Source organism: Notamacropus eugenii, chromosome 5, assembly GCF_028372415.1.
Source record: "Notamacropus eugenii isolate mMacEug1 chromosome 5, mMacEug1.pri_v2, whole genome shotgun sequence".
NCBI classification, from domain to species: Eukaryota; Metazoa; Chordata; class Mammalia; order Diprotodontia; family Macropodidae; genus Notamacropus; species Notamacropus eugenii.
The window spans coordinates 59,114,795-59,403,152 of NC_092876.1; the positions used below are offsets into that span (position 1 = coordinate 59,114,795).

General features: G+C 42.4%; 2 protein-coding genes and 1 long non-coding RNA gene across 7 annotated transcripts; 1 reads left to right on the top strand and 2 right to left on the bottom strand.

Moving 5' to 3' along the window:
* Window positions 1-6,341: 6,341 nt before the first annotated feature.
* Window positions 6,342-167,750, bottom strand: CAPZB (capping actin protein of muscle Z-line subunit beta). Of its 4 annotated transcripts, none has more exons than XM_072609111.1 (10): window positions 167,593-167,747; window positions 97,076-97,165; window positions 61,245-61,366; window positions 50,182-50,295; window positions 24,921-25,062; window positions 22,292-22,408; window positions 11,993-12,058; window positions 10,854-10,930; window positions 9,666-9,778; window positions 6,342-7,229 (listed from the first exon to the last, which is right to left on the bottom strand). In XM_072609111.1, the coding sequence occupies exons 1-9, from the start codon at window positions 167,593-167,595 to the stop codon at window positions 9,676-9,678; spliced, it is 834 nt and encodes a 277-aa protein (XP_072465212.1). In that variant the 5' UTR covers window positions 167,596-167,747; the 3' UTR covers window positions 6,342-7,229; window positions 9,666-9,675. The 4 variants fall into 4 exon arrangements, with proteins under 4 accessions (XP_072465212.1, XP_072465213.1, XP_072465211.1 ...); XM_072609109.1 differs by lacking the exon at window positions 167,593-167,747 and adding an exon at window positions 166,664-166,852 and having other exon boundaries at window positions 7,140-7,229; XM_072609112.1 differs by lacking the exon at window positions 9,666-9,778 and having other exon boundaries at window positions 167,593-167,750.
* Window positions 167,751-233,582: 65,832 nt separating this feature from the next.
* On the bottom strand, window positions 233,583-238,003 carry LOC140504311 (uncharacterized). Its single transcript, XR_011967048.1, has 2 exons — window positions 237,762-238,003; window positions 233,583-233,805 (listed from the first exon to the last, which is right to left on the bottom strand). It is a non-coding gene; the product is annotated as an uncharacterized lncRNA (long non-coding RNA).
* Window positions 237,736-279,361, top strand: MICOS10 (mitochondrial contact site and cristae organizing system subunit 10). Of its 2 annotated transcripts, none has more exons than XM_072609114.1 (4): window positions 237,736-238,296; window positions 270,035-270,082; window positions 272,018-272,127; window positions 274,983-275,222. In XM_072609114.1, the coding sequence occupies exons 1-4, from the start codon at window positions 238,233-238,235 to the stop codon at window positions 274,989-274,991; spliced, it is 231 nt and encodes a 76-aa protein (XP_072465215.1). In that variant the 5' UTR covers window positions 237,736-238,232; the 3' UTR covers window positions 274,992-275,222. The 2 variants fall into 2 exon arrangements, with proteins under 2 accessions (XP_072465215.1, XP_072465214.1); XM_072609113.1 differs by lacking the exon at window positions 274,983-275,222 and adding an exon at window positions 276,950-279,361 and having other exon boundaries at window positions 238,073-238,296.
* Window positions 279,362-288,358: the final 8,997 nt, after the last annotated feature.

Genomic DNA, 288,358 nt, shown 5'->3' on the forward strand with positions numbered 1-288,358 from the left:
GTGAGTTGGGATTACAAAGAGGCAAAAGACAGTCCCTGCCCTCAAGTTGCTTACAATCTAATGGGGGAGACAGCATGCAAACAAATGTACACAAAGCAAGTTACGTAAAGGACATAATTAATTACGTAGGACATAATTAACAAAGAGAGAACACTGAGATAAAGAAGGATTAAAATTTTAGCTGGGACTTAAAGGAAGTCAAGGAAGTCAGTAGTTGTAGTAGAGGAAGAAGAGTGTTCCAGGCGTGGGGAGCATTCCAGAGAAAATGTCTGGAGTTGAGAGATGGAGGGTCTTTATCAGGAAACAGCCAGGAGGTCAGTATTACTAGATCAAAGAGTCTATGTGGGGGAGTAAGGTAAAAGGAGACTCTCAAGGGTAGGAGGGGGCTAAGTTTTGATGGACTTTGAGGGCTAAATAGAGCATTTTATATTTGGTCCTGGAGGTCATAGGGAGTCACTAGAGTTTATTGAGTAGGGAAGTCACTTGTGTTTTTACTTTGGTGGCTGGAGTATCTAATAGAGTGGGGAGAGGTCTGAGGCAGACAGACCCACAAGCAACTATTACAATAGTTCAGGTGTGAGGTGATGAGGGTCTGCACCAGAGTGGGGACAATGTCAGTGGAGAGAAGGGGGCGTATTCAAGAGATGGTGCAAAAGTGAAATTGACAAGCCTTAGCAACAGCTTGGATTTGGGGGTGGTGAAAGAGATTGTGAGGAACCCAGGATGACTCACTCTTAGGTTGGGAGCCTGAGGGACTGGGAAGAGGGTGTTGCCTTCCACAGTAACAGGAAAAATAGGTGGTGGGAGGGTTTAGGAGGAAAGCTAATGAGCTCCAGTTTGGACATGTTCAGTTTAAGATATCTACTGGACATCCAGTTTGAAATATGTGAAAGACAGTTGGAGATGCAAGGCTGGAAGTGAGCAGAGATGTTGCAGAAGGAAAGGCAGATTAAAAATTAGCATCATAGAGATGATCATTAAATCCATGGGAGCTGATGAGATCACCAAGTGAAGCAGTATAGAGGGAGAAGAGCAGAGGGACTAGGACAGAGCCTTGGGGACACCTGTGGTTAGAGGGCATGCTCTGGAGGAGGATCCAGCAAAGGAGAGAGAGGAGTGGTCAGAAAGGTAGGAGGAGAACCAGGAGAAAGAGGGGGGGGAGGGGGAGGAGGAGAGGGAGAGGGAGAGGGAGAGAGAGAGGGAGAGGGAGAGGGAGGTGTCCTGACAACCTAGAGAGAAGAAAGTATCAGGGAAGAAAGAGGGATTGATAGTGTCAGAGGCTGCAGATTGGTCCAGCAGAATGACGACTGTGAAAAGGCCAATGGATTTGTTGAAGGAGAGATCATTAGTAACTTTGGAGAGGGTAATTTTGGTGGAACAAGGTCAGAAGAAGAGTGAGAGGAGAGAAAGTGGAGGCACCCATCATAGATGACCTTTTCACATAAAAATATAATTATATAAATGAATAACATAATATAAATACTTATAATATAATGAATATATACAAAGAAGGACAAGGTAGTTTGGAAAGAGGACAGCTAGGTGGCTCAGTGGATAGAGTGCTGGGCCTGGAATCAAGAACACTAGATTAAGTTAAAATCTGACCTCAGACACTTACTAGTTGTGTGACCCTGGGTAAGTCATTTAACTCTGCCTCAGTTTCCTCATCTGCAAAATGAGCTGGAGAAGGAAATGGCAAACTGTTTGAGTATCTCTGCCAAGAAAACCCTATATGGAGTCATGAAGAGTAGGACATGATTGAAGAATAACCGAGCATCAGCAGGGGTGCCTTTCTCCGCTTCCCACACTGTTCCAGTCAAACTGGACTTACTTTCTGCTCCGGGTACATGATATTCCATTTCCCCTTCTTTGAACATGCTGCTGATCATGCTCAGGATGTACCTATTCTTGCCTCTGCCTCTCAGAACCCTTTGAATCCTTCAGGGTTCTGCTCATACGCCATCTCTTGCATGGAAGACTTGTTCGAGAAGTGAAAATAAACCAAAGAACGAGCCTGGAAGCATCTGGCTCCATTGGATTTAGAATCCTAATGCCCATTCCCTCCTCCTCATAGCATCACACCACATTTCTCTTTGCATACATCTTTTACAAAAGGTATTTCCCAAGGTTCCCCATTTGTTAGCATCCACTCCCTACCAAAATTATTTTGCATACATCTTGTGTTTTCTTGTTTGGGAACATGCTACATGCTACATGCTCCTCCTCTAGAATGCAAGTTTCTTGATGGAACAGCCCACATAGCATGGTGTCTGGTGTGTAATAAGCATATTTTTTGGATTGGGAATGGATTAGAATTGTCAAAGGATATTTCATAAGTCAGGTAAAGAGGCTTTTACAGTGACCTCTATCTGAACTGCCTATTGCAAAGTACATGCTAGAAGTTGTCAGGTCAACAAGTATTTATGAAACTCCTATTATGTGCAAGGTACTATGCCAAGTGAGGATACAGAGAGGTAAAAACCAGTCCCTGCTCTCAAGGAGCCCACATTCCATTGAGAGAGACAACATGCAAATCACTATGTACAAACAAGATGATAGAAGATAAACTGGAAATTGTTTCAAATGGAAAGCATAAATATTAAGGGGGACTGGGAAAATCTTCTTGCAAAAGGTGGGATTTAAAGAAAGCCTGGAAAGCCAGGAGACAGAGACAAGGGAGAGAATTCCTAGCGATGGGAATAGTCAAGGAAAATGAGGGGTAGGCAGTAAGGTGTGAGGAGACTGGAAATATAGGAAGGGACTAGAACTAGGTTGTGAAGGGCTTTACAAGCCAGTCAGGGGATTTTATATTTGATCCTGGAGGTAATAGGGAGCCATGGGAGTTTACTGAATGATATGTTGACATGGTCAAACCTACAAATAACGACTATCAATTGAACAGCTGAGTTAAGGACAGATTGTAGAGAGAAGAAGATGAGGCAGGGAGACAAACCAGGAGAATCTTGGAATAATCCTGATGTGAGGTAATGACCCCTCCTGTCCCAGAATAATGGCTGTGTCAGAGGAAAGAAGGGAACATATATGAAAGATGTTTTGAAGGTAGAATTGGCAGGTCCTTGGAAGCAGATTGGATGTGGGGAATAAGAGAGGGGAATTGAGGATGATACCAAGGTTGTGATGGTGGTGTCTTAAACAGTAATAAGGATGTTTGGAAGAAGGGATGGTTTTTGGAAAAGCTAGAATTCAGTTTTGGACGTGTTGGGCTTAAGACGTTTACAGGACAATTCAAGATGTTTAATAGGCAGCTGGAGACACAAAAGTCAGTCAGAAGGGAAGTTAGGGCTGGAAAGTAGATCTGAGAAAATCAGTTTTAAAGCTGTTATCTCCTTTGTTCACTCCATTCTTGATATGTGGCCCAACTCTTCTTCCTTATGGTTAGCATCTCAGTGTGAGGGCTGCTCATCCACCTTTGGTGTCCATCTGCCACCCAGCTGTGGCTCCAGGAAGCTGTAGGATGGGCAGCAGTCACACCCCAGGAAACTGTCTTGGCAGATGGGCTAAGCCAGGTTGTGGGTAACTGACAGGTCTCAAACCCATCTGTGAGTTATGCGAATGTTCATGTAAGCATGGTGAAAACCCCCAAAGAATGGATGAGCACAATTTGTCCCCATTTCCATGATGGTGGCTGAAACAGGTGCTGTGGAGCACTTAGAACTTGGTCAGACATAGACGATGCCAAGATCGTTCGCTACATCCCTGGCCATCACCAGTTACCTTGAATTTTGTCCTACCGCTAGACTTCGATGCCTCTGGAAGAGAGAGTGAGGCTGACAACTGTGCGATTGCCTCACTTAAATCCAGTGCACGTGGAAGTCAAGAGCCCCTGGTCCTCTTTGAAGAGGAAGGACAAACAACATTGTCTATCAAATATAGCTCAAACTCCTTTGTCTGACATTCAGGGCCCTCCAATATTGCAGCTTGTTAGAACGGAAGGGGTAGGGTGGGGGGCTTTAACAAATGGATTCTTCATCTTCTCCTTCATCCTTCAGGAAATTGTCCCTCACATTTGTGCTCTTCTTTTTACACTTTCTCCTTTCTATTAATTCAGAACTCAAGAGCTCCCTTCTCCAGGAAACCTCTGGTTCTATGGTAACCTGCAAGTGGTAACTTTCCACTTCAAGGGTATCTAACACACTTCTCATGTGATATTAGAACGAGGATAGTGCCTCATATTCCTAAGATGTGTAAAAGTAACTGATATAAAGCACTTGAAAGCTTTGCAAAGATGTGCAACATCTCATTTGGTGGTGCAGTGAATAGGGAGCTGGGCTTGGAGTCAGGAAGATCCAAGTGTGAATCTGCCTCAGACATTCAGTAGCTGAGTGACCCCGGGCAAATCGATTAACCCCTCAGCCTGTTTTCTCATCTGTAAAATGGGGATAATAGAGCCTCCTTCACAGGATTGTTGTGAGGATCAAATGAGAAGATATAACACGCATGGTGAGAACTGTGAGCTCTTTGAAGGCAGGGGCTTTTAGCTTCTTTTTTGTATCCCCAGGACCTAGTATACTGCCCAGCATGCAGTAGGGGCTTAATAAATGCTGACTACTTTAAGATGAGGTAGGGTGGCACTAGATCATATGTTGGAGACTGCTGGACATCTGGAGAGTCTAGAGCTTGGTTGCGTTAAGTACTTTTGTAAACTTTTAAAGTTCAAAGTTAGCTATTTCTAAAGTAACCCTGGGAAGTTTGGCATTTCCATTTACAGATGAGGAAACTGAGTGCACACCTATTAAGAGTAAGACGCAGGATTTGAAACTGTTTCTCCTTTATTCAGAATTCTTTCTACCACATGGTAATCTGGTACTACCCTACCTTAAGGCTCATATTACTCCTTCCACACAAGGTACACCTACTCTGTGCCCTCCTTCCACCCCCCTCTCCCTTTAATATACTCCACATATTCCCACCTCTGTGTTGTTTCCTATACCCGGGATCGCCTCCCCCCCTCCTTTTAGAAGTGGAAATCCTTCCTACTCATCATTCAAGGCATAGCTAAATGCCACTTCTTTCAGGAAGGAAATGGGTACTGTATTTCTGTAGCACCTATGATGTATCAGCCATTGCCCTAAGCACTGTTACACACATTAGCTTGTTTGCTTCTCTGGTCTCCTGTTAGCAACAATCTTTCCCCTCAGACCTCACATAGCACTTTTCCTTGAAATCTCTAATGTACTAATCAAGTATATTATGGTTATGTTTTATTGCACACACTAGACTGTGTGCACCATGAGGGCAAAGGACCATGTTTTATCCCAACTTTGTGTCTTCCTTAGAGTTAGCGAGCGTGAGAGAACAGCCCAAACGGAATGGCTCGGCTTGCTGGGAGTTTGAACTCAAGAGAAATGGGGAGTTCTCTTAGGTGCTGTTTAAGATAGAAGGAAGAGGTGGGTCACACTTCTAACTCCTTAAAGGATTGTGACTGCCGAGGATCTGCTGGTGATCTCTGAAAGCTTGTGGAAAGGAAAGGATAACTCAGGAACTAGAGGAGGTGGATATGGGTCCTGATTTTAAAGGAAAGGGAAAGAAGTATGTCAACTAGAGGCCAGTAAGCTTAACAAAATGCTAACATCTGTTTTTAAGAATGGTTAATGGGTGTGCAGGAAGGGATGATCCTAAGATGGTGATCCTTAAGAGCAGTTCATGCCAGACTAACCTTATTGCCTTTTTCTGACAGGGTTGCTACAGGGTTTCAGAGGAAATGACTGTAAACTGTATCTAGATTTTAGCAGCTTAGGTTGGTGGAAAAGATGGAGAGGTGTGGGTCTAGACAACAGAAAAAGGGACAAATTGGGGGTGTCAATGAAAGCAGCAGAACTCCTATGTGGAGTCAGGGTGTCATGGGCAGCCTTTAAGGAACAGCTAGAGCCCTGGATTAGAAACCTTGCTCTGTGACCTTATCTAACGCGTCACCTCCCTGGGCTCTATATTCTGCAGGAAGGAGTCTGGATGAAATTTTACTCTAAGGTCCACTCTAAGGTCCCGTTCATGCTCTGAATCCTATGTAAGTATCCCATGAGGGCAGAGAGAGAAAAGAAGATCGTAAAAGATCAGCATTTCTGCCAGATCTATGACCAGCAGACTGCTGTGAAGGAGCCACTTCAAGCTTCTGGACCAGTCCAGCCTGGGCTCCAGAACCACTCCCCAATTCCCACTGAATCCCATCATGCTGGTGCACAGAACTCTGTATAATCCACAGGTTGGAGAGAAAGAGCAGGGAATAAATGAAGGAGTTGTATGTTTACTGCTGCCTGGTTTCTTTTTTATTATTTTTAAAATTGGTTTTCTTTTTCTTTCTCTTAAGTATGGAGGCTCAAGTATAAGATGTAGATTTATTTTTATTTAATTTTTTTTCAGTTTAAGCTTTACAAAAAAAACCAAAATAAAACAAAAAAACCCTTTTTTGCATTCCGTAAAAATTGACAGAAAAGCGCCTGGATTCAGGCTAGATAGAAGAGCAGAACGGTAAAGCAGATTTCCCGCTCCCTCCCCCCCCACCCTTCCCCCGAAAATAGCATCTCCTTGGGAGCAGGAGTGAGTCTAGAGAACAACACTGAGGACCCACCTTGGCCTCCTCTCAGAGCTGCCTCCCCTCCCTCACCAATCCCTCTTGGGCCCCCCCCCCACCCCAAACAACTCCCACACACACGTGGAATTGGATTTCCAGTTTTTCCTCTTTCACACACCACAGTATTTCATAAATTTTTTTTGTTTTACATTTTTTACACCAATGTAACAAAAAGGTGGGAGGGCGGGCCTGGACAGACAGATGGACTGTTTGATGCCTATAAATGGATTGGGGGTGGGGTGGGAGAAGGGGACATTGGGGGAAGAGAGAACACCCCCCCCCAAAAAAAACCCAAAACAAAAACAAATCAAAAACAAAAAACCCAACCCAACAACGTGTGGTCTCCATGGAAACCCCGAAGGAAGGTCTTGTAGGAAAATGTGGTGGAAAGTCGGTCTCAGACTGAGAAGGCTTATACAGCTTTATTCACGGGAGAGATGGCGCAGCTCGGAAGCGGACTGTTACGTGACATGGGGGAGGGCGCGGAGGCAGAGTTCTCTAAGAAAGGAATCTAGTGAGTGCACAGCGCAGCTTGTTAGCAGGAGGACGAGCTTAACTTTGCTGCTTCCTCTTCAAAGCCTCCACCAGATCATTTTTAAGGGCTTCTTGCTTTGATTTGTCTGCAAAAGTCTGCACAGACCTGCAGGGAGGGAAAAAGAAAAGCATGCTCTGGATTAAGCTGCACTGAGACTGAGAGGAGGAGGAAGAGGAGGAGGAGGAGGAGGGGGGGGGAAGGGGGCCCTGGCTTCACCCTTTTCAGAGATGTTCAATTTCAGGAGCTGAGGGTTGGGCATCCCTACCTGCATGGCACCCCTCAGAGCTGAGGGGGAGGGTGCAGGCTTGAGCACGCCACAAGTAGAATGGAGGAGCCTCTGATATAGGGCAAAGGCAAGAAACCCTGAGAATGGGCACCAGGCCTCACAGAGACAATCAGTGCATGCCAGTCTGAGAATGAAAGTGCTTTAGTAGTGCCCACTGGAGAGCACAGGGAGGCTTTATGTGGTGGAGAAGTGTGGACAACAAACAAGTATGGCCTGAGCTCGAGTCCTTGCTGTGAAGTGTCAGTTCTGTCGCCATTCCAACCCACTCCCCATTTACTTCTGGGCACAAATGGCTTCAGTGAAAGGTGAATAGTTTGAAGGCAAGAGCTGACCTGCACGGGTGCCCCCAGAGCCCCAATGGGTGAATTCGCCAGGCATTTTTCCCCATGTAGATGTTGGCCTTGATTACAGCTGCTGCTCTTTTTGAAAAGAAGTTCCCTCGTTCCACTTTTCCCCTAGTCTTTATGCCTTGTCACCTAAGTTAGACTCAGCAAGGCTGAAATACAAGGGCAAAAGCACCAAGAGCCAAGAATATGAAATATTATGGCAACACCAGGGCCAGGTGTCTGAGTGAGTGAGTGTCTGAGGAGCTGAGAGAAGGGCAGCCTGGGAGCAGAAGAGGGGACAACAGGCAACTGCTGGTGACTGGCCAAGAGGGAAATGCAGCCCAAACTATGGCCCAGGGGGTGTGACTCTGGGTCCCTGGGGAGGCCATGCTGACAGCTCTCCTAGGGAGAGTCTTGGAGCTTAGGGGAGGCCAAAGAGAAGCAGGCTACATTGAGGACAGGAAAGAACGCCATGAGGTGTTCAGAAAGGGTGTGTGACAGAAAGGGGCTTCTGATCAAGGCCCCTGACTGTCATCCATCCAAATCTGCCTGAAGTCGGCTCATTCCAGCCCTGCCTGGGGGCCCAGGGGAGTTCACCCCAGCGCGATGGGCTCCATATTGGTTGACTGTGCACACTTTACTCTCTGGATGGTTTCTGTTTCCAGTCATTTCCCTTCTCTCTGGAGATGCTGCCTGCATTTATACAGTTATTTTCCTGGCCATCAACAACAAGCAAGACTCTTTCCCTTTTTCTCAGGGGAACATCATGAGGGGACATCTCTGATTCATCAGGGGTAGGTGGGGAGACTGATCTAGGTTCTGTCCCTATCATGGAAGGTGAGCAGGCTCTAAGAGCCACTGCTAAGGGCATTGGCTTCTTGCCTGCCCTAATGCCAGGCCAAGAGACATCATGGAATCTTCTCCAAGGTCAGTGCTGCCCCCAAGGAGGAGGACACAAGGAAAGAGCCTCTTGGAAAGCTGGGCTAGTCAAGGGGGCAGGCAGGAACAGACTCCTTGAGGCCAGGCCAGGCCAGCCACATTGCTTACTGCCTTCTCTTTTGGGTGAAGGATCCAGAGGAAGGATGCAAGTGGGCCTGATTCTTGGCAATGGCTTTTTCTAAAACATCCCTGGCCTCCAGAGCCCAATGGCTTTTTGGAAGGAAACATGGAGGTGTGTCACACATTTATCCTAAGCCATCCTGGGGGAGGCGCTGCACTGGCTGAGCCTTAGCTCTTCTCTCTCTTTCCAGTGGGAAGAGATAAGTTACCAATTCCAGGGGGCTGCTGAGTGGACCAAATGAAACCACTTAAATCTTGGAAGGCCCAGCCCTCTCATCTTAAGGATAGGGAGGCTTGGGCCCCAAGAGCAGAGGTGACTGAATAACATCACAGCCCACTAAGCAGCAGCACCAGAAGAGGAACCCAGATCTTCCAATTCCAGACACTATGTTCTTTTGGTTCCATGACATGGAACATGGAGGTAGAGGGAGGCAGAATGTGGACAAGCTGCCTCACCACTCAGGGGCTCCTGGATCAACAGCAATTAGTCCCTGTGACAGCAACACTCAATTGAGAAATGACCTTGTTTCCACATCTCAATCTCTGACCAGAGTGGCATGATGAGCTCACAGGAAGACACACGCATGCACACCCCTGCCCGGTGTGTGGGGGCACACAAGCCCACCCCCACTCCTCCCTTACACACACACACACACACACACACACACACACACACACACACACCCCACCCACTTGAGAGCATCTAGTTGTTACACAGGGTAGATGACGTGACAGGAACCTGCAGTATTAGGGTGCTTGCTTGTTAATCAGCCCCCCGAGGATGTGGGAGGTTAGTGGCTGTACACAAGGACCGCCTGGGTTTAGTGAGGAGCCTCCCCGTGCCTCTGCAGCGGGCGGGCAGGCGGGTACCTGGATCGGCTTAGTTATCAGGTTGGATGGAGATCTGGCGCTGAGTCAGCACTTGAGAAAGCTCCCTCTGCAACTGCTTAAACTTTTGGTTGTCAGGGATAGCATCAATAGATCTACAGAGAGTAGTTTAGAAATAAGTGAAGCTAATGGGCAAAGAACAAGGACCTAGGGACAGGCGGTGAGAGATGAGAGATGCCTGTAGGGAGCAAAGGAAAAATGAAGGGCAGAAACCAACACACAAGTCAGGAAAAAACCAGGGGAGGAGAAAGAGAAGAGGGGAAGGCCCAGCCCCAGCCCTTTCTAGGGGAGGGACTAGGGGTCGAGTCTGGAGCGATCAGCTCTGCTCTGGCTTTTCCCAGAGGACTACAAGGAGGGAGGGCTATAACAGCATGAGGTAGGCAAAGAGAGGGCAGGGGAGAGGGAACTAAAGACAGTTCCTGGGTCCTCTTGCAGAAGCTGCTGCACTGGGAATGCACGAGAGGGTTGGAAACCACTGAAGGTAAGACTGATGCTGGCCTCCTGCTGAGAGAGAACGTCTTGATGGGGGGTGTCATAAGGGGTGTCTTACTCCCTGGAAGCTGGGCCACCATTGAGGACCAGGGAGCTCCCTTAACCCCAGTGAGGTCTAAGTCCCTCCAACAACAATAGGAAGGATGTGTGGTCATGGTGCCAGGCAAAATCCCCCATCTGGAAGGACTGGAAAATTCCAAGGGAAATAAATGGCTGAAGGGAGACTCAAGGGGAAATTTCTTTTTACATTTCAAAGTATAAAGCAGTGATTTCACTAAGTCTTGAGGGCAGATTCAGAACGTCTGGCAGCCCAGTCCATGGGTCAGTACTACTCAGGGAATCAAATATGAAAGTAATTCACACTTTTTAGTCACTAGCCTTCGTGTCATCACTTAAAAGAGGCCGTGTGAGTGTGGACAGTGTTGGTATGGTCTCACTGACTCTGCAAGGAGAGGAATCTAGGGATGAGGCTTCTTCAACATTTCTGGGCTTGCTCTGGCCGTCAGCCACAGGGCCCATGCAGGTACAGTGACCAATTAGCCCACTGACAGCAAAGCCCTAGGCTCCTCTTAGATCCAATGGTCAAAAGCCCTGGGGCAGATGGAGGGAGCTAAACTGGCTAAGTAGAACCATCCCAACACCAGCGAGGACTCAGAAAAAGATGGAAGAATATGTTACCTGAGCCCGTTGACAATGTCCTTTGTTTTCCCAAAGTAGATTTCATTCAGCGTACTTCTGATTTTATTTTCCATATCCTAAGAATGGAAAGAGTCAGCGGGGAATCATGGTCAGCAGTCTGAAGAGCCCCGCTCACCCAAAGACCTTTCACCCCCAAAATCCTATCCCTGTGTAGACTCACTCACCATGACCATCAGAGGGAGGCTTAGGCCCAAGCACAGGGAACAGAAGTTTTTTTCTCATCACCCACATACAATGGGCAGTTCCAAAAGTCAATAATCTATTTAGATTCCTGTTAGGAACTGCAACCCCTTCAGTCACCAAGGCTAAATTATTACTAGTAGTAAAGGATCACAGTCCAGAGATGTTTGCTGAAAGGAAATTTGGGGCCAGCTCTCCTCCGTCTGTTGCCATGCGGTCAGGAGCAGGAAGAGCCCTAGCCTAGAGGGAGTCCCTTTGAAGTGGGGATCAGCTCTGGTCCCAAAGAGCCATTCTTCTTAGCACCTCCAGGTTCTATTTGCATTCAACAAACCAGGGATAGATGATCTCGTGGGGACATGGAAAGGGGCAAGCCAAAGTCTTTGGGGAACCAATTCCACCCTCATGTTTTGCGGAGAAGGTAACTTTGCCATGCATGGTCCAGCCTGCATCCAACCAGATTCATGGGGAAGAATTTTCCCAGAGCTAAAAGGCCTGAAAAGCTCTTGGAATTGCTATGCAAGTGGAAAAAGGGGAAAGAAGATGGGACAAGGTTCCAATCTCAGCCTGCCATTCTGGCTAGGTTGCTTTTCCTGCCTAGTTTCCTCCTCTGTAAAACGAATGGGTTGAATGCAATTATTTCTTTAAGGAGGGAGGAAGAAACAAGCATTTGTTAAGCACTTACTATGAGCTAAACACTGTGTCAAGCTCTTTTCAAACATCATCTCAAGGCCCTCCTAGTTTTTGATTCTAGAGAAAGTCATGTAAAGGGCCCTAAAGTGGTGAGCAGGTTTTGGGGCTAATAATGTCACGAGGGACATTCACCTCTTTGGCTTCAATCACCCTGAACTCAAGCACCAAACTGGCAACCTCAACCTCTGTTTCCCACTTGGAGAGCGCCCAAACCAATACAGCCCTGGGCTGGCCTTTCAAGTGCTTACCTCTACCAGGCGTCCAATGTTGGCTATGTGTGGGGAGGAGTCACACACGGTTTCGTCTTTCTCCATCTGTAAAAATACAGACAGGTTTCATGTAACTGAGAAGTATTACTACAAAAGGGTATCCATCTAAATGGCACGGTGCTGATAGAAATTCTGGGTTAAATGAACAGAGGGCTGGTTTTGGAGTCAGAGGACCCAGGTTCAGAAACCTCGGACCTGCTACTTGTCACTTGTTGACTTTGGGCAAATCACTAAACCTTTGTGAATCTGTTCATTTCCTCTGTAAAATGAGGGATTGGGACTCAATGCCCTTCAAAGTCCCTTCTGACTAAAATGTACCACCTTCCCCTTCACACACACCTCATACATAATAAGAAACAAGGAGTTGGGGCAGGGCACAAGAGGAGAGGTAAGGCCTTTCTCCTCCATCTACAAGCACCCCCCTCCCTCCCCCAATGTCACTAAGGCAGCAGAGGAAGACTGGTAGAAGAGGGAAGAAGGAAAGGAAGAATGCCTATTTTGGGACACTACTACCTCAACAGGATCTCCAGCCTCTAGGGGAGCCCCAGTTTCTCAAAGCCTGAACTGACTTGATACTGGGCATCTGTTGAGTCTTTGGATCTGTGAGTCAGTCAGTTCTGGAAGGGGACCTCAAGAGGTCATCCTCACTACAGTGAGCCTCTGGGGGCAAGGTAAAGTAACACAGAGGGTTGATCATGTAACTTAGCAGAGAAAAGAGACATTAGATTCTTGGCCTCCAGGGACATCAAACAGCAGGCCAAATGGAAGCCAGGTAGTGGAATGCTCTGGAGTGTACCCTCAACTCTGTTGGCACTGCTACTGGTAGAGGCAGGGCAGGAATTTATTCTGTTGCCTCTCAGATGGAGAAATAGACACAGAAAGAGTCTTGGGTCCAAGGTCATAAAATGAATGAGTGGAAAAGCTGAATTACAGCGTAAGAACCCGGGAACCAAAACTTCATGATGCTCATCATGGAAGCTGGAGAAGAAGAAAGAGTCCAAGCTGGGGACTACAATCTGGGGCGGATGTATCACAGAAAGTATGGCTCCCACATGGAAGAGCTGCCACAGAAAAAGGAGAACTGACTTTTGTCAGACACATCCTCCAGTTTTCTTGCCATCCTGGCTGTCTTCCGGATACAATTTGCCTCATCCACGTCCTTACTAAAACATGGCACCTCTAAAAGGGCTCTAGATGTGTTCTAATCAGGTCAGAGGACAGCGGGATTATCCCACCACCTTCTGAGACTTGGACCCCCTCATATCACACCACTGAGTCATGCTGAGCTTACAATCTGCTGTTTCCTCTCAGTCTTTCACCTATCACTGACTACTCTATTTTCTCACCAAGTCAGCTCTCTCTGCTAGCAATAATGAGCAGAAAGAAACACCTAAGTTACGTAAGAGAACATCCAGCCATCATAAATGAAATGATATCTCCAGGTCCAGGCCAATTACCTCCTAGGTACTAGAGAGGGTGAAAGATGTGATCACAGAGCCACTGCTGTAATCTCTGAGAAAGAATGAAAATAAGCAAAGGTTATGATTTTTCAAAAAGGGGACCAAGGGTAGATTCTGGAAAATTACTATCAGTAAGCATGACAGGGGTCCCCAGCAAAGTTTAGCATGAATTACTTAATAATCATAGCCAAGAGTGCTGAGCGATTCACATCGTCCTGGAGTGAGGCCACTCGGGGCAGACAGCCAAATCCTGCTCCAGTCCTGTTCAACCTTTTTATCAACAACTTGGATGAGGAGAAGGCAAGCAGACTTATTAGATCTATCACAGAGATGACACAAACTGGGGAAAGAGAGCTAATGTCCTGGCTGACAGAATCATGATTAGAAAAGATCCTGGCAGGGAGAGACAATAGGCTGCAACAAACAGGATGACATCAAGTTCTGCAATTAGGTTCAAACATCAGTTGGCTCAAGTGTAAGGTGGGGGTGGCAAACAGAGCACTTGCCTGGAGTCAGGCAGTCCTCAGGTCAAGTCCAGTCTCAGACACTTCCTAGACATGTGACCCTGAGCAAGTCACTTAACCTGCCCACCTCAGTTTCCTCAACTGTAAAATGGGGATAGTCATACTAGCTACCCCCACAGGGTTATTGTGAAGATCAAATGACATATCTGTAAAGAGCTCAGTGCCTGGCACATGACCCTGAGGGGAGAATATGGGTCAACAGCAGGCAGCCCTCGTATCCATGCAGACTGCATGAAGAGGCCACAGGAGAATCCCTGCAAACTGGGTGGCCCAGGCATGGACTTGGATGGATTAAGAAAGGCATCACGGGGGCATGTATAAGATGGTTCTTTATGACAAATTCTCCTTGACTTGACTTGGAGACAGCATCATCAGCACTGGTACGGAGACCTCAGGCCTGTAAGACCTGACTTAGCTGTGACCTTGCCAGTAAGGGCAGCTCTTTATCAATGATGGATGACTGAATGACAGGGCTAGCCTTCAGAAGGTCCAGTCCAGCCAGTCTGTTGCTGTATAGTCTGTGAGCTAAAAGAGCATCTGGTTTGAAGCTTGCTGACCAGATGATCTCTTGCTCCTCCTCCTCTTATTACTCTACAAGTAAGAGACACACAACATGGCATAGTGAAAGTACACTAGCCTAGGTTACAAAGGCTATTTCCCAGTCCTAGCCTTGCCACTAACTACCAGTATGACCCATGCCTGGCAGATTCTGTGTTTAATATAGTGAGTGGCTTTATGAAGCCAACTGAACAGTGTGTGAGGACGCAGCTGTTGGGAAGGCTGGTGCAAGCTCAGGTCCCACCATTCTAAGTGCTAGCACAGTGCTGCACTGGTCAGGCCCTGGGGGAGGCCCTCACAGCTCCATTCTAGGCACCAGGTTTTAAGAAGGCATTGACAAAGTGGAACACAACCAGGTCAGTAAAAGATCTGGAAACACACAAAGAGGGCAAATGGGTGAAAGCCCTTGAGGCATTAAACACGAGAGAGAAGACATCAAGGAACATTCCTCTGGCCAACAATCAGAAAGTGAGGCCTGTTCTGTGCAGCTTCAGAGGTGAGAACCAGCCAGGGTCACTGGATAGAAATTCCAGGGAGATAACATTGGGATAAACATCAAGGCTGAACTTCCTACCATCAGAGCTGCTCACAGAAGTAATGGGTTGCCTGTGTTCAAGCTCAAGCTGGATGATCTCTCCTTGGTCAGGGGTGATATCGAGAGGATTCCTGCACTGGGGGGCAGGTGACATTAGAAGACCTCTAGAAGCTGGGTCAGTTCTGAGATTGGACACTAAGATCCCTGGTTCTATCAGGATGGCTTTTCTGAAAGACTGAAAAAAGCAAAAAGAAAAGAAAGGCAGAATACAAGATGACTATTTCTTTAGACAAATTATGGAAGGAAGAAACTCTCCTTGGAAGTACAGATTTTCAGAAAGCTTTAGGCAGAGAAGGAATGTGATAGTTCCCCTGTGGAGGAGCCCTTGACAGGCCAAGTTAGATGTTGGGAAATGCTCCTCTATGGAGTTAGGGGTAGATGGGTTAAGGGTGAAAATCTCTTCTCAAAGACATGAAGCTAAAAGGCTAACTTGAGTTCACTAGGGTTTCTGGTCTAACATGTCACCGTAAGCAGGGCTGCAAATGTTTACTGGAACAAACTTTTGATGAATAAACCCTGATTTCCAAGACAACAAATTCAAATATATGTTGAAGCAACATTGCTTACGGGGAAGAGTGCGTTTAGGGTTAGGGAGCAAGGACAGGGATGGTGTTCACCCATTTTAAATGGAATTGCTGGAAACAAACCTGCTGGATTTGTGTCCTCCCTTCTCCACTACAAATGGTTTCTATGCCCACAGTGAAGGAAGCTCAGAGAACTGGCCTTTAGTTTTCTTTTTTTTTTTTGGGGGGGGGGGGGGGGAGGCACAGGCAGGAACTTGACTATCACTTGTAAAGACAGAAGTTGAGAGCTGGAAGAAAAGGCATGAGCCATACCACTCTAAGTAGACATTCCTCTTCAGCCGGCCCCACACCTCCCAAACTCCATGGAGACTGGCAATCCAATGCCTGGCAGCCATAGGGAAAGGGCAGAGGTCAAGACAGAAGTGAGGGCCCCAGTGGAGCGAACAGCAGGTGACTGGAGTCAGGAAGGCATTCTTGGCACAGGGTCCTGATCACAGGGGCAAACTCACATGGCTGACTCATCCTTTCCATTTATCTGCCTCTTCCTTGTCTCACAACAACAGAGGTGCCTCAAGGCCAGATTTCTTTCACAATCATTCCAAAAAGCTCATAAAGCAAACGACATCTCAAAAGTGGTGGAGGGAGAGAGGGACAGGTGAAGGACTTCTCACTGGAGGAGGCTTTCTCTGCACTGCGGGCTGCCTTGGGAGCACAGCTGACTACACTGGGGCAAGTGCTCCAAGTACCTCGGACCTGTCCTTTGGACAGAAGTGACGAGACCAGAGGGTGGAAGGGCAGAAGAGTCTGAGGAGCAGCAGGGGAGATTTTGGCACTCATAAATATGTCTCCACATGCTCCCCACTGACACCCCCTACTAACTTCTCTCTACACCTGGTCAGGGCCAACTCACTGGCAACACACGCCAGCCAAAAACTGAATTGTTTTTTGTTTTTGCTATGCATATGTTATTACATTCTTATAAAAGCTGATGCCAGAAGAAAAACATTTTTATGTGCTGTGGACGCACAGATGTTCTGCGAGGTGATTCCAGTTGAGTCTTAAGTCAGCGACCAGTATATCCCCAATCAACTATCCTCTCAAAAAGTCATTCTTCCAGTGATCATGAAACAGAAATGACTTTGCAAGATTTCCCAGGAGATGAAGGGAACACTGTGCATCTTCCTATGGTCACTTCTTGGCTCTCTGAGCACAGCACCCCAAGAGCTGAATATGATAATAGAACAGAACAGCTAACACTTAGATAGTGCTTACTATGGGCCAGGCACTATGCTAACTCCAAGTACAATTTACGTTGTCCTTAAAATCACTGCAACAGAGAGATCTGGACTTCATCCTGCTTCCCAGGCCTCTCTGCACCACTTCTGCCTGTCCCCAGAGCCCACAGATTGGTTTCTTTCCTCTTGGCTGGATTTCTCTGCCTTTGTCCATCTGATCCAGTAGAGTGGACAACTGTTTCCTGCCAGATTTTGGGAGACTTGGGAAAATGACTTGGTTAGAAACTGTGAGATGTCATGTGGATTACACCAGTAAATAGTCATATCTGCTCTCCAGGATGCTGGGGTTATGTAAGACAATGGAAGGAAAATTATGACCTGGACGCACATTTTAGATGATGTTAAAAATGGCTCAGCTTCCAGGAAAGGTAAAGTGCAACTCACTTTTACAGACGCCCCAGGGGCAAATTTCAATGTGATTCTCAGACATTCTGGAACACTTCCATCACCTCTACTTCTAACATCAATTAGTGGTGTTCACCAACCTATCTCTCTCTTCTTTCTTTCTCTTTCTTTGTCTCTCTCATCCATCCATCCATCCATCCGTCTGTCTCTCTCTTTCTCCACGTATACAGCTGGAGAGGACTGATCAGAGTTAAGAGTTTTCCATGTACAGTGACATGATTCCTGACTCTCCTCCTTAATGTATGTGTGTGTGTGTATGTACGTATACATATATAACATATATGTATATATCTTTACTTTCTTTTCAGCCAAGAACTCCATAAATCTAGCCACCCAGTGGTCACCACCAGGAAGATCTCACCATACTCAACCACTGGCCCCCCTAATGCCTACTGCAGCTTAGCTTCGGTAGTCCCCCATGTTGTAGTTCTCAACCCTAGGCACCTCTGTGGAACACCAGGTACATGACAACAGCTGTAGTCTTTAAATTTCCTTTGGTGAAAAATACATTCCCTGCCTTTCCCCCACCCCAGCCCTCCCTTTGTTCCACCACATCTGGAAGAGGGGGTAATGGACTTTTCCAGCTCGTTGAAAATATATGGTTTTGCCTAATTGCCTAGCACAAGTCAGAGAGGATTTTCCTGCTATGATAAATGGCTGGGGGGGTCTCCACTGGTGTTTTATTGCCTGGTGATATATCATGGGGTGACTATTGCTGGATGGGAAGAGAATTCAGCCTGCAAATGACTGGCCTAATCTCCCCACTCGGCAGAACATTCCACCTTCATTGCTAAATATTTAGAGTCTGAAAAAAACATCAAATGCACATCTGCAGAGCCATTCCCCAGATCGGAAACCTTGGCTCCCTCCCCAGAGATGTACACTCTCTCTTCTTTCCCACATCTCCAGCTGTCACACTGGGTGACCTTGTGATGCAACTTCCTCTTTAACATGTTCACCTGGCCCCATCTCCTCTGCCCCCACATTAGGGTCTGACAGCAAGAGATCACCAATGTTTTTTAAGGCCCTTCAATCACCTTCGGTGTGAGGACCACTCCCTCAAAGCAACACAGAAAAGAAGGCTTGACAGTTGAGGTGATAGTCTTTAAGAGTTTCTACAGCCAAAAAATTATGCCACAGCCAACTACCTGATGAGTTTCTTGGAATTTAGCTAAGTTGTCTTCTAGAATATGGACCTGTGGTTCATTGTCAGGCCTCATGTTCAGGAGTCTAAGATGAGGCATCAGTGGAACATGTCAGTGAAGGGCCCTAGATTCTCTTGTAGTCAAAATTGGTTCATGCAACTCTGACAAGATGGTCATGCTTTACCACGACCTGATGGGAGTTCCCTTCTGACAGTTCTGATGGGGCAAATCAGCAGAAATGTTTTGCTTCATGCTCTGCTTTGTTCATCAGATGCAGTCTCTAGGTCACATCATCTGAGGGGTTGTCCTGGCTGTGCCACACATGAACCAAGTGTTGCTTTCGCTCAAGTAGAGCTCTCTAAGAAAGGGATGGGAACAAGGGGAATCAGATGAGTGACTGAAGCCACTCCACAGCATTCCCCAGTGGATATACTTCCTCAGTGTAGACTCTGGGTGTTTTCACCAATTCGGAGGTGCTTCAGACTTCCACTTTTGCTGGGCAATGAATACCCTGCTTGGCTTTCTAGGGGGAGCAGAGGAGGCTGTTCATGCTGTGTTTTTCATAATGGATCTTTACTGTAGCCTGCTGGGCTGGAAGGCTGAGAGTGACCTTCTCTGCTGGCCTATTTACCTTCAGCTATGAATGATCCTCAACAGGGGCCAGGCTGGCTTTCAGCACACAGCACCCAGAATGCTCATCCTTGTCTATGCAGCTCCAAAACCAAAGTGCCCTTCTTGTCCCAAGTGCTTGCAGGGAAAAGGCAAGGAACAACTCTAATGAGTCCAAGTCTCCAACCAAATCTGGGTCAAAGCTGGGACAGCTTAATCACTATGGTCTGTTATACTTCTACAAGTTAAGTCTATGTTTGGAGGGAGGGGTAGGAAGGGACAAGAAGAGGCCAAAGGATGACTCAGTAGAATGTAAAAGTCATCCATTCACTTAGGTATCTACAAGTGCAGCTCATGGGGCTCTGGTATCCTGGCCAACGATCTGCAAGCAGCAAGATCAGTGACCCCGAGCCTCATCTGACCATCAGAAAAAGATCCAGAGGCCATGCATGACCTGAAGCATATCTTCCTACTTTGGGCTCCTTGTGGGGCCATTTCAAGTCCCATGAGTTACCGCAACCTTGAGAAGAAGTTAAACATGGAGTTTCTTTATTTCCTCAGAAAGGGTGGTGTCTTCAGCCTCATTGGTTTTTGGTAGATTTCCACATAAGGGCTCATTTGAGGTTCCCCCACACTCTGAAACAGGTCAATACAGGGATTATGACTCCTATTTTACAGATAAAGAAAGCAAGCCTCAGGGAGGCAGTGTCCTGTTTGTGTGGTCACACCACTAATAGATACCAGGGACAGGATTTGAACACAGGCCTCTTGAAAGCAATGCAACATTGTGATGTCACTAATGCAGCAGTGTTGGTATAGCCTGTGAGCCTGGTCATGGCTGAGTTATCATGCTCTTGCTCCTAGCCACTAGTAAGGAATGGCTGCAGGATGAGTCAACGTGTGACCAGACTCTGCTGATTTAACAGGAATACAAACCACTATGTCAGCATCATGGTGAACCCAGGGAAAAGGGTCAGCAGGCCTGGGAGCCTGGCACATTCACTGTGGCCCATTCCAGCCGGCTCCCACAGCGTGAAGGAAGTGAAGCCACAGATCCTGCATTAAGGGATCCTACAGAAGGCACAAGGTCCAAGAAGGAAGCATAGCACTCTATATTTATATAGGCAGCAGCCATGGGCCCAGGAGTCCAGACACCTATTATTCTAGCTCCAGCTTGGCCAAGAATCAGCTGCCAGGCCAGGCATTCTTTTCTCAATTTTCTCATCTGCAAAACGAGGGGATTGGTTAGATGACAAAATCTCTGAAGTCTCTGGTAGCTAAAATGTTGCCTACTCAGAGGTCGCTTCCAGCTCTGTAGACATTCTATGTTCTAAAGCCCACCCAGTATGGTCTGTGTGCATTTTTAGGGTCCTCCAAACCATTGTCTTTTGAGTTTATATTCTAGTTTTCTCTGGAGTGTCCATGTTCCAGCTATGCTGGGCCTGGAGTGCGGAAAACCTGAGTTCAAATCTTGCCTCAGATGCTCACTAGCTCAAGAGTCTCACTGTCCACAAGGCTACTCTGACTCAGGCAGCCCTTCTCAGGAATGTGGCCCATACCATGGGCCTCCTGGTCCACCACAGCAGCTCTGGGTTTGACCTCTCTGGTACTATGTGTCTGTGCTTCTTGGCATCCACAAGTCACCCAAAATTGTGGAAGAGGCATCTCCCGACTGCACAGAGCCTGTGCTGCCAGCAGGGACAGGAATTCCAGGATTCAGCATTGGAAAGACCCACAGAGACCAAACAGAGACCCAAAGAGAATAAAGAATCTGTCCAAGCAAGGTCAGACATGTATAGAGTAGCAGAGATAAGATTTGAACCCAGGGTTCCAACTTTAAATATGGAGTACTTTCCCCAATATACCAAGTTGACTTTCAGTATGTACCCCACGCTCCCATTCATAGAAATGCATACAAAATCACTCTTTAAATCCAAGAGCTTACCAGCTATTACAGAACACATCTATGGGGGGCAAGCTACATCTGAGGCTACTGTACCTTCTGAGTGGTAGGAAATCCCCAATTCAAAGCTCCAGCCCAGCACAGACCTTGGATTTGGCCTGGCTTGCGCAGAGGTCGTACCTGGCTGCCCTCATCAATTTCTGCCCCTCACTCTTACTCCTTTTTTACCTTTAATGCATCTCAGGTGGATTATATGATTTTATATTATATAAAATGATGACGGAAGCATGAATTCCCTCATTAAAGCCCCAAGAGCAATGGGGATGAGGCCAGGCAGCCTCAGCCAAGGTGTGCTGAGGACAGCCACTCATCAGCCTCGAGTTTAGCTTGGCACAGGCCGCCCTATACGCCAAGCCTGGAACCAGACTCTGGCCATGGTTTGACAGCTCTGATTTAAGCTATTAGGAAAGCCAAGGATTAAATATTTGTCCAGGTCACTGTAAAGCAGGCATAATTATTATAAACAGTTAAGAGCAGTGAGTGATGGAGGGAGCAGTCTCTGGATGCAGATTTGTGAAGTCTGACCAATTCCCCAGGTGGCAGGGAATGGAGAAGTGGGTGGAGAGGGATGGCACTCCTCAGGAGTCTCTTAAGCTCCACCCTCTCCAAGAATCCCAGAGGACAAGAATAGATCCCCAGCAAGAGGAGGGGCTTCTGTCCAGGGGTGTGGGCAGCTCTCTTCCTGTCCAGAAGCAAAGGGATGGACCAATCTGCCTCCAGAGGTCCTTTGGCCCTCTTATTTGGCCACACGAATTTTATGGCCAGGTCTCGTTTTTTTTTGGAGGTATGCTCAGTCCTGAGGATGGCCTACAGTTATGGCACCAGCTAAGGCTAGTGGGAGAGGACCTTGACCAGTCCTGCTTGAACCAACTTATATCACCAATTGTTGCCTCCATTATCTTTGCTTAACATATTTCTATATCTTTGTTCATCCCACCCCCACCCCACCCCCAGCCCCTGCTCCCCTTCTTTTCAGGCCAAACTCAGACACCACACCTCTTCTCCAACACATTTCCTCACTTACCCTCCCCCACCTTATTAGACCGTAAGGAACTTGAGGATAGGGCCCGAATCATATCCATCCATGCATTCCTTGATACTAAAAACTAGAGCTTGCCGACTTAAGAGAATAACATGGAAAATGGGCACAAAGCACCTGGGAAACACCAGCAGGTGCCTGGGAACGGGAGGTGGGTGTACCTGTCTAGTGAGGCTGCCTCCGAGGTTCATGGTACCAGAGCCTGATTTGTTGGTCTGCAGCCACAGCATCACCGTGGAGGTCAGCTTGTAATGGGCAGTGCGGCCACTGGATTTCTCCTGGTTGGGGGAGGAGATGAAGAAGTCAGAGAGCGGCTGGAGTACCAGGTGGTGCACAGGGGACGCCAGCCAGGAAATGACCATCTGCTGTGAGTTCTAATGAAGTCAATCCAATGGCAAGCATTGGAGGGTCTGCTTTGTGCCAGGGACCAAGGACACAAATAAATGCAAAAAACAATCTCAGTCTGTAATGGGGGGTGGTGGTTAATGTGCACACATGAGTAGCTACAGAATCTGTACAAGGGAGGGACTTGGGTGGAAGGTCCAGAGAGGTCTCTCCTCCTCAAAGAAGGGACCTTGACGATGAGTTCTGAAAGACAGGAAAGCATGGTGGAGAAGGGGGTGAGGAGGGAAAGCATTCCAGAAATGGGAACTAGCAAGGACAAAGGCAAAGAGATGGGAGGTGTGGTGAGATGGATGTGAGCAGTGTGAAAGGCAGTTTGGCCAGGCAGGAGGGTACATGAAGGGAAATAGTTAGAGAGGGCTTTAAATGCCAAGAGAGGAGTCTGTATGTGGTTCTGGAGATAACAGCGAGATACTGCAGAGAGAGACACAGAGACAGAGAGAGACAGAGGTGTGACAGACATGATCAACCCCTCCTTTAGGGATATCACACTGGCAGTTGGGAGGCTGGAGGATGGATGGCAGAGGGAGGCAGAGGCTATTCTGAGGTATGAGGCCCCACAATTTGACATGAAGAAAGTTGTTGCACACTTCCTCTCCTCTCACTCTTTATAAGCCTTTGCTCACTGGTTTCAACGAGCAAATTCATTCAAATGAAAATGCTCTCTCCTAAGTTACCATGGATGGCTAAATTGCTAAATTGGATGGCTTTTTCTCAGCCCTATTCTTTCTTGAGGCTACATATGATGCTGTTAACCACCTTCTCCTCCCTGGGTTCTCAAGTCTCTGCTTTCTGGTTTCCTTCCTGTCCAGCTCCTCCTTTTCACTTTCCTTTCCTGACTAATCATCTGTGTTCTGCCCCCTAACTGTAGGTGTACCCTAAAGCACTGTTCCAGGGCTTTCTCTTTCTCTCTGTACTTTTTTCTTGGTTATTACCTCATCAGCCCATATGGATTTAATTACCAATTCTATGCAAATGACTTTAGAATCTATATATCCATCCCTAGTCTCTCCTGAGTCACAGCCTCTCCCCACCCCACCCCCCAAGGATAAAAACTCCAACAATTGCCTACTGGACATTTCTAACAGACTGTACCAAGGTGTCTCTCATGCTCAGTTCTCAACTCAGAATCTGTCCAAAAGATTCCATTATCTTTCAGTTCAAACATAGCCCTGCTCCAAACTTTGTTACTTTTGTCAAGGACACCACTGTCTTTCCAGCTGCAATCTCACTGTTATTCCTGACTCCTCACATCCAATCTAGGACCAAATCCTTCGTTTCTATGTCCACAACACCACTCACGTTGATCCCCTTTTCTCTATGCTGTGGTTACCTCTCTTGTTTAGGTACTTGTCTCCTCTCACTTAAACTGTCACAATGGGTTCCTAATTGGTTTCCCTGGCTCAGGTCTCTCCTCACTCCAATCTATCCTTCTTCCAACATAAAATACAGATCTGACCATATCATTCCCTTACTGAAGAAATTCCAGCGACTCCCTATTCCCTCCAGGATCAAATACACATTTCTGCATTTGACAGAGCCTGGCGCCATCCTATCTTCCCGGCTTTGTTCTGTATTACGCACTGGCCAGATTGCCTGTCTTGCAGTTCCTCACCCACACAGGCCCTAGCTCTCATCTCTACCTCTGTACTGGCTCTTTTCTGTTCCTGGAATGCACTCTGGACTCCTCCACAGCTTGGATCAAACACTGATTCTGGAGGAAACTTGTCTGATCCCATCATATTTCTTAAATACCTAGAGATGTGCCTGTAAGCTCCTAAAAGGGAGGGAATATCTCTCTTTTGTCTCTATGCCCACTGCAACAAACATCAAGTAGGCAGTGAAATGCCTGATTAGAAGTTACATGTTTTCTTTAAAGCCCCAAATGATTTTAAAATTCTTCTGCCCAATTATCTTGGATACAAAGTATTATGGGCTTGCCTTCATTTTGTATATATTCATGTGTATACATATTGTCTCCCCTGATAGAATGGAGGACCTAGTCCATAGCCAGCAACTGAGAGACGCTTGGTCACTGCTAGACACAGGGACAGAACACTGCCCCCACCGCCCAACCACTTGGTTTCTTTAGTGAGGCACAGGGTTAAGTATCTGCAAAGGCTCAGATGTTCCAAGTATGAGTTTGTATCCAGGGAAAAGGCCTATTTTCAATCCTTCTGGTTTCTTTATCGTTGTTATTCCTATTATATAATTCTGACTTATCTTTGTCCAAATGGCTTCAGGGTATTTTCCAGCACTAACAGGGGTTTAAACTCTACCCCATCCGCCCCTTGCTTTAAAATAAGAAACATTAGCTGCCGTGCAGGATCGTGGGGCTTTGCTGTCCTGAATAGATGCCGCCTCTCTCAGCTGTGTCAATGTCTATACCTGAACTTCCACCACATGGATGGAATCCCAACAGCCTTTGATCTTCTTTGATCCATCGCCAGCCTTCTTAATGAGGATCACTCCTGCAAAGCCATGATCCAGATCCCAGAGGTAGACAGAAGAGACACCACCTTCAAAATACCTGTAGGAAGGACGCCCAGGTATCTATTAGATATGAGACTTCCATGCCCGGTTTCACCACTCCAAGTCCCAGGATAAAAACACCCCACCCCTTCCTCTTTCATCTGCCCAAGACCCACTTAAGGGGTGCTCAGGACTCCAGGGTGTCCCTGCTTGGGGTAACAGTGTCAGGATTTCCATTTATCTTTTATAACAGACACTTTATGGAAGGGGAGGAGGAAACACAAGTTAATGGTAATTTCAACAGCTAGAGACTCCTTAAGAAACTGAACAAATGGGGCCTCCAGTTCCAATTATAAGCAGAGCAGCTCTTTCTAGACGAGCTAGCTACAAAAGCTGGCCAGGAGTTCAGGGCTGCGCTGAACAACATCACTGCTATTTCTGCCTGAGCCAGTCCGGAAAATCTTTAGATTGAGCCTCCTAATTAAGATAAAATGTATAGAAGGAAAAGAAAGGGAATGGGAAGTGTGGCAGTGTGTGCCAGAGATGGAGATGTCAATTTGCCTTCATTTTCCATGGGATGAAGACAACACTGTGGACACTCAGGAGCTAATGTGGGGGAGGGGGCACAATGGCTCAGTCCTAGCAACTACTATCTCAGGTTGGTATATTTACCCAGGAGTAATAATAATCAAAATGACAGCCGACACGACACAGTGCCAGGAAGTTTCAAGTTCTTCATGTAGCTTATCTCCTTACTCTCCAGCAGAGGGAGGTATTATCATTAACTCCATTTTGCAGATAAGCAAACCCATTCCCAGAGAGGTTACATACCACGTCCTGGGTCCCATGGTTAGCAACCACAATCTTGAAGTGCTATCTCATAACTAAGAACACACTTCTCTTGCTGAGCAGAAAAGTTGAACACTCCAATCCCTATCAAACGCAGCATCAATTCTATTGTGAATTTAAAACCACTGATACTCAAGAAAGGTTATTATATCAAAACTGATAGAGTCATCAAGTAGAAAGGCTGACCTTCAACCTCCACAGAAAGGGCAGAATAATGTATTCTACAGTTTGGGCACAAGAAAATCCATTAGAATCACAGAATATCTGAGTTGGAAGGGACCTTAGACACCATCTCATCTATCCCTCTTACTTGACAGCTGGGGGAATTCAGGTCTAGAGAGGAGTGACTTGCCTAAGGTCATAGAGCTGGTTAATGACTGAGTTGGAACTTGAACCTTGGTCCTCTGACCTCTACACTGGCATTCAAAGTAACCAGTCTCTCTACCATAAAGAACCTATCCAACTAGCACCTGAAGGAAAGGTGTCCAACAGAGTTATTTTGCCTTTGGGGACAGATGTATCACCCCACTCTGTAAAACCTGGAAGCCATTTTGGGGGAAATGGAAGACTCTACAATACATTTATTTTGCCCAGGGATTTCACACCAATTAGGGAAATGCTAGATCTGGGGCTCCTCTCCCTGGCATGGATGGCCCTCCGTAGTCTGGTTCTGGTACCCTTCCCAGCCTCCACACATGTGATGAAGACTTCAGACAAAATGTGCCTCTGAACCTCTGCCCCATGCCTTTGCACACACTGTCCCTGCTATGGGGAACATACTCTCTGTTCCTTTTTATTTGTGGTCCTTCTATTCAAGCTTGAAAGCTCAACTCCAGAAGCCTTGTATGATCATCCCCCCACCCTTCCTTGCTATTTCTCTGGAATGCCCTCACCTTATAGACTTCCATTGTACCTTAGATGTATTAATCACAGATGAGTTTTCAGTAGAGTAATGTATGCCTGTATCTCCCCAGCCCCACTTGCCAATAATAGCTCTCCATAAAGAGTAGGTGCTTAATGCTGAAGTAATTGGATCTTCAGGTACAGCCTGTTATACTACTGGGGCCCAGTTCTAGAACACTCTGGGTTATCTCCTGGATATCCAATGTGATCTTAGTGTTTTGGAATAACTTGACTCAGGAAGTAACCTGGACCCAAAGAGAAGGCCATCCTAATCAGAACTCAGCCCTCCTCAGAACTGTACTTATCCAAATGTGGTCCTAGCTACTGACTGGGTCATTTTTGTGAGTCCATAGGGGCATTACCTTGACATATCACCTGTATTCCTGGAGCGCATTCAAGAGAGATTTAACAAGAATTCAAAGCTCAAGTCATTATAGGACTTGGAATTTTACAGCACCCCAGAGAATCCAGCACCATAAGCCCTGCAAGCGTTCCTCCTGTTTTGTCAGGTTTTAATGACTCCCTGAGCCAGTTAGCTAAATTATTAGTCAAGCCTACAATAATGACCAAATTAGCTTGAATCAGCCCACAACAAGCTCGTTAACACTATTTCTTTAGGCAGCTGATCACTGGATTCTAAAACCTGGTGAGTTTTCCATCCAGTCTGCCTGTCGGGAGGGCAGCCCCAAGTCAAAAGGGAGAAAAACAACTTTATGACTGTGGCATCTTTTATGTGATGGGGGAAGTGGAAGAGCCAGTAACTCCCTCTTACTTTTGGCCTGGCGACCACAAGACCACATTGGAAAGATGGATTGGAACCCGGCTGGCATTTTCATCAGCCGGCTCCCTAAACAGTTTTGCAGCTGAAAAGTTTTGGGTGTTTGAGGCCCACCAATCACTCCACTTCCCAAATCCATGATACCATGTTGTTCTTGGGTGGATGCTAACCCCATGTGCACCGGAACAGTGGAGGAAATAAGGAGGGTGGAACTAGTGTGGAAGGAAACCAGGAGAAATCTTGGGGGCCTGACAGCTCTCCAAAGCCCCAGGTAGCTTCCATTTTCTCCCCTTGCCCCAGTCCAGCTTTCTGTTTATGTCCAGAAAGAAAAATGGGAGTGTGTTGACATTTTAGAAGGTGGAACTGGTCATTTCCCATTCCATGCCCCACCCTGGGCCTGTGGCCTGGCGAAAGGGAACATTCTTCAGTTCTCCTTCGTCTTCTCTTCCCCATCACTTGCAGCGCCTCTCACAAGGTCAAAAGGACCAAAGGGCCGAGGTAGAAGTGGTGTGTTATCCAGATGCCGTGACTTTAGTTTTCAACAACAAACTGCTGCCACAGAACCAGAGAGTGAGAAAGAACAGCTAGTATTTAGATGGTGATTCAAAGGCCACAGAGCACTTTTTATCTCTGCTGCCTCCTCAAAGCTTCCCCCTTGAAGCCAGTCCATGCCCCTCTTTGGAAACAGGGCAGTCCCTGGGTGAGCCAACCTGTTATGACAAATAGCCCTGACTTTTCGAGAAGAATCTTGCATTTCCAGCACCTAAACAGATGGCTGCAGCCCAGAATGATCACAAGCTCCAACCTGCCTGACATTTGAATGTGAAGAGAGCAAAGGAACTGAGGGAAGATCCAAAAAGGCCACAAGTGCTGTCAGGAGAGCTCCCCAAGTGCGCTCCCTCCAAGACAACGAGCAGAATGATTATCACAGGGCCTACAGACAGATCCCTATTATATGGTTTATGGGCACACTCTGCGCGTGAAACATTAATTAAAGAGGGACCTCAACAAGCTTTTGTAAATTTATTCTTACCTACTGTACTTTGATCATAATGACATGGAACAGGGGAAAAAATAATTTTTATGTGGTTCACATTTATGAGTTTTTACATAAAGGCTTTTGTGGGTATTTTAAGAATGCACTAAAATGTTGTCTGAAACCACATGAAGCCAACTGACGAGGCTCCCGCCTGAGCGAACAGCACACACATGGAAGCACTTAAACTGGCCTTTGTATATTTAATGAGTCAAATAGTATTAATATTGTTTAAATGGTAACATGCCATTTCAATCAGGCAGCTTGGCCATTGCCGATGACTCCCTCCTGGGCCTTGCACGTCAATGGGAACGATCCAATGCAGCCATGTGTTGAGGGCATGCTGGGATAGGCATGAGCCGAAGCCTGCTGGGTGTTTTGCCAATGCCCAAGAGTGTCAAAATTTTACTGGCTTTCTAAGAGGAGAGAAAGAGGGGAGCATGCCTATTACTGATCACAGCTGGGGGGCAACATGGGCAGAGAGGCCCTTCCCCTTCAGAATAGTCTGTTTTCCCTTGTAACAGCCTTGGAATGACTGAAACAGATCAGAAAGCTCATGGGGAAGGGGTGGAAGGAACACACCAAATACAGATGGATGTAAAGAATGGAGAACTTATTTTAAATGGAGGTTTCCCAAAGAGAAATGTCTATTCTTTAAAGAATTGTTACATGAGTTAGAACACTAGAATTATTACTCCATTTTTTTTTTTTAAGGTAAAGAATGAAGTGACTCACTATAGGTCACTGAAAGCAGGTCTTCTGACGCCAAGTCCAGGGAGGAATCTTTTCATGGCACTGCCACTGCCTCTCACAGAATAAAAGACAAGGAACCAAACTGGAAATCCAGTGCACCCTGGGCAGACAGGCAAAGGAAATCTATTTGATAATTGAGATTCCTGGGACTGGATCTGGGAATAGGAGAAATGGGTTTTATTTGGATTTTTCCCGTGACCACAGGCAGGGCAGGTCACTCCTTGGTGTCCTAGTTTCCTCATCTGTAAAATGGACATGGTAACATTTGCACCCTCCTCAGTTCACAGGGCTGCCTGCTAGGGGGAAGGGACTTTGTGAATCTATAATTCACACTCCAGAAATGAGTCATTATCCTTATCATTGACAAAACAACAAAAATTAAGCCTTCACAGAGGTTTAGTCTAAGAAGCAAAGCCAGATTTCTGAGGTGGGAGACCAAATGGCTCATTCATCAGTAAGGTTCTCCTTCACCACAAGCCCCTGGAAATCACTTTTCCAGTCTGAATAATGGAATGGTCTCATACAGCCTTTATGTCCATTAATCCTTAAGGGGTGGGGGGTGGGCTTAGAGAGAAAGCCCTCCAACCTAATGCTTCACACTCAGAATAGCCTATTTCACAGAAGTGAGAAGAAAAGAAAATATTCAGGCTCAGAAAGCTTTATGAAGTGTCTGAAACTGAGGTGTGCATAAAGACCCAGGATGGAAATCTGTCTCCGGAATCTGAGCTGTAAGTGTGAATTACTCAATTCCTGGGCTGGCCAGCCCAGACCTGGGCAAATGGAGCATTGTGAAGTCTGCCTTTACATTTTGTCTTTCTAGTTCACTTCTCAAGAGAATGACTGGATGAATTCATGGATCAAACACATGTAGAAAGGGAAAAGGAAGGAGAACAGGACTTGTCAATTAGGAGGATGCCACGTCGGCTTAAGGAAGGTTAGGAGAAGCTGGTTTTCTAGCATATCCCAAGAACACAAACCCTGGGGCTCCTGAGGTCACTCAGTCCAACTCTTCTGGTCACATATAATACAGTCCTGTAGCTTTTGCCAAGACTGCTCTGGTGCCAGGAATTTCTAGAGGACTTGTTTGCATCTTTGGCTCACTAGTGGCACACAGCCAGGACCCAGCAAAGGCTGGATCGAGCCTGAAGACAACCCCAAAGTATTCTGAGTCTACAAACGAAGGGGTTTTTCTCCTTCAATTTGCTGTTTGGACTATTTTGAAAGGAAGCCAAATCAAGCAGTATTTGTTTAGTGTTCAATATGTGCCAAGTATGAGACAGCAGGGATGGAGCATAAGACTGGGTCAGAGGAAGACCTGGCTTCTGATATCACCACTCAGCCTATGTGGCTGTGGACAGTTTGCTGCTTAACCTCTCTGACTCCCAGGAATCTCCCTCAAGTTAATCTAAGTTACAGACTGGTTCTGATCTGTACGTGTGTGGGGAATCATGTCCTCCTCTCTCTGCCCCTTTCCCCCAAATCACAGTTGCTTGATATTCTAGCAAATAACATTATGGCATTGGGGAGAAGGGAACAGAGGGACCCCCAAGACAGGTCTCTATGATTCTTTCTAGCTCTGGATCTATGATCTGGTGGCAGAAAAGGCAGTCCTTGATCTCAGAGCATTAACAGTTTATCTGGATAACCAAAACTTATTGTAAACAGGAGGATAAAATTAAGTGTGCTAACCTAGGTGGGACTTTTTGTGTGTTTTAAGGATTCAGAAAGGAAGGACTAGACAGGCTAGAGAAAGGGTCCATGGGAAGGAGAAAAAAGGAATCCAACCTTGAAAAACACATTGATATATAATTCCTTCTACCTTACAAAATGTTTCTATCACAATAGCTCTGAGGTGGCTACGGTGAACATTATCCCCATTTTATGGAGGAAACTGAGGTCCAGGAGTGTTCAAAAGCTTGTCCAGGGTTGGCTAGCTAAGTGTTTGACTTAGTTTTTCTGGGCCTAAGATTGCGTCACTATTCTAAAGGACAGCCTGGCTACAGGTAGCAGCCATCTTCAGGGATCAGAAAACTATACCAAGGGCCAAATCCAGCCTGCCATAAGTTCTTGTATAGCTGGGAGCTAAGAATGGCTTTTTCCATTTTAAAATACAATGGAATTTTAATGAAAAATATAAAAACCCATTCTTAGCAGACCTTACAAAAGGAGGGTCATGGTTTGTCTATCCCTGCCTAAGTCTAAGCGGATGAACAAAGGCAGCAGGGAGCACAGCATGGATGGAGCACACTAAGGGAGCTGGCCTTCCCAGGGGCCTCTGTATCACAGGCAGGGCACCCCAGCCCAGGAGTCTTCTGCCTTGAAGAAGAAACTAGACAGAAAAACCATGCATGAACTCCCATCATTTCAAATCCTTTCATGAGGGATTTATTTGCTCTCATCATCATTCAGTAATATCTCTTTCTTTGGGTTCATTCAGCCCATATTTACAATCCAGTTCTGATTCTGGTGGCTACTGACCTCAAGGACATTTCCCTTCACTGTTCCACAAGGTTAGTGCCTGGCCACCAGCCCTTTCTCCTCCTTAGCTCCTGCCCCTATCCGAGGGATGCTTTGCTCTTTGGCACTCTCTTCTTCCTAGGTTTTCATGACTCTACCCTTTCTTCGTTTTCCTGTCTGATTCCTCCTTCCCAGGCCCTTGCTGGGTTTTCATCCATGTCATGCCTGTTAACACAGATGTTCCCCAAGGCACTGTCCTAGGCCTGCTTCTCTTCTTCTATACCAGGTACTGACAGGCAACTCTTCTAAGGGCTGCCTATATCTGTAGGATCCTCCAGCTAAGAAAGGTTTTTATATTTTGAAATACAATAAAGCTTTATCTTAAAATGTAAAAGCCATTCTGAGCTCCGGTACAAAAGCAGAGCTGGGCCATAGTTTGCTATATACTATTTCACTTGGTGATCTCATCAACTCCCATGGATTTAATTACCATCTCTATGCTGACTATATTCAGATTGATTTGACTCTTCTCTGACCTCCATTCAGTCTTGTCATTGCCAACTGCCAAATGGACATCTCAAACTGGATGTCTTATAGTAACCTTCCCTTCTCCCTAACTTCCTTATTATCATCAAGTAATCACCACCGTCCTCCCCAGCCCTCAGGCTCACAAGCTAGGTGTCATCCTTGACTCTTTATTATCTCTCATCTCCTCATATCCAATTTATTGCCAAGTCCTGTAATACTTTACCTCCACAACATCTATGTACACTCCTCTCTTCTGACAATGCTGCCACTCTGATGCAGGCCCTTATCATCACTCCCCTGGAATATTGCAATAGTTTGCTGGTGGCTCTGCCCAACTAAAGCCTCTCCACATCATAGCCCAACCTCCATTTAGCTGTCAAATTGATCTTCTTAAAGCTCCAGTATGACCATGATGCTCTCCTACTCAATCATCTCCAATGCTAAAATGCTCTAGTTGGCCTTTAAAGTCTTTTTAGAACCTAGCCCTCTAACTTTCCAATCTTCTTACACTTTTCCTTCATTCATGTACTCTAAGTGACCCAGTGGTGGTCTTGCTTTTTCCTGTACAAGCCACTCCCTATCTCCCAACTTCTTTGCTGTCCTCCTATGCCTGGAACTTTCTTCCCTTCTCATCTCCCCTCCTGGATTTCTCAGCTTTCTACAAATCTAAGATAATATCCCACCATCAACAGGGAGCCTTTCCCAGAGTCTTGTAATAATGCTACTACCTTCCCTCCAAAAGTACCTCCAATTTTTTCTGTATCTGTATTTTTGTAAATAGTTGTATGTTGTCTCTACAGTTAAGTCAGGGAGTTCTTTGGGGTGGAGCCAAGATGGCATAGAAAAGGTAGGGACTTGCCTGAGCTTTCCTAAATTCCCTCCAAAAAACTTAAAAAATAATGCCTCAGAATGAATGTTGGAGTGGCAGGATACACAAAAGGATGGGGTGAAACAGGAAAGGTTTCTCACACTAAGGTAAGAGTGGAGCACAGGGTTTGCCCTGGCAAACTAGCAGCAGGCCTTAGGGGAGACTGAATAAGTTGTGACAGTGGTGGCTTCCAGAGGTCTTAGTCCACACACAGTAAGGGGGTGGACAACTGGTCAGAAGTAGATTACAGGGCCCCCTCTGCTGGCACTGGGTGCAGAGCTCTATTGTATTATCAGTACTGGGATCCAGGTTGCAGTCCTGGGTTTTAGGTCCCAGGGCAAGGAGAAGTACTAGTGTTTGCAGCTCTTGGTCACAGTTCCAGGGTGACTGCTCACAGACCAGAGCACAGGCCAGGAGAGTAAGTAGTAAATACACCTCTCCTCATACCACCTTGGAAAAACTGAAAACTTACAGACTCCTAGAACTAGCTCTGAAAACAGCGGCATAAAAACCCTGAAATTTGGGAAAGTGTCCCCCTCCACCTTGGGAGCAGAGCCCAATTTAACACATAAAGTTAAAAATCAGGAAATAGGCTGGGAACATAAGCAAACAACAAAAAAGAATGCGACCGTAGAAAGTTACCATGGGGAAGGGAAAATCAAAACATATATTCAGAAGAAGACAAAGTCAAAATTGCTAAAGTTTCAAAGAAAAATGAGAACTGGTCTCTGGGCCAAAAGAAAGAATTCCTGGAAGAGCTCAAAAAGAAATTTAGAAATGAAATTAGAAAGATAGAGAAAAAATTCGGAAAAGAAATGGATGATGCAAGAAAACCATGAAAATACAGTCAACAGTTTGGCAAAAAAGGCACTAAAAATACTGGAGAAAACAACACCTTAAAAAACAGAATAATTCAAATGGCAAAAGAGGCACAAAAGTACACTGAAGAGAAGAACATCTTAAAAAACAGAATTGGCCAAATGGAAAAGGAAGTAAAAAGACTCACTGAAGAAAATAATTCCTTAAACTTTGGGCAATGTGAAAGCTAATGAGACATCAAGAAACAATAAAACAAAATAAAAAGAATGAGAAAAATAGAAGAAAATGTGAAATATATAATTGGAAAAACTGACCTAAATCTCAAGGAGAGATTTAAGAATTATTGAATTACCTGAAAACCATGATAAAAAAAAAAAAAGCCTAGATATCATTTTTCAAGAAATTATCAAGGAAAACTGCCCTGATATTCTAGAACAAGAGGGTAAAATAGAAACTGAAAGAATCAACCAATCACCTCCTGAAAGAAATCCCAAAATGAAAATTCCAAGAATATTATAGTTAAATTCCAGGGCTCCTTGGTCAAAGAGAAAATACTGCAAACAACCAGAAAGAAACAATTCAAATATTGTAGAGTCATGTCAGGATAACACAAGATTTTAGCAGCTTATGCATATAAGGAGAGGAAGGCTTGGAATGATATTATGGAGGACAAAGGAGCTAGGATTACAACCAAGAATTACCTACCCAATAAAATACAAAATATTTTTTGTATTTCAGAGGAAAAAATGGATTTTTAATGAAACAGAGAAATTTCAAGTACTCCTGAAATAGAGCAGAGCTGAACAGAAAACTGACTTTTAGATACAAGATTCAAGAGAAGCATAAAAAGATAAACAGGAAAAAGATAAGGGATTCAATAAGGTTAAACTGCTTATATTACTATATGGGAAGATGACACTTGTTAATCTTAAGAATTTTTTTTTATTATTATCAGGGCAGTTAGAAGGAATATACAGAAACAGAAGGCATAAGTGTAAGTTGAATATGTCAGGAAAATATCTAAAAAAAATTAAAGGGTGCAAAAGAGGAATTCAAGGAGTAAGGGAAAAGGGAGAGATAGAATGGGGTACATTCTTTCACATTAAAAAAAGGCATAAAAGAGCTTTCACAGCGGAGGGGAAGATGGAGAAGGTGGGTAAGACCATTTGGACAGTGAGTTTCTTGAGAGGACAGTTGTTTTTACCTTTCTTTGTAGCCTAAGCACTTAACCTACTGCCTGCCCGTGGGAAGCTCTTAATAAATGTTTGTTGATTGACTGAGAAGCTGATGTATGAGATTTATTTTCAACCTGCACATTCTATGTCAAGAGACATGGGATAAGGTGACAAGACATTCTTCTGTGGACAGTGACTACTCATTTTCATTGGTTATTGAGCTGTAGGGCAGTGACATCTGCCATTGTGGGGAACCAGCAAGAAGCACATGGTCACACTGAATATTAGAGGTGGATGGATACTAGGTCTAGAAGAGTCCTTAAAAACCACCCTTCTCATTTTAGAAATGAGGGCACTGAGAAAGTAAAACCAAAGAACAGAACTATGATCAGAACCCAGGTCTTCAGTGTGGGCTCTCTGCTAGTGGTCCCAAGGTGTGACAGGCACACACTGCAACTAGAAAGGTTTTCATTAAAACCTCCAATTCATTTTGAGGAATGACTACAGTCTCTTTTCTTGAAATGTCATTTGTCTGTACATGCACCCCAGCCCCTCCTTTCCTTCTGTGCCCCAGTAGGCACAAATAAGGAAATGAACAGTTTGGTTCTGAAGAGGGAAACACACATACTGGGTGCTCAATCTGGAAAACGAGGGGACAAGATACCCAGATATGTAAATGCTAATGGATAAAAGGCAAAGGATAAATAAATGACCAGGAAGTCTAGATTCCATTCCAATCCACTAAAGATTCCCTTTCATTTCTCTCACTGCTGTCTGCAGCAAGCTCTGGGCAGAAATGACCCCCCACTTTTTCACTGTACCATTCAGCACAGGGAGTGGAGGGACCTCAGTGGTCCTCTAGTCCAGCTATCCTGAAACTCTAGCATCCCCAACAAGTAGAGATCATTCAGCATCTGCTGGAAAATTTCAGTGATGGTGACCTGCTATCTATCTCCAGAAGCTCCCACTATTAAGGGAACTCTTTCTTATAAGAGCAAAAATGTGCCTCCCTGAAAAGTCCACTCATTAATCCCTAGTTGAACCCTCTGGGGATAAAAAAGAATAAACCAAGTGATAACTGTTCTAGATCATGTCCCATAGGTACCTTCTCTCCTTCAGATAAAATGCTGTCAATTTCTTCAAAAGTTCCTGGAACAGGATGATAATCCCCTAAGTATCCTGGTTACCCTCCTCTGGACAACAGTTAGCATCTTATCGATGTTTTGCCTAGGATGTGGGACCCAGATCGCAGCAATATAGTATACTCTAAACTGCTCAAGGAAGGCTGCTACATACATCTGAGATGCTACTTCCTGCATTAGCATGATTTAACATCTGCCAATCATGGAAAGTACACTTGGCACATTGAAAACGAAGAAAGCCCCAAATTTGCCCTGTGGGTGGACCACATCCACAACTCATGCAGGAACACAGTCAGAATGTTTGTGTATTCAGTCCAAGTTTACTGACCCTGCCCTGGAATCTGCCTATGGACTGGGACAGGCATTTTACAAAGCCTTTTTCCAGTACACACAGGTGCAATAACCCTGCCCCCAGGCAAACATACCAATCCGCTTAGGCATGTGCAACTGCAATGCCAGCCATACTTTACAAGGGCACATCTGAACTACGGCTGCAGAACTTTATAGGCTTTTATTTCTTCTTCAAGAGAAAGCAATCTCTGCAACAAGCAGCAATCCTTGGCAAACAAGCTCCGCTTTCTGGAGGCGAGGGCCTTGGGATGCGTCACTGCTCTTGGTGACAGCACTAACCTGGCTACGCTCACGCCCCTCACCCCAGGGAAATACAGAATTCTCCCATTTTAGCTCAGCTAAGGTCACTTTACGAAAGCTCAGTCATTTCATGTGACTACTGGCAGGGCACTTAGCTTTGTGGCCTCAGTTTCTCAACTTTCTAAATGAACTGAATTAGAAATAGTTTTAACATTTAGTTCAATTCAACAAGTGTCTATTAAAAGCCAATCTTTATGAGAGACAGCTGGTAACAGAGGGGATCAAGCACTGGGCCTGCCAGGCCTGCCCCAGACATCAGTGAGCTCTGTGACTAAGCAACTCACTTCTCTTGGCTTTAGTTTTTTTAGCTGTAAAATGGGTATGATTATCCAACCTTTCAGTATTTTTGTGAGGATCAAATGAGCTAATTCATGCAAAGCACTTTGCAAACTTTAAAGTGCTACCTAAATGCCCAGTGCTATTAAAAGCCCAGTTTGCAAAGTACTTTACATATGTTGTCTCATCTGAGCCTCACTGTAATGCTGGGAAGCAGGCACCCAGGGATTATTATTCCCAACATACAGATAAGGACACTGAGGGTCAGAGAGATTAAGAGACTTGCTCATGCTCACATGCTAGAAAATGTCAGGGTTAAAATCTGAAAATTGACTCCTAAGCACTCTAGCTACTCTACTATGCCTTAAGTCTCCATCCAACTCCAACACTGTCAATGTTAACATTCTTTTGTACTGTCTGGCTCTGATACCGTCTACTCCGAGTGACTATAATCAGGAGGAACAATGTCTATGAGGACCAAAACTGGGGAAGGTGAAGGAAAATGGGGGTGGGGGGATAGGAAAGAAAGGAATTAGAATGAAGCAATCAGAAGAGACTTTGGAGTTTCAGTTCAACTCCTTCATTTTTCAAGCCCAGAAAATGGAAAATCCAGGATATGAAAGGGCTGGCTAAGGCTATGCAGTAAGTCAGTGACAGATCAGGAAGTCAAACTGAGGCCTCCCTGCCCCCAGACCATTGCTCTTGATGCTACCCTTAAGCTGCCCTTTGGAGAAGGGGAAGGGAGAAAGAGAAAGAAACCAAATCCTTCTAGATGCTGGATATGAAGGAGCCCAAAAGAATATCGAGTGAATGAATGAATGAAATCAATCTTGCTGGTGACAGGATGGGGGAGTCCAGTAGACACCTCCTTGTTTATCACAGATAGATCAGGCTCTAGCTAGCAGAGCCAGGAGATGACCAAGTCATTAAAGGTAAGACTTCAGCAGAAAGGCTCACAGGAAACCACTCTGTGCCAAGAAATCTGGGGCTCTCAGAGCAGAAGAAAAATCCCTTCCCTCCAGCCAGAGTTGGATTTATTCTCCCAGCACACAGCCCAAAGCATGACTACTGGCTGTCTGGTGTTAGGAACCTAGGCATTTTTAAAAGACGGTTGAACTTCATATCTGTGAATGTGCTTTTCACCACCTCCCTATCTTCCCCCATAAGCTTTCTTTCTAGAAGAAGGCAATCAGGGGAAAGGCAGCCTTCATTAGGGTAGAGGTGGGATACCCAATTGGGTGATGACTGCCAGGGGTATCTGGAAGTTGGAATTCTCTTTATGGCTGGATACAAATTAACCATGCGCAGAGTTTGTCTGGCTCTGATCTCTTAGGAGTAGCAGTGAAAGGACAGGCATTCTAGAAACTTAAGTAGTTAGGGTTAGGGTTAGCGTGTCAAAAGGATAAGTATTCTCAAGGGCCCCCTGGGCCCCCATCCCCCAATGCCCCCTCCAAAGCAGGAGAGAACCGTCTATCATGGTCCTCACCTTGTCTCTCATTCAACTTCCTTCCCTGGCAAACTGGGTTTCCAGCTAAATGCTGAGGTAATCCTATAATGCCATAGCTGCCTAATTGCTCAGAAAGCTGGGAAGCCCCACAGCGGGCACCCTGTGTTCTCAGAGGCTCTCATTCCGCATGGCTGAGAAGACAAATAATATATGTCAAAACCAAAATACTAATTAGACCTCTGACAAGCTGGATCCCAGAGCCCGCTGCACAGACCAAGCTGTTCTCTGAGCAGCAGATGGAAGGATGCAAGCTGAGGAACTGCCTTCCCCGGAGGTCTCTAGAGTCAGGGGAAACTGAAATCTCCCTTGTCAGGACAAAGTGTGGAACAGCATGAAGCTGGGGGAGGGGAGGGAGCAGGGAGAATGGACTAATGGAGCTCACCAAGTCTCTCAGCCTCGAAAATCTGGAATTTATGGTAAGAGATTCATATTCTTGGAAATGTTTTTATATACATTTTCTCAAAGGCTCTTCATGAATCTCTGGGGTAGCGGGCTGAGGAGGCATTATTAATTCTATTTTATAGAAGAAACTGATTCCAGAGATCACAGATACCTGGTTCTAAGTCCAATCAAATTCTTAGGAGACTAGGTCCCTAGGAACCAGGGCTTTCCTTTCTATCACACAACAAAGCCCTTTAACACACCTTGTGTATGATGTCCCATACCTGATAACACACACCTTCAGGATTCACTCCCAGACTCCCCTGCTGACAAGCATTTCCAAACTGGGCTGTTATCATACTCTGTCTTGTCTCAAGCAACTTGTGTATTGTAATCCCTTAGGTAGAATGTTCCTTGAGGGCAGGGATCGTACTTCAGTATTCATCTACAACTAGCATGATGCCTTGTGTGAGCAATGAATGTTTGCCAAACACTTCCAACAGGAAGCCCATTAGTGTGATCACATATGAACAAGAGGTTCACACACTTTTTGTGGAAGATATGCTTACAGGTCTACAAATTGCATTTGGAGCCAACGGCTGCCCTTCTCTCCAGAAAGGTCCCGGCAGCTACAGCTCATCTTTAATGTCAAAGTCTACATGGCTGGGCCTCGTGTTTAGCTGCCAGCTGATCCTCATGGTTGTGGGGGTCTAAAGGAGCTAGAACTGATGGGAGTGGAGCTGGGAAGTGGTACCTCACTTTGAAAGTTCCCCTTCCCTCACTGGATCCCCACAACAAATCTAGGAGACAGGTGATGCAAGTGTTCACTAGCAGGAAGACTTCCAGAACCTTAGCAAAGGGGGACTTCAGACACTTTCCAGCTCAAGCCCTCCCTGAAAAAGCATCCTCTCTACAATGTGTCCAAGCTCTCCTGGAAGGCTGAATAAGGAAGAACATGCCCCACATGCTTCCTGAGGCAGCCCTCTCACTCCCAGAGACTTGCAGTGGTTACAAAGTTCTCCTTCTCTCAAGCTTAAAGCCGCCTCTGGAAACCACAACATTCTCTCATTTTGTCCCAAGACCAGGCAGAATGAATCTAACCCTTCTTCCAAATGATGCCTCTTGAAGACAGCAACTCTACCTTCATGTTCATGTCCCTGGCCCCAGGCCTCTCAACTGACCTGCACCAGCTGTGGAGGCCCTTCTCCATGCTGGGGCCTCTTCTCCTAAAACATGGTGCTTCGAATTGAAGACAATGCCACACATGTAGTCTGACCAGCACAGAGGACAGCAGGGTTGCTGTCTCTAGTCTGACACACTCACAATGCCTTTTTAATGTGATCTAAGATGGCAACAGCCTTGGGGGCTGCCACTTCATGCCTCTGGCTCACTCTGAGTTCATAACTCACCTCAAACCCTAGGTCCCTTTCAGACAAACAGCTGTCTGGCCATGACTCTTCCCTCTTGCATTCATGAAGTTGATTTTGGAACTTAAGTACAGAATTTATATTTAGAGTTTATGACACAGTGGATAGAGTACTGGACCTGGATTCAGGAAGACCTGAATTCAAATCCTGCCTCAGACAGAGTACAAGTAACTTATCTGCCTCAGTTTCCTAATCTGTAAAATGGGAGTAATTACAGCGCCTACCTCCCTGTGAAGAGCTGTGCAAACTTTAGAGTGCTACACAAAGGCTATTACTATTATTATCATCATTATTCCTGCTTAATTTCGCTGTACTATATCAGCCCAACATTTTAGCCCATCAAGATCTTTTCAGGTCTTGCCCATAGTTCAGTATGTTAGTTACTGCTCCCATTTGATAAGCATGCCATCTATATTTAATTAAATCTTCAATCAAGTCAATGAGAAAAATGTTCTGTATCTGACAGCAGCCCTATCTTGAAGAGAGAGGGAGAGAGGAAAGGGAGGGAGAGGGAGAGAATTCTGCATCTTTTCCCTGAATTCTTCTATCTCCAAGGAAGGGCAGGGCCACTCCGACAGAGGCCTCCTTATTCTGTCTTTAGATAGATGAGGAACATTCCCAGGCAACATCAACTTGATTGTAGGATGTAACTAAAAGAGGAATGGGGAAGTGTTGAGAGAAAAGAGCCTGGGCAAAGAGGGGCCACCGACGTACTAAAATGGCCCCAAATGAGGGACTGAAATGAAATGCTGGCTGCATGGAAGGGCTGACCGAAGCTCGGAACACTCCAGCCATTTCTTGGTGAAGCAAAGTTTCAGAACTGCCAGAGGAAGTCTAGCTTTTCCTCTGCAAACCTCCTTTTGCAGTGAAGAATGGCTGATTAGAAAAGCTAATTAAAGCACTTTGAAGATTATCTCAGACCTGGAGCAAAGAAGAAAACAAAATGTCATTCCCTACCCTGCTGCCCCAACCCCCAGACTCTGGCCTTCATTAAGCTTTGATTTCAATCAATTGCACACCCACTAAAATTAACTTATAAGGCCAATAAATTGCAACCGCATGTTTGAAGGTATTATCTGCTTGGAGTTAAGAGCCCAGGATCACAGCACACAGGGTGCAGATGGGAGCAATCATCTTTGGAAGAAAGCTATGCCAGCCCATTCAGTTAGAACATCTGGCCTCAGGCGGAACCAGGGTTAAGAGAAGCAGCTGTGAGATCCCAACCTGAAGCCCACAATGGAAGTTTTCTGTTCTCTCTGGGAACCCAAGGCAGGCTAGCAGATCTTGGGTTTCAATGGGTCAAGTGTGTGTGTGTGTGGGGGGGGGGGGGGGGGGGGAGCTTTATAAAGTAAATGCTCACAGAAAACCAGCTGATGTGGGTCTAAATCTTTCCTACACAATGGATCATCTCTACGGGCAATGGAGGTGGTTTTCTGACAGATGGGCTCTGCTAGGGCTAGTGTTTTTTAGAAAACAAAGTGATCCATCCTCACAACCCAGATGGAGTCACACTTGGAGAGGAAAAATGCTGATTTAATCCACTGATCAACCAGAGATGAGGTCTTCCTTCCTGGACTATCTTTCTTCTTCTCTCCCAGGACCTAAGTTCTAAGGACATTCACCTAAGTGCTCAGGTGAATTAGGAAGGAAAACCTTAGGAAGGAAACTTGGGGTGGGGGAGATGAAAACAACATGCATATAGAAGGGGAAGAGAGTGATGAAATTTAGGATGACCAGAGTTGATATTAACCATTCCCAGGATCAACATTCTAGCTGTCATCTCCTAAGAATTTTTAGCAAACTGACAACTTCAATAAGAACACAGAGTTGGTGGGGGTTGAGCTATCAACAGCTCCCCAATATTTATTCTTGAGGGAAAAATGGTTACCATTACCACACTTCGGTCCTCCTTCTTTACTGATGACAGAATAGGTAGTCAAGAAAGGGCAGACTATTTTGTTAAAAAGGGGAGATGGAATTGGGGGACATGGTGAGTAATAATATGGACCCAGCCTGGGGTGGTTCAAAGGGAACAGTACTTTATCCAGCTCATTTCCTTGCCTATAACCTGCTGCTCTCTCTCTGGCTTGGGGGAGGAGGAGCAATTATAACACAGCACTGGGGCTTTTCATCCATAATTGGAAAATGTTTTGTACAGGTCAGCAGAAGGGATGGCATTTGCTCCTGAATCCATCCCTCCTGGAACCATGCATGAAGCAAGATGGTACCTTCAATGTGGAATGAACACTGGACTAGGGATCAGGAGATCTGGGCAATGGTTCTGGTTCTGCCACTGGAGACACAAAGTCTTCAAGAACTGGAAAGGATCCCAAGGGTCAGTGATTCCTGGAAGAAGCCTGAGGTGAGGTCACTGAGACTCTTCCTGAATGTCTTTGGTAATAAGTCACTCATGAGCCATGTGACCTCAGACAAATCCCTCTGCCTTTCTGGACCTCAGTTTCCCCAACTGTAAAATTAGGGGCCTAGTTTAGGGTATGTCCAGGTTTAAAAAAAAATAACGCATCATAGAACAGAAACCCACATGGATGGTGGCCCAATGACATTTTTTTCCATTTTCATTGCTAAATGATCTCAGCCTGCCAACCTAACCCCTGGCATTAGCAGGTTACATAAAGGTCTCAGCAAGCTGGTGGAAAGGCTGTGCTGGTTTAAAAGTTCACGTGTTAGCTAATTCAGTAAAACACTCACACCGACACCTTATCTTCTCTGGTCCTTTGGGCCAAAATACAGCTCAGTTCAATAAGCATTTATTAAATATCTACTTATGTACAACGTAGAGACACAAACACAAATGAAAACAGCTCCTCATCTCAAGGAGCTTATATTCTACCAAAAGGGAAGAGAAGAAGAAAAAACATGTACCCAGATTAGTAAGTACAAAATACATATTTTTAAAAATTAAACACAAAGCATGCTTTTCTAATCAAGGGATTAGGAAAGACACCATATTAGAGTTGGCATCTAAGCTGAACCTTGAAGGGAGCAATGGATGCCAAGAGGCTGATGGACCCTCAAGGAATGGATAACCTCTAAAGTCCAATTCATCATCACAGGTTCAATGAGTCTAGATGCAGGCTTCGAAGGCCTGCCTTTCAGTCCATCCGCATGACGGCCCACATGAGCCAATTAATTTCACACACTGATCATTTGTTCTGACTCCCTGGAGCGTCAAGTGTTCTTTAAAGAGAATCAGGGATCAAAAAAAGAAGTCATAAGAGAGGATTGTGGCTTTCTCCAGTGAAAATGTTAGCTCGAGAATGAAGGTGATGCTTTCTTCCTGTAGCAAAAAGATGCTCACCAAGGAAATCACCAGCTTTAGCTTTCTGGCAGTGAGTGGCACGTCTACAGGGTGGATTACGTTTCACTTCTAAGTCACTCTCCATTCTTCTAACAATATCTCCAAAAGGACGAGTGAGAAGGACGCACTAATTGCAGTAAAGGTTGGGAGCTAACGGGGATTGATGGAAGGAAAATATCCAAGAAAGCAGAGTGTATTAGGTTATAAAAACTAAAGTTGTCTGATGATAGAATTCTCTCACATGCAACACTTGGTTTTTAGACTAAAGTTGACTAGGAAAGGGGACACTAGGATCTTCCTTTTAAGTTTATTCCAAACCTCTCCTTAGGACTTTGGAGGATGAGACAAAAAAAACAAAAACAAAAACAAAACCCATTCTTAGTGAAGCTTGGCTTGGTTGGCCTTTTCACAATCAAACAAAGATGTTAGCGAACCTGCCTAAACCTAAAGAAAGAGGCTCCCCAGCACCAACCTTTTGTACCCTCAGAGGCCATGCTGCCAAAGAAATCAGATGAATATTGCAGTTACTCCTTCACTAAGGACTCCCACGGAAACCTAACTGTGGTATCAGGCATGGAGATGACCATGGATTCTCATGAAGAGCAGAGCTAGAAAGGCTTGGACACACCTGGCCTGACCCAAAAACTAGCTTCAAGTAATATGGAGAAGTTCATTCATCACGAGAGGCCTGGCCACCAGGAGATGAATTTATTCCAGCCAAAGCCAACTCCAAAAGGATTTTCCTAAGGTATAGATGAGCTTCCAAGTGTACTAATGGAGGGAGTACCTGTTTTGATTAAATACATCTGGGAATATTGGTGCCACAAGACTCAAGTTTAAAGGCTGGCTTTGTTACTTACTACACCATCATGATTATGGCATTTTTCACCTCTATGGGATTGAGTTTTCCACGTGTTAAAAATGAGAAGGGGGATTGGACTTGATAAGGTAGCTAGTTGCTCTGATGGCGAGGGCACCAGACATGGAGTCAGGATGAGGCATGATCAAATCCTGCTTCAGATATAAAGTTAGGTGACTCAGGGCAAGTCACAAATCTCTATATGCCTCATTTGTAAAATGAGAGGGACTGATTTGATCGTCTTTTAAGGTCCTTTCTGGTTTTAAAGCCTGTTTAGTTTGATCTGGTATAGCACAGATCAGTTTCCTTGTCTTGGAGAAGCAATTATTACAAGAGAAAAGAAAGAAAAGGAAATGGAGGGCATGAAAGAAAAAGGAGAGAAGAGAATGGAAGAGTAGAAGAAAAAAAGGGGATGAGAGAAAGGAAGCCAGGGGGCAGTTTTCAGGGGGAAAGTGCACCAGGGTATGGATAAGGGATAAAAATTGTACTAAATGATTTTTTGGGTTCCTTCCACCTCTAAATCCTATCATTTTAAGCACAGTCATAACTGCTACCTTATATTCTTTCAATGACTTGCCTTTGTAAGGTGAGGAAAACAGAAGTAGCAAGGAAGAGATAGTCAATCTTCAAACTCAGTCTTGACCTTATGAATAATCAGAAGTCATAAGAATTCTGGATTACAAGAGAATTAGAAAAAGGTTAAATGGAAATAATGATTCCTCTGCTCTTATGTTTATTCCAGTTTCTGTTCTGCAGGAGGATAAACATCCCTCTCCTAAGGAGACAAAACTGTTCATTTTTCCAGGCTTGGTCCATGATATGAGTACTTCCTGTATACAACAGCATTCTTGTCCTCTACTCAAGATTGGAGAAGTCTCTATCTGTTTCTCTCCTCCCAGGCAGGGCAGAGAGGCCTGGCTGGCATTCTTGAGCTCTATTCAACCTGTCCTCCCAATCCCTTATCTTCTCTAGGAGTGCCATAAAAGTCAACATGTGACAGGATGGCTTTGCCAAAAGCTGAAGACATGTGAAAGGTTTCAAGGTATGGCATTCCTTCACAAACAATGTAGTTTTTACTAAGTCTTTTTTTGTCATAATCAACGACAGGAACACTGCCAGTGCAAAGAGTAAAGTTCAGCATTTTCCTTTCAGTTTAATATTAATACTCCTGAACTTCAGTGGTCACCTGGGTTGGTTGATTTGTTTTTTAAATGCCTGGGCTGGATATGGGTCACAGTGTGCTGACCCTTGTTCTAGAGCATCACCATGTATCCTGATTGGGCTCAGTCTTCCTAGGGAGACAGTTAGTGCTGCCAAATAATTCTCTGCCTGCCCACTACGACTAATACATTTATCCATAGCAGAGGTTCTCATTCTGGGGTACATGAAGCTACTGAAAGATTTGGGTGGGGGTGGGGAGGAGGGTCCAGGAACTTGGATGAGGAAAAATATTACATTTGAAATTTAACATTTCCTTAGATTATTTTACAAAACATTCTTCTGAGAACCTGACCAGCTGTCCCAAAGGGTCCACAACAAACAAAAGGTTAAGGACCCCCAAATCTGGAATATGCTCCCCAACTTACCCAGACCAAAAGAAGAAAAAAAAAACAATTTCTAACCCTAACCCTAAATGCCCTCCCTAAACCCTAAGAATAATTGTGTAGTTAGAAACCGGGATTTTCCAAGTTCAAAGAATCATAGTACTTAATAGAGCTTACAAGGAATCTTAGGGAGTAGGGCAAAACATCTCATTTTATAGATGAAAGAAACTGAAGCTCAGATGGGGAAATGACTTGACCAAGGTCTTACAAGTAGTAAGCAATCAAGCTTAACTAAAACTGAGGATTTCAACTAAAGTCCCCTGACTCTTAATTCCTGATACTTTCCATTATATATCATTAGTTCGATGGTTTGACTCCATTTTTCTCTACAGTTCAACTTAAGCGATTGACATTTAAGACCTCCTCTCACTGTTTATCAAGCAGTTGGGTAAAAACCAAAACTTCCTTGTGTGATATATCTATCATGAGAACTTTGAAGGTAGAACACCAATTAGTTAAACGGATTTATTTACTCTGAGCATCAGAAATGAGCAGCCACTATATGGTGCAGTAGGGGATGAAGGACTGGAGGCTGTACATTATATACAGAGGGGACGCTAACTCATTTCACTTAAACTCAAAGGGAATTGATGTCCTTCCTCAGAGCCCAACTGACAACCATGTCTGACTAACTGAAATCTGAAACTTCTTGCAGTATCGATAGGATCCTGCTGCCATCAGTTTGTGCTTTAGAGCCCCAAAAATTAGGCATTAAAAAGCAAAGTATGGGCTTTTTTTGTGTGTCATGGAACATCACGGTATCAGCTGAATATACTATAAAATTCTCTAAACGAGACCCTGCCTGAGCTCCACTTCCTACTGATTTCGATTCTGGGCCCAGTTCATTGTCCAACTGTAGCACCCATCCAGTCCACAAGTTTTTATTAATTGTCCATTGTCGGCTAGCCAACAACAAGCACGCAAAGATGGCTCCAGTTAGTAGGTTACCTATCCAATGGCAGGGCAGGACCCAGACAGTCACCATTTTCACCTACTTGTTTTTCCAAAGCTAGACTCATCTCTTTCTTACGTAAGAGAAATGACATAAAAGATACCATCATCAAGTTTCGCACAAAGGAAGATTTAGGGGTGGGGAAAGCTATAACAAGAAAAGACTGGGGTAAAAAACAGAAGGCACCAGAATAAAACTTCATCTAAAAAATATATTATTGAGGACATCCTGATAACTAGAAAAGGAGACAGGCTGGTTACACTGTGAGAGTGCAGGATAGACAGCCAGCCTCCAGTGCACTGGATGAATCCTCCAGAAAAATACTGCAGAAGGCATGGATAAGCAGTGTACAGAATGAGAAAGCATGACCTGACTCTCACTGAGTCCAACAACAATGGAAAGAATATCCTTGCTCATCACATGTGCCAAAGGGCTTTGGGCTCTAGCTACTCCTGTCTTCTTTGCAGTCTCCCCTAAGTATATTTGACTTTGAATCTGCCCTGTGAGAAGAGTCTGCGGACCTGGATTCAAATCTCACCTCTGGCACTTACCGCCTCTGTGTGACCTCAGGCAAGTCCCTCACTCTTCTTGGGCTTTGGTTTTCTTGTGAGTAAAACAAGGAGGTTGGACAAAGTGGATTTTAAGGTCCCTTTTGGCTCTGGTGCTATGCTTCATCATGTAATGGGATGCACTGAGGTGCAGGTACATTCATTCATTAGGAGCAGCCTCCAATCTGCTCTGGATCCCTGCCCTAGTACCAAGAATGGGACAGGTACTAAGTGGGATAAGGACAAAATGTGTGATGAATCAGGCAATAAATCTAGCTGAGGGCAAGAGACAACATCTCAGTCCCATGCAGACTCAGCTACACAAGTAGAGCTGGCCCTGAGAGAAGCTAACGTGCACTGCGGCAGACTGCCCTGTGCCCTACAGGATGTTCCCCCTAGGGTCCAGACCCCATCATCAGAGATGCATCTGTAGAGGCTTCTGCTATTCTGAAAGTCCTGACATGGGCAAACGGGAAGCAAAAATATAAAGAGCAACAAGTCAGTGCTTGGGAAATCAAGACAAGCAGGAAGGTTCTTGGGATTGCCTTCAATTTTGACTTCTCAATCTCCCTTTTCAGTTTAAACTTATTTTCTCCATCCAACTGAGGAAGGCTCACTCTTGGGGAAGCACTTTCCTAAGTTATGGGATGCAAGAAGATAAAGTGATTGAAGTTACAAAACAAGAAATACAAAGGACAGGAACAGCTCCTTTATTCAAAATGAGTATGTCATGAGCCATCCTGTACATGGGTGTTTCTCAGAGAGCTGAAGGTGCCATTTTGGGAGACAAGACTTGTGGGGTCATGGCTATAGGAATCTTCTGGTAGGAGAACTTGTTCCACTGATGAAGCTCATGAATTCATCTAGAATGTAAAGCTGGAAAAGGCTATTTTGGGTAGGAAATAGTTCAATGAATTGCCCATGGTTATATATGTATGGAAAAATGCCATAATTAATGCATATCAGAGGCAGGATCTGAACCCAGGTCTTCCTGTCTTGGCAGAGGCAAGGCCTCTACCCATTGTGCCTACCTCTCACAACTAAGCTGACTCTTCCTTTAAAAGTCCCTTTTCAACGCTGTGATTTCATTGGTGGGGACTGTGTCTTCTTGACTGTGGATCAAAATTCCTCCAGGTCTTAGAGGTTAGTCACAAACCCCGGGCACCCCAAGACATCACTACCTTCTGGACAGCTTTCTGAGGAGGGCTCCTTCCAGGTGAAAATTGTATTCTGAACTAATGATTTTCAGTGGGACTCTGCCTAAAATACACTATACTTACGTAACAGTATAGGCTAAACCCACTTTGCCCGTCACAATGATGACGCTGAATCATTATTCTGATCCTTAACTATTAGTCAGTGCAATTATCTTTGACAATCTTGTGCATCCTTTATTATAGAAAGCAATGATTCCCTAAAGGACCACCAGAGGGCACATTGTAAGCATCCATTATCGCTTGGATTGCCTTTTATTGTAGTTATTCTGTCTCTTCCTTTGATTAGAAGTCACAGCCCACCAGGCTCTCAGAGTACCTGTCCTTAACAATGTCACACACGCACACACAGACACCCCCCCCCCCCACACGCACAGACACACACACACACACCAATCACATAGCTCTTTTTGACAGTTAAGAGTTCTTTTCCTGCTACTTCTAAGGAAGAGACTTAGATGGTTTTGTCTTTTTTAAGTCCAACTTCCAGGAATAGAAGATACTACCATTTTTAACCTACTTCTTTTTTGTCCTTACTCATTCTGCTACATCACAGGTGTTATGTGGTCTTACGGGAGAGGCATAAGAGGAGAAAAAGAGGGAGAGATGAAGGAGAGGAGGGAACAAAGGAGGGAGGGAAGAGGGAAGGGAGGGAAGAAGAGAAGAAGGGAGGAAGATAAGATTATTCCAGACAATATGACACTGTACAAAGATGTGTCTATGGGCTCATGCATGTGGGGCCATAAAGAATACAAAGCAGCACACGTCAAGTCTCTCCCAACGAAGGGGCTGGGAGAGGTCACATTATTCAAGTCTCAGTTATCATGTGATCTGAGAGCAGTGACACCCCCCATCCCCTCAGGACATCATAACAAAGTTTAACTGAGTAAGTACTAATATAATCTTAGATTTATATGGTAGTTTCTCCCAAGGAGCATACAGTGCCTTGCTCCCAAGGAGCTATTTTAAATTGGCTACATTACCATACTGGTATTTCTTATGCCTACAATCAAGTCTCAAAGATATCAAATTGATTAAGGGAAACTGGCAGGAAACAGCCCGGATTCTTGTTCCCATATCTGATTTACCCACATGCCAAGCCCCGGCTCTGGGAGGATCTAACCAACTCACAGGTCTCGGTACTGGTCAAAGGCATTGTTGGCTTCTACCTCCAGCTTGCGCAGGCGAGCAGATGGCATGGCCCCATCTTCCAATGGAGGGTCATACCTGTTGCTCCAAGGTGACCTGCAAGGAGAGGAATACAAGGATGAGCCCATATCAATTGGTCTTTGCTGGAAACAAAGCCCTGAACAGTAGAGCCAAGACCCAAGCTGATGATACCAGAAGTATGCCATTATTCACGGTTAAATATCTGTGGGGAACCATAGCAACAAATAACTCTGGTGGGAAATTCTCAGATAATTTGTACAACATGGACACTCAAAACATGTTTATGGAGCTTTCCTCTTGATTTGGTGACAATGGAAGAAAACAGGCCACACAAAAACTGGTTATAAAAACTGAGAATTGACATTACTTAACCAAGAGGACATCTGGAGGGGAGGAAAATTCGAATATCTGGACTCCTCTTTTCTGGTCTCAGCAAGAACCAGGAATAAAGGATCTAAGTAACAGAGAGGTAGAGCTCAGCTTCCTAACAAGGAGAGCCCTTCAAAGCCAATGGCCTGCCTTCCTGGTCCAGAGCCCCTTCCTCCAGCCGATATTCCCACAAAGAGGAGACAAACACTCCACTGGTCAGACCTGTTGTTAAGGGATTCTTAGAGATGGACTGAGACTGGTGATCTATAAAGTCCCTTTCTACTCGAAGATTCAGTCAAAAATGGTATCCCTGTGGGGGTTAAGGTAATGTAATACAAATTCCCTCATGCATAATCTAAATGTGCTCTGAAGCATTCTAACTGGTTAGATGGCCTAGGTGGGGAGTAGATGGGTAGATTGGGGCTGGGGGTATTTAGCATTTCCCAAAGCAAAGGATTAGCTATTGGCTGAACAACTCTATTACTACTGTTGCTGTTGAGTCATTTCAGTCCTGTCCAACTCTTTGTGATCCCACTTGGAGTTTTCCTGGCAGAGACACTGGAGTGGTTTGCCATTTCCCTCTCCAGCTCATGTTACAGATGAGGAAACTGAGGCAAGTGGGGTTAAGTAACTTGCCCAGGGTTACACAGCTGGTAAGTGTCTGAGGCCAGATTTGAACCCAGGTCCTCTACAGAATGCCAAGGCTGGCATTCTAATTACTGGCCCACCTCGCTGCCCCCTATTACTACCTCAGCAATGCCTAACTTCATCAATGGGGGGATACTGCCATCTCTCCCAACTGCAGACTAAAACTGTTCCAGAATACTAACAACGAGCAATAGTCACGAAAGTAACTAAAGCGAGCTCTTCAGACATGACCTCATTTGGGCTTCACAATCATCTGATGAATTAGGGACCAGAGGCATTAGCCTCATTTCACAGATGGAGAAACTGATTCATAGAAGGAAAGAAATCTGTGCAGAATCAGTTTCAGGACTTCTTGGCCCCAGATTCAGCATCTTGTCTAATGCTTAAATGCAAAGTCACTGTGGTCAAAACCCCCCACAGCCCACTGCCCTGTAGCCTGGCTGGTGATGCGCCTCTCCAAGCTCAGGCCATGTGTCCTCAGAGGAGATACACAGGCCAGCTCTCCAAGCCCTCCCAGGGTATGGTAAGACCTGGTGGAACTTGCACACCCCTGGCATGGAAATGAGATCCAATGAGACACCAGAGCAGACTTTAATAGAGGTATTATAATCATCATTATCATCTGGAATTAATTTATTAAAGCTTCTTCATGGTATGGAGATGACTTTGAGTTCCTGAAGTCTATGCCATCTGTACAAGTTATGGTAAAATGCTCTCAAAGGCTGTGAGAAAAGGACAGTCCAAAGGCTAGCCGAGATCCCTGAAAGACACACTGCTAGAAGGTCGGCTATCACGAGATTACTCTTCGGCCAGAGAAATGCATGAGCTATTTACTGAGGCACACAGTGATCTCTGGTTCATATGAAGGTTGAGGGATGACAACATACCAACATAATCCCAGATGAATAGAGGCTGCTTCTCCTGGCCATCCCAATGGCTCCCAGTCCTCTGAATGCCAGGCATATAAAATCCATTAAGTAATGAGAACCAGCTTCTCTTTAACACAAATACTAGCTGGGATATATATTTTTTCCTTTTAAATGCATTTCGCCACATCAGGAAAACATTTAATCACAAAGAATGGCTTGAATGAGGACTGTAAACTGAGGACTACTCATTAATTCTTGCAGGTGGGATTCAATGGGCTGGGTTTTCAGAGAAAGGAAGAGTATTAAAAAATGAAGGAGGAGGGGAGAGAAGAGGAGGACGGGTAGTACAGAGACTTCAGGTTTCAAAATCTTACCATTCCCATGGTATGAAACCCACACTAACTTATTTCCCCTGAGTACAACAAATCTTCAAACATCTTCCTGGATTTCTAAACACCCTTGACTTCTGCTTTAGGACCGTTTGTTAAGGACAATAGCAGCAGCAGCATCCAATCCTTTGAGCCTGTCAATCTCCACTGTACTTCTCCACACACAAGAACCAATGGTTACCCAATATTCAGGGAGTCAATGAATACATTTTCATATCCAATTCTAAACATAAGGGTAACTAAGTTGGATTTCAAGCTTCTCCTGAATTTGTTGGCAATGGAGGACGGGGGGAGGGGAAGGGAGGAGTGACCACATTTGGCGTCTAGGCAGGTGAGAGTTTGGCTCTTTGGGTGGCAGTCCCTACAGCTGACCAAAAGCAGCTGGGCCCTTTGGAACCTATTACTTACAAGGAGATCATTTTCTCCACTTACCATAATGCTGGTTCAGATTTTGCAAAAATCAAAGCAAAACAGAAGAAAAAGAAGGAAGGTTTCCCCCCACCCCCTGGCTAACTAGCTGTAGGTTTCACACCCCTCTCAGTGGTTAGGGTGAGCACCAAAGAAATCACAGGACAGGGCTACAGACAATAGTACAAGGAACCTGAAGGAGGAAGGAAGGCAGAGAGTACTTAGCCAACCTCTAGCCTTTCTACATGGTCATCTGAGGGTATCACACTTCAGATCAATTCAACACAATTCAAGCACCTACTATGTACCAAGCATGGGGCTAGACACGGGAGCAGATAAAACAAAAGGTTCCTGCCTTTTAAGTAATGGAGAATCCGTCTCTGACCCCATTAAGTGTCAGAGGGCTAGGATGAAGCTTAAGAACTCTAAATGTATTGGAAACTGATGAACAGGTGAAAGAGGGAACCATTGAAAAGAGAAGTAAAGCAGCATGGTGGAAGTGATGAGAAGACCTGAAGGTGAGCTCCAGCTTGCGTATTTACTAGCTGGGTGATCCTCACCTTTTGGAGTCTATCTCCTCATTTGTAAAGCGGAAATTAGAATACTTTACACATCCCACCCTCCACTAGGGTTGTGAAGAATGCTTTGAAAGACTTAAAAGTATTACAGAAATAGGAATTTACTGTGAAAACCATTCTCAACTCTACCAGCCCAAACTCTAACAAGAAGACAGAGTGGGGCAGAGAATAGGAGTGGAGCAAATCTACACGAGTGTGATTAAATCTAAAAAGCATCAAAGGCAGATGTTCACAGTAGGGGTGGAGGTGGAGGAAAGCAGGAAATGGAAGAGACAACCCTTACGTCCCACTGGAAGCCCTCAGGAGACATTCCAGAATTCCATGGTGGTAACTCTCGGAATGAACCTGAAGACAGAGAGGGCAAATGGTTACCCTGCTGAGTGATATTTAGAACAAACATTTGAACACCGGACCCAACATAGATCATCTCTTTTCCTTAAATGTCAGAAGAGAAACACAGCAGGAGAGGTTGTCCCACAGTTCCCCACATTCAAGCAAGCAAAGGTGGTATGTATGGCAGAATGTATGCAGAAGCACAGCCCACCTCTGAAAAGAATGAGCAGTGTGACTGGGGGCAAGTGGATGGACTTCTCTGGGTCTCTTACTCTACAAAACAACAGTGAATATCTATATAATGCTTTAAGGTTTGCAAAGTACTTTACAAATATCATCTCATTTGAACCTCACAACAGGCCTAGAAAGTAGGTACTACATTATGATTTCCATTTTACAGATGAGGAAACTGAGGCAGATAAAGGTTAGATGATCTGTCCAGGATCGCACACCCAATGTCTGATAGAGAATTTGAACCCAGGTCTTCCTGACTCCAGGCCTAGCACTCCACCTACTAGGTCAGGTCACCTGCCTAAAATGAGGGGAGAGGTTCTTGGGGATCTGAACCCTTATTAAAGGCGGGTCTGAGACGTCACTTGCTGCTCTCCAGATGCATCCTTTGTAGATGTTATCCTGAGCAGACACACAGACGTTTTCCTCATATTCCTAGAATCTAGGTAACACTATAAAAAATGTCTGTTGAGTTGAACTGAATAAATGGCACCCCCAAAAAGCAACTGAGTACACCTGAGTCCTGCTTGTTTCAGCTTTAAGTGATAGGACACACAGCAGGGGATCTAGAAGGTCCGTGTCACGGTAAGTGTTAGAACTGGTAATGAATTTAATCCTAAAATCAAAGGACTTTATCCAAGCCTCTGATATAATACAAACAGAAGCCAGGACTTATATAGCAAGTTAAACTACAAAGTGCTTTACAAATACTATTTCATCCGACTGTTACAACAACCTTGGAAGGTAGGTGCTATTATTATCCCCATTTTACAGATGAGGAAAGGAAGGGAGACAGAAGTTAAGTGACTTGCCCAGGGTCACACCCCCTAGATCTGAACTCAGGACTTCCTGACTCCAGGGCCCAGTGCTCCATCCTCTGAGCCACCTAGCTGCCTCTATTTTATAGAGGAAATATCAAAGGCCCTAGAAGGGAAATGCCCTCTGCATGGTGAACATGCCCAAAAAAGGCAGGGTCAGAGCCTGGGGTGGTTCTCCAGATTTCTAGCACAGTGCCCTCTTCTGATTCCTGAGGTGGGCAAGGAAACAAAATGAGGATCCCCAATGGGTTTTGTTTAAAGGATGTTTGATCAGACCAAGATGATCCAACAGACCGAGATGATCCAATCTCTTTTGCAGACAGTGGGCCTGGAATTTTTAAGAAACCTATAACTTACATTTCTCCTGGCTCAGAGAACAGGACATTTCAAGCCTCTATTCTTGGAGCCAGGCATAATTGTAATTGGAAAAAAAAATCTTAACACTACCCCAAATATTTTTAGTGGAAGGGGCACTCTGCACACATTTAAGAGCTTAAATCGAGGCTGTCTGAAACAAGACAGATGGACAAGAACGCTTAGATTTCAAAAGTCAGGCTTTTCATTTCCCTCCCTGAGAATGCTTTTTATTTCAGCTAACAGGTCTCACACAGTGTTGTTGGCAACAGCCATTCCATAAGGATTCCATTTAAGCAAACTATCAAACATAGTTAAGATGGAAATGTGTGGAGAAAGTCAAAAGGCCTTGAAGTCTTTCATCAAAAAAATCAGAGAATCTCAGAGCTAGCAGGGACCTCGAGGGTCATCTCACCAAATCACAGCCACTTCACTGGAGTAAAAATGTGAAGCTGGTTGACATCTTCCCCCATCCCCCCAAGATGCCTCTTTCCTCTCTGCCAATTCTGAGTGGCCAGCCAGCAGAGTTACTAGATTTGGGATCAGAGGACAGGGTTCAAGGTCAAGCCCTGTCACTTATCAGCTGTGTGACTGTAAGTGCGACAGTCTACATCTCTGGGGCTCAGTTTCATCAAATATCAAAGGAATGTATAATGGATTAAATGATATCAAATGGTCCTTTTAATGTCAGTATCTATAATCCTATGACTTTAAGTAATGATACTTACTCCCCCCCAAGGCAACTCCTATTTCTGGATAGTTCTAGCTGCTATTATTAAGGGCTGGGGAGAAATAAAAAGACAATGTTCTCTGCCTTGCCATGTCGACCCCACAAAGAACTGAGAACTCCCAGGTATTCCTGTCATGATATAAGAATATAAATAGTGGGAAAGGGAGAGTCATCAAACTGGAAGCAGAAGATCTGAGTTTAATTCCAGCCTTGACACTAATAAAATGTGCGACTTCAGATAATTCATTTTTTACTCAGGAATTATTTCAAATTGTAAAAATAAAGGGGTGCTGCTGGATTATTCCTTGTGGCTCTAGAAATTCTGACTCTATATAAAGGACAGCTGCTCCAACTCTGCAAGGAAGGTGTGACTTTGTTTCTTTAAATGGTAAGGGTCTCCCCACAGGATTCTACTGTCCAAAGCTATTACATCAAAAGCTAGAATTTTCACGTTAAAAGAAAAAGGTGAGAAGAGTATGAAGGGGAAAAGAAAGGGAAGTCTTTCAAGATAAAGGCCTATGCTGAAAGGGCTGAACACATACAGTGAGTGACTGGAGTTCTGCTGTTCAGCCTGAGACACTAAGGAGCAGGAAAAAAGCCCAAACTGTAAACTGGGGCTTGACTCCCTTTGACTCTTCCTTGAGGTCAGAGGTCATGAGAAAACATGAATGGACTGAGGTTTCTATGGTGCTATGCTTTCAAGGGGATTCTCAGAAAGCTCCCAGAGCTCAGGAAATTCTAGTCTGAGGCTTAGAGCATAAGAAGAACAAGGAGAAAAGATAGCTCAGAAAACTGAATCCCAACTTAGAGGAAATCTGAGGAGGGCAGAACTCACCAAGACCTAGGTGCTTCTTCGAAAAGACTATCAGAGCTGGGAGGACCCTTAGAACACAGGATGTCAGAACTGGGAGGGCCCTTAGAATCCAGGATGTCAGAGCTGAGAGGGCCCTTAGAACCCAAGATGTCAGAACTGGGAAGAGCTTTAGCAACTAGTTCAACCCTTATCTTTTGCTAGGTGAAGCTGAAAACAGGAAAGACAAGGGTCTTTACAATCATATAGCAAATCAGTAACAGCACTAGGTTGTTCTGTTAAATAACCTCTAAAGTCCTTTTTACTTTTCGAAGTCAATGGTTCATGCTCATCAACTGGAGAATTGAGAAAGTGCTAAACAAGGTATGGTATACGTCTGTGATGGAACACCACTGTGCTGAAAGAAACGATGAGCTGGTTGATGTTAGAAAAACATGGGAAGACTTGTATGAAACAATCAAGAGCAGAACCAAGAGAACACTGTATACAGTAAAAGTAACGTTCACAAAGAACAACTGTGAACAATTAAATTATTCTGAGTATTATAAATACTCATATCAACTGCAAAAGACCGATAAAAGAAGATGCTCTGCATCTCCAAAGATAGCACTGATGAATCTGTGTCAAAAATTGGCCCTCTCTAATATGGGGAAGGGAGACAGTGTGAAACTTAAAATGTAACCAAAAAAAAATAAAAATTTTAAAGAAACCAATGGTTCTCTTTGTGTCTGGCTGTTCTTTCCTGTCATTCTTCTGTTCTCCTCTTTCTTTCCCTCTTTTCTCCTTCCTAGGCTTTAGGTCATGGCTGGGATGTCATTCTGCCCATCCTGGGCTGATGGATGATCCTGGTGGTTGAGGGGGCTCAAATGCTCACCCACAGCAGAAAACCTAGGCCCAGTTTTGGGAAGCGTCCTGATACCCCAGGTCACTCAGAGCTCTCCAGTCAGCATTCTGTCACACCCCTCACTCACTGAGTGCGCAAACTGAACCTGTCACGAACAACCTACAATGGGCATGTGGACACCATGAGGCCACAGACCGATATCACACCATCAGTGACCCCCTTTTCTAAAGGACTTCATGCTTTACAGAATACTCTCCTCACAGCATCTCCACAGGGTTGTTTGTCCTCTGATTTTGGAGAGGACCAATGACAGCACAGAGATATCTCAACTCATGTGTGAATTAGATTTAAGTGAGGCACAGTTTAAGTCCCATGGCAAGACCAAAGTCAGGATGAATGGGATGGCCCAGGGCACTGTAGACAACCATGGCATCTCGTGCTCTGACCAAGCTCTAAACACTGCACAATACCCACTTCAGCCACCTTCATGGCCACTGAAACAAACTGTTCTCATTCGCCCATTCTGCGAAGTCTTCACATGGTTGGGGTAGATACCCCAGTAATTTAGCCTGTCTGCTGAGACAGTTTATTAGAGTGTGGCTGCTGTTCATGCTAAGGCTTCCTGGAATTACAGGTGAGAGCTGAGTGAAAGTGGACACCAAATGTGGGTGAGCAGTCCTCACACAAGAGGTGCTAGTCCTTTCTTAACACCCCCCCACACTCTGTTGGGTTTTATAGATGAGTAAACTGAGGCTTTGAGAGACTGTCCAAGACAACACAACATCAGATCACAGTTCAGTGACACTGAGTAGGCCCACATAAACTCAGCGTGATGTCACACACACTCAGGTGGCTTTCTGGGTGGCTTTCCATATCTTAATGAAACCTTGGGGCTGGCTGTGCCATTCCAATTACAGTCAAAACAGGGCAGCAGGCCCGAGAGGGCAAACTGTTTTAAGTGGTCAGTTCTTGCAATGGTCCACAATCAGTAATTAATTGTGCTAAGAGTGCAGTCTGAGAAGAGCTGTCTTTGGACTTTGATCGGGAGGCCTGAAGAGGATACTTTGGTTCACATCTATATATAAATCCTTGCTAGGGCTAGGCACTGGAGAATTTTGCCATTAAAGCAAAATGCTAAGTTTTTTTTTTATAACAATTGCTGTTGCTCAGTGAAGTCATTGAGATTTTAACAGAAGCTTCTGATAACGTACATGTGCAAATGTGCGTATACATGTTGCTATCTGTAGGTCAGAAATGGGTAACTCTGTATATGAGCTGGCCCATATTCAAACAGGAAGACAAGACCTGTTCATGTACAGAAAAAAAAAATTAAGCCTGGGGCTTAAAAAGCAATAGTACTAATAAAAATGCTTGATTTAGCTAAAAAAGTCCAAAAAATGAAACTAATGAAAATAAATAGTTCCACATGTCTTTATAAGGTTCCTATTAGTCAGTCAGTTGATAAGCATTTGTTAAGAGTCTGGGATATAATGAATGCACTGTTGGTGGAGTTATGGACTGATCCAACCATTCTGGAGAGCAATTTGAAACTATGCCCAAAGGCCTATAAAGCTGTGCCATACTCTTTGATCCAGCAATACCACTGCTAGGTCTACATCCCAAAGATATCCAAAAAAGGGGAAAAAGACCTATTTGTACAAAAATACTTCCAGCAGCTCTTTTTGTGGTGGCTAAGAATTGGAAATCAAGGGGATACCCCAATTGATATTGGGGAATGACTAAATAAGCTGTGGTATATGATTGCAATAGAATGTTATCATGTTATAAGAAATAACAAGCAGGATGGTTTCTGAAAAACCTGGGAAGACTGACATGAACTGATTCAGAGTAAAGTGAGAAGAACCAGGAGAATTTGTACACAGTAACAGCAGTACTGTTCAATGAAGAACTATAAATGACTTAGTTATTCTCACCAATACAATGATCCAAGACAATGCAGGGACATATGATGAAGTGTACTGTTTGCCTCCAGAGAGAGAACTGATGCTGACTGAATACAGACGGAAGAAAGCTATCCATGCTAACTCACTTTCTCTTTTTTTCTTCCTTCCTTCCTTTTTCTCTCTTTCATTCTTCTTCTTCTGTTCAGGCCTTCCTGTACAAAATGACTGACATGGAAATCTTTTACAGGACTGAGCATGCACAGCCTCTATCCGGCTGCTCACTGTCTCAGGAAGAAAGGGAGTTTGGGAACTCAAAACTTTCAATAAAAGTGTTAAATAAATCGTGCCATTTCTGGGCAGGGCGGGGAGGGAAGAAAAAGGAACTTAGACGACAACTCTGACGTGCACTAGAAAGTTGTGTGCAGCAGATTCTCAGTCTCATGTGCACTCATCTCTGTTATTATACTATGTTATGGAGATGCTTGTTTTATTGCATAAATTAAGAATAAATAAATAAAAGAGTCTGGGATACAAAGAGAGGCAAAATACAATTCTTGCCCTCGGGGTAGACAACAAGCAATAACAGATGGGATCTACAGGAGAATCAACGGGGAAAAGGCATCCAAATCAAGAGGTGCTGGGGAAGGCTTCCGGTGGAAGGGAGGATTTGAGGCTGGGTGCAGAGCGGAGGAGGGAGAGCATTCCAGGCACTGGAAACAGCTGGGGGAAATTCCTGAAGCTGAGAAATAGAGGTGTGGAATATCTTATTCATGGAACAGCAAGAAGGGTGGGGGAGGGGGGGCAGGGAGGGGAGGAAGTCCGCAGGGTGTAGGAAGACTAGAAAAGGGTGGGAGGGTGTGTAGGGAGGTAAGTTATGAAAGGCTTTGAACACCAAACATCTGATTCTGCTGGTGATACGGAAATACTGAAATTTATTGAGTAGGAGGGTGACAAAAGATGTGGAAAACAGTGACTGAGTAATCAGAGATAAAAAAAAAAATAACAAAAACACCAAAAAATTATTGTCAAGTAGAATAAGAGCCATAACTTTTAAGTCAAAAACTAAATTAGTTCATTTAAAAGATCCAAATCAGGTACGTTTCCTTTGCTTGAGAATGTGCTACCTGCCAATACACCGAGCACTGACGTCAAATCCATGTCAAATAAACTGGTGTCTGTCCACATACGTAGACACAGCTGTACCCCTGTCCAGAAATCCTCATTATTATATCAACTGCATTCAAGGCTATGAAGAATCAATGAAATGTCAATATACTTTGGAATCATTCCAAAGCTATCTGAATTGAGGGCTCCTTGAGGCCAGGGACTTGGCTGGGAATGAAGGAGGAGAAGGAAAGACCTCTGCCCCTCCTGCCTGGAGGGGATCCCAAAATGTTATCCCAGGTGAGTTAAAGGGTACTCTGGATCCCTAAAACCAAGGGCCCTAGCTTCTCCTTCCACTACCCCAGTCTGCCTTCTTCTCCTAGCTCCTAGCTTATTTCTTTCTCCAGAGATAATCTCGTGTCCCTTCCAATTGAAACAGATGAGGAAACTGAGTTTGACTGAGCATGGTTAAGTGAACTCCCCTTTTGTCATTTCATATAGACTCAATAACTTCATGTAACCTCAGGGAGCCTCAATTTCCCCACCTCTGTCTGACCCTGCAGATTTGTTATGGGGGCAAGCTGCTCAAAGGTTGGCACTGCCCAATCTGACTGGATTTAGGGCAGAAACTCACCTATAGGAATCTCCATCTCTGTTGTAGTCACATAAAAGATAATCCTTTCCCACCACCTTATCTCTGGCAATTTTCAAGGGCTGATCGACAGAGGACAGAAGATCTTCACACAGGCTGGGGACCTGCCAGGCAGAAAGAGAACAGAAAGGGTTAAAATGACACACATCACTTTGAAGCTGGAAAGTGGCCACATTGTGGTCAGTCTGTTGAACATCTGGTCTTTTGGTATTGTGCCCAAACTACAGGATTGGTCTTTTCCACAAATGTATCTTTGACACCAGCCATGTCTTCTCTATAAAGAAACTTGGACTTGAATCACAGTAGAACATGGTCTCTGCTCAAAAACAAGCTCAATTTTAATTGGGAAGTCACTAGTGTGGCCTAATAAAACTGAGCACATACCGTATATCTCTGGTGGGTGAAATGCTTATTGAAGACTGAGAATAGGGTAAACACCTCAAATGCACAGGAATCCAAAAGGCGGCCAGAAGAATAAACCAAGCATCTCTGCCTGAGAACTCCCACAGGCTCCCAGGCTGGGTGGAGTATCCAATACTTTCCAGGCAGCTGACCAAGCATTACCATGCTGGCTAATAAAATCATACATATCCTCTACACAGGTAGCTTTTAATGGTGCCTTAATCACAGCTGCTTCCTTCTTCCCTTATCTTAGGGGTGACTCACTGGTGGGATTGCTTCTACAGGGCCCTCATTTCTGCTTGTGACAGAGGCAGAAAGGGAAACACAACAAGGACTTCCCTTTGGAAAGTTGGAAAGAGGGTTTGGACTTGGACCCAAGAGGCCTGCGTTTTCATCCCAGCTCTGGTGCATTTTAGCCATGTAACCCAATGCAAAAATATCACCTAGGTGGGCTGAGAATACTTCTCTTAGGATCTGCTGCTTTAAGGAAAGTAAGACTTTTGGGGACCTTAAAGCTTTGGAGGGATGCCAGCTGTGGGCCTGACATGACTGCCTTCCCCTACAATGCCCAAGCCCAAAGGACTCCTCCTCAGCTTCCACCCAACTCTTCTTGCCTTGCATACAAATTTCAACTTTGGAAAATTTCAGAAGAGACAGCACAGCTTTTTGAAAGAGACTGCCCATTGTCTGCATAAATTTTATTTTATATCATCAATGTGTCTATTCACTTTCTCCTGGGTTCATACTTGGTGTTGATTCAGACTGTCAACATTTCCCATCACAAGGCATTGCATGATCCACAGGGCCAAGTCAATATAAGGCTCTGGCTCCTCCTGCCAAGCTCAGATCAGAAGTCCGAGTTTGAATTCACACTCTGCAACTTACTGGCTTCTAGGACTTCAGACAAGACATGCTACACATCTGCAAAATGGGGGTAGTTGTACTTGCATGATGGCTTTGGGAATCTTAAACAGCCACAGAAAAGTGAGGTTGTCCCCATGACTCTTCTCATCCCCCCTTGCTATCTTCTGAATCTGAGTCTGGCCCACGATTTCAGTCTTGCAATGGAAATGACTAATGGCATCTGACTAATTTCACTGACTCCTTTTCTCAAGAAAGTTCTCTCTCAAACAGTTTATTTCAAAATTAATAGCAACAAACTAAAGCTTGACGGACACTAATACCATGTATTAATGATGACGCTAACCAGACGTGTGTGATGCAGGGTGTCATGATGTGCCCTTCTCAATCTGTTAATTAATAAACTCCTTCTGAGCTTGGCCCTGGGAATGCTCCACATAACATCCCCTCAAAGTTGTGCTGGGGTTGGCATTTCTCCTTACTTCTGAATTAAACTCATTTTATTTTTAGGACAAGTGAAATCATTTTACCATCACCAGGCTTACGTTTTGGTTTTTTGTAAAAAGACAATCTTAAACTCAACACCACTGTCAACAACTGAGAATTTATTTTAAACTATGCATGTGTATTGAAAAGCACATTCTGGCTAGTGTGGACGAACACAAAATATTGGTCAGTTTAGGTTCTGTATGGCCATTTGTGAACAAAATGACTGATGCCAAAAATACTGGCATTTTCTGTGAGGTCAAAGATTCTTTCTTGGGCATCTCGTCCAACACATCCCTGAACAGGAGTGGTTTGTTACAAGGCTGTTGACAAGTGGTTATATCTAACCACCAGTAGAAGTCTTCCTGTGATTGGGCATCGACTACCTCCCTTAGGCAACCTGTTCCACTTCAGGATAGTTCTTATTGTTAGGAAGTTTTGCCTAACTGAGGCAGAAGCCATACATGACATTTTGCCCCACTGCTCCTACTCTTTTTTCTTTCTTTTTTTTTTTTTAGTATTTTATTTCCCCCCAGTTACATACAAAAACAATTTTTAACATTTGTTTTGAAAACTCTGAGTTCCAAATTCTTTCCCTTCCTCCCCAGCGGTCCCCGCTGAGAAGATGCAAGTTATACATGTGTGGTGATGCAAAACATCCATAATAGTCATGGTGTGAAAGGAAACAGACAAAAAAAATCTTTAAAAAAAGTATGCTCCAATCCGTATTCAGACGCCATCAGTTCTGCCTCTGAGGATGAATAATGTTTTTCATCACTAAAGTCCTTCAGAGATAGCTGGCATTCACCACTGCTCCTGGTCTCACCCACTGGGGTCACATCAAACAGGATGCTCCCCCTGCCTCCAACAGACTGTTTAAGGACAGCTGTTGTATTTCCCCAAGTCCTCTCTCTTCCACATTTTCAGTTCCTCTAACTGATATTTCCTTGTCTGAACTTGGAGCAGTGCCCTCACCATCCTGGTTGTCTTCTCTTTGAGCATTATCCATTTGTCCACATCTTTGCTAAAATGTGTTGCCTGGAACTGAATGCAAACCTTCAGATGTGATCTGACCAGGGCAGACACCATGGGACTCCCATCTTCCTTATTGTGTACATTACGCCCTTCTTGTAACCTAAGATGGCAGGAGCTTTTTCTGGCTGCCATGTTAGAGCCCTGACACATACTTAGCTTGAAGTCCACAAAAGCTCCAAGATTATTCTCATATATTCTCAACTGCTGTTGAGCCATGCTTCCCAAAGCTCAGGCCTCTGAAGTTGATTTTTTAAAAGCTCAACTTAAGACTTTACATTTATAAATGTTCATTGATTGAAGGTATCTATGGTACTATAAACAGAGCCTACTAACCCTAACCCTATCTCTGACTCTGACTCTGTAAGCTCCCCTCACTTTCCTGAATTCTTAGTTTCCATATCAGTCAAATGCCATGGCTGGATTGGTGAACCTCTAGGGCTTCCTTCACTACCATGTTCTAGTTCTGCATAAGGTCAAAGTGCTTTGAAAAGCAGACTGCTCCTCTCCCATCCCTCTACCCCTCTGCCCTTAAAATATCTTCCTACACTTAACCTGAATCTTTTCTGTTCACTTATCTCCTTATCTTCTTCTTCCTTGTATCTTTTGTATCCTTGTCCTTCTCTTATTTGATTGTTAAGTTTCTTGAAAGCAGGGTCAGGGTCATCTTTACCTCTGGATCTCCAAGATCCAGCATATTACCTTGCATGCAGTAAAGGATTAATGAAGGTCCTCAGAATTAAAACCTATCTTGTCTGCCTCACAAGATAATATGTGTAATTTGTAGGTTAGTGTCTGTGAAGCACTGATGGCCTGGGCAGAGGGGAGCCCCACTGGCATCTGGGCTCAGGAGTTACATTTTCTCAAGCAGACCAGACATCCTCCTATCAAGCACAACGCAGGGAATGGCAGACATGTGGTATCCAGCAATGGCCAGGTTTGCTGGCTGATTCTAGACGGAACTATTCTGTATTTCAGAATTTCTCAGCAATGCACTAACCAGCATCAGAAGGATGGTAACTTAATCTGCCTCCCAGACTTTTTGGCAATGTCCTAAAAGGTGGAGAAACCACACATGCAACCCCCAAGTCCTACATGTTATCGTGATTTGCTCTGCTCACAAACATTCATGATTTGACACGGCTGCTGGTTTACTGTTACCTGAGCAGATGCCCTTTGTAACAATGTTTGTGGATTGGATTGCACTCCATCAGTTCTGCTTACTTGGATCAAAGATGCATCTGCTTTGGAATAATAACATTCTCCGAGTCATGGGGAATGACAAGGTTGGCCTAGAGAGTTCCACCTCCAGAGCTGGGCCATGCCTGCTGCCCTGTGGGGTTAGTGGTCACAGTCTAATCTCCTCTTTCCCTCTGAACAGGCTGGACGCAGACGCAGGCTTTCTCAGAATGCCGCCCCCTCTACCCTTGACCCACCCAAATCTTATTCAGACTTCAGGGCATGAGGTAACATGGTACAGGACAAAAAAAATCAGAACTTGAGAAAGAAGATAGTACTTCCAGTCCCAACGTCACCACTTACTTGGGAAAGTCACATTAACCTCCCTGGGAGCTTCAGCATTCTCGTCTCTAAAATGGGGATAATAACGCCTGTCCTGTAGATGAGTGCTGTTTTCAAGGAAAATGCTTCTTAAAATGTAAAGAGTTATAAGAATTTAAGTTTTTCTTCAGGACTCAGCTCAAATGGTATACCTGCTCTGAAGCCTTTCTGACCAGACTAATGTAATCTCTCCTCTACCTGCCTATACAATTCCTATTCACACAATTTATTTCACAGTCGCTTAGAGAATGCCTTGACATCATTCTGTTGCTGCTGTTAGCTTTTAATCTCATTCTTTCTATATTCATGCCTTCTTTGCCTTTCCAAATCTCCCCTGCTCTGCCCAGCTGCGAGGCTGCTTCTCTTAACGCATGGCTGTGGCCAGATCACTCCTCTCTCAGAGCCCTTCAATACCTGGTAAATCCCTGCTGCCTTTCCAGAAAGTCTACACTCCAGAAGCCTGGCCTTTCAAGGCCTCTGCAATCTGGAGGAGATAGTGAGAGAGGGCAGTGAAAAGAGAAGAAGAGTCTGCAGTCAAGTCCAAGTTCTGTCTCTTTCTACCTAGGCGAGCTTGCAGAAGTCACTTAGCTGCGTCTGGCTAATCTGCAACATCTCTTCTGGTTCTAACTGGAGACAACCCCTCCTCAAACTCACTGCATATTATTTTCTTCTGAATCTGCCAAACTAGACAAGAAGCAGCAAAGTACAAGAAGAGACTCAACATGAGAGAGAGGAAAGAACAGTGGGTTTTGAAGCTAAAGGCCCCTGAGCTTAAATCCTGATGTGATATTTACTGCTACCTATACATGGTGTCAGAAGAGCCACAGACCCACTGTGTACCTCCTCTATTAAAGCAGGGAGTTAAACCCAAATGGCTTTACAGCCTAGGACTACTCACTACTTTTCACTTAATCTGTTTCCATGCCATCCCCTAGGTCCAGAAACCCTATTACTGAAAGCCTAACTCAAATAGCATTTCTTTGAGGAAAGTTTTTCTGCCATGTCTCGCTTAGCAGTAAATTCTCCTATCACTTCATAACTCTCCCATAAATGGCTCAAATTCTCCCCCATATTTGTCGTGTGTGTGTGTGTGTGTGTGTGTGTGTGTGAGACTGTGAAAAATAGTCTCCAACGGGACCTAGAACAGCTACCACAGCATCCCACCCCAGTGTCTTCTAGCCACCGGCTTCAACCAATACTTGTACAAGAATTCTTTTAATATCATTCCCAGTCAGTTAATAAACACTGTTAAGTGCCCAATACCTATGCACCTGAGACTGTGCTAAATGCTAGGAATACAAAGAAAGGCAAAAGTCAGTCCCTGTCCTCAAAGAGCTTAGAATGCAATGGGAAAGAAAATGTAAACACCTAAGAACAAACAAGCTCTATACAAGACAAAGAGGAAATGATTAAGAGGGAAGGCCCTAGAATTAAGAAGTATTGGGGAAGCTTCCTGTGGAAGGGCAGATTCTCACTGGAATCTGAAGGAAGCAGGAGGCAGAGATGAGGAGGGAGAGCAATTGGGGACAGTCAGAGAAAACGAACAAAGAGATGGAGCGTCTTGTTTTTGCTTAAAAATCAAAGTGTCTTGTATATAAAAGACACTGAATAAACAGTTGCTGATGATGGGGACTAGATCTGGTTAATGTTTCAAAAAATGCAATTCAACCAGCATTTATTAAGCACTTCCTCTGTGGGCAGCAGCATGATGTAGTGATAGAGGGATGGATGGGAAGACCTGGGTTCAAATTCCACCTCAGTCACTTACTAGTTGTGAGACACAATCTCTCGGCCTCAGTTTCTTACTCTGTACAAATGAAGAGGTCAAACTTAATGAACTCTTAAGGTCCTGCCCAGCTCTAAAGCTGCAGTCTTCTTTTCTTCCCTCTTCTCCCAGAAGAACACATTTGAAATCTAGGACAGGGATCACAACACCTATACAGAAGTAGGACTGAAAGAGACCTTAGAGACAGAACATCTAGTTTTTACAGCTAAGGAATCAGAGGTTACATGACTGGACCCAGGTCACACATCTAAGTGAGTGTCAGCAAGGTCAGGATTTGAATCTACATTTTCTGACTCCAAATCCTGAGAATCTCCCAGGGCACCATGAGACACCTCTTCTTTAAGAAACTGACAATCCTCCATCCTGTTCTTCCTGCTATTGTAGAAATCAAATGCTTTTCTCCTATCTGAACCAAAAGCCGATCCCATGAAAAGAAATACAAATCAGAAGTTTCCGGCCACAAGTGAGGTTGGTGTTTATGTATCCATATGGTTCTATTTTGTCTCTTCCTCATCTCCATTAGTTATTAATGTTGAAAAAAAATTATTCAACCAGGAAAAAGAAACTTGAGATGAACTCTACACACACACACATACACACACACACACCCCTACCCCCCAGTCAGGATCCATGGATAATCTAATCCATGGAGCCCGAGTTTTCAAAGATTGTATCCTTTGTACCTTGGAAATTTTTTTTAAAGGCCAAATGAACACATGCTCTTTTGATCTGAACACTGGCCGAGTGCCCATCGTTAAGAGAGATCAGGATCAAAAACAGACTCTATTCACCCTGATGCATATATTCTGATGAGTAATAGTCATGAAAACATGGTATGGAAAACAGGTCTGCACCCCTTTCCTCTCCAAGCACTCCAGAGATAGAAATGCCACTGGTAGCCAGCAGGGGTCTCTCTTTGAAAGAAAAGTGAAAAGTCTAAAAGTTATTTTGGCTTTGTTGAGCAGAACAGAAAGAATATCTCTATTAACAAAGATGGCAAGTTTATTTCACTTTCAATCAATCAATAACCCATCAACATTTATTAAGCACCCACTCTGTGCAGGCACTATGCTAAATGCTGGAGGCCAGAAGCCTCATTTTCCTAGTTAGCTCTCTAGCCAATATCCTCTGCCTCTGTAAATTGTAACTAGACACGTTCCCCGGGAACCTAGCCTGTAGTTTTCTCCTAGGAACCTTCCTACAATGGACTGTGATACCATCTTAAACAATTATGATCAATTTTGCATTTGAATATCTGTGTGGTTATCCAATGATACAATATATACATGAAGTACCTCAGAAGCCTTCAAGCATTCTGTGAATGCCAGCTGTAATTACCATCATCTGTCTTCTCTTCTCTTCTAGAAGGGAAGTTTTCCATGCCCAAGAACGCTCTTATCTCCATCCCCATCTAGTGCCTAGGCCAGTGCTCTCAGGTGGAAGGCATTTAATGTTTGTTGAATTAAACAGATCCAGTAGAGAATGCACAGGGCTGTTTCCAGGTTAAATACAAACCCTGCACCTCTCTTACTTTCTTCTTCCCAAGCTCTTGTAATATTACTCTTGTGGTTCTCCTCCTACCTGTCTGACTACTTTGCAGTCTCCTCTGCTAGTTCTCTGTTCATCTAATGTTCACTACTCACGGGGTCTGCCCTAAGGTCCAGTCCAGGCCCTCTTCTCTTCTCATCGCACATTCTCCCCCTTGGTGACCTTGCTGGGCCCTATGGGTTCAATGATCACTTCTACACAGATGATTCCTAGACATGTGTATCCAGCCCTGTTCTCTCTCCTAAGCTCCAGCACCACCAACTGGTTTGGGGAAGTCCTGCAGGCAGAACAGTCTCAATGGGTCCAAAACAGAATTCATCATCTTTTCCCAAAGTCCTCTCTTCTTCTCCTATGACCGTGGAGGGTTTCCTACAACCAGTCAAGTAAACAAGTATTTATCAAATACTTCAGTGCCAGGGACTGTACTAAGACTTGGGGATACTGATGATGGCAAAACCAATCCCTGCCTTCAAGGAAGTCATGTTCTAATGGGGTAGACAAATATTAAAATCACCTGGGATGTACAAAATATGTACGAAGCATATTGGAAAATTACCTTCAAAGGATGTTACTAAGAGCTAAGGGTGCTGGTAAAGTCCTCCTGTAGATGTGGTGCTTGGGCTGAGTCCTGAAGGCTGCCAGAGAAACAAGAGCGAGGAGGGGGAAGAGCAGGGCAGAGGCACGGAGCTAGAGTATTCTATGTCAGGTAAGCTTTGCTGTCCTCACAAGGGGAGTGGAGAAAGGGAGAGGAAGGGACCAGCTGTGCAGTACTCTGGCTTTCTGCATCTTACAATGCCTCAGATCACCATGCTTTCAATATTCTCCCTCCTCAGCTCCATTTCTTAGCTAATCTAGTCTCCTTCCTTCAAATCTAAGGTACAATGTCACCTTAAGCAGGGTTTTCCCTGTCTGCTCATCTGCCAGTGCCTACCCTTTGGAGCTAACCTCCCCTCTACTCCAACATCTCCTCTTCATTATTTCTGCGTTGTTTCCATTGCCACAAGGGGAGCTCCTTAAGAGTAGGGCCTATTTTTACCTTTCTTAGCAGGTCCACTTCTTGGCACAGAGCCTCATACATACAAAGTTCTTAATGACTGATTTTTTCTCTCTCTTTTAAAATAACATTTTAATTTTCTCCCAATTACATGTAAAAACAATTTTTAACATGCATTTTTTGAAATTTTGAGTTCCAAATTCTCTCCCGTCCTCCCTGAGAAGGTAAGCAATTTGGTATAGGTTATATATGCGCAATCATGCAAAACATATTTCCATATTAGTCACGTTGTGAAAGAAAACACGGAATGAACACACACACCCCAAGAACTGTACGCTTCTATCTCCATCCAGACTCTCTAAAGCTTGATTTTCCCCTTAGTCAGGGCTTCCAGCTGTGTACTGGTACTCCTCAGGGCTGCTGGGGATCCCTATTCAGAGTCAGCCTAAAGAAGAGGTCAGAGGAATAAGACAGACTATCAGGGAAGGGTTGGAGTTCCAGCGAAGGGGGGGCTTATCTTACTGTAGGACTGCCTAGCAACACTACAACATAAATTGCCTCTCTCCCTCCTTCACAGTGGTTAATTAACTCAGTGAAAGGGGGTGATTGTCCTTAAATGAGCATTCTAAAAAAGGAGTTTGTTTTATTCCAGTTCTTTCTACCCAGTCTGAGGGCCATCGTCATGAAGGCTCCAAAAGGAAAGCATCTGTCCATGTGGGACAGTATTAGGAACCCCTGGGAGAGCATTTAAGAGCAACCATCATCCCGCTGTGCTGACAGATTCTTTACTGATATGTTGCCCGTAGTTCTTGAGCAAGGAAACAATAGTTCCCCCTCCTCCTCCCAGATGCCCTCAGACACTAGTCCCCCAACTTCAGCTGTTCTCAGTCTGAATGACTCTGCCGTTAAGAAGTATGAGGGCAGGAGAGGGCGGCCTGTTTCTGTCAAGTGGGAGAACAGGAAGAAGCAGGACAAAGGGAAGACAAACTGAGAAAAGAAAATGAAAATGGCCATACTACGACTCAGAGGGCAATCAACAAGGGTTCTGTTGTATCCATGTAATCATAAACTTCCCTCAAGTTTGTAAAGCAGGTATGTATGCTCTGAGTTTAATTAAACTAACTACTTCCAGGCCAGGTGCACATCCGATCAGCTGTGTCCAGAGAGAAATCATACACCTTCCCAAGCTGCAGATCCCTTCTAATGGGGCCGAGGCCCTCAGGGCAAGTGCCACAAAACCTAAGCTATTTTTAAAACGAAGGGGGAGGGGAAATCCTTTGAGATGTGCGTGATAAAGCCAGTTTGGATATGCTCTGAATTAATAACAGTAACTCAAAAATCTATAAGGCTTTAAGGTTTACAAAATGGTTTCTTCACAGCAACTCTAGAAGGGAGACAGTAAAAGGATTTTACAGAGGAGGAAACTGAGGTTCAAAGAAAGAAGTGACTTGCCCACTAACACAAATAGGACATTTCGGGGCTAGATCTGGTAACAGATTTCTGACTCAAATTCTGCTGTTCCTTTCACCATATCATATTGCTTCCAACAAACTAGATATCCCACTGGTTGGGACCTGAGAGATGACGCTTACACAACACCAGGAGGCATGGCCCAGCCTCCATCATGTCCTGTCTACTTCATACACTGCCTCTAAAACTGGGTAGCCCCAGCACTAGTTACTGTTGCCTGATCAGCATGTTCTCCACAGAAGTTCCTGAGACGTGGGCTGCTGATGCAGAGGCGTAAGGAGCAACGTGAAGCCTCTTGAGACAATTGCTGCACAAACCTGGGGAGAGGTGGCTGAGTCCTTAGCCCTTGGAGGTCAATGTGACCATTCTTAGGGCACCTTCCTCATCAGTAAAACGAACACAGTGATACCATTCCCCCCAAACAGCTACCTGGTATTTAGCAAAAAACACTCCTGGCCCATTGAACTCTTGGAAGTTTTCAGTGCAGCAAACAGAACAGGCACGGCCAGCTGGGTGGGTGTCTGTGTGGGCACCCTGATCTCAAAGTTTTTAGGACCCCTGACTAAGAATGCCCTCTCCAACAGTGCCGGTGAGGGGCTGGTGGCCAAACCCTCCAGATGGAAACACTGAGCGAGGAGCAGTGCTCTCCTCCCACTGAGAGTCCCTGGGGAGGAGCACACCAGTGACTTCACATCACCAAGGCCACACAGATAAGAAGTGGCAGAGTAAAATGTTAACTTCTGATTAGAGATCCAGGGTGCCTCTGCCTAAATTGACCTGCTCATACTTGATTAAACTGAAAGCAACAAAAATATCACAGGGCCACAGAAATGCAAAACTCAATGATAAAAAAGTTACCTTTTGTAACCATTTGCTCATTCAACAAATATTTATGACCCACCTACTCCCTTGTGCCCACTTTGGCAGGCCTGCAGTGTGGGGAGGAGAAAGAGCTCTAAGTGGGGCAAAGCCCTGGATTCAAATCCTCACTTTGCCCCTGGCTACTTGTGTGTGACCCTTAGGCAAATCACCTCTTCTCTGGATTTTGACTTCCTTAATTGTAAAAATTAGGGGACTGGACTAACTAGCCTCTAAGAGCTGATCCTATGACCTCTTAAAAACACAGCCAAGCCATCTTTGGGCAGGAAAGAAAAAGGCATACATGACAAAATGGATTCCCCACCACAGGATGATTAGGCTTTATTGCTGATACCACCATTAGTGGGAAGGAAAACAAAATCCCTTCAGGGTTACACATGGATTGCTCAAGGGCAAGAGGACACTGCTCCCCTTTTCCCAAAGTATCTTTTCTAATAAGGCAGACAGCTTGCAGAGAAGAACCAAAGATGCTCCCCTAACTCAATATTCCTTCAGAAAGGACTATACAAATTCATTTCCAAAATCTGCTAAAAGAACAGAGTGGCAGAAATGGGGCTGGCTTGGGATCAGAGCCAGCACCTGGGCTCTTACCCCTGCTTTTTCACTTGATGCTTGGTGGACCCCTGAGTGAAGGTTCTCCCTTCTCTGGGCCTTGGGTTTTCATCTATAAAACATGAGACTGAACTAAATGACCTCTAAGGTTTCTGGTCCTCAGTTTTCTCATTTGTGAAATAAGTAAGGAAGATTTATGATTATATTCTAACAAATATTCCTACCGGGAAAATTACTCCAGGAAGACGACAGCTTTTGTTAACAAAGAGATTTAAAATGAATGAACGAAAAAAGCACTTATTGTTTACTATGCACCAAATACTGTGCAAGGACAGGAACACAAATACAAAAGCAAGACAGTTCCTGTCCTCTAGAGGAGACAAGGTATTTTTGGTCTGGGAAGTCTCTCTCCATCTTCCAAAGTGGAGTCATGCATAGAGAGATCAATCGGAATACTCTTTTAGAACCAAGGATGATGTCTATTTGATTACTGCTAGAGAAGGAGGAGCAGAGGAACAAAAGTGGCAGCCGCAGAGTGGGCCAAGGCTGGGACAGACAATCAGTTTGGGGTCAAGGGTCAACTCAATATAGTGGGCTATGTATATTTGTACCAGCTAACTTACTGATCAAGACAGTTCAGCCTCATGCAATGGTTCCAAGATTCTGTGAATTACAAGTGGATTAAATCACTTAGGGCAAGGTTTCAGGAGGTCAGAATATCCACAGAGGAGGGGGCGGTGGCTGAGTGTGGTCTGGTCAGCAAAGAGATTACCAGGGTGGGCAGCTGGGATAGGTTACAAGAAAGGAATGCAATGACTGGAAAACATCCTATTTGAATACTTGACAGTGATGATGGCCCTCGGATGAGACAGAGAGAAATGTGAAAATAAATGAAGAACACTTAATTCACTTGTGGATGTGTGGATGGTAAAAGGCAAAGATACCACCTCCCCTCACAGAACAGCCATCACAGCTGTGTGAATAGGAATACATTTTGAGGTATAGGAAGAAGTCTAAGAAGCCAAGCTGAAGAAAGACAGATTTTCAAGGTCAAAGTTAGCCATCATTTAAAGTAGGCACTCTAGGACATGACAGTTTCTACAAAGATGGGTCAATTAGGAGTTCCAAATACAAACTTTCAAAGGATCCCAACGTTTCCACTGCATTCCAATAATACTTCTTGGTTCATTTTTGAATTGAATTTTTCATGTTTTGGTTACAAAATGAAAATACTCTGAACCAAAATGGCCAGTGCTGGCATACCAGATGTGAGATATGAACATAAATCAGACAATTTTCTTTGCCCCCCCCTTCTAGTACAAAAATCATCCAGGCTTGTACCTGGACTCCTTACATTTTGATCCTGTGTTTCAACAGAAGTTACTGTAATTCCACTGAGTCATTGGGAGAAAATGGCCCCACTCAACAAGAGGAAAAAGCTTAATCTACTTTGTGTGATGGTGGTTCTAAAGAAGGAAAAAAAACCCAATTCCACCCATAAGTCCTTGCTCATACTTTTTCTTTGTTTTCCAAGGATAGAGAGCACCTTGGCATTTAGATTATATTAAAGTGTAACCAAATTGAAAAATGGATCTCTTTACTAAGAGCCCAAGCCACAAGAAACTTTGAGATCCGGTCTCCTTTATTTCACAGGTAAGAAAACTGAGGTACGGAGAAGAGAAATGACTCATGAGTAGTGGAGCTAGAAACAGAGTTTGCTCCGCCACGGGGTGAGCCACCATCTCTTCTAATTCCTGTTTTGGGATTCAAGTTCTTACCACAGTATGGCCTAGAAGCACTGACTTTATTTTTTTAACTAATTTTTTCAACCCGAAGTTGTTTTTCAGAGTATAAATCACAAAGAGAAGGGACAGAGGGATTCATATTGTGTCCTAAAAGTGAAATCCTTAAACCAGTGCCTAATAGAGAAAAATTGCTGGCTCTTTTTTTTGGGGGGGGGTGGGGCGGGAAAGGAGGAAGGTAGGAATCTGTCATCATCCCTGGACTGCTTTAACACTTCTTATTACACACACTCTACACTTTTAACCTGATCAGATTAGTAGATATCACAAAGCTACAAGGGACACCTTACCTACTAGATGACAGAAAGGAGATTCTCAAGAGCTTGAGGAGCTACAAGCCTAGACCAACTCCACCAGCTCCCTTTTGGGTACGAGATGAGATGAAAGCTACCTGTGGCTTCAGGGGTCTACTGGCTCAGTATAAATCAACAGGTGATACAACACTCTAAAAAGGTAATCCAAGCTTAAGTTTCAGTGAAGTGTCCAGAGCCAGGGAGATGAGAGACAGTTCTTGTACTCTGCCCTTATCTATCCAAGAATGTGGTACAGTGTGGATTTCCAGGCGACATGTTTTAGGAACAGTGCTGGTAAGCTAGAAAGCACTGAGGGGAAAACACTCAGGGCAGTGAAATGCCACTGGATCATGCCATAGGAATTGGTTCATGTGCCACTATCAGATCAATGGGGGCTTTTTTTCTTGATGCTCCCAGCTGTTAGGACCTTCCCTGAAAAGGACATTTATTTTATATCCAGATTGTGGATTCTTATGCCACCTGAGTATACATCATTTCTTCCCATAGAATGAGCTCTTGGAAGGCAAGGGCTATCTGCATGTCTGCTGCCTGGCACAGTACCTGATATACTGCAGCTCAGTGGTATACCAGATCAAGTGTGTGGGCCCTGATTTTGAATCCTGCTTCAGACACTTATGGGGACAGTCATTTAGCATCTCAGTTTCACTTTCTTTATGTACAAAATGGGGATAATAACAGCTCCTACTTCACAGGGCTGTTGTGAGGGCAAAATGAGAAGATACATTGAAAAGAGTTTTGAAAATTTTACACCACCACTGAAATATTAGCTATTATGATTAGTGGTTATTAAGCATGTGTTGCCTGATTGATGGGCTGAAGGAACCAGAATGTTAAGCTTTGAAAAGAAAAAGTCTAGGTGGACTGGTAGCTACCTATAAGTATTTGCTCCAGATGGCACAAGCACAGCTATAAGCTGCAGTGGCAGATTCAGGCTCAAGAGAAAGGAAAAGTTCCTACCAACGACAGTGATCCTAAAATGTAGGGGCTACCTGGGGAAGACATGGGTTTCCCTTATGGGAGGTCTTCAAAGACAAGGACTGCACAACAACTTAGAGAAAATTCCTGTTCAGAAATGGGCTGGATGAAAAGTCCTTTCCAACTTTGGGATTTGGGGATTCCACCTTGGGAATCCAGGTCTAGACCTCTTCTCTCTAGAACATGCTGCCTCCTAAATGCCACAACTGAATGTGATGTTAAGAATGTAGCAAGGTTTTTGACATAGCATTAGGCAGGAACACCCTTGGCCACATCTCAACTGGAGCTCAGCATCTCTTTGAGATGGACCACTTCTAGCCCCACCGGTTGCCATGGAATCCTAAGGCTTTGCATTGATAGGATCCAAGCCAAAGAAGTTACACTTCAGGAGCAGAACAAGAAGGCAAGGGTCATTCCCAACCCCCTTCTACCAGCATCTCAATTGTGGATGTCAGAGGATGTGAGATAGCCCTATCTGCATGGGGAGAGTCCTGGCCTAGGTTAGAGTCTGGCAGGCAGGCTTTGGTTTTAGCCGTCTAAGATTCCCTCTCCTAACTTCTCTACATCCTCCACCAGCAACCTTCACCCCCAACACCATCTCATTGCTCAACTCAGACTTCATCTTCTTGACAGCGGCATTCTCCCCAAGGGCCACCCTCTCTTCCATCTTCTGATTTCCCTTTATTTGTATCTCTAGTGCCTAGCTCAATCCCCAGCATACAGTAAGGGATTAACAAATGCTTCGTCCACCTTTCTATCAATTTGTGTGACTCCAGGCAAGTCACAACCTCTGGGAGATTCAGTTTCCACTTCAGGGGACCAGCTCAGGCACCAGAGCCTCCAGAAAGCCTTCCATGCCCCCTGGGGGCAAGCGATCCTCCTCTCCCTTCCACAGCTCCAACTCTTTTGCTCTGATCATATTCTCCCCTTGTGTTTGCGTTACATGTAGACACACATCTCTCTCCCCTTTTTTCCATCTGAGTCCCTGAGGACAGGGATAGTGAACTTTATTTGGTATTCCCAGCACCCAACCTGCTGTAGGCTGTTTATGGACACTCAATGAATTCACCCAAATCTACAACCCCCCCAAGCTGCCAAGGCTCTAGCAGCACCTGCACACATTCCTGACATTCTCAGCAGGCAAGACTGATCCTGCAGTACTCTTTGCAAGGCATATACAATATTTCCAGACCTTAGGGTCTCAAGAGGGCAACGCAAACCCTCCCATGGGAATGAGTCCAAGCACATGTCTACTAAAAGGAACTGGTAAAAGGTCTGAGATGGAGAAATTTTTCTCTCTCATCTGGTTATTAAGAAACCACACCTTCCCAATTTCTAATCATTTTACTGAACCCAAAGACAAGACCCAGGTTGGGTCTTTTTCAATAAAGGCAGAGGGTGGTAGGCTATAGGAAAAGAGTTCTGGACTCCCAGTCTGAAGACCTAGGTTTGAGTCCCAACTCTGTTCCTTACTACCTATGGGGACCTGGGCTCTGTCTTTTACACTTTCAGTCCAAATTTCTTCTTCTGCAAAATGTGAGAGCTGAACTAGATGGATGGTTACTTAGGTCCTTTCCTAAAATACTGGCTAGCCTCTTGTTTCTAGGCAGTTTCAAGCCCCCCAAGAGCTTCCTCAAAGTTAGGAATCCAATATTCCTCTATATGGGACATGATTTCCCTTGTGTCTGAGCAATGTGAACTGCATCTTCATTCCACCTCCTGTGCTTCTCGTTACCCTCACCGTCTGTTTCTCTTGGTATTTTGCTTAAAAAGCAGCTTCACCTGCTCATCCCTCCAGATCTTGTGTGAAGCAGCCTTTCTGAAGGAACAGTTCCCCTGACCATGCGCTGCCTGGGAACCTACCCAGTCTCTTTATTACAGCAGAAGGAGCACAGGATCTAAAGCCTTCTTTAACTTTTTCCACTTGTGACCTCTAGTGCTTCTTAAACTAGGGTCAAGATCTACAGTTTAAGAAGAGCTGAGAAGGGACCTTTGAGGCTATCATCTATTGCTCCCCCCACTCCCCAATTAACAGAGAGGATCAAGGACTATAGAATCCCAAATCTGAAGTCCAAAGAGATTAAGTTATAGGCAACAAGTACTGACTAAGGGCCTCCCATGTGCCAGGCATTGGACTAAGCATTAGGGATACAAAGAAAGGCAAAAGGCAGATTGTGCACTGAGGCGCTCATAGCCCAAGCACAAAGTTTAAGCAAGCAGCAGAAGTGCAAAGAGAACCCAGTTCCTCCTCCAAATATATGGTGTCCTTTCTACCATACCAGGTCAGGATAATGTCCAAGCCTGTCTAGTTTACAGAAAGTGACTCTATCTCATGATGGACACTAGAAAGCCTTCCTGGGGCATATGTTTGCTGACAGAAGTCAAGACTGTGCTTTGTGACTGAAAGGTCCTTTCCTCATACAGCCCTCTCATCTGTTCCAGTAAGCTGCTGGCAAACCTGGCTCTGCTGACTCTTCAGGCTGGGAGAAGCATGGCTGGGGTCAAGGCCAGGGTTCCCTCTACTCTTCTAACTGACCTTCTAAGACCTGATCCCAGAGCTCCCCATGACCAACAGAACGCTTTGAAATCAGCACAGGTCAGGGGTTTCTGCTGTCGCATTTTCAACTTACCAACTGTTCAGAAAGAGGAAAGTGAAACACAATCTCAAAAAAACAGAGATGGGAGGTAGAGAAACTACAACACAGTCAGGATATCCTTTAATTAGGGAAAAGCACAAAAATCTGCCACAGAGGGATGGCAAATCTCTTTTTAGTCTCTGGAATAGAAAGAATGTGCAAACTGGTGGTATAGCGGACAAGTTCTCATTCTGGTGGATACATCTCGAGAATGAAGCATCCAATCCCATCCTGGGGTTATGGTCTTCCCTGAAGTCTCTGGGAAACTAGGAACTGCTTTGCTTCAAACTCAGAAAGTAGAAAAATGACTATCAGGGAAGGTGGGCCATATCCTCCCTTTTCTCTGCTGCCCAAATACTATTTGGGAAGCTCTTCTGACTTTAGGCTAGAAATGTAATTAGTGGGATACAAGGGCTGAACCAAGTCAGGACAGACTTCCTTATTTTAGTGTGTGTGTCACACACACCATCTGTGACCCCTTTTCCACTAGAACTTCCTTCAATGCCACCCTGGGGTATAAAGCTGACTCTGTGCTAACAAGATCACAGGACCACAGGTGCCAGTCAAAGAGCCAAACTCCTCACTTATACAGATGAGGAAACTGAGGGGAGTCCCCTCCAATGACATGAGTAGTCATGAGCCCCCCCCCCTTCTCCATACTGAACTGAAGCAACCCTGGAAGATAATCAATAACCACTGTTTTGGCAGGCCCTGCAAAGACCTACCAGCCTTTAAGAGCTCCATGGCCTGATGAAGCATCAGGTGGGCTATCAGAGAACAGCCTCAGAGAACCTAGATAAAAGACTTGAACACTGGCAACTGCCTGCTTCACAGAGGTTGGGCTTACTACTTAGAGTCTAAGGCACTTAGGAAATGAAGAGCACACTGGCATTAAGATGAGAACAAGTTCATTTAAAATTAGAGTCCACACTAAATGTGATATGGCCTTAGGCAAGTCCCTGGAGTAAGCAAGCTTCCTCGTGAGAACAGTTTCCCTAGGTCCACCTCCACAAGGCACCAGCCGCCCCTCTCAAGGTGGTATTTAAAAGAAAATGGAAGTAGAAAGGCTACAAGGAGATGGGCAGGCACTCAGGCTTTAAAGCAGCTCACCTTCAGAAGGCCTGTTCCTCACTGTTTCATCTCCAATTCTTAATCAGGAATAAAGGCAAAGAAAGAAAAAAATGTCCTAGCATTCAAGAGAATCATCTCCAGCCTGGGGGCAAACCTCCAGCCCCGAACCCTACCTGGTTTTCTTTTGAACAACAATTGTGTTATTTTAGCTCCCAGTCAATAGAAATCCTGTGCTGATGTGCATTCCAGAAGGGAGAAAATGAATGCTAATTCCAACCCCAGTATTTAGCTCCTAATCTCTCCTCCCAGCCGCAGGCTGGTAGGCCTTCCTTCCCAAGGCTTCCTCCGGCCAAACTCCTCCTACCACCTGGAAAACCCAATCCTGCTCCTATCTAGCAAGACTCAGTTACCCCCAAGGTAACCAGCTTCCCAGGATCCTAAATTCTGGGTTCTTCTATCGCTTCCTCCCTGGTGAATGTGAGGGCCTTAGAATTTAATTAGTCATTATTTGCAAGCAGACTAATTGCAGGGTAAGCTTAGGGCCTGGCAGCCCACACTGAGGCAAATGAATATGGTTTCTTGTGCTGCTTCTCCTGGGAAGGATCCTGGGAGAGCAATGATTGACAGTCTCTCTAATAAACTCTAATTGTGAGCTCCGAAGGCCAAGAGAGCCACAACAGAGGTGGCGAAAGGACAAACCACAAACTGTCCAACTAATGAACAAAAAGTATCTCGTCTGATGAGGGCCAGTGACCCAAAAGAGGAGCTGAGATGAACTCCTCTTCTCTGGCAGGTCTTCCTCCTCCTCCTCCTCCCCATCTTAACCCCAAGCTCCAAGATCCTTTTCAAACAGCAGCTGGGAAGCATTTAGGGGCAGTAATAGCAAAATCCAGCAAAGGATTAGATGTGAGTGACCCAGGGAACAGGAAGTGATGGGCCAAACCACTTGGTGCTTCCTAGCACCATCATTCCATTTGCTGCTAGCAGATTAATGCTGAAGCAGGGATGGTGGCTTTCACAGAAGGCTCCCAATCAGGGTCCAAGTTTGAAAGGGCGTTCTGTTTCTAACTCAAACTCTAGTCCTCCTACACAGCTTCTGGTCAGCTCCAACAACGGCACAGATGTAAATCCACACTAGATGTCCCTGCCACTTGTAGTAACACACAGAAAGGTGTGTGTTGCACTCAGGTCCCACAATTGCCAGCTGTGGGATTATGCAAGAAAAGTCATTAAAAATTGTACCCTCTGATCCAGAGATTTTACTACTGGGACTACTATATCCCAAGGAAACTAGAGACAACACAATGGATCCCCAAAATCAAACTAATTAGCCAAGATATTAAAAAAGTCTGATATGTAGTTTACCACACTCATAATCCCCATGATTCTTCATATTCATCCTTTTTGATAACACATAATCTATTAACTTCAGATTACATGGCTTGTTTAATTGTTTGTTCCCCAATAGATGAGGCCCGTATTCTTTTTAAAGTATATTCTATTTTGATATGAAAGCAGCTAAATATACTCCTCCGAAAAAAGTTTCCTCTTTTTGAACTTTGTCTTTATGGCGCTCACTGCCCGCTGCATCGCAGAGGCTTTCTCCACAACCCCTCTGCACTGTGGTTGTGACTGTGCTGCAGTGACTGTGTACTTGGCTCTTTTGTCCCTGCTTTCTCCACTGCAGTTACTGTGCATGTTGGGACCACTCTGGTTTTGTCTTTGTCTCTTCAGCACTGGGCAACCAGTGTAGGGGATGAAACATTTTCTGAATGGAAGAATCATGGGGAGACTCAAATGAACTGATGCAGGGTGAAGTTAGTAGAATAAGGGAAACAATGAAAGTCAAAACTAAATGTTGCAAAATGATGACCATGCTTAGCTCTAAATAAGGGATATATGAAGGCACTTCTCCCCACTTTTCAGATAGACTTTTTCAATATCTTGGCTAATTAGGCTGATTTTTTTTCTTCTTTGTTATAAGACATTACTCTCTGAGAAGAGGAAGGAAGGATATATTGGGAAACGTAGGTGATATAAAACCAAAAGATACCAACAAAAATGTATTCCAAAAATGAGCCTGGGAATGGACTGGAGAAAAATGGTGTAGAGAGGAAAAACGAAGACACAATTTTAAGGCTAGTCATATAGAGGTAAGAGTGGCTGGAGAGGGCAGAAGAAGGCAGGTTTCAGCCGGTAAATAACAACTAGAGCTGTCAGGCAGCAGAAGGGGCAGAGTCTTCCTCCCTGGAAGGTTCCCAGGGAAGCCCAGATAACTGTCTTGAGGACACTGGGTGAGGAGGACACCAGTACCAGAATCCCAAAGAAATGAGAACTGGCTCTAAGTACCAAGCAGAGAGTCCAGGAGATTCGTGATCAAGGGGGAGAGCCACAGCAGAAGGCACAAGCATCTGTAAAACACATACACTGTGATAGAAACTGTACTTTTAGAATGAGCAAAATGAGCAGCCCCCCGCCACCTGAGTTGTTAAAGCTTATTTCACTCTTGGTAATACGGAACCTGCTAAAATCTTTTGGGGGGAAAAGAAAGATTTGCTAAGCAAACGGGCAGGGTAAACTCCTTTCTGTAATGTTGTTATTTGAATCATCAGAAAGGCTTCACTCTTGGGCAGAGCCAGCACAATGAAGAAGGCACATTCTTCTGCTTCCCTGCTGGTGATTCCACTGTTTCCCTAGGCCTAGAAGGGCATCCTCCTCATCCTTTCAAGCCCAAATCAAGAATCCCCTCCTCCAGAAAGCCTTCCCTGGTGCTCCCAGGTCCCCCTCTGTCTTGAGTACCTCTCTAATGAACTATCACAAAATATCACTTTAGGCTGGCTAGTGGATAGGCAAAAGTGTGTAGTGGAAAGAGGGTAGCCTTGGGGTCAGGAAGCCAGGGGCCAATGCCTACCAGAAAAAAACTAACCAACTTCTCTGTGTTACTGCAGGCAAGTCATTTAAGTCCTCAGAGCCTCAGTTTTCTCTTCTGTACAGAAGGGACAGTCAGGCTTACACTGCTCATCTTTCTGGGTCATTGTGAGGAAAACTGTATCCCCTTGATCCCAAAAGGGCAGAGATCAAGTTTAATTTCAACTGTTTCTTTTCCAGAGCCTAGCACAGAGCTCTGTACACACCAGGTCTTTAATGAAAAATATTTCTGAAAGAAAGCAAGTCCCTAAGGCCCTCAACTAACCCAAAAATTGTTTGTGGTCTGGCTGACATTATTGTGAGTGTGTACGTATGTGTATTTGTGTGTGTGTGCACTTGCATCCATCCATTCATTTATTTGTATATTTACTGGATCTACGATTTTACTGGTGTAGGAAATGCCCTCTTCCCAGTGCAGGTGGGGTACCTGCTCTACCTCTCTAATTCTACAGAATTCCCCAGGGCCACCGAGAGGCTAAGGCCTTGCCTGAGGTCCTCCAGTCAGTGTGTGTTAGAAGCAGGCCTAGATTTAGACCTCCCTGTCCGTGAGGCCAGCTGGCCATCCACTAGGCCCTGCTGCTACTCTCTCACTCTTTGCCTAACCTTGTCTCTTCTTCCTGCTCTTCTTTCTGCTCTCTCCTTCAGTCAATCATGTATACATGACGGAAGAGCACTAACATTTATATTAGTTGCGACCCAAACTGAAATCTCCCTGTAGAACACTGAAAACACTGCCCTGGTCAATTTCCAATCCAGCCGTGACTGCCATCTATCCTCTCTGTCATGGCCCCTTTTTGCCAGGATTCCTACTGCAGAAGGACAAAGAGACAACCTTCTCCCACTCAGGTGAATTAAAAAATATCTATCAGTGAGGAACTATGTAGGACTATTTACTAAAGATGGGAAACCTTAAGGGTGACACAGTAGTTTGTCTTCAAGTGCCTGAAGGGCTGGTAAGTGGAAGGACCATTAGATTCAGCTTGGTATGCTAAAGAGAAAAACCACCCAATAATTAGAGCTGTCCAAAAGTGGAATCCAATTCTACAAGCTCTGGGGCTGCCATAGGTAATGGGAGTTCACTTGAGGTCTTCAAGGAAAAGCTAGATCTCCATTTGGTGGTTATGTTGTATGCTGTATGTTTTTTGGGTCTGGTTTGGATTAGATGGGTGAGGATGGTCCTTTCCAATTCTGAAATCCGTTGGTTTTGTAATATAACTTGTCCTCTAAGATCTTGAAGCAGTAAAAGCACAGTGGCAGTGGTGCTGGTACTCACATCTAGGCCTCTGGGTAGTTGTCTTCCCTCCTAGCATGCTATTCCTTATTGGTCATTCATGAGGGCCACAAGCAGCAATGAGATGAGATGGAAAAGGCCCATTTTGTCTAAAGAGTCCACTATTCTACCAGGATCAGATTACCTTTATCCTAGTCAAGCTACAAATGTTATTAGTAGTCATAAAAGCAGCTAGTCAGATCCTTGACTCTGATCTCCTGGTGGCAGGGAAGGCCACTTGGCTGCCTCAGTGCTAAGCAGATTGTCATCTCTACCTTTTCACGGAGGAGGTTCTGTCCTTTGCTGTTCAGGATTGTAGGGAAAAGGGTGGGCCCCGCTCAGCTTTCATTACTATCTCAAATATCTCAATCAAGGGCCTCCTAAATCTCCTCCCTTCCAGGCTAAATAAGCTAAGCTTTGCAAGCCCTAACTGGCTTATAATGCACCACTGTGGAAAGTCAAGAGCTGTGACCAGCAGCACCTGTAAAAACACACTGAGGAAGGATGCCTGGGGGCAGGGGGGGGGGGGGGGGGCACAGCTTCCCAAACACCAGAAGCCAGGTGTCCTAATACATAGTCCTGGTCTTCTGGTGAAAAATAGAGAGAGATGATGAAGAGCTGACACTGGGTCAGACTGTTTTTTCTTTGTCCTGTTGGCCCCTGGGAAGCACGCACCTCAGCAGCACACAGTATCTATGTAGCTGCGATACTTCTTGGTTGTGAATCTAGTTTTGGCTGCCTCTGGAGCTGCCAGGCCCTGGAGTCTGTCCTTTCAGGGGATAGTTGGGGTAGGCTTCCTGAATTGCCCCTCACCAAGTCTCTGAAGCAAAGATGGTGGGGTGGACTCTTCTCCCTTCGCTGCTTCCCTAGGGTTTCTTCCAACTCTCACATGCATGAACCTATGGAAATAGCATTTTTTTCTTGTTTCAAAAAACCTAGACATCGTAAGACTCCCCCAAAGCAGGGGAATTCAAGTCAGCTAGGTGGCTTAAGATGCAAAAAAGCCCCCTGAATTAGTGTCATTATGGAATGCAGAAATGGGGTGAGGTGATTCACCAAGGCAATGTGCTGTGGTGGAGAAAAAGAAGACAGAAGTGAGAAGAAAACCCCAGGTTAAAGTGTGGGGTCTGGTACTTTCTGGCTGTGTGTCCTCAGCTTTCTCATGTGTAAAATGGGCATAACATTTGGACTACCTCTTTCACAGGGATGTCATGAGGAAATCAGTACAGAAATGTGAGCAGCTATCACTGATGGGGAGGTGAAATAATCGAAGCCCTCTACCTGGGGCCACAATGAATATCTTGTTAATTACCAAAGTCAGAGGGCAAAACTATATCTGGAGAGGCCCCAGTCAGGGGGAATACATAACCAGACTGAACGTTAGGAGAGAAAAAGTGAAATCACTGCACCATGGAGCCATAAAGCTTTAACGAGACTGAATATTTAAAGGTCAAAGGGAAGCTTCTTTAACATGGCTAAATGGATGAAGAATTTGTGTGTGTGTGCTCGTCCTTCGTTGCTGAAGACCATGCCATCAGAGAAATGATGACATGACTTGCACTTGACTTTGTTTTGAGTGAGGGAGAGCTATGCAGATCACCAGCCTCACTTCTCCCCCACAGCCATCTGAATCCAGTGACCAGATATTCATCAGGATGACTGGAGATGACCCAGGATGAGGCAATTGGGGTTAAGTGACTTGCCCAAAGTCACACAGCTAGTGAATGTCAAGTGTCTGAGGTGACATTTGAACTCAGGTCCTCCTGACTCTTGCACTAGTGCTCTATCCACTGCACCACCTAGCTGCCCCTAAATGGAGAAGTGTTTACTTAAACCACTACTGTGTGCTAAGTGTTGGGGTACAAATACAGAAGAACAAGTCCCCAAGGTGCTTTCATTCTTATGGGAGAGCTGACATGGCCAGGGAAGGGTTTTTGGTCTCTGAAGTCCCAGGGATGGTGAATGGAGCAATGGGACAGTTCACTATTAACACACCCTTCCAGACGCAACGTCCCAGGTGAGACAAGAATTCAAAGACCCAGGGAATACTGGACTAAGCAAATGAACTCTTCCTGAGCATGGCCTCTGGTTCGATGGCTTGGGGGTGGGGTAGCAGTGGGGGTGAGGAGGGAAGAGAGCAGGGTGAAGATGCATGGTCTTGCCCTGCTCAAAGCTTCAGTAGCTCCCCAATCAAGCCCTCCAACCTCCCCTGCCCAGTGCTGATGAGTCCTTCCCAAGCCCTGCCTCCTACTCTCCCGTTCTGTGAACTCTGTTCCAGCGCAGCTGAGCTCCTCCCTGGCTGCTGCTGCCTCTGGGCACTTGGCCAGGCTGGTCCCCATTGCTCTAATATGCCTGCTCCTCATTTCTGTTTTCAGAATCCTTACCTTCCTTTCAAGGATTCAGGTGATTCCTTCTCTTCTTCCTCCTTCCTTGACTTCCCCTTCTTGCCAAATGAACGCTTCCCCCAAGTTTTTCACCTTGTACTACACTCATCTGTGTATCCTGTGTGCTCTACGGGGTCCACCACCCAATGCATGTTCCTTTGAGGCAGAAGTCCTTTGGGTTTGTATCCCCAGCACCAGAAATGTACCTTATAAATGGTAGGAACTTCATAAATGTTTGCTGAATTGAACTGATATATAGCTAATATTCAGAGGATAATAGCAATAGATTTAGAGGAGGCCTTAATGAGACAATTACCTCATTTTACAAATGAGGAAACTGAGGCCCAGAGGCCTAGATCAGGAGAAGAAGATCAAAGATTTGAGAATTGAAAGAGACCATAAAGATGACCTAATTAAGGCTGCTCATCTTACAGATAAGCAACTGAGACCCAGAGAGGGTAAATGTTATCCTGTGTTGTCACACAGGTAATCAGGAGTAAGGGAGGAGGTAGCAGGCCTCCAGTTCTGACCCAGACCTTCTGACTCCCAGCCCAAGGCTCTTTCGACCACATCCACATTGCAATTGCCAATCCCAAACATACCAGGGACTGAAAAGCCCAAGTGATAATTTCCATAGTAACTTTAGACACATTAATTATCCCCAAGAGTTAATGGAAGGGAGATACTGTGAACTGTCACTAAAATGGAAGGAAGTCTGAAAGTTCTAGTTGGCAGAGAAATGTAATTCATGCAAATGGCAGACTGAATTCTCAACAGTTACAGACTTTACTGCAGTAATCCCTTCTGGTGGTATCTGCGGTGGAGGGAAGGGAGAACGGCTGTATACTGCCAACACCTCCACTGTGCAGATTATAACCTTAGCTCCGGACAAAGGGAGTTTCTGGGTTCATATGACAAAGGACCAAGAATGCAAAGAAACTGGGGCCCATGAAGGCCCAGTAGGAGAGTGCAGGAAGACAAGCTGGGCAGGGAGGGGGAGGCCACACTGAGCTGCTCCTGGCCAGCATGGGCTAACTGGCACCAGCACAGATTTAATCCCACCAGGATGCAGAGGAGAGGGCTGGCTCCAGGAGTCCCAAAAGAGCAGAAGAAAGACAAAAACAGGGTGCCTGCCCTCAAAAAGTTTACAGAAACACCCAAAATGAATGCCCTTTCTCCCCCTTAACTTCAAAAAATGACTTAGGTTTACTGGAACATGGGAGAAATGCAAGCTGCCGGAATTATTTTTTTTAAAGGTATTGACCCATGTCTATACAATCCAATATCCCAAGGATTTCCATTCAATCCAAATGAGCATTTATTAAGCCCTTAGCATGTGTATAGTGACTGTTGGAGATTCAAAGATGAAAAATGGCAGATCCTGTCCCTAAAGAATTTATAGTACAACTAGGGGGCAAGGAAGGAAGATAGGACATGTACACAAAACATGATGAGACCTCCCTTGTGTAAAGCACTTCCAGGCTAACAGAACTGTCTTCCCAATAGTACTGTACAATAGAGTAGACATATTCAGATCCCTTTTATTGGAGGAGAGCCTCAAGAACCTGAAGTAACAGCCCATACCTACCCAAGATCCAACACCAGAATTCCACAATGTTTGATCAAGGTTAAGGTAAAATGCAAAACAAATGAGGGCAGGGGAAAGGGCTCAGAAATGGCACTGCTAGGATATCTCTATCCTCATCCTCTCTAAAGGGGATAGAGGAGTCAATTTTTAGTCAGATGAAGGATGGGGGAAAATCTATTCCCAACTCTTCAGGAAGGTCTGAGTGATGGAAAGAATAGATCAAAATTCAAATCCATGTCATCTCAATGGCAAGACAGCCTAGAGGCTAGGTGGGGGTGGGGGTGGAGGGAGATGCAATCTGGGGCAGATAACAACCCTTCAAAACACCTGACTGAGGAAATTCAAGCTCTTGGCTAGAGCTGCCATGTGGCATATATACAGTTTCTTTCCTTGGGAACACTGAGATGATGACACCTAAGTGCAGCACCCACAAAAATGTCAGAGTGACTTGTTCTACATGGGAACCAGGGAAAAGGAATGGACATTAGTGCCACTCGACTAACACCACTCCTGGAAGGTGGCAATGACGTCTAATGTGCATACGGTCTGGTTCCCAGCAGTGTCCAGCACCATATTCTGTAGGCTTAATAAACACTCATGAAATGGACTGCTGAATGACCACTCTAGAGCACACAACCATTTACTGAACATTAATTCAAGAAGTATTTCTCAATGGGGGTCCTATGCTGGGCACAGAAAGACACACAAGGGAAGAATGACAGTCTTTATATTCCAAGAAATCAGAGGTCTTCAGAGAGGCTGTGGAGTGAGCCCCAAAAAGAAACCACTTCTACCTCCTCCCCATCATTCATTTGATCTGAAGCAGTACTGGTCCAAATGGGTCCAGGGAAAACAGTTCAATTCCTCCTTAATAGGAGTCAGTCCATAAGAGCTGAAGGAGACAGGTGGGGAAGAGAGAGGGACCCCAAGAGGCCCCATATTTCCTTCTTTTTGAAAGAAATCAAGCCATTGGATTTTGATTCAGATCAAGTCCCCAACCCTCTGCTATCCTCCTTAAGCTAAGGGCTTCACCTTTAAGCAGGGACATCTGTTTCCCAGGCACAACAGGTCTGGCAGTGCAATCTTCCTTGGGAACTTAGCCCGGGGTGGGGGGAAACACACAAAGTGCTTCACACATGATGTCCTGGATCTATGGGGCTCTCTCTACTTTTCAGATGGACTCCAATGACACAGCTAAGCACTCACTTCAAAACCATCCCCACAGCTTTCCAAGGAATGGAGTTTATTAAAATCCTGCTGGAGGCCTTCGGCTACTGTACATCTTTCCTTATAAAATGGCAACTCAAACGCAGTCTCTCCTCTAGAGATGGTTCAGAGCAGTCACCAGAGGCTGAGTGGGTCTGACTACATGAACACCCATGATTCAGGCGACTCAGGGACAGTAACTAAGTGCAGCATGATGATGGAACAGAAGGAAAGCTGCCTGGTTGTCTGGTCTAGGTTGGAGTCCCAGCTCTACCACTCACTTACCTGCTGGCCAGTGTTGGGCACTTCACCAAACCTCTTTCCAGTTTCTTTTTCTACGGAGTCAGGAAATGTGGCCTCAGAATTAAAATTCAACAGGCACCTTGGCAGCCATCTAGCTCAGCTAACCTGCACCTAGACAAGCTTCCCCACTGAAAGCCACCCACCAAGTAGCTGAGCCAGTCTTTGCCGGAAGCTCCACTCTCTCCAAGGCAGCCTCTTTTCCTGACATCAAGCCCAAACTGGCTTTTTTTCAGCTTCTGTTTGTCCTTCAGCACTTTCATCTTTGTTCTGCTATTTACTTGTTTCTACTTCTCACTGGATCGTGCTAGGCCTCCATTTCCAATCACATGTAAAATGAGGGCTATTAACCTGGGGTCCCTGAGATGATTTTTCTTAAAACATTTTAATAATTGTATTTCTAGATAATCTGTGTCCTTTGTACCACAGAGAAGGTTCAGGACGTCTGACTATATGATCCTGAAGGTTGATTCTGAGCTCTAATGCTCTGAGGATGGGCACAACGGTGATAGTCTCACCTGCCCCACTGACTTCACAGGGTTCAAATGAGACCACATCTCTGCACAAAATCAGCTCTCACATGGAGCCCATGGGACAGGGGAAAAGAAGGGAGAGGAACGGGTGCAGATGAGCCCAGAGAGGGATGTTCCCACACATCAGAGAGATGGGTTGGCACAATTTTGGTACTACTCACCCAGAGAGCGACAAGGCCTCATTTGGGTGCGGCAGCTGAAGAGACCACCCATGGAGTGAGTAAGCCCTGTTGGCCAGCCTCTTAGGACCAGACTTCACTGAATTATGCGATGTGCGCAGGGAGCTTAGAATCCTGCCAAAGTTCCAGTCTTTAAGAGGCCTTTTGGTTGCAGATTTACCTTCAGGGCTGACAAAGAAACTGAGGCTCAAGGACAGGCCAAGGCTCAAACCCAAATAGTTCAATTCCCATTTCAGGGACCTTTCACTCAAAACTCAGCTACCTCCCAAATAATAGTGCCATTGGACAAAAGGGAATATGGGAAAAACAAGAGTATCTGAAGTTCAAATACCAGCCCTGCCACTTCCAAATTGTGTGACCCTAGGCAAGTCACTAATCATCTCTGGGCTTCAATTTCCACATCTAGGAACTGATGAGAAGGTCCAAGGTCGCCTCTTCCCATTCTAACTCTTACAATCCCACTAAGTGAATCCCCATCTCTCCTTTTTCTGATCTAAATGGGGATTAACCACATCAGAGTAAGCAGCCCTCTGAATGAGCAATGACCCTTCTGCAGTTAAGTGCTCTGCCAACAAAGGACAGGGTGACCTTCTGTGAGCCTATTCCATTCTGAGTGTCCAGCAGCACGTTCTGCACTGGAGCTGACCATACAAAGCTGTGCTTAGGCCTGCCCTTTCTATTTTGGGAGGGAACCTCCCGCTACTAAAGAAGGAATATGCTGAGACCATTACAGATCAAATTATCAGCTGCCTGGTCAAAGTGTCCTCCACCTCAGACATACACCCATGACCTCTTCCTCCAAAGGACCCTTCCCACAAAGGATGAAATAGGAAGACCATGATGTTTTGATTCCTACTCCTAGTTGCAGGAAAAACCAGGATGCCTGAGGGACAGGCCAGGCCTCAGGGCCACTGGGGAAGCCACGGAAATTGCCAACCTGTACACAGAGGAAGGTTTTCTGAGCAGATAAGCAGATTTAAGGCTATTTTTGGTTTGCTTTTAAAAGGCAAGGGACTGATGGCCTGGAGGAATGCCAGTGCTAAGATGTGAATGCCTCAGTTGAGGGCTCCAATATAACCTCTGCCAAGATCTGCCTCACCCTGCCAGCAAGCGGAGAGATGCCAGAAGAGGTCAACAACGTTTGAGAGTTAAAGGGGTTCCTCTGGCTTTTCCCACTTTGACCTTCTCTGACAAGTCTCTACATTTATTTCTGAGACTGCTTAAGCACTGACAGAGTCCACTACAGTACACCGACAGACAGACAGACAGACAGATGGATCACAAGTACCTGGCATTTACTCAGCTCCCTCGGCTTGCAAAGTACTTTACAAGCAGGACAGAGGCCACTCCACTGGCTGTAGGTCAAATCATGAAGGACATATTTCTTAGGTCCCATCTATGTGCTAAAGAGACAGGGTTATGGAGCCCTATGCCAGAAGTCCTGGCCTGTGTGCCCTGTTTGTCCTCTGTTGTCAAAAGGGGAAAAGCATCCAGGTTTCCTTTAAAAAATCTTACTAGCCCCATCTAACAACTGAGGAAACTGAGGCACAAAAGGAAAGTGACTGGTTCAAAGATATCTGGATCTAAGCATGCTGCCCACTCCCTTCCATCTTGCCAGGCTGCCCAGGCAGGGTAGAGACAGGAGGGTCTTTTAATCTGGCCCCAATTGACTTTCCAAGGTACTCAAATAATTTCAGAACCTCAGTTTCCTCCACTGTAAAACAGGCACAATAATGCTAGTAGGATCTACTTCACAGGGCTCCACTGAAGATGAATGGAAATATATGTAAAAATATTCTGTATATCTTAAAGCTTCCCAAAAATCTAAGACTATACAAAAGACCAAAGCCAGATCAAGCAAAGAAATGTATGGTCAGGGAAAGTAGACTGCCTGGGCCTGGCTAATGCTTCTCTTCAATACTCATCTGCAGAGGAGCCAGATAAATTCCCCTACAGTTCCCTGGCAAAGAGATCTAAGGAATGACATTTCCTTTCTGGAGAATGTTGGCAAGTCCTTAAAATTCCTGTCAGTCTAAAAAATGCTAGCATTTTTTTGTTGCTGTTGTAAAAACAACGTTCTCTTCGTTATTTGGGGCAGGTGTGCATGGGGAGAATACTTACAATCTGCACAAAATAGTTTACCGAATTCTACAACATCTGATTAATCAATGGGTACATGAGGCATCTAATCTGGGTTTCCAACGAACTCTTGGAATTCAGAGAAAAGTTACAAACTTTTTAAACTGGGGAATATTCAAGAGAAACAAACTACAGGTGGATTTAACTGCAATAATCCTGCTCACAAATATAGTAAATACCCTTTAACTCCAACATAAAACAGATAGTGAGCTCAAATAACTAGAGTTTACTTATAATGACACTGATGATTAAAACTAAAAGAAGCAGATTATTTTCCATACTGGCTGTCAATAGAGACTGAGCACAATTTGTTTAGAATAACAGTTCTACTGAAGATAAGAGCTGAGCGGGGGCCTTAGATCACGAACTGTTTGAGAGGAAAGGACAAAGCGAGTTCTGCTTCCTTACTGTGTAACTAAAGAGTGAGACCCAGAGAGGTGAAATGCTCTGTCTAGGGTCACCAAGAGTGCAGGGAGGGGTTGGAGCTCAAGTCTATCCCCATCAATAGTCTCTCCATTTGTTGTATGTTCCCTCTTCCCTCCTATACAATGACATTCCATGTTTAAATTACAAGATCCTGGAATTTCTTCTAAATTGAGGTTAAAAATGTGCCCAGCCCAGTCCAAGATCTCTCACATTCTTCAGAAATTTACAGCCCAGGTCCAAGGTCTGTGAGGATCTTCAGTTAACAAGGGCATTTGATTGAAAAGGGTGCGTTATATACAATGGAGATAAGCTAGATGCATTTCCAATAAGATCAGAGGTGAAACAAGTATGTCCATTATCACCACTGTTATTCAATATGGTACTAGAAATGCTAGCTGTAGCAATTAGAGAAGATAAAGAAATTGAAGGAATTAGAATAGGCAAAGAAGAAACTAAGTTATCACTCTTTGCAGATGATATGATGATATACTTAGAGAATCCTAGAGATTCAAGTAAAAAACTACTTGAAATAATAAACACCTTTGGCAAAGTTGCAGGTCACAAAATAAATCCGTACAAATCTTCTATATGTCAGTAACAAAGTGCAACAGCAAGAGACAGAGAAATCCCATTTAAAGTTAGGGTACACAATATAAAATAGTTGGGAGTTTACCTGCCAAAACAAACCCAGGGACTATATGAACACAATTACAAGACACTTTTTGCACAAATAAAGTCAGATCTAAGTAAGTGGAAAAACGTCAGCTGCTTGTGCGTAGGCCGAGCCAATACAATAAAAATGACAATTCTATCTAAATTAATTTACTTATTTAGTGCCATAACAATTAAACTATCAGATAATTATTTTCTAGAGCTGGATAAAATAATATCAAAATTCATCTGGAAGAACAAAAGGTCCAGAATATCAAAGGGTCTAATGAAAAGAAATGCTAGGGAAGGTGGCCTAGTGCTACCAGATCTCAAATTGTATTATAAAGCAGCAATTATCAAAACCACCCGGTACTGGCTAAGAAATAGAGGGGTAGAGAAGTGGAATAGGCTCGGTACTCAAGTCACAGTAGGCAATGAATATAGCAATCTACTCTTTGATAAACCCAAGGACCCCAGCTTCTGGGACAAGAACTCACTGTTCAACAAAAATTGCTGGGAAAACTGGATAACAGTGTGGCGGAAACTAGGCATAGACCAACGCCTGACACTGTACACAAGAATAAAGTCCAAATGGGTATATGACCTAGGTATAAAAATTGATACCATGGACAAATTGGAGCAGCAAGAAATAGCATAATTTATCAGATTTATGGAGAAGGGAAGAATTTTTGACTAAAGAAGAGATAGAAAGCATTATGAAGTGCAAGATGGATAATTTTGATTACATTAAACTGAAAAGTTTTTGCATAACAAAACCCAATGCAACCAAAATTGGGAGGGAAGTAGTATATTGGGAAAGAATTTTTATAGCTAATCTCAGGGATAAAGGCCTCATTTCTAGAATTTGTAGAGAACTGAGTTAAATGTAAAAGAATACAAGTCAATCCCCAAATGATAAATGGTCAGAGGATATGACCAGGCAATTTTCAGAGGAAGAAATTAAAGATATCTATAATCATATGAAAAAATGCTCTAAATCACTTTTGATTAGAGATGCAAATCAAAACAACTCTGAGGTACCACATCACACTTATCAGATTGGCAAACATGACAGAACAGGAAGATGATAAATGCTGGAGAGGATGTGAGAGAGCTGGAACACTAATACATTGTTGGTGGAGTTGTGAGCTGATTTAACCATTCTAGAGAGCAATTTGGAACTAATGCCCAAAGGGTTACAAAAATATGTATACCCTTTGACCCAGCAATATCACTTCTAGGACTGTATCCCCAAGAGATCAGAAAAATGGGAAAAGGTCCCACATGTACAAAAATATTTACAGCAGTACTTTTTGTGGTGGCCAAAAACTAGAAATCAAGGGGATGCCCATCTACTGGAGAATGGTCGAACAAACTATGGTTATGAATGCAATGGAATACTATTGTGCTATAAGAAATGATGAACAGGAAGATTTCAGAGAGGCCTAGAAAGACTTATATGATCTGATGCTGAGCAAAAGGAGCAGAATCAGGAGAACTTTGTGCACAGCAACGACCACAGCGTGTGAGAGCTTTTTCTGGTAGACTTGGAACTTCATGGCAATGCAAAGACTTAAAAAAAATTCCCAATGGTCTTCTAAGGCAAAATGCCTTCCACATCCAGAGAAAGAACTATGGAATTCAATCACAGAATGCAGCAGATCATTTTTTTTGTGTGTGTGTATTATGTTTTGGTTTGTTATATGATTTCTCCCACTCATTTTAGTTCTTCTACACAACATGACTATAGTGAAAATGTATTCAATAAGAATGTATGTGTAGATCCTATATAGAACTGTATGTCGTCTTGGGGAGGGAAGGGAAAGGTGGGGGGGAGGTAGGGGAAAAAAAACCCTAAGTTTTATGGTAGTGATTGTAGAACACTAAAAATAAATAAAATATAAAAAAAAAAAAAGGGTGCCCTGCTCCACAGCCATTCTGGACAAGGAAGAGTTTCCCACACTTCATTCACCTTCTTCGCATTCCTATGAAGGAGGGAGCAGCTAGGACTTGCTGGCCTCAAATCTCAGCTAAGCCAGGAGAGCCCATAGCACATCTTACTGAGGCTGTTCTCAACCCGGACCCTTGGCCCACTGATACTGAGCACTTTCTCTGGCTGATCCTCATGCCTGGAATGCTCCCTCCTCAGCTCCATCTTCTGGCTTCCTTCAGGCCCCAGCTAAAATCCTGTGACCTACAGGAAACCTTTCCCAATCACCCTCAATCTCTACTTGTACGATCTTGAATAAATCTCAACTTTTATGAGTTTCGGTCTCCTGATCTATAAAAACAGCAACAATGTCCTTGTGATATGATGGAATGGTAATACTCTATTCCATCACACTGCCCTGCTTCAAAATGTTAACAATGCATGACAGTTCTGCATCCCTAAACATCTCCCTAATATGCTCCCTTCTCTCTTCTCTGGCACTGCTGCCCTAGTGCAGACTCTCAAGGCCTAGATTACTGCAATAGCTGCTGTGGGGGAGGGGAGGAGAGGTGGGGGTCTGCCTGCTTCAAGACTCTCCCCTCTTCAATTAGGCATAAAAGTCATAAAGAGCAGGTTTAACCATGTTACTCCCCTCCCTCCTCCCAAAACTAAGCTCCAGTCTATCATCTCCAGGATCAAATGTAAAATCCTACGCTTGGCATTCAAAGTCCTTCCTAAGCTGGCTCCCCCTGACCTTTCCAGTCATCTTTTATACCTTATACCCTATCCTGCAACACTCTTCCATTCAGTGATACTGGCCCCGCTGCTGTGGCTCAAACAAGATAATCCATTTCTAGGTGTAGACGTTTTCCCTGGTTGACCCTTGTGCCTGGATTGCTCTCCCTTTCTGGATTCTCTGGCTTCCTTCATGGCCCAGCTAAAATCTCACCTTCCCCAAGAAGCTTTTCCCAGCCTCCCTCAATGCTACTGATTATCTGCAAATTATCCTGTGCCCAGCTTATCTGTACATACTTTGCATGTTGTCTCCCCCACCAGACAGGGAGCACCTTGAGGGCAAAGACCGTTTTTTGCCTTTCTTTGTATCCCCAGCACTTCAGCACAGCACCTGGCACATCCTAGACAGAGGTGGGGAACCTTAGGCCTCGAGGTCACACTTGGCCTTCTAGGTGTCCTTAAGTGCAGCCTTTTGACAGAGTCCAAGTTTTAGAGAACCAATCCTTTCCTTAAGGGAATTTGTTCTATGAAGTTTGGATTCAGTCAAAGGTATGCACCTGAGGACCTAGAGGCCACAGGTTCCCCACCCTGTCCTAGATGTTTAATAAATGTTAAATGATCAACTGCCTTACTTTGCTGCCTTGCTGTATTTGGCCATATGCCTTTAGTATTTCATCTGTGTGAGTAATAGGGGTGAGTTGTCTTGCCTGGAGGACCGCAAGAGTTTTGTTTTGGACACACCAGATGCTCAACAACAGTCCATCCAAGCACAGCGCTGCCATGAGATGGGAGGCCAGAAGACAGGAGGTCAAGAGGGACAGCTTCAGGATTCTTCAAGCACAGCCAGAAAGGCTGGGTAGGGAATCTAAGCCTGAATGCTGGATCTCCCCAGGCCTCCTGTTGCCTATCAGCTCCAGTACAGATTGTCTCTTGTCAAACACCTCCCCCACTGACCTCTGCTCCCACTTGCTGGAGCTCCTGCTAGATTCAGCCATCTTCTCAGGCTTCTTCCCTTCCACAAAACCCCTTCTCCCCAGCCCCCAAATCCCTCCCCTGATTGAAGGGATGTCACAGCTTGCCAACAGCAGGTTGGCTCCTGGAGTAGAAGGACACCTACTAAGGCACACAACACTCGGGCCATCAGCCAGTACAAAGGCTCTGAAGCTGGGCACTTACCAAGTCAATCAAGTCACTGAGGTTCTTCTCGATTTGCTGAGGCGGCAGGCGCCTCATTAAGTCCAAGGCACAATCTAGCTGCTGGTCACTCTGAAAAAGGAAAGATCGAAAGAAATCAATATGAAAACAAGCAATAACAGTAATCATGATAATAATGACAGCTGACACCCACCCCCCCAAAATACAATATACTCACTCAAGGGATGAGCCTTAGATTTTTTTTCTATTATGAACTTAACAATCTTCAACAAACACAAACATATCAATATACAAAGAACATAAAAGACTGCCTATGAAAGCTCAAACTTCTGTTATATAGTTTTTTAAAGTGAATATTAAGCTCAAGATGGTTAGCAATAAAATTACCCTGTTTTTTGAGCACCCCTTTTCAAACATAGCCAAGGTGTAGATTCTTCTCAACTATTCAACCATGTTTTTCTAGTGTGGAAAACACAGTGGATAAAGAATACAGATGTGCATTTGGACAGGTAATTCACTGAGTTAGTACAAACACCCTGGAAGTGTGTTGCAAATAGATAAGCTGACAAGCCCAGAACAGAATGACCAGAGGAATTACAGCTGAGAAACCTTTCGATGAACCAAGATGCTCATAAAAGCATGTCACTATAAAAGCCCATCTATCTAGCACTTCCAAGGGGGTGGGAGTGGGTTAATACAGCTGTGAATTATGCAATATCAAGATAAAGTTCAAATTATAGGTGGGGCTCAGGTTCACAGACAGATGCATAGTGGGCAGAGGGGTCAGCATGTTACCAAGGTAGGCTTGCCCATACATGGCATAAGAGGCCAAGCTGGGATTCAAATCTGGGTGACACTCAGTCCAGAATGATTTCATTATGCTACTCTGTTCATCCCAAAGCAAACTCCCCACTTTGTGAGAACCTTCACAGGTATAGCTCAAGTGGGATTTGAAGAGTCAGGATTTCATGGGACCACAGACCACAACTCTGCTGAAATCATCCACTGCCCCCATATTACAGATGAAGAAACGGAGCCTGACAGAGGTGAATCATTTTGCCCAATGTCACACAAGTGAAATATGTGAACTATCACCATCTACAGAGCATGTAACCCTCATGCCACCATGTACTAGCTATACAACTGGGGATCACCATGTAACTACTCCAAGGTCAGTTTCCCTGGGGTTGCAAAATGGGGAGAGTTGTCCTGCCTACCTCACTACACTGTGAGGAGACTCAAATCAGATAAACTATGCCAAAATACTTTGTAAGCAACTATGTAAATGCAATGTATTCATCTAAGTAAATTATTAATTATCTACCACAAGCAAAGCACTACACCAAAAGTGAAGAGATATAAGGCAGGTCTTGCCCTCAGAGTTTACAATACAATAAATTTCCAGACAAGTTCAACTTATTATTGTTTCTATTTAAAAGACACCCCTCTTCCCCCATAGTCACTGGCCATTCATCTGCAGAACCTGATGCAACATGTACACCATGCTAAAGAAAACCTTTTTAATCCAGTCATGTGTCTAAGTATCAGGGACTATTTTACTCCAGGGCCAGCTCACACTAGCACCCCCAGTAACCTATGGCTAGATTTGCTGAATTCCAGCAACCAGGAATTCTCTAGTTGTGCCAACATGGCTTATCAAATGGATGGATGAATACCTCCTGACATTGGGTGGGATTGCAGCATAGCTCCCAGCTCAAGGGAACATAAAGCAGGCAAATACTTGTGTGCTCCGTACAGTCCTCCCAGATCAGGAGAGCTTCCTGACCAAGCTAGGGCCTCTCTTGTCCACAGAAAATTAAAGTAAGCCTAAATACTTCAAACCAAGTTTCAAGTTGATTCAAAGACTTTAAGCTATAGTCAATTGAAAATATTTTTTCCAAAATTGAATGAAAGCAACCTGCCTGACAAAGTCTTTTGAAAATCTTGCAAAATAAAGATGGGTTTGAAGTCTGTAGGTTACTCTCAACCTGGTTGCCCATCTGTAAAGGCAGTTTATGGGGTGTGGCTGCTACAGCCACTACAGCTTCTTGGAGCCACAGGTGACCTTGGAGTGCCAGGTTACCACCAATGGGGGATGAGCAGCCTGAGAAGGGCTCAGCAAGCCCTCATACCAGAGGTATGAGGTACCCTACCTATTCAGTACAGATATCTTGGATGGGCAGCGTAGATATAGAAGCAGAATCCAGAAATGTAGAGATGGACTTGGGAAATATCCCAGTACTTGCGGCTCTCTGCTGCAAAAGCCTGCTCTACATCTCCTGACTCAGTGATCAGCAAGCTAGAATACTCCTTGCTCCTTTCTGATCCTCCCTCTACTGTCATCTCCTCTGTGATTCACTCTATCCAAATATATCAAATCAAATCAGTAAGTATTTATTAAGTGTTTATGATGGGCCAGAGTCCCAGGGGTGGAGAACCTGTGTCCTCAAAGCCACATATGGACCCTTCTAGGTCCTTAGGTGCGGCCTTTTGACCAAGTCCAAATTTTACAGAACAAATCCTTTTATTAAGGGAATTTGTTCTGTAAAGGTCCAGGCAAAACACCTAGATGTCTGGAAGGTCAACTCAGAAGGAAGAGGCTAGCAGCAGGACTAACTCTCAAGGTTGTGGTCCGACTCATTCTCATGTAAAATGTCCCACAGGAAGGTTAGCTATTCTCCATCCTCCTGAGAAAGACGAGGCTGGAACACAAGGACAATGGGAAGAGAGCTCAAGAAAGGCCTCAGTCCATGAGGGGGCAGCTGGGTCTCTGGTTGGGGAAGGCCACAGATGAGAGCTGCAGGGCTGGGCTTAAGGGACAGGCAGGCAGATTAGAGTCCCCTTCCATGAGTTCACAGATCCATGGGCATATGGGGACATTAGAACATCCTCCCAAGCTCTCCTGACCTAGGAATGGACAAGCCCTTTCCTCTGCTTAGTTTGGCAGAGGCAAGGCTGGGATTTTCTCCAAAGCGCCAACATTAACTCCAACTACTCATAAAAGGAGTCCAGCCTGGTCTATATTAAGAGATAGAACTAATCTGTCATCTATCTACATACAAACAATTAATGTGCTCAAGGGATTAAAAAAATTTATTCCCTTCCACTAAAGTCAAACAAGACCCTATTTTTCTTCGGATTTAAGGGCTTGCAAGCTAAGCCAGCGCTTTCTTCATAGACAGGCAAAGGCAATCTTTTGCCTTTTCTGGCTTTGTCTCAAGTAAACCACATCTCAATGAATTCATGAAATCTTACTGTAGACATCCATTTGCAGACCAGTCACCATCACCCTCTGAAAAGTTCAATCTCTTTTCTGCCACGTGTTCAGGAACAAACTGTGCTCAGGGCTAGGCGCTGAAGAACTCTCAGGCAAACCCCTAACTAACCCACATTGCTCATCTAGAGGTCGTATGGGGAAAACTGTACATTCTGGACTAATAATCATTGTTTGAAGTGTTTTTCCCACTGACTGATTGTGCTCCAGCTCTATCCCTGGAGAGAGCAACCATGATTATAACCATGCATGGGGAGAGATGTCTCAGCAAGTCCAAACACAGACATTCCCTTTGGATGACTCGCTTGGGCCCAAGATCCCATTAAGTGGCCAGAGATGGTGGCAAAGGCACAATTCCTTTAACCTGAGGCCCCTCTGCTATCACTTCACCCTGGCTCACTAGCACTGCATCCCCTAGGCTATGTTTACTTTGGCAGGGAGGGAAAGGAAAGGAACTTTTATTATTATAAAAGGTACAGTGCATGACAGGGCACTGTTTTAAAAATCTCAAGTGAAGTTGCTGGAAGCAAGCTACTTCAAGAGCTAAGAAACAAGGGCTAACAAAGGACTTTCCTCCACCTCCAGTGATAATCAAGTTAATTGAGAGGCAAAGGGAGAAGGGAAAGGGGTGTATGCACTTCCTCGCATCTTCCCACTGATTAGTAAACCTACGTTTATTTTCTGTAATTTGGTAAAGTGTTCTCTCTGCCCTTTCTAGTGTCCTCATACCTTCTAAACATCTTTCCCTTCTTAACAGAGGAGACAGGCATATTGATAGATTCAAAAATATTATAATTTTATTTTGAAATAAAAAATTTTCATCTTAATGTCAATTTTCCTTGCTTTAGTGAACTTTTTTTAAAATGCCATTAAATGATGTAATTTTGAGGTATTCTTAATTTCCAGTCCATTCCAGTATTAACTAGAAGAAACCAAACATCAATCTTTATTTTTCTTGATGACTTCACAAATGCCCAGCATGGGAAGTATGCTGTGTGGTACATTAGAGTAATGTGACCGCTTTTACCTTCTTCTGTCTCCTCCTGGGCAGGCATGACTGTCCCCTGGGCTCCCTCTGCCTGACTCTACACCTGCTTCCCCACCACTGCTTTGTGCTCTCAAAGCAGACAAAGAAGTTTACTTCTTAAGCACTGTGCAGTCCACACAGATGCTTAATTTTGAGAAGGAGCTACTGATAAGTTAACATTGTGTTAAGTTTTCATGGCTAAAAATACATCGAGTGGTCAATTCAATGTTCAATAAACTTATGTAAAATTATAGTAGTTCATAATAAGTAATACTTTTTAAATGAGGGAGAAGGTTCTTGGAGCATCTTCCAACAGAAGCATGTGGCTTTCCTGCCGGTTTACTGGTGCAGCTATGCGGGGCGGCAGGGGCTCAGAGGCCTTCGGGGCATTATTTTCAGGTTTATGGCTACCTTCTACAACAGTAGTGACAAATACAAATAGGACTCAGAAATCCTCAAGTTAACATTATCTGTGTTATACTACATTTTTCTTTTTGTTAAACATTTCTCAATTACAGTCTAATCTGGTTCCTCCCTCCTCTCTCCCACTCAGGACTTTGGTAGGCTTCTATTCTCCAAGACTGAGGCATCCCCTGAATCTAACAGGCAGATAAATGGGCTGTTAGCATTTTTTCCAACCAACTGCCACTTGATCATGTCCCCTATGTTATACTTAACTCAAAACTATGTATTCGGCATCTCATGTTTGCTGGGAGCCAAGGCTACAAAGATGAAAAAAAAAAAGACCCCCCCCTCCCCCATTCTCCACGTGTTTATAGTATATATTACAAAACTCATTCCAAACCCCAAAAAATATAAATTCTCAATCCTCTCTTACAATCTGGCTCCAATCTACCCTCTTCTGCCTTAGCTTGCACTACTTACTCTCTGCAAAGGTCAAACTCTTCATCCTCATCCCCAGTTGTCATTTCGTCCCCTGCCACCTTTTTACTCCCTTTTCTTACAATCCAAATCCCACCGCTGAAATGAGCACCCCTATGCCCATGTGAAGAAACCCTCCCCTCTTCCTATAAGACCAATGTCCTCCAGGAAGCTTTCCCTGAATTCTCCTTCCCAAGTAAAAGAGAGCTTTCCCTCCTTAAATTTCTGGCTGCATTTTGCCTGGACTTCTCTTTGGACCTTATCAGAATGCAGGTCTGAGTCAGGAAGACCTGAGTTTAAATCTAGTCTCAGACACTAGCTGTGTGACTCTGGGCAAGTCCCTTAATTTCTTTATCTCAGATCCCACGACTATAAATGGGGATGAGGAGAGCTGCCACTTCCCAGCGTTACTATGAGGATCACACAAGATGACATCTGTGAGAGATGCCATGCTCTCAGCACAATGACCGGCACACTGAAGGTACTTCATGTTTGTTTCCATCCCCCTTCCCCATTTCAGCCCAATTCAATTCAACAAGCATTTGTTCGCTATCTACTATGTGTGAGGCACTAAGAACATATAGGCAAGAATGACCATTGGCCCAGCTCTCAGAAAACTTACATCTGACTGAAACATTTAGTGATGGGTTTAGATGTGTTTTCTCTCCTATCTGTCTTAAGAGCAGGTGCAGGACAGAACTTGCACACCAAAGGTGCCAAATAAATACTGGCAGTATTTTGCCTGGAGGACTCTCAATGGCAGAATTTGTCCTCTCTGCCAGTAAGAAGCTAAAACAAAGTATCTGCTCTAAAACAGGGAATTCCCTTTTGGGTATTCAGGTTATCCAAAAACCAGGCCAAAAGCAGTGGGTATCACATCTACAGAACATGTTTTGCTTTTTTTTTTTAATGGGATTTCCTCTGCAGTCTGAACAAGGAGCCTACTACAGGAGCTGACCACATATTACCCTCCCTACTTAGAACTCTTTCCTACCAGAAAACTCCCTCTGCCCCCTCCTCAGACCCACTCCAGCTCTGGGGTCCTGGAGGAAGCCTAAGGGTTAACTTCTAGCTCCTGGCCCTGTAGGATCATGAGATCACACAGAGAGGGGACCTCAAAGGTCATCAGGGCCAATTCCCTCATTTTACAGAGGTGCAAACTGAAGCACAGAGAGATTTGGTGACTGGCCAGAAGTGGCACAACTGGGAAACAGACTCCAGAGGAGTCCTTGCCATTCCCTTGCAATGTCCAGGAAAGCCTTAAAAGTTTGAGCGCACTTCCTGACCAGGAGAGATTTCCACATATCTCTCCTCTGAATATTTATTCCAGTCTCAAACTTTTTTAGGAGCTCCATACATGCAGATCCCATGGCAGCAGATTATTTTCCCTTACACAGTTCTCTTCAGGAAGTGAAAGACATGAAGTAAGTTCACTCCCAGAGGTTAGAACTTTAGATACTGTTCTTGTTTCAGTCATGTCTGATACTTCGTGACCCCATTTGGGATTTTCTTGGCAAAGATACTGGAGTGGTTTTCTACTTCCTTCTCCAGCTTATTTTGCAGATGGGGAAACAGAGGCAAACAGGGTAAAGTGACTTGCCCAGGGTCACATAGCTAGTAAGCAGCTGAGGCCAGATCTGAACTCAGGTCCTCCTGACTCCAGACGCAGTGCTCTATGCTCCAACTGTCCCACTTTAAACACCAGACAAACACATTTACAAGTTTTGCACATATCTGGCAATCCCAAGCCTAATTCTTCCAGGCTTGCAAAGATCCATATGCCTTGATGAAATGCTTTCACACGTACAGGGAGAGGAGATGAGTTAACACTACAAATGAGACAGGGAACAAAATTTCGGGTGATCTAACGTCTGAAGCAGTAGTAAGATACTGGATAATAGACGTGATATCTCAAAAGAGTTAGAACAAGGGAATCTGCTAAGAAGAAATTAGACTGGGACAAAGTCCTGCTCTTGAGTACAAGAAACTAAGTGCCCAAGCAGGAGATGAGGGAGGCACTGCTAGGTGACACCTGACAGAAAAACCTTCCTGGAGACGTTAGTGAACTGCAAACTCAGCGTATCCAGGGTATGAAGTCTGCACTAACTGTGCAAAATTATGGTAATGACTGCTCTGTCATCCTCTGACCTGCTAAGATCATAGCTGGAATACCATGTGCGCATCACAAAGTTGGAGCATATCAAAAGCAAACAAAAAGAAAAGAGAAGGGGCTGGGTACAGATCCCTTGAAGAACCTGGAGAAACCTCAACTTTGGGCAGGGGAATTTCAAGTGTGGGCTTGAAGGTTTGTCACTCAACGTGCTCATACTGGCCTCAAAAAGAGGCCTTCCCCAAATAGTAAATTCTTCAATCTATTCCTAACTGGCCTAAATAAGGACTTTTTAGGTTGCTATGGTCTTCCTTTACCTACATTTCAGACTTTCAAACATAATAGAAATAACAAAAGTACACATTTAAATAAGCCTTTACATTGATTCTCTCGCTGCAATACCATGGAAAGCAGGCTTGGGGAAGCTAGGCAGCTGATCCAGGGCTACAGAGCTAAGTGCCTGAGACAGGATTTGAATTCAAGACCTTATGCCTTTAAATCCAACTCTATCCTTCGATGATGGGCCTTCAGAAGACTCTTGGAGAGGATTTTGTCCATTTATGGACAGGAAATTCAAAGCCCAGAGGGATAAAGTAATTTACCTAAATTCACCTGGCTAGTCTGGTTAAAGAGCTAAGACCAAGGCTGGTCTCCTGATTGCCACTGGAGGGCTTTATCAATTAGGTTCCCAGGCCAACATAAAAGAGGGGCCCAGACTTTGTGACTATCTTATTTAATAAGCACATGCAAAGTAACTTATTTTTGTCATTCATGGATAATTGGAATAGTGTGGTGGAGCAGAAACAATTCAGGATGTGGATAAACAAGTTATGGGGCCAAATCCCATGGAGCTTCAGTCTTCTCAGCAGCAAAATGGGGATAACAACATTTAAACCATAACCTCAAAAGGTGACCATAGAGGAAGTAAGTGCTTTGCAACCTTATAGCACCACAGAAAATTGCACTAATGCAGTGAGTTACCTTTGGGAAACAACAGCTCAAAAAAGGCACACTTCTACAGTGAGCCTCATAGAGTGGGACAGGCTGTGGACCAATCTACTACAGACAAACTTTGTAGAATGCCTAGAACCGTCTCTGTCAAATCAGAATACTAGCCTGGCCACACTGAGCTCTGAAAGGCCTTTCTGATTCCCTCCAATTGTTAGTGCCCTCCCCCTCTATCCGCCCTCCCCATTCTGGCATAAACTGTATATATAGTTTGCATAGCTCTACCTGTGTATGTGTTGTTTCCCCCAATTAAACAAAAGCCTTTTTAGGGCACTAAGTACTTCATAAGCTCATAGGACCCTAGATCTAGGATCTAGGTAAGGGATCGTGGAAGCCATTTAGAACACTTTTCATTTTACAGAATAAGAAACTGAGACCCAAGGGAGGTTGAGTGATTTACCTACATACACAGTTAGGTAAATAGCAAGAGAATGGGATCTGAACCCAGGCCCTCTGACTCCAGTCAGTGATCTCTTCCACTGTACCATGGTCCCAGAGGCTAACACAGAGTTGCACACATTCCAAGCGCTTAATAAATGCTTACTAAATGAACTAAAAGCAATGAAGACCTTTTGACATCATCCTTCTTTGGAGGATAGGAAAATCCCCTGGAAACCTATCTTACGGCAGGGCAAAGCTGTATAATTTCCCATCGTCTGTTCATCTGTCCCACAGATGTCCTGCGCCATTTTTTCCTCCTTGGTCTGATGAACCAAATGATTGATTCCTCCACTTGGTTAAATGACAATTGAGGGTAAAAACTCAGGCACTCATGAGCAGTTCACGCCAAGTCTATAACATCAAGCATCCTGATCTATGGAGCTAAGGGAGGAGCCTGAGAGGTCTTTCCAGGCAATAAAAACTGGGAAATGGGAGGCTGCACCTCTGCTAGAAAACACCAACTTTCTCTCTTTTCAAATCATGGAAAACGCTGATTTCAATGAGGGTGGTGGCCCCTGGCCAACAGAGATAGGGATGAGGGAGCATCTCTTCACATTTTAACAAGGCTTTGTACAACAAAACTTCTCCCTAAAAAGATTTACAAGATGGATTAGACCAAGGATCTGCCATGTGGATGGGGAAGGACTCTGACCTCCTCTTGACATGTTCTTCCAAGAGTGTGTACGTGTTAGAGGTTGAGGAATGGAGTTATAATGGAAGGATCTTTGGGATCACTTTGTAAGAAGTGTAAATTAATAAATCTGTAAGAGAATAAGAAGATTTAAATGATTTGGGATAAAATCAAGGCTTTGTCAATGCAAATATTTCACTTGGAAAGGGGTAGCTCTACTTTATGATATGAACCAAAGGAGAGTTTAAGGTTGGTGAAGTTCATAAAAAAAAGCCCTCTCACTCAGTCAATTTCTCTTTCAGGGTCTCTGGGTTCCCAATTAGCTGTCTGCATATCAATAAATATAGAAGTCTCCACCTAGCACCCTTGTGCCTGACCTAACCTGTGTGCCCCCTCCTATCCTTACGGGGCATGGGACACCAAAACGTACTGCCATGGGAGCTGGAGAACCCTAGAGTTAAGCCATCCAGTATAAGCCCCTCACAAACAAACCCCCACTCACACACATACTCCACAACACAAATACTTGGCCTTTAAGTAAAGACCTCAACAAGAGGAAAGCCATCCAGGCTATCCCTGGACAGCCCATTTCAATTTGGGCAAAAGCTTTAAATGTTGGGGACATTTTCTCTTACACCAACACCCTCAGGCTAGAGACCAGAGAGAACTTTGCCTTAGAGAATGTAATACTTTCAACTGGGAAACTGCCTCCCTAGAGCCCTACTGTTCAGATTGGTGTGGTGGATTTTTTGTTTGTTTGTTTTTAAATTTTTATTCCCTTAATATCCTCTATCATCCATCCCTTGTTGACTACCCTTCCCAAAGAGTTTTGCCACAAAGAGCAAAAGAGATATAGCACAATAGTAAACAAGGATCAAAGACAGTTTTTTTAGGATGGGGGTAACATGGGCATGTTTGTAGGCAGAAGGAAAGCAGACAAGGAGAGAGCAAAGACATGAAAGAGTGGAGATGACAGAGTGGACAATCTGTTGGAGATGTGTTGGAACAGGATTGCCTGTGCAAAAAGACAGACTTGCTTTGGCAAGGAGTAGGGCTCCCTTTTCATCTGAGAAGGGTGACGGAGGAAGATAGTGGCAGAAGGTATCTGATAGAAGATGAGGAAGAGAAGAGGGGCTCTCAGTGAATGGTCTCTATTTCTTCTGTAAAATATGGAACAAGGCTCTCAACTGAGGGGAGGAGGAGAGGTGGAACCATGGGAGGTTTGAGGAGGAATGAAAAGGTTTGGAAGAGCTGCTACGAAAAGTGGGACAGTTAATAAGGGAGGTAGAGAAAGACTGCCTACCAGCACTGAAAGCTCTGTTTGGATTATGTAACATAAATCTGTAATGGACTCAGTCAGAACATTTGTGCATGTTTTTCTCCATCTTCATTTAGCAGTGAAGGCAGTGGATGGTTGGTCCAAGGGGTTCAAGGCTAAAGCTTGGCAAGAAATAACTGGCAAACTGATAAGGAAGCCAGGGATTCAAGAGAAGAGGACAGTATAGAGTTGAACTGGTTCATCAAAATGGGAGAGAGTGACTAGTACAGAGGTGATAGTCTCAGAGGGTCAAGAGACTGGAGGTCATGGTGTGGCATGAGAAGGGAGAGGTGGAAAGCCAATAGATTATGGTTGGATAAGAGGATTTCAGAGGTCTTGAACATGGAGGTGGGTTAGTATCATCATCTTTGTCTGCTAGGTGACAGATGTAGAAATCCAGTAAAGATGACCTGTGAAAGAAACCAGCTAACAGCTTAGAGTAACAGAAGGACCTGTTCTGTTAGGTTCTTTTCTTTGACAAAGAGGTGAGTATCATTCAGTTTTCCCTTGCAACCTTTGAATCCCAAGAGAAAGATGGTGTTTAGATGGCTTCTGAATGCTCAGTTCTTCAAACCTGCCCTAGACAGGAAATATACCATCCAAGTCTTGCTTTTAACCCCACACCCACCATCCCTTACGGCAGAGAAGAGTGCTGACACTTGGGCTGCAGTCATGCTCCTGACTGGAGGATCGTGGGAACACTTACAGAAACCCTTGTTACTGTTCTGCCAGCTGGAATCACTGTCTAAGAAGAGGCTGGAAGACTAGAGAGTATTGGATCGAGGGCAAAGAGGCAGATGTAGAGCACTCTCATCAGTTATGCTTCCTATGACTCCAAGGAATGCACTTCTTGCACAGCAGCTTGTAGACGGCAGGCTTTTAAATGAAGCATTTGAGTAAAACTCATGGAATACCAGAAAGCTGAATGAATGAAGGAGAGGAGAGATAGAAGTGGTCACTGGCCCACCAAAGATGGAATGTGATGCGTTCATTCTCTACAAAGAGAAGGAAATTGGATCACAGGGTTTAGAGCAAGAGGGAATGACGTAAGAGATCCCAGGTCCTTGACTCCAAACCAAATGTTCTTTCTATGATGCTCCACAACCCTCTTATAAAAACATACAGGTAACATTTTCATTCCTCATTGTAACAGCCCACAAAAGTGAAAATGACATCCTTCACTTTTACAATGATGTCACCACCAGCAGGACATGCAAATAGTCAAGGCGGCACCGGGCCCTTTTCTGTTTGGTACTACTCCCTTTATTATCAATGGCATACAACCATGATATAGAAGGTGGGGTATGAAATGCAAATAAAGAGCACACAATTTCTCTCTGCTTTTGGCCCTGGCCACTCTCAGAAGGCTCGACACCTGCCCTCCTGCAGGCTGAGACCCAGCTGTAACCCTTCCCTCCATGGGTGACTGGACCATCTGTTATCCCACTCCACCTCTCACTTTGGTGGCCAATGAGATCTGATGGCATCTTTTGTCTTGAAACCCTTTCTTCCTCCCTGGAATCTCAAAGCAAGCGTTAACCTTTCTCAAGTGCATTAAAATGCACCCACTGTAAAGGTGAGAGAGGCAGCAAGGTGTCATGAATAGAATGCTGGACCTGAAGTCAAGACCTAGGTTCAAATATTACCTCTGATGCTTACTAACTTTCTGACTCCAGGCAAGTCACTCAGCCTCTTGAAAGGTTGGACTCGAGGGCCTCTAAAGGCCCTTACAACTCTAAATCTATGATCCTAAGAAAGTTATTGATTTTTAGCATCACAAACCCATCTGTCTCTTTTGCAAAAGCCTCTTTTAAGTCTCAAAGCAGCTACAGCAGAATAGGACAGTCATCAGACCTGAAAGAGGGCTTAGTAAACACTTAACCCAATCTTCTCTTATAGACAGGAAACTGAGGCCCTGAGAGGATGACTTTGAACTTTTTTTGGAAACTATGGAAAAAAGACCTCTACTAATACCTCCTTCCTCTTGGTATGGAAGTAACTCTGGGTTGTTGAAAGCAAACACCAAAAGAACCCAACCTCTGGCTCAGCCAGGCTGGAAACACTTCAAGTAGAGGCTGGGGCAAGAAACTCTGTGCTGATGGCCTCATTTCTAAAATATATAGAGAAATGAGTCAAATGTACAAGAATACAAGTCATTCCCCAACTGATAAATGATCAAAGGATATAAAGAGGCAGTTTTCCGAGGAAGAAATTAAAGCTATCTACAGTCATATGAAAAAATGCTCTAAATCACTATTGATTAGAGAGATACAAATCAAAACAACGCTGAGATACCACATCACACCTATCAGATTGGCTAACATGACAAAATAGGATGATGATAAATGTGGGAGAGTTGGAATACTAATTCATTGTTGGTGGAACTGTGAGCTGATCCAACCATTCTGGAGAGCAATTTGGAACTATGCCCAAAGGGCTACAAAAATGTGCATACCTTTTGACCCAGCAATACCGCTTCTAGGACTATATCCCCAAGAGATCATAAAATGGGAAAGGACCCCACAAGTACAAAAATACTTATAGCAGCACTTTTTGTGGTGGCCAAAAACTAGAAAACAAGGGGATGCCCATCAATTAGGGAATGGCTAAGTAAACTGTGGTATATGAATATAATGGAAAACTGTTGCGTTATAAGAAATGATGGACAGGAAGACTTCAGAGAGGCCTGGAAAGAATTATATGAACTGAGTCAACTGAGTGACGTATATGATGCTGAGTGAAAGGAGAAGAACCAGGAAAACCTTGTACACAGCAACAATCACAACGTGCGAAGATTTTTCTGATAGACTTAGAACTTCATTGAAATGCAAGGATTTAAAAAATTCCGAATGATCACTTAAGGAAAAATGCCTTCCACATTCAGAGAAAGAACTATGGAATTTGATCACAGAATGTAGCAAATCATTTTCTTTTGTATTACGTTTTGGTTTGTTTTATGGTTTCTCCCATTCATTTTAATTCTTCTACGCAACATGACTAAGGTGAAAATACATCTAATAGGAATGTATGTGTAGAACCTATATAAAATTGTATGCTGTCTCAGGGAGGGAAGGGGGGAAGGAGGGGAAAAAAATCTAAATTATATGGAAGTGATTGTAGAACACTGAAAACAAAACAAAAACAAAAACACCTGTGCTGCCTGACATCTAGGGGTCAACAGCCTGAGTTCAGAGAGTTCAATATTAGAGGAGGAGTCACAACTTTGGGGAGGTTTTAATACATAGCAACTAAAAAAAAAACTCTACCGGGATAGAAAGAGGCTGGTATCTTTGCTAGTGAATGAAGCAATGCCCAAATCACTGCATCTGCCAGTTTTAAGGGGCCTCAGAGGCCCTTAATCTAAATGGTTCTTAGCAGCAGAACCCCTCAGACATCAACCCACTGTCTCCCAAATCTGCTCTTCCTCAACTCCCTAATCACTCCTAGACTGGCCTGCTGAGCCTGAGCAGGACAATGCCACTTGGAAGTAACAGCCTTCCAGATTTGAAGACAGCTTCATGTAAACCCCCTTCCCAATCTTCTTCAGGTTAAATTTCTTAGTTCTTTAAAATAATGGCTAAAAATAATAAAAGCCAACATTTTAAGCACTTACCATGTGTCAGTCCCTGTGCTAAGTGCTTTACAATTATAATCTCACTTGATTACAAACCTAGCATACATATGCTATTATTATCTTCATTTTACAGATAAATGTAAAATGCCTTTGCCTTTACGGTGAGGCAAACAGAAGGTCACTTGTCCAGGGTCACCCAGCTAATAAGAAACTGAGGTGACTCCAGGCCCAGTTTTCCACCATGCTGCCCTGCTGCCCGTATGGCATGATTTGGAGACCTTTCATCTCTCTAGTAATCCTCTCCATTCGCATACTTTCCAATTTGTCACTGAAATCTAAGTCCCTCAAAGGGCACAGAAATGAAAATGAATAAAGATTTGTACCTCAATTTTTCCCTATGTGAAACGAAAGAGTTGAACTAGATGATCCCCTTTTGACACTAGAACTAAAATGGGAATAATATACCTGCTTTTGCAAAATATAAACCATAAATAGGGAAGAGTTCCCCAGATGGGAGTCATTATTTCCTTTTTTTCTTTTCTTTTTTTCTTTTGAGAGGAGTTTTTATTTTCACAGATAATACAAATAAAATCTTTAGCCTAGTTCTAGTTCTAGACATCTGAATTTCAGTGTTAAATCTCAGTGTTAAAGAATTTTTGAGGATTAGAAATACAAGACAGGGAGGGAAGTTTCAATTAACAATTGTTTTGACAAAGATCTGGAGGTTTTAGTAGACTGAAAGCTCATAGGAGTAAGCATATGGCTAATATGGAAATACGTTTTGCATGACTTCACATGTATAATCATTATCAAATTGATTGCCTTCTCAAGGAGAGAGGTGGGGAGGGGGACAGGGAGGAGGAGAATTTGTAATTAAAAATTTTTTTAAATGAACATTAAAAATTTTTTTCATGCAATTGGAAATACTTAATGAAATAAATAAAAAAATGTTCTAAATAAGAGTAAACGGTGGGATCAAAATAGAGTGGAGTTGTGATTTCATTTGTACCAGGTATATCCAGGCAAGGAAACTCCCTTCTCTCTACTTTAGAGTCTAGGAGAGGCCAGCAAAGCCTCTTGGGCTGCATTAGGACAGGCTGAGCTCCTGGGAGCAGAGAGGTCTCACTGCAGTCCGCCCTCCTCTGAAGAACTGGGTGCAGTTCTGGGCATTGAAGGAGGAGACGGAGAAGTTACAAGGTTTCCAGGAGGATGAGCAGCATGCTAAGTCCCTAAGTCTGTGTCATGTAAGGATCAGATGAAGTAAGTTAGGAGATTTAACTTCAGGAAGAAAAGACTCAGGGAGGATACAGGATAACTGTGTTCAAGGATATGAAGGGCTGTCCTGTGATGGAAGGATTCAACTTGACCTGTGATCCAGAGGGCAGGACCCAGGGGCAACTGACCGAAGTGGAAAAGGAACCAATTTAGACTGATGTCTGCAAAAATGCTGATGCAGAGGTTCTCCTTCTTTGGGAGTCATTTTCAAGCAGAGGCTGGATGAGTGTCTACTAGGTGTATTATACAGATAGTGGAGAGTCCTTCTGAATATGCTGGGAGTAAATGGGCAGCAATACCCTTGTTCCAGCTCTCAAATTTTAGAAAATGTGTGAGTAAGGCAGGAGGGAGAGGAATCAAAGAGAATGAACAGTCTCCTACAGACAGACACATAGACACAGACACAGACACACACACACACACACTTTGACTCTGCAAATGGAAGTCCAGGAATCTTCACCACAAAATCCTCTCCCCTTTCACCTTACAACAGTATCAGAAGACCTATTTTCCCCTCCAAATGGGAGGGTGCAGATGCTGAAACCCAACAGGATGCCTGCCTTCCCCCTAAGTTGAGCCACTTGGGCTATGCCAAAGCTCTAGGAGGCTGTGGGGCCTTAATGAGTTTCGTGTTTCCCTGACATTACAGCACTTCTCGCACACTTGCACCAAGTCCAAGAAAGCACTCCTAAGGGAGGAGCAGGAGGAAACATGAAATGAAATTCTGGAGCAATCTGGTCGCTTTGAAGGACTGAGAAAACACAGGGACTTCAATAAGCCAAGTGGCCAAAAGAAACTTCAGCTTGGAATGTGACTCTCTCTGTGCCGTTTCCTGTAAGGATGCCCTGCCTGCTGGAATCTCCAATTACAGTGTTTGTTTCCTTTCAAAGAAAGTTCCGTTTTCTCTGGCTCTAAACTTTGGCTGCCTTTGCCTTCATTGGTTTCTACCTATTACAAGCCTACCAGTACTGCAGGAACCAAGTCCGCTAACTGGTTAAGTAACTAACTTTGCACTAGCTGGCAGCTAGGTGGCAGAATAGAGACTGTTAGGCCTGGAGTCTGGAAGACCTGAATTCAAATCCTGCTCAGACACTTCCCAGCTTTGTGTAACCTAGGCAAGTCACAATCTTTCTCAGTCTCAGTCTCTCCATGTGAAAAATGAAGACAATAATGGAACCTAGACTTCAACTCAAATTAATTAGGATTAAATAAACTTAACATCTAGAAAGTACCTTGCAGAGTTTCAACCAGGCCTGCGCAACTTGTGGCCCTTGAGCCTGCAGAAAAATGTAGAGGAAAACATTCTTTGTATGTAAAGGAAATCCTTTGGTCAGGCTACAAGTTGTGCAGGCCTGGTTTAAATGCTAGTTATCACCTGCTTCTGTAAAATACGGAAAACATGAATTATTTCAAGACAAGAAATTAAATGGTATTTTCAGCAAAAAGAGAAGATGTTTTCCTGTAGTTATAACAACTAATCTATATCTCATAGAATTGAGAGCTAGAAAGGACTCCAGAGGTCAATCACTGGAACTCTGTAGGCCTCAGTTTCTTCCTTCATCTGTTAAAAGGAGGAATTAAACTAGATGACCAGGAAGGTGCCACCCACTTCTAAATCTGTGATTTCATGTCTAAACCAACATCTTCATTTTAATTGAGGAAAGTGAGGCCTAGAGAGGTATGACTTGCCTAAAGGACACTAAGGATACAGCCAGGATTCATACTCAGATCCTCTTAATTCTAAATCTGAACTAGGCCCTTTCACTACATCTCAGAGCTTCATTGATCTGATGGTTTAGGGATCTGGGGATCTGTTTTTTCCCTAACACCTAAGACCTTGGTCAGGCTTGTTCTAATAATAATCATCTGGAGCCTAGATTTAGAGACATATAAATATCAGGTGAGCATCTCTTAAAAAATCTTTCTTAAGAAATTCCCTTGTTTTCAAAACAGGACAGAACCAAACTGGGCAGTGTTGGTCCTGTCATGTTAAGTTTAATAGATACTTTTTGAAATGTTCATTCCCTCGTCTTGGAGATTGGGCTGTCCAAGAATTCTCTTCTAGTCTCAATTCTGCCACTAAGGAACTGTGAGTCCTTTGGATAATCACTTCCCTCCTGGCCCTCCATTTCTTCTGTAAAATAAGAGAGGAACTGAGTGAACTCTGAGGTTTTTCCAACTAAAATAATGATTCTTCACCTTCTCCAGGTGTAGTGCTCCCCCTCTCCCAACTGCTAAGTGTTTATTTTGGATATATCCTGTATTTCCTGATGTGTGAACATACTGTGTCTTATTAGTAGATGCTTTAGGGCAAAGCCTTTCTCATTTCTGCAGAATTTCTATCCCTAATGTTTGCTAGCACAGCCTGGCTACTTTAGAAATGCTTTTTAATCTTCTTCTCACCTGGCACCTTTGCATACCCCCAGAGCAGGTCTGTTCACAGCAATAGCCAGAAAAAACATTCCAGCCTGAGGCTCACTTCTGGCAATTTGGGAGAAGGTGGTGGAGAGATGGGAGGGGTGGGACTGTGTGCCACTCTGTATATGAACTAGAGATGCACTTGTGCTCACGAGCTGTTAATAAAATTCAAGTTTGGCTTCTGATCTCCCTTCAAAGAGATGTGCAGAGGGAAAGAAAAGGAGGCATCAGCTGAGGTTCACAAACAAAAGTCCAATTCAGGATGCTATGAAAATTAGGTACTGACTCTCAGCATCCCTCATTATAGAGTTTTTCCTAATAGATTTTTACCCAAGAGGACTCATTAGAAAAGAAAAGGGTAAGAAAAAAATATGGAATGTGGTCAAAATGGGCCTTAAGTAAAAATAATCATTTAGATGAGTGGCTGAATGGAATATTACTCATTCCATAAAAAGCACTACAATTTCATGGATCATTGGTTCTAAAAGAGCCTATCCCTCTGGTGGAGAAAGTCAGGGACCTAATTTAAACTGTAGTCTAGTCAGGCTAAGCCAAATCCATGGAAAAAACCCAGAACCACTAGCAGAGATGGAAAAGGAATCACAACAGAAGGTCTGACTCTAGACTAAGACAATAAATATGAAGAATTCAGAGAAACTTGAAGGATTTCTTTGAACTGACGCAGAACAAAAAAGAACCAAAAGAGTCTACCCATTGACTAACTGGATATACACTCCCTTTTCCTTACACTCTGTGAGTGACTAGTAGCTCCTCTCCTCTTCTCTCTTCTCCTCTCCTCTCCCCTCTCCTCTCTTCTGGTGTTCTGCCCAAGGGAAGCTACACCCCATGGTCAAAAGCTGCCTTTTTTTCTCTGGGTTTACTGACTACATTTCTTGCTCAAGGATCAAGCCTTAAACCCAATTCACTCTGGAGCTCATAGACTGGACAACAAGTCCCCACTCACCTAGCACAGAGTGGATAACTAAACAGTAATTGTTTCTCTTTTATCCAGGAACCCTGAGAATCTTCCCCTCCCAGTTTGATTTTTTTGATTAAAGGGGCCATCCCTTGAGTAATTTATAGAAGGTTATTATTCACTGACTGGGTGTATCTTACTCAAAGTAAGATTGTGATAAGACCTAAGACAGAAAGGGCCAGGGTCTCATAGTGCCTCCTGGGCCATTTCCAGTCGTTCTGAAAAATAATCATGCCACTGGATCCAGATGGCTCAGGAGAAGAAAGTGAGGCTGGTGACCTTGCATAGCCCTCCCTCACTCAAATCAAAGTCAACTATAAGTCATGTCATCATCTTGATGCCATGGTCCTCTTTGAGAATGAAGGACAAACACAATAACACTCAGAAAACCAAAGAGCACTTGGGTACATTCAAGCTTCTCCATGACCCGGTTAACCTATCTTTCTAATGTTAGCTGGGGGAGAGGGTTCCCTTCCTTGTTCACACTATCCCTACATGTCTGGAGACCTGCCCCTCTTCTTTTCTATAACCTTCCTTTAAGAGGCTGTTGAACTTCCACACCCTCTGAGCAGTCTTCCTTGACCACTCAGCTTTCCCCACCACCCCCCATTTCCTAAAACCCTCAGAAGCTAGGTCAGAGCTTTACTATTACTAGTTCGTAAAGTACCTTACAGACCATCAAGGGCAATTCCCTCATTTCCAAGGCCCACAAGGAAGTGACAGTGTCTATACCACTTGGTTAAGACTTACACCACACTTCACGTTGGCCATTATCTTTTTCACATGGGTCTCTTCTTCCCAACCCCCCAAATCACAAGCTCCAGAAAGGGGCACACTATTTGTCTTATTTTCCTGAACACATACATTGCCTGAACATTACTCATCAATTATTGTTGTAGCTTAGGTGCCAAGAAAAGTAGGGATCATATCCCTAGGATGCAGAGCAAGTGTGACCGCAGAAGTGGTGTGACCACAGGCTAGTGTGGGAGAGGGAAGGGAAAACAAAAACCAAATAAAGAAACTGGTCCCTGAAATGTAAAAGTTATATCTAGCTGTTGAGGATGGCCAAACTGTCTTAGATGGAAATATTCTAGTATACTGGGGATCTTGACTCTGTGCCAGTTTTACTTGGATACCATGGATAAGTCACTTTACCCCTCTGAGCCTCAGTTTCCTTCTATTGGAAATGGCCTTGTTACACTAGACAACTTCAACAGTCACTTTCAGTTCTAGAGCCAATGATCCTAAGTCATAAGTTCGAGCAGATCTGGCCGCATTCATCGGCCCTGTGGCTTGTTGCTATGGCTACATCCAGTTACTGCCTCTACCACCTGGGATACATGACCTTGTGATATCTATTGAGTTCTATGTCCTGCCACCCCAACAAAAGCATGAGCTCCTTCAGGCCAGCTTCTGGGCTGTAGGTCACTTTGACTCTTTGGCAAATAGAACATCTTTCATACATGAAGGACAGATTATACACGCACATGCACCCGCATACACACTCACTTTCTCTCTCTAATTCTGGCCAAACAGGTAAACTGGCTGTTTCCCCAAGATGCCATTCTATTTCCTCCCTCTGTGATTTTGTCCAGGGAGTGCCTCCTCTGCAATGTTCACCTTCAGGCCTCTCCTTCTTCTCCAGAGAATTCCATTTCCCTCAGTAGAATGTAAGCTTGTTGGGATCAGAAACTTCTGGTTCTGCTTCCATATCACTGCAGTGACGAGTGGTGTGCCCAGTACCTACTTGGTATGTGCTAAAAAGAACTTCTTGACATGATGTGAATGTTAGTTGGCTGCTCCTGCTATAAAGGATAATGATGATGAACATCTCTAAAAGGCAGAGTTCTGGAGTAGGGAATGGGGCACTTTGGATCATGCCAAAGTCCAAGAAAAAAGGGTTTGGCTGCTACGTGTGTGTGTTGGTTGGAGAGTGTAAGAGCTCAGCAATAAGCCTTTGCTGAGCAGCACCTCCTGGGCTTCTGCACCCTCCCTCTCTTTGGATATCTACTCTTAACCCCAACCCTAGCAAACACTTCACTGAATGTGAAATCGGAGCCCTGAGATCCTCTAATCAGTTTTCTATGTGAATGGTAAGTAATCAGAATAACTCACTCTTCCTCTGGCCCTCAATTTCTCCCTCTGTAAAATGAGGCAGATGAACTAAATGCTAATAGAGCACTAATCTTTCTTCCATATCTGAATGGTCATCCACAGCCTGTGAGCTATCATTTTATGTTATCAAGACCCTCCCAGCTCTAACATCCTATTTTCTCAAGTTCCTTCTTAACTTAAAGAATACTCTAGTGGCATTCACTTGGCATGTAGAAACGGAATGCTAACAGAATGGACTATTGGCACCAATGTTCTCCCTACGTTATGACTCTCTTTACTAGTTGTGCCCAAGGGAAAATCATTTCAGCTCTCATCCTCACATTCCTTGTCTGTGAAATGGGAATGGTGGCTACTCTCAGTATCCTCCTCCTCCAAGAGAGTGACAATGGTCCTTCAAGGAGCTGCTGCTTGTAAAGTGCTTAGTAAAACAAAGTGGAAGGTAAAGGCTGCTATCATTATGCTTTTGCGTCTTTAAGTTTGGCAGTTAAGCATGGAATTACAATAGTAATTCTGAGAATGTTAGTTCTCTGATCTTGGGTGACTCCAGAGACTGACCCAAGCAAGATCAGGAGCACAACAAAGGCACAAAAGAGGAATTCTTTGGAGGATATTCAAAGACCCCAGTTTGGGTTCCTCCATTTGGAGGGTACAGCCAAAGAAAGCATGAGCCAAACAGTCAACACCTGGAAACCAATTAGCAAATTTCAAGCGGTTGTATGATCCAACACTATTCACAAAACGGAAAAAGTGGTCTGTGCAGCTCTGCCAAAGGTCACACACACAGTGAATCACTGGCAGAAGGAAGGTCAAATTGAAGACCTGAGCCAGGACTATGTGACTGTAAGTGGGTGGGCAGGTACCTCTTGTCAAAAGGGAAGGTCCAAGTCTGGGAGCCCAAGAGACGCAAGGTGTCATCTTGCTTTCACCTAAGGAGCTGTATATGAGTCAGAGCCCTCTCCCTTTCTGAGTCTTTGTTTCCTCTCCTGTAAAATGAAAGGACTGAATGAGGTGATCTCTCAGGCCCCTCCTGGCCTGAACATTAGTCATTCCCCCTAGTGCCCAAAGCTAGTCAGACTGGTTGAAATATTAACATCACACATGTGCACTTAACACCCACAAGGCAGAGTTTTATTCATGGGTCACTGATAGTTCACCACCAGCCAGAATACATCTGCACTGACATCAACCCTCCCCTTACCCTTTATCCCTTTGTGAGGTTTTCAAAGGATTTGTTTTCAATACAGCCTTTGAAAATATCTCTTCCTCAAACCTTCAGTATGGTCTTTTTTCAACTGAACAAACTTTTATTAAGCCACAAGGCACTGCAGTCAGGTACAAAGATTAACAAGAACACCTGGGAGTCCAGGATTCAAATTCCAACAGACACTAAATAAATAACTGCATTATTGAGCAGGGGCAAGGATGGCAGTTAACTTCCCTCTGGAGCCCCAGGTTCATCTGTAAAATGGGCATGATAGCACCTAAAAGCACCCACTCACAAGGTTGTCAGTTTCCTCACCTATAAAATGGGGGTAGTATACCCAAACACTCTTATCGTTCCTTGATTCTGCCTTTCAGAATCCCAGCTAAGTTTAAAGTTCAGCTCCTGTGCCCTGACACTAGGCTTTTCCTAATATGTCCCCAAACTGCTAGCTCTCTTTGAGGCTTCCTCCTCTCCCAAATTACATATTTTATATTCACATATCGAGGATCACTGTTCTCCAACAGAATGTTAAGCTCCTTGAGGGCACACTTTCATTTTGGCCACTGCAGCTCCCAGCACACAGCAGGCATTCTGTAAGTGCTTATGAAATTGCTTGATTGAACAGCACGCACTTAAGGGGTTGTCAGCCTGAAGGAGATCATACAGAGTGTGCCTCAAAGGGCTGAGCTTTCAAAAGAGCTTAAAACTGATTCTGATTTTTTGTTATACTGATCAGTTGTGCTGATGTTTTTCTCTCTCTCTAAAAAATACTACTGTTAAATGGGATGGCTCTTGGGGAGAAGAAGGCGGCAAGATCCTTGAGAAAACTAAGAAGATGTAAGAAACAGAAAAGAGCACAGCATCCAGACTTTTGGAAACCTTAAAAGGACCACAGAAGTATCAGTTATGAAAAAGGCCACACTTGCTGCCTTCCCCAAGTTCACTAGTCCAAAAAGAGGAATGTGAAGGGTAAAAGATCCAAGAGAGAATATGGTAAGACCAAAGGATTGAGATCTGTTACAAAGGACTCCAGGCCATGTGAGGAGGGAGCTGAGGAGGGGGCATTCCAAAGGTGTTTCTGGGAACAGGCAGCTCCAGCATTGGGCTTTCAAGGCTAAGGACTTCAACAAGCTGAGCTTGGCACTGATGGTGGGGGAGCTCTCAGGGAATTAGATCCCACAAAGAAGTGGCCATGAGTGAAGGCTAAAAAGGGAGCAGCTAAAGGCGCTTGTATTTTATCCTAGAGGCATGAGGGAGCCACCAAAGTGTTGTGAGCAAAGGAGTGGCACCATCACTCTAGGGAATCAGGCAGACTGTCTTGGCAGTCACCTGGCAGAATAATGGCTAGACTAGAGGAGGGAGAGGGATCATGGAGAGGGGGAGGGGGAGAGAAAGAGGGAGAGAAAAAGGGGGGGGGGGGAGTGCAGGCAGGAGAACTCAGTAAATGACCATTCAAGGGCTAACACTACAGAACACTAGCTTCTCTTTAACTTGGCTTGCTCCTCTTAAATATACTTAGTATGTCTCTTTAATATCTAAGATGGGAGGGGGGACACTTTGAGATTTAAAAAATGTTGCTTCCCCTTACTACCTAACACCCTAACTATGAAGCCTGCATTTTCCTTTCTCCACACCATCTAAGTGTCCCTCACTGCCACCCCTTAGAAATCCTATCCATCTTTCAAGATTAAGTTTCAAATGACACCTTCTCTGCAAAGTCTCCCTAGTTTCACTGCCTGTTCACCCCCCCAAAAGATCATTCTTTCCTCCTACTTCAGCTAAGACTCCCCACTTTCTGTCACCCTGCCCGTCCCCTTGGCATTACAGTTCTTTGTCTTATCTCTTCTAATAGATTGTAAACTGAAGCAGGGGTCACACCCTCTTCCTGTACTTTCCTCAGTTCACTCCCAGAGTACCCATCAGGTGCATTTGGGAATGGCAGGTAAAATGGTAGAGTGGAAACGAGGCAAGGCTTTGGGATCCATAAGTGGTTCAAATGCTGGCTCTGCAACATGTGCCATATGTGATCTTAAACGACTTCACTCTTCAACAGAGCAGACTCTGTTTCCTACTCTGTAAAATGAAGGGGGGGGTTCCTAAAATGGATTTCATTTCTAGGGTCCCTTCTAACTGGAAAGTTGTGATTCTATGACCTCCTCTTAAAAGAAGAGCAAACTGAAGCATCCTTCCCCCACCCCTACCCCCACTCCCACAGATGAAGCCAGAGTAGTGTTTGTACAACCCCATCCCATAGGCTGTTGTGAGTAAAGTGGCTAGGTACACTTCCATAATGGTTTTAATCTGTAGTACCTTTGTAAATGCAATCTGCAGAAAACCTGTGGGAAATTCCCCCAATATCTATATTGTGAACTAGAATATAATAACCTGCTACTTCAAGTGCTACTCCCGAGGATAGCCTGCTATGGAAGGAGAAGCAGCCCTCCAGATGGGCCTTTAAGCACAGATGTCTCCAGTCTGTCCACGCTTAAGTCTCTCTCTTTTTAAGGACAAAGTAACCTCTTAGCTATGATTCAAGCACCCTACCCTGCATTCCTTTACTTGATCAACATTTTCCAGTTTACCTGGACCATGCCGAAGAGGACTTTGGGGGAGGGAGGGCAAATCTTACTCTAGCAAACTCCTTAGCCCACAAAAGCTGTCTCCTTTCTGAATGATGAATCAAAGTTCAACTGTAATTTCAATATCCAGGGCCAGAGGGAGGCACCAAGCTTTCCTTCACCTAGGACATATGCTCTTAATGGAATTCTCATTTGGAGTTTCCTGGTGATGGGGATCAATTTTTGTCCCCTGAGTGACAAGCTGTCACACTGCCAAGATGCTCCCTAGGGGAGATCATCTGTAGCTTCTATCAATTCAGCAGCTGACTGCCCCCATCCAAAACAATTCTTCCCCACCCATATGGAGCCCATTAACTCACCTATTCCCCCCCTTTGCCTCTCATCTCCCCTTACAACATGAACTGAAGTTTCTACACCAATGTCCACTCAACTACCTGTTCCTCCTCCATCAAAATCTGTCCAGTTTGTGCCTAGGCCTCTCCACAATTACAAAATTCTGGAGCTGGAAGGGACTTCAGAGCAGATATGTGGTAATGATACAACATGCCTCAGTGCAGTCAAGGGAGACCTGGGTTCAAATCCTAATTCTTACATTTATGAGCTGTGTGAATTCAGGCAAATCACTTCACCTCACTGAGCCTCAGTTTTTTCATCTGTTTAATGGGATAACCACACTAAAAGGAGAATATGAGTATATAGCAAACCTTACAGTGATGTATAAAATGTTAGCTAAGTCTAATGTCCCTTTTCTAAGAGATGAGGAAACTGAAGCCCAGAGTGAAGTGATTTGTCCAAGGTCATAAAGGTGCTAAATGAAGATGCAGATCCTCTGACTCCACATACAATGGTCTTTCCACTTAGACCCAGCTAGTCTTGCCCCAACAGGAGTGGCCGTGCTTCAAGAGCCATGTTCCAACTCCTCACAATTGGGTGAGCATAGGCAAGACCCTTTATCTTCTAGGGTCTCAGCAAGAACACTAGCACTGTCTCGTTCCTAAGGCTTCTGCCTTCAGTAAAGTTATCACTGTCTAAGCAGTATGGACAAGCAAGGGTGGCGCACCACTCACTCTCTGGGCTGCTTGGCAGCTAAAGGAGATACTGGGTTGGGAAAATCATTTTTCAGGCTGATGAGGCAATGGGAAGATGAAAGATGACATGACAAGCACAAGGCTCGAGGCTTGCCCCCTCCTGACTTCTCCCATCTGGCTTCCATCTGACCCAAGCAGCTGGTCAGGTGGATTTCATTTACAGACGAAGCCCCAACAGTTCCAACAAAACAGAAACTCCTGGCTACAGCAACTACTCTGGGCAAATTCACACCAAGTGCACATATCTGTGGCACTGGTCAATGAGTGACCATGAGGACAAGGATGGAATGGGGTTCTCAAATGAGGGACATCAGAAGGCCACAAAACCCACTGGACTAATTCTACAAGAGCCAATGTCATTCTGGAAGAACCAACTACAAAGGTCAAGGAGCAGATGTTTCCAGCATCTAAGAGTCCCCTCTGTTTAACACCAATGTTCTCCCAATGAGGCTCTAGAATAATGAATCCCAGCAGCAGTTGGCAGACCCAAAGAGCAACGGAAAGATAATAGGCTGGGAAGGAGACTAGGACTGACAAAGTGTTGGTTTTGATTTCCTGGGGAGGGGAGGAGCCTGCTGTTACACGCAGTCCTCTTCAGGAGGCATCTCAATCCTAAAGGAGAGGCAATGACAGAGCAGCCAAAGAGGGGGAACGTGGGGTCATCAAAATGGTACTAGTCAGAAACAGCGGTGGAGTAAAACTGCACCAAGCCTCTGCTGTGGGAAGGGATAGAGAGAGGGAGAAGAATGACCATGTGGCCATACACAGCTGGCCATGACATGAAGCAGCAAACTCTCGCTTTGCTCTCCACTTCTTCTGACTATGGACGGGATTTTCCATGAAGGTCGGGATAAAAATATCCAACTCTACAGACCTCTCTCCATGATGGTCTACATTGGCCTGCAACAGAAGAACGAAGCACAGAAGCCTAGAGTCCCCAGGGGACTATGGAAAGAACTATGGAGGATCTTCCTATGTGACTACACGATAAATAGTATTCCACGAGAGCTTCTGGGTGGACAACACACTAATGGTAGTCTATCATATGGACGCTGGATAGGTCTCACAGCAAGAATGACAGACAATAGAGGGTATCCTCTTCTCCCCCCACCTTGATTTATAGGCTGAATCCATGGGAATCCAAACAGCTGGCCAGGAGGCTCAAACCTGGGTGGGATGAACCAACTGTCCAGTTATTTGGATAGAAATGAAAACAGTGAGCACACAATTGTCTAAATACCAGAACTGTACAGCTGCACTTACCTCATGTTAAGCAATGACAGATTCGAAGAAAATATATACACTATGCTTACATGTTAAAAAAAAAAGATATGTGGTAGGTAGGCAGCAGGTCACCAACTATAACTGAAATTCAAAGAGTAGTATGAGGGATATCGAGGACGCAGAAAACAAAGGCAGAGCTGAGGAGAACAGATGAGCGGCCTAAGCATTTCCCAAATATTAGCAGACAAGAAGCACTGGTTCCCACCTTGCCAGGCTCAGACCTCACAGGGCATTATTGTAATGAATCTCCCAAACCCTAAGTAAGCAGACACCTTCTCTGGGGCCTCATGCACACATACACATACACACATTCCCATTTTTTCTAAAGTATGTGGCTACTATAGTGTCTAATAAAATGTTTCATCATTTAAGAGTGTTGCTAGATTCATAGTAGCCCTTTTGTCATCATATATTCTCAATCCCTGACACAGGGCTTGCGCATCAAAGGACATGGCATCAAATATCACCCAGTACATTCTCTGGACCTGTGTTTCCTAAGACATACAATGAGGGAGGGATGGGACCAGATGCTCATTAGGGTCCTGTTTGGTTCTAAAGTTTCTGCTTTTTTTGACCATACAAAAGGGTCCCTCCCATTCAAAATGAGTCCAACCCATTGAGCTAGAGGGAGGCCTCCAGCATACTGGGTGGATCCTCCATGGTGGATTTCTCAAGTAACACAGGACGAGGAGGCATGGATGAGCTGAGCACTGTCTGAACCCATTCTAATAAAGCATGTGATGGAATCAAAAGAACACTAGACTTGGGGCTAGGAGTCCTGGATTCACATGTAAGCTCTGATGCTCACAGGCAAGTCATTTACAAGCATGTAAGCCTCAGTTTCCTTGTCTTTCAAAAACATTCTGCCTGTCTGTTTAACAGTATCGTGAGGAAAGCGTTTTATCAGCCTTGGGAAGGCGCCCAAATGTGGGCCATTCTGTGTTCTTGTGACCACCTAAGTATCCAACATGGTGCTTCTCTGTCAGCTGGATCTTTGTGTAAGCAAGCCTGAAGAGGTTTCTCCTCACAGAACCTTCCCACACAGACATGTGGAAGTCCTTGGAAACATCAGCCCAAACAATCATGACTTCAATGTGTTGGCAGGAGGAGACAGTATTCAGTCCAAGTGAACCTTAATGAGATTTTCCTATGAATCTTTATGGTGACTTTAAGATTTTCCAATACAGCTGAATACATTAAGAACCTAGTCCCCAGGCAAGACAGAGTAATATCTCTTCTATCACTCCCTTGCTCAAGATCACTCATTGTCTCTCTGCTGTTGCCTACTGGGTGACATTCAAGGCCCTGTGAAATTTGTTGCTGCCTAACCTCACCAACTTTCTCCTATCACCCCTCCCAATATATTCTGCACTCCAGTAAAACTGGACAGGCTGTCCCTATACCCCCTCCAACACATCCTGACTTTCCCACCTCTATTTCTTAGTACCCCAAACTACCTTCCTTTCCCCCTTTTCATTTGTAGAACTCAAAGTGCTGTCATTCCAGATGGTCCTTCTCACTTGATCACATAAGGAGACATGATGGGAGTGGAAAGAGTTCTGGTGTCTGAGGACATGAGTTTACCTCTTACCTCTGAAACTGCTATCTGTGTGACCTCAGGTGAGTCATTTCATTTCCGTGGACTTCAAAGAGATTGGACTAGCTGTCCACTGAGGTCTTTTCCAGCACTTGATGTGATCCTAAACCATTAGAGTTTTGTGTCTGCTTCTCTCTTTGGCAGTAAACTCCAAGAGGGCAAAGAGCATGTGTTTAACTAAACTTAAATCCTCTACCTTCCCTTAATTATATGACGACGCCCTAAGGCCCCTCTCAACAAGATCCCATGAATGGAAGATGTGCCATCCTCCATGACCTCAGCTTCCTTTTTTTTTGGGGGGGGGGGGGGGGGGGGGGAATCTCCTGAATTTTCAACTACTTCTCTACCCATTAGAGGTTAAGGAGAGAACAGAGATCTCATGCTGGTTTCATTAGAATACAAGTCTGCATAACTTTGTGTCTGAAAATTTGATCCATCTGGGTTAATTTATCTCTGGCTGCCCCAAATTCCTCTCAATTTCATCTTTCAACCAATGGATGCTTACAGCCTTGGGAGCAAGCTTCAAACTCACTCCTTAAGAATCTATTCTTCAGTATAAAATGCACGAGAAAGGCCTGTTACTTTTGCTATGTAAGAACTTGGGACTCTTGCCCTAGTGCTGGAGGCCATGCAGAAACTGGTGGTCCATCTGGGGGCTATGACTCCAGGAGGAACAAGCTCATCCAGGAGTTGCTTTAAATTCTCTCCCAATCAGGCCTAGAATAGGGTCCCCAGTATGACTAGGGTGATCTTGGAGAAGTTATGATCATCAGACAGGAGAAATGATGCTTCCAGTTTATAAATTTAGCTTAAGAAGGGGTCTAGAAGAGGCTCTAAATTCAAATGACCCAATTATTTGTTTTGATGGTGCTGAATACTCATTCAACAATAGCTATGGATCCCACTTTAAGAAAAATAGTCTTATATGAATGCACTATTGATAGAGATGTGAAATAGTCCTGCAATGCTAGGAACCAATTTGGAACAATGCCCCAAAATTACGAAACTCCCTAATGGAACAAAACCACAACTAGGCACATACCCCAAAGAGATCAGAGGAAAAGGACCCATAAATACAGAAATATTTACAGCATTTCTTTCCATAATAGTAAAAACCTCTGAAACTAAGGGGGTGCCCCCCTACTGCAGAACAGCCAAGCAAAATGTGGTAACTGAATGTGATGGATCATTACGGCACCATAAGAACTGACAAAATAAACAATTTCAGGGCAATGGGAAGACCTAGATGAACTGATGAAGAACAAAGAGAACAGAGCTAGAAAACTAGAAGTACAACTTAGCTGACGCCAACAACATTACAAAGAAAACTTCAAGAGATTCTAGAACTCTGATCAACGCAATGATAAACCACAATGCTGGAGGACTAAAGATGAACATGGTACCCACCCTCCTGCCAACAAAGTAAAAGAACTAAAATGCACAATGAGACATATATTTTTAGGTATGGACAATGTGGGAATTTGTTTTGTTTAACTAATTTATTAATTTTATTGTTTGAAGGAGGAAAAGGTAAGGGGGGAAGTTGGTGACAAGAGAGAGAATAAACAAATGCTAAATAAATAAATGGATAAATAAATAAGGCTAGCCTCCCAGAATCACAGGTAGTTTAGAGCGACAGAGGACCTTAGAAATCACCTTATCTAAACTCCTCAATTTACAGATAAGGAGTTGAGTAGCGAAGTGAGATGATTTGCTCCCAGGGTCACAGAGCAAGCTAAGTAACAGAGGCCAATGAAAATCCAAACAGAAATAAGCCATATCATCTGACTCAAGGTCCTCAATAAGCACCCTTCCATATAAGACCTCCTGGTCCATTTGAGGCATACAAGCTGACAAATAAGTTGAATACGTGTCACTCAATCCACATCTGTTGTGTAAAGAGAGGGTCACCTGTATTTCAGCACTCAACAGTCACCACTAAGATTTACAAAGCCCACTATCTACAATGACCCTGAAGAAAAGAAAACCAATGTGAGAGCTGGAAGAGACTCAGAGACCCCAAGGAAAATTCCAATTTCAGAGACAGGGAGACAAAAGAATAGGTTGGTACAGTGGATAGAGCAGCAGGCCTGGTGCTGAGAAGGCCTCAGACATTTTACTAGCTGTGTAACCCTGGGCAAGTCACTTAACTTGTGTTTGCCTCAGTTTCCTTGAACAGTAAAATGGGGATGACAATAGCACCTACCTCCCAGGGCTAATGTGAGGATCAAATGAGATGCTTGTAAGGCACCTAGCACAGTACCAGGCGCATAAAAGGGGGCTTAATAAATACCTGTCATTCCGTCCCCCCCCCCAATAAACCAAGGTCATATAACAAGTCACCTGACAAGTTCAGGAAGTCCAGAAGTACAAAATACTAGAGATTTTTTTTGCATTAAAGGATATTTAACTTTCTGAAAAGGATGGCAGGGTCCTTTTAAACAGGGCAGGGAATGGTCGACATTTCTGTTTTTGCTTCCCAATGCCCTAAGCCAGTAATTTACAGGGAGCATTTTAATAAACGCTGAACCAAACTGAAAAATAAACAAGTTCTTTTGTAATGTGTTGCTAAAAACGCCTAGCTCTATCTAGGGCAATGAGTTCAGGTAAGTAGCAGCCATACTGACACAGGCAAGCTTTGACATCCATCATCTCGTTAGTCTCCCCCCACAGTCCTGGGAGGCTAGAAGTTCACTTAACACAACTCCAGTTTTACAGATGACAAAACGGAGGCTCAGAGATGGTAGGTGACCTTGGCCATGGCTGCATGACTGATAAGCTGGGAACAGGAGAAAGGAACTCAGTCTAGACCAGAGGCCAAACCCAGCCCTTTATTATAGCCTATTGCCTCTCAAGAATTGGAAGGAATAAATGGAGGAATCAGGGAAATAGCAATATGTGCTTACTCTGCTAAGTGCTGGTGATATAAAAAACAGCAAAAAAAAAAAAAAAAAAAGACAATCCCTCTCCTGAAGCTTATAATCTCATTAGGAAAAACAATATATAGAAGGGATCCAGAGCTGGAGTTTGGGAGGGGGAAGGCAAGTGGCAGCAAAGTTTGGCATTGGGGGGGGGCGGAGGGGGTAGTGTCCCAGAGGAGAGAAGAGGAAAATTCAATTATCAAAGCTTATGATTCCAGGGCAGAATCCGAGTTCCAGTGGGCAGGAAAGGAAGGCCACAATACAGATGATATGACCTGGAAATGGCAGGAAGCGGCCAAATGGACTGGTTCAAGGCAAGATCAGGTGATAGCTCCACCAGTCGGAACCCAGGCTCTCAGGGCCAAGGGCCAAGTTCTGACAGCAGAAGCAGAGTCAGAATGGAAGCACCACGGTTTGGAAAGACCACATACATCAAGTCAGGGCCACTTGTACTCCAACAAATGAAGCAGAGCTGGAAGAGCCCACAGATCAGCCTGCCCAACCCGCTCATTTTTACAGAACAGGCAACAGAAGGGAACTGTCCTGGCCAAGTTCTCACACCAAATGCCTGGCAGAACCAGGATGACAGCAACTCCCACTTCTAGAGTGCACTGATCAGCATTGGTTTACAAAGCTTGTTTCTCACAATAATCTCCAAGGATTAATCAAACAGTAAATTTATTAAGCACCAACAATGTGCCACACACTATACTAAGCCCTGGGGATAAAAAAAAAAAAGAGTCCCTGCCATTAAGGAACTTATGATCTAATGGGGGAGACAACATGCAAACCAATTTATACAAGTGATAATTTAAACACACGATAAATTTATACACAGGATAAATAGGAAATAATTGACAGAGGCAAAGCACTGGAATTAAAAGAGGTTGGTGAAGGCATCTGATAAAAGCTGAGATCTTGGTTGGGAATTAAAGAGAGCCAGGGAGGTCAGTAGCCAGAGCAGAGGCAGGAGAATGTTTCAGTTATGCAGGCTAGCCAGAAGGCCAGATGGAATCCAAATATGAGAAAGCTCATTTTCACAGAATCCCACATTTGGAGGGGTCTTCCTTCAAAGGCCCAATCCATACACTGTAACACGGCCAACAAGTGTAGATCAAGAACCTGAGGCAGACATGAGGAATGTCTCATCCATCTGGCGTCCCATGGCTATTAGTACTGGAGCCTTGATGAAAACCCAGGGTGCCCGATTCTTTGTTCTTCTCACAGCATCCCAGCCAATAAGAGGCCTTGGTTATCTCTTCAGAGTCTTTAGCTCCTATTGGGGAATCATGTGTTTCAGAAGAATAAAAGAATGGAAATCAGGGAGGAAATAGGAAAAATACACTGAGAGAAACTAATCCAGCTAAAACACTATCACATGTACCAAGAGTGTTTTTAGAAAGATGTGTATATACAACAGAGAGGCTATGACAAACTCCCAGCACACCATCATCAATGTCTGCTTTGTGTTGTTTTCCAGAAGAATAATAAGGGATCCATCCACACACGTTCTCCATCTGCTAGCCTTGGTTACCTTCCCCTGGAGAAATCTTAATCACTGGGCCCACAAGGCCATATACAAACACCATCATTTACCTGGGATGCTATCAGATACTCAAAGTATAGGCCAGTAGCCAGCAGTAGTTAAATGGCCCTCTGTAGCACTTGTGTTCCAAACCAATGAAGTAATAATGTTAAATGTCACAATACTCGAGGTCAGGGGTGGGGAACCTGTAACCTAGAGGTCACACATGGTTCCCCACTTCTGCTCTAGGTCTTCAAGAGGTTATGTATGAGACACTGGTAAGAAGATTCTTGCTAGACAGTCCCAGACATGCCCTCCACCTCTGAGATTAAGTGGTTCTGTGTTCTGGGGACAAAGTTGCTCCTCCATATAGGCACAGAGCTGGATTCATTCACAAGTACTCAAGCTATACCATGACAATCTTTCTGGGGGGGCCTTGGAGTTCGGTGGAGAAACATGTCCACTCCACATTTTGACCATTTGTTTGCTAAGGTTTTAAGGACTCTACTATCAGCCACAAGCACACCAGCTTGTCTCCATGTTACAACAGGCTACTTCTGCAAAAATGCCATCCCCAGCCCACCTTCCTCTTGGCAATGTCACTGCAGTTAGCAGTAACGCGTGCAGGAAGCAGATGCTCTGGGCTGGCTCCACACCCCGGATATTAAATGTGCTTCTGCACCAAAGGACATGCAAGATAGTTGTTACTCAGCTTACATTTGAATTCACAGAAGTTCCCAGTGGTTTCTTATACTTCTTATACTGCCATGGTGGGCAGGAGGAGGGGAGAGATTGAGGGGGCAGCTGGAAAATTAGGTTCTTCTTTGCAAGACTGCTTCAATGTTAAGATCAAGCAGTACTCCAGGCTCAGGGGAAATGGTTTAATTTGGAGATAAGACTAGTACAAATGCTTGCAGGAAACTCTAGATCAGGAAGACAATGCTGAGAAACAAATGAGGGAGGGAGGGACAAGTTGCCTATTCATGTAGCCAACATTTAAAAGAATCTAGATGAAGAACTGAGGGAAGATATAAACAATTAATAAAACATGGTCCCCCGCCCAGTAAGAATCTAATAAGGAATCTAAGGTATGGATGTCCACAAAAAACAGAATGTTGTTGAATTCGGAGGAAGAAGAGATCAGTCCTGGGATGGTGGGTGAGTGGGTGGGAGATGCAATGATCAGGCAGGGCATGTCTGGGGAAAGAGAGACATTTAAAGAGCTCCTTGAAATCGAAGTAGAATTTCAACAGGAAAAGTTTAGAGGAAAGGACAGGCAGCTGTCCAAAGGAGCAAAATCTACGTGACAAGTTGTCTGGACTACAGAACAGTGCTAGATTATAATGAAATGGAGTTAGGGAGAATGTTCTGAAAACTGTCCATCCTATCTCTATCAATGGCAGGCATGGAGGCATGGAGGGTAAAGGGTTCACTGGAGTCAGAGCCTCTCCCCTAGACAATGTCCAAGGTGCCTGCCTCCATCACCTTATGATGAGATATACTCCAGGCAGATCTATTATTAGATTCCCATGGCCAGGACTCAACACCTCACTCTCCATCCTGAGTTCTACCATGTAAAGGAGAATTTCTCTCAAAAACATTTTTTTAGTTTTAAATTTAAAAAGAAGATTCTAGGGTAAGGATTAATTTAATTAAATATTTATCAAGCATTTTCTGTGTTCAAAGCACCAGCCAGAGGAGGGGGTACTAACAGTCCCTGCCCTTAAGGGGCATTTCACTGAGGTTAGCTGGTTGGTTGGTTGAAGTGGTTACCAGGGGCTCCCAAAGTCACCGGACTGAAGTATAAGAAAACCTCCTCAGAGAGATGGAGGTCTCAAAAGGGCAATAGGTAACTGGGCACCCTGGGCCAAACACAAGGTGCTCAGTGAGAGCAGAGGAATCCCAATCTGCTTCAGTAAAAAGACTCACTAAACCTTTGAGGAGACGTGGGTTCAGGGAATTTCAATTAAGGTCTCCCAAGTACGAATTGAGTCCACAGACCAGAGCTGCAGCAATGTGTCTTTGTACCCCTTGGTTGCACTGGGTAAGAGGAGCTAAGAAGATTCATTCCACCAACCTTAAAGAGGGACTTTTGAAGGTTTATATAGGAAATGAATGGCCAACATTCCTGACTAGTGCTTAGAGATTAACCTGGAAGGGGGGAGTACAAGAGTGAGAAAAGGTGTTCAGAGCCTCTGTTTAGCCCCACAAAAGGCAGGAAGTTCTAGGAAAAAGACTTCCACTCTAGCCTAGTCTCACCCAGCAGGGAGGCAGTCAAAGAAAGTTCAATTATAGCCATTCACAAAGGGAGGAGTCCAGGGATTAATGGACTCCTTAATTTTTTAATTTCCTGGGGTTTACGGGTAATTAGACCCTTAGCAACTGTAAGTGATCAAATTTCAAACCAGTTCATTTAACAACTAAAGGAGGACTATGGCAGAGAAGACATCATTGTGCCCTGGGGACCACTGACACAGCAGACAAGGCACGCCTACTGCTTTCCTTGGGACTAATTAGAAACCTCTAATTCCCTACTCGATGAATGAATAATGAATGACACTTTGAGGACAGCTTGGAGAGGGATATTCAGCAGCTTCCCACCCATATATTTGCCTAGGACCAGTCCAGAAGCCCATACAGGTGAACAACCATGTACACATTTCAGTTCTCTCACTTAAGAGGGTGCCTGTGTGTAAGACTTTAGCCATGCCTTAACACTACCCTCATCACATGATATAGAGCCAAAGGGTGCTTCCAAGATCACCTCAATCAGCCCCCTCATTTTACAAAGGAAGTCAGAGGCCCCAGAGAAAGCAGAGAGGCATCATTCTGAAGTGAAGGGAACCAGACTTGAGTTAGAAAGACCAGTGCAATTCCCAGATCAGCACTGTGTGACCCTAGGCATGTTGTTTCACCTGGGCCTCGGTTTCCTTATCTATAAAATGGGTAATAGTATCAATAGCAACTACCCACAGCTGTGCTGTCAGGCTCAAATGAGGTAATATGTATAAATCACTCTTGTAAATTTTAAGTGCTATGAAAGTGACAACCATTACTATGATTAATTTTTTTGACTTTCCAAAAGTCACAATGCCAATAAGGAGCATCATCAGGAAGTGAACCTAGTTCACAGAATCACAGAGAGAATCAGAAGGGATCTCAGAGGCCCACACATGACAGGAAGCCCCACCTGCTTCTAAATCCAATGCTACTAACCAAAGCCACCCCTACATGTGCAGTCAAGGTCTCCCTTTTGGAGAATTCCTATCAGGGAATCAACAGCAAAGTGGTCAATGCAAAAGTGTGTAATATTCCGTTACACGGTACAAAAATATAGTGGCAATAAATATGCCTTTACATACAAACCTTTCTTCTCATTCTGATATGACATGTGGATGGGTAAGCAAGAGGAGAGAAAAAGGAGAGTGGAAAAGGAAGGAGAGAAGGGAAGAGGAAGGGAGGGGAAGGAGAGAATGAGAGAACAAGAAAAAGGGAGAGAAAGAGGGAAAGAGATAAGGAGAGACAAGGAGGAAAAGGAGAGGCAGAAGGAGGGGAAGAGAAAGACTAGAAAAGGACAAGGAGTTGAGTCTAGAATTGAACAAGCGAGAGGAGAGAGATTCCTAAGGAACATCCTCAGGAAACTACAAAGTTATCTGAATGACCCCCAAACTCCTCCCAGAAAGAAAGGCCTATCTTACTAAGATCAATATTCTCTGGTTGCTATGTCTCTTAAGAACTGAAAAACAATCACCCAGAGAGGAAGATGAGCTGAGCAAGTGATGCGAACACAGGAAGGGGCATGGACTTCCAAAAGACAAGAGAAATCAAGGCAGGCCTCCAGGAAGCAGTACTCCTTTGGGGGACCAGCATGGAACTAGGTCAGACAAATGAGTGACTAAGTGCTAAAAGGAACCTTGCAGATCACCTGGTCAATGTGATTTCTGGAACCATCTTTTGGAAGAAGAAATGCCATAAAGTTGAAACGACTTGGCCTGAGATCACATAGGGCTCAAGCAAGCAAGAACCCCTCCCAGTCAGAGCAGAGCTGAGTAAGCAGCCCATGATTTCTTTCTTGAATTGAGTCTTCCAAAGCTTTCATCAGCATGAAACGGACACTTATCCTTACCCAATCCTCCTTCTGAGAGGATCTGAAAACAGCCTACAAGAGAAAATACAGGCAGAAAGCACCAAGGGCTCTGAGGTGGATCTGACAGACTTGGCCCAAACTTGTAAGAAACAGGCAGTATTTCACAGCACAGATATGGAGCTGGAAGGGACCAGGGAGAGCTAGTCTACAACTTCTCACACATATATCTATTTTAAATAAAGACTGAAGCCCAGAGAATCAGAGGCCAGACAGGTCGAAGAACTTACCCATAGTCACACAGCTAGTTAAGTGACAGGGACAGGATTCCATAGCTTTTACCACCAACCTTCCTTAGAGAACACCAATACCAATACCTTAATGTTATCAAACACATGTCTCCTAAAACTCAAAGCAGTTCCTCTCAGTCTGGGAGCTAGAGAAACAGCTCTCTAGGACAATGATGCCCCAGCCCATGGGTAGCAGATAGCGGGCCTCCAGAGTCATGGCACAGACTGGCAAATCCATCCACACCACATCATCTTCTGGATCTGAATTTTGCTGCAACAAAAGAGGCAGCGAGTCCCTGCAAGACCTAAGCACATGTCATATACCTGATGGAGAATGAATAAATACCTTTTTAAAAACTGTACATAGATGGTGTGATTAATAAAATAAAAATGGCTTTTAAAGCAGGACTGAATTCATGGAAGCTTTGGGATGTTAATATATATATCCCAAGCACAAGTCAGGGTGGGGGTGGGAGAGTTTGAGAAAGGTTCTGGTCTTTCAAAGGGATTCCTAATCCTCAGACTACAGGTTGGAGGCCCTGCTGCAGGCTGAACAACTCACTTGCATTTATTCATTTAAATATCCAATTCCATTCTATTCAAGAGACAAGTGACTGAGAAATGAGCTAAAGCAGACAGCCCATCCTGAGGACCCCAACCCTTGTGGGAGGTCAGCAAGGTCAAAATTGTTTAGAGTAATTCTGAGACAATTTCATTTCTATTGTAGTAAATCTCAATGGCTATGACCCACATGAACCAAGGCTCTTTGGGGGGTCCTCAGGCGTTTTGAAGAGGATCCAGTGCAATCTATTATCACCCACCTCCTCACTGCTCCAGCATTCTTGCTCGATTCTGTCTCTTTCCCTTTCCAGTCTTCTTTCTTCTCCTTGGCCACAGGAATGCCCCAAAGCAACCAACTGTCTAGAACCATCTAGAACTGTCTGACTTCTAGAGGGAAGCGCACCTAGCTAAGGCACAGCTAGGCAGTACAACTAAAGCCTATATGGCAGATAACGTCATCTGAGGGCCAGAACTCCAATTCCCTGCCTGTCCTCCCAAGTCAGTGTCCCTTCTCCCTCTTCCCTCTTGGGTACACAGAAGTCAAAGGTGTGGTAAAGAATCTAAAGCTCCTAAAAAAAGTAACCAATTAGCCAGTAAACTCCGAGAGCAGTCAGAGACAGTTATGCTATCTTGCCCAGCAGCTGACATAATACACTACATATAACAGACACTTTAAAAATGGTTGTTGAATGAAGGAAGAAGCTAACTTGAATCTCTGGCTTTCAGCTACATGCAATAATACACAGCAACAATGCTGCTTACAGTCAAAACAAGACAGGCATTTCTAGTCTTTCAAGGGCCACTAAGTCCTTTCCTCACCACAGTCCAGGGAGAGAGGGATTATTAGGTTCATTTCATAGAAAAGGAAACCGAGGCTCATTTCTGAGTTAGTCTCTCGCCAGGAGACAGACATGCTGTTGCTAAGTGCCAGCGCCAGGGCTTGGGGCATGGCCCCCATGTTCTTTATACCATCCCTCGCTGCCAGCCACTCTTCTTGACAAATGATCTCCACCCTTCTCCTCACTGGGAGCTACATTCAAAGCTCAAACTTCAAGGCAGCTTAATGACTCAAGCCAGGCAGACAGCTACTACTTGACTTCTGGCAAACAAGGGGCACCCCAGAAGGAAGATGAAGTCCAAGTGCTCGGAGCAATAACATTCTGAAATCATAACAAGATCAGTACCAGGTGAAAGCTCTCCAGATACCCTTCAACAGGCTCTGGCCATGGAAATAAAGTTGTAAATAAGTGTGTGCATTGCTTCCTTGCTGGACTGATGCCTCTGCTCAGGCTGAGTTCAGACTAGGCACTGATTCTGCCACACTGGGCCCACCCTCTTGTTGAGCTGATATCCCTGGCAGGAAGCATGGACCAATCCTACCTCCTCCATAATGAAAGGAGAACACCACTTGGAAGGTAGGGGAGCAAGTGAGCTGCCACAGGCCTGTCATTTCACAGAGGAGCACACTAGGGCCCAAGAGGATTTTGATTCACCAAAATCTCCCAGCCAGGGTGACAGAGAGGGTAAAATCCAGGCTCTGATTCCACACGACAGCAGGCTACCAAAGGCCTTTGAGCCTAGCACTGAGGATGAAGGGGATGGAAAAAGTCTAAGACACATGGGCCCTACCCCAAAGACAACAGAGTTTAGGAAGGCTGGAAAAAAACACAGGAAGAGACCAGTAAACAGAGCAGCATTCAAAACCTCAGCACATGCCAGGCATTTTTTAGAGGCAACCTGTGATTTCCTCAATGAGGAGAACACCCAGTGAGGACCTCCTCTCACTACTGGACATCAGCCCCCTCTCTATCACTCCCAATTTTAAGAGAACTGCTCTGGGACCCAGAGAGATTAAAGGTTCTGCCTGAGGATGCACACCCCCAGGTGCACCAGAGGCAGATCTTGGACCCAGGCCTTCCTGAATCCAGGTTGTCAGCTCTTTTATCTATTATGCCAGAGTTAAACTGTGAAATGTGAACAATCAGAAAAGAGGAAAGCACCAAGGTGCTGAAAGAGGAGCAGACAATGAAGAACTGTTGTTATTCAGTCATTTCAGTCACGTCTGACCCTTCATGACCTTATTTGGGTTTTCTTGGCAAAGATACTTAATGGTTTGCCATTTTCCTTCTCCAGCTCATCTTACAGATGAGGAAACTGAGGCAAATAGGGTTAAGTGACTTGCCCAGGGTCACACAGCTAATATATGACTGAGGTCAGATTTGAATTCAGGAAGATAAGTCTTCCTGACTCCAGGCCCAGCCCTCTATGCACTGCATCACTAGGTGCCCCAGAGTGAGGTCCAGGAGGCATTTGATGGCATGGACAGCTTTTTTTCCCCCTTTTGCCAAAAAGTAAGCTTGCTTTTCCTTTTCAAAACAGATTTCATAACTTGCTGACTCAAGCCTTCAAGTTTCCCCTTCCATCCATTCACAGCATAGACTCTTGTTGTTGACTCCACGCAACCCCATTTGGCGTTTTTTTGGCAGAGATACTGGAGCGCTTTGCCATTTCCTTCTCCAGCTCATCTGATAATTGAAGAAACTGTGGAAGACAGGGTGAAATGACTTGCCCAAGGTCACAAGCTATTAAGTGTCTGAGATCAGACTTGAGCTCGTCTTCCAGACTCCAGGCCTAGGACCTCTGTCTATTCCACCATCCAGCTGCCCAGCACTGACTGTAAGAGTCAAATAATTGGATGGGATTTTTTAGAGATCAGTCAGGGCAACCTCCTGACACAGTCTCTCCCATCAGTGCTCCAATCTCACCTTTTCTAACCTAAAAGTCAATGAAATTAATGCCCAGTCAGAGGAGAAAAGGGAGGCAGGCTGGTGAGGGAAGGAGAAGACAAAAGGGTAGAGGATTTAAGTAAAACTTGTGCCACTTCAACTAAAAACTAAATCTTACAAAAACAAAAATTTTTTTAAAAAAAATTCGCTTCTGCTAGATCCACCATCCCAAAACGAGGCTGAGTGGGCCTTGTATTAGGCATACTTCAACAGGTTCAGGATGAGAGATGATAGCACAATAGGCGCTTTCTTTCTAGATGTCAATGGAGGCCCTTTTACAACCTAGACAAGTCTCTATGAGGTACTATGGCTCAGGGATGGGGGGCTATCATTTTGTTCTAGCCTTCTGGCAATGCATCTCACAGACACTTAGCTAGGTGGGTCCTAGAAAATAATATAAAATACTACGTGCTGTGTATCTCAGCTCCTCACCCCTATCCTGCCCTCTATCAGAAGGACATTGGAACTGGAAGGATTTTTATATGGGAAGGCTGCAGATGAAGAAAGTGTGCTGAGCTGTCTGTACTATCCTGCCCAACCCCCACTCCCCAGACCAATGGCAAACACTTATGCTATAGCTGGGCAAAGGTTAGGGAAGCACATTGGAAACATTATAAAATTAACTGTCTCTTTCACCCCAAGAAATAGATTAGGAGAGTGTTGGGCCAAGGGGGGTAGGCAGATCAGCAGGAAGACTAAGTTCTAATAGGGTCTCAAACTCCTGGTTGCGTGACCCTGAGCCAGTGACTGAACCTTTCTGAGCCCTGTTTCCTCCTCTATAAATGAGAAAGTTGAGTTTGATAACCTCCAAGGCTGCTCTAGGACAGAAGGCAATGGTCAATGGTCACTGGAAAGGACCATTTAGTCCACCTATCTCATATGACAGAGGAGGAAACTGAGGTCCAGTTGAAAAGTTACTTGTCCAAGGGCCCAGAGGGTAGAAAGAGTTTCCAAACCTGGGAGTTCCCTTTACCCTTAAGGAAAAAACAAAGCAGGCAGGAACAAAGTAGCAGAACCAGGGCCTCCCTATGACTCTGAATCCAGTCCCAGTTTGACTATATCATATCTTTGGGCCTGAGAGGCAGGAAGGTGCTGGTCTGGGATTCAGGAAGCCCTGGCTTCATGCAAGGCCCACCTGACACACACTGACAGCTGGGTGAGCCTGAGGCAGGTAGGACCATCATCCTGGCACTCTTGATGAATCTAAGTTGCAGAGACTGTATTGACCTAAATTGGTGTCTCACCAGATGATGCTCTATCATGTTCATGAGCAAAAATCCTCATATCAGGGGCACAGGAGCTTCCAACAAAAAAGTATTCACAGCCCCAGTAAACCACTTCCCCTTCTTGTTGAGAGATCAAGCTGTGAGATGAGCCGTCATTAATTACATTTTTGTAGGCTGCCCTGGGATGCTAACCACCACCTAGAGCTGGGTGGGGGCACACAGGTGTTGCAGCAGGTACAACACCAGACCTGGAGTCTGGAAGACCTGAGTTCAAATCTTGCCTCAGACATCTACTAGTTGGGTGACCCTGAAAAGCTCACTTCACCTATGTGTAGTTTCCTCACCTGTAAAAGAGAGATAATAACAGCATGTATCTCCCAGGGTTGTAGTGAGGACCAAATGAGATAATTGCAAAGCACAGTGCCTGGCACACTGTAAGTGTTATTATCATAGTTAGCTATTATTAAGAGCACACTTCCTATGGAAGAAGTAGCCAAAGAGGGAAAACAAAATGTGACAGTCACAAAAGCACATCCTCTCTGTCTTCTCCCATAGCCGTGAAGCTGGGAACCCTGGGACTCAACAGTGTCTCTCCCCACTCCCCCAATGATCTTCCATCATTCAAAAGCAGGGAAGGAGCACCAGAAGGACCCCTCCTATAGAGGAATTCTAACGAGGAGGCTGGCAGTTGCTGTAAACCTTGCCTCAGTTGGATAAAACTCCAGGCTCCACCAAGCTCTTTTCTATGAGTAATGTCCCTGCTTCCCTGCACAAGGCAGAGGAGAGAGAAACCCAGAGTTAAAATCAAAAACCTCACCCTTTAAAATGTGAAATTAGATCTTAAAATTATTTAAAATACTTGATATACACAGATTTCTCATACAAAAAGTTTTAATTTGGGATATTAAGTCTCAAAAATCATATATCATAACCTCCAATTATGTAGTATTATGAGACAATAGTTGTTTAATCATTTTCTTTAAAAGAAAAAACTCTCATAAATAGGTCATTTATGGTTCCCAAAAAAGCTCCTCTATAGATTAATGTGCCCGATGGGAGTGAATACTCAGTCTTAAATATCCCATTAAGTAAAGCAAGGCCTCATTTCCATTATTAAACTGTGAAGCTCATTCTCTAGTTAACAAGAACATGGTAAATAACAATGATCTCACCAGGCCTGTTACTCCTACTATAACAGGAACTGCAGCTGGGCACAGTGGAAAGGAGACTGGAGTTGGTACCAGAGGACCTGGGTTCAAATTCTGTTGCAACCACTTTCTATTTGGATGACTTAAACTTCTCTGGACCTCAATTTCCTATGTGTGAAATGAGGACACTGACCTTGATGACCTGCTCTAAGCCTATGATTCTAATAAATCATTTAATGTCTAGAAGGCTTTAAAATCGACATGTGTTTTCTTCTGAGGGAGGGAGGGAATGCAGATGTTTTTATCCTCATTTTCCAGATGAGGAAATGATGCTCAGAAAGCTGAAGCAAAGACTGAGCCAGTTAGGGGGCACCACAGTGGAAAGAGCACCGGGCCTGAAGGCCAAAAGGGGTGAATTCAAATCCAGCCTCAGATACTTCCTAGCTATGTTACCCCAGGCAAGTCACTTAAGCACTGTCTACCTCAGCTTCCTCAGCTGTAAAATAGAGAGAGTAATAGCACCTGTGACTGACATATACTAACTAAGAGCTAGCTAAATGCTTCCTTTCCTTCTCCCCACCCCACCCCCACTAGTAGTTTGGCCCTTCACTGATATGACTGTGAGTGCATGATTAAGTCCTTACATCTCCCAAAAAGTACATTTTAACACAGCAAGTGATCAGGATTTAAATCAGACTCAAAGCTGACCACAGTGGAAAGATGACAAACTAAAAACTATTCAAAAACTGGATCCCTGAGCCTTAGCAAGCTTCATTTACATAAAAATAACCAAAAAAGGATGAGTATCTTCCCTCTGCTCGGCATCTGAGAAGTGAAACTGTGGTTTTGAAATAGGATGCAATTTCTAAGCCTGAAGCCCCCAAACCTGGCACTTCTGTCTTCCTGTCACAGCAGAGTCCCCTGCATAATTATCACAAATCTCCCTCCAAATAGTCAAATACATGAGGCCTTAATGTTGAAATAAGCAATCTACATTTTTTCATGTTTGACTATGAAAATAATTAAAATTAAAATTAAGATGCATCACACTGAAATTTCTCACTATTAGACATTTTAAATCATTAAAAACCATTCAATCTGACACCCAGGACAACTAAGAGAGGCAAGGAGGGAGTACATTTTCAGGATGGGGGACCACATGTACAAAAACATGGATGATGGGGATGGAGTGTCATATGGTCAACTCTGAAACTCTATGTCCTTTAAGGTCACATCGCCATACAGTGAAAAAAGCACAGGACTTGAATTAAGAGAACTCAGGATCTGTCATTTAACCTATCTCTCTCTAGGCCTCAAGATTCCTCATTTGTAAAATAAGAGGATTTGAACTAGATCAGACATGTCAGACACAGAGAATGTGGCTTATAACACTCCAGAGTGCAGCCTGAATCAGATTAAAAGGTAATTGGAAAATACTGAACAAAATAAATCAAAATACAACAAAACATGAATAATGTTAATACCTCATTTACAGTCTCTATCTAGGTCTGACACCATCAAATTAGATGACCGCTAAGGTTCCTTCTGGCTCTAATCTATGATCTCTTCTAGCTCTGACACTCTTTCCTTTTAGTTTTTAATGTTTTTATTCTGAATTTAAAAAACAAAAAATTGAGCACTTCCACTTACAAAATAGAACAGAGAAGATTGTATATGGAACTAGAAACCTCTTCTATACAGCAAGCTTTTCCTTCTAAGCATACAATAAAAAACAGGTTGTAACTTTCAAAGCTGTCCTAATTATCTGTGTTTCTTTCTGGTCTTCTTTCTGTACTTTTCTGCCAGACACTGTTTTCTAAGGGAGTCTCCCAATTGTGACATTCTATGTTCAGAGGTTTCTCCCAGTTCAACGCTGTATTTTCTCTGTTCAAAAGTCACTCCTGCCTCTGAAGGTCTATGTTGTACAGACCCTCCCAACTCTGAAGGTCTGTGTTCCATAGCTCCTCCCAGCTGCTGGTCTAACATCCTATGATTTTATTAGCACAGTGCCACCAACAATTGGCCCAGCAGATCATCGAACAACCATCAAGTTATAATTAAGCCCAAAGGGGCATGCTATGTACTGTGGGAGAGCTACCAAGATCATTAAATCAGTCCCTGGCATCACAGAGTCCTAACACACTACTGCTTCTTCTGAGAGTCTTGCTTGGCATTGCTGCCAACGCACCAGCAGCTTTGCAATAAACAGTCCATGGCACTATACAATGAAGCTGTTAGTCCTGCAGAAGCAAACTGAGAGATAAGCAGTTCCACCCTAAAAGTATTCTGGTTTAAAGATGTCAAATAAATGTTTATCATCCTGGAAGGAGCTGCGGAGGAAAGTAAGACTTTTCTTCTTGGGAACAACCATTTCTGAGTCCCAACCCACACTAAACTACAGTCAAGTGTTCTTCCCATTTATTCTTTAATTTGCTTTCAGGCCTGAGTGGCCAAGGCTCAGAGGCCCAGCAAAGCCTCCAGTTCACAGAGCAAAAATTAATGTAACTATTTGGGTTCGAACCCTAATTTGGGCTGATAAGGCACCTCATGAAGCTTCCTAACATCTGTTTCTACAGTAGCATCTCTGAAGTGAACGTAACTTACAGATGTGGGGAAATGTATCTGCCCTGCTAGGCTGCAAGGCTTTGAAAGAACTAGATGTCTACTCCTAACTTCTCCACAGTGCTAAGACTGGAATCCCCAGAGAAAAACACCAACAACCTAGGGATCTTTATTGCTACTCAACATTTTGTATCTTATTCAAAAGTGGATAAATGGTGCTGCTTTCAGATAATGGGAAAAGCACTTCACAACTAATCACAGAAACTCTCTGGAAAGTTGTTCATTCAAAGCATTTATTAAGCATCTCCTGGACACACCTTGTGAATAACCATCTTTCTGATCCCTTCCGAAAATTCCACTAAATATCAACAAAGTATTTGTACCAACCCGAGGATACATTTTTTGATATGATAAAGCCACTATCATATTCCTCCCTCTCCCCTTCCTGCCAATATTCTGCAGAGGTGGGAGGTCCACAAGTGGGAACATTGTGTATATTTTGATGCACTGATATTGGTTTTATGGACTTTTATCTCTTCCTCTTTTTCTTGAATATTATTTGTTATATGAGATAACTCTCTGGGGGAGGAAGGGGGAAATTTTAGTGCTGTAAAAAAAGATAACCAAAAAACTTTAACAAAGTCATTGTCATCAAGAAAATACAAGGGGAAATGAATGGAGGTTGACCAAGATCATGAGTGTTAGGACTAAAAGATGGAATGCGAGGAGGCCTAGTGAAGTCTATAAAACCAAAAGAACCAAAGAAAGGTGGTATCTATCAAACTGTGTGAGTGGAAGATGGATGAAAAGCCATGGATGGTATTTTCACAGAATAAGACAAATGGGGAGAAGACTGTTATCTGCACTAGGAAAGTGAGAAACCAATCAGTGAGCTTCTAGATCCACAGAAGTATAAGCATGAAGCCATACTGCATGGACTCACCATAGTTTGAAGGTGAATCTGGGCTCCTGAAGACCATGCCAGTGATGCAAAGGCCTGGCTGAAAAATATTCATGTTGAAGCCCAGCAGATGATGAATTGGAGCCTTGCTAAGGGCAGAGAAACTCTCCACAAGAAAGAAGACCCTCTGCCAACTAAGGACCTTTTTACAGCCACTCCAATTTGTGAAGACTATCTACTAAGGCACTAAGGGGCTGCTTTCTTCATTGGTGGGAGGAACAAACATGAAGACAACATAGAAGATACCAGAAGTATTGGTCGGAGAAAGGCATATAACATTCTACTGATTCAGTTGACCACATAATCCCTGCCTGTCCCCAAGAGGCTCATAGTCCAGTTAGAGTCAGGACAAGAGCACATCACTACACATACTCATGTGTTATGCGCCACAACAAAAGTTGTCATGGAAGAGAAATCTTCTGAGACTGACCTTTTAATAAGGATTAGATGGGAACAGTAGTTGTAGGTCAAAGGCAAGGAAGCTGTGAGGAGTTCAGATTGGCTAGTACAAGATATTGTAGTGAAAGAGCAGAAGAGATGAGACTAAAATGCTAGATGGGGCCAGACTCTGGAGGGCCTTGAATGTCACGCTTATAGGAACACAAGGTTCATAACAGTTGGAGTTGGAAGAGATCCTAGGGATCACCTAATCCAACCCCATCCTTTCATAATTGTGGAAAATTAGGTTTAAAAAAAAAAGATAACTTGAACAGAGTGGTATTTAAGAAACACTTATTATATTGAATAAAGTGACTTGACCAAAGTCATACAGGTTTAAAGTCGGGATTTTCACTCAGATTTTCTGGCTTCAGGTACAGCGTTCTTTTCTCTACAACACACTGTCTTTTTCCATAAGGTAACTGGGAGCCACAAAAGGTTTAGGGATAGGGGGGCAGTGCTATATAATGCATGGTCTCAAGGAAATTTAAGCTGGCAGTGCCCTACCACCTGGAATAAGAGCCTGCAGATCAGTTAGAAGAGCAAGCCTCTGAACTAGACTGGTGATGAAGGGAATAGGCAGAAAAGATCCAAAGGTGCCTCAAAGGTCTGTTTACAGGCAGGAACAAAAGCTCTGTGTGAATACATCAATGACGGCAAGAAAAAGGTGAACCACTGAAGAACCCAAGACAAGAGTCAGGGAAAGCCCACAAAATTCCAAACCTAAGCCAAGGACCCATGACTTTCCAGCAAAGCCTAGACTTCATCCTTACTTTTCCTGTCCGCCAGAGTTCCCCATTCTGAGAGAACAGAACTAGTCAGGGGGGATGAGGAGTTAAAAAGATGCCCTTTATCCCTACTTTTACTCAGGAAGCTCCAAGAGTAAAGAAACAGGGACTTTGGCTTTCTACTGGCAGCAAGAGGCTTTAGACAGAAATAATTGGTGAGAAGAGCTTTTCTTCAGCTAAAATAACCATCATTATGATAAATAATTTCTATAGTACTTTATAGGCCTTTCTATAGTACTTTAAGATTCCCAAGATGTCATCTATACGTTACTGGATCCTCGCAATGCTCCAGAGAAGCAAGTGATACTATTATTCCTACTTTATATATGAGGTTAAGTGACTTGCCCAGGATCATGAAGCAAGTGTCTCTTCAGTTCTTCCTGACTTTGGGCTGGCTCCTGATCCACTGCACCACCTAACTGCCTAGCTGCGCTTCTTAAATAAGGCTTCCAGACTCCAAATGAGGTTGTTGTTTGCCCTTCAGGTTCGAAGAGGACCAATGACTCCACAGGTAATGCCCTGATTTACGTGTGAACTGAATTCAAGAGAGGCAGAGTTGAATCACTGAAGTCAAGTGGCAAAATCACAAGTCAAGACAACTGGGGATGGTGGGGGAGGCAGTGGATGACCTTGGCATCTCTGATGTCTGAACAAGCTCTAAGTGCTCCACAGCCCTGCTTCAGCTGCCTTCATTGACACAGTGTTCTCATCTTCTCAGTTTGCCACGGGAAGTCTTCACATGTTTAGGATGAACATCCCCTGATTCAGCAACAGGTTTGAGGCCTATTGGTTACCCTCAACCTAGTTTAGCCCACCTGCTGAGACGGTTTACCAAGGTGCGGCCCCTGCTCCCGCCACAGGTGAGAGCCAGGTAAAAGTAGACACCAAAGGTGGATAAGCAGCCCTAAGAATGGTTTGGCAAACCCTCACATCAGAGGTACCAGACCTCCTGAACACCCCAATACACCTCCCAAATGATATATAACAAAGATGGAGTAGAAAGGGACTATCCCCTGGCCTGGGTGCAGGTTTTTTGGCTGCCACATCATACTGTTGACTCATGTGAGTTAGCAGTCCATCAAACCCCACCCCCAGATCTTTTTCCAGAATTGATACCTGACCATGCATCCCCAATTATGTACCTGTGAAGCTGATTTTTTTTTTTACCCAAGTACAAGACTCTGGGATACTTTTGTATCCGAGTAAACTTCATGTTCTTAGATCATTTGACCCAATGCTCTAGCCTATCCCTTTGGGTCACCTAACAATCTGAGGATACCTTTACCAAGTCATTGATATAAACATTAAACAGCACAGGGTAGAACTGACAGAGTCTGAATGCAGATGGAATTATATGTTTTTTTACTTGATTTTTCTTGGGGGTTTTTTTGGACTGTGCTTTCTTTGACAACACGATTAATAGCGCACGACTGCACATGTATAACCTATATCAAATTGCTTGCCTTCTCAATGAGGGAAGAGGGAAGAGAGAAGGAAGAAAATTCGGAAATCAAAATTTTAAAAAACAAGTGTTAAAAACTGTTTTGACATGTTATTAAAAATAAACTATAAAAATAAAATGACCAGCACAAGGCCAGGAACAGGCTCTGGAGGACTCCCCATAAGGGAGAAACAAGCCTGCTCCACTGGCACTGAACCTTTAACAGGAACTATCTAACCATCTAACAAGGCGACCATCTAACAAGTTCTAAATCCGACTGTATCATTCTCTAATCTCTAGTTCTTCCATCTTCTTCACAAGAAGACTAAGAGCTACTTTATCACAAGCTTTGCTCAAGTCTAAGCAAACACTATTCATGGCCTCCCTTCCCCTTAACTACTAAGTTTCTTTTCATTATCTTTTCCAAAAGGCAGTGAGGCTGCTCTAGCATGACCAACCAAGGTCATGATGACTAGCTGGCCCTTGGTGATAACTACTTGCCTTTCTCAGTGTTCATCAACCAGTTCCTTAAATGAGCTATTCAGAAATTCAAGTCAAGCTTCCTGATCTCAAGTCTGTACATTCTATTCTTATCCCTTCTTTGAAAATTAGGACAATCTCTCTCATCTTTGGTCCTTTGCCTCTACTTTCCCCAAGCTTTCCAAGATCACTGAGGAGGGCTCAGCACCCCTTTCTGATAGCTCGGATAACACTTACTAGAAATGTTCCCTTTGTGTCTTCAAAAGTTCATTCTTGCCTACTTCCCATTCCTCCTAGGCCAACTTCTCTTAAAAGTATTTTACTCCAGGAGATTCTACCTCTGAACCCTTTGAAATCAACATTTCCTAAATTCAACATGCATGTCAGACTCTGCCTTCATCTCCTTTCTTTCTCTATCACAAACTCTAGGAAGAAGGAGTCACATTCCCCCCATATCCCCATTTGGGTTTCTCAAAATTTCTGCCCAGCAACTAGTCCCTCTCTGGTAATGAAATCAGATCCACAAGAGAAACTTCCCCTTGATTCTCCACCTTTTGAAGGATGAAATTATCACTAAGGTGAGTCAAGGAAGTTGCAAGATTCAAGTAAGACATTAATAAAGTGCTTCTTCAGCACACAGTGCCTGACTCAAATAATGCGTGTACCCCTTTCCTGTTCCGGCAGAGTGGATAAAGTACTGGTTGGGCCCGGGGGGGTTCAGAAGATCCAAATTCAAATCCAGTCTCAGATACTTACTGGCTGTGGTGACCTTGGGCAAGTCACTTAACCTGTCTGCCTCAATTTCATCAAATGAAAAAGAGGATAATACCACCTTACTTTGCAGGGCTGTTGTTCAGGATTAACTGAGACAAGATTTGCAAAAAAATATTTAGCCTAGTGTCAGTCATCTAGTAAGCACCATATAAATAATTATTCCCTTCCCATTAGCTGTTCTACTTTTTATAATTAACCACTAGATATTTGGATAACTGAAATCCCCTATCACTTTGAACCAGGCTTGAGATCTGTTTCTTCTCTTTCAGTCCAGGTGGTCTATAGTACGTTCCAATAACAAAAGCCTGTCTGTTCCTCCCCTGACTTTGACCCAAAAGGCCTCAAGGCTTCATTCTGCCCATCCTCTGCCTACCTGAGAAATCAAATGTGCCTCTTTCTAAGGAGGAGCCCTTGTTCCTCTTCTCTGTTGCTGAAACCTTAGGCAAGTATGTTCATACCTGAGGCCTTGGGCTGGACTGATGGCTTCTTCCTTGGGTTTTGTTTCTTGTGCACTCCTGGGTTTCTCTATACTGTCTAGCTTGGAGGATGGACATAGACTGTCTTCTCCCTTGTCCATCCTCTTTAGTTTAGGCCATGGGTTCCAATCCTGGCTCAGCAGCTGACTGTGACTGGAGCAGTCACTTCACCTTCTGAGATTCACTTTCCTTCTCTGGACAGCAGGAAGTAGCTGAGTTACTTATCAGCCCTAAGGTTCCTGCCAACTCCATATATGATTCTGTAGCTTGTATTAGCTCATAAGGGCATAGGCTGAAAATCTCCCTGGAAATCGTAAAGTACCACGGCATATGTGAGCTATTATTACAATTACTTATGAAAAAAATGCCACCCTGAAAAAGGAAATAATGTGCTTGGGGGTCCAACAGCTAGTGAGGGGGCAAGCTGAGAGGGAACCCCCAGAGGGCTGGACTTCCAGGCACACAGGCTCCCTCAGTGAGATTCAAGATTCCTGACTGAGTCAAAATCCACACTGGATCTGAAATTGCTCTTAGTTATCATCAGTCCAAGGTGATCATGACTGATCAGTCAATCATCAGATTATAATATTCCACAGAAAAACATGAACTAAGGCATCTAGCACAGAGGCTGGAATGAACATGACATTTAACGGTGTAGTGATGAGACACTGCTCTAACTGAGGGGGAAATTCGCTTTCAAGGAGGATGAGAAATTGGGCTGCACAGGTGAAATGGGTATGTGGCTTGTAAGAAACTAGAGGCAGATTTGAGAAGATCCAAGTAGGAGTATATTAAGATTTTCTAAGTAATAATACTAAGATATTTCTAGAGCAATGACAAGACTCATAGTCTAACAGAAAAAGAACTAAGTCTAGAGTAAAAAGACCTAGGTTCAAATTCCACCTTTCATATTCAGCTGTATGACTTTACACAAATAAATCATATAACCAAGCTCCATGAACCTCACACTAAATGCTGACAGAACAAGGAACTTACACTAGGTGGCTTCTGAGGTCTCAGACTATGGAAAGAATACTGGAAATGAAGGAAATATAATTTTTTTAAAAATCAATTAAAATTTTATTTTTTTAAAGTCAAATACTATCCAATCTGGATTTTCTTTTTATTTGCACTTTTCAATATTTCATCATTTTCTCAAGCAACAGATGCTAATTAAAAAACCATCATAAAGGGATGGGTGTGTCATTTTTTACATTAAGAAACGACATTATGGAAGTGAATGTTGAAAACAAAGGAAATAATTTTAAAAAGAGAAAGGACACATACTCCCAATTAAAAGCTGGGAACTATTCGATTCGGTCTTATTTAAAGTCCCTTTGACCTCTAAAGTGCCAACACACCATGTCCTAAAGTTTCTTCCTGTTCTAAGAGCTCATATTTACATGACATACAAGGCTTACAAAGTGCTTTCCTCACAATAACCTTAAGAGATAAATAGTACAAGTAGAATTACCGCCATGTTTCTGATGAGAAAACAGATGGGTTGTTGAAATGTCTTGCTCAAGATCAAATAATCTGTTAAAGTGGTTAGCTGCTCAAATCCATGTTTTTTGACTCCAAAATCCAGGGTTCTTATAAGCATTGCTGCCATAACATTTTACATTCTAAAGTCCCTTTCCAGGGTTTACATTCTATGTTCTAAGGTCTCTCTCCAAGGTAAGCTCTGACTTTCTATGTTTAAGCCCCCTTCAAATCCTAACATTCTATAATTGAAATACTTCATGCCTAAAACAAAAATCAACAGCCTCTCAGCTAAGCAGGATTAACTGGTTCCATTCTACAGATGAGGAAACAGATTCACATTACAAAGTTAAAAATGTATTCCTCTGAGCCTCCTGTTTCTCCAACCCAAAAGTCCTAGCTCTCAGAATAGGACCTCCCAACATCTTTCCCACAGATCAACGCTCCCTCGTCTTATTCACTAGTCAACTCAATCTTTGAAAGAAAGCAATTTCCACTGCTAGCACATCACTGCCAACAGCCAGACACACAGCTCAGACTCTGGCAGGACGACAGCTGCTGGGGTTTCCCAAGTACAGTGAGTACTGTTCTTTGCAGAGCAAAGAAGGCCAAGTTCTTTCATCAGTGGAGAAAGAAGTGAATGAATATGGTTGTAGAGAAGATCTCTCAAGATGCCACAGAGAGTGCAAGGAGCACTGCAATGGACCTGGCATTTTCTATGTATCTTCACTGCTGCTGGTCTTCTACATTGTGGCTGTTCTCTAAGCCATAGAGCTGACTGTTCTATGTAAGTATTCTCCTACTCCCCATATTAATCTTTGGGCAGCAATTACAGATTGTGACTTTAATAAACAGTATAAATCCTATTATAACAAATTCTATAGATCTTTTCAAATTTTTCTCCAATTACCTAGGACTTAGAAAGCTTTTTATTGGAGAGATTTTGGTCTTAAGATACGACCTGGAGCAATCGGTATGGCACTGAAAATCAGTCTCAGCTGTCACAAACCAGCTGTGACTTGAACAAGAAATCCTCTGACAGTTTCCTCACTTGTAAAAGGAGGAAGGTTGGAGGAGAAGCAAAGTCTCTTTCAGTTCTAAATGAGACTACTGGATTAGATAACCTCAAACACCTCTCCAGCTCTGGGTTCTAAGGACTCTCTCAGCTCTGACATCCAATGTTCTAAGGTCTCTCCAGCTCTGACATTCTGTGTTCTAAGAGCCCTTCCATTTCTGACATTCTGTGTTCTAAGGGCCCTTCCAGCTCTGACATCCTGAGTTCCAAATTCCTCCCAACTCTGACATTCTGTGTTCTAAGGTACGTTCCAGTTCTAAAATGCTAAAAATATAATTAACTTTCACTACTACCTCACAAGATGTTCTGAATAAGATTCATGTCTAACACAAACTTTCAGCTCATCAGCAAAAGGCAACAATTCAATAGCCAACTCCTGTATTTACAGGTATCCATGTTGCCAATTAGTCTCATGATGGGAGGACCCTTACTGAGATGCCATGGCAACCATATCTTGTTTCAAATGTCAGGAAATATTTCCTAATTAATCAATATACACCAAACACAGCTTCACTGAGTTAAAATAAAAACTTCTCAAATCAAGGCTCTGGGAAAAAAATTACCATGAAGCTTCCTTCACTTTTCTCATCTGGGATTTCATCTGTCTCCGACATATCAGTGTCTCCAACATATTCTCTTTGTGGCAAGTAAAATAACAAAGCAGTTCAAAATGGGAAATACAAACATACAGCAAAATCAAGCAGTCACTGCAAATCTTTGGAGGAAGCTGTTCAACTTCCTGGTAATGCTAAAGTTAGTGTTACTAAAGAACTGTGAACACTAGTTGAGAATTCTGGGGAAAAAAAACTTTAAACATACTGGTGATGTTTTCATTAGTCAGTATTCATGTTATCATTCCCAAGCGTTTATCATTCTAGACCAAGACAGGTTGAAATGTAACCTGTCTTGGACCTAGAATAAGGCCACAGCAGAACCACCCAGAGATTTTCATCCCTCCCTCCTACCTACCTCTCATAGTAAATCAGTTGCTAAGTGCTGTCAACTTCCACCTCCATAGTGCCTGTCCCCTTCCCTCCATTCCTAGAGAGTTTCCAGCTCCCAGCTCTAATCGTTATGTTTTTAAGTGATCAATTAGAAAATCCTCTATACCAAGCATTCTTAACCTAGGGAGGGGGAGAAAGGTCATGCTCATATGGATAGATTTCTTAGAGGTTGCACATAAATTTGGGTGGGAAAAATGCTATCTTCATTTCCACTAACCTCTGGTTTCCTTTAAAGCCTCTGTTGTTTTATGCATTTAGAAACATTTTCTGAGAAGGGGCCCATAAAGGTCTAGAACACAAAAAGGGGTAGGAAGCCCACTTGAGACTTCTCTTTAGCTCTGGTCAATCAGCAAGAGTTTACTAAGTACCTACTATTTGCCAAGCACTGTGTCCTAGAGGCACTGGGGATACAAAAAAATATCCTAACTTATCTGTATATAGCATATGAATTAAATTACACTATCATGGAGGTCTTTGCAAATTCCAGGATCCTGAAACTCTTGTTTCTTCTTCCTCACTTTTCCCATTCAATCCTCATCAAGAATGATCAAATGACATCTGAATTATCTCTTGCTTTTATCCCTTCTTGGCAATTTTTATGTTCACTGTGCTAGCAGAGAACCTCATTACCATCCACCTAGACTAATTCAATAGCCTACTAGGTCCTCCTCTGCCTCCCCAATCTGTCACTGACAGACATGACCAGATTTATTTATCTTATGCATTGAGCTAAATGACACTGACTAATGTCATTCCTCAAAAAATCCCCACTGCCTACTGAAGAAGACCTCTGCCTCCTGTTACACACTGGAGCTGCAACCACTCTCTGGCCATCATGACTCCACTCCAAGTCCTAACAACTTCAATGACTTCACTGAGCTCTGACTAGTGACCTGTGTCAGTGTGAAACCCACCATATCTCTTCCTATTACCCAACCCCCAACCCTTATCCTCATCCCCCCACTCCCAACTCTAGCTTGGAGAAAAGTAATCAAAAATATACTGCTGCAAAATACATATCAGTCACTTGCCCTATGATTCCAATCATGGTCTCCTTTCTGACCTCCCTACCCCTCACATATACATTTTGTTTTGGCTTCTATTAAAATGCAAGCTCCTTAAGGGGCAATCTGACATGACTGAATTGAATATCCCCAGCACCTGGTACAGTGACTGGCACAAAGTAAATGCTTAATTAATGTTTTTTCATTCATTCATTTTTTTTCCAACCTTATCTAATATTATTCCTTTTACATGCATTCTATGCTCTAGTAAACTATAAAATTCTCCATTTCCCCCACAGGTTGTGGGTTTTCTTACCACTGTGTCTTTGCTTATATCATTCCCTATCCCTGGTACTTCTTTTCTTCCATTATTTACCTGCTGAATTCCTGCTCATCTTTTATAATCCAATTCAAAAGACCCCCCACCTCAGTAGAAAGCCATCTGCTCCATGAAGTCAGCAACCATTTCCCCTATGAGATCTCAAAAGCCTTTTGTTTTATAATTTTCAAATAGAACTTCCATTGTAATTTTGCAAATTATAGTCATCTGTATCTGTATCTTCCCACTATCACTGGACAAGAGCTCCAAGAGTAGATCTTACCTATGTTTCATATAAATACCTCTGTTCTTTATACAAGAGGCACATAATAAACGCTTGCTGAATTTATAAATGAATAACAAATGTGCCTCTGAGTCATTCAGAGTATCCCTTCCCTTCCCCTGGTAACTCTTCCCTTCTCCTTTTCTCATCTCCCCTGGCCCTCCTGCTGCCACAACTGCCCAGGGCCCACTAGCTCCTTCTCTTCTCTCCCCACCAGACAGAATTCCTCATATATTCCACTCTGTTGCACATCAATGCTCTAGCCAAACTGGAGGCACTCCTCATCCCTGGGCTTTCTTGTCTCTCTGCCTTTAGCTTTACACTCTTGCTACCATCTCTTTAAAAACTCACTTCCAACTCCCCCTCCCCCAAAACACCTTCACTGATGCTTTCTGTCCTCCAAAATATCTTCTCTTTCTTCTGGCCACCCCAATGCTTCTCCCCCAACCCGAGACCTCACCTGGCGCTTAGTTTGATACCTCAAAGACACTCTTAAAGGATAGTGTCTTACTTATCTTTGTTTGAGTCTGATACCATTACTAAATTCCATAGAGACAAAGATATAAAATTTCATATCTACCTCAGTTACCTACCACTGGTCTCTGTACAGCTATTTAACAAATGTTCAGTGAATTAAGTAGTCAAGAACCTAGGCTGAATTCTGCTTTTAAATAAAGTAACTAAAATATCCATATACTTTGGGTCAGAGACTTCCTTGCTAGAAATATAAAGCAAAAAGATCAAAAACAGAAAGTTCTGCCATAAGTGCTGAAATATTCATAGCTGTATTTTTTTGTGGCAGCAAACTGGAAACAAAGTGCATACTCACCAATTAGAGACTAGTGAAACAAGTTGTAGCACCTGAATGTGGTGACAGATTACTGTATTATAAGAAACATGGATATAATAAAATCAGAGAAACATGAAACACATGAACTGATGGACACTAAAATCGGTAAAATGAGGAAAACAATTCACAATAACAATGTAAGTAAATAGAATAAAAAAACTAATAATAATGAGCAAGTTTGGTCTTGGAGGGGAATTGAGAAAATGTACCTCCCTGCCTTCTTTGCATAGTACAGAGTACAGGGGCTCTGGGTATGAAATATTGCATAGACTGTCAGACAAAGTTGATGTGTTGCTGAATGGCTTTACTGAACTTTTTTTTTTTAATTTTTTTATTCTGTTACCAGGGGTAGCTCACTTGGTTACAGAGGGGAAAGGATACGTAGAGATGAAGGTAATGTAAAACAAAACATAACAAAATACATTTTTAAAAATTCCTAGGTTAGAATCTCCTATACCTGAAGAACAAGAGCATCTATTGATCAGAGGTTCTTAAATGTTTTTGTGTCCCTTGACAATGTGGTGGACATTGGACCCTAAGGACCTGCTTCTCAGAATCATGATTCTGAACACATAAAATATAGGGGATCACAAAGGAAACCAACTTCATTTTGTGTAATGCCAATTAGATATCCACAGCAGCTGCCAAGGATATGCATGTGTATTTCCAGGGTAAATTCACAAAATAAAAACTCTCTTCCTCAAAGATGAAACCAAGATATTTATTTGGATACCAGAAAGCCAATTCCACCAAGGTAATAACCAAGTTTGTACACTTACCAATAAAGCGAGCACCACCATGCTCAAGCCTTCCCTCCATAGTCCTGGACAAGCGCCCACATTCCTAGAAGTCTCATCTAAATTTCTTTTATTTTCTTCCCACACAGCTGATCCTCCAGGTGTCTGGGCCCCAATAAAGTCCCTCAAATGCAAGAGGTGCCTTCATTTTCCTTTTCTTAGCTTTTCCCACCTTTTTTTTTCTGAGCCACTCTCACAAATGTCTTTTCTGTTACCACTTGATACTTTTTAGCTTGCTCTTCTAAAGGAAAGTTAGGATGCTGGAGCACAGAAAGCTTCTCATGCAAATCAGCTAACTTGTTTTTCAGCTGAACCTTTTCCTGTAGCAATGACTCTACTTTTACATATAATATGATAACTTGTTAACAACACCCATCCTCTTCTACATATCCCTGCCACATCTTTCTAAATTCTCCTTCTTGTAGCTTTGGTTCCCAGTTTTCACAAAGTCCTGTGCTTTTAACTCATTCTCTTGCCAGGGAGGAATAAGGCAAACCCTCCCATCCCAGGATATCCATTTCCTACCCTAAAGCCTTCCTGCCTCCAAGTAGAGGTTTTATATTTTACAATCCCATCCTCATCGCCATTTGTAATGCCAATGTGATACCCACAGCAGCCACTGTGGATATGCATGCATATTTCCAGGGTAAATTCACAAAATATAAACTCTCTTCCTCACAGACAAAACCAAAATATTTATTCAGATACCAGAAAGCCAATTCCACCATGGTAATAATAACAACAAAGTCTGCACACATTACCAATAAAGGGAGCACTGCCATCCCCAAGCCTTCCCTTCATAAGGCCTCCCCACAAACAAGTTTCCCTAAGCAAAGTTACTCAATCTCTCACTCACTCTAGCTGCTCTGCCTCACTCTCTCCCAGTACTGCCCTTCCTGCTCCACCCATTAGGCAAGCTCCTCCCACCATCCTCTCCATGTGACTCAGGCTGTCCGCTGGGCCAAAGCTCAAAGGAGGTCACATGGGCTTATTAAGAAGCAAGGAAACATATTTGGAAGAGTTATCAAAACATAGCCCCTTCCCCCCAAAAAAACAAAAAACAAATGTTCACAGAGCCCAGGTTAACCAGATGATCTCTAAGGTGCCTTTTGGCTCTAAATCAGGGCAGTCCTAGAGAACATATCCAGGCTCCAGTGTGAAGGTTCCTAACCAAACAGTTACTGAGGGTTCACTGCAAATCACTATGTACAAGTTGTGTACCAAGTACAAGGCCCAACTTCTAACTCGCAGGAGCTTACAGTCTATTTCACAACTCATTTCAGTCTCCTAGTATTGAAACCCCCTTGACAAAGACTCTTTCCAACAGATTCAAACTATTAGGGAAGCCAAGGTTAAGGTTTCACACATCTCTTGGCTGTTTTCAACACCTCTGATTTCAACAGGGTGAACTCAAAACAGACATAACATGCAAAATGATCATCTGAAAAGCCAGACTACTTTTAAAATAAAGAACTAGGCTCTTTCCTGAGTTTTAAGGAGTGTCATCGCCCAAGCAAAACCAGGAAGTAGCCAACTTGCAAAGAAAATGGGCTTTTGGCTGCAGAAGTCGCTGTTTCTTTTTTCATCAAAAAACTACACAATGAATAGAAAGGTCCAGTGGTCCTTAGGCTATAATGTCAAGGCACCTTCTGTGATGTCATTACCACTGGAGAAAATCATATCCATTAACTACTGTTGAACCATTTGATGGTGCTAAGCCTTCAGTGGCAAGAATCTAAAATTCTATGATCCTAAATAGATAATGAAAGTACTTATCCCCAGAGTTAGAGGCCTCACAGAAAGAAGAGGAAACAAGAGATGCATATGGGTGGAGCAATTTCCCTAACAGCACATGCACTCAGCTCCTCAGTGGCAAAACAATGCCCAGAGTTTTTTCCCATACCTCACTGGGTCGCAGCATCCCATCAGCAGTCCCCTGATGTGCTCACTTGTGACCACCAGCCTAAAAAAAAAGTCTAAGAATGGGACAAAAACTGGAATGGCTAAATACAGAAAGAGAACTCCCTCCATGAGAACAGAAGAGTCTGCTTGAGGCACTGAGGTGAAATGACCTGCCCAGTGTCCCACAGCCCTTACCCGGCACAGACAAGGGCAAAACCCAGGTCTTCCTAATTCCAAATACATTATTCTATCCAATGGGCCAGGAGGCTTCTCCAAGAACAATGGAAGACAGAAAATAGCACCAGCATGATTTTGGCTTTACCAATTCAACAACAACACAGGTCCAACTGTGGTCTGGTCCCATCTAATTTCTTTCAATCAACTTGTGCTGATTTACATGGTTGACACAGAAGATGAAGAGGATCCAGTTTTTCCTATCAAATTTCTCCCAAACCTCTTTTTCCCCCCAATGTGACACTCCACTCCCTTGCATGAAACAAGCCTGCAGGCCTGCTCTCTGCCTCCCCTGTAACCAGAGACACTACCAGGGCTTTGCAGCTCTTCCTGTGACTGCTTCACACCTGCAGTACTGGAGGGAGAAACTGCAAACTCCAAAGAAACCTGTCTCCAGTATCACCCAGGGAAATGGAAATCAAGGAAGAGGACATTCCATGGTACATAGACAACAGCTGAGCACCAACTGTCACAAAAGGTTTTCAGAGCTTAATCAAATAGTTGAAAAATGTTTTTAAATGTCCTATTAATAGTAAAGCCCTGCCCTCCATATATATCAAAGTAACCCTCTGGAGTTACCAGCCTAGGCAGTCTGGTCCTGGGGGTGGTCAACTATGCCACAGAAATACAGAGCCCTGCAATATTATACAATAAAATGTCAGAGTTAGGGAGAGCTTTCAAAGACATTTTTATGTTCAAGATGGAGACTTTAGGTACACAGGGTTCAGTACTGAAATGATAAAGGCGGTGATAACCCAGTTGTCCTGTCTGCCCTGCTCAGTCCATTTTCAAAGTATCTGCTCAAATCTGGACATTACAGTCTAGGAAAGCCAATAAGGAAGTGAAGAATCCTCACAGCAGAGCCTGGAGCTCCACTTATAAGAAGAGACTTGGGCATTTAGTCTGAAGAAAAGATAATGTTGGAAATACTATAGCTGTTGTTTTGGTGAATAGGGATTAATTTATTCTGCTTGGCTGCAGAAGGTAGAACTTAGAAAAGATGAAAAGATGCACATTGAGATTTGACTTCAAAAGTGGAAGAGGTTGCCTCTAGAGCAAGGGAGTTTTTAACCTACAGTCCGTAGACCAATAGATTTCAGGAGGTCCAGAGATTTCAGGGTGAGAAAGACATTCCATTTTTATTTTTATTAACCTCCAAATGAAATTTGGCATTTTCTTCTATTATTTAAAAACATTCTTAGAAGGAGTCCATAGCCTAAATTTCACTAAACTACCACAGGGGTCCTACTCTAGAGATAGAGAGATCCCCCACATTGGAGGTGTCTGAACAAAGGCTTCACCGGTCACTTGTAAGATACATTGAGAGAGGATTCTTTTGGGGCTAGATTAGATGTTCCTTCCACTCCCCAAAATTCTGTAACACAGAATGTGAGAACTAGGAGAGGCCTGAGAATGCAGAATGCTCGAACTAGAAGGGAGGCTGTTAGTCCTGGAAGGAATGCTAGGGGTCATTAGGTGCCCCCTACCACATACAGGAAAGGAGGAAGCTGGGGAAGGAGAAAAGTTGATATTACTTGCCCAAATAATCGTAATAATAGTGACAACAACAATATCTATGCAGTGTTTTTAGATTTGCCAAACACTTTCTGTAATCTCATTTGAGCCTCACAACACTGGTATGGAGATGCTATTATCAGTTTACAGATGAAGAAACAGGTAAAGCAAAAGGAATCTTAGAGGGATTACCTAGGCCAGCCCCTTCTCTTTACAGATGAGCAACTGAGGCTCCCAGTGGTTCAGTAGAGAGCCCACCCCACAATCACTGGGAGTCAGAAAGTCAGCTAGAGTGACCCTCCAGGCCAAGCCTCCTTCCCACCTCTCTGCCAGGATTCTTTTCCCGGTCCCACACCACTCCTCCTTCTATCAGGATAGTTCTCCAGTTCCACAAGAATGCAAAATTTTAGCTGCTTTCTGGAAGTGAATTTTATTGTAACATGTATCAAAAACGTTTCTCCCCCCCAGATTCCTTGTTCACTTACAGACCAGTACATGTTTTACAACCTTTAAATCTAATGAGGCTTCCTGCTGAGCTATGGAGAGAGCAAACCCTCAGGCCTTCCAGAGGAGGGAAGCTTGTGAAACACCTTGGTCAAAGGAAAGTTACCCTCTCACCCTCTTGCCCCCCTCCCCCACCCCATCCCATCCCCAATTTAGGAAGGCAGATAATTCCTAAAGATTCTAGAGTGTGGTATCCTGGTCAAGCTGCATAACATGCAAAGCACATGTGGTCTCATTTAATCTTCATGAGCAGCAGCACGCAAGGAACAGTGGGGAAAATGCTGAATTTGGAGTGAAAGGGCCTAAATTCAAATCTCAAGAGAGCTTCTAAGATTGATTTCCACACTATCATGTCCCCTCCAGGAATCCCATCTCTGACCTCTGTTGGGGCATAGAGCAAAAAAACTCCTTCCAAAGTCACCACTTAAAGAGGGTTCAGAAGCCAGTCAATTAATTGTGCATTCCACCCCCCACCCCAAAACGCTCTGCTTAGATCCAACTACAGCATCATCCTTCCTGCCTTCCAGGGAAGCACCTTCTCCCCTCCCTGCTCTTTTCAGTGCATTGTCTTCCTCCTTGGGCTGTAAGCTCCTCGAGGGAAGGGCTTGTCTTTTTCTTATTTGTATACCCAAGACTTAGCCCAGCATTGGCAAACAGCAGGTGTTTAATGTTTAATGTGTTGTAGGGTCACTGAATGGTCCTGGACGTTAAGTTTCTCATCGGTAAAATGAAGGAATTGGACCAAGCCCTATTTCAGCTCTCACTCTACTATCCCATGAATATAGGTATCATTATGCCCCATTTCTGCAGACAAGGAAACTGACCCTGAGAAGTACCTTGCCCCTAGACCCACAGAACCCCAATCCTACAAATACAACTAGTGGGACACACATATTGTAAAGGAAAGAGTGGAATGGTTCTTGAACCCAATCACAGCATCATAGATTTAGGGCTGGAAGGAGCCTCAGAGGCCAAGGAGGCCTTGGCCTGCCTCTTTTCAGCTGCTACCCTGGGCAAGTGATGAAAGAAGAACCCTCCCAGAGCCTCAGTTTCTTTTTCTCTTATAACAACCCTTACCCTTCACAGGGCTGCCTGTGAAGATAGAGTGGGACTGTTCTAAGGTCCAAGAAATGCCAGCTATGATAGTTAACACGGTTAGCAGCATCTTGAAAACTGTCAACTTTCCCCCTTTGATGGAAGAGTTTGTGGTTCAATTAACAGAAGGCCTAAGAAAAAGTCTTTTTCTTATCTAGTTCCATCTGGTTTCATTGGCTAGACCATAAAACAATTTCCAAGGTAAGATATAACAGGTGTTTCACATGCAGACCACTCCCTGAACACATTATATGTGGTTCAACCAAGTTGCCTTTGGACTCATTTCAATTTCCAGAATCAAAAGTATTTCCCAACCTCTGACCTGACATCACCATGATTCCAGCTGTCAATGTGCCTCAGTACCTAGGAATCAGACTTTCCAGCAACACATGCCAGACCAAGTAAGACAATTGCTGATCCAGTTCACTGTGCCATTCCTGTTCCCCAAGGGCAGATCTGCAAAACCAAGCTAAAGCTCACCAGTCTCAGAGTTCCTGGCTCTAGCCTGCAGCTGTAAAGATGAGGGCCTTCTAGGGGGAGGACAGTACTTTGCTAAGAGCAATCTGGAGGCTAGAGGGCTGTGGCCAAATCTAGGTGCTGCTTGGGGTACAGTACAGAGGAGGCAGGCTCAACCACACCTTTCTCAGAAAGGGGGTGTGTCAGTTTGGCACTGATAACAAGAAACAGACTCATCAACACTGAAGTTTATACAGCAGATATTCAAAAAAGGACATCAGAGATGTTTCTGCAGTATTCAAGGCACCCTAAAATTTGTATGATGCTAACAGTGCCCCCATTCTGTTTTTAAGGACAAAACTGAGTGCAAAAAAGCCCACATCTACTAAACTGTACATAACCTGCTTGGGGGGGAGAGGGGTCCCAAAAATAACTCATGTGTCAGTTCTGAATGCCTGTATTAAATGCAGGAAGGTTATGCCCCAAATCTTCCAGAGGATTAGCTTTTTTTGGTGAATAACTCTACCATACAATGCTAAGAAAAGGGAATCTGATCATCTCAAGAAAATGTCATTAGTATGATATTACTACATTGTTATGATATCATATAATACTAGATGGCATGTTATTTATAGATATTATACAAAGGGTCTTGGACTTTGGAGTCAAAATGACACGAGTTCAAGTTCTGACTCTGACAATGATATTGGCTAAGTCTCAAAAAAAAAAAAAAAATCACACTGTGCCTCAGTTTCTCTATCTGTAAAATAGGACTATCACTCTACTGGCCCATAACTGGCTTAAATAAAATTTGAATGTGACCTCTCATTGCACTTATTCGGCATATCTGTATTTCCCTTTCAAAGGGCTACTATCATTTTGGGGTTGTGATATATGGGTGAAAACCTTGAATACAGATCAATATAATACTACAGTTATCCATTCTACATCCAGGGGGTTAGGGGATGTGGCATCCCTGTAATCTGGAAAATCCACATAAAATTTTCTGGCCCTCTCTTTGTACCAGAGAAGAAGTCTGAGTTATTTTGGTATTAAAAGATAAAGTATGTTGATATTATGAAAAATACTACATATATATTTCATGTATTTCTTGAGTTTCTACACTTTTTCTGTCTCATCTGCTGGCCTTCATGTGTCATCTGTGGCTTCTGCAACACTCCCCCCAAATTCCCATTTAATTTCTTCTGCTAACCTATGATACATCAAAACCATGATGGAGAATGTGGAAGGGATAACTGAACTATAACACTGCCTATCCTCTTACAGCATCACTGGGAGGATTACATGAGAGAAGGTTGTAAACTGAAAAGTACCAATGAGCAGACTGGTGACATTAAGTTATTCTTAATCCTAATGGGTCACTATTCGTTACTCTCTTATCCTAAATCAGCTTTTACAAGTACGATTTTTGAAGTGATGACTGATCATACACACCAGAAATTCAAATTTCCATCTCACCCAGTATTTTTTAATTAAAAATATTTCCTTTAATAAATATAATTTAGCCAGCAAGGCTGAAACATCTTATAAAGCGCCATTAAAGGATTTAGCTAAGAATATTTTTAAGATAAAAGCTTCAGCCGATCCCAAATGCAAAGGTTAATGCTAAGATTACTCCAAAAGAAGAGGAACATGATAAGAATGGTCTAAGCAAAGAATAGCCAAGTTCCAAGTCCTATTTGTTACTTGTCATTTACGTCTTAACTTGCAAATATGTAGTACTCTCCAGGCCTCTTGGGGAATAAGGAGATGATGAATTTATCTATAAAACACTTTGAGGCCTGTGAGAACAAATCTTCAGTTCATGGAGGCTACCACTTAAGTTGCTCAATGAGAAGTTGGAGACATTTGGATGAGACCCTTTTGACCTTTGAGGAAGATGTCACAAAGGACAGCCAGTATGTTCTCCCCACATGTCAGCAGGTGCCACCACCAGCTAGAGAACAGCAGGAGGAGTGAAGCATTAGTCTGAACTGGGCTGCCTCCCAAGGTCACAGATTTAGAACAGGAAGAGCCCTCGCCCACTGACAATCTGAGTTTATCCTAACCCCCTAATTTTACAGAGGGAGAAACTTGGGACCAAAGAGGTTAAGAGCCGTGGCCCAAGGTCCCAGAGCCATCACGGATACAGCTCTGGTCCCAGATTCAGGCTGACCTAGGCTCTCATCCGGCCTCTCACACCCAGCACTTGGGGAACCCAGCACAAGTGAAAGTCTGCACTCAACTTTTCAGGATCTGTTTGCTCCATAGTAAAATATAAGACATGAATGTGTACCTCACAGGGTGTTTGTGCAAACAAGTGAAATAAGATACATACAAAGTGCTCTGCAAATATTAGAGTATTATATAAATGGGAGCTATTAGCAATTAAAGTCAGGGCTTCTGATCTCGAGCCCCAGGCTCTTTCTCTCCACAATCTGATCGGTCTCAGTGTTCAAAAGAGCCAACAGCCCCTTAGCACAACGGGTGGCACACAGAAAGCTCTTAATACTCATTTTATGACTCAAGTATCAGGGATGGGATCTGAACCCTCCTCTAAGTCTACCAAACCCCAAGTCTGGCTATCTATCTGCTCCCTGGGTGATAAGAAAACTCAAAGAACTTCACAGTTAAGAAGTACTTTATATACATACATCCTCCCATTTCAGCCTTGAAATTAAATGATACAAGCACTTCAAGGAAGAGAAAATGGAGACTCAGAAAGTTTAAGGGACTTTGCCCAGGAGTGCACCCTTGGCAGTCAAGGCTGAAAAGTCAAATCCCACATGATCTTCACCAGGCTGCTGCTTCAAGCATTTATTAGGCACCTACCTGGCCCAGAGAGCAGGGATATCCAAAGAAAGCCTTCCCACCCAAACAAGTCCACACTGAGAACAAGTCAAAAAGGAATGAGGCCAACCTACCTACATACGTATAGTGGGGCAGCTGAAACATGCACCCTTATAAGCAAAAGGCCTAGAGGGACACCTTAATATATACTTTTCAATGCTACACTTGTAACCACATTACAACTCCGCTCTTTCTGTCACAACACTCCTATGAAGGACAACTTTCAAGTAGGAGAAGGACCAGCCTAGATTGACTAGGTATTGCTGAAGAATTAGTAAGGTGTGAAGGGCTCACTGGATCTGAACTCCAAGGACCAAGCTGGGAACAAATCCAACTCCTGCTCCTTATTCATGCTTACTTACTCATGGGGTCACTTACCTGTGACCCCAGCAATGCCCCTTCTATTTTCTCCAGCTATAAAATGAAGTAAGGTTGGACAAGATGACCTCTAGTGTCTCCTGAAGCTCCAAATCCCTGAGCCTATGACTTGAAGCTGGGTCTTTTATGGACATTCTCCAAAGAGCCAATTATCCACAGTGAAAGTTTCCTCTAGAACCTAATTTGTGTACACTGATCTCAGGCAGCCTTCACCCACTGCCCTGAGGATGTATACACCCCAGGGAATGGAAACTAATTTCTTTAGCAGAACACAATCTAAAAAGGAAAATTTGCTACCACAAAATAATAATTTTAAAAGTCTTTTCAAAGTCTTAAGATCCTAAGCTAAAAAGAGCCATCCCACCTAAGCCTTTCATTTTACAGAAAAGGAATGAGAGTTCCAGGGAAGTCAAACTCTTTTGCCTACTCGTCAGTCCAAACTCTCAACTCATTCTTTCCTTCAATGCCCCACCTAGGTGGTGGCTATATCTGTAGCCACTAAGGCTAGGCCTAGGGTATTAGTACACTGAATAGCCTTGGGGCATTCTCTGTCTCTCAAAGTCCTATCTACTGAAGGTGGAGGAGAAACTCATCCTAAGAGGGCTGGCAGCAAGGAGTTCAGGGCCAACCAAGGGGTGGAGAGGTGGTACACCCAGATCAGCAGAGGAAGGGAGAGCCTCTACCAACAAAATCAGTTTGCAGAAATGTCAAGGTGCTAAAAAAGCTTTCCTCCTTGAAGAAAGGACAAATGACTGCTAAACACATTCAGAAAATCCAGGCACTTTGGAAAAGGATTCAGAGTTTATAATCTGGCCTCTTCATTTCATAGATGAAGACACTGAGACCCAGGGATGGATTATGCCCTAGGTCCTCCCATTAGTGGCACAGACAGGAGGTCTCAACTCAAGGCTCCAGGTACTTCTATGTTGAGGAGAAGTATCATTAAGCCTCCCTCTTCCCAAATCTGAAAACTGGTTTAACAGGATCCAGTGGTGTCAATCAAGCATTTGCCTGATTTCTGCTCTCTAGATCAAGGATCCAAACAAGCAGCTTCAGGAACTCAACCGAACTGTGACCTAGCAGAGCACTGGTCCCATAGGTCTCCAAGAGTGAGTATAAAACTCAAGGCTTCTAAACTTACACCCAAAACGATGGCCCAATTCTAGATGTGACCAACATCACTGCAAACACTGGTACTGAACAAGAAGTCTGGACACCTGGGCCTAACTCTGGGCACTCAAGTCCCTTGACTCCTCTGTGCCTCAGGCTCTTCATCATGTAAAACTGAATGGGTTGGACCCTCTCATATCTAACATTAGGCCTCTCCATATCACAGTTCTTCTAGGTGGGGTTTCCTCATGAAATCGTTGTCTTCCTGTGACTAAATGGTAAAGACTTCTAGGTGCCATGTTTGAACGGAATTTCAAAGAATCCTACAAACTTTCCTCACAAGCCCAACTATCCAGTTTTAACGTTTAAAGAGATCTCCAGAAAATGAAGATGGTTCTAGAGGGATGATGCAAAGTTGCTCTGCTTGGCCCTTGGAAGCAGAACTAAAATGCAGGAAGGCAAATTCTGGTAACAATGATTACTGCTGACTGAAAAGGGGATGGACTGCCTCAGGAGACAGCAAGGTCCCCAGCCCACGGAAAATCAGTAAATAGATGCTAGACAGCTACTTCTCAGGAATGCTCTAAGACTCCCTTCAGCTTTGGGGATGGGAGTATTGGACCTTACAAGTTGGAATATAAGAACCTATTTCTACAAGTCAAGGAAGTAAAATTTCATCCAACATAAGAAGTCACCAAACTTACATTGGATTTATAGAGAGAAACTAAGTTTGAATCCCACCTTCTTGTTATGTGACCTTAAGCAAGTGACAACCTTTGATTATCATTTCCTCCCGTGTAAAATGAGACAACCTCTAATGCCCTTCTAATTCTATGACCCTTATGCAACTTTAAAGATTGCAACCCTTAATAAATATACTACAGAGGGGGAAAAAAAATCATCCCTTAATGGCTAATCTTCTGACCCTCATGGAACCTGGTGGTAGAACAACAAATACATCGGAAAGAACCAGATCTGGACTTACGAAGAACTAGGCTGAAATCTCAGCTTGCTCACCTGTGTGACTTTGGACAAATCACTGAAGCTCAACGGGCTGGAGTTTCATGATGTGTAAAATGAAGTGGGTTTGTTGGAATCATGATCTCCAGGATCTCTTCTTCCAGCTCTAAACCTCCCATTGTCACAACAGTAGGACCTACCAGAGCTTGGGCCTTACAGGCTTCCAAGAGCTTTAACAAAATCAATCGTAACACTTTAGGAAGACAGGCTCTTTTGGTCTGGAAGACTGAAAGACCATTTGTCCTAGGTGAGACACCAAAGCCTGAGGAAATGGGGTTTGGATGGTTCTTGTGAAAGTTGCCATCTAAATTAGACAAGCCATCTAAACACACTTCACCTACAAGGAGTCCTAAGGTCTTTTCACCTGGCCCCCCAGGGAAAACACAGTATGGGGTTATCAAAGAAGCCACGGGTGGCCCTTGGGGGGCCCTGGGGCTTCATTAGTAAAAGCACCCAGAACAGAGCTCACCTTTCCCAAAGTCTTTCCAAAAGAGGCACTTCTAATTTTTGCCACCTGGCTGTTCAGGTTGGACAGAAGAGAGCGCCTCTGCACAGGCTGCATGGTGCCTGGTACAGTTTGCTCGCTGTACAGTGGGCGTTCAATCCACGCTCCTGAGTGACAGGGGCCCGATTGTGCGCTCATCCCCGCCCGCTGACAGCTCCCCCCTCCCACTGTGACCGAGGAGGCCTCGGTCGCCAGGCGCTCCAGGGGGCACCCATCGCACCCTCACAAGGCTGAAGCTGGGGACGGGAGAAGCCCGGCTGCCTGCGCGCCCCCACCTCGCCCCTCCCCGACACCTGAACCCTGACTCCCTGGGCTGCCACCCCCAAACCTGGCCCCCGCCTAGCCCACCACGGCCCGAGCCACCCGCTCCGTGCCCTGCCGGCTGAAGGCGCACCGGCTACACCGACAGGGGGTTAGTGATTAGGGGAACAGGGGAGGAGGAACAGGAAGGCCTGGGGGAAGGGGCCCAGAACGGCCCCCAGTCGGGGCAGGAGCCCAGGAAGTGGGTGGGGACGGGGCTGGGGCAGGGTCACTCCTCGCAGCCCCAGGCCAGCCCTGGCCCGACTTCTCTCCGAGGCTCCCAAAGTCCGAGTCTTTCTATCTCCCCCACCCACTCGACCCTCCCGGGGGCAGGAGCCCCCTTCCTCGGCCCCTCCCCCACCAGTCAGGGGGACCCTCCCCCTCCTTCAGGATAGCTCCTCCCACGGCGAGCCCCGGTCCCCCTCCCCCAGCAGTCAGTGTGCCCCCTCCCCTGGAGAGCAGGCCCCCTCCCCAAGACAGCAGCCCCTCCCCCCGGCACGGTGTCCCTCGCCCCCCTCGGGGCCCACTCTCGGGAAGGGCTGAGGCGGGCAGGAAGGGGAACTCCGGTGGTCAGGGGCAGGGGAGGCCTTTACCATGGCGGCGGCCCCACTTCCAGTCCCGGTCGGTCCCGCTGTGTCTGACTCTCCTCCGGCAGTGGCGGCGGCGGCAGCAGGGCCCGGCGCTTCCACTTCCCCGGGTGCCTAGGAGTGAACATCCGGGTCACCGGCTCCCCCGCCCCCTCCTCCGCCCCCTCCCCCCGGCCTCGCCTCGCCTGGTTCCCCCCGTTCCCTGCCTTCCTCCGCCCCACCCCGCCCCCGGCTCTGTCTGGCTCCGCCCCGCGCCGCTCCGTTCCACCAATGAGAACGCGGCTCCCCGGCCATCGCCAAGTATGGAGTTCGGCGCGGGGCGGCCCCGGCGGGCGGGACCCGGAATGGGGAAGTGAGGCGAAGAGGGAGGAGCGAGGGCGGAGGAGGCGAAGGGGAGGGGGAGAGGAGGGGAGGGGGAAGGAGGAGGAAACTGACTAGTTGGAGTCCGGGGCTGTGGCGCTGCCTTGGGCTGCCTGGGTGGAGCACGAGGTGGGGGAGGGACGGAGCTGGCCTGGGAATGGAAAACTGCCCCCTCGAGTCCGAGCCGTGCTTGACGGGCTCCCAGCGTTTGTAACTGCGGGTGCTGCTGCAGCTGGCCATCTGGGCAACTGAGGCTGCTCACCTGGCTTCCCTGGGCCTCAGTTTCCTCATCTGTAAAATGATGGGGGTTGGACTAAATGACCTCTAAAGTTCCTTGCAACTCTAACATACCAGGTTCCTAGGTCTCTTCCAGCCCTGGCATTCCATGTTCTGAGGCTCCTCCCAGCCCTGGCATTCCATGTTCTGAGGCTCCTCCCAGCCCTGGCATTCCATGTTCTAAGGCCCCTCCAAGCCCTGGCATTCCACGTCCTAAGATACTTTCCAGACCTGACATTCCGTGTCCTAAGGGACCTCCCAACTCTGACGTTCTGTTTTATTTTGCCTAGAAACAGTCTTCCAAGACATTTTCCAACCATCTTGCCATACTTGGCAGAATTCACCATCCTCATTTTTTCCAACCCTCCCCCACCCCACCCTCCAAACACTGAGCCCTAATCCCCCAGCTCTGATAGGTGTCATTCTCCTCAGCTTTCACTTTCTCTCATCCGCCATATCTGACTTATTGCCAAGGCCTGCCCCTTCTATCTTCACAATAACTCCCATATAAACCCCTTCTCTCATCTGACACTACCACCACTCTGGTACAGGCAGGTCCTCATCTCTGTATTACCTAGATAATTAAATAGCTTGTTGGTTGGTCTCTCTGTCCCAAGTTTTTTCTCCAATTGGCTGTCAAGTTGATCTTCCTAACTGTAATCAGGTCATAACTTCCCATCACCCCCATTCAATAAACTCCAGTGAATCCTTATTACCTCTAGGACCAAATATAAAACTCTCTGTTTGGATTTTAAAGCCCATCATAACCCAACTCATTCTTATCTTTCCAGTTATAACCACCTTTCTCTTCAATCCAGTAAAACCTTGGCCTCTTTGCTGTTGCTGGCACATGATATCCCATCTCCCCATTCTTTGATTTTCTCTGGCTTACCCCCATACCTGAAACCCTTTTCCTCCTCATCTCCAGTTCTTGGCTTTCCTGGCTTCCTTCAGTTCTCAGCAAAAAGCCTACTTTCTGCAAGAAGCCTTTCCGAATTCCCTCTGTATCATCTCCAATTTATCTTGTCTATAACTTGTTTGTCTGAATTTTGTTTCCCTCATTAGACTGGACTACGAGTAAGGACTACTTTTCCCTTTCTTTGAGTTTACCACAGTGCCTGGTGTGTAGTAAGCACTTAATACATGCTTCTTGACTTTGTTTTTGCCTTATCTAGCTGGGAACCAGGCCTCCAGGGTACATCTCATCTTTACCATGCCACTGAGGTCATTGTACCAAATGCCCTTTGAGGTCCCTTAGAATGTCAGCTCCTTGAAGGCTCTTCATGATCCCATGTGGCTTGGGTTTTTTGTTTGTTTTGTTTTGTTTTTGACAAAGACAACTGGAGTGGTTTGGCATTTTTACAGGTGAGAAAACTGAGGCAAACAGGGTTAAGAGACACATAATTAATAAGTGTCTAAGGCTGGATTTGAACTCAGGTCTTCCTGACTCCAGGTCTGGCACTCTGTGCACTATGGAGCCCCCTAGCTGCCCTCCAGTGCCTCCCTGTAACCTCTATGAGCAAATATAAATTATTCTGTCCAGCATTTTTGGAACTTCAGTCGCTTTCTGAACCTTTCCATTTTTCTTACATGCTACTCCCCTCTATGCTCATTGGAGTCCAGTCACACTGACCTACTTTCTGTTCTTTACACAATCTCCCACCTCCATGCTTTTGTACTGGCTGTTTTCCATTCTTGAAATCTGTTCTCCTCTCATCTTTGCCTCTTAGAATGTCTGGTTTCCTTCAGAACTCAGCTCAAATGCCACCTTCTGCTGGAGGCCTTTCCTGACTTCCCTTCCCCACCCCAGAACACACACACACACACACACACACACACACACACACACACACACACACAAAAGTTGCTAGTGTCTTCCCCTAAAGGATACTTTCTATCTCTTTTGTATGTGTCTTGTACTGTATATAACTTAGCTCCTTTTTTGTATCTTGTACTGTATATAATTCTGTATGTGTATGTTGCCTCCAATTGAATGTAAACTCTTTTGGGACAGAGACTAATTTTTCTTTTTCTTTGTATCTCCAACACTTAGCACAGTACCAAGCACATACATACTAAGCAATTACATGAATACTAGTTATTTTCATTATACTATACTGCCTCTCAAAAATGTTATATAACAATACTACTGCTAATAATAGGTAACAATTACATAGCACACCTTAAGGTTTACAAAGAACTTACATCAGGTTGAGGTAAGGGTCAGATGGGGAAATGTGGGTAAGAGCTCTTTATAACCTACATTCTGTAGGCATTTCAGTGATGAAGATGATGATAATAATGACCATGAAGACAATGACCAATCAGGTGTTTCAATCAGATTTTTTTTCCCCTAGCCATCTGCCATGAGTTTTAGCATGATGATTTCCACAGTTCTGACTGAAAATCAGGAGAGCTCTCTGCCTCCAGAATCATACCCAACCCAGTTCATTTATAGAATGTCTACTGTGTGTTAGGCACCATGCTAGGCGCTGGAGATACAAAGACAAAAGGAAAAACCAAACAACAACAGAAACAAAATCCCACACCAATCCCTTCTCTAGGGGCTCAAATTCTACTTGGGTAGGATGGACACAGATGGGTAAATGCATGTTAATTTTAGAGGGGAGAGAGTGTTAACTAGGGCAATCAGGAAAGCCTTTTCTTAGCAAGTGGCATGTGAGCTAGCTTTGAAAGAAGCCGGACATGCTGAGAGACGGGGAGTATCTTAAGCTTGGGGGATAGCCAGAGCAAAGGCAGTAAGATGGAAGATGAGGAAACAGCAGGGCCAGTTTGCCTGGAACATCGAGTGGGTGGAGGGAAGTTGTATGTAATAAGCCTGCAAAGGTAGGCTGAAACCAGATTGAAAAGGGCTTTAAATGCCGAGTTGCAGAGTGTATTTTATCCTAGAAGCAATCCAAACCTCTTGGCACAAAGACAACTCAGGAAAACAGCAACCGTACGAAAGGCATCGTATGTAACTATATAAATGATCCCAGTAGGTTCCTGCTGGGCCTCAGAAAAAGACAAGCAGAACTAAGCGACAACCAGGAAGGAGATTTCCATTGGATGAAAGAACGATGGTTGGTTAGTGGTCACCCAATGAAATCAACTGTGGCTAGACCAATCTGATTACAGGAGGTCAGAGCTGAGCAGAACATTAGAGAAACTCTCATCCAAATTCCTTGTTTCAACAGATGAAGAATCTGAGCTCCGGAACAGAGCAGGGGCAAGCTTAAAGTCACACAAGCAATAAGTAAAAATGGCAGCATCTGAATCTAATTCTAAATCTGAATCTATCACCCTTCCACTATCCTGCACAGCCTCAGCCTAATACTTCTGAACTGGCTTACTAGAAAATTAAGGATCAGTAGTGTATAAAGCTAAAACTGACAAAAGCTGGTAGTAATATGACACTTTCTAGTTTACAAAGCTAAAATGTTTCCCTGTATTTTAATGAGTTCAAGACCATCTCTTTTTGAATTCAGATTTAAATATTAAAATAATTATAAATTAAATTTAATCAAATATTAAAATAAGATAATGCTCAGAAAATCTGAAGGTCAGATTTCAAATCAGGTCAGTTAGCCCATATTTATATCATGACATCTTAGAATCTAGAGCTGGAAAAGACCTTAGAATTGTTTCCTGTTGTTCAAGATGCCATAAGGATAAAGAATTACAAGTAAAACAAAATCAGGTATATTTTAAACTTATCCTTCAAAAATAGTTTATTATCTTTTGCTATAGAATCTATAAGTTCTTTTTTGCAGAGGAATGGAGGTGGCAGGTTGCTAGGATGACAAGATTTAGAGGTAGAAGGACCTTCCAAGATAATGGAGTCTAATGCCTTGTTCTAGACTCCTTCATCACAATGTTCCCCAGGCCTCACCACCCCCCTTCCAGGGATAAACTCATCAACAGGAAATTGATCATCACAGAGACTGCTTGACACTCATCCCTCATCAGTACCTCAATTTCATTGGGCCCTCTGATTGGAGGGCAGAGCATAAAACTCCTCCCACAACCTCCCTTTAAAGAGAGCCCAGAAGCCTAGCCGATTCTTCATTTCCCACCCTCTGACCTGCTTGGTTTCCACTCTTACCATCATCCTGAGGGTCCCCATTACTCCCTCTTGTCAGCTTCTTTTGTGTGTGTTGTCTTTCTCCATTCCAGTAAGCTCCTTGAGGGTTTAGATTGTCCCTTCTTTTCTTATTTGTGTTCTCAGTGCTTAACACTGTACCTAGTCCTTAGTAGGCACTTAATAAATGTTTATTGATTATATTTTACAAATGAATAAATTGGCTTCAAGAGGGAAGACTTGCTTCAGATCACTTAAGTAGCCTGTAGCTGCAACAGGATTCAAGTCCAAGCCTTCTTAAATCTAAATATAATCCTCTTTCCTCTATATCAGCAGTTCTCAAAGTTTTTGGTCTCAGGATCCTTATCTACTCTTTCTCAAAATTTTTGAAGATACCCAAAAGCTTTTGTTTATGTGAATTGTACCTATCAATATGTTTACCATATTAAAATGTTTAATGTCTTAATATTATTCTTAAAATAGTTTTGACCTCATAAGAATTGCTGTTCTACACCACGCACAACCCAGGTCTAGATAGAAATCAGGTTGTGGACCCCCAAATAAGTCAATCAGCAAGCCATACCTTTCAGCCCAGGATAGTGGGCTCTTGGAAACACCTGCAAAACAAGGCTGTCAATGGTCCAATGCAAACAATGCCGAGCTCAGAGTTAAGACCAACTTTGAGTTCCACTCCTAACACAGAAGAGCTGGCTTACTGTGTGATCACAAACAAGTGACTGGACATCTCGAAGCTGAAGTTTCCTTATCTGCAAAACATAAATAATAGTAATTGCTAGTATCATTTATATAACACTTTTAAGGTTTGCAAAGTGCTTGATATCTGTTAAATACTCACAATAACCCTGAGAACTAGGTGCTGCTCATTTTACACATGAGGAGGGTTCGTATGACTTTCCCAGGATCACACAACTAGTAAGTATCTGAGGTAGGATTTTAATTCCAAACTTCTGCCTCTTCACTATGCCACCTAGTTAGATAGTAATACTTATAGAACTTAACCTAACATGGGTGTTTTAGGGAAGCTCCTTTAAAAACCTTCAACCACCATAGAAATGTGAGCAAATTCTATTAGAACTAAAATCTTCACTTATTTCCAACTGTCCAAATTATAGCAGTTAAATTCTCAGGCGTCATTTTACCATTGACTACTAATTTTTCTCTCAAAATAGACTAGAATCTATTGCTTATGTGCAAAATCATTAGTGCTCTTTTTTCCACCCTACATCATCTTGAAAGAACATGTAACATGAGGGAGGAAGCCACTGGACCATCGACAACCTTGTTTTTCAAGTGTTTCCAAGAGCCCAAGTGGTTGTCAGGGCCAAGAGCATGCTCTAGTCTGTAGTTAAACACAAGCATCTTGGGGTTTGAGCTGTTGCTCCTTCCCTAATAGGTACATGGAACAACTAACAGCTGCTGTCTGTTTGGACCAGAAGTATTTGCATTATAAGCATCTGCAGAGTCTTGCTGTAAGTGATGGTCTGGTCTCCTCCAATGGAGGCCAGCTGTTGGAATGTATTGTTTTGTTTTTTTAATAGACATGTTTAGGAGAACTCAGGCTTTGTTTATGGAGATACCAATCTAGTTGCCCTCTGGACTTTACAATTGGATGAGGGGTAGAACAGGAATGGGAATGGAAAACTTGTCCAAAGAATTTTGTTCAAATTCAGAGCCCACCAGAATCCCAGGCTACAGCAAAAACTAGACTCCTGAGAGCTAGGCCATGACTCAGGGATGCAGTTTCTACTGGAGGAATTGAGTACCTTGTGATTAGCTAGAGCATCATAGGATAAGATTTTGCAATAGACAATAACTAAGATCCAAGAGTGGAATCAGGAAACCACCTATGGGTAACATCTGCATGATCTTATCCTATAAGTTAACAAAGCTTAATTGAAGAAAGGTTGAATTGTAGAAATCGGTGTATGGAAATGGAGGAGTTTATGATAACAATTCAGGTCTGGGTCATCACCACCAGAAAATATAGATGGGTTATCCTTGAGGAGCCTGGATTTATTGATCAATGAAGTTCATTCAAAGAAACAGTAGAATAAAAATTTAGCACCTGCCAAATACATAGAAAGATATGGTTGCCATGCTGGCAGAGATCCTACTTCAGAAGTTCAGAACTGTTGATACCTGAACAGTCAACAAATTACCATATTATACATACAGACATGAAAATACAGTCCTTGAAAATTCAGGGAATTGGAATATTATCACAGAAAGAACAATGACCCACAATCATCCTTATATTACATTAATCCATAATATTTAAGAACAATGTTGTAAGCAGATATTACCATACTAAATACTCATGTGGAATGAAAACCATTCAAAATATAGAGACTTATGGAAGGAATCAAAACCATACAGGAACAGAATCAATTACATAAAATTCCTATTTTTTTATCTGATACTGGAGCTTCTGAAGATGCTTTCAGTAAATCTACCCCCCTTCAACACTTCCTTTTATTACATGACATATAGATTCCTCCCCATTCTGATCAACCTCTCCTGAACTCAACTTCCCTCTTCAAATGTGACAGTTCTCCAGATATCATCTTACTAGCACAGAAAACTGAAAGTTATTTCCTGTAAACTGGGCCCTAGATATTTATTAATTAACTACCATTGTGCTTTTCTAAAAGAGCAACATGGCTCTCCTGATATATTAAGACTGTAAATTTCTTAGATATTTGTTTAACTTGTATTCATTTACCTATGTGTCTGTCCTTACAGTCTTAATATGGCAATTCATGGAGCATTAGAAAGAGCTGGATTTGAAGTCAAGGGACCTGGGTTCAAATTCTGGTTTTTCTACTTACTACTTGAGTGACTTTGGGCCTCTCTTGGCTACCGTATCCTCAACTATAAAAGGAAGGGATTGGACAAGATAACTTCAAATCTGCCTTTAAGCTCTTTATTATCTATGAACCTATAATTCTATAATGGCTTTGTCCCTCAAGTCATGACTGTAACAAAGCTACTTCCTCTCTGTACCTTTCTTCCCACCCCCATGAAATGAGAGTGTTGGATTCAGGTGTGAAGAACCTCCAGTCTTGAGGCCACATGTGGCCTTCTAGGTCCTTGGGTGCAGTCTTTCGACTGAGTCAAAGTTTTATAGAACAAATCCTTTTGTTAAGGTAATTTGTTCTGTGAAGTTTGGTTTCAGTCAAAGGGCCGCACCTCAGGACTTGGGGGCCACACGTGGCCTTGAGGCCACAGGTTCCCCACCCTGGATGATCTTTAAGGTGATTGTTCTGGTTTGTCTTCCCAGCTCTGATTTCTGTGTTCTAATAGGATAATCCATCTATGTTTACAATGATGTTCTATGGTCTCTTCCAGATGTAACATTCCATATTTTAATATTTTATGTTTAAAGATCTCTGCAGTCCCTGATATTTAGTGTTCTAATGTCTTTTCCAACTCTGATATTCAGTGTAATTCTCTGTGACATTCTAAGGGTTCCAAAGTCTTCCCCTGCTCTGAAATTCTGTGGTCCAAGGACCCCTCTAGTTCTGTCATTCTAGGCACTAACATTTTACCTTCTCTCTTTACCAATTTACCATTCTATGACTGTGATTCTATTGTCTATGTGAGATTGTGTCTTTCAAGAAGTTTAAGTAACTTGCTCGGTCATATAGCTACTGAACCTGAACTCATGGCCAGGTAAACAGAGAGGACCCAAAGACTGTAACTGTTTACCATACCTTTTATTAAGCCTGACGCTGCCACATATAAGGAGATATTTAATAAATACTTTGAATGATGATAGCAGTGATGATAGACTTAGAATTATCTATAATTGACTTTTTGGCATACCCCTGTCAGGGCTTCTTGCAAACCACCCCTTCTACTTCCCCAGATACCATGAGGATAAAGCAAATGACATACTGTAATGTTCATTGTTCTATAGACATCATCCAACAGTCTGCACACACAAATTCCCACAGTGTTCAGTAGAGGTCAGTTGAAATTACAATCACTTTTGCCAGTCTGCAACCTGTGTTTACAAGTATGGCCAAAGTTTTGCAAGACTGTAGGTATATATTTTACGTATAGAGAACTTTCATCAAAGAAATGGTCTAGAGTAAGGACAGGAATTTGACCTCAGAAGATCTGTATTATGTATCCTTGCCCTATTGCTGACATAATATGTGATGCTGGACAAAATCCCTTCACCATTCCAAGCATCAGCTTCCTTACCTATAAAATGAGAAACAACCGACATGCCAACAATCAAATGAGATTGTACACCCACTTGTGGAGCACCATAGAAATGTCCACTATAATTGTTAATGGGGATGATGATGGTGATGATGAAGGGTCTACTGTGCTTATTTTTTGAGCTGTATGTAGGAGCATGTATCTTAGACCAAACAACCAAAGACCTTTCATCCCTTTCAAGGTCCTGAAACTTCAACTCAAGGTTGTCACTTTCAAGGCCTTAAAACTGGAATCTAAAGTTGGTCTGAAGGAAAGGGAATTCAAATGTCAACATAACCCAGGTTAGAACTTCAACAAAAATGTGTCCTTCCCTAACCCCTTGAGATGTAGCTGAGAAAGCAGTAATTTGTAAATCTGGAGACCAGAGTTCCAATTCTGGTTCTAATACAGCAATAAAGTAAAATTCTGGATATATAGTAAGTAATATAATAAGATTCTGGATAAGTGATTCTCTATGGATCTCAGTTTCTGATCTGTAAGATGAAGGAGTTGCTCTCCAGATCAGAGTATTTAAACATTTTGAAAGTTTTTTAAACGTATAATGTCATTGTTCTTGTATAAATGATTCTCCTGGTTCTATTAATTTCGATCTACATCACTTCATATTACCCAGGATTCTCTGAAATCATCTCTTTTATCATTTCTTGTGACTCAATAAATTCTATTACATTCACATAATATAATTTGTTCAGTAGTCTCCCAAACAATGGGCAACCTCATATATTCTATTTCTTTTCTCCCTACTCCCCACTTTATCAGCTTTCCTGCAGGATTAGAAAGTTTGAGTTGCTTGCAGCTATTCCCTCTCCGGTGTTATCCTCCCTCTTAATTCTCCTAACTGTGTGGGATGGCTCAGGTCCCTACATAAATCAATTACTCAGAGGCCTCTCAAAGTGATGACAGAAAAGAGATTTATTCGATTCTCGAGAATCTGGACAATCCTACAGCAGTTCACCTGGAGTAGGAAAGCCGAAGACAAAGAAAGGGCAGTGATTTATATAGACTCTAACGCAAGTCCCTCCCCCCCCACTGACCATTATTCTCATTAGCTGAGAATATGATCTTACATTCTAGACACGAAATCTAACCAATCCCTTTCGAAATGAAGACATTGAAGAATTAGGTAAACTTTATCCAATCATTGAGACCCTAATGTGCTACATAGTTTTATATTCTTATATGGAATTATTCTGTTCTAAAAATATAGTAACCTTGAGCCTCTCAGTCTTACCTCACCCCTGGGAGAAGAATTACAGTCTGAGAAGTCTTCACTAAACCTATCCCACTCAATCCCTCCTCTTATTTATTAACCTGAAGACTTCTCACGGATATTTCAACCACAGTTCTGTAACATTATCTCACACTGTCTATTAATCTCCTCATCCCAATCAGGATCATTCCTGTCTTTTGCCTCCACAGGTACCCATCCTTCCTTCTTTAGTATCATCAACCGAATGGCTCCTTCGGTCCTCTCTTCTGCTCTAGCAAGTTTTAGTAGAGAATTTCTAACTATTTTAGTAATAAGTGAAATCAAACAAGGTAAACAAATAGGAAGTAATATGATACCACTAATTGCTATGATGCCAAACCACAGTAATCTCTTCCACCAGCTCCCTTCAAAACAGGACCACCAAGATGTATTGAAAAAGGAGTTCCAAGTTTGTGCAGGAACATGAGTAACGTTCCTGATATTTTTGGTGATCTCTTTCACTATTCTTCCATTATCATCAATTTTTAAGCAACATGTAGATAAATTGAGTTTTCCACAAACTCCCCCTTCTTCTGCAAGTAAATAATCTAAGATCAACCTATGTTGCAGTACTGCTTCCCTAGTTTGTGTGGCTTGATCTTCCGCTGTTTGATTGGTAATAATTTCAACTACTGCTTGGAGTCTGATTAGTCTATTTAATAGATATATAGGGGTTGTATAACCCCAACTCTCATCTTGAGCCCAAGTTGCAGGCCCATACTCTCTGATTATCCTTTCAGGAGGCCAAGTGTCACCCCACCCATTTGCATTTCCAGTTTGAGTGAGGGAGGTGTCAATGTTCCTCTTCCTTTTGGCTAGATCATCATATAGAGCAACCCCCAGATGCTGTTTCCCTGATTCAGGCAAGAAAAAGAATTTAGGTCTCACCAATCCAATATAACAAACACTCCTCCAGTTTAACGGATGGTGAATATAAGCTGTCTGTCCACATACCCAATAATGTCCTCTCAAAGCAGGATTTTCCTCTAGAAACAGTCTTACCCTATAATCCACAGCCAGAAAGTACTTCACATCTTCCGGGCCTAATGGTCCTCCTTTCATGATCTCTGACTTACACCTCCATAGTTGTTGCTTCCTCTTCCATATACAATGTTGATAATTCTTCCCAGTTCTATTGATTACACTCCAGAAAGTATCAAACATCATCCTATGTGTCCCATTCTCCCACTTCCATACCCATCCTTTATATTGTGTTATTCTTAGTACTATTCATATATATATATGCAACTCTACAAATAGTCATAGTCATGACCCCTTCACATTCTTTCCCTTATGAATCTTTCCCTTCATACAGAGATTCAAAGGGAAAGATAAATTAATGAATTGTCCATTTAGAGGTTCCATCTCATACAGCAGTCTGGGGAGAAGTATCATCTTATGCAGTTTTCTGATCTGGATGCTCCTTCAAACAGTCTTCAGCACAGCATCTCAGCATCTTCTTCTCTTCATCTTCTTGTAGAAATCCAGATGTCCACTCTCCTACAGAACTGAACTTAATACCATCTTAGATTACCATTCCTATCACTCTTACAAAAATCAAAATTGAAACTTGGACAAATTGTCATTTTTTAAAAGAAAAGAAAATTCACATTAAAATGCAGCTTCTACATTTCACAGTAAGTCATTATTCATTCCCTCATTAGGAAGATGAGATTTCACTAAGAAGTCAATACCAGGCTCCAGTATTTATATAAATACAATAAATAATCATTTTTAACACAGTGCCTATCACATCATAAAACAATTCCAACTTCTGATCATGTGATGCTTCTTTTAAAGCATTTACAATATAGTCCACAAACCATTTTTCATTTAGCATTAACCAACTGAGACAAAATAATAACTATGCATGCAAGTCTCACAAGCCCTTGACCTAATCATCTCCACACTAAGAATTAAAGGACCCTAACTTATTGTTGTTGGTCTAAAATCCTAAACCTGTTAGCTTAATTTTAGACTTAACCTCAGATGTTCCCCTACCAACAATCTATTATTCAACAGATCTGGTATTATTACTTACAAAACTTCTGATTTTAGGAATTTGCCACTAAGAGTGGGGACATTGCAGGGAAACAACATCTCCCTTACTTCACGTCAGTTCCAGGCAGGAGTAGATTGTCAACTGGCATTCAGCCAGGCTTCAAGTCTGCCAGGTGTCAGTGGGGAAATTGAGTCAGGAGAATCCTACCTCAGCTCAGGCTGAACAGCCGCTCTCCCGACCTTCCCATGAGATCACCTTTTGCAGTTCGTACCAGCATCTCACAGGCTTACTGGCATCATGGATCAGTGGCTCAAACCGCCTCTCTTGCCATCCACACCTGGAGTTAGACTCAGAAGAACAGTCAGTTAATAGTCCCACAAAAATCTTAAAATAGCAAGCTCCAATAATCAGTTTCAAACATGACTAATTTCATATTGGCCAAGGAACATCTTTTGAAGCAGGTCTTAAGTAGCCTACATGCCTTTCTATACATGTTCTAGTTCCTGATTGAATAACAATCATAAGTCATTGCTCTAATAGATTTATATCTGTTTCCCAAACTACTTTATCCCTTTCTAACCCTGCTCAATCTAAAAGAATGAGCTACACATGTGATAAGTTCAAACACTAACTTGAATTTTTATGTTCATGTAATGAATTCAAATCAAAACAATCGTTTAACTTTCAATGCCAAATATTACCAGAGACTACCTACCTCTAAGAAAATTAGACTGAAATTCTTTTTTCCCAAACTGAAGATGTCTCTGATTTAGTCTCAGTAATTAATTCAGTCAATTGTTTTAATACTAATTGCTTTTACATCATTTTGTAACCTGTAAAGATCTCATTCCAAGTTGGGACCTTTGTCCATTACCCCAAAAGAGTTTTAGTCTCATTTGTCTAAAGGCCCTGGAAAACTTCACCTTGAAAACTGCTTGGGTTTTTGTTTTGTTTTGTTTTTTTTCCCACATGAACCGGCTCTCCTAAGGTCCACTCTATCACTATGCCCAAGTCTATTCTACTTCCCACTCTTAATTCTATCAGTCCAAATCTCCAGTTTACTGGCCACTCCCATCAAGACCATTCCTGGAGCTCCCAGACCACCTGGGGCCACCCTGCCCCCTTTTTTTTTGTAAGGGATTCCTTTCTCTGAATCCTTCTGTAAATAAAATACAATTACAGTTAACTTTAAATCCCAATCTTGTTCTATGTAACAATAATACAATATCTATTTATTCCCATTAGATTTAGAAAGAATGTTCCCAGGGATTTTATTTACCTCTTAGATCTTAAATTTGCCCTAAAAAGCCAATCACCGAAGATCATTTCTTATACATTTTCAAATTCTCACCAAAGCAATTTATATACAATTATATACAATTAATAATAATACAAGCAATTATATACAATTTCCTCAGCTGCTGGGGCTGTACTTGTTATTAGCCTGAGGACTGCGTCTTTCCCCCACATATTCACACAGTGTACCAGCTTTAGGTTTTAGCATTAGAATTACAAATGGCAAACGTAGTTTTTTTATAAGTGGTAACAAATTGTTTTAGCTATGAACCTGAACAATAAATTTCAGATGACATCAATTGTATTTTCATATCCTATTAGAGAAACTAAATTCTTCCCACTTTTGTAACTTACAAATACAAGTTGGATAGGTAGGCCTTCCTTTGTAAAATATTTTACAAAGTATTTCTTAATACAACAAATATTTCCTCTCTTACCAACAGTTTACAATTTATCACAATCCCCTTGAAACTAATTGACAGAAATCACAAGAAAAGACCTAAACCCAAAGCCTTTTCACATTTGCCCATAAACTTTCTTTTACAAAAATAACTTTAGAGTAAATGCTTGATTCATGGCAAAAACAATTTTAGCTAAAATTTCCTTTTCAACAGCAGAAATAAACTTTTAACATAATACATGCTCAGATGAAACAGGCTTGAAAAATCACACCTATATATATATACATGTACATTTTTAAAGTGTTCTCATTTTCTTAATAAGAATGCTACAAGGAAACTCTTACAAAAAAAATTCATAACAGCTCTTTTTAACCAATTCATTAATTAACTTAACAATGCAATTTCTAATACAATATTTAGATGGATTACCTAAAAATTTAAACTTATTTAAGTTTACTTAAAACTTAAAATAAGCCATTAACCTATTCAGCTTTTTTTTTTAAAAACCAAATGTAAGTTTCAAATTATCAAATTTCTATCACATCTTTTTAAAACCCCAGTCATATGTAATAAATTACAAAATTTAAAATTGTGTAACAGTTACATTAGATTAATGTTGCATCTAACAAATACCTATCCTTTTGTTACTGGATCTAACATTTTTCGCAGAAATGCTACTGGGTGTCTCTGCCCTCCTCTTATTTGTGCCAGGATTCCCAAGGCCACCCCTTTCTGGCCCTCCCACTCTGCAAAGAAAAAGAAAAACCTAAACTTATTATCTTTTTACTTTAAATACATTGTCTGGCATCAAATATATTGATCTAATTAAACCTAAATTCAAAACTCTCAGCTCTAAGTTGCTTACTTGAGATTTCCTTTTACTTTCTAATCTTCTGCTTACTTCCACCAAACTTTAATAAATTCTAACCTGTCTTAAACATTAAATTAAGAATGACACATTCCACCTATTCACAATTCCAAATACAACCAGAATGAATTCAATTAACTTTCTGTTATTTCCCATTACACTAAAATTTCTTCTTTTGGGTGAGACAGGAAATGGTTAAATGGTTGCTAGCATGCCTCTTTGATCTGAGGGAAAAAGATAAATTCCCTCCCTCCCTTTTATACTTCTTCCAAGCCTTCTGATTACACAGTACCCCCACTCATCTTTTCTACCTGCTTAAATTCTCCTGCCTTTCCCTCAAGCCACTTTGAAACTGCACATAACTTATTTCTTTCTACTTCTCCTACATTCTTTTACTTGCTGTTACCAACTATATAAACTGAACAGTAAAATAATTTTTCTCTCCCTTTCTCTCCCTCCTTGTCCCTCCGCCCCTCTGAAACTAATATGGAGGGGTTGAAGAAGGGGAGTAAAAGGAATTTCAAGGACAGTTCAGCTCAGCCTTTCTGCTCTTGCTGGCTGGCTGGCTAAATTTACAACCTTATCAGATAAAAACAGAGACACACAGACTTTCATTCACACAGAAATACCAACTCAACATATACAGACAAAACATTTAACAGAATAGAATAGTACATATAGGTTTAAATTTTTGGCAAACCCAATCCTCGGAGGAACCATATTTGGGCCAGATTGTGCCTCCTCCTCTGATATCTTTTCACCCCATATGAAACAACAATACTTAATCATCTTCTTGTCCTTTCCTCTATAATTTGGTAATTTGTGCCAATTTTGTAATTATTTTCCAAAGGACTATTTACTGGTATTTCCTGACTCCGTTCCAAAGCTCGGTGGGGTTTGGACTGCCCCTTCCCCATTCTTTTGGTCGAGGGTTGTCACCAACACCTCCGAGTCTATGACTCAACAAATTTTGCTAGCTCCCTCGCTAGCTCTCACTGGGGGTCACCCACCCACCCACAGTCACCCAGCAAACGTTTTTGGGGGGGGGCCCTTCACCCTGGGGTCCTGCAGTCCACCAATTTGGTTGGGAGTCGTCACCTTCTCCCCGAGTCTATCTAAGACTCAACGAATTGACCCCCAGGTCCCCCCGCGCTTACCGCTGGGTTGTACGCGTACAAGTTGCCTGACTGCAACCTTCAACACCAACTGGTTGGCATTTTTACACACTTCACAGCTTCGGAGTCTTTGGAGTCCCTATCTCTATTCTTTTCTGTCTTCACTGAGTTCCTCTGCTTCGGGTCGTTACCTTGCAGAGAGGGAGGCCCGGCAGCCCTTTTCAAGGACAATGGGGAAATCTCCCCACTGGCGCCCAGTCTTTGAACTGAGCTGTCAGCCGTCTCTCAGAAAGGTCACAGATCCTGGACGAGCCCCCAAACTGTGTGGGATGGCTCAGGTCCCTACATAAATCAATTACTCAGAGGCCTCTCAAAGTGATGACAGAAAAGAGATTTATTCGATTCTTGAGAATCTGGACAATCCTACAGCAGTTCACCTGGAGTAGGAAAGCCGAAGACAAAGAAAGGGCAGTGATTTATATAGACTCTAACGCAAGTCCCTCCCCCCCCACTGACCATTATTCTCATTAGCTGAGAATATGATCTTACATTCTAGACACGAAATCTAACCAATCCCTTTCGAAATGAAGACACTGAAGAATTAGGTAAACTTTATCCAATCATTGAGACCCTAATGTACTACATAGTTTTATATTCTTATATGGAATTATTCTGTTCTAAAAATATAGTAACCTTGAGCCTCTCAGTCTTACCTCACCCCTGGGAGAAGAATTACAATCTGAGAAGTCTTCACTAAACCTATCCCACTCATTCCCCATCCCTATCCCCACTTGTCTCCCTGTTGAGTTTGATATATTTCTACATCAACCTCTAGATAAAAGCAATATTCAACCAATGCCTGCTGTCACTATCCTTTTCTTCATGTTCATGTACTCTTCTTCTGACTCACCTCATTCATGAGAAATAACAAATTCTACCCCTTCTTCCATTCTATGCTGGTGTATTCCTTTTGCCCTACCTTCTCTTTCTCCTCTTAAAATCCTCAGAACAGTCCCAATCTATCCTCAGTTTCTCTCTTTAACTTGTTTAACTCCCACAATACCCTTCGAAGATATTAAGGTTCTGAAAGGATACTTGTTTCTTTTTCTTCAGTTGGAATGTTAGCTATGAATTATTCTACAATCCTTTCTAATTGCTCAATTACATTTACCCTTCTAGGATTCTCTTGACTCGTGTTTGTATTTTAAAGTTCCTGCTTAGCTCAGGTGTTTTTGTCAGAAATGCTTGAAAGCTCTTTATTCCACTAAAAATCCATTTTTTTCCTCCTGTAGGATTATATTCAACTTTGCGGATGTTATTCTTGATTGTAAGCCAATGTCTTTTGCCTTTTGGAATACAATCCGTTCTCATTTAACATAAGACCTCTCCCTTCCTTTAGGGGACTCTGAATGACAATTGCAGACCTCACAGTCAGAGCAGCTTTAGTGTCTGGAGCACAGAACCCCTGGTTCAGGGGCTTCATACCCCTGCCATTGCCACTACCACTTGCTGGGAGCTGAACTCCAGATGGCATGGGTTCTGTCACCAACTGACTGGGGAGTCAAATTTGCATGATGTAAATTTATGTAAAGTGAGAACTATCTTATTGTATTTCAAGATTTCCTCTTGTTCATAGCAGAAGCTGCCAGGTCTTACGTGAATCTGACTATGGTCCTTTGGTACTTGAACTGCTTCTTTCTGGATCACTGAAGTATTTTTTCTTTAATGTAGGAACTCTGAACTTTGGTTATGACATTCCTGAGACTCTTTCTTTTGTGTTTTGTTTTGTTTTTCCAGGAGTTGATTAGTAGATTCTTTCTATCTTTTCTTTATCTTTTGGTTCAAATAGATCTAGGAAGTTTTATTTACAATTTCTTGAAATATAGCACCCAGGATTACTAATCATAGTTTTCAAGTAGTTCAATGATTCTTAAATTATCTCTCCTTGATCTGTTTTCCAGGTCAGTTGTTTTTAATATCAGAGATCTTATATTTTCTTCTATTTTTTCAGGCTTTTGATTTTGTTCTAGTACTTCTTTCTGTCTCATAGCATCATTGATTTCTCTTTGATCTAATCTAGTTTTCAGGGAATCATTTACTTAGGTAAAGTTCATTACTTTCTCTTCTAAGCTATTCATTCTCCTTCCATTTCTTTGCTTGAGAGCTTTTATTTCATTTTTTATTTTTTGCTTCATTTCTTCTAGGTTGGAGTGGAGAACCTGATATTCTATGCTCTAAGGGTACTTTCCATCTCTGAAATTCTATGTCCTAAAGTTTCTTCCAGTTCAAACATTCTTTAACTTATGGTCTCTCAAGCTCTAACATTCTATGCTGTAAAATCCTTTCAAGCAAGAATATTCTATTTATTTGTTGCTGATGAGATTTGGGATATTCTTTTGAGTTTTTTTAGGATATTCTATTTTCCAAGATCCCTCCCATGTTCTAAGGTCCATTTCTGCTCTGAAATTCTATGTTCCAAGGTCCCTCCCAGCTCTGACATTCCATGTTCTAGAGTCTCTTCCAGCTCTAATGATCTATGATGCTGATTCAGCTTTAGTGTTCACTACTGAGAATTGCTATAGTAGAGACCCCAACTTCCCAGGAACTGGAAACTTCAGGGTTTACTGAAAATAGAAGAGCTGAGGTGATTTAGGGTAAGGAGACGAAAAAGCCATGTTTCCTAAGTATAAAGAGGAAATATAACCACCATTAAGATACCCCACCCATTGTGGGATTTCACCTTTGCCCTTTCTGATAATATCACAATGAGGATGGTCTCTATAAACAGTTGCAAAATTGCAAAATGAAAGAGAAAAGTGTTTTTCTTCCCCAACCAAGCTATTTGGCTTTATTTTAGAGATCAAGGCAGTGTCATCTGGGGTAAATCTGGAATGCCAAATTCTGTTCTTTTAATAATCTCCTCTTCCTCTGTAAGGATGAGCAAAGATCTTGTAAATCAGTAGTTGATGGAGAAAGAAGAGGCCATCTGAATGTCTGCCTGCCTGAGGGTACTCTCCATCAAAACATGTTGCAATAATTGATAGAAAAGGATAAGGGAATTGGGCTTCTTCTACCCTTTAACCTTTTTTTTTTTTTTTTACATCCTTCTGGGTCCAACAAAGGTAAAAAAGTTTATGCCTTGGGGACAGTTTTTCTGGCAAGAGATACTGCAACTAGGACCTAAGGGAGTAGGGTTTGGTTGCCTGCCATTTACCCAAATTCCAGAAGGAGTGGAGGGAAACATCTTTTTAGGCCATGATAATTTGAATCTCCAATGTACTGACATCTGCTATAACTGACATCTGTCATCTCTATCCTTTGTGTGGTTCTCTGAAGCTCAAAGTGCTCTTTGAACTGCTGACTCGGTATGCCCTGATCTCAGAAGCAGAATAGCTATTTTTGTACCTCTGGTAAGTTTCAAGAATTGTGGTGCCCTTTGCTCCTGACCTGACTTGACATGAATGCTGCCTCTCCCCTCCATACCTGGTCTGACCATTCTTTCATTCTGCAAACATTTTCTGAGCTCTTACTGTATAGAGAGCATTGTGCTAGGCTTTGGGGATACAGCTCAACACTCAGCATTTATTAAGCACTCTTTGAACTCCTATTGAGGCTACCAGTTCCAGCTACTGCTTTCCTCCAGGCTCTAGGGTTAACAATGAGGGAATGGTGGTGTTCTGTAATACTATTGTCCACAAGCCCCCATGTAGGGTGTTCCCTTCAGTAGCAATTGCCAGGTGATATTTCCCTAATATTTAAGTCAATTAACATCAAATAACTTTTTTTTTTGGCGAAGCAACTAGGGTTAAGTGACTTTCCCAGGGTCACACAGCTAGTAAGCATCAAGTATCTGAAGTCAAATTTGAACTCAGGTTCTCCTGACTCCAGGACCAATGCGCGATCCACAGTGTCACCTAGCTGCCTCATCAACTAACTTTTGTAAAGAATTTTTACTATGAAGACATAGTAAGAACAGAAATATAAACATTTGCCCTTAGTACTCACTAAATGAATTAATGTCAATTAGTTTTTTTAAAGAGAATATTTATTGTGAAGATACAGCCAGAACAGAAGTATACGTTTTCCCCCTCAACATCTGTGGGTATGCTCTCCTCTCCACTGCCTTGGTGTGTAAGGCTAATGGGCTAATGGGCAGTTCTATATAACATTTGCCTCACAACGTTCACTTTGAATTTAACATAGCTGATGGATTTTTTGTTCTAGCCCCTTCTTGGCCGCCCTCAAACTATGCTGGGTCAAACAAACTGCTCAGGCTTTGCTTCTCACTGTTTTGGATGGCTACAAAAATCTGGCATAGACTCCATCACTTGGACCTCTGAAGCCTTGCCATTCTGACTTTTTCAGGCTCTCAATGTCTTAGCTGCCTCTCATATTCTTTCACCTAAAAAGTCAGAAAGAACAAAGAGATAAAGAACAGAGGCCCAAGTTTGCAGGTTATATATATTGACTGCAGGTGGGGAAGACCTGAAAATTCTTCCCCTCTAGAAGCTTATAGTATGTCTATTTTACTCCAACTTAGACAAGAAGAGAAAGATGCTCTCTTAGTGCCTTTTGAATGAGCCCCATTTCTAGCTCAACAGCCAGCCAAGAGAGAGACTCTCATCACTATGTAGGTTAGACTATTTACATATACTCCAGAGTCCATATGGGGGTTACATCAGCCATACATGCACACATGCATGCGTGCACACACACACACAGAATAGCACATTCTCCTAAGTGCTATTATGCATGAAATCGCAAATGTATTGGAGTATCAAAATATATGCATCAAGTACAGAATTGAATCTTGGGGAAGGGATGGGAGTGGTAGGCTTCTTTAAGAATTTATTGTCTTGTCTTTAACCATCTTGGGATGGTTATAGCATGATCTTCATGGACAACAGGGTTAGCTTTGGAGTCAGAAGTGTTAGTTAGAGACCCTAGTCCTGTTACCAACTGGGCTAATGTTTTCATTTGTCCATACCTTGAGACTTATAGACTCCCTATTATTGACAGTCTTCAAACAAAGTCTTGATGACCATATGAATGAATGAATGAAACATTTATTAAGCATTTACTGTATGCAAAATACTGGGGACACAAAATGTTGGAGACACAAGTAGAAAAAGTAAGAAGTCCCTGATCTCGAGGAGCTCACATTCTAATGGGGGAGAAAGCATATATAGAAGGCTCTAGCTACAAGGCAGATGAAAAACTTACCATTTGCTGAGGATGCTGCCAAGGGTATTCCTGTTCAAATATCGGCTGGACTTAATGGCCTCTCCAGTGACTTCAGTTTATCCTTAAATGACATGGATTCCAGGCCTCCTCTAGTTTATCAATGGCCTTCTTAAACTATGGCCCCCAGAACTGAATAAAATCCTCCAGAAGCAGTCTGAGCAGGGCAGACTATGATAGAACTGATCTATTCGCTCCTGGAAGTTATGCTTCTCTTTGTGTAGCCAAAGTGCCATTTGCTTTTCTGACAGCCACATCCTACTGCTGACTCACCATTGAGCTGGCAGCCCACTAAATCCCCCGGATCTCTTTCAGACAAACTGTGTGTCTAACCCCATCCTGTTCTTGTAAAGCTGATTTTTTTTTAACCCAAGTATAAGACTCTACATTTATGTCTACTGAGTTTCATCTTATTCATTCATTCAAATCAATACTATAGCATGGAGGGCAGCTAGATGGTGCAGTGGATAGAGTACACCACCACCAGTACAGGAGTCAGGAGGATCTAAGTTCAAATCTCACCTCAGACACTTGACACTCACTAGCTGTGTGACCTTGGGCAAGTCACTTAAACCCAATTGCCTCATCCTGGGTCATCTCTAGTCATCCTGATGAATATCTGGTCACTGAATTCAGATGGCTCTGGGGGAGAAGTAAGGCTGGTGACCTGCACAGCCCTCCCTCACTCAAAACAAAGTCAAGTGCAAGCCATGTCATTATTTCTCTGATGGTAAGGTCGTCTTTGGCAATGAAGGACGAACACACTGTAGCATGGCAAGTTCCTTTTGGATCTCAGTTCTATCATCCATTTTGTTATCCATTTCTCCCTAATCTGTGTCATCTGCAAATTTGATGGGGATCTCGTCTATGCCATTAACCCAGAAAGAAGAGATAATGGGAAAGGAGGAGATGAGACAGAAAGAGAATGTTAAGGAAGAAGGAATGGATAAAGCCCAGTGCAGGGTGAAATACATAAACAAGGGACACATTTACCAAAGGGACAGGCAAATGAAATCCAGGACAACCCTTCTTTAAATCAGGCAACTGGCCATTATAGGTTGCTGTTTTGGTTTTACTTTGTGCATCCCTCTACACTCAGATAACCAAGCTAAGTAAGCAGGATTTTGATTGAATTGGACTAAAAAAGCATCTGGGGAGGTGAGTACTTGAGACAATTTGGAAGGAAGTTAAGGAGATTTATTGTCTTGGAATCAAGCATCATTTGATGTGAGCCCAACTTTCTCCAACCTTATTGGGGACAGGTGATTATTATAAACCTTCAGAGGGGTCACCCTCTTTTTATTTAATTGGTTCTAAGGAATCCCAGTTATGATGTTTGCTATCTGTGTGACCCTAAGCAAATTACTTAACCTCCTTGAGACTCAACTGTTTTCATCTATAAAATGGGACAGGAACAATCATTTGTTAGGTACCTACCATGTACCAAGAATAAGTGTTTTTAAAAAGTGTTTTTAAAAATTATTTCCTTTGCTCCTCACAACACTGGGAGATAGGTGCTATTATCCGCCTTTTTACAGTTGAGGAAATTGAAGCAAGAACAAATTAAGTGAAGCAAGAACAAATTGCTCAGAGTGACACAGCTGGTTAGTTTCTGAATTTGGATTTGAACTCAGGCTTTCTGGACTCCAAGTCCCAAACTGTGCTGTGCCATCTAACTGCCAAATGGGATTAATAATGTGTGTAACCCTTTCCTCACAAACTTTTTGGTGGGAATGGGCTTTGTAAACGTTAAAGTGCTATGGAAGTCCACCCTTGGTCTCTGGGGAGAGTGGATTCATTTTTAGCACTGTTTCTCCATGTGCTGTGACTGCTAGATGAATTTTCATTCCAACTACTGAGGGGCTGAGTCCCAAAGGTCTCACCTAAAGATCATTTCTTTCTCCTCTGGCATTGATCTTAGGCTGGCTGCAACATCTGGATGCTGGTATGCCAGAAAGTTAGTCTCCTCTCATCTAAAACAAAAAACCTCATGCTGAGGTGTGCAAATAACTTCAGCTAGTATTCACAGGTCTTAAAGGGGAGAAGGCTGTCCCAATACACACAGTCACCCACTAGCAGAGCAGTCAGGAGAATGGCTACACCTCACTAAGATACCTCACTCCTGCAATGCAGCCAATTGAAAAGACTTCTCCTAAACATGTTAGGGGACCAGAACCTGTAAGAGAATGTCTACACAAGCTCCAACATCTCTACAAGTTATTTCCATTAAATGTCACATGACTCTCCTAGAAGCTGATTCTTCAACCTTTCTGTGTGGGGAATTTGCACTCTGTACATGTGCCTGTCCTCATTACCTTTTCCCTCTGAATAACTTACCACTTTGGTAAATTGGCAGGGGTGCATTTTGAATTCCTTGTTCCCTCTCCTCAGTACTGGGGGTGACATAAACATTATCCTTTCACTTGTTTCCCCAGTACCTTCATGAAAGAGCCCCAAAACTGTCATTGTGGCACAAATACAGTCCCACACAAACAAGTGAAAAATCACAATTCTCTCCAAAGGCCAGGTTCTTAAGATTCAACCCAAAAGGAAAATGTCATAAAGTTTGACAAAGATTACTGCTTGCTTGGTACTCAATAAATGCCTGATGTGATGTTTTCAAAGATCTTCCTCAACCCAAAGGCAACAGAGAAAAGAAAAAACGGAGGATTGGCTACATATTACAGGAGGAAACCTGGTTCTTACAGAGTTTCCAAGATGATACAGAGCGCTCCCAAGAGAGATTTGGGACCTGGGTCCAAATGAAAGTCACCACAATCTTAAGTGAAGAACAAAATGATGTGGTGTTTGTAAGCCATCTCTGGGTACAGAGGCTAGAGTGTTTCACCCCCTCCATTTCCTACTAGTACTCTCCTCTTCTGCTCTACACCAACATTCACAGAACTGGTTTACTCAGTAGCTCACCCACAGGTGAGAGATCAATTATTCTGAGGTAAACTCTTCCATGATTCCCAATTACTCTCCTCAATCAAATACAAACTCTTCTGTTGGGATTTTGCAGCCCCTTCACAAACTGGATCCATCCTACCTTTCCAGTCCTTTTACACCTTATCCTGCTCCATATGCGTTTCAAATTAATAACACTGTCCTCTTTGATGTTCTCTGCTTATCCCCCATGCTTGGGATACTCTATCCACTCACCACCCCCCCGACTTTCTTCAAGACTCAGCACAAGTCCTACTTTCTGCAAGAAATTTCCCTTTCCCCATCTCTTTAACAAATCGCCTCTCATTCACACTCTCTATATGTTGTGCATACATAGCTATAAGCATGTTGTCTTCATGAGAATGAGAACCCCTTGGGTTTTTACCTTTCTTTGAATCCCCAGCACTTAGCACATTGGCTCGCTAAGTGCTTAATAAATGCTTCTTGATTGAAGTGTGAGTGGTTATTCTTTTCAGAGGGCAGAATGGGAAGATGTCCAGTACCTAAAAATGAACATTTGTCTTTTCCATTTCCTACTTCCAGGCCAGACTGAGGGGGCTCCTCGTTAATCTCCCTAACCATTCACAAATCCAATCTCTTTGTGCCCAGTTTCTACTCAACCAACCACCTTACAGTTTTCTTTCGTTGAACTGTGTTTATTATCTGGAAACCTGCTCTGTTTTTCTATAGCATCCAAAGTCATTTTGTTGCTCTCCTGGAGTGAACATACAAGTATTTTCTTCTTCATTCATTCATTTAGTTCCATTAGCATCCTCAGGGACAGCAGCGACTATTCTGTTTCTATCTCTATCGAAATAACTACCAGGGGTAGGGAACCCGTGACCTTGAAGCCACATGTGGCCCTCCAGGTCCTCAAGTGTGGCCCTTTGATTGAATCCAAACCTCACAGAACAAATCCCTTTAATAAAAGCATTTGTTCTGTAAAACTTGGACTCAGTCAAAAGGCCATACCCAAGGACCGAAAAGGCCACATGTGGCCTCTAAGCCACAGATTCCCCACCCCTGCTCTAGGTCCTCAAGTACAGCTCTTTGACAGAATCCAAACTTCACAGATTCTTCAAAGATTTGTTCAAGGGGCCATACTTGAGGACCTAGAGGGCTACACGTGGCCTCAAGGCCACATTCCCCCACATTTTTGAATGACTAATGTCAGAAATTAGGATCACTTGATCTGGGAAGTAGAAGGGAAGTCAGAAGTCATCTACTTGTAACAGTGAACTCAAAGTCTTTTTAGGCTTCCACTGACTTTATCTGTATATGAAAGACTATAAATGTAGCTAGTAAGACAGAGGAGAAAATGACTTTGGGTTTGAGGCTTATCTTGAGGTCCCTCTGCCTTTTCCTTTTCCATTCTTCTATGTAGGAAAATGGAAGAGGTTTAGAGTTGGGGAAACTGTGGAACCCCTAATCTCAGAGTTGTTTGGTGGTGGTTGAGCTAACAATCCTCACATGGACTATGAAAAGGGTATAGTCTAGCTTTCAGTGATGAAAATCAGGAATCCTAGAGAATCCTCACCATGAGCTAGAGTGAAGTTTCTGACAAAAGCCCAAGAAATAAGATCTAAAGAAGAGATTTACCCTGAAGGTATTAGTTAGTTGGGAAGACCTGTACTTTGTACTTTGTTCTAAACTTCTTGGTGTGCTGGGTCTGAGAATTTGATAGGGAAATGAGAATTCTCATGCCCAAGACTCAGAAATAAAGAAGACAGAATACTTAATAAGGAAAAAAAACCACAAATAGCCTTTTTATGGGTCCATGTTTGGAACAAGTTTTCTAAAATAACCATTAAAAACAAGCCTCTGGCTTTTCTACAGAAAGATCATAGCAGAGTCCAATTGACAATAAAGAGATAGCCAAGGACAGAGACTATGTATCCAGAAGGGACTCACATAGCAGTATCCATCTGGAAAACTACATGTCTAATGGAAAACAGAGGGAGTGGTGCAATGATACCACCAGAAAATATCAATCACCATGTAGCACCAGAGCCCTGGTCAAAAGTGTTCCCCATGTCTGTGCTTTTGCTACATATAATCCATTCTTTCAGTTATGTATTTAGGGGAAAATATGTCCCAGGTACATGGGGAAAATGTCTTTTTTGCTATTTTTCCTACTATATGAACTAGTTGTGTTTTCTAGTTGACTTTTAAAAGTAAGGACCTTGGTGGGGACTCGCAAATTAAGTGAAAGTAGACCCACAGAGTGCTTTGAATTTTGAGAACAACCTGTGAGTTTGGGGGTACTCACAGGTGCTACATAGTTTAAGCACGCAGCTCATCTAGAATATAAAGTCATGGAACCATAGGCTTACATCCTCAACAATAGTTCAACTGCCTTTTGCTTGAATGCTTTTAATGACTGGGAACTCACTACCTCCTAAAGCAACTCATTTCACATTTGACCTATTATGAATGTTAAAAAAGATCTGTCTTGGAAAACTGGAAAGTATCAGAAACTATGCATACTGAAATCTCATGCTGTATAGTATCTTGAGCTTAAATTGGGTACATGACTTAGACATAAAGGATTATATAATAAGGAAATTAGTGGAACATGTAAGAAATTACCTATCAGATTTATGGTTAAGGGAAGAGTTCATGACTAAACAAGAGACAGAGAGGTTCACAGGAGATAAAATGGATAATTTTGATTACATGAAGTTAAAAAAGTTTTCCATAAACAAAATCAATACATCTGAAATTAGAAGAAAGGCAGGAAATTGGGAAATTGGAGGAAATGTTTGCAGGAAATTTCTTTGATAAAGGTCTCTTTTTTAAAATTCATGGAGAACTGAGCCAAATTTATAAGAATAAGAGCCATTCTCCAATTAATAAATGGTCAAAGGATATGAACAGGCAGTTTTCAGAGGGAAAAAACAAAAGTTATCAATAGTCATATGAAAAAATGTTCCAATTCACTAATAATTGGAGCTCTATGCCCACAGATTGTGGGGGAATTCAGTGGCTGACAGTACACTCCCCCATCTCTATTGGAAGCAGAAACCTGCCTTAACAAAGAGCTCAAAAGTAATGTAATTGGGAAATTGGCTGAGCAAAAACCAGGAAAAAAATCATACTATAGAATCTTACTTTGGTGACAAGGAAGATCAAAACATACAACCAGAAGAAGACAACAAAGTCGAAGCTCCTCCATCCAAAGCCTCTAAGAAAAATATGAATTGGTCTCAGGCCATGGAAGAGCTCAAAAAGAATTTTGAAAATCAAGTAAGAGAAATAGAGGAAAAATTGGGAAGAGAAATAAGAGTGATGCAAGAAAATCATGAAAAAAGAGTCAATTGCTTGTTAAAGGAGACCCAAAAAATGCTGAAGAAAATAACACTTTAAAAAATAGACTAACCCAAATGGCAAAAGAGATCCAAAGAGTCAATGAGGAGAAGAAGGCCCTAAAAAGTAGAATTGGCCAGATGGAAAAGGAGGTCCAAAAGCTCACTGAAGAAAATAACTCCTTAAAGATTAGAATGGAGCAGATGAAAGCTAATGACTTTATGAAAAATCAAGAAATTATAAAACAAAGCCAAAGGAATGAAAAAATAGCAGACAATGTGAAATATCTCATTGGAAAAAGAACTGACCTGGAAAACAGATCCAGAAAACACAATTTAAAAATTATTGGACTACCTGAAAGTCATGATCAAAAAAAGAACCTAGACAGACACTATCTTTCAAGAAACTTTCAAGGAAAACTGCCCTGATATTCTAGAACCACGGGGTAAAATAGAAATGGAAAGAATCCATTGATCACTTCCTGAAAGAGATACCAAAAGGAAAACTCGCAGGAATACTGTAACCAAATTTCAGAGTCAAAGAGAAAATATTACAAGCAGCTAGAAAGAATCAATTTGATTATTGTGGAAACACAATCAGAATAACACAAGATCTAGCAGCTTCTACATTAAGGAATCGGAAGACTTGGAATATGATATAGATATATAATATTAAAATATGAGGCGTTAGAATATGATATTCTGGAGATCAAAGGAGCTAGGATTCAAGAATCACCCACCCAGCAAAACTGATTATAATACTTCAAGGGGAAAAATGTTCATTCAATGAAATGAAGGACTTTCAAGTATTCTTGATGAAAAGACCAGAGCTGAATAGAAAAATTTGACTTTCAAATACAAGAAGCAAGAGAAGCGTGAAAAGGTAAATAGGAAAGAGAAATCATAAGAGACTTACTAAGATTGAACTGTTTACATTCTTACATGAAAAGATAATATTTGTAACACATGAGAGTTTTCTCAGTATTAGGATAATTGGAGAGATTTTATATATATATAGACAGACGGCACAGGGTGAGCTGAATATGAAGGGATGATATCTAAAAATATAAAATTAAGGGGTGGGAGAAGGAGAAAGGGAGAAATAGAATGGGTTAAATTATCTCTCATGTAAACGAAGCAAGAAAAAGCTTTTACAATGGAGGGGAAGAAGGGGGAGGTGAGAGGAAATGAGTGAACCTTACTTATTCTCATCGAATTTGACTTAAGGAGGGAAAATATGCGCCCTCAATTGGGTATGAAAATATTTCGTACCCTGCAGGAAAGTAGGGGGAAAGGGGATAAGGAGGGGGGAGGAAATGATAGAAAGGAAGGCAGATAGGAGGGGGGTAATTAGAAGTAAACACTTTTGAGGAGGGATAAGGTTGAAAGAGAGAATAGAATAAATGGGGGACAGGATACGATGGAAGGAAATATAGTTAATCTTTCACAGCATGACTTATGGAATTATTTTGCATGACTACATATGTATAACCTATATTGAATTGCTTGCCTTCTCAATGCGGGGCAGGTGGGAAGGAAAGAAGGAAGAGAAGTTGGAACTTAAAGTTTTAAAAACATGTTAAAAATTATTTTTACATGCAAATGGAAAATAAGACATACAGGCAATGAGGTATAGAAATCTATCTTGCCCTACAAGAAAATAGAGGGGAAGGGGATAAAAGAAGGGATGTGTGTGATAGAAGAGAGGGCAAATTGGGGAAGGGTTAATTGAAATGCATGCTGTCTTGGGATGGGGGAGTGGAGAGATAGGGAGAAAATCTGGAACTCAAAATTTTGTGGAAGTGAATGTTGAAGACTAAAAAAAATTAATTAGAAAAGAATCACTAATAATTATTTTTCAAACAAGAACAGACATTTACTTAGTTAAAGCAGAACAATCCCATGCCACTCTGTTTCAAGCACCCATGAGAAAGAAAAGATGACTCTTCTATCATCTCTTTTGAGATTTACTTTCTGTTCTTTCAACATGTTTTAGGTATGTCAATTAAAAACTCAACTTTCAGCATTCTATAGAACTAATACAGATGTACAAGGACTAGGTTATCTTTTTATTCTAATTACCTAACCAGGTTCTCATTTTATTTGTATTATAACAAGATTTAAACTCAGAAGAAGCATGGGATCATAATTTGCTGTTAGAGGAACTCCATAAGTCAGTCAATAAACTTTTTATGAGGTGTATACCATAGCTGAGGCTATATGCTAAGCGTTAGGGATACAAAGAAAAATAAAAGATAAAACATGGTCCTTGTCCTGAGTGAGCTTATGCTCTAGTGGGGAGACATAATTGTACATTTGTAGCCCTTTATAGATTCTGAGAATACTTATCTCAATTCCCATTTGCACAACTGAGTTGGTCTTTCAGAGCAAGACTACCTATTAATCTTTTTCAGCTTCTAGAGCTACACGTTTTTGAAAAGGAGTGGATTTTCTTTAATGCTATCAACTTAAACCCCCTTCCTGGTGTATTCTTTCCAATGTTAATTGACAACTTCAGTTAGTATTTTCCCTATATCATTGATACTTCAAATGATTAATACCCCAGTATCATTTAACCAATTAACTACTATTAACTAGCTTTTATAAAGGGATATTTCTCCAGAAGATATAGCAAGAACAGAAGAACCAAAATCTCCCTTTGACATCTGAGAATTGGGACAAGAATCAGAGAAGAGACATCCCTTAAGGTACCCCAGAACCCTGGGGGGCATTTAATTAGTTTGACCCTGAGAGAGTGGGGTTAAGAGAAAGCATGTTACAAAAAAATGAATGAAAAAAGAAGTTCTATAGTATGCCAAGCACTTCTGCCAAACCTGGGGGTACAAAAAAGAAGAGACTTACATACTAATGGGAGAGACAGCACTGATAAGGGGATTCATGGCTGGGAGGACTGTTTTGGTTTGGGTCACTGAGAAAATGAAAAACAAAAGATATTATTTTTAAAAGTCCTGAGTTACACCACAATAGATCCCAAACTTTTCAAATTCCCACTTCATTTTTTCACGTCTTTCTCCATCTGTCAGTTCCCACAGCACTTTTGAGCAGAAAAATTAGGGCCCAGGAAGAGTAGGCTTTGGTCCCATTTGTTCAGGCCTACTGCCTCTAGGTCCAAGTTGCTAATATTGTTCATGAAAGATCAAGCTTTTCTATTTCAGGAGGGAATGCCACAGGCGAAATATTTCATCACTGACACTTCCTGCAGCTGTCTAAAGTACTGTTCAATCTTCTCTATGGTCAGAAAGCAAAATAATGAGAATCTTCACCACAATAGCTATGGCTGAGTGTTTAGCACAGGATTTATAACTGGAGGGAACTTAATGAAAAATCATGAATTATGAAGGAGGAACGGTGAGGGATGTCATTAGAGAGACTCCTACTTGCCCTGATTGTCTACCCCACCCCCCCAGATCATAGTTACAATATTCCCTCATGTGTTTAGAGAGTCCCTCTGAGGACTTGGGGGTTTGTCTTTCTAGTACTGTGTTTCTTGAACCCCCACTAGTCGTTGTTGCCCCAAGATCATCACTTGAGAATCAATTTAGTCAGTAACCTTAAGCAGCTTTTAGAAAAGGATATTTATTAAAATAATATAATAAATAATTAAAATAATAAAATAGATAATTAAAATAATACAATAATAAAATAATTCTCTAAAAAACACAATCTCTCACCAGAGGAATGATTCTAAACTTAGAGAGCACGTGTAGCAAAGGGCCTTTCATGACTCCAGGGTAGTGGAGGTTCTTTCTCTCCTCTTCACGGGGGTACTCATGATGTTCCCCTTCTCTATGTATGATTTGGTATGGTATGGTATGATTTTCTGTTGTGAATCTTCATCTGGTGGTGTTCTTCGGTCCCAGTGCATTCACTGCCATCAGCTATTCTGGGGATGCTGCTAGAATACTGATGGAAATATGGAAAGTCTTCTAGACCTCCAGAGTTCATCAAGTCCTTCTCAAGTCTAAGAGTAAGGGTGGGAGGTGACAAGTGCTTAAGTGCCTTCTTCTCCACTGCCCAAAAGGACTCCTTTTGGAGAGGTTTAACTGGAATGAGATCTCCTAATTCATGGCTTACAGGTATCTTTCTCATTTTGCACTGGTTTGCTCTTTTCTAGAAAAACCATGGAGTAGGACCACATTTCCTCAACCAATTCAAGCCCTCCTACAAGACCATTCCAGTTCATCCAATGGCTCACTAAAGATCTTTTCTAAATTAATTAAGGACTTTTCACATTTAGCTGGAAGGACTTTGATTGTTTTGCTTCAATCAGGACCCTTTTAATGTACCCAGGTGTAGCCTTGTGATTGATTTTTTAAAATTGATTTTTGATTTAATTGACTTTTAATTGATTATCAGTTGGTTATCAATTTAATTAACACCACATTTACAAAGCACTGGGGAAAATGGTGAATAAGTTACAAAGCAAAAATGGCAGATTTACTGAATGATACAGAATGGGCAAGCACGTATAGGTTGCAATCAACTTGACTAGAGAGAGTACACTCATCATGGAGATTACAGATTCACTGATATGCTACAGTAATTTAGTTGTCATCTAGGCCAGCTTCCACATTTACACATGAGAAAGCTGAAGCCCAGAAACTGTGTACGGCCACCCTGGTAGACTGGGGAAGAACTGCATGGCTGGCAAGTACATGACAATGGGACCTGGTAGAACAACTACTGGACTTGAACTGAGCTGATGTGATTATGGACAAGTTACTTTAATGTGGCTTCATCTGGAAAACGAGCATAAGAATGATACTTCTTCATGGGATTGTTGTGAGGAAAATATTTGCAAATTTTAAAGTTACTCAATCAATCATTAAATATCGACTATATGCCAAGCACTACGCTAAAGGTTTTACAATTGTTATGTCATTTGATCCTCACAATAATCCTGGGAGAAAGATGTTATTATCTCCATTTTACACGTGAGGAAACAGAGGCACACAAAAGTTAAGTGACTTGTCCAGGATTGCATAGCTATGAAGCGTCTTAAGCTGGATTTGAACTCAGATCTTCATGACTCCAAGCCCAGTACTCTATCCACTGTGTCACATCATCATCATCACTATTATCATCATCAGCACCATGATTAACATTTATATATAGGACTTTTAGGGTTTGTGTAATGGTAATTTAAATGGGAAGATCTTTCCCATTCATTAATAGGCCCATGTGACCTGCTTAAGTCACACGAAAGTCTAAGTCACATGAGTCTAAGTCACATAGAACAGGAATAGGTGGAGCTAGAGCAGAGCTGAGAAAAAAATTTGGTCAGAGCAGTCAGAACTGAGGGAGGGAGAGAGAGAGAGAGGGAAAAGCAGGCAGCTGGCTAGTGTGAATGAGAGAGCTTGCTTGTGATTTTGTTTAAAGGAGCCAGTTTGTGATTTGTTTAATGGACTTGGTTTGTGGGAAGCCTAACAGAGGGAAGGCTTGGGGATGATGTTGTCCTCTGCATTGTTATTGTGTATAGATTTCTTTACTGCTATGATGGATTTGTCTTTCTGCTGTCTGAATAAATGTTTTGATTCTGTCTTCCAAGTGGAGAGTTGTATTTCACGATTCAGAATTGCACTGGGATGGTCATGGCCACCATAGGTGCTGTGAATATTGCATTGGCACTACAATTTGTAAAGCTCTTTATGCATATTTGATCCTCACAACAATTCTGAGAGATAGGTACTATTACTATCCCAATTTTATGGAAGAGAAAACTGGGGCAAACAGAGATTAAGTGACTTGACCAAAGTCACAAAGTAGTAAGTATCTAGGGTAACATTTGAACTCAGATCTTCATGATTCCAAGTGTAGCACTCTATCCACCTTGCCATCTATCTGCCTTGGTATATGCAAAATAAATACAATGTAATTGAGATGAGGAGGCAGGAGCAGGGGTACAGAAGTGTGGGGGATCAAAAAATGCTGAGTATTGAAAGAAGGTAAAAATTCTAAACGAAATTGATAAGAAGGGAGAGGGATTATACATTCTAGGTGTAGAGACTTGGGCTACTCTTTCTCTTATATGGGGCTCCCTGAATAGTTATCCTAGATTCAAAGTACCCTGTGAATGAGTCCACATCCATTTAAAATACTTATGTATTTACTTTTTCTCTAATAGGTGTGAGAACATGATTAATTCAGAGTAAAATAGTTAATGAAATGGCATAGTAGGAAGGTTTGCAATACATTTCTCTATATAAACCTAGGATACCCTCTGCTACAAATACTCATGACCATCAGTGGGGAACCTGAATAATCATGGGATCATAGATCTGGAAGAGGAAGGTACCTCAGAGGTCACCTGGTTAAATATCCTCACTTGACAGGCAAAGAAACTGAGGTACAGGGAAGTAGTAACTTGGTCAGGTCACAGAGCTAATAAGTGGCATGTTTCAGAGTTAAGAGTTAAATTAAGATCCTCCAACTCTATGGTCAGTACTCTCTTCAAGGTATGAAACTCTGGTCATTCCTGAGAGACCTTTTATAATGCAAGGCCCTGTAGGATATCAATGCTCTATGTACCCCAGGGTTCTGCCTTGGGCCTTCTCTTTTTCTGCACATACTCTCTGTGATTTCATTAGCTCTCTTAGACTCAGCTATCATCTCCCTCTAGATTTTCTTCAAATCTACATGTCCAACCCTCATCTCTCTCTTCAACTCCAGTTCCACGTTTCCAACTCTTCGCAGTGTGGTTTGGAGATGTTTGAGAAGTTATGTAGATACTGCTCGTGAGCAAGGCAAAATGAACCCAGGAACCTAGGGACAGAGTATAGATGATCAATAAAACTCTTGATCATCTCCTATAGGAACCTAACGACCAATATAATATTTTTTGCCTTATAGTTTTACTCCATGTTGCTTGGGGTCACTAGCGAGCTGACTTTCCCCTCTTTCCCAGACAGTCAGTTTTTGGTATTTACACCAGTTATATTGCATAAAGTCACTGTGAATACTGAATTAGTGAATACTGAGCTCCCGTGGAAATCCTGGGCTAGGTTCCTGCAATCCTTTGGTCATAAAATCTACTTTAGTATTTTCCCGCAATGGCCTCAAATTGAAGAATTTCTGTTTCTTTTTCTATATGTATCTTGTTATTAATTCATTAACACTGAACTGATGGCTAACAGCACTATAACCCATGCCTGAGCACAACTTATCTTACACATTTATTTTATCCATAAATCACTTCACAGCCTTTTAGCACTTAAAAACACAAGATAGTACTTCAGTATTATGTTTGGAGGTCATTTCAAACAGCAAAATCCGCAAAGAGCACAAAAACACTGAAAAACCGCACTAAGTAGTCTGCAAAAAGGGCACTTGTTTACAGTCTAAGGACTGACTCAAGAAGGCAGAACATCACCTTGTTTAGCCTTAGCTGGGAATGTGGGTGTCCAGTGATTCAAATTTTTCACTACTCTGGATGTTTGTGAAGTACTGTGAGTATTGATTTTGAGATTATAAATACATTTTAGCGAGTAAGCAAATTCACAAATATGGAATTTGTGGCAGTTAGCATAATGGTGCTAGCAAAAGTCAAGGCCTCTGTTCTATAGTGGGGCTTTGTGTCCCATAATTCCTCGGTTCTGATTTTGATTCCAGTCTTTGACTCTGTGGTGCCCTGCCATGACAATCTTTCTTCTCCTTGTGCTCTTTCATCCCATTAGCACATCAGTTTCTCCATTGGTTTTTAGCTGCTTTCTACTAGGTTTGGACAAATTCAAGTGTTTTGAGGATAGATTTATATACAGCTTGTCATCCCTGTCTGGTACAAGCTCATTCCCTCCAGAGGCAAGTCGTTATCATTGTGTGGCACCATATGGATATAATGGCCTTAGGCACAGGCCTTTTCCCACGTTTATATGAAGCTTGGTATCTCTATTGCATTGGCCTGCCACTGCTCCCAGGTCAGCTTGGTGATGTTCTCTGTCTTGTCTCCATGGCTTTGGCCCTCAAATATGGAACTACTTTCCTTTTTATGCTGGGTTTCTTCCTCTATGTGAGGATCGAGGGGCTTTCCTTTTTTCCCTTGGAGGATGTCCAAGTTGCATTCCAAGTTCACAAGAGTCCCTTGGCTATTGACATTGTGGTACCATGGAAAGAACATGGAACATGGAGTCAGGAAGACTTAAAAACTCTGAAGTGGATTATTTGTATTACCCCAGACAAGTCACCAAACCTTTCTAAGTCTCAGTTTCTTTATCTGGAAGATAGAGGGCTAGAGTAGATGTCAAGTCCAAGTTATCTTCTAGTCCTATGAGTTTGTATGAATGTATCACCAGCTTTCCAAAATTCATAAATCAGAAAAACAGTTTCTGATTCATTGCCCATCAAAAATCACTGAAGCTTTTAAACTATGAGCTCCTTCAGAGCAGAGACTATCTTTTGCCTTTCTTTGCATTCCGATGCAAATTAATAAATGCTTCTTGAATAACTGCCTGAAGCTATACTCCCTCCCTTTGGATGATGCTTTGCCACTTCTGCTGATGAATTTGCCTGGACCCCTCTATTATAGAGACCCCTTGCTTAACATAATAGATGGGTTTCTGCAAAACTGTGTACAAATTACAGTGGCCATATTTGAGTGTGGAAATAGATGTGTTCTGACCAAGCGATGAAGAAGAAAAAACCATATCTGAAATCGTCAGCACTGCCTGACCAGGCTCAAGTATGTGACCCGTCATTAAGGATGCTGCAAGAAAGCAAGAATGTTCCAAGAAGACACTCCTCTATGGCTAGACAATTAGTAGTCCTTTTAGAAAACAAGCTCAGGTAAATGAAGACTGTTTTTTTCTAGACTTCCAAGACCATTTCAGAGATAAATGAAGTAACAGAAGGAACACCGGTAGAGAAGCCAAATGACCTGAGTTCTAGTCTCTGCTTTCTCACTCACAAGCTGTGTCATGTTGGACAAGTCACTTAACTTCTCTGGGCCTCAGTTCCTTCATTTGTAAAATGACCAAGTTGGAACAAATGATTAGTGAGGTTGCTTTAACTCTGATATTCTTTTTTTCAAGGCTTTTCTTGGACTCTTAACATTCTCTGTCCTATGAACCCTATCAACTCAAATATTCAGTGTTCTAAGATTACCCCCAGCTCTGACATTCTGTGTTCTAAGGTCCTTCCCACTTCTGACATATTCTAGGGGCCCTTTTGGATCTGACATTCTAGTAGACTATGGTTCTATCTTTTCTCTTAATTTCTAAAGGGAGCAGACAGTATTTTTTGTTTTAAAATAGAATCCCTTTCTTCCTCTTTCTTTCCCATTCCAATCTTTTTATGGAACATCGTATATGAAATTCGAGTATCTTGGGAAGCTTTTGTTTAAAGAAAATCTTTTAAAAAAATAAACGAAGCACCTTTTCATTAATGGTAATAATAAATCCTCTCATTTATATGCTTTGTAAATTTGTCTTTTGGGTTCACTGATTTTTCTTAAAGGCACTGTGCTTATACAGTATTTCCTGGCAGAGAAAAAAGGGTGCAGTTTTGAGTCATCGCAGACTGTAGTCAGCTAGTTCACAGGCATTTATTGACTGAGGAACATGAGCTGGGCCCCTCACTAGATGCTGTCATGAATCTCTAAACATCAAAACCATTGTTTCCAAAGACAAATAAAACTCTGAGGTCAAATGAGATCCGCTTTACCAGGCAAAAGGAAGCAGCAAAGCGTTAGGGGGGATTCTTCAACTAACATATTTCCCATCTCTTTGTAAACAGGAAACACTACACTCACAGCCTCACAGTCAGGGGTGAGTGATATAGTCCTGTTGCCTATTCACTGTGGCCATGACTGAGGAGGCTTACCAAGTTCCAAGAAAGATGAATAAAGTTAGACCCATGCATTTTAATTTGGGCGTAGAGAAATTTTTAAGAAAGAGAGAAAAAGAGACAGAGACAAAGTAAGAAAAAGAGTGGGAGACAGAGAGGAAGGAAGGGAGGTAGGCAAAAAAGGAAGAAAGTAAGAAAGGACAAAAGGAAGGAAGGAAGGAAGGAAAAAACAAAGAAAAGAAGAGAGGGAGGGAAAGAAAATCTAAGGGAATGAGGTTTGAGCTGTTACTCTAGTGGTGCTAATCGGTTGCACTGAACCATTCTCACTCTCTTGGGTTATCCCTGTCCCCTTGACATAGAAGCAGGGCATATTGGGAAACAGCTGGCTGTCATTAGGAGTACAGGTGTCAAAACAACTGCTCTTTAAAGGTATTAACCTCATGACACTGACTTTATTGGTGTTGGAGAGAAAATATTCATCAAAGACAAAGGGAATCCATGAAATGTTGTGGTATGGGGAACAGCTAAACAAAGTGTAACCTATCAGTCAACAAACAACAAATTAATCACCTACTATGTGCCAGATACTGTAACAAGTGCTGAGGATACAGAGAAAGATAGAAGACAATCCCTGCTCTCAAGGAGCTCAGTCTCACGTGGGTGACAATATACAAAAAAAATTATGTACAAACATATAAAGGATAAGTAAGAAATAATTGACAGAGAGAAGGCATTAGCATTAAGGGGGATCAGCAATGGCTTCTTGTAGAAGATGGGATTTTAGCTGAACTTGAAGGAAGCCAAGGAATCTAGGATGTAGAGATGAGAGGGGAGAGTATTCCAGGCATGGAGGACAGCCAGGGGAAAATGCCTGGAGCCTAGAGTGTCTCTCTGAGATGATGAGTAGTTTATTCCTCTGTCAGACCCAAGTCCCCTCTTCTCTGTTTCTCAGTTTTCCTGGAAGCTCCTATGAATGTCAGAACAAAGAGGGGGGATGCTATGAGTCTCCAACCTCTGATTGATAGGGATGTTGTTACTTTTTGTGTCGATTTTTCCCCTCCAAAAAAATCAAATTCCAGAAATCCTGGTCTTAAAATAACTCAGAAAAGCAAGATTCTCCCCAGAGCCCTTTGGCAAAAATTAAGATCATCACTAAGACCAATGTGCAGGCTCACACTGCACTGTCTGATTTTCAGAAACCAACCTGATAGCCTATGGCATCTCTTCTTTGGGGTGGGAGTCCAGAACCAGAGGGGTGTAAGTATTTATTCAACTGGAAGGTAAGGGCACTGTCTATAGGGCAGAAAAAGTCAAAACCCGTGAAACCCTGAAGGGATGGCCTTGCACCACAGAACATTCATCAAGCTTTCCCTGGAGCCTGCCTCCTGATATTCAGCACTATTGAGTATCAAGGGATACAAGAGATCCTGGAACACTGGATTTATTTCCAATCTTCTGTTCAGGAGAGATACGTGCAGGATGGAGCCTGCCCTCCCCATCGCCAGCTAAGGAATAGTAATAATAAACCAAAGAGCTGGTAGCACTTTTAAGTTGGCAAAGTATTTTTAATACATTTGTTTCATGTGAGTCTGAAAATGACCCTGTGAGACAAGTACTACGTGAATGATTTTCCCCATTTTACAGATGAGAAAAATGAGGATCAGAGAAGGGGTTATACAGTTAGCAAATATCAAGGGATTCAAACCAAGGTTTTTCTGTCTTGGAAGCTAGTACTCTTTCCATTACAGGAATCATTTTCTTTTCTTGCTTCAGAATAAAATTGCCTCATTAGAGCCTCATAATATCCCTCCAAGAAAAGTAGTTCAAGAATTTATTTCTACCCATTTTACAGATGAGGAAACTGAGGCTAAGAGAAATAGTTTTACCCAAGATTACAGAAATAGCAAACTGCACGAGCAAAATTAGAATCAGGGTTCATATTATTAGCCACTTGTCAAATAAAGAAGCAGGACAAGAAAATCTGAAAGCATTCTTTCAGTACTAAACTCTATTATCCTATGACTTTAATCCAGGGCTCTCCTCACTATGCTATGTTCCTTCTATGGGAATTTGATGAACCATTTTTTTTTTAAATTCAGACCCATAAATTCAATAATGTTTGAGAATTTCCAGCATGGAAAATCTTTCCAGTGGTGGAGAACAGCAACTCATTTGTAACTTACATTCTTCTCTCTCCCAGTCTATTCCTGACTTTCTTTGAATTTCAAAATCATGTCTTTGTTCTTGGTTCATGCTGCCTGGGGCTCTAGAATATCCTATTATATCTGTGGCCAAGCTCACCCTGGAAAATCTTCCCACAAGGCCTTTCTCCCATTGGTGAGTTCTCCTTGGAGCCTCAATTTTGTGGAGGGGCCCAGGAGAGCCTGCCTTCATTCCCCTCCTAGTTCCTGATTTTCTCTGGACTTTACAATCATGTACCCACCACACCAGGTAGCCAGGTACCTTCCCTCTTTCCCCTACCTTGTTTTTTTTTAGCACCCTTTTGTGTGTTGTCATTACTCGTTACAATGGAAACCCCCTGAGTATAGGGACTCTCCATTTTTGTTTTGTTTGTTTGTTTGCTAGTGTTTGTGTTTCCATTTAGTGCCAGGCCTGGAACATGGCAAACTTTTTTTGGGGGGGACGGGGAGGAGGCAATCAGGTTAAATGACTTGGCCAAGGTCACATGGCTAATAAGTATCCAAGGCTGAATTGAACTCTTCACTCCAGGGTCAGTGCTCTATACACTGTGCCACCTAGCTGCTTCAACATAGTAAAATCTTGATAAATATTCTTTCTTTCCTTCCTTCCTTCCTTCCTTCCTTCCTTCCTTCCTTCCTTCCTTCCTTCCTTCCTTCCTTCCTTCCTTCCTTCCTTCCTTCTTTGTTGTCTGGGACTCTCAGAGGTTAAGTAACTTCCTCTAGATCACAGAGCTAGTATGAGATATGAGCAAAGATGGACTTTTTTGATGTTTTTTTTTTTCTGGAGTTCATTTTCCTTTGCTCCGGTCAAATTGTAATATCTGAAGGATAACCTAGGTAACTCACAGTTGTGCTGAGTCATGTGGGTTGTAATGTGTTCTGGCTCTGAGTCTATTAGTTGAAATCTATATATACTGGGAGGCTGGTATTTTGCTTCAGGGGCTCACTTACAAGGTGGACCTTTTGATTCCCTGGACCAGACTCTGAATAGCCATTTGTTAAGAGTCCCCCAACTACTCAGATATTGGTGCTTTCCCTGTCTGGTGGTGCACGTAGGTGGTTATATTACTTTGTTCAGACAGTTGGAGCTCTGTCTGTTGAATCTCTGTGCTAATTTCTCTGCTTAGATTTTCTATACTCACTTCTTTCTATTTATCTGTAATAAAAGTAAAATTATTGACCCCTTGAAAGTTGTTTTTCCTTTAGGAAAGCAGATAAAAGAACCTGTGCCAGGAACCCACCTTGTAAGCTAGTGTGGTTGCTAATACACTAAGGTTCCAAAAAGAAGACATGGGTTCTAATCCTAACTTTGAAACCTACTAGTTGTATGGCAGTGGACAAATCAATTAACCTCTCTAAATCTCAGGTTCCTCATCTATAAAATGGAGACCATAACATCTGTGGTACCTACTCACAGGGTTGTTATGAAGGAATAGAGGAATGCATTGAAAACTTGAAAGTTCTTACGTGCCATACTAGTTTTACTTTTACTTTATTTTTTTGTGGGTTTTTTTCCCCCTTTTGGTCATTTCTTCTTTCAAAATGTGACTAATATGGAAATTATTTTACATGGTTGTGCATATATAACCTATATCAAATTGCTTACCATTGTAGAGAGGGGAGGGAAGGAGGAAGAAAATTTGGAATCAAAAAATATTCAGTGCATATACATATATATACACACATACATATATATATGCATATCTATGTATATGTATATATGTGTGTGTATATATATAGTTATAGTTATTACGCACCAGAAGCAGGATTTGAACCCAACCAAGTCTTTTTGCTGCTTCCCTCCTCAGTTGAGCAGGATTATTTTTTAAGGAGCTAAAAATTTAAAATAGCCTGCTGTAGTCTGTCTCCTTTTTTCCTGCCCATTTTGTGGGCATGAATTTTTTGTGATGGAGAAAACGCCTGGAAGACAGTCAAGTTCCATCCTTCCTCCTCTCTTGAATCAGTGTTTATACCCCTCAATAGGGTTTTCCTCCATATGCTTATATAACACCTTTTAAAAACAATTTGTGCTGGTTTTTCCCTTTCCTTCTTCCTGGATAAGTTATTCCAACTGACCACTTTCCACCTCAAAGAAAAGTAGTGGAAATTTTAAAATGTGGTGGTGTGGTGTGGTGTGGTGGGTACAGCTCCAAGTGGGGTCAGGAGACCTTTGATCTCTACATGGTTCTTCTATGTGCTTGCCATGGGACTGGAACTTGGGTGTTTCCTCTCTTCAGTCCCCTATTGCCAACCCACTAAAACTATTTATTCTGGATGGAATCTCTTACTGTCCAGTTGTCCAGGTTTGTGTTGCCTCCCTTTTCCACCCCACCCCCAACATATGCCACATTTAGATGAATAAGTGAATTCTAATTGTGGATTAGATGACTGTCTATAAATTGTCACAATCCAGACTCCTTGAAGTTTTTCCCTAGGCCAAATGCCCTTCAGTGGTTTGTAGTCTTAGTCTCAAACTCCATCAACCGTCTCTGACTCCACACATCTCTATATCTTCTTTCTGTTCATTAGATAGTATAGTACTACCTCTGGATACATTCTCCCAGCACCCATTGGCACTGGCAGGTTGAGTTTCCTGAAAGCAATGACTACTTTCCTCTCTATCTCTGGGCAATCCTGAGAGGTTGGAGACTCTAAGCTGTCACTCATGAGCCCCCATTGGTATTCTTCCCTCAATACTGATTAGTTAGTTGATATCAATTATCAGACTGGGCTCAAACATGAAGTACAAAGGAATTGAAGTCACTATATAGGGAACATATGAGGCCAAGGAGTACCTCCTGGCTCTAGATCTTTTTCTCCCTTCTCAGAGTCATCGAGTTCACTCTTGGGGGTTGTCTAGCTGATGGATGACTCCCTTGCTGTGCTGAGCTAGATCCTTATAGGATTTAGGGCCTGAGTGGCTGGGTCTAACCATTCAACTATTGCTGCTATCAGCTGTGCTAATCTTTCACATTGTAGGGGCTCTGTCATTCTCACTGGTCACCACCGAGCTCTCCTTTGAGAAAAGTCAGTGTCCTAATCTCAGAAAAGAAGAAAATCAAAAGAAACTGAGGACCATGATCTTATGACTACATGGGAGCCTGGTGGGAAGTAAGATCTGCTTCCCCTCTTCCACATGGGGTGCTCAGCCATCATCCTCAAAACCATCTACTTTAACTTTTCATAAGCACTCTCAGTTCTGGCTCAGCCTCAGCTGGGTCATTGGAAAAACAACTGACCTGGAAAAATAGATCAAGGAGAAATAATGTAAGAATTATTGTAGTATCTGAAATACATAATTAAAAAAAAAAGTCTAGACATCATCTTTCAAGAAATTATCAAGGAAAACTGCCCTTATATCCTAGAAACAGAAAGTAAAAATGGAAATTGAAAGACTCCACTAATCACCTCCTGAAAGAGATACCCAAATGAATATTCCCAGGAATATTATAACCAAATTCTAGAGCTCCCAGGTCAAGGAAAAACTATTGTAAGCAGCCAGAAAGAAATGAAATGCTGTAAAGCCACAGTCAGAATAACACAAGATTTAGTGGCTTCTACTTTAAAGGAGCTGGGGCCTTAGAATATGATATTCTGGAGGTCAAAGGTACTAGGATTACACCCAAGAATCAACTACCAAGCAAAACTGAATACAATCCTTCAGGGAGGAAAAATGGATATTTAATGAAATAGAAGACTTCTAAGCACTTCTGATAAAAAGACCAGAGTTGAATAGAAAATTTGACTCCCAAATATGAGACTCAAAAGAAGTATGAAAAGATAAACAGGAAAGAGAAATCATAAGGGATTCAATAAGGTTAAGCTATTTACATTCCTACATGGGAAGATATTTGTAACTCCCAAGAACTATATATCATTATAAGGGAAGTTAGAAAGAGTACATATAGGCAGAGGGCATGAGTGTGAATTGACTTTGATGGGATTATATATTCAAAAAAACCAAAATTAAAGGGTGAGAAAAAAAAGATGTACTGGGAGAAAGGGGAGGGGAGAGGCAGATTTTTTCAAGAAAGCTCTGGTATATTCTAGGGTTTTACGCAATCAGGAAAATGTCATCAGCAAATAGTAGCATCTGGATGACCTACACATCTACAAGAATTCTCTCTTCATCCTGAAATCTGAACTGAAAATCCTCCATCATTGTGGGGAATACTTTTGGTGAGCATAAATCTTCCTGTTTTATGTCTCACCTGATGCTTATCAGAAACCTACTGAACACGTTTTTTTTCCTGTTGTTACGTCTTCTAAGGGAATCTTAGATGAGCTTGAGGTCTGTTTAGGAGGTGCCTTGTTGGAAAAAAAAAAAACCTAGAAGTCTTCTGTTCTACTGATTCAAACGCTTTTCTGTAATCAGTGAATAATAAGCACTAGAGCTCATATTCTCTACATTTTTCAGTTAACTGTGAAGTGGAAAATATATGGTTCATTTTTAAATAGCTCTTGCAGAAACCTACTTTGCCCTTATAAATACCCTTCTCACTTATGCCCTTGATTTGTGTGTGGACAATTCTCATAAAGGTTGTTAAGAAGGCATAGAGGTAGGTAGTTATCGACATTCTTTTGATCACCTTTTTTATAGTATTAATAAGTTCTAATATTTTCCTCTGTATCTTTGGTATTTTCCTCTCCTTTAAATACATTGTATGTCATTTCCTTTGAGCCTTCATAATTGTATTGCATCCAGCATGGACCTTCTCTAAATATACTTGGTCTAATCTGATTGCTTTTCCCATTTTTGTTCTCATTAGTGTCATTTATACCTCCCCTAAAAGAATACCTGAAACAGATGTTAGGGTCCAAGTGTGGTGGTACTACTATCCTTGATGAAAAAAACAGTTTGTTAAAAGTTTTTTCCATTTTTCTTCCATTTCTTATCCTCCCATTTTCATCCTTGAATGATTGATTGTATGATGACTTTCCTTAACTCATTAATTATCAAGCTTCCTTCAAATTGGTTTTTCCCCCACTGCCTCTCTCTACTTTATGAAACAATATTACTGTTCATAATTTTACTTCTTGCCTCTTTGTAAAATTATATAAATGAGTTCATATTCTAGCCCAGTGTTGTCTTTGGCAAGTATCTTTAGCCTTTTGGCAAATAAGTCAGTGAAAGACTATTTTGCCCCAAATGCCAAACTGGAACTGATTGAGGTAAAGAACTATGTGTCTGAGTTCATGATCACTAAATTCAACACCATGATAGAAGATAGAAAGAAGCCTGCTCTACCTAAGCTAGAAACTCAGGACAACATTCAAATATTGCCAAAGAGGTGAGGAACCCATGGTGAGAGATCTCATCCTCCAGATGAATCAGAAGCATCTGTGGGTCAGAATTATGGAAGAACAGACAGAGGATGAAGATAAGAGTGGGGGGAGTGAACAGATAGGGGAACCAAAGAAATGGAGGAGTCAGATAACAGTGAGAACCTTTTCCTGGCCTACTACTTCAGAATGGCCAAGGAGTTGGAAACTGACATTGGTTGAGTTGAAGTGTCTGAAGATAGCTGGATTGTCAGATAAAAAATTGAGAGCCTCCTAGTACTTTCTCTAGACCTGGCCTTTGGGAGCTTTGTTGGGAAAAGGTGAGTTATACACCAGGCCTCAGGACCATCTGACTTTGCAGGGAAGAGCCTCTCTCTATCTTCTTGCTCCGCCCCAGACTATTTCCTATACAGGTGAAAAGCAGTATATGGAAATACCATATAGAATTTGAGTAAGTTTTGTCTTTGATGACCTTGACATTTGCCCTCTTAGTCTGATTTTGGATGAACCTCTTTATGCCTCACCTTCCTCATCTGTAAAATAAGAAACAATAATAACCTAACTTATTATCAGGGTTGAGGTGACTGAGAACTGCATTGCTTTGCTTAGCAGGGATAGAGGTAGAGTGAGAGAGAAATGGGTATACGAAGAGGTGAGGAACTGAATGAAAAAGAGAGAAGACAAATTTCCCCTGTCATTCTTGTTCACCAAGTTTTCTGTACTACTGCTCCTAGAAAAATCTGTGCCCATCCTCCCTAGTCATCTGATCTGGATTTGTCCCCACAGGACCTGTGTCAGGTAATGCTTCTTCCAGGAAGCTGGAAAACAAGATGAAGTGACAGAGAGGGTTTTGGAAGCCCCATCTAAATTTCCCAAGTGACCATCTAGCCACCAGGCACCCACTTCCTCATTAGGTAGCCACCTCCAATTTGGGACACTTCTGATTGTTAGAAGTTTTTTCTTCGTTTGAAGTAAAATCTGCTTTTTGCTACTTCCACCCATCATCATTTTCACCCTTTTTAATATCTTCCACAGTTGATCCTTTTGCCCCCTTTATTGCCCCTCTTCCACTATGCCATCACTGTAGAAATAGAAGGAGAGTGTGCAGGGCTGAAGACCATTTAAAAATTTTGATTTGTTTTGTTGACTGGTACAAAAAATACATATAAGTATATATAATATACATATATTCACACACACAAAATAAATACATTAATACAAAGTAACATTCAGTAGCTTCCTATTACATTTACGATAAAATACAAACTCTTCTGGCATTCAAAGCCTTTCATAGTCTGGTTCTGACCTGTCTTTTCAAACTAATTTCATCTTATTCCCCCTTGCATATTCTATGTTCTAGCTAAACTGGGCTCCTTGTAGCTTCCTGCATATTATATCACATCTCCTAACTCCATAGGTTTGCCCAAGTGGTCTCCCATATCTGGAATGCATGGTTTCTTTATCTTTTCATTTTGGAATCCTTATAGCTCTCTCCAAAGTGCAGTTCAAGTATCACCTCCTGTATGAAGTTTTTCTTGATTCCACTTCTCCCCATAGTTGTTAGTGTTCTCCCCCATCTAAAAACTCCTTTTGGTCACTTTCCCAACTTGCATTCACACTGATGGTTTTGGCTCCTTGAAAGATGACTTCTACCTTAGGTTCTAGGGGTAACCCTGTGGAATTGAATTGCAAAACTATAGTTTATGAGCCCCCACCAGTGTTCTGCCCACTTAAAATCATGTCAATAGACACAATTAGCTTTAAGCAAAGGGATTTACTAGAAAGACATAGCAAACAGAGTAACTATTCAATATTCTGTCTCTACTTCCCCCTGAGCCTAGACCTTATTCTCTCACAAATAAATACAGCATCTGTGAAAAGAATGGGCATAAACTTAGGGTGTAATGGTAGTGAAACACTCATATGGCTAAGACATCTCACAACTCTAGTAGTACAGGGTTTTGATGTCTTTTATCTATCAGTGGAGCTGGAATGGGTGTATCACTACATGACTTTCATAGTGCCAAGTTTAAGGAGTTTAAGAAGAAGAATGTTTAAGGAGAAGAATAGTTGCATGTGCTCCCCCTGCCTCCCACAACATGGAGATTAGCGTTTGATTCCCAACTCCTTGTCCTATCATAGTTGTCATATTCCTCTTGAGATATTAAAAGGAATGTTATAGCCAACACAATGCAGCAGTGCCCTTACAGTCAGAATCACAGTGTGCAAGACAGATGGAAAAGAGGGAAGATGAATATGTCACAGATCTTCACAACATAATCATCTGTTAAGTAAGACATGACCATTTTGATTACCCCCTTTCCATATGTAAAGAAATTAAAGAGCAGAGAAATTGAATGAACTTCCAAAGGTCATACTGTCACTGAAGAGAATAAAATTACTACCTGATGTAACCAAGAGAAGGGTTAACCTATGCTTATCCACTTGACTGAAAACTCAATCTCTTCTCTCCCCAAGGGAAAAGCAGGAAAGGTCTTAAGTTAGGAAGAGATGTTTAAAAAAAATCTAAGCACATAGAAGGTGATAACAAAAAGCCTTGGAAGTATGAAGTGTGTTGCTAATGCAGTACAGAGTGTTCCTCAGTGATCTGGAGGCACATGCCTCCCCCTTAGTACTTATGCTTGAAGCAAGGCTGGGAACACCATGCTATGAAAGGATGCTAAACCAACCAGATAACAGACACTGAGCCTGAAGAATGCTGAGCAGAACTGGGTGCATGGAGCCATAACCAGTGCACTGTTTAGAATGGCAACAGTTATGACTTTTCTAATCTTTTCCCTTCTGCCCCTTCTTTTCTCTTAAGGGAGAGATTAATTTTTGTTTGCTTCCTGTAATTCACATGTGTTATCACAAAAAATTGGTTTCTCTAACACATTGTTCAGTGTGTGTGCGTGTGTGTGTGTGTGTGTGTGAGTGAGAGAGAGACAGAGAGAGAGAGACAGAGAGAGAGAGAGACAGAGAGAGAGAGAGACAGAGAGACAGAGAGAGAGTTTAGAGAAAAAAATAGAAGAAATTGAGCCACAGTCATTATGGGCTATGGTCACCCTGGGACAGAAGGTTAAAGAAAAGAACCTTTTCTATGTGTGAATTGCCAAGCTTTGTCCAGCTGGTGGCTCAAAACAAGCCAAGGAGATTTTTATTAAAAGTTTATTACTTAAGCTCTTCCAAAATGGAGAAACCCAAGCCAATCCAGACCTAGTCACTGAATAAGCTAAGCTATAATGTTCTTGTGGGAAGAAGGCTCTAAGCTGCTTTGAGATTGGTTGGAGTATTAGGATTTTTCATCAGTGTCCTAACTGTCTTTGGGACAGCAGCAGCTGGATATTGTGAGGAAGGGTGGATTCAGGGCTCTACTAGAGAAGTCCAGCAGAAAAGCTACACCACCCCAAAGGGACATAACTTGAGGACATCAACAAAAGAATTTCCAGAAGCTATGATTATCCCCTTGAAACATGTGCTGTCAGCTCAAGGCTACTTTTCCCTGAACTCGAGTACTGGTGGGAAAGTGTGTCACAGATCTTTGAGGGGAAATCTAATCCAGCAAATATTCCTACCTTGCAAAAGGCACTGTGCTTTGGAATACAAAGACAAAATGAAAAATAATCCTAGTCTCCAAGCTTATATTCTCCTAGCGAACTGTAACAAATGAACATACACATATATGTTATGTATCTTATATAATATATAACAGGTATGTTCATATGTTTGTGGTATAGTTCCCTAGAACACATAAATGTGTGTCATATAATATATATTTATATAACATATGTTACAGCCCCTTGGAACACACAAAGACACAAATGTGTTTATTTTTATATATAGATATGTATATGTTTGTGTGTGTATATTTCCTATGGTAGGGTTCTCCATAGACTCCCACAGTAATTCATATGTGTGTATATGTGTCTCTCTGTGTGTATATATGTATATATACATATATGCCCATATACACATATGTAGATATAAAGATATATCTAGATCAGAAGTAGAAATATATCTCCCTAAGCTAGGGATGCATTCTCCTCTATACCTCTTCTGTGCCTGGGGAGACTAGGCACGATTGTAAAGTGGTTGTTACAAAGCATTTGCCCCACCAAGTTCAATTCTGATTATAGCAGGGTCAATGAAAGAGGATGCTTCCTTGTTTACTGAAACCAGCTTCTTGTGCTGAGCCACTGTTGGGCTAGGTAATCAGGTTATTTGGGTCCTCATTCTTCACTAGGCTTGCAAGTGTCTTATCTCTAGACACTTGGTATCCTCTCCACCTCTGGAGGCTCACAAGCCTGCAGTCTAATTCATTCTGTCTCCAATACTCCTTTGCCTAAAGCAGGAAGAACTAAACATTACAGAAATGAAAGCAACAGAAGAAACATGGTTTCATCTAAACTCCAGGTAGGGGGATATAGACCACTGACTCTCTCTCTACCTGGAGGCTTACAGCAGACCTTGGCTCCTCATTAAATGTACCCAGGCAGGAAAAAGTAGAGTTGACCCTATGAAAGTCTTTTGAATGCACTTCTAGTTTCTTCTCAGTAGTCAATCAAAAAGGAAAGAAGGGGAAACATCATAGAAGAAGAGAAAATTAACAACTAAGAAGATCATATATTTAGAGGCAGAAGAGAATATAAATGTCAACTAGTCCTTCACTTTCATTTTATTGATGTGAAAACAGAGTCTTAGAAAGGTGAAATGACTTGCCAATCTCCACACAAACAGGGACAAGGTTAGGATTTGAATCTATGATCTCTTATTCTAAATCCAGTATTCTATGGCATCATAGAAAAGGCTTATCCTGGAAGCAGCTCATGAGCTGAGCCTTAAGGGAAGTGAGGCATGCTAATAGCTGGAGGGGAAAAGGAATATGGGAGACAATCTTTGTAAAGACATGGGAGTGGGAGATGGCATGTCAAGAGCGAGAAACATCAGATAAACCAATTTGGTAAAGGCGTAGAGTGGGCAAGGGAATTATGTATAATAATCCTGAAAAGGTGGGTTGAAGTCAGATTTGGAAAGACTTTAAAGACCATTCTGAGCAATCTGTGTTTTATCTTAGAATCAGTAGAGTTATTGGAGATTCTTCTGTAGGCAAGTGACGTAGCCAGATGTGCATTTTAGGAGGATTTTTTTTAAGTTTGTAGAAAATGGATCAGGAAGTGAAGGGACTGGAAACTGGAAGTCCAACTAAGAGACAATAGTCTAAGGAGGAGGTGACGAAGTCTTGAACTTGGGTAGTAGCCATGTGAGTGGAGAGAAATAGATGGATGTGAGAGATATTTTGGAGATAGAATTGACAAAATGTGACAACTGATTGGATGGGAGTGGTGATGAGGAAGAGGGAAGGATCAAAGCAGTACCATTTTCCAGAGACTCAACATGGTAAGAAGGTGAATAACAAAGATGGACTCTCATGAATATGCATTCCATCATCGCCACAAGGAATCCTGGACAACTCTGGACATGGTGAATATAGAGCGACATGAGATTTCAAAACAAACACCTTTGGACTTCTCTTGGTGCTGGTCTTGTGATTTACACATCATAGTCCTCTGGGGAGCCAGAGGTTATAAGGTGCAGGTCAGTGTACATGGGCATTACTGCCCTCTGCTGGAAGGATTGCTCAAGGCCCTTATTTGCTCTAGGAATTAGAAGGACCAACAAATTCATGCTTTAGGAACGGGGAGAACTGAGAAACTCCCTTTTCAGTCACCCCTTTACTGTTGGGTAAAAACAGAAGGACATGGGATCACAGACTTAGTGCTGGAAGGAACTTCAAAGGTTATCTAGTCAAAGATTTGGTCCAACCTCTTCATTTTATGAATGAGAAACTGAAACCAAGAGATATTAAATGACTTACCCAGGATCACACAGCTACTAAATTTGTTGGGGAGAGATTTAATCTGGGAGATAGAACATCTCATGTGAGGAACAGAAAGGGGACCAGTGTCTCTGTATCACACGGTACTGATCAGGGGGAGGTATAAGGTACAAGAAGACTAGAAAGGTTCAGCTTATGAAGGGCTGTGAATACAAAATGGAGTATTTGATATTTCATCTATGTGATAGGTGGGAGGGAGCTTATTTTTTGCAGTTAATAGTATTTTATTTTTTTCAATTACATGTGAAAATAGTTTTCAGCATTCATTTTTGTAAGATTTTAAGTTCCAAATTTTTCTCCCTCCCCAAGACAGCAAACAATCTCATTTGGGTTATACATGTACAATCAGGTTAAACATATTTCCACATTAGCCTTGCTGTGAAAAAGTAATCAGAATAAAAGGGAAAAACCATGAGAAAGAAAAAAAGTGAAAATACCATGCTTCAATCTGCATTCAGACTCCATAGTTCTTTCTTCGGATGTGGATATTGCTTTGCATCGTAAGTCTTTTAGAATTGTCTTGGAGCTAAGTCTATCATAGTTGATCAGGTTATAAGGAGTTTATTGGAGTAAAGGGCTGGCATAGTTAGACCTGAGATTTGGAAAGACCATTTTGACTGAGTGGAGGAAGGACTGGAGTGGGGAGAGACTTGAGGCAGAGAGACCAAACAGTAAGCTATTGCAATGATCCTGGTGTGAGACGATGAGTTTCTGCACCAAGAGGCGGCATCAGGGAAGAGAAGGAAGCGTAAGTGAGAGATGTTGCAAAGAAGATCGGCTTTGGCAACAACTTAAATAAAGGGGATGAGAGTCAAGGATGGAGCTAGGTTGTGGGCTTGGGTGACTGGAAAGATGGTAGTGCCTTCAAGAGTAATAGGGAAGTAAGAAAGAGGGGAAGGTTTGGAAGGAAAGATAATAAGATCAGTTTTGGACTACTGACTTTAAGGTGGTCATGGGACATCCAGTTGGAAAAGTCTAATAGGAAGTTGGAGATGAGAGACTAGAGCTATTTGCAGAGGTTAAGTATAGATAAAAAGATTTGAGAGTTATTAACATAGAGATGATAATTGAATCCCGAAGAGCTAATGAGATCACTATGTGAAATATGAAGCACTCCAATAGGAGCTCATGATCTATTGTTATCTATCATTAGAAACCCCCCTTTCCCAACTTCCCAGGGCTACCCCCATAGCTTTGAGGGCTTCTGTTGTATCAGTGTTTTGGGGACCTAAATTGTCAATGAAAGCAGGAGTGGGATAATAACTCCAGAGGGCATATCTGCTATGCTAGTTAGAAAACTATTGGTTGGTTTGGTTGGTTGGTTGGTTGTTGTCCTTCATTCTTGAAGAGGACCAAAATGACATCACCATGATAAAGTGAGGTTTCAGTGTGTACGACTGTGGCTGATCAGACCAATAGGAGCTTGGAATGCTCTACCACAGATTGGGTACAGATAGTCCGTGTGAACATTTGGGGTTCGTTACTTCAAATTTGCACATCTTATGTTTACTTTGTGCTATTTCAATTCTGCTTTGCACACAGAGCACAGCACCTTTTCTGAAGTGGGCACACCATGCTGAATGGTCCTGTGCCAGTGTCTCCCATATCCAGCAATCAAATCCAAAGTTCTTGAGAGACACCTTGAGAATGTCCTTGTATCGCTTCTTCTATCCACCATGTGATTGCCTTCCCCATGCGAGTTCTCCATGAAATATTTTGTAAAACTCAGAACATTTGTTCTTCTCTAATCCTGCAGTATCTATGCCATTTTCAATGATCTTTTGAAGATTACTAAGTGATTTAGAAATCCCTTCTGGCAATTCTTTCAGCATTCAGGGATGTATTTCCTCCAGGACTGGTGATTTAATGTCATCATTGGGGTTTAGGTGTGCTCTTCTTATATCTACTTTTTTTTGTATTAGATATTTTACATTTTCTTCTATCTTTTCATTCTTTAGATTATGTTGACTGATTCTTGATGTCTCATAGAGTCATTAGCTTCTACTTGCCCGATTTGAATTTTTATCAAATTGTTCTCTTCGGTTAACTTTTGCATCTCCTTCTCTATCTGTCTAATTGTTCCTATTAAGGAATTATTTTCTCTAGGTAGGTTTTGTACTTCCTTTTCCATTTGTCCAATTTTCCTTTTAAATTCTTCTGTGATTTCTTTTTTCATATTTTTAAAATCTTTGGCCAGTTTTTCTTATATTTCTCTAATTTGGCTTTTAAAATCCTTTCTAAGCTCTTCCAAGAATGCTCTTTGGGCTTAAGACCAGTTCATATTCCCTTCTGAAGTTTCAGATAGGAGTACAGTCTCAATGCCATCCTCTTTGGTATTTGAGTTTTGGGCTTTGACCCCATAGAAAGATTCTATGGTCTTTTCTTTTCTGCTTTGCTTCTTACTCATGATGATCACCCTTTTCTTGATTTTTAGAGTAGATCTCTGCTTCTGGGGCACAGGGGGGCTCTGTTCCACAATTTTTATGGCTAGAACTTGAGGCTTTGTGTGTTGTGGCCTCTGGTTATTTCAGCTAGAAGCTAAAATGCTGCAGCTTACCTGGTGCTGAGCTGGCTGATGCTGGAAAGCAGAGGCCAGATGAAGTCCTTCTGGGTTTCCCTGAGTTACCCTGGAGCTAGCTGCATTAAGTGTGGGGGAAGGGTGGTCTGGCCGCAGGAGGTCTCCTCTGCTGAGCTAGAGCATAGGCAAGCTCAGAAGTTGGTGAACTCATCTGGGCTAGTGTCTTCTCCATGCCCCTGGGGTGCTGAGGAATACCTGGGATCTTAGTGTTGGCAGTTGTGGGCTCGACCCTACTGGGGCTCAAAATCTCCTCCTGGTTTCTTGAGGTGGAGCTGTCTGGGACAGTTCCAGTCCTGCACTGGTCCCCTTCAGCCACAGCAAGAGGGACCCTCTGTATCAATTTTCTTAGCCTTGAGGGCTGAGACTGTTTACCCCTTTGGTTGATCCTACTGTTCCAGGATTTTTCCTGGGGAAATATTCTCTGGGCTCTTCAAGGTCAACAAGGGAAGGGAGATAGCAATTACCAATCACTCTGCCATCCTGGCTTCTGGAAGTTCAAGTAGGTGATTTATAAACATTTAATCTGCTGACGTATTCTCAGGAGCAGCTGCTGCAATTATCTGGTTCTGAGCTTCTGCGCTTCTCTCTCCCTCAGTTCCAGTGGACTCCTCCCTTGAGATGATATATTTGAGAATCCCCAGTACATCACAGTTTCAGATCACCTGGGACTTCCTGCTCAGCCCTGCCATGGCCGGGACTGGGCTGGTTCAGCCTGTGCACACTGTGCTCCTCCAACCTGTGCAACAGATCCTTCCCATCCTATATTTACTTTCTTATGAAGCAACTCTCAATTAGTTCCTTATTTTTCCTTTTTTTCAGTACAAAAATCATCCTCTTGGCTAAGAAAATAGAAGCAAAATAAATGTTGAAAAGTTCTGTCTCTCTCCATGATTCATTATCATCCCATTTTCCTAAGTAGTGGCAATATCCTTTCTTTGATTCTACTCTTTCTCCTAACATAGCTTTAAAAATCTATAGTTCTTAGAAACTGAGGGGATACCCATCAATTTGGGAATGGCTGATGAATATAATGAAATACCATTATGCTATAAGAAACGATGAGCTGATAGACTTCAGAAAAACCTAGAAAGACTTATGTGAACTGATGCTGAGTGAGGGAAATAGAACCAGGAGAAGACTGTACATGGTTACAGTCACTTTGCTCGATGATTAACTTTGATAGACTTGGCTCTTGCCAGCAATGCAAGGTTCTAAGACAACTCCAAAAGGTTCATGATGGAAAATATTATCCACATCCAAAGAATTACAGAGGTTGAGTGCAGACCTAAGTATACCATTTGCTCTCTCTTTTTTGTTTTGTTTTGTTTTTTTCTTGTGGTTCATTCCATTGGTTATAATTCTTTTTTGCAACATGACTAATGTGAAAATATGTTTAATGTGAATGTATATGTAGAGACTATAACAGATTGCATGCTATCTTGGGGAGGGGGGAGGAAAAGGAGGGGGAGAAAATTTGGAACTCAAAAGCTTGTGGAACTGACTGCTGTAAACTAAAATAAATAAATAAATAATTTTTAAAATCTATAGTTCTTTTAGTTTTCTTAAGCTTTCCCCATCAACCTCAATTCACTGGAGCTTTAGCGCTTCTCACAATATTCTTACAGGATAGTGCCACATTTTTTGTATTCACCTTCTGCTGCCTATCCTTGCACCTAATTATATCTGTAAGGGTGATTTTAAAATTTGAGTTAATCACTGACTTCCTTGTCAATTCACATCAATCTCTTCTTCTCCCCATTAGAATTGCTTACCTTTGTGTCTTCAGAATTTCAAACGTTAAGCTTCTCACCTCTTTCCAATTAAGTTGCCTTGTAGAATTTTAATCTACCGGATCCTATGCATTTTATCTCTGCGCCCTTTGAGATCTGTCTCCCCAAATCTAGGGCACTAAACTATGCTTGAATTTTATCTCTTTCTCCATAAAAAAAATTCTAGTATGAACAACTTCCCTTCAAGGGCTCCATAATTTCCACCCCTATTGGTAAAATTCCACCTTTATTTGGGTTGGTAAAATTTCCATTCTTGATGGTAAAAATAGATTCAGAAAAATAATTACCCCTTATTCATTTGTTTAACTTTTGAAGTATGAATATAAACTTCCTGAGAGCAAGATTGTTACTAATTTTTTAAATTTAATTTTTTAATGAGCAAAATTTCTCTCCCTCCTGCCTTCCTCCCATGTTGAAAAAGGAAAACAAAACCTTTGTAATATATATGAATAGTCAAGCAAAAAAAAAAATTCTACACTGGACATGTCCAAAAACTAGGTTTCACTATGCATTCTGAGTCTATCACCTCTTTCAGGATTTAGGTAGCAGATTTCATCATGAATTATTTGATTTCCAAAGGATTTCAACACTTGATTGTTGTTTTGATTGGTGCTCTTAAGTTTTTCAAAGTACTCTTTATAATGTTGTTGCTACTGCACAAATTGTTCTGGTTCTGCTCATATCACTTGACATTAGTTTGTAGAATTCTTTTCAGATTTCTCTAAAACTGTCTCCTTTATTCCTTACAGCACAATAATCATCCGTAATATTCATATACTATATTTATTTAACCATTTCCCAGTTGAAGGTGGGTGCTTCCTTAGTTCCCAATTCTTTGTCACTACAAAAAGATGTACTCTAAAGATTTTTGAATATAAGTCCTTCTTATTTGGTTTCTTGGAGATATAGGCTTATTAATGTTTTCTGAATGGCTGGATTGGAATAATGCACACTTGTACCAACAGTACATTAATGTACCTGTTTTCCTACAGCCCCTCCAACATTTGTCATTTTCCTTTCCTGACATTTTGCCAACCTGACGGGTTGGAGGTGAAATCTCAGAATTGCCTTAATGTGCATATGACTGTGGAAAATTTGGATTTCTTCTTATGAAAACTGTGTGATCATGTTGTTTGGAACATTTATCAATTGGCAAGTGTCTGTTATTTTTATAAATTTGAATCAGTTCCCTATATGTTTTAGAATGAGAATTTTATCAGAGAAACTTTCTGTAAAGATTCCACACACACCCCCACTCCCTGCTTACCTGCTTCTCTTTTAATTTTAGTTTTATCAGTTTTGTTCTGCAAAATTTTTTTAATCTCATAGAATAGTGTCCATTTTATATTTTATATACATATTTTATATTTTTTTCTCTGTCCTTTGTTTTGTCATGAGCTTTCCCCCTATCCATGGATAAAAAAAGTAATTTCTTCCCTGCTCTTCCTATGTGTTTTTGATAGCACTCTTTGCAACTAAGTTGTGTATTCATTTGGAGTCCTTTGCAGCATATAGTATGAGATGTTGGTCCATAACTATTTTTTTCCAGATTGCTTTGCAATTTTCCCAACAATTCTTTTTTTTAAAATTTATTTATTTAACTTTTAACATTCATTTTCACAAAATTTTGGGTTCCGAATTTTCTCCCCATTTCTCCCCTCCCCCACCCCAAAACGCCAAGCATTCTAATTGCCCCTATCACCAATCTGCCCTCTCTTCTATCATCCCTCCCTTCCCTTGTCCCCATCTTTTCTTTTGTCTTGTAGGGCCAGATAACTTTCTATACTCCATTACCTGTATTTCTTATTTCCTAGTAGCAAGAACAGTATTCAACAGTTGTTCCTAAAACTTTGAGTTCCAACTTCTCTTCATCCCCCCCTCCCCACCCATTCCCTTTGGGAAGGCAAGCATATCTGTGTAGTTTTACAAATGACTTCCATAATAGTCATGTTGTGTAAGACTAGCTATATTTCCCTCCATCCTATACTGCCCCCCATTGCTTTTATTCTCTCTTTTGATGCTGTCCCTCCCCAAGAGTGCTGACTTTAAATTGCTCCCTCCTCCTATTGTCCTCCCTTCCATCATCCCCCCCACCCTGCTTATCCCCTTCTCCCCCACTTTCCTGTATTGTAAGATAGGTTTTCATACCAAAATGAGTATGCATTTTATTCCTTCCTTTAGTTGAATGTGATGAGTAAACTTCATATTTTTCTCTCACCTCCCCTCTTTTTCCCTCCACTAAAAAGTCTTTTGCTTGCCTCTTTTATGAGAGATAATTTGTCCCATTCCATTTCTCCCTTTCTCCTCCCAATATATTTCTCTCTCTCTGCTTAATTTCATTTTTTAAGATGTGATCCCATCCTATTCAATTCACTCTGTGCTCTCTGTCTCTGTATGTGTGTGTGCGTGCATGCATGTGTGTGTGTGTGTGTGTGTGTGTGTAATCCCACCAAATACCCAGATACTGAAAAGTTTCAAGAGTTACAAATATTGTCTTTCCATGTAGGAATGTAAACAGTTCAACTTTAGTAAGTCCCTTATGACTTCTCTTTGCTGTTTATCCTTTCATGCTTCTCTTCATTCTTGTGTTTGAAAGTCAAATTTTCTTTTCAGCTCTGGTCTTTTCATCAAGAATGCTTGAAAATCCTCAGTTTCATTGAAAGACCATTTTTTCCCCTGAAGTATTCTACTCAGTTTTGCTGGGTAGGTGATTCTTGGTTTTAGTCCTAGTTTTTTTAAGATACGATCCCATCCTGTGCTCTCTGTCTGTCTCTGTCTCTCTCTGTGTGTGAGTTTGTGTGTGTGTGTGTGTAATCCCACCAACGACCCAGATACTGAAAAAAGTTTCAAGAGTTACAAATATTGTCTTTCCATGTAGGAATGTAAACAGATCAAATTTATTAAGTCCCTTATGACTTCTCTTTGCTGTTTACCCTTTCATGCTTCTCTTGATTCTTGTGTTTGAAGGTCAAATTTTCTTTTCAGCTCTGGTCTTTTCATCAAAAATGCTTGAAAGTCCTCAGTTTCATTGAAAGACCATTTTTTGCCCTGAAGTATTCTACTCAGTTTTTCTGGGTAGGTGATTCTTGGTTTTAGTTCCAGTTCCTTTGACTTCTGGAATATCATATTCCACGCCCTTTGATCCCTTAATGTAGAAGCTGCTAGATCTTGTGTTATCCTGATTGTATTCCCACAATACTTGAATTGTTTCTTTCTAGCTGCTTGCAATATTTTCTCCTTGACCTGGGAAGTCTGGAATTTGGCCACAATATTCCTAAGAGTTTCTCTTTTCGGATATCTTTCAGGAGGTGATCAGTGGATTCTTTCAATACTTATTTTGCCCTCTGGTTCTAGAATATCAGGGCAGTTTTCCTTGATAATTTCATGAAAGATGATGTCTAGGCTCTTTTTTTGATCATGGCTTTCAGGTAGTCCCATAATTTTTAAATTGTCTCTCCTGGATCTATTTTCCAGGTCAGTTATTTTTCCAATGAGATATTTCACATTATTTTCCATTTTTTCATTCTTTTGGTTTTGTTTTGTAATTTCTTGGTTTCTCATAAAGTCATCAGCCTCCATCTGTTCCATTCTAATTTTTAAAGAACTATTTTCTTCAATGAACTTTTGAACCTCCTTTTCCATTTGGCTAATTCTGCTTTTGAAAGCATTCTTCTCCTCATTGCTTTTTGAACCTCTTTTGCCAATTGAGTTAGCCTATTTTTCAAGGTATTATTTTCTTCAGCATTTTTTTGGGTCTCCTTTAGCAAGTTGTTGACCTGCTTTTCATGCTTTTCTTGCATCTCTCTCATTTCTCTTCCCAGTTTTTCCTCCATATCTCTAACTTGATTTTCAAAATCCTTTTTGAGCTCTTCCATGGCCTGAGCCCATTGAATATTTATTTTGGATGTTTGGAATACAGAAGCCTTGACTTTTGTGTCTTTCCCTGATGGTAAGCATTGTTCTTCCTCATCTGAAAGGATGGGAGGAGATATCTGTTCACCAAGAAAGTAACCTTCTGTGGTCTTATTTTTTTTCCCTTTTCTGGGCATTTTCCCAGCCAGTTACTTGACCTCTGAGTTTCCTCTCCACACCCATCTGGCTTCCAGATCCACCCAGCTAGTGCTTGGGGGCTGAGATTCAAATGCTGCTTCCCAGCCTCAGGGCTTTTCACAGAGGCCTGGCTGCTATTCAGTGTGAGATTAAGTTCGGGTGCTCAGGTCAGGGCAGGGCCGCCTCTCAGGCTCAGTTCCCTCAGGGGGTTTATGGGGAGACCTTCAACAATGGATCCAGGATCCTGCCTGCTTTGGGAGCCCTTGTCTGCTGCTGCCTCCACTGCTGCCTCCTGAGGGGGCCTGAGTTATGGGGACACACCACTCCCCTCTCTGGGTGAGCCAAAAAGACTCTCTCACTGACCTTTGGCGCCTGTGGGTGGAGAGACCTGTGTGGCCATTGGAGATTCTGTCCTTGAAGCCTGCTTGGATCTGCTCCTCTCAGTGCCACGTGGCCAAAGCAGGGCTGGGCTCCGCTCTGGGTCCGGTGTGCAATGGACCTTTTGGGTCAGTTTTTCAGGTCTCTTTGGAACAGAAACCTCCTCTGCTCCATTGTTCTGTGACTTCTGCTGCTCCAGATTTTGTTGGGAGTTCTTCTTTACTGGTATTTTATGGGCTGTGGGTTAGGAGCTAGCATATGTGAATCTTTCTACTCTGCCATCTTGGCTCCTCCCTTTTCCCAACAATTCTTGTCAAATAATGAATTCATGTCCCAAAACCTGAGCTCTTAAGATTTATCAAAAATTGGCTATTATGTTCATTTGGTTCTGTTTATCGTACACTTAATTTTTTGATTGACTTTTCTATTTCTTAACCAATACAAAATCATTTTGATGATTTATAGCATGATTTGAGATTTGGTGTTGCTAGGTTTTCTCTCTTCACATTTTTTTCATTAATTCTTATGATAGTCTTGACCTTTTCTTCCTCTGTATGAATTTTGCTATTTTTTCTAACTCTAACTCTATTCTTTGGTATAGTTTGATTGACGCTGAATAAGTAAATTAATTTGTGTAGCATTGTCATTTTTTATTATATTGCCTCAGGCTATGCATGTGCAATTTATATTTCTCCAGTTACTTAGATCTGTCTTTATTTGTGTAAAGAAGATTTGTAGTTGTATTGATATGTTTCCTGTGTGTGTCATGATATGTAGACTAATATTTTACACAATCTATAGTTATTTAAATAGAATTCCTCTATCTTTTCCTCTTTGGTTTTGTTTGGTAATATCCAGAAATACCCATTATTTGTATGGATTTATTTTAAATTTTGCAATTTTGCTGAAGTTGATCTCTCTTTTTTACTTTCAGGATTTCTATTCTGGTGTTAAATTGACTTTTAAAAAGAGTTGTTTTTCTAGATTTTATTGTTGTGTGCCCAGTTTGTTAAGATGTTCTTTCTCTCTTTTACTGATGAAAGTTTTTAGAGCTAAAAAATTTCTCCTAAGGACTGCTTTGGTAGCATCCCTCAAATTTGAAGGAAGGAAGGAATAGATAAAGCATTTATTAAGTACTTACTATGTGCAAAGCACTGGGTAAAGTGCTGGGGATACAAAGAAAAATTAAGAATGTCTCTGCTCTCATTCAAATGGGGGGAGGCAGCACATGCAGAAGATTTCAGTCAGATGGAAAAGCCCCAAGTCTTTAGGTTATAGTGTCTAAAAAGATAGAGGACAAACTCTTCTTTAATGTCATTTCCAGTAGAAAGATAATATCAGGTTACAAGGTGGAACAATTTGACAGTGCCAAGGACTCTTGTAGCAAGAACTTTCATTTCTAGATCTTCAGTAGCTGTGGCTGGAGCACCTTCAGGAGCAGCTGTATGGCTGAGTTTCCAGGATGATGGCTGAGGGCCCTAAGGTGGAAACATTGCTATTTCTTTTTTTTTAATTAATTAATTTATTTTTAGTTTTCAACATTCATTTCCACAAGATTTTGAGTTCCAAATTTTCTCCCCATCTCTCCCCTTCCCCATCCCGACACTGTGCATTCTAATTGCCCCTTCCCCCAATCTGCCCTCCTTTCTATCACACCCCTCCCTTCTCCATCACCATCTTCTCTGTTTTCTTGTAGAGCAAGATAGATTTCTATACCTCATTACCTGTATTTCTTATTTCCAAGTTGCATGCAAAAACAATTCTCAACATTTGTTCCTAAACCTTTGAGTTTCAACTTCTCTCCCTCCCTCCTTCCCTACCCATCCCTACTGAGGAGGCAAGCAATTCAATATAGGCTATACATGTGTAATTATGCAAAAGACTTCTGTAATAGTCAAGTTGTGAAAGACTGACTATATTTCCCTCCATTCTATCCTACCTCCCATTTATTCTGTTCTCTTTTGACCTTGTCCCTCTCCAAAAGTGTTTACTTCTAATTACTCCCTCCTCCCATTTGCCCTCCCTTCTATCATCCCCCCACACCCTGCTTATCCCCTTCTCCTCTATTTTTCTGTAAGATAGATTTTCATACCAAATTGAGTGTGCATGTTATTTCTTCCTTAAGCCAAATGTGATGAGAGTAAGCTTCACTTTTTCCCTCTCACCTCTCTCCTTTTCCCCTCCACTGAAAAAGCTTTTTCTTGCCTCTTCTGAGAGATAATTTGCCCCATTCCATTTCTCCCTTTCTTCTCCCAATGTATTCCTCTCTCATCTCTTTATTTTATTTTTTAAGATATCATCCCTTCCTATTCAACTCACCCTGTGCTCTCTCTCTCTCTCTACACACACACACACACACACACACACACACACACACACACACACACACACACACAATCTTTCTGACTATTCAAATACTGAGAAAAGTTTCAAGAGCTACAAATATTTTCTTTACATGTAGGAATGTAAACAGTTCAACTTTAGAACGTCCCTTATGATTTCTCTTTCTTGTTTACCTTTTCATGCTTCTCTTGGTTCCGGTACTTGAAAATCAAATTTCCTCTTCAGCTCTGGTCTTTTCACCAATAATACTTGAAAGTCCTCTATGTCATTGAATGACTGTTTTTTTCCCTGAAATATTTTTGCTGGGTATGTGATTCTTGGTTTTAATCTAGTTCCTTTGACTTCTGGAATATCATATTTCAAACCCTTCGATCCCTTAATGTAGAACTTGTTAGATCTTGTGTTGTCTTGATTGTATTTCCACAGTACTCAAATTGTTTCTTTCTGGCTTCTTGCAATATTTTCTCCTTGACCTGGGAACTTTGGAATTTGGCTACAATATTCCTCGGAGTTTTTTTGGGTGGGATCTCTTTCAGGAGGTGATCTGTGGATTCTTTCAATATTTATTTTACTCTCTGGTTCTAGAATATCAGGGCAGTTTTCCTTGATAATTTCATAAAAGATGATGTCTATGTTCTTTTTTTTGAACATGGCTTTCAGGTAGTCCTATAACTTTTAAATTGTCTCTCCTGGATCTATTTTCCAGGTCCATTGTTTTTCCAATGAGATATTTCACATTATCTGCTATTTTTTCATTCTTTTGGTTTTGCTATGTAATTTCTTAGTTTCTCATAAAATCATTAGCTTCCTAGTGCTCCATTGTAATTCTTAAAGAACTATTTTCTTCAGTGAGCTTTTGACCCTCCTTTTCCATTTGACTAATATTGCTTTTTAAAGCATTCTTCTCCTTGTTGGCTTTTTGGACCTCTTTTGCATTTGGGCTAATCTATTTTTAAAGTTATTATTTTCTTCAGCCTTTTTTTGGATCTCCTTTAGCAAGCTGTTGACTCATTTTTCATGATTTTCTTGCATCACTCTCATTTTTCTTCCCAATTTTTCCTCCACCTCTCTTACTTGATTTTCAAAATCCTTTTTGAGCTCTTCCATGGCCTGAGATCACTGCATATTTTTTGGGAGGTTTTGGACGCAGAAGCCTTGACTTTTACATCTTCCTCTGATGGTATGTTTTGTTCTTTCTCATCTGAAAGGATGGAAGGAAATTCTTGCTCACCAAGAAAGGAACCTTCTATAGTCTTATTTTTTCCCACTTTTTTGGGCATATTTCCAGCCTGTTACTTGACTTTTGAGTCCTTTGTCAAGTGGAGGGTATACTTTAGGGACCTGTAAGTTCTCAGTTCCTCCAAGGTGGCACAATCAAGGGAGAAGAGTTTAATCCTCTCCTGGCCTGGCCTGCACTCTGGTCTGAAAGCAACCACAAACTTTTCTGCCCAGGATCTGCGAGTAGAATTCCCTCTCCAGAACCTTCACTAGCTCCTTCATGCCAGCAGCACTCCTCCTCACCCCAGGGCTACCAGTGAGGACTGAGAACCAGATCAGCTGCTCAATTCCCCCAGGGTCTTTAGGCAGAGGGTGCCAAAAATGGACGCTTTGCTGCAGTGGCTGCCACCACCCTAGGGCCAGGGCTAGGGCCAGACCCTGCTCCCTTCTCACCCAGGTAAAAGAGCTTTTTCACTGATCTTTGAAGCTGTCTTTGGCATTTGTGGGTTAAGAAATCTGGGAACCACAGTTGCTATACATGATTCCACACCCTGAAGCCTGCTCCAGGCCTGTCTGTGCTGTGCAGCATTGCCAAGGCTGGGCTGTCCTTCACTTTGAGCCTGGTGTGATAGACCTTTCCTGTCAGCCTTCCAGGCTCTTCTGGGCTAGAAATCTCTTTTACTTGGTCATTTACTCTTTATTCTGTTTACAAATGACAAATTCTGCTGCTCTAGAATTTGTTTAGAGTCATTTTTTACAGGTATTTTATGAGCTATGGTGGGAGAGTTACAGCAGGTCCATCCTTCTACTCTGCCATCTTGGCTCCAACATTACTATTTCTATGGCTCTCAGGTTCAGGAATCTGGGTTGTCTCCATCAGAATCTGGGAGGAGATGGTCGTCAAGGTGGTGGTAGTGACTTGATTTGCCCAGAATGTGCTTCTTCCTTTCTCTCCTTTGGGGGGTGCCTTATTGCTTCAGGTGGTCTATCTTACCTGTCCTGTGCGGGGCAGTTGGTTGGCATTTGATAGGGATAGCTAGCCCTTTCTTCACAAGAGTTTCTTCCTAGATGATGGCTGTGAGGTCTGGGCTGGAGCAGGACAAGTGGTCTGAAAATATTTATTATTTCTGATTTGCTCTTTGATCCACTCATTCTTTGCCATTAGGTGTTTCCATCTTCAATTAATTTTTAATCATTTGTTCAATGACTTTTTATTGAATATAATTTCTTATTGTGATCAATAAAAGATATTTAATATTTCTGTTTTTCTGCATTTGTTCATGAGGTTTTTATTCCCTTATACATGATCAATTTTTGTAAAAGTGCCATGAACAGCTAAGGAAATAGGTATACTCATTTCTGCTCATTCAAAAATCATCAGAGGTCTAACATTTCTAAAATTCTATCCAGGCCCTTAACTTCTTCCTTCTTTTTTGGTTATATTTTTCTAGGTCTGAAAAGCATGCATTGAGGTCCCCCACTAATATAGTTTTACTATCTATTTCTTCCTATGCTTTCCTTCTTATTTCTCTCCCTCCCATTTTCATTTTCCCTCCTGGTTTCCTGTTGAGTGAAATGTATTTTTATACTCAACTCTTCTTTAACCAGATGAATATGAGGTTTAAGTGCTGCTTATCCCTTGCATCTCTTCTTTCTTGTTTGCATAGTCTTCTACTTACGGACTCAAGTTGCATGAGAAATTCCTGATCAAGACTTGATTTGGTGCATTTTCTAGGTCTTTATGGAATAGTTGTGAGGGAGTAGCAGGACAGAACAACTTCTTCCTCTCCCTCCCGCCCCAATTTGATTGGTCCTCTTATTCTTGTCTTTGTATCTCCAATGCCTAGTAAAATGATCTGCATACAGCAGGTACTTAGTAAGTGCTTGTTGAATGAAACAGAATTATCACTAAGGAAATTTATCAGCAGCAGTACTTTTGAAAAAGAGAAAATTCCAGCAGACACCTGACTAACTAGATCTACTATCATGCTCTGTCATGCACCATACTTCCATGGTTTGTGATCTGTTTGCCAAATCTATTTCTTTTTCATCTAGGTCAATGATAGTATCACCTTGATTTCTTTGCTCTTTCATTTCAAAGATCTTTGCTGATCTTTGCTGAATGGTTTTTTATGGAAGGATGACTGTACTATTAACAGATAATTTATAAAAATAAATACATGGAACTGCAAAGACTCTTAGGGATCATCTTGCTTAATTTGTACATTTTAGAGATGAGGAAAGTAAGACCTGGAAAAACTGAGACTTGTCCAAGATCATATTAGTAGCCTCACTAGAACCTAGATATCTCAGTTCATAGTCCAGAGTTATTTCCCTCATATTGTCCATATTTCTTGGTTTCTACCACTGTCTTTAGAAATGGGGAGGAAAGGAAAAAAACCTATATGTTCTAAAATATTTATAGCAGCTCTCTTTGTGGTAGCAAAGAACTGGAAATTTCAGGGATGCCCCATCAATTGGGGAATGTCTAAATAAGTTGTGGTATATGATTGTGATGGAATACCATTGTGCTACAAATAATGATAAGCTCATTGATTTTAGAAAAACATGAATAGGCTTGCCTGAAATAATGAAGGGTGAAATGAATGAATCAAGAGGATGTTGTACACAGTAACAACAATATTATTTTAAGAACAACTTTGGTTGTATAAGTCATTTTGACTATTATAAATACTCAAATTAACTACAATGGACACATGAAGGAAGATCCTAGCTGCATCCAGAGAAAGAACTGATAAATAGAAGTATGTATAGGATGGTTTTACATATTTGTGTCTAATGGCAGCCTTTTCTGGAGGGAGAAGGGAGGGAAGAAAAAAAAGAGAAAACATGATAACTTTGTTATATATTTCAAAAGGAACAGAAAGTTGTACATAACAGATTTGCAATTTCATGTACAATAAACTTTTTTCTATTCTACTATATTATGGAAATGCTTGTTTTATTTCTTAAGTTCAAAATAAAATAAATTTAAAAAAGGAATGGGAAGTAGAAATATAAAAGTACTCACTTATACTATATTGCACAGTGAATGGGTACCAGGCAGTAAGAGAGTTTAAATTAATTTATTTAGCCATATTACGTAACCTTTCCAGGGAAGTTTGTTTGAAAGACAAAAATCATTTTTCTCAGGATATTGCATCACAATTTGCTTACAAATAATGTAATGATAACTCTCATATCTCCATGCTGTAGTGACATCCTGGATAAGGAGAACCATCTTGACTGCAAGGGACAGCATGTCTCAGTCTCCTCACCTGGTCTCTTTATGACTGCAGGGGAATAGGAAAAGACAGATCTGTTGGCTTGACCTGGCTTACTTGCAGAAGGGAAATATTGCATTCCATCAGCTCCCCACATTGCTCACCTTACCCAACACCCTGAGAGGACTCTACCTTGAGGCCAAGCCCCTAAGGATACTAATACCTGAACTTATTCCTCAATAATAAACAATTTCCCAACCTGTAATATCTTCTCCATTCCAGTGTTTCAGAAACCTCTGCTATCACATTACCCTATTTTCCATTCCCCACTCCCTACTCACTCATTCCCACCCCCCTCAATCCAAATCTCAATATCCTACTCTGTCATTACTCACTGTGTAGGTAATAGACCAGCTCTTATCTTAAATCTATTCCTCTCCTACTCTGTCTGTCTCTGATGGCACGCAGTGAATCTTGGCACCTTCTTGATAAGATAGCCTCCATAGCCAGCCTTTCCAGCCATGGTTGTACTTTCACTAATTTCCATGACTCACTGGTCAAAGTGAGGAATTGGAATACTTCTTGCTCCCATTGTCACTTCCAGGCTTTTCCTTCTCCATCATTATGTAGTAACCTCTCCTCCTTTTAGGTTTATTCAGTTTATATTTACCAACCAACCATAATTCTGGTAACTTGCACATGGATCTCTATGACTCCCTTCCTTCCCCAATGAGTTCAGTATCCATAGTTCAGTTTTCTCTCCTCATCAACTCCTGCCCTCATATAAGGAGATTTAAATATACATATTGATACTCCTTAACACCCTAATCTCCTAGTTCCTCAATTCACTCATTTCCCATGACCTATTCCTCCACCTGACTGGAGTGAGTCTCCAGATTATATTACACAATCTTAACTGGGCCCTCTCTGCTGTAAGGCAATCTTTTTTGGTTTTTTTTTTTTACACCTTTCTAATTAACTCACTATCCCATTTGCTATGGTGACTTTTCTCAACCTTTTCATCCCTTCTCAAATCTCTTACAGCTTTTCCTTCCTTCAGTCTTCTCTTCTTTTTCCTCCCACCAGTCTTTCAACTGAGAACTTTGCCTCATATTTCTTTTTTATTATTTATTTAGGATTTTATTTTTCCCCAATTACTCAAAATGTTCAAAATGGAACTTATTATCTTTCTCCCTAAACTCTCCCTACTTCCTAGTTTCCCTATTACTGTTGAAGGAACCACCATCCTCCTGGTCCCACAGTCTGTAGATGTAAGTATCATTCTTAATGCTTCACTTGCTCTTACCTCCCCTATCCAATCTGTCATCATGACCAATGGTTTCTATCTTCTAAACAAAACTTCTTCTCTATATTCCCTTCTTCCTCTGGGGGCAGCTAGGTGGTGCAGCAGATAGAGCACCAGTGCTGGAGTCAGGAGGACCTGAATTCAAATCTCACCTCAGACACTTGACACTCACTAGCTGGGTGACCTTAGGCAAGTCACTTAACCCCAATTGCCTCATCCTGGGTCATCTCATGAATATCTGGTCACTGGATTCAGATGGCTCTGGAGGAGAAGTGAGGCTGGTGACCTGCACAGCCCTCCCTCCCTCAAAACAAAGTCAAATGCCAAGTCATGTCATCAGTTCTCTGATGGCATGGTCTTCTTCGGCAATGAGGGATGAACACACACAGATACCACATACATACCACACACACACACACACACAATCTTTCCTCTGACACTACCACCACCTGAGCACAGGTCCTTATAACTTCCTACATGGACAATAGCAATAGCCACAAGTCTCAGCTGTCATATTGATCTTCCTCAAGTATAGATCTATCTATCTCCCCCAGAATCAATAAATTTCCTATAATTCCCAGAATCAAATCTATAATTGTCTGTTTGGCTTTTAAAGCCAAACTTACTAACTTGGCCCCCTTCTACATTTCTTTGTATCCCCAGAATTTAGCAAAGTGCCTGTCACATAGTCAGTACTTAATAAATGCTTGTTGACAAACTGGATTATAATCCACTTTAGGATGATGATAATTAACATTTTTAATATCAGCCATTATCATCATCAAACATCATTAACTCAAATAAAGTTGTTAACTTCTGAATTTGTAGTTCTTTTTCAAGTTCTGTGGGGTAATATTGTAGCAAGGTCTCTCTGTCGAGGGAATTTACAAAGCAAATATAAGGAGAGAAAAACTGAAAATGTTAGCTTGTTGGAATACATAGTATGGTGGAAAGATTCCTCAACTAGCATTTAGAAGACAGCTGAGCTTGAATTCTGGGTGATCTTGAGCGAGTAGTTCAGCCTTCCTTGGCTTCAATTTCCTTATTTTTAAAACAGGGAGGAAAATAAGAATGTCCATTTCACAGTATTCTGAGAACCAACCTGACTTTTAGAGGTGTGTTATAATTATTATTTACATGTTCCACTAATATGCAAGAACCAGTCTGCTCTGATGATGTATCACATTGCAAAGGTGATAAAAATTTTGCCAGGTCTTGCCAAACTGGAAACTCTCTAAGAATAGACCTGACACTGGACTCTATGGATGGCACTTCAGCTTCCTTCCCAGCTCTGATATTCTGTGTGTTCTCAGGGCCCTCCCAGCTCTGACATCCTGTGTCCTAAGGCCCTCCCAGCTCTGACATCCTGTGTTCTCAGGGCCCTCCCAGCTCTGACATGTTGTGTTCTCAGGGCCCTCCCAGCTCTGACATTGTGTGTTCTAAGGTCTCTCCCAGCTCTGACATCCTGTGTTCTAAGGACCTCCCAGCTCTGACACTCTGGGTTCTAAGGACCCTCCCAGCTCTGACATCCTGGGTTCTAAGGACCCTCCCAGCTCTGACATTCTGTGTTCTAAGGTCTCTCCCAGCTCTGACATCCCGTGTTCTAAGGCCCTCCCAGCTCTGACATCCTGGGTTCTAAGGCCCTCCCGGCTCTGACACTCTGTGTTCTAAGGCCCTCCCAGCTCTGACATCCTGTGTTCTAAGGTCTCTCCCAGCCCTGACATTCTGTGTTCTAAGGCCCTCCCAGCTCTGACATCCTGTGTTCTAAGGGCCCTCCCAGCTCTGACATCCTGTGTTCTAAGGCCCTCCCAGCCCTGACGTCCCGCGTCCTCAGGCCCCCCCCCCCCCCAGCTCTGACATCCTGTGTTCTAAGGTGTCTCCCAGCTCTGACATCCTGTGTTCTAAGGCCCTCCCGGCTCTGACATTCTGTGTTCTAAGACCCTCCCGGCTCTGACATTCTGTGTTCTAAGGACCCTCCCAGCTCTGACATTGTGTGCTCTAAGGTCTCTCCCAGCTCTGACATCCTGTGTTCTAAGGCCCTCCCGGCTCTGACATTCTGTGTTCTAAGTACTCCCCCAGCTCTGACATTCTGTGTTCTAAGGTCTCTCCCAGCTCTGACATCCTGTGTTCTAAGGGCCTTCCCAGCTCTGACATCCTGTGTTCTAAGGCCCTCCCAGCTCTGACATTGTGTGTTCTAAGGTCTCTCCCAGCTCTGACATCCTGTGTTCTAAGGGCCTTCCCAGCTCTGACATCCTGTGTTCTAAGGTCCCTCCCAGCTCTGACATTGTGTGTTCTAAGGTCTCTCCCAGCTCTGACATCCTGTGTTCTAAGGCCCTCCCAGCTCTGACATTGTGTGTTCTAAGGTCTCTCCCAGCTCTGACATTCTGTCTTCTAAGGACCCCCCCCCAGCTCTGACATCCTGTGTTCTAAGGTCTCTCCCAGCTCTGACATCCCGCATCCTCGGCCCCCCCCCCCTCCGGCCCTGACGTCCCCCGTCCTCAGTCCTCAGGCCCCCCCGGCCCTGACGTCCCCCGTCCTCAGTCCTCAGGCCCCCCCGGCCCTGACGTCCCCCGTCCTCAGTCCTCAGGCCCCCCCGGCCCTGACGTCCCCCGTCCTCAGTCCTCAGGCCCCCCGGCCCTGACGTCCCCCGTCCTCAGTCCTCAGGCCCCCCGGCCCTGACGTCCCCCGTCCTCAGTCCTCAGGCCCCCCGGCCCCGCACCGCTGGCCTCTGCTGCTTCCCCACAGGAAAAGGCCGACGGCTCAGCCGCGGCTCTTTACACGAGTGAATGAAATGAATGAATGAGCTTGTCATTTCCCTGCCCGAAGCGAAGCGTCGATCACGTGGGATACACACTCCCAGAGGGCGCTTCCCGGGCCAACAGTCCCGGACCTCACTGCCAAGCCGGCCTGTCCCCGGGCTCCCTGCAAACCACGCTCCAAGGTCAGCCCAGGCCCGCTCCCAGCCTGTCACCTTGACGACAAACCAAGAGGACATCCGGAAAGAGGCGGGGCCAAGCAGGTTAATCTCGCGATAGTTGGTCCGCCGGACCGCTCCTTCGCAGCTTAGAGCGGAAGAGGGCGAACATCTCGCGAGACTTTGCCGGTGTCAGGGCGCCCGGGCCGGCTGTGAAGAGAGCTGAGGCTGAACTTGAAACTGAAGCTGGAGGGCCCGCGGCTGGAGCGAGAGAACATGTCCGATACAGACCTCGGCAGGAAGTGGGACCGGTGCTTGGCCGACACTGTCGTGAAGCTGGGTAAGGGGCCGGGGCCGGGGCGACGGAAGGCGGCGAGCGCAGGCCCGGGTGAGGCGGGGGCGGCGCGGCCTGTGGGCGGGGACTGCAGGCCTGCAGCTAGGCCTGCGTGGGGCTGGAAGGGCCCTGGGACAGTCCCTGCCCTGCCGGAGACGTGCAAGCGCCCTCCCAGCCCCGAGCGCAGCCCGGTCTGGGTCCTCCGAGAGCGGCCCTCCCTCCGGCAATGTGTTCGGTGCCTGGCGGGGCCGGGCGCAGATCCGGTGCCAGCCTCTGCCCTCGGGCCATCGGGTCTAATGGAGAGAGCACGTGGGCGGGCGCGACGTGGGGCGGGCGGCCCCGGCGCCTGGGGGCAACTCGGGCTGAGGGGTGCCGAGGAGGGGGGCGGTTCTCTGGTGATGACCTTCCCCGTCCTCCCTCTTGATCCCTGGGCAGCCTTCGCTTCTCCGGCCCCCTGCTCCTCCTCGACACTTTCCCCCTGGGTTTCTTGTGCCAGCGTTCTTTCCTCGGTCCCTGTGTCTTTGCCCTGGCTGCTTTGCCCGGAATGCTCTCTCCCCTCAACTGTGCCCCTGAGAATCTTTAATTTTCTTCAGAGCTCCATTAGATGCCCTCTGCAGGAGACCTCTCTGGGCTTCCCCGCTGTCTGTTCGCTTTCCTTCCATCTGTTTTGTGCACTTTCTGTGCCTGTTTATAGACTTCATTGCCTTCCTCAGTAGCTTGTAAGCTTCTGTCTATGTTTAAGACATTTCTTTGTGTCTCCAGCACTTAGCACAGCACAGAGTAGTACTAGCGCTTAATAAATACTTATTGATTGATTGACCGATCCCGGAGATGAGTACAGCTAAACCTAGAGTATCCAGATGGGAGATGGGACAGCAAGTAAGCCAGTGTGACTGGACCCAGGGTGTGTGGAGGGCGAGAATGTTTAGGAAGACTGAAAAGATTGGATGGCATCAGGTGGTGAAGAGCTTTCAATCCTAAGAAGTGTCGCATGTATTTCTTCTTGAGGTAATAAGGAGTTTATTGTTTGGGAAGGGGGGAAATGGCCAAACCTACATTTTAGGAAAATCACTGTGGTTGGTGCACGGAGGATAGATGGGAGTGGGGAGAGGTTTGAGACCATACAAATGGGAGGCTATCGCAAAAGTCCTTGGACTGTATGAGTGGAGAGGACATATATTTTAGAGATGTAGAGAGAAACAACAAGATTTGACTGCTGATGGATGAGGAGAGTGATGAAGACTGGAGCATACCACCGAGGTTGTGAGCTTGGTTGACTGGAAGGACGGTGGGTCTCTCTGCTGTAACTGGGAAGTTTGAAAGAAGAGTGTGTTTATGGGGAAAGATGATAAGTTTTGTTTGATATGCCTGCCTGACTTTTAGTTTGAAATGTCTGCTAGGCTGTGGGTGATGTCCTTATTGGTCAGGAGAGACTAGGGCTGTATATATATAGGTCTGGGAATTGTCTGCATGGAGATGATAATGTTCCTTTCAAAGCAGATGAAGTCACTAATTGAGAGAATGTAGTGAGATCAGAGAAGAGAATCCAGGACAGAAGTGTGGATGTGAAGTAGTTAAAGGAGACTGAGGTGCAGCTGGCAAACAGGTAAGAGGAGAATCAGCAAAGAGCAGGGTCATGCAAAACTTCAGATGAGAAAGTATCTGGGAGAAGGTGGTTGGCAGCATCAGGCTCCAGAGAGGACAAGCATGGTTGAGATGATGGAGGCTGTTAGGTTTGGCAGCTTTGGAGAGAGCAAGTTTAGTTGAGAAGCAACATGATAAAGAACATAGAGAAGCAAAGTGGATTTTAGTGGAGAAGTCCGTGGATTTTAGGTACCTAGGCATCCTCATTTTAGTGATGGTGCTACTTAACTTGTGCCACCTTGGGCATATTTTCTCTTACACGATAAAAAGAGAAGGTTAAATTTGATGATCTTCCCTGGGTTCATTTTTATGATTGGTCGGTCAGTTAAACATTTATTAAGCATCTACCATGTGTCAGGGACTGGGTATACAAAGAAGGGCAAAAGACAACCCTTGCCCTCAAGAAGCTCATAGTCTAATGGGGGAGACAACATTCAAACAAGTCTATGAATGAGCGATGGCAGGATAAATAGGAAATAATCAAAAATGAAAGGTACATTAAGAAGGATTGGGAAAGATGTAGAAGACAGATTTTAGTTGGGATCTGTAGGAAGCCGGAGAAAGCCAGGAGGTAGAGATGAGGAGGAAGAGCCTTCTAGGCAGGAGGGACAGCTAAGGTTGGAGTTGGAGTGTTTTGTTTGAGGGACAGCAGGGAGGACAGTGTCCCTGAATTGAAGAGTAAGTGAGGTGTAAGGTGTAAGGTTTAAGAAGACCAGAAGGTTAGGGGAGAGGGCCAGATTATGAATGGCTTTGAATGCTAGGCAGAATTTTATATTGGATTCTGGTGGTGATAGGGAACCATTGAAGTTTGTTGAGTAGGGATGTGGCTTGGTCAGATTTACTTTTTATGAATATCACTTTGGTAACTAATTAGAGGATTATCTGGAGTGGGGAGAGACTTGTGGCAGGAAGCTATTACAAAAGTCCAGGCATGAGGTGATGGGAGTCTGCACCAGAGCAGTCCCAGTGTAAGAGAGGAGAAAGGGGGTAGATTGGAAAGCTGGTGCAAAGGTGAATCAATAGGCCTTTGTAGTCCAGGGTGACACCCAATATGAGACAGTGACTCTGTGCCAGAAACAGGACTTGAGCAGAAGGCCTCCTAATTCTAAAGGCCGAGCTTCTGTTCTTTATATGCTGCGCTTCCTCTGTGGATAGTTTAGAGGTTTAAAATGACAGCAGAGTGTAGTGGGAAAAGTACTAGAATTTCATTAGCTCACCAAGCCTCTATTAAGTACCTGCTGTTTGCGCAGCAGAGGAGATATAAGTATAAATACAAAAGCAAAACAGTCTATGCCTTCAAGAAGTTGATATTTTCATCAGGAAGAAGAGTAAGAAAAACGGTATGCTCATAGATAAGTAAATACAAAATAGATAGAAGGTAGCAGTAAGAACTAAGGCAATCAGAAAAGGGCCCTTGAAGGCGGTAGCACCTGAGCTGTCCTGGGAAGGAAGCTCTCAGTTACCGGGTACAAAGAAGAGAATGGAGAAAGACAGACACAGAGAAGAACCTGTGCAAAGGCCTGGAGGCAGGAGATGGATTATACAAAGAATAGTAAGTAGGACGCGTTTGATTGGGGGACAGAGTGAGTGAGGTATGAAAAAAGTGATTAATCTGTGAAGATAGGCTGAAGGCGGATATGAAGAGCTTTCAGTGTCAGAGAGAGAGGAGTTAGTGTTTTATTGCATTAGCTAGACGGGTAGACAATGCTGTGTGTCAGGCATTGCACAGCACACTAGGGAGAAAAACATAAGGAAGCAAGACTGCCTCCCCACAAGGAACTTACATTCCTTTGACTTGGAAGCTTTGGATTTTGATTATGACATTCCTGGGACATCTCTCTCTCTCCCTCCCCGGTTAACTGGTAGGTTCTATCTTTACTTTGACCTTTGGATCTAATAGATTTGGGCAGTTTTCCTTTGAAATTTTCATTTCACTTATATTTATTTCATTCTTGAAATGTTACGTCCAGACTTTTTTTTAATATAGCGGTTTTCAGGGAGTCTCATAATTCTTAAATTATTTCTTTGTTTCAAGTTATTTGCTTTTTATTTTGTTCTGATATTTCTTGTCCCATGGGGTCATTGATTTCTCTTTGGTCTATTTCCAGTTTTCAGGGAATTCATCCTCTAAGGTACTTAATTCTCCTTCCAGTTCTTTGCTTCAGAGTTTTTATTTCATTTTTATTTCTTGCTTCATTTCTTACAGATATTCTTGTAGTCCTTGCAGAAAGTTCTGTTTTTTCCTTTGTCTCTCTTTTGCAGCAAATTATTCTCTTTTTTGGAGATCACCAGATCTACAATAGTTTTTATAACTGGTTTGCATTTTCTTTGCTTTTACTCATGTCTCCAACTTTAGTTCCAGAATCAGAACTTTGTGCCAAGGCCAGTCTCTACCTCATGATTCAGTTTTGGACAAGGTACTGGTCCTGCATGACCTCATCAATTCCCCTAGGTTCCTGTGCTGATCTCCACCTCCCAAGATTAGACCTCTCTAGATCTGGATCTTCAGGAGCATCTTTGATGTCTTAAGACAGTGTTGGGGATGTCAGAACCTTGGGGTGTTCCCATCTGAGTGCTGTGACACCTTGATGATCACTGCCCACTGACATAGTCCCTCCCCAAGGCTCTCTGACTGTCCTGGGCTTTCTCTGAGTGAGCCCTCTCTTTTTGCTGCCCTCAGGAATAGAGCTTTACTGGTTCCACATGTCTCTCTGGGCAGTGCTGGCACTGGTTTTGTCCATGGTGCCCTTTACTGTGGCCTCAGGCTTCTGACCAACCTGCGATATACTTCTGACATAGAAGGAATCATTTACTATAATTTTTTAAATTGGATTTCTTGATCATTATTCCATCTGCTTGAGAGTTTTACTGGGATAGCTAGGTGGAAGCTGAGTGAAACTTAAGAGGAGCTGCCATCTTGCTTGAAAAACTACCATTCCTGGCTGCCCTGCAGCTGAGTCCTAAAGAGTGACCTGAGGTGCTGAGAAGGCAAGTGATTAGTCTAGGCTTACACAGCAAATAGATATCAGAGGGTAGACTTAGACCCAGCTTTTTCTGTGAAGTTCACTGGAACAATAAAAATACCTACTGCCCATGTGACCCGAGGCAGGTCACTTAACCTTTCTGGGCTTCAGTTTCTTCATCTATAAAATGAAGGGTTAGGATGACATGACATAAGATACCTTCTAGCGCAGAATTGATAACCTTAATAAATTCCTTTCAGGAATGGCTTGGCAGTTAACAGGGATAGGAACTGGACTTGTGATTTCAGTGATACAAGAAACTCCTGGGTGAGGAAGATCCCTCCACCAGTTCTAGTTAGCACTTTCTGGTAATTTAAGTGTCAGAGAGTGGCCTGGGGTTCTTAGAGATGAAATGACTTGCCCAGGCTCACTCAGTCAACTTCCTACTTCTAAAGCCAGTTGTTTATCTGCCATGCACAGCTTCCTTTAACCAATGAAGACCTATTAGGATAATTCAGTTTTGAGTCCGAAGTAGAGAAGGACAGAGGCAGATACTTTAGGTGTTGAGAGTGCTGTAAGCCAAAGGCAGAAGCAGTGCAGTATTGTGGAACAGGATCTGAGAAAGTCAGGCAGATTAGAGGATCCAAAGTATCCTGCAGGTGAAGCACTTCTTCACCTTTTCAACTTTTCCTTCCCTTCCATCCCCCCCACCTCCCTCTACTCTGTCCTTCCAAATCCTGCTGAGTTTTCAAGGCTCAGCTTAGGACCTGTCTCCTCCTTTCTGAGGTTGTTTTGGCCCACATTGATCTTTCACCTCTTTGAATAGCTATTCCATTCACAGTGAAAACAGGAATTTTAGCTGGATGGTGTTGTGAGGTCCTTCTATCCTGTGTAACATTTACCTGTGTTTTATTGTAAATTGTCCATTGTGTATCCTTTAAGCATTCTCATTCATTTTTAATGTGGAGGGAATTAGTTTGTCTCTCTGGTTACCACCCTTCTGCTGTCTTGAATACTAAGCAATCCAGGTTACCTACTGAGTCTTTCATAGACTTGTCATTCAGCAAGATTTGTATTTAATGGTACAAGGCACTGTGCTAAGGGATTGAAGAGAAAAGCAAAAGCAACTCCTGTCCTCAAGAAGCTCCCATTCTAATTGGGGTGTGAATGAGTAGATATAGACAAAATGGATGGGCAGTGATCTCAAAGAGGAAGAGACTAGCAGCTGGGGAAAGGCTTCCTGCAGAAGGTTGCATTGGAGCTAAATCTTGAAGGAACCCAAGGGAACCAAGGAAGAGGTGAAGAGGGAGGGCTTTTGAGGAATGGTAGCAACCAGTACAGAGAATAAAGATTTCATCTTGGAAGTAGTATAGAGCCACTGGGATAGGGAGGTGACATCAGATCTGTACTTTAGGAAAAATACTTTGCCAGCTGAGTGTAGGGTGGATTGGAGTAGGGAGAGATTTGAGACCATTTAGAATACTATTGAAGTCTAGTCAAGAGATGGTAAGGGTCTGTCCTAGGGTGATGGATATGGGAGTGGAGAGAAGGAAAGGAAAAGTTAGAAATGTTAATATTTGGCAGTGGACTGGATAGTGAGTGAGTGAATATAAGGAGTCTAAGTTGTGAGCCATAGTGTCTTGAGAATAATAGGGAATTTGAGAAATGGGGAGGATTTGGGGGGAAAGTGGACTTCTATTTTGAACATGTTGAGTTTGAGGTGCCTACCAGATATCCAGAAATGTCCTAATGGCCATGACCTAAAGGTCATGTGGGATTGAAGCTCAGGAGAGATAGTAGAATAAAACACACCATTCACTTTTCAATAGAGAGATGATGAAGTTAAAATACAGAAAGAGGCATGCTTTTTTGGAAATAGCCAATGTGGGAATTTGTTTTGCGGGACTGTGTAGCTATGTATTAGGGGCTTTATTTTTTAGTGTGTGTGTATTTTTTTATTTGCTTAGTTGGGGGGGGTAGGAGGGACAGATTAACTTTTTATTTTAATTTTTTTCAGTTTATTCATTTTTGGTTTTCAACATTCACTTCCATAAGTTTTCAATTTTCTCCCTCATCCCTCCCCAAGACAGCATGCAATCTGATATGGGCTCTACACATTATTTTTTTTTTCTTCCCTTGTTTTTTTTTTAAATTTAATTTATTTGTTTTCAGTTTTCAACAGTTACTTCCTTAAGTCTTAAATTTTATCCCCCTCCCTGTCTTCTCCCTCCCTCCCCAAGATAGCATGCAATCTTATATGGGTTCTATGCCTATATTTTTATTAAACACATTTTCACGTTAGTCCTGTTGCATAGAAAAATTAAAACAAATGGGAGAAATCTCGAGAAAAACCAAAACAAGACAAAACATAGCACAAGAGAAAATAGTCTGCTTCATTCTGTATTCTGACCCCATAGTTCTTTCTCTGGATGTGGATGGCATTTTGCATCATGAGTCCTTTGGGAATGTTTTAGGTCCTTGCATTGCTGTGAAGGCACATGCATTCCTATTAAATACATTTTCACATTAGTCATGTTACATAGAAGAATTATAATGAACGGGAGAAACCCTGAGAAAGAAAAAAAAAGCAAAAAAGAAAATAGTCTGCTTAGCTCTGCATTCAGATTCCAGTTCTTTCTCTGGATGTGGATGGCATTTTACAACATGAGTCCTTTGGAATTGTTTTAGGTCCTTGCATTGTTCAGAAGGGCTAAGTCTATCAACATCAGCCATGACACTTTTTTTTTTTATTATTTTTTAAAGAAATATAACGGCATCCAGCCATTCTGGAGAGCAATTTGGAACTCTGCCCAAAGGGCTCTAAAATTGTGCATAACCTTTGACCCTTGGCAGTACCCCTCCTAGGGCTGTATTCCAAAGAGATCATAAAAAAGGGAAAAGGACCCATATCTACAAAAATATTTATAGCAGCTCTTTTTGTGGTTACCAAGAATTGGAAATTGAGGGGATGCCCATCAACTGGGGAATGGCTGAACAAGTTGTGGTATATGAATGTAGTGGAATTCCATTGTGCTATAAGAAACAATGAGCAGGCAGATTTTAGAAAAACCTGGAAAGACTTATATGAACTGATGCTGAGTGAAGTGAGCAGAACCAGGAGAACGTTGTACACAATAGCAGCCACATTGTATGAGGACTGACCTTGATAGAGTTACCTCTTGTTAGCACTACAAGGATCGAAGACAGCCCCAAAAGAATCATGATGGAAAATGCTATCCACATTCAGAGAAAGAACGGTGGAGTCTCAATGCAGATGGGAACATACTATTGCTCTCTTTTGTTGTTGTTTTGTTTTGTTTCTGTCTTGTGGTGCCTTTCATTGGTTCTAATTCTTCTTTACATGACTAATGTGAAAATACGTTTAATATGAATAAATATATAGAGCCTGTATCAGATTGTTTGCCATCTTAGGGAGAGGGGAGGGGAAAGAGAGAGGGGGACAATATTTAAAACTCAAAAGCTTATGGAAGTGAATGTTGAAAACTAAAAATAAATAAATATATTTTTTAAAAGGAATATAATGGCAGCCAATGTAGTTTTTTACTTTGGCTAAAACCTCAATTTCATAAGTACAGGATAGAGGAGGCATAGCTGGATTATAGTTTCTATGAAAGAGATCTGAGAGTTTTAGTGAATTCCAAGCCCAGTGTACAGTGATACAGCAGCCAAAAAACTAACATTCTAGGCAGAATTAAGATTGGCATAATGTGCAGAATGAGGAAGTTAAGGATCTGTTGTCCTCTGCCTACGTCAGATCCTGTCACATTTTAGGGAGGATAGTGATCTGGAGGGCAAGGAGACTGGAAAACATGTCACAGTTAGGATCATTTGAAGGAACTGCAACTGTTTAGCCTGATAAAGAGATGATTTGAGTTGGGAAAATGGAAACAAAAATTAGTAGAAATGAAAACAGGTTTAAGTATTTGATCATCTAGCATGTGGAAAAAAAAGATCAGACATGTTTTGCTTGCACCTAGAGGGCAGAGCTAGGAGCATTGGGTGGAAGTGGTAGAGAGGCAGATTTCGGCTGAATGTAAGGAGGAGCTTCCCAACCACGAGAACTATTACAAAGTAGAGCGGGTTGCTAGTATATTCCCTTTTACTAAAAGACTTTTGGGAGCTAGTTAATACAGTGAATAGAATACCAGTCCTGAAATTAGGAAGACTTGGCATCAGATACTACCTCAGACAGTTACTAGCAGTGTAACCTTGGGGCAAGTCACTTAACTTTTGTCTGCTTTGGTTTCCTCATCTGTAAAATGTAGACCATAATCTCTACCTCTGAAAGTTGTGAGGATAAAATGAGAAAATGTATTAATAAATATTAGGAAGAAGGAGGAAGAGGAGCAGCAAGTAGAACAAGTAGATATTGAGTGACCCTTTGGTGGCATTCAGATTTGATTCTGGTTTTTTTCAGTCATGGGCCCTGTTGTCACTTAGTTCTGAATGTTAGTTTCACATTGGTAAGTACCGTACTCTCATTACCAACTTGTTGTCTGTGTCACTGGGGCCTTATTTGGGGATTAGGGCTTATGGAGAGACCCTTGTTCTATTGACTTTGAGGTCTATAGGGAGACCAAAGGAATATTACGTAGCTTATCATGAATATGTCCTAGTAGATTGGCTCCTGGGTAGTTTTCTATTTTTGTTAGTGAAGTATTTATGCTTGATAATGTGGTCAGTTCTTGTTGAAAGTGCTGTGCCCAGCAAAGATTCATAAATTCCTTTCTTTCCTATTTAGTAGTCAATAGAGGTTTATCATTTTTATTGTCACATTGTCTGAAATCATGATCACTGTCCCTGCTTTTTTGAGTTAATAGAAGTTTGTTTGCTTTTTCTACGAACTCCTTATTTTAACTCTGAAGACTGTGTTTCTCATAAGCAACATATTGTTGGATTCTGATTTCTAATCCATTCAGATATTCTCTTTTGTTCTATGGGTGAATTTACCCGGTTCAAGTCAACAAACGTTTATTCAGTGCCTGCTGTGTGTGTTAGGCATTGTGCTAAGTCCTGGGAATAGATATAAAGGAAGGCAAAAGCAGATCTTGCCTTCAAGAAGCTCATAATTTAATAATCAACATCCATTGTTAATTGTATATTTTTCTTCCTCCTCTCTTCTTTTACTTTTTTCTTTACAGAGAAGAAGGCAATGAAAAGGAAAATAAAACTTTGTTTCAGTACTAATAAACTATAATTGAAGTGACCTATTTCTACTGCCATTGCCCTTCTCTTCTCATCACAGGTTTTTTCTCTTTAAATTTCTCCTTCACGATTCACCCTCTAACATTGTAGTTTGACATTGTAGTTTGTTCTCCTTGCGACTGTTCCCTCACCCTGTCCTTCCTGTATGGTTACATCTTTCCCTGTCCTTATGTATTTTCCTGTTGAGTTTAATGTATTTCTACAGCAGACTCTTTGTGTATGTTCAGCTTTCTTTTGTCCAGTTAAAAAAATGAGGCTCATGGGATCACCATGCCCTCTGTGCCTTCTTCCATACTTCGTTTCATGCAACTCTGTTATATGAGATAGTCGATTCTCCTTCTTCCTTTCTTCCTTAGTATATTCCCCTTTTTCTTTTCTTTTTCTCCTAAGCCCATCAGCAAAACCACCCTCAGGCCCTCTGTCTCTTATTTAATTTTCTCTGTGATCCCTTTGGGGCAGGTAGGTTGTTTAATGGATAGAGTAGCAGGCGTGATGTCAGGAAGACTCATCTTCCTGAGTTCAAAACCAGCCTCAGATGTGGTTTGACCTTGGGCATATCATTTAAGCCTGTTCGCCTCAGTTTCCTCATCTGTAAAATGACCTGGAGAAGGAAATGGCAAAGCACTCCAGTATCCCAAATGGGATCACAAAGAGTCCCACCACTGAACAAAAACAACGATAGGACTCTTTGAGACAGTGTGGAGAGGACACTTGCTTCTTTTTCTCCCCTGTTAGAATTAGAATGTAAATTATATAACTCATTCCAGTTGATCAGATGTATTTAGCTTTCAGTTTTGCTCAACTTCTCCTTCATTCCGACTTTTTCATCTTAAATGCTTGAAAGTTTTCTCTTTCATTAAAGGTTCATTTCCCCACCTTTATCATTACAATTTCCCATTGGTGTGAGCCTTTATTTAATTCATTTATTTTAACCATTTCCTTCACTTCTTTTTTAGCTTTTTTTCCCCTGCTTAATTTTTTTTTTTTTTAGCAATATTAATTCATGAAGGAAGCATTGCCAAGTCAAATCAAAGTTGTGATTTAGAAGACATACTGTGTCCTGAGTCATCAAGGCTTCACTTTCCCCATTCCATTCCCTGATCCTCCATTGCTTATATCTGATTTTTGCACAGTACTCCACACTTTATGGGTGACTAAAAAAATTGCTGTCACCTCCCTTCTCACCTTGTATTGGGTAGGGAGCCATTGTCTGCCTCTTTTGTCTTCTTGTCTCCTCAGTCACCCAGCTTCCCATGATATTATTCTTCCCACAAAAGATACTGATTCACTTGTAGAGAATTGGTATTTATTCTACAAAGTATTAATACATGTCCACCTCTTTCCCTTTTGCTGATTATTTAAGTTCTCCTAAATCATGTCCCTTGATGATCTTCCTTTGTTCTTTTATTCTTTAGTTTAATTTATTTTTTCAATAATAGTCTTCTAGTGTTTCTCTGACTTGATGTGTTTACAAGTTAAATATTCTGCTACCATTCTTTTTTGGGCGGTGGGGAGGGAGTTTGGCTTCCCCTCTTGAAAGTCCATCTTTTTTCGTTGATGGCTAGCTTCAGTTTCGCAGGGTGTTTTAGGATTTAGCTTTAGCTCCTTAGCTTTTTTGAAATATTCTATTCCATTCTTTCTTAGTTATCTCACAACTCTAGAGTAATCCTGGTTATTGAAATTGCATTCTTCATATTTAAAGGTCTTTCTCCTGGCTGTTCCTAAAATTTATTGCTGAAATTGTAAAATTTAGCCACTAAATAACATTGGAATTTTAAGTATAGGTTTTTTTCTCTTTCAGTGATCTGTGGTTTTGATCAATCAGTATTTTGTTGTAGGTATTCAGAAGTTATGAGTCTTTTTATTTTCTGTAATACAATACTCAGGTTTAAAAAATTGTCATGCTAATGTGGAAATATGTTTAACCTGACTGTACATGTATAACCTATATTAGATTGCTTGCTATCTAGGGGAGGGGGGAGGGAAAGGAGAAAAATTGATAACTCAAAATTTTACAAAAGTAAATGTTGAAAACTATACTTGTAATTGGAAAAATACTATTAGAGAAAAAAAGAAGTTATCTATTTTCTCATTTCTCACAACATATTAGTATTACATCATTTTCATATACCATAATTTGTTCAACCTTTTCCCAATTAACGGGCATCTCTTTCGCTTCCAAGTTTTTACCACAACAAGAGCTAATATAAATATTTTTGTATACATAGAACCATTTCCTCTTTCTTTGATCTCTGTTGAGTATAAACCTAGCAGTGGTAAAGCTGGGTCAAAGGGCACACATACCATGTTTAGTAAATTTCTGTGTGTAATTCCAAATTGCTTCCCAGAATGATTATTCACATTTATAGGTCCACCAAAATTATGTCAATGTACCCGTTTTCCCACAGCCTTTCCAACATTTGTCATTTTCTTTTTTTATCATCTTTGCCAATCTGATAGGTGTGATATGGAACCTTAGAATTGTTTTAATTTGCAATTTTCTAATTACTAAAAATTTGGAGCATTTTTTCTTTTGACTAAGGAGTTGTAAGATTTCTTTTCTTGAGAATACCCTTTTCATATCCTTTGACCATTTGTCAATTGGGAAATGGCTCTTACTCTTATAAATTTGAATCACTTCCTTCTAAGTTGGACATTTTAAATTTTATCAGTGACATCAGAAACGTGGATGGTCTGCTTCTTAAATTTGCAGATGACATACTGAGAGGGTTAGTTAATCTTTAATAGATTCAGAATTCTGAACTATCACAGATCAGAACACTGTAATGAGTCAAGTATGATGAAATGTAATAAAGATAAAAAGTCTTACACTGAGTTCATAAAGAGGCCTTTGAAGCTTTGGAAAAAGAATTTAAGGAAATGCATGTTTTTCTTTAAAAGATCTGTGTCTTACAGATGTGGGCTACCACAGTGTATTGGTGGCTCACTGAATATCGTCTTTTGGTTGGCTGTAATGCAAACTGATACATCTTCATTGTTTTTCAAGATGATACTAATTTGGACTAGAATAGAATGCTTCAAAGGTCTTTAAGTTGTTTTGGTTTTGGTTTCAAATTATTCCATGCTAATTGTTGAATTAGCAAACATGTTTTGTTAGTTCTATTTTCAAACAATAGTTGGACAGAAATATACTTTTAGTTTGTTGCTCGAGTTTGGATAATGAAAAGTTGTGATTTTACTGTAGAAACATTTTTTGTTCCTAATCCAGAATGATGTAGTTAGGTACTGTATGGAACATAAACACAGATATTTGAAAGTTTTCTTTTGCTCTGGTTTCATGCTCTCAGAAAATGTGGTTTGAAACAGTTTATTAGTAAATATGCTGAATTGTTTAATTTGGCATATGCATTCTACTTTTGAAGCCAGGTAAAATACAAAATAATATTTACTTATATAAAAATAATTTGTTAGGATAATATTTTTATTTGTGAGTTCTAAGCCACTAGTGAAATTGAAGGTCAGTTCTAGATTAAATCTGATTTATAGAAAAGTTAACTGAATTGTTCATATTTATTTAGAAATATATTTGGGGTATAAATTAAGTTTGAGGCTCAGAATCTACCTTTAATAGAAGAAACAGTGTAAGCACTGAGCATATGAAGAACTTGTAACTAGAAAGGGTCATGGTCGTAGTCAAGAGGATGTTAAAGCTAGAAGGGACAAAAATTCATTATTTCAGCAGTTTGCAGAGGTTGTTGGTAGGAATGGTTAAAAAACAGTTTCTTTTCAAAGTTTAAATAGGACCCTTGCTGTCATGTGGTGAATATCTGGTGGGGGATGTAACAAACAGAAATAACCATAATTACATACAGCGTGGTGCAAGGCCATCACTGGTTAAGAGGGTGGTAGCAGTGAGGCAGGAAGTATCAGTGGAGGAGAGGATGCTTTTTGTTATGCTCTAAATCACGTGAGGAACAGTAGAAAGAGCCCTGGATTTGGTACCAAAGGCTTGGTTCTAGCTTTGTGACTGTAGCTACTCCATTAAGTTTTCTGGGCCTCAGGTTCTTCATCTCTATGATGAAGGTTAGACTAGTTGGTCATTGGGTGATCTCTTAAGGGCTGTTTTATTTATTTTTTAAAATTAATTAATTTTATTTATTTTCAGTGTTCTATAATCACTACCATAGAACTTAGATGATTATTTTTCTCTGCCTCCCCCATACCTCCCCCCTCCCTTGCCAAGATGGCATGCAATTTTATATAGGTTCTACTCAAACATTCTTATTAAATACATTTTCACTATACTCATGCTGTGTAGAAGAATTAAACTGAATGGGAGAAACCATATAACAAACCGAAACATAATACACACACACAAAAATGATTATTACATTCTGCAATTGAATTCCATAGTTCTTTCTCTGGATGCATTTTGCCTTAGAAGACCATTGGGAATTTTTTTTTTTAAGTCCTTGCATTTCTATGAAGTTCCAAGTTTACCAGAAAAAGCTCTCGCACGCTGTGGTTGTTGCTGTGCACAAAGTTTTCCTGGTTCTGCTCCTTTTGTTCAGCATCAGATCATATAAGTTTTTCCAGGCCTCTCTGAAATCTTCCTGTTCATCATTTCTTATAGCACCATAGTATTCCATTACATTCATATACCACAATTTATTCAGCCATTCCTCAGTTGATGGGCATCCCCTTGATTTCCAGTTTTTGGCCACCACAAAGAGTGCTGCTATAAATATTTTTGTACATGTGGGACCCTTTCCCATTTTTCTGATCTCTTGGGGATACAGTCCTAGAAGTGATATTGCTGGGTCAAAGGGTATGCATATTTTTGTAACCCTTTGAGCATAGTTCCAAATTGCTCTCCAGAATGGTTAAATCATCTCACAACTCCACCAACAGTGTATTAGTGTTCCAGCTCTTCTACATCCTCTCCATTTATCATCTTCCTGTTCTGTCATGTTTGCCAATCTGATAGGTGTGATGTGGTACCTCAGAGTTGTTTTGATTTGCATCTCTCTAATCAAAAGTGATTTAGAGCATTTTTTCATATGACTATAGATATCTTTAATTTCTTCCTCTGAAAATTTCCTGTTCATATCCTTTGACCATTTATCAGTTTTGAAATGACTTGTATTTTTGTGCATTTGACTCAGTTCTCTATATATTCTAGAAATGAGGCTTAGTGGCCGTTTTAGCTTTAAATCCTATGAAATCTCATAATATATTTGTGGATGGAATTTAAAGTTGGGGAGAAGACATAACATCTGGAGTTAGGAATCAGCTGGTCCAGCTTCCCTTTTTTTGGGGGGAAAGCAGTTCATTTGAGGGGTAACAACTAGTTAGCAGTGGAGCCAGGGACTAATGAATTCAGTTTTGGACATGCTAAGTCCACGAGGCATCCAGTTTGAGACATCTCCAACATCTGCCTTTCAGATATCTCAAATTGGATGTCTAATAGCACCAGCTAGGTGGTGCACTGTATAGAGCACCAGTGCAGGAACAGAGTTCAAATCTCACCTCAGACACTTGATACTCACTAGCTGTGTGACCTTAGGTAAGTCACTTAACCCCAATTGCCTCATCCTAGGTCATCTCCAGTCATCCTAGTGAATGGGTCACTGGATTCAGATGGCTGTGGAGGAGAAGTGAGGCTGGTGACCCGCATAGCCCTCCCTCACTCAAAACAAAGTCAAGTGCAAGTCGTCATCATTTCTCTGATGGCATGGTCTTCTTCAGCAATGAAGGACGAACACACACACATAAACCCAGCATAACCCGCCATTTCCAATCTGTTGCCTGTGGATTTTGCCCTTGTAACATCTCTTTATTATGCTCCATTTTGTCCTCAGAGAAATAACTAGATGGTGTAGTGGATAAAGTGTTGGTCTGGAATCAGAAAGACCTAATTTCTTTTTCTCCTCACTAAGTAGTATTTTATTTTTTCCAATTACGTGTAAAGATAGTTTTCAAGATTTACTTTTATAAGATTTTGAGTTTCAAATTTTTTCTCCTCCCCCCAAGATGGCAACCCATCTGATATAGGCTATACATGTGCATTAAACATATTTCCACATTAGTCTTGTTGTAAAAAGGAAAAACCATAAGAAAGAAAACAACAAAAGAGAAAATTAGTATGCTTCGATCTGCATTCAGACTCCATATTTCCCATAATAACATTTTCCATCTTGAGTTTTTTGGAATGTGTTATTGAGGAGCGCTAAGTCTATCCAAGTTGGTGATTGCATAATGTTGCTGTTACCATGTACACTGCTTCTACTCACTTCACTCAGCATCAGTTCATGTAAGTCTTTTCAGATGAAAAAGACCTAATTTCAAATCCAGCTCTGACTTGAGTTATTTAGTAGCTGCGTGGCCCTGAACAAATCACTTGACCTCTGTTTCCCTGAGAGTCTGCCTTCACGTCTCTCCCCACTCTGATCCGTTTTCCATTTAGCCACCAAAGTGATTTTTCTAAAGTGCAGGAATATGTTACCTACCTACTCAATAAACTCCAGTGGCTCCCTATTGCCCCCAGCATCAATCAGTAAGTATTTATTAAGTACCACCATGTGCCAGACACTGTGTTAAGCAGTGGAGACACAAAGAGGCAAAAGATAGTCCCTGCCCACAAGGAGCCCACAGTCTAATGAGGGAAACAAACAAACAAGTGTGTACAAACAAGCGTTATGCAGAATAAATAGAAAATAATGAAGAGAGAGAAAGCACTAAAATTAAGAGGGTTTGGGAAAGGCTTCCTACAGAAGCAAAGGAAGGCAGTAGGTGAAGATAAGGAGAAGGAACATTCCAGGCATGAGGAAGAGCCAGGGAAAGTGTGTGCAGCTGAGAGATGGGGGGTCTTGTCTGTGGAACAGCCAGGAGACCAGTGTCACTGAATTGATGAGGATGTAGTGGAGAGTAAGGCACAAAGAGACTGGAAAGGTAGGAGGAAGGGAGGTTGGGAAGGGCTTGGAATGCCAAATAAGGGATTTTGCCTCTCTTTGCATTCCCAGTGCTTAATGCAGAAACTAGTCAGTCAGTTATCATCTGTTAAGTCCCTACTATGTGCTAGGAACCATCCCAAGTGCTGACTACATCCCAAGTACAGAGAATCTCACAATCCATGGAGGACACAGCACTCAAGCAACCGTGTACAAACAAGCTTACTACAGGATAACTAGGAAACAATTGGCTGAGGGAAGACACTAGAATAAAGAGAGATTGTCAAAGCTTTCCCGGTCCCTGGAACTGGGATATACTTATAGTTCTTTGAATATTCTATATCGAGATGACAAATGTATCTATGGGAACTGATGAGATCATCAGTAGAGAGACACCCACAGCTATGGCCTGGGGTGTGCTTAGCTTTATGTCTGGCACATAGTTTGTTGGTACATAAATGTTTATTGATTGATGTGACTTGTGATGTATGAGGGAAATTGATTAGGAGAAATTCCCATAGCCTATATTTATCTAGGACTTTAAAGTTTATGACATTTGATCCTACCTAGTGGCGTAAATAATGCAGGTAGTTCTTATTTTACAGATGAGGAAAATGAGACCTACTGAGATGATGTGACTAACATAAAACCAGCCAATTAGTAAACGAAGAGCCGGAACTCTAACCCAAGCGCTTCTCAGTCTAATGCTCTATTCCCCATACCATCAGAACTACAATGGAATAATGAGAATTATTTAAACATTTTTACTTTCAAAATTGTTGAAGCTAAGTATTTTAGTTAGAAAATGGAAACTCTTCCATCAAGCAGTTATATTGATTTGGGGGGGGGGTGTGGAATGAAAACTAGTTATTTTACTTTTTTCTTCATTCTACTTAAACCTGTATCAAAATCCTTAGGATAGTTCACAGTTTCTGTAAAACAAGTAACATAATTGCTGAAAGGTTAGTGTATTTGCTTTACTTTGACAAGTGTTTACAAGTTAGAACAAATGTACTTGATTGTCAGAACCTGTACCTGTAAATGAGTAATAGTTCCTTTTAGGAAATATGTTTTTATGGTGTTTTAAATAATTAAGTGAAGCAAATGATTTAAGTAGTAAGATCCGTTTTTTACTGGAAAGGTAACCCCAGGAAAGCTGCCAGTTTCTTGGCATCCATTTCGTGACTAAATTGGAATCTATTAGTTTTACCAAAGCCTTAAGCTCCTAAATATTTCACTCTGATTGGAGCCCTAACATACTTTTCAGTTTTTAGTCCAGATTCAGGGAACTCATGGTGAAAATTCCCTCAGTTGATACAGATTAGCAGCAATTGGCCTGAAATTTACATGGCCAGAGAGTGTTGCCTGGGCCACTCAGAGGCGAAATGAATTGGCCTACCAGCTTGGTCATTATGTCATGACTTAAAGTTCTAATTGTTTGACTTGTTTCCACTTACATTGTGGTAGACATTGTGTATATTGTTTTCCTGGTTCCCCTTAATTCATTTTGCAGAATCAGCTCGTATAAATCTTCCCACATTTCTTAGTATTCATCACATCTGTTGTTTCTTACAGCATAGTAATAACAATAGCTGGCATTTATATAGCACTTCAGGGTTTGCAAAGCATCACGAGACTAGTGACTGTCAAGGTTAAATCAGGGCCAGTTTTTCCTGACGCCAGGTCCAGTGCTTTAGCCACTGCTCCACCTGTCTCTGACATATTCCTTTGTGTTCGTATACCACAGCTTGCCTAGCCATTTCCCAATCATTGGACAGCTAGGTAATTTCCTGTATTTTGCTTCTATAAAAAAAGTGCTGCTATAAATATTTTGGTATGGATATGGTCTTTCTTTTTTGATATTGACCTAGCAATGAAATCTGGGTTAAAGGGTATGGTCATTTTTATTCCTTTTAACATAATTGCCCTTGCTTTCTAGAATGGTTAAACCAGTTCATAGCTCTGCCAACATTACATTAGTGTGACCATCTTTCCATAGCCCCGCAAACATTGATTCCTTTCTATCTTATGTCATCTTTCCTAACTTAAATGTTCTCCTTTTAAAAAGGAAGGGTTCAGTGTGGAGAAGGGTAGGATAAAGCAGAATATGACTGGTGCAAGAAGTCATCAGCACCACATAAACGAAAAAAGGAAGCTCACTGGCACCTCAGTTACTTATTGCAGCCATTTCATAATATATGGCTACTGAAAAACCCCTATGTATCTTAGATTTTGTTTTGTGTGATCAGAGAATTTAGAGCTGAAAACAATTCACAAGCCACATCTCATCACACCTTCAAAATGTGATGACTGGAAATTTGAAGCTCAGAAGAGTGAGGTGACTTCCTGAGTTGGAAGAAGTCATAAGCAGCCAAACTGAGAGTTGAACTCTCCTTCAGTCCTCTGATGTCAAATTCCCTATTCTTTACATTATTCCATGTTTTTTTCTTGATGGTCTAATCTACAATTTTTTTTCTTGCCCTTTCTAAGTCTCTAGGCTCCCTTCCCTGGTTTCCTATAACCTGAATGCCCTTTAATTAATTAATTTATTTAGATTGGGTCTTCCTAACTGTCTCAGACTGGAAGTACAGCTGACCTTACCACTGATCAGCATAGAAGCTTTGACCTGTTCGTTTCCTAAATGGATGGGTTTGTTTCTCAGTAGGCAGCCTAGTGGCTGCCAGCTCCTGGAGGCTCACTATATTGGTGTTAGATTTAGCATGGACACTCAGTCAGCTTTACCCAAAAGTCCCCAAACTAAATCCACTAGCCTCAGTTTCCCCAAGGATTGCCAGTTCATGCCTCACTTTATTACATAGATGAAATCTACTAAAAAGCTGAGCATGGGACAGAATTTAGAAAGTCTACATTGTATGCCCTGAGAAACTCACTGTTTAAAGGGATCTTTTTTTCTCTCTGGAAAAAATCTTCTTGTCATGAAATTGAACTAAATTTCAGTATTCACGTATTGACTTTTCTCAGAGCAACATATATCTATATTTGTCTTTTGGGATACATAGCAGGTAGTGGGTTAAACTTTACTTATAGCTGCTGAATGCTTTTCATGAAGACCTTTCTTGAAGATCTTTTAATGAGTAGTGTTGGCTTTTGAGAAGTTGATGTAGCCATATCGGAACTAGCTCTTGGTATTTTTTACTGACATCTTTTTTTAATGTACTTTGGAGAATTTACGTGACTTGGCATTTTAAACATGGACACCTGAAAATCCATTTGCCTCAAAGGATTAAGATAGATTGGAGCTGTCTTAAAGCTATTTCCCCCTTCCCCTTTTAATAGGGCTCAGAACATCTTTCATAAATAAGGAAAGCTTCTTGAAAATATAATTCTCACTAAATTCAATCCCAGGGGCACTTTTCTATGAAGGCATGTTCCTGTTTTGTCCTGTCATAACAAATGCCCTTGATGATGGTAATAGCTTTGATAGGGACATGGCTGGACAAGAAAATATGACTATTGCAAATAAATCAAGTTGGAATTAATGAAAATTTGCTAACACATAAATCTAGTTTTATTAAACATTTAAAAGAATCTTTTTTTAAATTATAGTTTAGAACAAAACTATGGTTATCTTCATTAGCAGGTAGCTACAGAATTATCAGAAGAGCAGCTCATCTGTTAGTTATGTAGGAAGCCAGTGACAGCTAGAGGCAGTGCAGTCTGTAAGAAAACTTGCTTTGAGTTCCACTTCTGGCTCATTCCACAGTGTCATGCTGAGCAAACCAATGAGTCTTGGTTGCTGTAGCTCTAGCTTTCTATTCCCTTATGAGTTTCATGAAGTCAGGGCACTGTTTCTTATCCCTACTTTGTATCTTTAAGAGAGCCAAGCACAGTACTTTATAAAATATTTGGTAAATTGAGCCACAATATGCTTTATAAGTTTAAGGCCTGCTTGTCAAGAAAGCTATTAAATATTTGTCTCACTTGGAGAAATAATTTCAGGGGTTTTTTTGTTTAAGAGCAGTGAAAGAAGTTTACTAAATGGTTGCCCCCGGTCATGAGAAGTTACATTTCAGTGTGCTTTTTAGTTTATATTTTCCTCCCAACAACCTCATAAGATGGGTGGTTCAGGTTTTGTTATTCTTGCTTTGCAGAGGCATAGAAAGATAGAGATTGCTGTGGTCACATGACTTATAAGTGACAGAGCTGGGACTCCACCCAGGTCTTTCACTCCTTTTTATACTCTCTTCTCCTAGCCTGGGAAATTATTGATAAATCTCCCCAAAGTGAAATTTACTTTTCCCAGACTTTTTTCATGTCCACTCACTGTTGACTGAATAGTTAGTTATATTGTTTGTCTACATCCTAATGTAGATTAGTACATAGTATAAAACAGACAGTATCACAGTATCCATCACAGTATCCACATCTTAAAAAAAAAATTGGGGTGGGTTTCCAAATTCCCCATTGGCCACTTTGTGTCCTTGGGTAAATCACTTAACCTGTCTGGGACTCTGTCCTCACATGTGATGATGATGATGTCATGACAATAGGTGAGAACAAAATTCATCATAGTTTCTGAGATTTCTACCACACTTTAAAGTTTGAAATGCCCTTTAAATCTCTAACCTCATTTGAGTCTCATAACAACCCTGCAAAATGGATAATATAGATGTCACCTCTATTTTAGAGGCAGTGTGCATAGGGAATAGAGTTCAAAGCCAAGTTTGAAGTTAGGAAGAGCTGGGTTCAAGTCCTGCCTCTGACATACACTGACCATGTGACCTTGTGTCCTGACCGCTCAGCACTCTAGGTAACTCTGTAAGATGATAAGTTGCAGAAAAGGTGCAACCTACCCTGGTAGAGTACCCTGGTACTCCTTACCCTGGAGTTCTTATGCAGTCTAATCCCTTTCCCTGTTCTACAGAAGGGGAATTTGGTGCTCAGAGAAGTTAAATTAATCAGTCAATAAGCATTTATTAAACACTCATTGCCAGGCACGGTGCCAAATGTTAGAGATTCTAAACCAAAATGAAACATTCCCTGCCCTCAAGGAGTATATCTTCTAAAGTGGAAGACAGCTGTGAGCACATGTAAGTATATACTTAATGATTTGCCCAGGGCCACACACCTGGTGAATTCCCTAGGAGGAATTTGAACTCAAATCTTCCTGACAACAAATTTAGCCATTCATTCACTGTATTGTAAAATGAGGTAGTTGAATTAGATGTACTCAGAGATCTCTTCCAGCTCTAAATCTGCAATCCTATGAAGTTGGTTCTGATTTTTCAAATTTGATGTCCACAATAACTAGCTTTTAGGCTAAGTAATAGATTCCTCTTTTACAAAACTCAGCTGTTTTAGCAGGGGAATGAAGTTGAAGACACTTGATAGTCATCACATAAAAAGCAGTTAATGAAGTAAGTCTAAGGTCTTTTTAATGTTTACTACTCTCCCAACTGCTAGTGTCTGTCCTCTCCAACCAAGATTATCTTGTATCTATTTTGTGCTTGGTGTGTATATGTTATCTTCCTTTGCTAGATTGCAAACTGGAGATTAGGGACTGTTATTTTTGTATCTCCCAGTGCCTGGTTATGTAGTAGGTACTTAATAAATAGTCATTGATTACCAGTGAAGCTATTTGAGTCTGATTGTCTCAGATTGAGAAAGCCAAACATATTTTGTCATTCTTGTAAGTTATACAGTTCATGGGCATAAACAAAGAAAAAGGGACAACCAGTATCCACCTAGTTTTATAAATATTATTAAAGTTTTTTTTTCAGGTGATCAGTTGAGGATTTGGTATGTCTTGAGATTTGTGTTTATCTGTCAGACAGTTTTATAATGTTTTTTTGAGCATATAGCACATGTTTGAATGTAGAGCAAATTGATTTAGGGTATGGTAATTTCTTTCTGAGATACTGAATGCCAAAAGAGTTTGTTCCAGAAAGTTTCAGAAACTTAGCTCCTTCTTAGGTTAATTCTGTATGGCTCCTTCTTGTACTTGCAGCGTCTCATTGTCAAGACCGGAGGCACCCATCACAACGTTTATCCACCACACTAATAAAATATGTTGGAGGAAAATGTAAACTCAGGGTTGAATAAACAGTTTTCCTAGTTAAACATTCACCTTAGGGAGGTGAAAAATGCTTTGGACTTCTTTCCTTTGGCATTATCCTCTAAGAGAGCCGGACATGCAAAGAAAGTAAAAGAATAAAATTGGCCCAGGGCAGGAAAAAAAAATCTTCTCTTTTTTGAGTCGGCCTGTTTTCCTTGTAAGACAAACCTTTCATGTTTTATTGTTATGAAGTTAAAGCCTGGCCTTGCCTAGAGGTGCCGATCTTGGAGGAGAAACAGCTGCAGTTAGTGTCCCCAGATCAGGTGGGAGGTTCTTTGAAGCAACATGTTGCCTTTTAAAAGGAAATTGAGCATGTGAGAACTTGAACCTGTAAAACTCATCAACAGGTTCCACTGTTGTTTATCTCTCATAGAACTGAGATCACTAACCAAGTGAAGCAAACTCGCAGCCTATGTTTTGTTGATAGTATTCATGTGCTTGTGAGCATGCTTCTGCTGATATGTATGTTGGTCGGAGAGAGAGAGACTCTAGCTTTCTGCCTTTAAAGAAAGGAGAGAGGAAACGGACGCAAAAATTAACCACTAATGAAAGGGAAATGCATGCGATTATTATAGGTAGTGAATATTTCTTAATCATGTGAATGAGGTTTATATATTTTCTTTATGACCACATAGCAGGTTCTCTGATAATTACTCTAAACTGATTTTAACCAGATATTTAAATTCAGACATTTTTACTTAGTGGTTTTAAAAGTTGCATACTGGTACTTAAAAGCATTTGTACTTCATGATAGCAACAATCAGTGTGATATCTTAAAGTCCATTCTTCTTCCAGTAACATAAAGCACATTTCCTTCATGTTTTGGTATGTAGGTTCAAAGAATGTTAGCCAGCAAGAACTTGAGAGCATCTAGTTCTGTCTTCCCCTTCATTGTACTTATGAGCAAACTTGGAAGAAAATTGGAAAAATCAGGACTTGAACTTGGGTCTCTGTTGCTGTATCAGCAATTGTTTATTAAATTCCTACTACATACCAGGCACTGTGCTAAATTGAAGGGGCACAGATTAAAACAGCTCCTGACCTCAAGAGCTCAAGGGAGAAGGGGAGTGTGCGTGTGCGCGCATACACACACGTTTGCACACATGCACAGACACACAAAAGGTAATACACAAAAGCAATTTCAGGGTTGGACACTGACCAAGCTGGGCTTAATCTGTAAAAGTCTCATGAAAAAGGTGGCACTTGAGGCAAACTTTGAAGGACTTGTGGTATTCCATATCACATTTCCAGGTTGGTTTAATGAGTTGTGACTGAAAAAAATTTACCTAGTGGTCAATCCTTTGGTGGTGAAATTAGCTGGGTTAATCCTGGGAATAAAGACAAAGTCTGTTGCTGGGCCTGTGTTTAACGCCTTGCAGAGTGTTAAGCCCAGCTAGAGCTTGTATTCTTTTGGCATAGCCTTTGAGAATCTATTCACTTCCATGTTCCAGGGAGTCATTGATTGAAACCTGAGGTGGAGGAGTCAGAAGTAAAATCTGGGGAAAATAAAGATTTTTATAGTTAATATTTATTCAGAAGGCAGAATGGTGCAGTGGTTAGAGTGCTTGTTTGATGTGGACCCTGAAAGATGTGGCTTGAAGTCCTCCCTCATGTAGCTGTGTGACTCTGGGGAGAATATTTTAAGCTTTGTGTGCCTTAGCTCCTTGCACTGAAGTAATCATAGATCCTTTGATGAGCATCCCCATATTGAACCAAGTGTGATTTGGGAGAAATTGAACATTGGGGACAGATTTGTTCTAGATCTTTTATGTACTTAACCACTTAGTTGTGTGAGGGTAGGTTGGCACCTCACTTAATATATCTCATTTCAGCAAATGTGTTTAGTACGCACTTTTAAACATGATAGACCCTAGGAGATACAAAGTTGAATGAGAGTTGGTCTCTGTCCATCCCTGCCCTGAAGTTGTTTATGGTCTAGTTGGAGAGAATCTCCAAGGGCCTCCTTTTTCATCTGTATAGAATAAGCAGGATGGATTAAGGTCCCTTTCAGCTCTGACAGTCTTATGTTCTTATGTTGCTTTGGATTGATTGATACTGGTAGAGGCAGATTTAGCATTATTCTTGGTCTAGTGCTAGGAAAAGTTGATCATCAGAGAGCATACCTTCCATAGGGGGAAGAGAAGACAGGCAGTAGAGTATGAGGGAGAAGAAAAATGCTGAAATATTTTTTTCCTTTTGGGCTTTCAATTTATTTGCCCCCAAATTGCCTCCAGATGTAGAAGACCTAAAGCTGTGATTGTAACCCATTCTGTTTTTGCTGGCCCATCTCTTCATCACATTGCCTGGTTTGAAATCTGTAAGCCAGTCCAAATTCTTTACCTCATGTTCTAGTACTAATTTGCCACGTTACTCATCTCTCAGCTGCAAGGGGGTGAGGCAAATAGCCTTGAAATTAAACCCAGTGTCATTTCATAAATGGGGCAGTGATAGATACTTGCTAGAGATAATCAGTCTTGGTAAATCTCATCTGTGAATTACTTGAACCCCACCCCACAGCCCAGGTAGCCTGTATATACAGCTAGATCATCAATTCTTAGATTTAGACCTCAGAGATTATTAGAAGGTCTTGAGAGGTCTGGTAGTTGCCTATGGTCACATACGTGGTTGATAAGTAGCAGAGCTTGGATTTGAACCCACATCTTTTTACTCTAAATCCAGTGCCCTTTCCACCACCCCATCAGGGCAATCATGAGTCCTAACAACCACTTGACTTTGTGTATACTTGTTAGTAGCCTGGTTGCCTAGTACTGATGTTCTGCATTGCTGCATGGGGACCATGGATCATTTTCTGACAGCATCTCATTTGGCTGGCAGGAACAATCCTGGCAGTCATTACTTGGAAGGTAGTAATCTCACTGGGGGAAGAAATTGGAGGAGGATTTCTTGGTCTTCTTTAAGATCCCTACCTCATGATACCTGGTTCACTCTTATCATGTGGCATCCCTGACTATATTGTATAAACTGTTCTTTTTACTTCTGTTTTTTGCTGCAGCAAAGTTTAATCAGTTATATGAAAATTCTGAAAACAGGCTAGTGTAAGGCATTGCATTCAAATGATGCAAGATATGCTTCACTATAAATAATTCTTCATTGACTGGCCAATTGCTGAAGTTGGATGTAAAAATTCCATGTAGTAGGTGGTAGCTGTTCACTTCTGGCTTTTCAAGTTTAACAGTAAAAACAATACCTAAGACTGACTTTGTTGGCCTTTGTGGAGAAATCATTTTCAGTTCCAATTTAGGTCTTTACAGGTCAGCAGTCAGAGCAAATGAGAAGGTTTAATGGCCACATGCGGTAGAAACTCTTGTCAGAAGGCACCATGGGTCAGAGGTCAAAACAGTCATGAATTTTTGTAGTTAGTGATTCTTACTCATAGCATAATTCTTTAGGTCAGTAGTAGCTGGACTGTTTCGGAGGTATTAGAAGGGAAATAAGTGAATTAGAAACTTCTCTTGGAAAAGTTGTATGATGAGGCTGTGACTTGTTATGGCACCAGTTTTTCCTTATTTGGAGATGACATGGATGGCTCAGATAGTGTTAGGACAGTCTGCTGATTGTTTGCTTTAATCCTCAGACCAAAACAGTGTGAAATTTTGGTTAGATATTCAAAACCTTGGGGATGTAAGCTCCGATATTGAGACACTAAATATAAAACAAGAAGAATTCAACCTTATGCTTAATAATAACAGTACTAGTTATGTAGAAACTGGTTGGTGGGTTGTCACTAAAGTAAGTTGCATGTTTGAAGAAGTTTGACTTAAGTCAAAATATCCTTGTAAAGCAGGTAAGTCTTTTATAACTAGATTGTGGAAACCATTCATGGAAGAGAAAAGGTCTTTTAAAAGCAATTGTGTTAATTCTATGCCAGACCTAATATATTGAATTTCATTTCTTCCATTGCATGCAAAAGTTGTTTTTATTGGTAAAAACCAGCTTATCTCATATACGGAGTGTTTCAAAAGAAATAATATTGGGGCTTTTGTACTCTAGCTTGAGTAAAAAAAATTAACTTGCCTGATTAAGAAAGTGTCCACAGGTAGTAGATCACATTCAGGGATTTGGGGGAGGGTGATATTTATGTTTTTGTTGCAATTGAAGATCCATGAAAAAATTTAAAAGTAGGCATTAGTGCTATGTCATTAAAATACATTTGTATTTTTCTTTATATTTAAGACCAGTTTTAGTGCGGAAGATAATAATAAAATGAGGGTGCTAGTGCTCTGATTTCTTCCCTTTTTTAAATTTAAAGTTTTTTTATTAACAAAAATTTATTTTTTTGTTCCCTTCTAAATGATCACTTGCTGAACTTTTTTCCTTTCTTTTTAAATCTTTCTTACAGGGATGATTCACCGAGTGGGAAAAAGGATAAATTTTGTAAATGAATGTGACATAGCAACAAAAGATAGCAATGAAAACAATTTAAATGGTTTTTTTTTTTAGTTATCTTTTATTTCTTTATTACCTAGGTTTCCCCTTATCCTTCCTCCTCCCTCTCTTAGGGAGCTATTCTTTTTAACATTTTTTTATAGAAAGTAAAAGAGAAAAAAGGAAAAAGTTCAGTAAAATCAGTCAAGACATGGAAAAAATCTGACATTATATGTAATATTGTGATATATGCAATATGTTATATTGTTGAGGTCTAGTCTTTGGACCCTACCTTTGTAAAGGAATGGGGTTGGGAGCAAGTCTGCTCATATCTCTTCTTTGAAGCTTAGTTTGTTAATTTTTTAACATTCACTAGTATATAATGTTTTCCTGGTTCTGCTTATTTCACTTTGCAGCATTTAATTGTAAGCCTTCCTTCCCATGCTTCTCCATATTCATTATGCTCTTTTCTTCTAGCCCAGTAATAATCCATTACATTCATCTGCCAAAATTTGTTTAGCTATCCCTAATCAATGGATATCCACTTTATTTCCAGTGATAATAGCATGAAAGGGGCTACTATAAACATTTTGGTGTATATTGAGCCTTTCTTTTTATTACTAACTTCCTTAGAAGATATGTCTAGTAGTGAAATCTCTGGAGTGTGGACATCGTAGTCGTTTTATTTGCATCATTCCAAAATGTTTCTACCATTTCACAATTCTGCCTAACTACAAGCATTGGTATGCCCTTGTCTCTTTTTGTAGCTTTTCCAACATTGACTGTTCCCATCGTTTATTATCTTTACCAGTTTGTTGGGTAGGAGGTAAAACCTGAGGGTCATTTTTATTTCTCTTATTTTTAATGATTTAGAACATTACTTCATATGGTTGCTAATAGTTAGCAGTTTTTCTTTTGAGAACTGTTCATATCCTTTGGACTCACCTGTTGGGGAATGACTTTTACATATTTGCATACATGACTCTTACATATTTTTGCTAGATGTTTACTTATCTTGGATATCAACTCCTTATCAGTTATATTTTTTAAAAAGACCTCTTCTCCTATGATGACTTCCCTTCTTATCATAGATGTATTACTAATTTTGCCTGTGCCAAATGTGATTGTAATCAAAATTATCTCATCTTTTGTAATTGCCTCTATCTCATATTTGCTTAAGAATTCATCCCCTACCTTTAATAGTCAGGTATGTATATATTGGAATATGATATAAGATATTGGTATAAGCCTAACTTTTGTTGGACTATTCTCCATTTTTTCCCCCTGCAGTTCTTATTAAATAGGAGGTTCTTTCTGAAGTAGTTTATTTTTTCAGGTTGATCAAACACTGCATTACTGTGTTCATTCATTTCTGATCCTTCCTTGTTCTGGTAGGTCAAGAGAACTGTGTAGAGATAATTTACCTAGTTCTTAGCAAAGCATTTGATATAGGCTTTTGCTATTCCTGTGGAAAAGCTGGAAAGATGTGATGTGAGCTAGACAGCAGTATAGTTAGGTGAACTTTGAGCAGATTGGATGGCCTGGTTTAAAGTGCAGTCATCTTTAGTTTCAGGTTACATGAGGACTCTGATGAAATAGAGATGTATTACTGTTAACATTTTTATCAGGGACTTGAATAAAGATTATTGATGGCATGCTCTTCAAATTTATAGACTATGCAAAACTGTGATGGGGTGAAAGAGTCAGGATTCATAAAGACATTGACGGGTTGTATCATTGGACTGAATCTGATAAGATTCAATTTAATAGGAATAAATATAAAGTCTTTTACTTGGATTCAAAGACTCAATTTCATACATATGTACAAGATGGAGGAAGCATGCCTAGACAAAAGCTTGTCTAAGAAAGATCCAGGGGTTTAGTGGAATGTAAGCTCAATATGAGTCAGCAGTGTCATAGAGCAGGCAAGAAAGTGAATGTAATCTTAGGCTTTGTTAAGAGACAGTGTCCATGACTAGGGAGGTGATTATCCTTCTGCACTAGACCTCTCGTAAGGCATCTGGAATATTGTGTGCAGTCCTGGGCGCTGCTGCGTTTTTAGAAAAGACATTGAAAAGCTGAATTTTCCAGATGAGGGCAAAAATGATGATGAAGGGTCTGGAGTTCATATCATATGAGATCCCTTGAAAAAATTGGGGGTGTTTAGTCTGGGGAAGAGATGTCTTCTTGGGAACATGATGATCTCTAGATATTTGAAAGGTAGTCACATGGCAGAGGCATTAATTTTGTTCTGCTTGGCCAAAGAGGAAAGATCTAAGAATAATCGGTAGAATTTGCAAAGAGGCACGTTCAGGCTGGAGATTAGGAAGAATTTACCAAACACTTTACTGTCCAAAATGGGGAGAGCAACTCCCTTACTTGGAGACCTCAAGGAAAAACTTCATGACCATTTTTGGGTGTGGTATAGAAGGGATTCTTGTTCAGGCATGGGCTGGGCTACATAGCCTGCCACTAAAGTCTCTTCCAACTTCAAATTCTGTGATTGTGGGACATTGGAGAAAGCCAGGTGGCACAGGGGAGAGAGTCCTGGACTTGGAGTCCAGAAGACCTGAATCAGAATACTGTTTCAGACACTTATAATTAGGTGTAGACTGCCCCTGGACATGACACTTAACCTCTCTGGGCCCCATCTTCCCCAGTGTGAAATTAGGAGGTTGGATTAGAAGCCCCTTCCTGTTCTAAATCTATGATTCTATGACTTTAATAGAGATATGACATTAATAACTTATATTTCTATATTATCCCTTTAAAAAGAGTTAAAGCCATTTAGCAATATGCCCCTCTGTTAAACCATCCCTTGTAACTGGAAAGTAGTTAAATAAAACCAACTCAAATAGTGAATGCTTCTGACAATGCATGTATATGCAGTGTTCCATGCCCCTAGACTGCCTTTTCTCTATGAAGAGGAAGAGTTATTTCCTCATTTTTCCCTTGAGAGTAAGGTTGGTAATTACATTTAATCAAACTCTAGCTGCCTTTTGCTGTTTTCAGTTGCATTATTCCTTCTCAGCAGTGTTAGGAGATCAGTAGAGCAAGTATTTTTGTTATGCCCATTTTCTAGATTAGGACTCAAGGTTATGTGACTAGAAAGCTGCAAAGTAGGACTCAGATCCTCAGATTTTTTGACTCCCAGGCCAGTACCATTATAACTCAGGGAAAGGGTTCTTTTTCTAGATTCTTCAACATTCCTCCTTTGCCTGAAGTGTGTTCTAGGAGATAATTACTGAGTCTCATTAATGCCTTACCCTGTGGATAGGATTCTCATGCAGGATGGGTGAGAGAATCCCAGAAAGTCTCTGAAGAAAGCTGTCCACCAATTTTTGTACTTTAGAGAGTCTTTCAATAGGATTTTAATAGACTGCAAGTTCAATATGATTTGATTAGGGTCACATGGCTGCCAGAATGCCATCATGACCCCAGGCTGCATAGTGTCTAAATTCTGGGAGCTGATGGTCCTACTGTCCACTGTCTTGGTTATATACACATCTGTATTTGTTGCGTACCATTCTTAATATCTTGGTTGAAAAAGGGCATGGACAACACTGTGCAAAGGACAGCAGCCAGGATGGTGATAGGTCTAGAGACTTTGCCATGTGAAAATTGGTTGAAAGGAGTCTTCCAGGCCCTCATTCTGTATATAATACTGAAGCTTAGAGAAACAAAGTTACTTATCTAAGGTTACACAATCAGAACTGGTATTGGAACTCAGGTTCTATGATTCTAAGTAAATTTTTTTCCTAGACCTTCAGTCTAAGTCTTGAAGACCAACTATCTTCAAGGTATCCCTATTCACTTATGGTTTAAACTAGATGACTGTTAAGGTATTGTCATAGGATCATAAATTTAGAGCTAGAAGGAGCCCAAGGCAATATCCAATCCTGGGGAATGGGTTGGGGGTAAGTGAATAAATTTCAAGGAGTACATGAACTTGGATGGGGAAAAAAAAATTCATTTTTATTTTCACTTAACCTAACTAAAATTTAACAATTTGTTCAATTATTTAAAAACATAATCCTTTAAAAGGATCTGTAGCTTACAAACTCCCAGAAGGGGTCAGTGACATCAGGTTAAGAACTCCCAACCTGATCAAACCCTTTTACTTTACAGGAGAGGAAACAAAGGCCCAGAGGGGTAACATGACCTTCTCAAGGTCACAGAGGCAGTAGCATAGTTGCAATTTGAATTAAGTGAGCTGACCCTAAATCTCTCTTTGCTCCAATATATTGCCTTCCAGTTCTTTGTGCTGTCATTGTGTGAGGCGGAGGAATGGAGTTTTTAATCTCTAGTTGCAGAAACTGAGTATACTGTATAGAATTAGACAGTTTAATCAGGAAGACAGGACAAAAAAGACAGGAGCAGCTCTGCTCCTGGTGTTCAGGGGAAAATAGTTTTATGTTTTGCTGGTGACAAAAATCTAGAAATTAAATGTTAATTGGATTACCAATATTGAATGGAGATAGCATAATTTGTTTTCTGATAAATAGGTTTAACGAGGTTCTTTTTTGTTCTCTCTACAGGTACAGGGTTTGGATTGGGAATTGTTTTCTCACTTACATTCTTCAAAAGTAAGTGCGACCATTATTGAAATTTCTTTTGTGTTAGAGTAAATGCCTCAAAAGCAAACACGTGGGGATCCGCCATGCCTTTCACTGCGGTGTAAGACAGGCTCAGATCCAGTCCAGATAGGTTGGACAGCTCAGAAATTGTCCTGAGCATTGATCAAGACTTAACCACTTGTAAAATCACAAGGCTCAGCAGGGAAATAGATTTCAAATTAATTGGTACTTTTCCATTTTGATGACCATTCCACAAACTTTATTGAACTCCTGCCATCTACAAAGCCCCTGTGTGTCATGCACTGTGGAAGATATGAAGATGAATAAAGCCAAGGTTTTAGCTTAGCTTGAGGACAGCTAAATCTTCTTTGGACTAAACTTTGGAGCAGTAAGGCCCCCATCCTCAAGAAGCTTAGAGCCCAGTAGGGGAAATGAAGTCAGTGTCCTTAGGGATGTGGAGCATGTGCTTGAGGAATGAGACAGTTTCTGGCTGAGGGATCAGAGAAGGCTTCCCAGAGGAGGCAGCATTGGAACGGAAGCACAGGAGATAGGAAAGAAGGGCCTGACAAAAGTGGAGTCTGATGTGAGCAGCAAAGCTGCCTTTCTTTTTAAAAGAGATTTCACAATCATGTTGGTGGGCCTACCTAGCCTGCTCTATTGGGTGCAGACATTTTCTTTTTGATGAAGGTAATACATCCATTTCTCTAATCTGTAACAGCCCTCTGAGGTGACCACCTTCCAGAGGAGAGAGAAAGCCCGAGGGCAGGCGGTTTGCCCCTGCTTATACAAGTGTCTGCCCTAGGTCAGAGCTTTTTACAAGAGTGGGGGGCTTCTTGATACAAGTTGCAGCAACACAAACACATATCATTCTTGGCCACCTTGACTGTTCTAGATAGAGTTCCACTGTGGCACATGTGGCAGCATGTCCATGTTTGTTGTGCACTCTTACTGTAAAGAAATGACTGTTAGCATATTCAAAGCTGACATAAAATAAGGGGCCCTAATTAGTGCATTAATATTTTAGGGATCCTTTTCACTTGTGAAGAATAATAAAGGTTTATTAAGAACATAGTATCATAGATTTAGAACTGGGTGGGAAATTGGAAATTATCTAGCCCAGGGGTGGGGAACCATGTGAGAGCACGGGACCTTTTAGGTCCTTGGGTATAGCCTTTTGACTGAGTCCAAGTTTTACAGAACAGATCCTTTTATTAAGGGGATTTGTTTTGTGAAGTTTGGATTCAATCAAAGGGCCGCACTTGAGGACCTAGAGGGCCACATGTGACCTTTGAGGCCTCAGGTTCCCCACCCCTGATCTAGCCCAGACAACTTCTTTTACAAATGAAGATACTCAGGCTCAGAGAGAAAAAAAAGTAACTTGTCCAAAAGCCTGTAATAGTAAACTTGATGTAATTGTATTAAAAGTTTCCTCATTTGCTAACAGTCATGTATGAAAAAGGAAGAGGGATCTCATTCTCAGTTTGAATTCCATGAGTGCAAGGGATCTTTGTAGCTTCTCCAGGATCTAGCACTGTAGGGCTACTTAACAAATTGCTTGTTGAAGTTGTCAGATCTTGGTAATGTCTCATGAATTCTAGATGGGTTGGTTAATGGACCTTCCCTACTCTTTCTTTGCCATGAAGCACACACATTGCCAATAGAATCAAAGGGTATCACAGCTGGAAGGCACAACATCCTTATTTGATCGAGGAGGAAAAATGAGGCCCTAAGAGGTGATGACTTGTTGACAGTGACACAGTCAGGAAGTGGCAAGGCCAGGATTGAGCTAAGGAAGGCTGGCAAATTCTCTTCCTTGATGTGGAAAGGATTTAATGTTTGCTGAGGGCTAGTGTATTTGGTATTCTTGGTAATAACTTCAGCTATGTTTTTTCTTAATGTTTTTGGATTGGTATTTTTTTTCTTCTTTGCTTTTCTTTCCCTTAGGAAGGATGTGGCCATTAGCCTTTGGTTCTGGCATGGGATTGGGAATGGCTTACTCCAACTGTCAGCATGACTTCCAGGCCCCATATCTTCTGCATGGAAAATATGTCAAAGTACGTACAGAACTGATATTTCCTTTCCCTTATATTGACTCATTCTGCCTTCTTTCCTCCAGAGGAAATACATTTTTTGCCAGGGCTAAAGAGCACCATCCATGACAGAGAACTTGGAGAAGCTCTTTGAGCTCTTCTGACTCCATCAGGGTCTAAAATACATTTTGATGTTGAACTAATTGTGTTAAAAGGGGAATACAGTCCTCCCTAAACACAAATCAAAACTTGAACACAGCTCTGCTATTTCCCTTCAGTCTTCTCTTCTGTAGGCTAACCCTTGAAGCCATGTGCTGTTTTGTAAGGAGCTTTGAATTTGAAGGGAAAGAGCCTGGGCTGGCTCTCTGCTCCTTAGCATGTGTGATCAGGGGCCTGAGCTTTACTGTCTCTAGGACTCAGGCTTCCCCTCTTTAATATGAGGGTTTTGATAAGGTGATAGGGAAGATTCTATCTCTGAATTCTACATTTAGTGCTAAATTCTCTGGATCTTGAGAGCCAAATCAACCTGAGATTCATCCTTTTCTGGTCTTAGGTACTATTTGTTCACTTTCAGATAAACGTTCAGATATACAAATTTCTGTCTTTGAAAGCTTCTCGCTTGAAATCAAACAAACAGTACACGTAGAACAACTTTGTTCCAGCTTCAGTGTTCCACAGTATCTCACAATCATTACGTAGTTTTATAACAGCTGGGGATTCCCTGGTTGTGTTATGTTTTTGTTTTTTGATACAGGTGGGAAAATTGAGGCACTGAGGAGTTATTGACCTGCTAACAGGCATTTAAACCATCTGTGATAATCATGGGAATACCATTGCTAGATCTGCAAGGAACTTTAGAACCTTTAATATTTGGATTTGGAAGAGACCATAGAACAAAAAATGTGAAAAAGAAATCTCAAAGGTATCTTAGAGGATCGTAGGAAGGAATCTTAGATATCCTTCCAAGCCTCTCATTCCATAAAGGAGGAAATTGAGATTAAAAATGGTAAATGACCTGCTACAGAATTACATGGATAGTTCAGAGGATCAAGATTTAAAGCTCGAATGGATCTTAGAGGCCACATTATTTAACCTCCTTTTTTTAACAGGTGAGAAAACTGAGGCCTAAGTGACTTGCCCAAGGTGACATAGGTAATAAGCAGTTGAAATGGTCTCACATGGCTTCTGTGGTTGAGCTGGGACTCGAACCCTAGAGAGTTCTACTCTTGTGCTGCTGCCCATCTATGACTAGTTAAGTCTCCAGATGGATATTAGTGATTGAAACAGTTTGGAAAATGACCCAGTCATACATTGGGAGGAAGTATGGTACAGTGAAAACATAGTTGGATTCGGAAAAGATTTATGTTCTGGTTATTCCACTTACCAGATCCCTTTGGGGAATCACTTTAACGCCTTTTGGCCTTAGTTTCCTCATCTATTAAAATAATAAATGAAGTTGCACTCAAAGACCACTAAACAGCCTTCCTGCTCTAAATCCTGTAATCTGTGACATTGCATATACAAATGTGGTCATTTTGGGAGTTTGATTGATTTGCCTTTATGATGTTTAATCCTCTGATTTGAGGAAAGAATATACAGTGCCACTTAGAGTGTTAACAACCTTCGTTGTCCCCCTTTCTTAGGGGGAACGTCCCTTGGTAAGGTGTTTTGGTGATGGGCTAATAAAAATACATCTCTCCCTCCAGTGTGGGGTTCATGTCTCAGCCCCCTCTACAATGTAGAGCCCATTACCGCATGAACTTTTGATGAAGGAAAGCATTTAAAAATGGCAAAGGACCTCTACCCCTGTTAAAAGGTGTTAGAGGTCAAGCTGGGTGCAGGGCATAACAATGCTAACTTCCCATCGAGAACTGTACCCCCTACATTAATCTTCACAGAAACCATTTCACAAATATAGAGACTGAGACTCAGAAATGGAAAGTGACTTACTCAAGATCACCTAATGATGGGGTAATCAGATCCCAAGCCCAAATAATGAGACTGCACTGGCCATTTGGCAGTCTTCATTTTAAACCATGTTGGACTCGCTGCAAGATGACTTAGAGCCGAACAGGGTTTGGAGCAAGGAGGGTTGGCGTGCTAAGGAGTCTGGCAGCCTCCTCTTCCATCTTACTGAATAATTTCTGTCCTGTAGCTAAGGGTGGTCCAGCTCAGGATGAGGTAATCAGTGGGCCGATGCTGAGAAGCAGCACAGCTGTTTGTGTGGCACTGAGGCTGAGGACAGGCCGTCTTTTTCCCCTCCCCCTCAACTCCCTGCCTGGCCATTTTCCTGGCACAGACCAACCATGTGCTTGGGCGCAAAGAAGGGGGGCAGCCAGTGAGGCTTAATTGTTTCAAACCTTGACATTGGTCCAAGATGTTCTGTCATGGGTAGTGGCCTAGGGGTGATTAGCTGCACAGTGTCTACTTCACGTTTGGTGCTTAGAGTAGAAAATGGTTTGTGTTTTTGGTTGTTTTTTTCCCTCAGCAACCAGGCTTTCCCCATTAGAGGATGGCTTTGTTACTTTATCTGAACTTGAGTCTTTACTCTGGTGCTGTCATTCTTTCCTCTTCAAAAAGAATGTGATACTGATTTGAGGCTTAGATGAGTTAGTGGCCCCAAGTTTGTCTGTAACAGCTTAGATCACAGATGGCTGGTGGGGCTTTGTTTGAAATTTTAAAAGACTTGAGGGATCTCGTCCTCTGTGAAGTGAGATGGGAAGGAGGCAGTGCTTCGTGGAGGAGGCTTCCCAGCGGTGGACATGGCAAGGTCCCAGCCGAAGATCATGGCCACACTGAAACCCTGGGCTCTAGCATGAATTGGGCGGTTAAAGCAGGGAGTCCTCTGCAGCAATAATCTGAGTGCTCTTACCTTACAGGAGCAGTGACTTATGGCTGGCAGCATCCCAGTGGGAGGAAGAGAAATCATGTTTATTCCTCAGGAATATTGAAGTGCCCTGGAGTAAGCTGAAATTCTTCTATAACAATGTTATCAGTAAATGCTTTATACTCCAGCACACTGTTTATGTGTTTGAAACCAAGTCTGTTTCTCGTTTTGTATTTTCTCTCTGGAAATTGCAAGAAGAAGGTCTTAGGAGAAATAAATTAAATGAAAATAGGATGAGGTCTTGTGTGTTTCTTACTCTGTGCTGTGAATGTAAGGAAGATTCAAGTGCCAGCAGCTGTGACCACCTGGTTGAAGCTACTCAGGCGTTTTCCCAAAACACCAGCTGTTGTATGTCCCTCCCCACTCATGCCCTGATGTACAGTTTATAGAAGAGCCTCCACCTTGTGTATCTCAGGCCAGCAGATTGCTGCTGCTGCTGGTGGTTGCAGTGAACAGGATTTGGATTTGGGAGGCTTTTTACCCTTCTGCCTTTTCTTCCTCATTATACAAGACACCAAGCAGGGAGATAAATAAGGAATCAATCCAATGCAATAAAAGATAAACAGTAAAGGGCTGGGGCAAGACTGAGATGTACATGGATACAAGAACTGGACCTGTTACCTCATTGGGCTAGAGAAGTCCTGGGTGAGAAGGGCAGGCTGGCACCTTCTCTGCCACAGAGCACTTAGAGGTTAAGGGATTTGTCCAGAGCCACACGACCACTATATGTCAGAGACAAGATTGACCCTAGGTCTTCTTGACTTTGAGACCAGCTTTCTTGCCACTACACCATGAAGAAAAATAAGATACAAATTCAAATATAATCATTACTGAATTCTTAATAAGTATAATGTGCTATATAACTTGTTTTAATGATTGATTAATAGCATGAAGCCTCACCTCTCCTTCCTGCCACAGGGCATAAGGAACAGCTCTTTGTCATGTCAGAGAGAACCTCTTTTCTTACATACATAACACCACTAAAGCCCAGATGAGTTTTGGATCCAGCAAACCACCTGAGAGTATTACACCATTAATTAAGTGAATTGGTGTTGGCACAGTTCAGTTTTCTACTTTTCTGATAACAACCAGCTGTCTGATTCTGGTGTGGCAGCAGCCAGGGCAGTTGGGAGAGAGTAGACTTTCCCACTGCCCCTTAAAAAGACAAGTCTCCTGTGACTGGCTTTCAAGTCTCTACACAAGTGGCACTCCTCTGTATTTCCATTTTTATCTTCCCATTGACATAATCTAGATTCCAGCCCAGTATGACCCTGTGTTTCTCTACCTCCATAGCTTTGCTAATATTGTTTCTTGTGCCATCCTTAAAGGCTCCCCTGTAAAACCTTCTCTGATTCCTTGGTCTCAAACTGTAACCTTTCATTCAATCTGATAACATATTAGCTGTTTACATTTATTACATTCTTATTTGTGTTTTTAAGACCTAGTTAGGTGGCACAGTGGATATGGTACTGTATCTGGAGTCAAGAAAACCTGATTCAGATTTAGCCTCAGGATACTTACTAGCTATCTGACCCTGGGCAAGTCACTTCACCTCTGCCTCAGTTTCTTCATCTGTAGAATGGAGATCATAATAGCATCTGCCTCCCAGGGTTGTGTTGTAAGGATCATATGTGGTGATATTTGTCTCAAACCTTTTATAAACGTTAAGGCACTATAGGAATACTGTCGTTATGACTTGTTAGCATACCGATCATTTCCATCATCAGATCTGAATTTTCTTGGTGATGGGTGCCTTATTTATCTTTGTGTCTTCTTTGCACTGTGTTCATGTCGCACAGTAGACACCTAATAAATGTGTATGGTTCGGTTAAATAAAGTGAAACGCTCTGTAAGAAGGGAATGTGAAGACCTGTTGAGACCTCCTATATTTGCCTCCTTGGTGTTAGTATTGAAAGTTAAGATTGGTATACCCCTAATTAAAAGTTGTTTCTATTCCAGTGTGAGCCAGGCCTAGAGAAGAATGATTTACTTCCAAAAATGACAAAGTGAAAATACAAATTGTGCAATCTTTCTCCGGCCCTGCCAGCGAAATCAGGAGGGAAGAGACGCTGCAGTCTGTTCATGGTATCTCTCCATGCTTTATTTGAGCCAGGAGTTCATCCGTCTGCCGGTGCAAAAGCACTCCATATCTTCTTATCCCCTGGGATTCTTGACCTCATTGACCTCAGTTCTACTACTTACCATTAATGTGACCTTGGGCAAATCACTTAATCTCACCAGGTCTCAGTTTTCTCATCTATAAAATGAGGGCATTGAACTTAAGAGAAAACCTTCAGGCTGAAGGCCACATGTGGCCCTCTAGGCCCTCAAGTCAGGCCCTTTGACTGAATCCAAACTTCACAGAACAAGTCCCCTTAATAAAAGGATTGGTTCTGTAAAACTTGGACTCAGTCAAAAGGCTGTACCCAAGGACTTAGAAGGTCACAAGTGGCCTCAAGGTCGCAGGTTTCCCACTCCTGGATTAGATGATTGTGAGGTCCCTCCCAATTCTGCATCCTATAAATGTTGGATAGTAGATATGCTTATTCCACTGTATTCTCTTCTCTAATGCCATCACGGTTGGTCTTTGGGTGACCTACACCTACACCTGTGATTTTTGAGATCACAGTGTCCTGTGATTTGCAGCTGTGTAATTTAAAGGTGGGCTTTTGTGGCAGGCAGTGGCTTTGTACCTTTAAAAGTCCTTCACAGGGTCCTAACTGCAGTCAAGCTCAATCTTATTCTCCACACTGGTCTACTTACATATACTGTTATGAACTGGCTTAGTGGATTGCCCATCCACCTGCATGACGTAGGTTTTCTTTCATCTACTTTTTAACCCAATGTGGATTAATAGATCAATTTTTCCCCCACTGACCTTGGATCTTACTGAGGAGGGTGGTTTTTAACTTGGTACAATCAGCACAACCTTGCCATCTCATTATTCATTCAGCAGCAGTCATTTGGATAAACCCCTTTCTCCTTGCCCCTTTACACACAATTTTTAGTTGACCAGTTAAAAAACTGGTTAACTCTATGGGGAAACAGCTTCTGATAAAATATTTAGCTGAGAGAGTAGTTTGATGTTGACAAATTCAACTGATGTTGAGTATTTTGTGTTTCTGTCCAGTCACATTACCCACCGTCTAAGCAAGATGATGTCCAAAGCGTGTTGTCTGCTCTTGTCCCCTTTTCTCCCCCTCCCTCTCCCTTCTTATGATGGATGTGATCATTGAATCAGCACAGGGCCTTTGGCAGAAGTACACACTTATTCCACTTCAAATTTAATTACCAATTCAGCTCGTCAGAGGCTCTCTTCCCTCCATGGCTATGAGAGTTCAACTCTCTCTAGCATAGTTACCCTTCTGGAAACAAATATAAGGAATTCATGGCTTTAAAATGATAGAAAGTGAGCTGGGCACAGGATGCTGGAATATTGTGGTGGTGCCCCCAAAGTGTCCTACCCTGCCAACATATATAAATATATGCACTCTGTGTTGACACTGTATAATTTGGCCCAGAACAATATGTATTTGGAACTCATTTAGGTGAATGAATTTGGCATTGCAAGGATCACAGAGAACTTAATCAAAATGAAAAGGAAACTTGGTATGTTGGAAAGAGCACCAGCTCTGGAGCCAGAGGATCTGGGCCCACCCCCACCCCTGCCCCTGCTAATTATTTCTTTTGTGTTTTTGGACAAATCACTTAACCTCTTTGGGCCTCAGTTTGGGGTTGGGGAATTTGCAATCAGATGACCTCTAAGGATCTTTCTAGGCCTAGACTTACTGCACAGATGTCTTTATTCTGAGAAGGGACTTCAAAGACTTGCAAAAGTTTTCCTGATCCTCCCACTCTTCGGCTTCCTTCTAGCCCCAGCTAAAATCCCACCTTCTATAAGATTTTTCCCCAGTCTTTCTTAATTCCAGTGCCTTCCCCTTATTAATTTATTTTTATTTATTCTGTATATAGCTTGTTTACGCATTGTATATTGTCTCTTCCGTTACATATTGTAAGCTCCTTGAGGGCAAGGACTACCTTTTACTTTTTTTGTAACTCCAATAACTGACCAGTAACAACTCTCCCCCACCCCCAGACCTTACATAGCCCTTTTTCTTGTGCCTCTCTAATGCATTTATATTGTGTTGTGTATTTTTGAACCTCTCTGATGTACTTAATGTATTCTGCATTGTTTTGCCACTCTGATGTATTTATGTATTCTGGGTTATTATTTCTGTATATTGTATCTTCTTATCACATGTAAGCTGCTGTAAAGAGACTATACCTTAACTAAATTTTGTGACATGATTCAATGTGGGAAATGAATATGGTTTTATCAGTGCAAATGACATTAAAGAAGATGCATCTTAAGTTCCATGGACTTATTCATCCAATCCTCAGCTGAAACCTTTATGTGTTCTTTCACCCATTAGAGCGTGAGCTCCTTAAGACAGGGTCTGTTTCAGTTTCCTAGTTGCATCTCTTGTGCTTTGCACATCAGTGCTTAAGGAAGGATTCATTCACTCATTCATTCATTCATTCACTCCCCCTAGTACTGTCTACAGAGGTTTATTGAGTTTATTGTTTTGAATACAATAATAACACCAGGTCAGCACCAGACAAAGGCTTACTGTCTAACAGTCCCAGGAAACAGGCAGTACAAACGTCCCATTTTACCGACGGAAACCTGACGTTTAGACACAGTGTTTTACCTGAGGTGCCAGACCCGGTGAATGGAGAGCCTGGTAGAACTCAGACCTGGGCACTGACCTGGAGTTCATCTCTCATTCCCTTATGTCCTGTTGCCCCTCAGCATGTACAAGAGCTGGCTTAGCATTTCATGCACGTTACTTTACTCATGCACCTCTAAGAAGAGATCTTCACTGACTTGGTATAAGAAATGTAGAGATTCAGGACAAGACATCACTGGATGATTTTGCATTTAGTCCTTCAGAGTCTCTCTGTTGACCTTTTTACCTTACTTATGTGTGTGTGTGTACACATGTACAGCCAAGCTGTAATTACATTTTGCCGGCGTGGTCTTAATTTGACTGTGTTGTTGAGTGACTGTTCTTGAATCTGACCAAATAAAGTTTGCAAAGAGTTTCCAGAGGATGTTATCTCTAGCATTGGGTCTGCTCTCATCTTGAATGACCCTGGGGCAGAAGCTGTTTCCTATTGTTTCATTCTGAATTGTGTTGAAGGCTAGAGGTGGAAGGCCAAGAGTGGACATTCTAAGAACAAGGAGGAATGTCAAGTTTAGATAATCAGCTCATCTGGAAGCCATCACAAGTTTTTTCCTTCAAGCCTACTGCGATCACCACTTCCTCTGAGATCCAAAAAGGATTATTTGAGGGTAAACATGGGGTTAGAGCATGGTGGACCAAAGGCAGCAGTCTGCAAGTTTACTCATTTTTGGAGAGCAAGATTTTGACTTGAGAATCTGGGACTCCTAAGAATTGAATATAAGGAGTTGAATATAATATGTATTGAATATAATTCAGTATAATTGAATTCTACATAATTAGAATTTGAAGAGACTTTAGAGATTATTTTGGCCAATCCTCTCATTTTACAGATTAGAAAACAGACTCAGAGAGAAACTGATTTATCCAACATCAAAAAGCAAGTCAGTTGCAAAGATGGAGTTAGAATCTTTATAGGTTCTGAGGCCAGTGCAGCTTTTCTAATGCTGTTCATGGCAAAGTGGTCTATTTGTTGCCATTACAAATGATGAGAAGGCTAATATTTGAAATAAACCTGGTATATGGTACAGTGGGAGTTTGCTGCATAGTATAATCAAGAATAAGAGACGGAATCAAGCCTGGTTTGTAATCCTACCTTTGCCCTTTCCTAGCTGTGACTTTCAGCAAGTCCCTCCTCTTCTCTAGGCCTCATTTTCTTCATTTGTAAAATGAGGAAGTTAGATGGTGGCCTCTCCAATCTTTCTTATTTTTGACATTTTCTGTTCTCTGGACCTTTCAAGCTCTGGTGTAGTCTCATCTAAAATCTCTTCCAACTCGCATCTCTTTTAGGGTTCCTTCCAACTCTTAACATTCTTTTATTCTTGGTGCTTAATAAAACTTAGAGAAAATGTAGTCTATCTAGGTTAGGAATAAGTGGTGTCCAAGAGAGAATGGCTCTTTTTAAATGGATACCTGAGTGACGCCTCATAAGATTTAAACTGCTGGAAAGCACTCCAGATTCCTTGCATTTTTGTAATGTTCTTTTCCTAAGTAACTCCGATAACTGCACATTAATTATATATTCTTAATACCCATTGAAAGAGTAGCATCAAAGCTCTTATTCCTTTTCTCCTTCCTCTTTGTGTGATGGGCAACTTGTTCGTAGACCTCAGTTTCCACATCTGTCAAATGAGGGGACTGATAGACTAGACCAGTAGTCCCCAGTACTTTTGAATTTAAAGACTCTTTTCTAATGCTTAAAAAAAAGAATTACAGATCCTTTTAAATAATAGTAAATTTTCAGTACTGAGAAAATCCATACTGACAACCTACTAATTACTCACAGCAACATCTACATGCATTTGAGAAGTAGTCTGTGTGTATGTGAGACATTATTTAGTCTACAGACGTGTTGTTTAGTTCTAGATCTTGAGGATCCTTGTGGTAACTTTATGGCTTGCCAGGCATTGGAAAGGGAAGGGAATGAGCATTTAAATGGCACCTACTACATACCAACCATTATGCTAAGTGCTTTATAAATATCTGATCCTCACAACCACTCTGAGAGGTAGATGCTGCTGCTGTCCCCATTTTACAGTTGAGCAAACTGAGGCAAACAGGCTAAGCAACTTTTCCAGGATCACATGATCACATACCTAATGAATATCTGAGGCCAGATATGAACTTAGCTCTTCCTGACCCTAAATCCAGGTCTCTAGCCACCGCACTACTTGCCTGCCCACAGAGTGGGAGTGAGTGGGTTATGATGATCTCCAGGTTTTCTTCCAGCTCTATATCCTGTGGTTCTGCAGTGGTTCCAAAATCCTCCTGTATCCTTTAAAAAGAAAAAGCAACAAGTATTGAGCAAGCAACTCTAACAAACTTCCATTTCACTAGCATTTCAATGCTTGCTTTCCTTACAACAACCCTAGGAGTTAGGAAATGCAAGTATTATTTGTGAGGTGAGGAAACGTGAACTGATTTGTCCAAGGTTTTATACACACACACACACACACACACACACACACACACACTCTAAAATATTAAACTACCCCCAAAAAAGCCCCCCAAAAAACAATCAGATGAGAACCAATCATTGATTGGAATCGTAGCCGAACAAATTGTGCTGTTAGAATGGAATATTCTTGTCCTGTAAAGACAAATGTGAAGGAATTCAGAGAAACGGGATCATTTGTATGAACTGATAATAAAGAACTGCATTTTGGGTCATGGAACCTGGATTCAAATTCTAACATTGCTATTTACTAACTGGGTGACTGGACAATTCACTTGTCTGGGCTTTAATTTTCTGTACAAATGAGGGGGTTGAATTAGATGACTTCCAATGTTCCTTCCATCTTTGAATCTGATCCTGGGATATGACTAGTAAGGGTAACAAGCCAGATTCAAATCTAGACTCCCAATATAGTGTCATTCCCCTTCACCACCACCCCCCATTCAGATCAACAGACATTAATTAAGATCCTTCTATGGGCAAATCAAAACCATCTGAGAGTAACTAACGAACATTCCTTGTCATCCACTGTTCTTTCCACCATCTCACACTTTCCATTATCTCACATAAGTTGCATATAGCTCCAAGTGTTGGAGGATCAGGGAGGGGAAGAGAGAAGAGGCTGAGAGATAAACACCTTTGTGCCCAAGAGCCTGAAAGTCAACGATGGAGCTCAATTTGACATTTGTCTGGGCATGCTTTCCTTCAAGAGACTGGTGTCTGCCTGGATCCTTTTCCACAGAACTGACAAGATTTCCAGCTGACTCAAATCTTTTGTGTTTGTGTTTGTGCAGTACACTTTTTATTCTCCTTTTATCTTTGCAGTTGTCTTTGAGTAATCATTATATAAACAATAGAATGGAATGAAATTACATTAATCTTAAATGTTGTTTCACCTTTCGAATCCACCTAAGCTGAGATGCAACCTGGAGTAGTAGTGGCAAGAGATCTTGATTCTGATTCAGAATTCAGATGTGACCTTGGGCAAATCACTTCTCTTTCTGAGGTTCAGTTCCTCATCTATAAAATGATTTCTAAGTTTTAAATCCTACTTTCTGATATGAATGCAATAAAAATATTAAGCACCTACTATATATAGTCCAATGTTAGACTCGGAAAATACAAAGACAAGAGTCCTTCCCTAGAACTACTGAGAACAGGTATTTTAATTCTATCATTTTCAAAAAATTTTTATGCATATGCTACAGTTTTCTCACGGCTATTCCTTGTGTTGAAGTGGTTTGATTAAATATTCTGCCTCTGAAGAAGAAGTCTTATAGAATTAAAAGCTAAGCAGGAATCTGGAGATTACTCTTTTATGTACTTTGAGGACAAGGAGACAGAATAAGATACCTGAACCATAGCAATAGTCTCTAATGCCAATTCTGTATATCTGCTGCTAGATTAACTTTCCTGAGGCGTCATTTTACATGTCAGACTTGCTGCTTAAAGAGCCTTCACTGGCTCCGTTTTACCTACCTGGCTCATAGTAAGCATTTAATAAGTGCTTATTGACTGGCCAAAGTCTGCTCCTATCAGCCTCTTCAAATCAAGTCAAGAAACATACCTGTTATGTGCCATGCACTAACGGGCAGTCTCTGTTCTCAAGGATGTCTGAAACATGTAAACAACTATGGACAAATGATGTAGGATAAGTTAAAAGGCTGGGAAGCTATATAGTGCAGTGGATAGAGTGCTGGACCTGGAGTCAGGAAGACCTGAGTTCAAATCCAGCCTCAAACACTTACTAGCTTTGTGACCCTAGGCAAATCATTTAACCCTGTTTGCCTCAGTTTCCTCCTCTGTAAAAATAAGCTGGAGAAGGAAATGGCAAGCCACACCAATGTCTTTGCCAGGAAAACCCCAAATGGGATCATGAAGCATCAGACAGAACTAAAAGAATTGAACAAAAGTTAGAGGCCAGTTTTAAGGGAAGGTATTCCCGTTAAGGGGGCTGAGAAAGGCTTCTTGAAGAAACAGATTTTAGCTGAGACTTGAAGCCAGAGAAGTTAAGGGAGAGAGATGAGGAGGGAAAGTATTTTAGGCATGGCAGACTCAGTGAAAATTCAAGGAGTCAGGAGATGAGTGCCTTGGGGGAGGAATAGTGGGGAGGCCAATGTCACTGAATCGCAGAGTGTGTGAAGGGGAGAATAGTCGAATTTTGGAAAGGTAGGCAGGAGCCAGATTACAAAAGGCTTTAAAAGCCAATGGATTTTGTTTTTAATCCTGAGGTAATGGGGAGCCATTGGAGTTTACTGGGGGTGGGGGTGATCACATGATCAGAGCTGCATTTTTTAGGAAGATCACTTTGATACCTTAGTAAAGATGCCCACATCTCCAGCACTTAGCTCTCTCTCTAGCCCCCATTTTTAGCCTCCCATCTCTGACACAGACTCATCACCATGCCTATTCCTTGAACTTTACCTTTCTCCATCCCTAGCATTTAACCTCTCATCCTTGGCACTTAAGAGTTCTCCTCTACCCTCTTCTTGACACAGTCTTCCCATTCCCAACACTTAGCCTTTTTCATTGTTGGCACTTAGCCCTCCCCATCCCTAGCATGTCCCCTATTACTCTCACAGACTTCCTTCCCCTGCATTAAACTTTATTGATTCCCTGGTACTCAATCTCATTCCCTGTACCCCCCCCCCCCACCAAATCCCTCAATTTGTCTTCCCTACCCCATTTCTGACAGTTTCCCAATTCTCTGTACTTAAGACACTTCCTGACCCCACTCCCAACACTGAACCTCTCATCTCTGACACAGTGCTATAATCCTGACACTATGTCCTTTTCCCAATACCAAATCTTTCATCTCTAGGAAAAAGGGCATTTAAAAATGTTTTCCAGGGTGCCTCTGAGGGCACTCAGAAGTGAGTTTCCCTTTTTCAAAGCCTTAAAGCTCAACCTCGAACTTTGCTTTTAGATTATGACCACACTGACCACATTTTCAGGGTTCAGTAGGCCTCTTTTCAGCCTCAGGCCAGTGGAAAAGATGCTGAAATACATCTGCTCTGTAAAGAAGTATAATTACAAAGCATTCAGAGAAGTTGTATGAAGTGGTATAAAATGAAGGAAGAACTCTGGTAGCAAACATCCACAATGACTGAAACAATGTTAGCCTGAAGAGGTTCCGAAACTCAAATACCCCACAATGGGTGTTATATTGCTAAAGAATACCTAGGTAGATATATAGGTACATGTAGACAGAAAGATAGATGGATGAGTGGGTAGAAAGAACATTTGTTAAAACTTTTACAAAGAAATGCCATTCCCCCACCCACTCACCTGCAAAGACAGTCCTTTCCCTGTAGGAGGGAAGGGGAAGGGTAGGGAATAAGCATTTATTATCTGTGTCAGGCACTGTGCTAGGCACATTTTTACAAATGTTTCATTTTATATTCACATCAACCCCCAAGGCTATTATTATCACTGAAGTTTTTCAGTTGAGGAAACTGAGCTCCATTTTAATGCAAGAAGGCAGTGTATAAAAGGGAGCTGAAAATCAGTGTGTCTGTGCTCAGGATAGAGAGAGAGGGGAAAAGTAGTCCAGAGACTAAAGGGCTGAGCTAAGTGTGAAGCCACTATGGCTGTTGAGGGTGCTTTCTTTAATGGAGGTTCTGGTAGGGATGAGGAATGGGTGAGGCCTTGGTGAGGAATAAGGTTACTGCATCATGTGAGATGGGTGAAGGAGGAGATAGTGGCAGAAAGTATCTGAGTGATAAGAAGGGAGGAAGGGAGAAGAGGGAGTTCAAGATAAGTGAACTCTTTTCTGTAAAACTATGAGGCAAGGATTTCAACTGAAAGTGTGAGGGGTTGGGGAGCCATGGGAGGTTTGGAAAGAGAAGAAAAGATTGAGAAGAGCCACTGTGGAGAATGGGATAATGAGTTGATAAGGGAAGTATGGAAAGATTATCTAGCAGCAGTGGAGGCCCAGCTAAGATTGTGTAACACATTTGTAGTGGATCCAGTCAGAATGGGGTGTGTGATTTTTCAACACATTTGTTCAGTAATATGTGTGTAGAAATGAAGGTGGGAATAAATGCTGGGAGTCATTCAAGTCTGATGCTTGGCAGGAAGTAATTAGTAATATGATAAAGAGGCTAGGAATTCAAGAGAGGAAGATGGTGTAGATTTGAATTGATTCACCAAAGGTCAAGATAGGGAAAAGAGGAGAGAGTGGTTAATGTAAAAGACATAGCCTGTGAGAGAATTAAGGAGTCTAGGGATTGGAGGTCAGTGCAGATGAAGAGTAGGTTTTTGTCAGGGAAGGAAGAGGAAGAAGTGAAAAGCCAGTAGATTATAATTAGATAAGAGTATTTCATACTTTTGTGGGTGATGGCAATATTAGGGATATGGCCATCTTTGTGTGTGGCTAAGGTAGGGTGGAGGAGTAGCTCATGGGAAGTGAGTAAGTTAAGGAATTGAGTGGTTAGAAAGTTTGAGAGAGAATGTGGGTTGAAGTCTCCTAGTATGAAGGAAGGAGAGAAACGTTGTGAGCCATATACTGAACTCACTGATAAGGGAAGGGGAATGATTGGGGAGGTCTATAGACCTCCAGGATTTTGATTGCGTGGTAGATGTGAATAACTTGAACCTCAAAAGGACGAATTACTGAATGATGGTAGAAAGGAGAGAACCTGGGAGTGGCAGTGAGGAGCAAGGAGTATTCCAACTTTTCTGCCTTCATCAATGAGTTGAGAATACGTGAAGGGCAGCCAGTCCTGGAGGGCTGTGTCATTCAGGGGATCTAGCTTTCAGTAATAGCTAGTAGACACGAGTGGAAGAGGAAAAGATTAAGGATGAAGGGAAGTTTCTTGCCTATGAAACAGGCATTCCAGAGGGCCCAGTGGAAGGGCCAGGTGGTGCTTGGTTGAAACTTTGAAGTGAGAGAGTTGAGGGGGATGAAGATAAGGAATCAGACAGTGGGGGTAGGGAAGAGAGTTTGGAGGGTGATCTGTAGGGGTTCAGAACTACTGCAATGAGAAGGGCATGACCAGGTGTGAGAATGTTCATCACTGAATGGAACTGGGCTGGAGGTGAGCGCAGCATGAGATGGCAGGTCCTACGTCACTACTCCTTTAACCCCTGAAGGGTGAAGATCAGGTGGAGAAAGGGTGCAACAGTACACAGAGGTCAAACCTGCATAGCCAGAGAAGGAAATCCTCTACCCCTTTCTTCTTCCTCTTGCATCAGAGGATGGCAGAAGTAGGAGATGAGAAACCAAGTCAAAGTGAGGTTGATCTTCTCACATTCCAGTTGGGAGATTGGACTGAAAGTAGGAGGTAGAAATTGCATTGTGGTAGCATAGTTGGAAGCCATTGTTTTGGGATGGGGACATCCTTTGGAGCTGATGGAAGACACCAAGCCAGATCCTTTGCTGCCTTTCCTCAGGGGACACACTGTGCCCAGAAGAAGACTGATTGCAGGTGGTCATGGGAACTCTTGGCCTCTTTTCACTTGAGGATGTGAACAGAATGGGGAAGCAAGAAATAGTAGACTCCTGGCACAGGGGGCAGTCCTGGCAGGAAAAGCTATGCATGTGTGGGGAGTGGGGGAACGGTTAATATTTGAATGTTACAGTACAGTGTTAGATTCTTGAGGGCAGAGATCATTTTACTTTTGTCTTTGTATTACAGGGTCTGGCCCTTAAATGTGTGCTGGGTTGAGATCAAAATGTCTCTTGAGCCTGGAGACTGTCAAAGCTAGAAAGGACCTTAGAGAGACAGCATGGGGTGTAGCTGACCTTGGCTGGTTAATGGAAGGGGAATACTTCAAACATGCCTCTCTCCTCTAGAACCATCTAGCCTCCAGGACTCCAGAGAAGCTTGCCTGGATCATCTGGCAAGACATGGTCCTGGACATCTTCCCTACTGTTGTACTTATCCCTTCCCCTCCTCTTCCCACTCTTGTCCATAATCAACATTTCCATTGCCTTTAGAAATGGTGCCAAGATCTCCTGCCCTGTTGCTCCACTCAAGGTTGCTAAGGTTGAATGAAATTTTCTTACTCAACCACCAATATCTCTGATTCATCAAGGCCAGCTCATATCTCTTCCATCCCTCCTAGGTCCCTATCCTCTACCCTATATAACCTTCCATTTTGTCTTCTGAAACTGTTGCAGTGCTAAGAAACTGCCCTCAATATGAGACATATCCTCATTGTATA

Excerpts from the sequence above, each read along its gene's own strand:
- MICOS10 (XM_072609113.1), top strand. The coding sequence starts at position 238,233 with ATGTCCGATACAGACCTCGGCAGGAAGTGGGACCGGTGCTTGGCCGAC. Across the intron at positions 238,297-270,034 it reads CGACACTGTCGTGAAGCTGG|GTACAGGGTTTGGATTGGGA; the intron begins GTAAGGGGCCGG and ends TTCTCTCTACAG. Across the intron at positions 272,128-276,949 it reads TGCATGGAAAATATGTCAAA|TGTGAGCCAGGCCTAGAGAA; the intron begins GTACGTACAGAA and ends TTTCTATTCCAG.
- CAPZB (XM_072609109.1), bottom strand. The coding sequence starts at position 166,837 with ATGAGCGCACAATCGGGCCCCTGTCACTCAGGAGCGTGGATTGAACGC. Across the intron at positions 22,409-24,920 it reads TCCATGTGGTGGAAGTTCAG|GAGAAATCCAGTGGCCGCAC; the intron begins GTATAGACATTG and ends TCCCCCAACCAG. Across the intron at positions 12,059-22,291 it reads GAGGCAGCCTCACTAGACAG|ATGGAGAAAGACGAAACCGT; the intron begins GTACACCCACCT and ends GTATTTTTACAG.